We start from the raw sequence: 249,277 nt of genomic DNA, 5'->3' as shown, positions 1-249,277 counted from the left end.
TCAGGTTAAGAGTCCTTTTCCTTCCGTTGGAACTCTGGCTCTCCTGATCCATGGGTGTATGATTACTAGAACCAGGGTTCTCTAGGTTGTGCTGAAAAATCCAGGTGTCTGTTTCACTCCAAGGGCAGGCAAATGTTTGTACTGGGGACCTGGGAGAGCGGGAGAAGGGAAGGAGCCTTTTCCCAGCCAGCCAGAGATTGCAGACAGAACATCCACCATACATGTGCCCACCGCGCTGCTCTGCTCGCGCTGCGCCCTGGGAGGGACTTGGTATCCGCAGCCACAGAGCTCCCGTTCTCCCAGTGCTTCCCCGGGACTGGGTTCCCAGCCCCTTCTGTGTGAGCAGAAACATCCAGCTTCCAAGTTTCTTGGCACAAAAAGCGAAGTTCAGAGGCTTTGCCTCAAACTCTCTTTCTAGAGGTAGCACTAGGATCGAGTTGTCCCCTGTGCCCCCAAGGCAGGTGGGTTCTTGTCCAGATGCCACGCTTGTCAGGAACACCCCACAGTCCTGCTAAAACTAGGAATTCTGCGAAAAACGCCCTAGTTTTAAACCTCGAAGAGCTCTTTGCTTCCTAGCAAAGCTGGGAAACTCTTTCTTTGCTTTTCCTGAGGTTTAATTTGGGTTAAATTCTACCACTTTATCTAAATTACTCGTCTTAACAGGATCCAGGAGATTTCTGGACTGTTACAAAATTACCAGGTACCCCTGAGTTCATATGCAAGTGTGTGTATGACTTTTCTTTCTTCCCCTTCCCCTGTGTTCTCTAATTCTGGCAATATAGAAATACAGATTAGAAACTTTAAGAGAAATAACTGGGCTGGGAAGGTTAGACTGCAAAGGAAAAGAGGATTTTGCAGTGACCCCCCTCCCCACCATATATAATAAGATAGACAAGCCTATCTTACAAGTAAGCCTCTGGGATGCTTTGATGGGGAGTTAGCTTTAATTATGCACACTGTGATATCATTCTCCTTTCCAGCTTGGGAAAGAGTTAATTCTTTCCCAAAGACCATAGTTGCCCTTGTCTTCTCAACCTGATTCAGAGATGCAATAAAATATGAAGCAAATTTATGATCTGTTTCAAGCATTTTATTGCTGTATTTTTAAATTCATATATGCACATATAAGAACTATGATCTGTGAATAATTTGAAATGCTATAGTAGAATGATACATTTTAGATAAAACATAACCATATCTTTATATAATTGTCTCAGATTAAAATAAAAAAGAAAAATAGATTTCTAATGTGGACCAAACTGAAAAACTAATGACAGCCATAAACTGCTAACCAACCATAAATTAACATCTTCATCAAATGCTAAAATGGTATCAGTGGTTATATAAAGCAATTACTATTTCTCCTTATAAGTTTTAGAATAAAGTTCAGGGATATTTAAAGGATCCATTATTTACAAATGCTTCACAATCTTAAAGGTTTCACATTTTATTAGGAGGATGGTTGCAACTCAAATCTGCTGTGTTAATAGAGATGTTTAGAGATGAAAATTTAGATTTAAACATAAAAATGCTTCATGGCCTAAGCTCATTTTATGCATTTATTCTGCTCTGGCAATTACTGAAGAAGTTGGTAGAAGGATTTCTTTGTTAAATATCTTCATCTAGTCTTTGAAAAGAAAAGACAAATAATACCTTATTATAATGGGAGAGAACCAGGTTATGTACATAACTGGTTAAAACATTCAATCATGCCCTGTCTGTTCAAGTAAGTCCAACTACATTTGCCATGTACAGCTTCTCTGCCGAGCTATGGTCAGAATTCTAGCATCAGCCTGAGTCTGTGCCCTCTGTCTGAGATGTCCACAAAAAGAAACGATTTTTCAAACCAGGCCTCCACAGAAACATGAAGAGCCATGGAGGGGGAAAGGACGTCTATCTTTTGAATATCCCATATATCAGGAAGCAGGGGTCAGGGAGTAACTCACTTTAATTTTTTTTTTTTTTTGAGAAGCAGCAAGCATATCTATCTTTAAAGTATAGTTTTCTCAAGACAGTGAAATTAAGTAAAATCTGGAATTACTGAACAAAGTAAACTTTTTAAAATTTAGAAAAAAGAAATGTTTTCCAAAAATCATATTCACTTGGATTATAGAGGATCTGCGTGGCATACACAATCAAATTATCTTTGCCCCTCAATTGTTGTTGACACTAGGTTGCCCTACACGGTAGTTATTGTGGATGAACATCTCCAAAGTTCAAGGATTAACTAAGGTCTTCAACTGGCTAAGTCCTAGGACCACTCAGAGTTTAACTTTTTGCAAACATTGTTTAATCTGAGGACTTTCTTCTGTAGAAATGAATGCTATCTTACAGCTTTTGGGTAAATCTAAAATGAGTTCAAAAGACAAAGTTTAAAAAATGGATACTTAATTTAAAAACACATAGAAAATAGTTTATACTTTAAGATTCATTTAAAAAAATCCAAGTGATTCCAAATACTTAAAAAAATTCCATTTAAAGTATAAAACAAAGACATTTGTAAAACTTTAAACATATTCCATAGTTCTTAGAAGTTGTGAAGTAAAAGTATATTTCATTTAAACATTAAGCACAAAAGACAGAAGAATTTAATAAAAAATTTGGGTTATTTGTCAGGAATAATGACATATATTTTATGTTAACTATAATGGCTCGTTCTTAGAAACAAATGTTATTTGGAGTAATGTTCTCTTACGAACAAATAAAAATCTCAAACTAATACATGCTTTATGAGTGTTTAAATTTGACTCAATGGAGAATCATTAGATATTCATACCTTTACCTATTTTACACCTGTTCTTAGATTATAGTTACCTTTACCTCTAGTTTCCTCTATAGGCACAAAACATTGTAAGGAGAATAAAATGCTTCATGAGTCTATCTCTAAATATTTACTTTCTGTGTCTGCAATATATCATATCTCTCCTTATAAAAATGAATACATTTAGGAATTGAGAACATAAATTATACCTCAAATAATTAACAGTAAACTATATTAAACCCACTTAAATTATCCAGCATAATCCCTAAGTATTTTTTCTATCCAATTATATCTTGAATAGAAAATGCATATTATTACTCACATGATCGTGGCTAATTCTGGACAATTAAAAGTAAAAAATTTTTAAATTTACTCAATAAGTGCTTTTTTAGAGTAAAATCGAAAGCAGAGATAATAATTTCATAGATTGCCCATTTAGTGTCATGATTAATCCTAGTTGTTAATACTGAACTGACTAGTTGAAATACATGGGAACACCTTTAGAGTCTGAGACAAGTTCCTGTAAAATGTTAATGACTCACAGGAATGTTTCTTAGAGAAGCCAAGTGTCCAGTGGAATGCTATGTGTACAGTTACTGCAGAAGCCACATTTAATCCTCATCAACACCATTCTGTGGCGCTTGCTGTATTTACAGTTTGGATTTCAGCTTTATGAATAAATAGGATACTGCTCAAATATTATTCAGCTTCATTCATGATCTGTGGTAAGTGATCTGCAGAAGACAAAGACCACATCTAATGGGATCTCTCTTCCATTTTTTTGTATTTTTACATCTCTCCACAGATGACTGCAATTATGAAGAACTGTGGTCTAGCAAGGTCAGCCCAGTTAAAATAAATTATTAAAAAACGTATTAATCCCCAGTATTTCTTGGGTCTGTTCTTATAATTTCCCACATACACAGCTAAGTTAAAATATATTGAAAAATACTCTGACTGAAACAATGAATGTAATTTTAGGGAGGGTATCAGAAAATAAGAACGTGTGTGTTTGTGTGTGTGTGTGTGTGTGTGTGTGTGTGTGTGTGTTTGGGGCAGGGGGCGCGGGGGGGGGGGGGACAGGATATGAGGATAGTCAGATAGCAAAATTATCCTCCAAATAACCTGCTATTTGGAACCAAATCTCCTGCCACAAACATGCCTCCTAATAGCGAAATGAGGACACACAGTCATTCACCTGCACTTTAAAAGTTGATTTATTGAATTATTGTTGTAAATAAGATATAATTAAATAGATTTACAAAGCATTTGCATTTCTTACCTAATGTCTTTTTAAGATTTGCTTCCTCATAAATCCACATATATTCCATTTTAAAATCAAAAGGTAATATTAAACAAACAATTCAGAACAACAGCTTTTTATATTATATGGCACTCTTCTGGCTAAAAAATATTTTTAAACATAAGTATTGCCAAATTATCTCCTACTTAAAATTGTGCAAGAGTTTTTCACAAATTAAATTTATCTTACTCAAGGAAAGTATTATAAACAAGATAAAGATTTAAGATAAAAAGTCCAAACACATTGATCACTGATTTAGATCAACACTATAAAGACTAAGTAATAATTGCTTTAGAGAAATAGTAGAGAGTTTTATGTGATTGCTCATTATAATTTAAAATAATGCTACAGGGAATGTAATCTTGGCTTGCTAACTTTTTCTTAATTGAGTATGTGAATATGAATACCTAATAATGCAGTTCAAGTAAATAATAGTTTGTAACATTGTGAATTTAATAGGTTAAAAACAGTGCACGTTCTAAGGGTTTTTAATTCATCTTTTATAATTATTGATGTTATTTTATGCTAAGATCAATACCTAAATAATTTTTGTGCTTTGATCTTTGAAATTGGTTTTAAGATTCCACTGTTAAATTAGAAGACATTTACAGGAAATTTTACCCAAATTATTTTTTATGAGAAAATAAACAGAAGTCATCATGTAGATTTTGAGTTGTGACCCCTTTACCTTAGACTTGTGACCCCACACTTACTGATAAAATGAAGAAGATATAATTAAGTGTTCCAGGAAAACCAAAAGAAGGCAGATAAATGTTCCCATGTAGGTTGCTTAGCAGCATGCCTTATTTAGTGGTAAATTGCTTTTTTTTTTTTTTAATATGTTCAGAGCATTTAGTTTTTGCTACTGAATGCTTCATTACCATTGGTCATTGACATAAAACAACAGTATCATTCATTTCCTTTAACTTGAAACTTAGGGGAGGTTGTAAAAATGAAAAGATGGGTTTTTATGATATGTAAAATATAGTTTTTAAGACATTTTAGAGCCTCAATAAGGTTTGGTTTGGCTATTTTTGTCTCATAATCACAATACCCAATGTATATGTTTTATTGTGTGTAATTATGCACATAGTAATTTCTCATTACAGAACACTGCTTGGGAATGACTGATGGAAGTCTAGATCTAGTGGTAAATCAGAATTTTAAAACTGTTTTAAAGAGATGAATTTATTACTTACAGGGACACTTAAAATAGATTAGTTGTATATGTGTTGTTTTTCCTAATAAATTGTGTGTTTTTGAAGAAGGGTAATCCAGTGCATAGCAACATATCTAGAACAGAGGCAATGCTCAATAAATGTTTGATTGAATTAATGAACAATGAACTATGTAATGACTAAAAAATTATTCCCTTTAACAAATACATAGGAACAGATTTTAAAAGACACAACCTTGTTAAAGTATTTGTTACAACTTTATGTTTGTGTATTGCATTACACTCTTCAAAATAAATCCACATACCTTATTATGTTTAATCCTTATCATGAACCTTCATGTCAAAAAGGCCTTATTCTTTTTATTTGCAAATAAGGAACTGAAGCAATGAGAGGCAAAATGACTGGTCGATGACAAACTAGTCACACCATTGCTGGAATCCATGTCTTTTAACTTATTTCTCCATGACATATTTTTCTATTCACAGACACGCTTCAACGACTAGATGTATGCCTGTTATAAGACTCTCTTGTTTTGGTTCTACTGTCCATTCCTTTTATATAACAGTTTCTCACCCATTTTGTTTATTCTTACTTTCTATTCTAAATTCTTGTACACACTTCTAATTATAAGTGAAGCAGAAATTAGAATTGAATAATTTCCTGTGTTCTCTCTACTGTAACATTGCAAAAGTGTACTATTGAAACAAATGTAAGAACATGCAGGTTTCTACTTCAGGTCATATGGTGGACTAGATGTCCTTCTAGGATGCAAAGAATGGGCCATGCTTGGTGGCAGGCAGAAGAGAAAGCCTAGAGCCCAGATTGGGGATGTGTGTGTGTGTGTGAAATCCAAGACTGAGTCATAAAGCCCAGAACTCACAAAGGGAACATCCTTGTAGGTGAACTCGGAAGAAACCTTGCTCCACAGAGCAAAACTGAGAGTAGATCTGCCTCTCTACGTAATGCTGAAGGAAATAAAACAAAACAAAACAGAAAATCTCTCCTGTCTATTCCTAACCACAGGGCTGCTTTGTAGCTGATTTAAGGCTAAAACCCACATTACCTATGTATCTCCCACCCATCATCCCCTCTCAAGCTGCAAACTTAAAGTAATGTGCGTTTGATCATAACATCAGCAGTCTGATAAAAGAAACTCAACTTCTCCCTGAAGGAATGAGTTTTAAATTCAGGTCTTTAAAAATTTCCAGAGATAAAATTCCAAGGAATATGGGCTCAATAAACAATCAACACTGAGTAAGAGTTCAACAGACAAACTATAGAATCAGACACACAAAACACTAATGATTTAGAAATATCAGATACATAACATAAAATTAGTTTCCTAATATACTTGAAGAAATGGAAGAGGATATGGAGCATATGATGAAGGAAAAAGACACCAGGGCGCCTGGGTGGCTCAGTGGGTTAAAGCCTCTGCCTTCGGCTCAGGTCATGAACTCAGGGTCCTGGGATAGAACCCCGAACCAGGCTCTCTGCTCAGCAGGGAGGTTGCTCCCCACCCACCCCTGCCTCTCTGCTTACTTGTGATCTTTCTGTCAAATAAATAAATAAAATCTTTAAAAAAAAAAAAAAAAAAAAGACTTCAAAAATGACCAGGCAGGATGCCTGGGTGGCTCAGTCAGTTAAGCTGCTGTCTTTGGCTCAGGTCATGATCCCAGGGTCCTAGAATGGAGTCCCGCATGGGGCTCCTTGCTCAGCAGGAAGCCTGCTTCTCTCTCTGCCTCTGCCTGCCACTCTGCCTGCTTGTGTTCTCTCTGTCTCTGACAAAAAATATAAATGAATAAAGTCTTTTTAAAAAAATGACCAGGAAGTGGGCACACGGGTGGCTCAGTTGGTTAAGTGTCTGCCTTCGACTCAGGTCATGGTCCCAGGATCCTGGTGGCCAGCCCCATTTCAGGCTTTGGGCTTGGCTGGGAGCCTGTTTCTCTCTCTCCCCATTGCTTGTGCTCTCTCTTTCTCTCTTAATAAATAAAATCTGAAAAAAAAAAAAAAAAAAAAGACCAGATAGGAAGAACAAAAGAGCGTTCTCAAATTGAAAATGTAATCATTGAACTTAGCACATTCAGTGGGATCAGAAAAACTGAAAGCTGACAAGTTGGCAGCTGGCACCCTGGCTCAAAATCAACCCACAGAAGGAAGAGGGTCGTAAGGACCTGAGGAGAGAACATAACAAATCTAGAACATCTCAGAGAGAATGCAGGCAGTCACGGACTGTGTGTGTGTATGTGTGTGTGTGTGCATGCACGTGTGCACACGCACTACAGGGGTAGCAGTCCAGAGTAGAAGATTGTGGACACAGCTGTGGGAGGATTTTTTGTTCCTACTTTGGCCTCTACCCCCAATTAAGTATCTGATGGATACAGTTTCTATCACAGGATGAAGAGATTTAAAACATGGTGGGTACATGTTATGGCATAGCAGTTAGAAGCAACAGATTAAATATATATGTATATGTGTGTGTGTATACATATATATAAAGTAATACGAATATATCTTTAAAAACATAGAGTTTAATAAGAAAATTAAGAAGGATCTCTTATATAGAAAATTCATTTATGTAAATTAACATGCACACAGGTACTATATTCTATAAAAATATATACTTATGAAAAGACGAATATCAAACACATTGAATGCTTGCCTATGACAGGGAGGAGTATAGCAGTGAAGGTTAGGAATAAGATAGAATAAGTAGATAAAAGCAGAGGGGACAAATCATAACTGTGTACCATAAACTAATAAGTATAAGGAGCATGATTACTCAATGCTATGAAGTTAAATAAAAAGAAAGAAACAAACTCCATGGATGAGATAAAGAGCAGATTAGGTACACGGTGTAAAGACAAAACTGACAGTGAGATCTAAACAGATGACCTAGAATATAAAATAGAGGTAGAAAAAATGGGGAGGAAAGATCAAACAACATGGAGTGTAGAGAGAGAGGATCTAATAGAGTCTGGGAGAGGTATTACTCCAAGATTATGGCTAAGAATACTTCCTACCCAATGAAAGACACACATTCTCAGACTCAAGAGGCACTGTGACATGCAAGAGTGAGAAATTGAGACTAAGAACATCAAAGACAAAAAGAACACGTTAACCCTATCAGAGAGAAGAGGCAGACTGCCTTCTGAATAATTAAAGTAACGGCTAACCTCTTGACAGCAATGATGGAAGCCATAAGAACATGCAGTATCTTCAGAGGGCTGGGAGGAAATAGATTTGTGCACACAGCAAAATCAACTGTCAAGAACGAAGGCAAAAATAAAGACATCTCCAATCAACTAGAGCAGAGCTCAGCTAGCAGAGCCCCACTAAGAAATATTTAGAGCATGTACTTCAAGAAGGAGACTATAAATCCTAGAGCATCTATTGATTAGTAAGTATTGTAAGAATTTTATAATGTTACCTTAAAAATAAATCTCCTTTTAAAAAACAGTAGTGCAACACTGGAATAGTAGAAGTTCCAATCCACGTGATGCAAATTAACTGAATTTTATTACCTGCTTTTCCTGTTTAAGTACAGAGGCATCATTTAGGTCAGATGCCAAATAATCACCTGGTAAATTGAAATTAGAAAGCTCTGAGTTATGGACACAATGCTGCACTGTGGGATTTAAAATTATACTGCATTCTATAATGGTGTAACTCCAAAGAATACAGATCAACTCCAAGTCCGAAAGGTGATGTGTCAAGAACAAATACTGCGATCTGATTTCTCAGTTTATATAAATGGAAGCATTTAGGAAAGAGTTCACTGCAATACTGGCATAATCATCAGAGTTTACACTAAAACCAAGTGCTACCATCAATCCTGTCATGATTTTAACATTTGCTCTTACCAAACAAATACCAAAGTCTCAGGCAAATGTTGAATATGTAATAGGTTTTGTGTGTTCTTATACATTAAATCTTTTCAGTATCTAACTCAACATGAGTGGTCTTACATAACAAGAAATTTTGTTGCATTGAGCCTTAGTATACAAAATAATAAAGAACACTTATGGATGATTAAATATTGAAGTGAAGTTGGAGCATTTAATCTACTGCAAAACTCATTTAAGGGAAACGTACCCAGGTGGTATAGACATTATTGATATTACACTTGAAGGGAACATTTTCATCCAGTTTATCTCATGAAAATTTAATTTCCTTCTTCTCTGAGAATTTGGAATTTGTTAGACTGTGTCCATTTTCAGCACAAATTTCCACTAGTACATAAAGTGTGATTTTACGTATTAGAGAAGAATCTGAGTGACTTAAAAAAAAAATCCCACAGAGCCAAATTTATTGTGGTACATTTATCATGACAAGAAAACATCACAATATGTAGAAAAACATAAAAAAGCTATTTTATCATTATGCTGATTTTGATGTCTATTTTCATGTCAACATCCTGTTTTAGTTTATGATGGGTTTTGTGACCAGGTACGAACGGGACTGATCGCCGATCAAATATAAATTTGCACTTTTTAAAACAAACAAACAAACAAAGCAATTATATTTGCAGAAATTCAAAACAAATAGATGAGCCACGGACATTTAGATTAGTTTGGATACATTTCTCTTCTTTCTTTTTTTCCTTCTCTAAGATTTTACTTTGTACCTGAATAAAACATCAGAAGCCGGATGCTGAATGCCAAATAAAAGTCGACTGTAGTTTGCTTCCATAGGTTTATCATCAATTATTTCTAAATCAAAGTAAGTTAAAAGTATAACCAACAACTGCTTTACTTCAACAATTGCCAAAAATCGGCCTGGACACTTGCTGGCTCCAAATCCAAATGGCAGCAGGTAATACTTCAGCTTCTTCCCGTTTTTGAAAAAGGCAGTTTTCTTTTTACCGTCTTCTACAAAACGATCGAATCTAAACTCCTGCAGAGAAGAGACAAGGAGTGTTAAAGTGCAAAATTTACATGAAATAGTTGGAGGTCAGGTCCACAACGTGGCCCATTCTCTCTGCCCATCTAAAAAGGTTCTTTTAATTCTGCAAATGCCAGAGAGTAAAGCTTGACTAGGTGCAAATTATGGATGAACTTTCTTTTTTTTTTTTTTTTTAAGATTTTATTTATTTATTTGACAGAGAGAGATAGAGATCACAAGTAGGCAGAGAGGCAGGCAGAGAGAGAGGGGGAAGCAGGCTCCCTGCTGAGCAGAGAGCCCAATGCGGGGCTTGATCCCAGGAACCTGAGATCATGACCTGAGCAGAAGGCAGAGGCTTAACCCACTGAGCCATCCAGGCGCCCCTATGGATGAACTTTCAAAAAACCTCAAATGCTACTAGGAAATGACTTCTCCCTTATCATCGTGAAAAGCACATACCTATATGACTCTTCTTCCTAATTCGCACCTCTCTCTTACGCTGTTTCCTAATTGAAGAGGTAGTTTCTTTAGTTTTGTTCCCTAAGATGGTCCTTCTTGGTGGACAGACGTTGGGTAGAAGGTAAGGGCACGGCCACCATTGTTATGAATGTCTTTGGCCCCAGGAGCTGCCTAATATGCCTTTTCTACTCCTTCTCAGTCAGTTCCTGATGGCTGAGAACTTCAACCTAAGATTCAGTGCTTATGATTGGGTTAAACAGACATAAAATGAAATTTGAAATTCACATGAAGCCCTAGAGAGGAACTAAACCACAAAACCCATCTTGCTTGTTTTTTGATGTTGTACTGAATTTCTCCACAGTGCTATTACAATGGACTCCTTTTGGGTTAACTGTAGGGTGGCAGGTATTTCCGATATGTTTTCATAAATAAGTTACATTACTTGTTACAGAAAATTATGGGACTGGTTTATCCAGGGTGTTTAGCCTGGCATTAATTTACTCTCACTTGAGTTTCTGTGAAGAAGCTGAGTGACCTTATTTCAGCCCATGGTGAATTAAGCCATTGATTAAATTAATGCACGTGGCATGCATGAAAATGACCAAGTATTTCCTATACTTGGTGCTCATTAGCATTAGATCTGCTCAGCACACAAGTTTGGTATGAACTACATGAAGTCAGAGGCAAAGAAGCAGGTCAGACTGAAAGCATTTCATGTTATAGTGAAAACCTTACAATCGGCAGACAGGTTCCAAATCCGTCAAAGAAGACCTAATTTTCCCACTCAGTATGAATGACATTGAAATAATTTCCTTTAAAGGTACTGGTCTTGTCTTCTTTTACCTAGGCACCTATTTTGATAAATATTCATGCTTGGAAGGCACACTTTGGGTGGTTTCCATTCCCCTCCAACTTGCAAGTTGGTGCAATCATTAAGGCCAAATTAATCCACATTAGAACACAAGTAATTTTCCTCCCCACAGACAGTTCTGGGATGTATCTGAATAGGATCTAACTAGTGCTAAACTAAAAATATCCGTGCTTCCCGGTAGTGATGAACAAGGACACTCTGTTGACATGCACGTATTACTGGAGATAGAGTACAATATGGTACTCTCTTTTCATGACCTTTTCCATGACTGGGGCCCAAGCCTGCTTGCCTGAGTGTAGGACTGCTCCTTCCTCCTTCTCGCTGGCCAATGTGAGGAGAGAATACTCCACAGGAGGTCCACACATAGCCCAGTCAGTTCACGTTAACTAACTCATGAAATGATTTGTTGGGAAAAGATCTCACTATAGCCACACTCTTTAAGCCAGGAAGTACAAAATGAAAACTTGACTTGGGTTTGACTTCATAGTGTCCTGATTTCATAAATAAGCCAACAACTGCTTTGTTTCATGGCTGCCTTGTTCTTCTTTGTGAAAGTGAATGTGCTGCTCTCTGAGAGGTCAGTGGGATAAATGCATGACGCCCCCCTGCAACCCTGTGACCTCCAGGTAGTGTTCACAGTCAATTCCCTCAAATTTCTACTCATTCAGCAATGTCTCTCCTCTGGTTTTCCACCAGCTTTGATTCCATTTCCTTATAGTAAATGTCTTAGAAATTCCTACTTAGTTGTTTATATTAAGAAACAAGCAGAGGAAAGGCCAACTTCTTTTGCTCTGTTACTACATCAAGCTCAAAGGGCACATGGGCATAAATATATTTTTTGAGTCAAAATTTACTTTCAGTTTGTTTTCCATAGTCAGGGCATGCAGACCCAGAGCAGAAACCAATATTAGGACAGGCCTGTGGCAGAGCTAGGGAGATGGTTTGGTTTTTGCCAAAAAGATAAGGGGTATGGTAGTTTTACCTATAAGATTCTGGGGTCATAGTGACATAGAATAAAGTGGTAGGAGCTCACGATACACACATTCATTTGGAACAATTTAAATGCAGGACTTGTCATGTTGACATAAACTTTTTGCAGTCACCCTCACAGCTCAGCACTTCAAAACTAAAAACGGTCAATTAAATGCCATAATAGTAAGTGGATGAGAATAGAGAATTCATGAAAGAAAGGGCATGACACTGTAATTCCACATCACCCCTCTCATAATTCTTGTGGTTGACTTCTGAACATCTATCCTCTGCTGAGGTTTGTCTAGGCACCCACCACAGGAATCACGCTGCCCTGGCCTCTGACTGATTGAGGATAGGGTATGTGACCCAATCTCGTCACTGCTAGAGAGGAAACATCTGTGACGACATCTGATAGAAGTTCATTTCTTGTGAAGAAAGAAAAACAAACAAAAAAATGCTTAATCCCTTCTCCTCTGGACCTAGTTATTTGTGAGTCTGGTGCCTGCAACAGCAATGGCCTCTAGGTTGAAGAGGGAGCTAAACCCACAGGAGATGGCAGAGCCAAGAAATCCCAGGAGATTGGAGTTGTCACACTGTCTTATTTATCTCTGTATTTTCAAAGCACCCAACATAGTGCTATGTACATAGTAGAGGTTCCATATACATTTGTTGAATTAATGCATAAATACATGACAATAAAGTATATTTTAAAAGCAATCTTCAGGCTTCTGGAGAAAACACAGATATTGAATGAGTAAATAAACATGTAGAGAATGAAACATGGATGAATATTCAGCGTTCATAAGTAGAGAATGGTATAATATTTAGCATGAGAAATCAAGATTGGATACATGATACAATTTTCTGGATAGAAAAGAGTTTTGGTGCAAGTGACTGAGGAGGATTGAACACCCTAATTTGTGTGCTCCGAATATTGTCTTTAGATAAGTTTAAGAGATTTGTTTTGAGCACTTCCTATAGTATGACAAACATTGACGTTAAAAAGGCATTAAAACGTAGTCTTGCTGAGGTAGGTGACATACAGTTTAGTCAGGGTTTGGATTCACTCAATTATCATTTGGCGTGTAGGAATTCAGATTAGAGAATATACGGACTTCTTAAAATAAGAACTGTCAGTGTTTTGAGTGGACGACTAAGGGGCAGCGAGCGCTCTTGCCTTTGGGTACACAATCAGCCCTCCTGGGAGCACGATGACAGGGTTCCTTTCTATCTGCATGACTTAGGTTCTAATTCATTTGTACTAGCACCAGAGAGTGTGCCCATCTCCTCCAAACTCTACGTTTAGAGTTTTCACAGTAGTCACATGAAATCAGCCACGTGGGATATTTAAGCCACAAAAATTTGACAAAATCAGGGCTTCTCAGAGGGCCGTTTTACCAGCACACTGATGATTCCAACAAAATGAGTATGAAGGCCAATTTACCAGTGTGGCAGAAACCCTCTCAACAAAAAGCGCTTAGCTCTGAGAACACAGCCCTGTGATAAGACCAATTCCCTAAACTCTAAGCTCTTAAAGACAAGGGTCTTTTAAATTTCTGTGCCCTCCGCCCCCGCCATTATGCCCATCAAAATGCTTTCTGGATAACAGATGCTCAGTATATATTTGTTTCCTTGAAGAATACTGGTGGCATTATCTTTTCCAATTTGAGGTACAGACAAAAAATTAGAGTATTTCCTCATTTGTTATGATGAGCATATTTGTAGAGCAGTGACAATAATCAGAATAATATTGCTACAACAGTTTTTAATAGTGATTTAGAATTTATTCAAGGGCTTTCAAATTCATTTTATCATTTTAGAATCCCTACACGGCTGAGAAGTTAGATAGGGCAGACTTGCATGAGGTCAAATAAGGTCTTTCACTTTCAGAGCTTTTGGGAGCGCTCCGCTCCAATGGCTTTGTAATTACTTTCTTGTTTCCCTGTGTCCTTACTTTAGGAGGCTACTTGGCTGTGTTAAAGCGTTACCACCTTAAAAGTTTGCTGTTTCTTCCCTATGGCTCCATGGTGTTTCCAGGCTTCCCTTTGTACCTTAACATGTCTGGTCACAGAAAAACCAACCAACAGGTTTACTCCTCTCCATAACTCCAGGTCGAGATGCTGCATTTTGGCAGAAAGGAAATCATCACCATTTACTGATTATTTGAGCGCCAGATGCTTGAATTCTGGCTAATAATAGATGTAAATTTGAGGAAGGCTTCAGAAAAATTTCAAAAGCTATCTATTCCTAGTTAAATTATCTAGGCTTTTTTGAATAGCATTTAGACCAAAAAAAACACAAAAAACAAAAAACAAGAAACAAAACAAAACCCACACACACAAAAAAAACAGAAAAAGAGGGAAAGGAAAACTGAGAAGGGTGTTTCCTGCGCTCTCTCTCATTGTCTTCAATTTTAGCTGTCAATTTACTTCAGGTGTAGGCAAGAGCCACCTAAGTGGCTAATATCACAATAAACTAAGTACCCGATATTCAGAAAAAGAATAATTCTTTACACAGAAGTTACGTGTTGATAGCTTATAGACCCAGATAGGTCCCCAAACACTTTTTATTTAGCCCATTGTTGTGTTTTTAAACATTATTTTCCCAAACCTTTAAAAATTCTGGTTTACCCCAAAATCTGTTTTCTGAGGTTTTTTTTTGTTTGTTTGTTTTTTTAATGACTCAGCCATGCTAGGCCTACATGCTTTTAAGAGCTAAAGGCTAATTCATAAGTAACCAAATGGTCTTACTTATTAGCTCTGGGCTCTCCTTTCCCCGTAGTTTTTACCACTCCTGATAGTATTGCTACATTTATACGCAAGCCATTTCATCCATTTGTTCTAGTTAGGCCCAGTACATATTTGAATATGCAATATTGGTGGTAATTTAAAATTCTAATTAAAGTGTATTTTCACTTTCAGAGCATTCATCCATTCCAGCAACGCCTTATTTATTTGCCTTGTGGACAGCCTCCTGTGCTGGGCACTGAGAATGCAGAGAAGACAGTGAGTGATGTGGTCTTACCCCTTCTGGAGCTTTCAGCATATGGGAGCACAGACAAGCAAACAAGTAATTGGAAAGCAGCAGGTGCTTTGCAGTGTAACATAGGTCCAACAGGACACAGAGTTGGCAATGGCCAATTCTCTGAGGAACGAGGTGGAAATCAGGAACACTGCCAAAGAAGAGTGATGAAGGGTGATTCTTGTGGAGTAATCTGGAACCTCTTGAGTGGACAAGAAGGAAAATTCGAGGAATAGAGAGGTGTGTGAAGGAAGACCATGGACTCTTTTTGGAATGTGATATTCTAGAGTCTCTTGGGCTTGAACATCCTGAAATTTTCATGCATCATTGGGTTGGGAGAACCTATGTTCTGTGAAGGTTCTTCAGTCTCTGTGTCTTCAAAGAAGGCCTATACTTACATCTGGAGCTAGTCTTCCTCAAATTTCTGGACTCAGATCTACTGTCTGTTTTCTGTATCTAAGGCCTGGTCTTCCCATTCAAGATCTATAGGGCACAAAACATAGGCAGTGGGGAATATGAACCTCTGAAGAGCTTCTGGATCAATGCTCTCAGGGACAGATGGCCCAGGACAGAATTTCCCAGGATTTCCTTCTCTTTTTTACTGTCAAGGGATGGTGGTTTCAGATGGGCATCTATTCTGTGAGCATCTATGGCATCTACTTATTGTCATTCTATGTTGATAAAAATCACAGGAATAAAGCTATCTGCCTGATAGTGGTAGGTACTCAGTAAATGTTTATAGAAGGAATGATTATGTAAGTCCTTGCCAAATCATATAAAAATGGTTCTGAACCATGCCATATTTTTCTGTGCCGATAATTATCACCATTCTGCAACTAATTTCAAGAAGATAATGTTGGCAAAAAAATTACCTAGTTAATTTTGGGGACCAAAGAACAGTACCACAAAAATAGCGGTAATTTGGTAAACGTGTATCGTATTGATAACTGATAACATGTATTGCTGATAACTTTAATGTTGATTCTGCCATCATGATATGAATGGTAAACTTAATGAGTAATGGAGCAGTCACATAATGTAAATAATAAATAGAAGTTAAATTTAAAAAATTATAGATAAAAATGAAAGTTAAAATTTTAGATATTTTTCAAATATTAGTTATTATCTGCCCCATTTATTGAATATCTATGTGTGGAATTTTTTTCTAATATTTACAAATGTGGAGACAAAGCCAGTTGTCCACAGAATTTTCATGCACTCAAATCATTCTGATATGCTGTCACCTACATATAACGTCTCTTCTTCTGAAACACAGAGGAACCATAAGTATACTTTCCTTCTCACTTGAAAAAATTTGCCTTTGCTGGTGCAATAGATACAAGTTATCTCATTGCATTTGGAGTTTCTCCTCTTCTTATTAATTTCCAAAATTCAACACTATTTTAATCTAGCCTGGCTGCAAACCATCTGACTTAGAATGCTTTAAAAGTGATCCTGCTATGAACTGCTCAAAAAGAGCAATGGAGTTTACCTTTGAAAAATAGCGTTTTCTATACAAAAACCACTATAGCAACAGCACTACTTCATGAGACGCTCAGGCAGACTATGACTGCATTCAATTTGCATGCAGGTGGTGAACCTCTGAAGTGGTATTAAGGGATGAGCCAGGGTGGATTAATTTCCAGTCTTTGATATTCATTAACTCCAGCTTCAGAAAAAAATACAAGGGGATGACACAATTACCCTCAGAGCTTCACCCGGGAGCAGCAGCTTTACAATCTCGGGTTCATAATGCCATTCTGACTGATCAAAAAGGGGCATATACCTGAGGTAAGTGGTGAAAAAGTATATGGGCTTAAATACGGCAATGATGCCGTTTGATCTGGGGACAGTCAACCCCATTCTAGAAACACTTAGCAAAACAGTCATCCTTCTTTATTCTCTGAGCCACCCACCAAGAGCTAGCCCTCCATGGTTTTCAACAATTCTCTGCCAAGCACAACCTATTTTTGGCCTAAAGCTAATGATGGCCAAGGTACAATGCCTTTCATTTGAAGAAGTCAGCATCCAGTCTCATCATCCTATTTCTATTTATAGACCACAAAACCTTTGGAGAGAGATCCTTAGGAAACACTTCAGTAAGTTGGAAAAAGATCCCTAGGAAACACTTCAGTAAGTAGGAAAATTTTCCCACTGGAAGGCAAGACATAAGCCATCAATCTGTCTCAAATTCCTCCTGGAACAAGGTGGCAAAAGGAAGCTATGGAAAGTTAGTGTGAAGAAGAGGAATGTTCTCACAGTTATCTAAGAAAGAGCCACGACCGCTTGATGCTTGTTTACCTCTGGAGCCTCAAAGACCTCCGGGTCATAATGTATGGCTGGAGGAAAGATGGCTACCAAGTCCCCCTTCCGCAAACAGTAGTCCTGCGTCTCTGAATGTAGAGTCAAGTCCTCTTGAACAAAACGAATGATGCTTGAAAATGAGCATAGTCGTAAAACCTCGAGAACGGTGCTTTCTGAAGGACACAAGCAAGCAACAGCTTATTAAAATATGACTGCTCCTGAACGTTGCTCTCAGTTTGCCATTAAGCTCATTACCAATAGCTTTGATTGAAAAGGGAACCCTTTCTTAATCAGATCCATTGAACACCAAGGGGGAGTCATGGTGGTCTTGGATCATCATAGCAAGGAGGAGGTGGGGGAGACAGCTGGGACTTGGCCCATCACAGACAGAAGCCTGTGGTGCTGTACTTGGGCAGCAAGTCAGTAGCTAGGGTTTTTGTAGGAAGGAAAGGTTGGCAAGAAAGAAATGCTGTGTGATAGGTATATCCATTGGACATTAAAACCATCTCCCAGCCGAAGAACACTGCTGGTGGGTTTTTTCTCCACCCTTCAGAACAGTTACATCTTTAAAGCCAGGCTCAAGCATTTAATAATCACTTAGGCAGTTAATAGTAAAGTAATTGTAGTAGTGCTTTCTGCGATGGCTTAACACTTAATTTCTTTTTTGCTAGCTGTAAATAAAATGTGGGTCAGCATTTGTTGGAAAAATTTCAAAGAAAAAAGACTTGCATGGGATTCAGAAGAAAACCATCTTTTCCTCAGCATCCAGGGAAAATAACAGCCACCATCATAACCTGGAAGATTCCAGAAGCTGAATGTCCTTGCTTTCCCAGTGGCCTTCACCTTTTGCTCCTAGCACGACAGATTTTATGGCTAATTTCCGGCAATTTATCCTGGCAGTTTGAGGAGGAATTCCTTTGGGAATAATATGCATAATTTGCATAAATCATTCTGATAGCATGCATATCAGCATGTAGCTCCTGTCTAGGTCTGCATCTCTGCCTTCATAATCAAAACTGACTATGTTTTCACCAGCCTGAATGGGTCCTAGAATATAAAGCTTGATTCTTTCTAATCAGCAACGTGAAAAAGAGCTCCAAATTGAGAGCTTTCCCCCTTTCACATGGTAACAAATGGTTGTGTTTATGGCTTGCAATTTAGAATCTCTCTCTCTCTCTCTCTCACACACACACACACACACACACACACACCCCAATCTCTTAGTGTTCAGCAAAGCTCGGAAACATAGCATGCTCAGTTATTAGAGTAGAGCAGGGCACTGGTCAGTGAGGGCTTGCATCAACCAAAAAAGAAAAATAAATGCTATTCCACTAAAATGTAAATCTACGCCCAGCTTGCGCGAGTAGCTTTGGGTGCCTTCTCCCAGGACACTTCCCCCTCAGCATGCGTTTGTCTAAAGAAATGAGGCTGCGGTCCGCTCTGTGTGGCCGGTGTGGTGATTCAATGTGACGTACAGTGAGGCTGTGCATATTCTTTTGGACTGCCTTCGTTATTATAATCAGGCAGAGTCAAATCGGCTTGTTGGTGATGAGGCCAGAAAAGAACTTCGGTTTTGGAACGTGGACTCCACTGCAGATAGCCACAAGGCAACTGACACGACGGATCTCAGCTGGCAGGACACCGGTGACCAACATCTCTGTGGTGCAAAGCGAGGGTCGGTTTCCCACGTACGACTGCTGGCTCTGTTGGGTCAACAGCGGGACCGCAGCATTTTCGCTTGTGGTGTGAAACGGTAGCTGACATATGTAGCGATGCCGTTCCCCCAAGTCCAGTAGGGGTGTGGGAAGAAGAGAGACAAAAGCGAAATCACTGTGGGGTGGCTCTGCGACAGGGCAGGCATTTACCGGTCCGAACAACACAGTCCCATCCGATTGGCCGGCGGGGCTCGGGGGAAGCAGGGCAGCTTGCGCCCACTGCGGGATCGCAAATGACAATTGGGCAAGCATCTCTTATGCAGAAGTTAATCACAATAATGGAGCACAAAGTGGGGCTTAGCGGTCAGATCGTAAATGACAAATCTGTTTTACCTTCCAGTACCAGTTATGTGTGCAAGGCGAGGTTGGCTCTCGCTCTGAGCGATCACGCCGATGATCATTAGATGACAAAAGTAATGAGTTGCATTATTATCAACAATGGAGAGGGGAGCTTCCGTGGCTCTGCGTTACAACAGAACAGACACAAAAGCCAGCAGCTTTTCCACAAGCCCCAGTAAGAACGCGGGCAGAGCTCTATGCTGAGAAGAATGACAACTGCACAATAAAAAAAATTGCAGCCTCTACTTGTAGTTGTCATAGTTGAGCAGACACCAGCCAGTGCCACTGACAGACCAGCTGGGCCCTGGGAGGACTTCCATGCTGCACCAGGAGGTACAGTAAATTATCCTGCACGGTAGAGCAACATCTGTTTCTGTGCTAGTGCCGAACAAACAAGGCAATTTAAAACATACCAAGGGATAACCAAGCAACAAATGAACATGACCCTCATTTTTTCCCCCCTTCTCACACACGAGGTGTTAAACTTCATTGTGCAAGCACTCCACGAAAGAGAGGCCAGGTTGGTAGTTGATAAGGTGTTGTCAGAGAGATTTTACATATTTCCAAAATGGAAAGAAAAAGCTTATAGTATTGTTATTCTTAGAATCTTCCTTCCCCCTGCTATCTTCATTTCTTTTATACCAAAGCTAGCACTCAGTTCTCAATTCGCTCTAGAATTTAAAAAAAAAAAAAAAACTTTCCATATACTTATAAATATTCAGTCTTTAAACCTAATTTGCTATACTTAGTTCACATGCCTTCAAGCATTTGTCTTCCAATTTCCACTGAATAAATGCGTACTAATGAGAAGTAGAGCAAGCTGCTGAGGCAAAGCTGGGTGACTTGGGTCTGGCCTGCCACCAGCTTGTGATAGGCGGGCAAATTGAGTTAAAATGAAAAGTCTTGTCAGCTGAAATTCAACATGGTAGCCAAACAGCAAGCTGTCAATCATCCAGCCAAAACAAGGGACTGTAGGTAATAAAAGGTCATTGTGATCATTAGTGCACTTGGCTTTCATATGCAAGTTAATTTTAATTAAACATGATCTCTATCTGTAAATGTTTTATAAAACTTATTGTGCATAATGGATTGTTAATTTATACTAACATTTAGCAGGTAATAGGACCCTCTACTTATTAAAGCATTGTAGAGAAATGGCTATCGAGAATGCAAATATTTTGGGGATAATTTACACCAGGCACCACAAGGTGCCAGCAATTGTGATTGCGATTAAGATAAGGCTGCCTGTGTTTTATTAAGAGCTGAGCTTTACTAACTGGTATACAGTAGAAAACTGGATTATAGCATTCCCATGATGAACTTACAATTCAGGGCCTGAACTACCTCCTTCACCTGGCTAGGAGGGATCTAAAAATATTCTTATTAAGTATCCCTTCTAAGCAAAAAGCTGGGGAATGTGTTGAGCTAAGACATTTTACCACGTAACTGTGAAGGAAAATTGCAAACGAAAGGATATGCTGGTAGGAAAAGGCATGTACACTTTCTCTCTTGCCCTCAGATCTCCATTCTGGCTGTAATAATTGACAGATGATTCTCATTTGCAGATTTAAAGCGTTGAAGCAGCTCATGACAATCAATAATGCATGTAACAACGCAAACACAAATAAGCACATCCAAGTTTCTGCCTCACACTTAGGCCATGTCTGTGTATGTGGAATGAATGTACTGTGACATGGCCAGGCTGTTAATTTGGGTCATCTTAATGACTGGTGCAGACTGTCGTACCATCTGATTAGCCATGGTGATCAGTGGATAGCAGTGATGGCTGGAGTGAAATGGACAGCCAGGCCACGCTGTGGTCCACTGGGGCTGTACGCTTGGGCGGTCTTACAAAGGTGGATGAGGAGGGGGGAGAGGAGGATCTACGGGCAGCTGTCTAGAAGGTGTGAAGAAATGGAGTGAGGATCCAGGTGTGTGAGGGCATTTTTACACAGCTGCCTTTAAGACAGGTGAGAAGATCAGTTAGATATTATAATAATCACGGATGCTGGGAGGCTCAGTGGGTTGAGCACCTGACTCTTGGCTTTGGTTGGGTTCATGTCATGATCTCAGTGTGGTAGAACTGACCTCGTGCTCGGGGGGGGGTCCCCACTCAGTGGGGAATCTGTTTGAGATTTTCTCTCTGCCCCTTCCCCTGCATGTGCTCTCTCTCTCTCAAATAAATAAATAAATCTTTTAAAAAAATCAATTATAATAATCAGATAACTTAAAGCCAATAACTAGTTCTTAGCTCAACAACTGTGTTTTAAATAAAATTAAGAGTAAATCTGAACTGGTACAGAAGTCTACTTTCACTCTGCATTACAGACACAACATTTGGTTTCCTCTAGAAAAGTAAATTCAACATTCATATGTTTAATAAACATTTATTGGAGCGCCTGGGTGGCTCAGTCCTTAAGTGTTTGCCTTTGGCTCAGGTCATGGTTCCAGGGTCCTGAGATCAAGCCCCACATTGGGCTCCCCACTCAGTGGCAAGCTTGCTTTTCCCTCTCCCACTCCTCCTGCTTGAATTCCCTCTCTTGCTGTCTCTCTGTCAAATAAATAAAAAAATCTTTAAAAAAAATGTTTATTAAGACCCTACTCTGTTCAGGGCACTGGACCACTGCTACTGGTGAAAAAAAGAAAACACAGCAAATGGACTTAGCCTTCATGGACTCTGTAATCTGGGTAGTTCAGAGTTGGGAGGTGCATAAAGACAGGAATGAGCCACAAGATCCTAGAGAGGATTCTGCGCAATTTCTCACTAGATACCTCTCTAAAGATGGCATTCAGAATGTACATTTAGCAGAAAGTTATTTTTCATACTGAGCTGAAATTTCCTCCTTTTAATTTCTACTGTTTTGAAAAGAGGCAAAGGGAAAAAAAATTCTAATCCCTCTTCCACGTGACAGTCCTTTAAAAAAATTTAAAGACAACTGTCATGACATTTTTATTTTTAACATTTTTTAAAGATTTCATTTATTTTAGAAAGAGCGAAAACAATCACAGAGGGAGAGGGATCACAGAGGCAGAGGGAGAAGCAGACTCCACGCTGAGTGTGGAGCCTGATGTGGGTTCGATCCCAGGACCCTGTGATCATGACCTGATCCAAAGGCAGCCGCTTATCCACTGGGCCACCCAGGTATCCCTATCATGACATTCTAAAATTGTATGTCAGAGACAATGTGGCCTTCAGTCTTTTGACTTCCTGGGTGAATTCAATTAGCCAACTTGCCTCTTAAAAGGTGGCAGAAGTGGGTGTAGTATTTTAATTAGAAATGTAGAGAGGAACTACTTTCTTTACCCTGTATATCAGACTTCTTTTACTGTTTTGTTGGAAGCAGAGGGACAACAGATTTTTAAAATGATATCGCCACTGACTTAAGCTTTCTGATATTCCAGAGGTTATCAGCCCTGGCTGCCCATTAGAATCACCAGAAATGGTTTAAAAAAAAAAATGCTCCATTCCAGATCAAAGGAATCAGAACCACTGCATTAACTAAACCTTTAAATTAGTGGTTTTGAATCTTGGTTGCAAATTAGAATCACCTGGGGGAGCTTTTAAAGCCATCAGCCTGCACCCCAAACCAATGAAATCAGAACTTCTGAAGATGCGACCAGATATGACTAGTTTTTAAAGCTCCTGCGTTGATCCCAGGAAGTAATCAAGGATAAGAACCACTGTTTTTAAACCCTTCTCTGCTAAGCCACACATTTCCTCATCCTATTTATTCTTAGGCAATTGATGCTTGACCTAAGACCAATTCTTTGCCTTCTCATTGTTCCCCTCTCAAGTCCTGTTTCCAGTAATCATTGTGTCATCTAATCCTTTTAGCTCAGTGCTGAACTGAAAATCTGATACACGTCCAGCTGGTCTTTTTCACTTTTTGACTAATGCTTTCTTACCTAGAAAAATCTCACTGTCTGATCTCTGGTGTAACCCCTTTGTGAAATATACCTCTCCCTCCTTCTCCAGATAGAAGTTTCTAAACAAAGAATTTACACCTCCTGAATATACCCATTGGAAGAGAGGATTTCATTCAATTTATTGTCCAAATTATGCATGATTTTTCTTTCTTAAAAAATTAATTTATTCATTTGAAAGAGAGAGAGAGAGAGCAAGCACAGTTGCCAGCAGGAGCTGGGGCAGAGGGAAAGAATCTCAAATAGACTCCCCACTGAGTGTGGAGCCAGATGTGGGGCTTGATCTCGAGACTCTGAGATCATGACCTGAGCTGAAATCAAGAGTTGGATGCTTAACTGACTGAGCCATCCAGCCCCGTATGATTTTTCAAATATACAATTATTTTTAATATTGAATGAACTTTTTCAAAATAATGCCCACAATTGTGATGTTAATGATAAGGATAACTGTGTGTGTGTGTGTGTGTGTGTGTGTGTGTGTGTATGTGTGTGGAGGGGGGAGATAGGAACTCTATCATCATTATAATTTTTCTGTAAATCTAAACCTATTCTAAAATGAAAAATTTATTTTTATTTAAAAACACCGACAAGATAAATAAAATCTTTAAAAAAAAAAAGACTTGGAAAAAAGAAAAAAACTACCGACAAGATTCTGATGTGAACCTCGAGCCCCATCCTTACCCTCAAACTCAACTGTATCTGAGAATTAGTGATCCATATCCTTGTAAAATAGTGGTCAAGGTCTCTGGTGTAGTTCTCGAGCATTTGCTCCTTAACATGAGAGTATTTATGGGTTAGCTTTTGAGTTAGACTGGTCATCAATTTCCGGTTCTGCCACAATCTGGCTTCATGACTTGACTTGGTTAACTAATCTTTCTGAATCTTGTTACGTAATAATTAAGTGAAGATAATAATACTTGAGGGTTAAATAAGCTAATATATGTAAAGCAGGTAGCACAGTGCCTGCCACATAATGAAATAGTTGTTAATATTGTCATTCACACTGTGTCATCTGGAAATTAAAAATACAGTTAACTGTATGATCATCTTGTTCAAGTCATCTGATCTCATCCATGTGCATATCATGGCTGGCTTTGCTGAATCAGGATACAAAGAATCCCTACCCCCGTCTCAGCTCAGACAATGAAAAATGACTCTAAGGATTCTGCTCTCAGACATGTCCAAAAGAGAAGCGTGAGTGAGCAAGAAAACCCTTTACCCCCATGCAAGTTATTCAGCATTCTGATATTTTTCTCATCTCTAAAAATCATGCAAAATAATGGCTGCCCCAGCCCCCCAGGATTTTGGTGAAGATCACATGAAATAATGTTTGAGTCCATAAAATTGCCTTAAGATTTTGCCGTCATTAATATCTTTAATATTGATTACATCTAATACTCATCATTTGTTATTCAAGGATCTTTATCTTTCCCAACTAATCTTTTTTTTCCCTTTCTTTCTCCTCACTACTTACAAACAATGGGCTTAGCAATCTTTGATAGGATTTTGTTGGAGAATCACTGCAGGCTTATTATTCTAAGGCTAAATTTTATAATAGAGGATCTCCTTGCAAGAGAGTCGTGCAAATTCTGCTGAGTTTTGGTTTTATAGCACCTCCTTTTATTCCAATATCCGTCACGACCGCCATGTGTGTGACTTTTCTCATTTTGAGGATATGTAATTGAACAAAAATGAGGTGCCTGCAACTCGCCTGAGTTATTCAGTTCAGAAGTTACGATCTACTTCAACTTACATTCTTCTTACTTAAAGCAGGTTTGTTTTTTTCATGTGTGATGCACAGAAAGAGCACGCCTGTGTGGTGGCGTAGACTTGAATTTGCAACCAGCTTGGTTCACAAATAACTGAAAATGAAGAACACAGTGTACGTATTGCAGGGCACTGAGAGTCAGGATTGTTTTGGTGATAGCAAGAGATGACATTTATTGAACCCATACTTTTTTAGTTATGCATTATCTAGGTAAACGTGGAAGTCAGAAGTAGTATTCAGTGAGATTCTGTGCTAGCCATTTGTCAAAATTCCAATTTCGAGAGCTTCCTCTCCTTGCATTCTCTTTTATCTTACCTTCTCTCGGACTCGTCTTTTCTCCTTTTGCTTTTCCTGTCTTGGAAATCTATATTTCTAAATCCTACCTCCATTCCAGGTTTTTCTTTCTGGGAAAACAGAATAATTCTTACTTTTCTCTCAGGGTTTCTCAAACTTCGTTCAAACAACAAATTTCCCTACTGAGATTTTGGCCCCTACTGACATTTATCTGAGCCAACTGTAGTTAGTAACTTATTTTAAAAATTATATTTAAATTTTGTTGTAGAGACCTTTATTAAACATTGAGAGATATAAAATTGTAGTAAGGTCATGATAAGCATAGTCCTTATAATAAGGTACATAAATATACAAAAATAGGAAGTTGTGTTTTTCTTTATCTAAAAGAAAAGTTTGGAGTGGTTTTAAAGAAAGATTTTCAAGAGCCAAGGGGAAAAAGCATAAATCCCTCACAACCTCTTAAAACACATGATTGCTTTGAATTACTTAAACAGGCTTGGGACTTAAAAGCCCAATCTATGTTACATATTTTAACTTTTGCTGATATTAAGTGTATATTGATGTCAGAGGAAATTTGATACATGCAAGGCCTACAGGATGGAGGCACAAATGTCAATAATATATGCACAAGTACTCGCACCACGATAAACCTATGCCCCATTGGACTCTGTCTTCTATAATCACTCTAAAAAAGAGAAATCATTTCTGGTCAGGAATAAAGCACTCATTTCTATGGCATTCTAACTTCCCTTTCAACCTTACTTTATAATCAATGTAGGCTGACATGCAAAATCTTTGTTAAAAAAAAAATCTCTTCTTCTTCCTCGTTAAAAAACTTCTTACTAGTTAAAAAAAAAAGTGGCATTCATTTCATCCTTGTGATCTTTTTCCTTATAATACTAAAAATTCAAGATATCTTTAGAATAACTACATAGACCTCTGTCTTTAGGGACATGAAAAAAGGGAAACACATACACCCATAGCATGGGCGTACACTGTAAATTTTTAATCCTGTAAATCTTCCCTTTGTACAAAGAGTACATACTCTTCTGATGTAGAAGCCTATTCACAATTGAACTATGATGAGATGCAGAGGTCACCTGTTGTGTAATTGATTCATATAAAAATTCGTTTCAATCTGCATAAAACTGTATATCTCATATAAGGAAAAAATGCACATTATTTTCTAGAGGATTAAATTCTCGTAATGAACAACACTGGCCTCTGCTGGTAACCAAGGTCACAATGAACAGCGTCCACCTTTTCTAGATTGCTGAAGGTGCTGCCTTTATCCAGGTAGATCTACAATCTCTTGGGATCGTTACTCTTGCTTTGTTGATGATACAGGGGCCATAAATTTATGAGGGCTCCAAGCAGGAAAATCTCTAACTCTAGCTACGGACTTAAATGGACCCAAAGTGTAAGTCTGGAACTTGCCATTTCTTCTGATCAAATAAATTTAAACATTTCTGCTTCAATACCATCATTTTAAAATGATCTTTTCTTTCAACAAGATATTGAGAGTAAGAAGTTGGTGAATTTCAACTAAATTTTTAAAAGTAATAACTGAGTACAGAATACAAACACATACTCCTTTAAGTTTATTTGCTTTACTTCCCAGTATGCATTACCTGGTTCATAAAATACAACTGAAATAACGTGAATACATGGGAAAGCAACCTTGATTTTCATAGAACTCTGAATCTTCTACCCTGAAAATACTGTGTATCCATGTGAAGGTTACTGCCCAGAATTTTATGCAAATTTTTTGGATTTGTTCACCAATAATTCTGCAAAGAAAACCAAAATAATATTTGTATTTTAATAATGTTGGGATTATTTTCTTTCACTAAGCAAATATAAAATGTCTTTGCTAACTTATGCTAAAAAACAAACAAAAAACAAAACAAAAAAAACCCTAGAAGATGACACATGTATCCCAAACGATTAAGCAAGCTTAGCCACCTGTCTGGACAAGCTAAGCGTCCTGCTATTGCCTCTGATAAATCTTAGCCTGCACAATGGGAACATTCTCTAGAACACATGGGCTTTTCTTTTTAATGTCGCCAATAATCAACACTACTCAAGATCTGTAAGTCCTCTGCTCCCAGAAGTTCCCATCAAAGAACCTGGAACACACTTAAAAGATAAACGATTGAGACCAACATAGGCTAAAATACTTGTCTACGTTATCAGAGGAGTGAAGCAACAAAGATACATAAAGACTTACTCTTACATGCATCCAAAGGGTCTTGGATTATTGTATAGTAAAGGATACCACAGGAGGAAATGTCAATGCAGAAGGGACAGAAAATAACTCGTTAACATGGAATTTAAATTAGGGAGTTAAAGTTTGTTCACATAAGATACAAAGTGTCTCATCAAAACCATTAAAAGAGAATGCAATCCACTGTCATCAAAAGCTCACGTAGTGTTGCTGGTGTACAGGTATATGTAGAAGTAGAAAAATAACTGAGTCGCTCCTGACCTCAAATATATTTGAAATAGTGACCATGCATACTTCATGAGTTAGTGAATATTTTATAAAATATTGACATTTCACATGGAGTAATCAGTAGCTGCTGCTGCTTCTTTTCCTCCCTGTCTCCCTTTCTTTTCTACCTTCTTCCTTTTCTCCTCCCAAGTATATTCAAATCAAGAAGTTCCAGTGGAAATCACTTTTACTACATTTTTGAGAATCATACACTTCAAGCTGTATAAAACATCCTAACCTCTGCCTGAAAATGTAGACACCATCTTAGGTAAGAGTAAATGCATCTTGTACACAAGTAGTCGTTCTGAAATACTTCCTTTTTCAATCCCCAAATACCTTTCTTGTTAAGATAGTGTAGCAGTGTTTGGAAAGCGTTAGCACACCAACAGATGCTCAGAATCAAATGACTTAATAGGCATAAACTTTTTTTTTCCCAAATAATTGCAAAGCTTTGGGTTAGCCTTTTGCTTACCTTGCATAGTTAATTACCTAGGCCTTAATGTTTACATGTAATGAGAGTATCTACAGTTATAAACTACATAATTTATAATTGATGTAAATGGGTGTTATTATGTCAATTAGGCAGCTGTGTCCTCCACCTCTTGGTAAACAGCTTTGAGTGATAAACTGAGTTTGCAGAGAGGTACCTTCTTTTCTTCATAACAGATAAAAATAAATTACCTAGGTAGACCAGGCTGTCCAATTGTTCTCTGGTGAGGTGGATGGGAAATCCAGACCCTTTCTTTTGACCTGTTGACTGCAGCAAATGGTCAATTTCGTCACGCAGCACTGCCATAGCTTCTGGGTGCTGGAGAAGGTAATACATCGCCCAGAACATAGTTGGAATAGTGTTTGTCACAGAAGCCCAGAGAAAGCCTAAATGATGTGCTGGGAGAAAATAAGTGAAAAGGAAGATTAATAGCGTTTATTACACTGATTAGATTTGCAGTGTGCTAATTAAAAGATGTTAGGACACAGACCCAGCCAAGGATCAGTGCATGCTAATGAGGACCAATAGGCTTCTGAAGTCTAATTTTCTGCTTAATGAGAATAGTTTAAAATGTAATGTGCGTGTGGGGGGTGGGGAGGTGGGAGAGGAGATAAGAGGAGTAAATGCAGCTTAGTTATACTCTTTCTCATTATCCCCATTAAGTATCTTGTTTTACCACCTCAGCAAAAAAAAAAAAAAAAAAGAAAGAAAGAAAGAAAGAAATCAATTATCACAGAGGGTTGTTTCAGAGTAAAACATTTTATCATTAGCCAATTAGAAAGAGCATAAAAATTTTCAAGGTCACCATTTTGTCTTTTTATTTCAAAGGTCTATTGTAAATTGTTTTATTTTAGACAAGTAATCATTCAGAAGTTTCTTACCTCCTATTTCAAAGTCCTCAAGTGTATAGTATTTCTCCAGGATATCTTGCCTCATTTGAACAACTTCTGACCATCCTTGTGTCTTAGCTAAGTGTTCTGATGTCAAGAGTTTTATAAGTTTCTTTCTAATAGATTTGACATTTCCTAGAAGCTCTATCGGTATGTCTGATATTAAATATGGGAATTTGTCATCAAATTTTAAGAAATCATCTCTTAGCTCAGTAATAAATTTTCTCCTATTGCCAGCAAGAGATTGTCCATATATGGTTGTGAACGTGACCTCAAATATTACCGAGCTGCAGAATGTCAACAGGTATGCTGTGTTCCAAGTTGTGGTTTTTAATAGTTGGAGTTCAAAAACTTGTTTTAAATTCTGCATCATGTTTTCTGTGAGTATATCTAAAGCTGTCCCTCGTAAAAGATGATAGCAGCCATGAAGATCATCATTCATGTCATCATTGGTTGCCAACTTTTCGATGGAAAATGCTTTCTTTAATAGTTTATTAGTGAATACTCGAAAGCTTAATTTGTGACTTTTCATTACTAACTGGTACTGAAAAGGATCCAGGATAAATGTGATATACTTTCCTGAAAGAAATAAATGAGAATATGAGTTCGGTTGGGAGCAAAACAAACAAAATACCTTAACTTTGAAAATATTTTAATCAATATTATAAAGACCTTAATAACTAACATGTAGAGAGATGCAAAGTTTAATAAAAATCCGTTTTGTTCAGAGATCCCCCATATGTTTCTGTTAAAAATGGAAGATAAGTGGGAGAAACTCAAATATTCTTACGTTCTGAATGGCTTTTAAAAAGATACTGTGTTATTTTAACTAAATAACCAAATATTTAAACTACCCCCGAAATAACCTCAGAATCCCTTGACTTCAACATTTCTCATATTTTCCCTAAAAATACAAACAGAAAACAAACATCAAACAATAAAACATATCAAAGTTATTATTTACACTTTATAGAAAGCCATTTCATACTTGATATCATCTTAGCTTTGATTGGATATGATAATTTTAACTCAGACAAATGAAGATGTGGTATGAGGCAGATACTCACAAACTAATGTTTAGTGTGACACTAATACCAAATCACAAATGCCAGCATTTTCTTTTTTATAGATGAGAAACTAGTGGTTCATGGAGATTTAGTAACACATCCAAAGTGACCTACTGATTTGTGATTAAACAGGATTCCAAACAAGAACCTGTCCACTTATGCATTCATCCCTCCATTCAACATTTATTGAGATTCAGATACTTGTTTGGATCTCTTTCCTCTTAAGATAAAAAGATGTAAAGAAATAATTCTTGAAGAGGTGTGAACACAAGGTAAGGGAAACAGAAAGTGAAATCCACTTTGGTCTGCCCAGAGTTACCTATCAGCAAGTGTTCTTTGAGGTGATGACATTTGGTTTTTTCATAGATCAGTGTTGTCCAAACTTACCCAATTAAAAGACATAGAGTACTGGTTAAAAATACAGATTCCTGCCTGATTCTGATTCATGTGGTTGAGATGTGGGACCTATGAGTCTTTATTTTTGACAGGGGCCTGAAGGGATTTAAGGCAGCACAGTGAGGAACGTAGTCCTACTTTGGTAGGGCTCTCAAAATTCTCAGGACCTTGGAGAGTTCCAAGCTCTCACCGGCTCCCTCCAGAGCCTGCACAAGAAGTCACTCCCCATGCATGTTCTTTTCCTTACCCAGTGCTGATTTCTTACCATTAGAGAGCTGTTTTAAAACCCCTAATTAGAAGTATTCTGCACATAGTATTTAATAATGGCATTTAATAAATCTTTCTTTCCCAAGAACACACGTGAATTTAGATGATCCTACAAACTGCCATGCCTATTTATTGCCCTCTAGAAAACAATTAATAGACATGACAGTTTGTAGGACCATTCACACTTTCTTCTTCACTTTATTATTCCTCTCTGTGTGTATGCGTGTATATGAGTGTACTTTATCAGACCAGCAGCACCTCAATTGTTATTTATTGGTAACTCAAACAGCATCATAGAAATTAAATTGAACGTGGTACAAGATTTAGAATAAAGTTTTGAATAATTTTCAACCTAATTCTTGAAACGGTATGTGTTTTTGTTTTACAATTTTAAAACATAATTTAAGCTTTTAATATACATTCATGTACATGTGCTATATTTTTTCTAAAAATAAATCATATGTCTTGAATTTTATTCACCATATTTCTCCTTGATTTATTTAATAAGGTGGGCCAATCTAGGAATGAGGGTAAAGCTAGAAGTGGCTATTCATTTTGGTCAGACCCCAAAGCTGCAAGTATAAAGTAAACTGGATTTTTTCCCCTCAGGGAGAGCAAAAAGGACTCAACTGGATTGGAGCATATTTTATGACACCTGCTTTACCATAGCATCTTAATTAAATAAAATTGCCAGCATCTGCCTGACAAATAATTGAAAAAAAAAAAGAGTGAATTCTCTCATTTTGCAAAAGATATAATTTTAGGCAAAGCTATGTATTTTCACAGGTGGTGATTCATACTTTCCTCCTTTCACCAAATGAGAAGATTTTGCTAAATATCTTTAGGGTTATTTTAAATTAGCCACTAAAATTCAGGGAATGTATAAAAGGTTCAGTTTGTAAAACACAATTTTTAGGGAATATTTTGATTTTTTCCTACTAATTTTCTACATTCATTAAAATCTAAGCAGAAAGATAAAATTATATTCAGCCAAGACAGCATGAGCTACTGGCCATTGGCCTACTGAAGTAAAGGCTGTGTGCATGTGAGAGTTTTTGTCTACAGTTTGTTACAAATACACATACATTCCTTTCTCTCTCCCCCTCTGGGATAAGGATATGGGAAGAACTATGAGATTCATTTCAACTAAAAGAAACAAAAGCTAAATGTGGAAAAACTGGCTCCAGTTAGCAGCCAATTATTAATAGCTTTTTTAAAATGAGCAGTTATTGCATATAGGTTCTTTTCAAAAATCATTACTGATTAGTTAAAATCAATTTATTTGTAGATAAAATTCTCACTCTTCAAGGCTCTTTATGCTCCAGGATCTCGATTTTCTCTTTCTCATTTTTATTTTAATTTCTTCAACCGCAAGGCATTGTGTTTTATTAACTATCTTTCTAAGATGTGGATTGCTTTAAAAGTAGACGTTTTGATTTTCCGGATTTTACTTTTCAAGTGGGTTTGGAAGTACTAATAACCCTGGAGATGTTAGTTGGCTTTCCAACTTTTAATCTTCAGTATAAACAATTTAAGCTAAGTTTTCCAAAATTAATATTAATTTAAACCATCTGTCCACCATCTGCTAATGTGAGATGCAAAACCAGAGTTTCTTTGTAATCTTTAATCAGACAGTTAGGAAAACACATATACATTCATAAAATGAATTTAAATTTCTTAACAAAGGAAATCTGAAAAGTTATTCTGAAGGCCATGTATTCTTGGAGCGAAATTAACTTTTGCTCCAGTGTGATTTTATGTAAATGAATACCAAGTGTCGATAGGCAAGTTGCCTAGTTTACCAAGATCACAAGGTAGAAACAATATCCACTGCCATGTTTTCAAAAGAGAAAAGAATGCTGTCAGTAGTTGATATGAAATATTGATTTAAAGAATTTCAGAGTTTGCATTTGTCTAAAATAGAAATGTCAAAATGGGGCTCACTTCTGCAAAAAAATGTAAATATATATAATATGTAGTATTACATATAAAACACCTAACATACATAATCATCTTTTTGAGCAGTAAATTTGAAATGGGGTCAAAATTTTTTGTATCTTCTTTGCCAATGATTTTATCCTCTTACCTTTTCGGAGCTGACTGGGTCCTAAGATATTAATTCTAGCATTCCTATATAACCCGCATATGATCTTTTATTAACTCAGCAGGCTTTTTACTTCTTTCCAAATTACTTCTTTTAGGAAAGTGGAGATACATGATGCAAAGTCCATCAGTAAATGCAAAAAAAACCCTAAATCATTCATCCTGATGTCTTATATACAAAAGTTTGACATCTGGATCACTATAAATTGAATTTTGATGTTTTCATCTCAGATATTTGGTGCCATACAGAGGCAACATCCATGGGAATTCAGAACAACTATTTGAGTATTTAGATTTAGAAATGCCTTGTCAGCAAATACGAGATAAATTTGGATTTTTAAAGAGAATTTCCATAATTATAAGCTTTCACTTTCCATGCTTAGTTTGCTCTTGAATAGAATTTTTTAGAAGTAGAAGGTCAAGCCGAAAACATTCATTGGAAAGTGGAATGTGAACCAACTTTTTATTTTATGAGGATGACCACATTACATACTCCCCCTCTTATTAGGGAGATTTCACTAGTTGTTGACAATGATGTACAGTGGTGCTTCGCTGGCGTGACATCTAGGGAAAATGACTCTGCTGCACCACCACACAAAACCAATTAGAGAACTATTTTCTGCGACAGGTCAGGAATTTACGTGGTTTCTCATGAAAAGATGTATCTTTTAATTTCTTTATTAAGATGACATCCGTGTCCCTTGAGACTTTTGGGGATGACAATCATTTGCTCATCATGCAAGAACATACACTAACGGAAATCACATTACGGGACAAGGTTGGAAGACTCTGGTCCCTCATTTCACATTTTCCAAAGGTGCTATTTTGCAAACTGATCATTAGGAGCACATATATTAATAGATATCTTGACAGGAATCGATTCAAACTCTAGTAAGAAGCCAAAGGGAAGTGGTAGTACATATTCAACCTGTGCTGGTGTACTGTTGAATTAAAAAACATGGTCATGGTCAAATTATTTAGACATCAGAAATTCAACAAGCTTCTTAGTGTCTAAGGTTAAGAGATCAAGTATCAGCAGAAATTGATTATTTTTTGAGCAGTGAATAAAATTTTTCAACTCACCACAAGTTTCTGCTTAATCAGCTTAGATTATTTTTGTATAATGTATTAAAAGGCAAAACTGCAAAATTGGCTAATTTGTTCTATCTATTCATTAGAACATAAAGTTTAATTTTCTTAAGTAAGAGTGACTTACTCTTTTTTAAAGTGAAGAATAGAGTTTTGTTACTATGAAGCCAAAAACTCACTTTACAATAAAAGCCCCAGCTATGGCCTTTATTTGTATTATAGCAAGTATTTCATCAGTTCTAAGGTTTTGGGAATATCCTCATCAAATATTTATTGTGAAGCCATCAGTGCTGACCTCTGGTCCGAATATTGGCAATAGAGGAACTAAAGAATAATGAAGGGAAAGAGACATATGAATTAGCAATAAATTCACAATTTATTTAATGCCGTGATAGAGTGATACTGAGAGTAATGGGAGCTTGGAGAAGAGGAAACATAACTAGTCAAACATCACTAGGGTTCTAGAAGAGATGGTCAGTGAAGCTTTTGGGAGGACATGATATGTGACTACGGTCTTCAAAGATGAATCCATGTCAGTCCCTTTTTCAGGATGACTCCCAAAGAGAAGAACAGCACTCAGGCAGAAAAAAAAAAACAGCAAGAGGAAACACAGGTACAAAAGGACATGGTGTGTGAGGAGGAAATTTTCCAACAATTTGGTGCATTAATAGTGCACTGAGGCAGGCAGTAGCAAGAGATGAGGCTGGAGAGATAGGAGGAGCCCAGATCTTGGCGAGCCTTGTGAAGATTATACTATGATTGCTCTAGGATCTATGACTTTTTTTTCCATTTCAATTTTTCTGAAATCAGAGTGTTGGGAGAGACTTGCCAGGCAAAGGAGTAAGTCGTGAGGAAAGGGATACTGCCTGTTCATGAGAAAACTCAGCCGTGATGACAATGTTATCCAGTTGGACCACTGTTTTTTCTCTCCATTACATTAAAATGGCAGTGCTGAAATGAAGTTGCACTATATACTAAAGGTTGGTTCTGATACTCAACAAAGTAATTACAGTGAGAAGATATTCCCTAAACTCTTTAGGAGTAAAACATTAAATTCCAAGGCTAATTAGTTGAGTAAAGAAAGGGGCATAAGTAAAGATGACCTAGATAAGGAATTCTCAGAGTCCGTGAAAGACCCAGAAGGTGCAGCGTCAATAGAATGAAGGAATAGGGTGTTTTAAGGAGGAATAAGAGATCTGCATTGCCAAACCAAGTAGAGAGGTCTAGTCAGGTGAAGGTCCATTAATGGCCTCAGCAAGGCAGACAGCTGGTTCCAGGTAGGAGGTGTCTAGGACATAAGGAAGTATAGGCAGCAAATGTAGGAAACTCTCTTGAAAAATCAATATGCAAAAGCGAAAAAAAAAGAAATGAAAGGTAACTAGATGGAAAATATACGAAAAACGTGGTTTTAAGCTATGGGTAAGGACCAAGAGAAAGAAAAAAAGCAAAGACATATGTGTGGGAGGAATTAATAATGAACACCAGCCCAGTGGAGGCAGGAATTAAAGGTTATGTGGACAGGTAATAGGTTTTCTTAAATTTCAAAGAATTTGAAATTAGAGAAGAGGTAGTGAAGATAGTTGTGAGACACAGAGATATCCAGTAGATATGTGAGGGTCTGAGTGAGATCATACTGATGCCTTCATTTTTCTTGAGAAGGAAAGGAAGGAGAGTGAACTGTTTTGCCAAAGCCCAGTGAGAGACGGGGACCTGGAACACAACCTTTCCTGCCCTTGGACCCGCATGCTCAGCCAGAAGTCAGAAGGCATCGAAGTGCAGATAATGATGGTCACAGTAAATTCTTTGTATCTCTCCACATGGGCTCCTTTGCAATCAATGAGACTCTCCAACACTTCTCAGTAAGTGGCGGAGTGTATTTCCCTACCCTTGAGTTGGGGCAGGCCTGTGGTGGCTCTGACTAATAAAATGTGGTGTAAGAGAGGTTTTGTTAAGAGCTCAGCTTAGGCCTCAGGTGACTTCGCAACTTTTCTCTCACCCACCCAAGACACTAGCTGCCATGTAAGGACATCTTGAGAATGAAACATCATGTGTAAGTGACTCAGGCAAGACTGGGTGCTTTAAGGCATTAGGCTTGGGGAGGTGTGTTATGCAACAAGAGACAGCTGATACAGCTGAGCAACATGGGCTTTACAGTGAAGAACATTCCAGATTTTCCTTTCAGCCCTACGACGTTGGAAGGTTTAGTGATCTTGCTGCAGTTTTCTTTTTTCTTTTGTAAGCATCTTATTGAAGTTAGAAGCATAAGAAAGTTTTTAAAATTAAAAATACATTCTACAGCAGTGGTTGCTAGGGGTTCATGTTGGGGGGAAATGGCATGAATATGTGGAACACAGATGATTTTTAGGGCAGTTAAACTATTCTCTATGATAGTGAACAATATCTATCGCATGATGGATCCATGACACACATTTGTCAAAACTCAAAGAACTATACAACACGAAGAATGGACCCTAATGTAAATTGAGGACTTTTTTTTTTTTTTAAGATTTTATTTGTTTATTTGACAGAGAGAGAAAAAGAGACATCACAAGTAGGCAGAGAGGCAGCAGAGAGAGAGGGGGAAGCAGGCTCCCCACTGAGTAGAGAGCCCGATGACCCTGAGATCCCGGGACCCTGAGATCATGATCTGAGCTGAAGGCAGAGGCTTAACCCACTGAGGCACCTACACCCCCAAAGACTTTTAATAACATAGCAACACTGGCTCATCCACTGCAATAGCGTATGGGATATAATAAGGAAAATTCTGATCAAGGGAAACAAGATATATGAGAAATCTCAGATCTGATCAATTTTCTTTAAACCCAAAACTGCTCTACAAAATGAAGTCTGTTAATACGTTCTAGTTTTTTTTTTCTTTTAATCATTCTTAAAATCAGACCAAGTCAAACCAAACCAAAATCACAGGTGATGGCAGGAGAGTAGGGTTCCCTAGATACCCTCAAGATTTTATAATTCATCTTCTACTGTGAAAATCAGTATATTCAAAAACTACATACAAAACAATAACATAAATATTCCATATTTTGCGTACATAGAAATGTAAGAACTTGGGGTGCCTGGGTTGCTTAGTTGCTAAGCATCTGCCTTCAGCTCAGGTAATGATCCTGGAGTCCTGGGATTGAGTTCGGCATTGGGCTCCCTGCCCAGCGGGAAGCCTGCTTCTCCCTCTCCCACCCCCATGTTTGTATTTCCTCTCTTGCTGTCTCTCCCTCTGTCAAATCAATCAATCAACCAATCTTCAGGAAAGAAAAAAAGAAAGGATAAAAGAAAGAAAGAAATGTAACAACTTAAGGAACAATTGAGAACTTATGATTTACGGAAGGTACTTATAGAGGTGTTGTTTACCTCCAAGGAGAACAGTGAAAGTGTCACCATGTTGCTTTTGAAGAGTTTTCATGAAACCTAAAGGATCCTTTTGTAATTTCAGGGCCTCTCCAAGATAAGGAAGCCAGCCCTTTATTAGTGGAGGCTCACCAGGTCTCCTATAAGAAAAATAAATAAACAAGAAAAAATTAAATCCTTATTTTAACACATATGGGTTATTTTTCCAGCCTAGAAGTGAATGGATGAATTACACAACTTTTTCAATATTTTATTTAATGATTATTATATAATCATAGACATGAATTTATTGAGCCCCACCAGTATGTGTGACTATGGGGTAGACAATTCAATTCACAGCTTCTGGTGAAAAACATTTTTGAGAAATTTTGTCTTATAAGACCCAAATGGCTGGCTGAAATGACAGCTACACTCAGTAAACATTTTATGTATGAGAGCTCTTGCTGAGTGCTAGATGTCAGGTAGTTTACTTGCCAAAGTAAAGCTCCTTATTATCAGATGTCACTTTAGACTGGAATGATATAATTAGAAGAGGAGCAGTTAATGATTTTGAAAAATCTTTTCTTCTGTGGAGAACAATAAAAACCTGAACATTATTTCCATGAAGTACATCTTGTTGTATTATTGCATACAGTTTTTTATTCAACTACAAAGAATAAGAATATTTGTTAAACTTTACAAGACAACATATGAAACATGTTCAATGAAACATTGAAATACTGTGATTTTTTAAAAAGTTTTTTTTTTTTTTACTTATAATCTTAGCAAAATTGGACTTCAAAATTTCTTCTTCATTTATTTGGTGAGCTCAATCTGATTTAAAGAAAAAAAAATCCAAAGCCATTTTATCCTAGAAGGGATTAAACAAATATTCAAGAGAATTCTGATGATTCTCTATCCCATCTGTGAAGATGACTTACACTATAGGCGGTACAACCCATTTTGATTAATCACAAGATATTACTAGCTCAAGACCTAATCAAAGATCAAGATTATGGTCATACTCAACATGGACTTTTATATGGTTAGATTAACCCTATCAAAAGCTTTTATTTTCCCAAATACAACATGGTAGAATTAAACTTAAAAAAAATAAACAACAGATCTTTCAGGGGGAAAACACAAAATAAAACCAAGGTATGTTAGAGACAAAGGAAATAGGTATCAAAACTCTCCTTTCTGTTTTTAGAAGACTAATTTACAAAATTAGTATAATTTTGTAATTAAATAACAACACAAAATGTGTGTTGTTATTCAAATATATGTACTTAGAAATAGGGAGACAAGAAATATATAAAAATTTGTATCTTCTGCTTCTTCCCCTTCCCTATTATTTTCTTAAATGCCAGCTTTACCAAAGGAGACCTGCTTTTTTGAGAAAGATAAAAGCGTAGCAGAAAGTATAGTAACATTAATTCTATATCCAAAGATTAAACATAAGACAATATATATGATAATAGAGTAGGATCTCTAAGTCAGAAATTGCCATAGCATGCAGGCTCTCAATCAATGGCTTTCAAAATTTGCAAATGATCTTGGTTCACAAAATTTCCTTTCAAAATATTCTCTTCCTTGGGCTATTTTTACCCCATTTTGTCTAATGTTGCTTGGATGTTGCATTGTGGCAAAGAATTTGAAAGGCTTGTTGTCATATCATAATTTAATGCAACTAATTTTATTCTCTATGCTCTGTCATTTGGTCAAAAGCTGTATTCTTCATGGATTTCCATGGGGGGGAAAAGGATGGAACTTAGAAATCCAGGGGAATATTAAGCTAATGTTCAGAGTTAGGGAAACACATTAGGAAGCCGTTTTAAAACTACAAAGATGAGAAGATCATTATTTCTTACAGCTGTGTTCATTTTGGCAGCAAGGAGCTTAAAACTATGAAACACAATGTCGCAAGTGTGTATTTACAGGAAAAAAAAACCAAACATAGTGCTAGTTCAATTTATACAGGCCATAGAAATCTGTCTTCATCAGTATATTTGTAAAAACTATTTAGAGAGGAAAGACATCGCCATAATGATTCAGAAAGACCTCTTGGCACAATGCAAATACTGTTACTTGTCTCTCTCATGCTCTGTGACTTTTTGAAAATGAAATTTCTACTACCCACTACTGCGTGAGAGAATGGAATACCTAATGTTTATTGGGGATGATCAAGTCCCAGACTTAAAAAGAACAGGTTCTGGGTGCCTGGGTGGCTCAGTGGGTTAAGCCGCTGCCTTCGGCTCAGGTCATGATCTCAGGGTCCTGGGATCGAGTCCCATATCGGGCTCTCTGCTCAGCAGGGAGCCTGCTTCCCTTTCTCTCTCTCTGCCTCTCTGCCTACTTGTGATCTCTCTCTGTCAAATAAATAAATAAAATCTTTAAAAAAAAAGAAAAAAAGAACAGGTTCTGAAGCAATGGAGGGTAACTAAAAAACAAAGAAAAACAAAAACAAAACAAAAAAAACACCCCAGAAACAGAAAACAAAAATTGTGGCCTACATTCCTCTCAATGCCACTCTAATAGTACGCACTTTCTCAAATATCCTCTTTACTATTTAAGACGCTAGAAGGACACATCTTGTAAGTTATACAAATTAGAGCTTATGAAGTTTCTCAATGATTAAACCCAGTTCTATGCATAAACAACTATCACCACTTGTAATTTCTTCCATACAAATAGTTGGATACACCTTGACATTATGAAAAATGTCAAATATGGTCCAAATTTATCTGGAAGCAAATAATGAAGAAGAACTGAAATATACCAACTCTAGATCTCATTGGTGAATTTTATCAAACATTTAAGGAAGAAATATCACCAATTCATTCTAATCTCTTCCAGAAAATAGAATCAGCGAAAACATTTCCTAACTCATTCTATGAGGCCAGCATTAACCTAATACTAAAGTAGACAAAAAAGGAAAATTATAGATCAATAAATGTAGCACAGATGTGAAAACCCTCAAAGAAAAATAACAATAACTTGAACTCAACAGTGTATAGAAAGAATTATATATTAGAAGAAAGTGAAATTTATTCTTGGTATGTAAGTCTGCTTCAACATTCAAAAATCAATTAATGTAATTACTGCAATCCATTACCTCAAAGGCATAAAGAAGAAAAATCATCTTATCATATCAATAGAAACAGAAACATCATTTGACAAAATCTAACACCTATTTATGATAAAACTCTGAGCAAACTAGGATTGGAGGAAACTTCCTCAACTGGATAAAAAACATCTACAAAAAAATTTAATGCTAACATCATACTTGATTGTGAAAAACTACTTTCCTGCTAAGATCTGAAACAAGGCAAAGATGCCCCTCTCACCACTCCTATTCAACATTATACTGTAAGTCTTAGTTAATGCAATAAGACAAGAAAAGGAAATAAAATGTACAAGGATTGAGAAGAACTAAAACTGTTCTTGTTGCAGATGACATGATTGTCTATACAGGAAACTTCAAAGTTCAACAACAACAACAAAAAACCATTCTGCGACTCCAAAAGCAATTACAGCAAGGTAGCAAAATACAAGGCTAATACACAAAAATAAATTGCTTTCCTATTTTCCAGCAATGAGTAAGTGAAATTTGAAATTTAAAAAGACAAGACCACTTAGATTGGCACCCATAAAAATGAAATACTTTGGTATACAAAATATGTACAAAATCGGCTAAGAAAAATTATAAAGCTGTGATGAAAGAAATAAAATAAAATTTAAATTAATGAGAGATATCCCATGCATATGAATAGGGAGACTCAATATTGTCAGAATGTCAGTTCTTCTCAACTCATTTTTTAGATTTAATGCCATCCTGTTCAGAAGTCCAGAAAGTTATTCTGTGGACACTGACAAACTAATTCGAAAGCATATATGGGAAGGGAAAGGACCCAGAATAGCCAATATGATACTGAAGGAGAAGAATAAAGTGGGAAGACTGACAATACTCAATTTCAATACTTTATAGCAACAGTAAACAAGACAGTGTGGTACTGGGGAAGGAACAGACAAATAGGTCAGTGGAGCAGAAGAGAATTTCCAAAGTAGACCAAATACAGTCAAATGATCTTTGACAAAGGAGCAAAGTAATTCAATAGAGAAAGAATAGCCTTTTCAACAAATGGTGGTGGAACAACTGGGCATCCTCTTGCAAAAATACAAATATAGACACAATTCTTATACCTTTCACAATAATTAACTCAAAATAGATCAGAGACCTAATTGTAAAATGCCAAACTATAAAACTCCTAGAAAATAACATAAGAAAAATCTAGATGACCTTGGGGCTGGCAATGATACAATGAAATTTAGATACAATTTTAAAAGCACAACCCAAGAAAGAAAAAAATTAAAATTTAAAAATTATGTTCTGCAAAATACACTGTTAAGAGAATAATAATAATAATAATAATGCTTCAGACTGGGAGAGAAATCTTTGCAATACACACACCTGATAAAGGACTAATAACCAACATATAAAAAGAGCGCTTAAAACTCAACAATAAAAAAATAACAATTAAAAATGGGCAAAAGATCTGAACAGACACTTAACCATGGTATACATACAGATGGCAAATAAACATATGAAAAAAATACCCCACAACACATATTCTCAGAGAATCACAAATTAAAACAACAATGAGATACCACAACACACCTATGAGAATGGCCAAACTCAAAATATTGACTGCCCTAAATGCTGACAAAAATGTGGAACAACAGAAACTCTCATTGCTGGTGGGAATGCAAAATGGTACTGCTACTTTGGAAGACAGTTTGGCAGTTTCTTATAAAACTAAACATACTCTTACCATATGACCCAGCAACTGTGATCCTTGGTGTTTACCCAAATGAGTTGAAAACTTGTGTCCACACAAAAACCTGCACACAAATGTTTATAGTAACTTTATTCAGAATTGCCAAAACTTGGGAACAATCAAGATACCCTTCAATTGGCAAATGGATAAACAAACTGTGGTAAATCTGGTTGGTAGAATATTATTCAGTGATAAAAAGAAAGCACTATCATGCCACAAAAAGACATGGAAGAACCTTAACCACATATTGCAAAGTGAAAGAAGCCAATCTGAAAAGGCTACACACTGTATAATTACAACTATATGACATTCTGGAAAAGCCAAAACTATGGAAATTATTAAAAGATCAGTAGTTGCCAGGGGTTGGGTGTCCTAAAATGGGAATTTTAGGACAGTGAAACTATTTTGTATGTTACTATAATGATGAATCTATGTCACTATACATTTGTCAAAACCCACATAATGTACAACACAAAAATGATCTCTGATGTAAAAACCAAGACTTCAGTTAGTATTAATACATTAATGTTGGCTCAGCTGTAACAAATACACTATACTGATATTAATATTTATGCAAACTACAGGGGTAAGTGGATGGGGAGGGGATATATGGGAACTCTACAATTTTAATTTTCTGTAAACCTCAAACTGCCCTATAAAATAAGGCATACCTACACATATTATAATAAATTTTAAGCAGGAAACTGATATGAAGTTTCCATCTTTTAAAAATTAAGGACATTAAAAAAAAAAGATGGGAAATTCTAAGGTATCAGTATTGGGCAGTGTGTAAACTGATAGCAACAAAGTATTTTTTAAGAGTAAAGAGTTCCAAACTGATGGTTACCAGAGGGCAGGTTGGGGTGGGGGTGAAATAGGAGATGGGGATTAAAGAGTGCCCTTGTCTTGATGAGCATTGGGTGATACATGGAAGTGTCAAATCACTGTAGTGTACACCTGAAACTAATATTACACCATATGTTAACTAACTGTAATTTAAATAAAAATTTTAACAAAGGGTACAGAGTTCTGGAATCCAAAAAGTAAGAAAATTGCTGTGGATTATCTCCAGTCACAATAGGCTCATTGCTTCCTATGATCTCATAAGGAGCCATTGTTAACGAATCCCAAGCATCTATTTAAGACCTTGGCAGGGCTGAGGATTTTGTACCTTCTAGCTCAGGAGGCTGGTTTTCAATGACCTGGGATTTGACCAAAGTTCGTTTCTTCCATGGCAGTATAGGATTTTTAGTCTATTTTGTGTATTTTTTTTTCATTTTAAAGAAAAAGTGAAAAAATTTAATAATAAAAGAAACTGTTGTTAATATTTTTCTTTATTCTTTTTTTGTGCATTTAAAAAATTTAGTTTGCTAATGTTTTGTTTGCCTTTATTTTTGTATGGCACTATGTAAATTTCATCATAAAGATCTATTTTTCAAGTTGGCCTTCAAAGTGATTTTCTTTTGAAGGAAACTGGATCAAGTTTCTCTCCAGCTTTTCCCAGTTTCAAGCTGATGTTGGGACATACTGCCTCCTGAGTGAGTACAACAGGCTGCCAGGCCTCTTGGCCATCTCTGTAAAGGAAGAGACCCTATTGGCAACTACCATTGGCAAGGATATATTTGCCAAGGTGAGATTGGCCCAACACATCTTGATTGGGAAAGCGATGGTCATGACAACCATTAAGGAGTTCATACCATTAACTACCCTATAAAGTCCAAATAATGAAGGCCTTGGGTCACCCAAACAATTGTGAAGTTATTTGAAGTGATGGAGACAGGAAAAGTCTACCCTGTCATGGAGTATGTTAGTGGGGAAGAGCTAGTCAATTACCTAGAGGATCATCACAGCAGAAAAGAGAAAGAGGCACCAGGCAAATTCTGCCAGAGAGTGGCTGCTGCTCAGTATTACCACCAAAAGGGTATTTTCTATAGACCTAAACACAAAAAATTAACTATTGGAAATTGACATGAACATCAACATCAAGGTGGCAAACTTTGGCTATAGTAATGAGTTCCTCTCAGGCAATAAGTTGGATACCTTGTGTGGTTGTTTTCTTATCATGCCTTGAAACTCTTTTCAGGGACAGAAGTACAATTCACGGTAGGTGTATGGAGCCTAAGAGTCACTTATATACTCTGGTCAGCAGATCCCTCTCTTTTGATGGACAGCTTAAAGGATCAGGGAAAACAGTACTGAGCAAAATATACCATATTCACTTCTACTTGTCCATAGTGTGAAAACCTGCTCAAGATTTCTTACCCTCAATCTAACCAAAAGGTATGTTAGAGCAGATCATGAAAATTCCACGGATGAACGTGGTTCTTGAAGATGAGTAACTAAAACCTACATGGAGTCACTCCTTGACTAAAAAATCCCTGGTGGACTGAGTTAATGGTGCCCACTGGCTTCCCAATGTGAAGATGTTGGGTAGAAGCAATGACCTGATGTAAGGCTGTGAGGTTGTCTGTCTCGAGTCCTTTTCCACAGACAGAGACACCATAGGCCACCATATGGCACTCATAGTGTCGGTCAATACTTAGTTTTCACAGAGCTTTGTTCACAGTGTATCTTTAAGTGAATAAAGCAGTTAAGTAACCACAGGCACAATAGCATAATACTGTCTTCCTAAAAAAATATATGGGAGGTAATATAAACACAGAAAGAAATGTCTGGTATGCCTTAAGATGTCAATAGTCATTATTCTTGGTGGTAAGATTAAGGGGGCTTGGTAACTGGTATCTTCTAATTTGCACGGCACAAACACACTTCTTTTGAAGACTATTTGTCATTTATTTTGTAGAACGTCCCTCAGTTTTCTCATGATCAGATCAAGGTGGTAACAGTTTGGGGAAGAATCTCACAGAAGCAATGTGCCCTTCTCAGTATATTGTTTTTTAAATGAAAAAAAAAAAAAAAACCACTTTTTTTTCATTTAAAAAAGTTTCATAAAAAATGTTTTTTAAATGAAAAAAAATGCTATTTTTATGTTCAAATGAAAGCCCCATACAGAAGGTACTGTCTTCAAAAAAGTAGTTGATGGCAAAAAAGTACATCCACAAATGAATCAAAGACTGATTCTAAAAATGAGCTGTACATTCCTAATTGAGTGAGTAGAGAAACAGCCTGAGATCCACCATAAGGACAAGCAACACACTCCCTACCCACACTTCAAAATACAGAGCAGACAATGGGGTCAGACTCTGTAACTGCACAAAATATGGACACGCAGTGCCACCTGGGATACCCTGTTACTTGCACCAGGGGCCAGGTGACATACTAATGAGGCAGGCAGAGTTGATTCCTGTGACAGCCAGGAAAGGGAGGAGTTCTCTTTACAGATGGGGTTGCAACTAGTGGACTGTGACAACTGGGTTCCCTGATCATCTCTTCAAGCTTGCACTCAGACAAAGAAACTTTGCGGCCCAGAGCACACTGCCCCTATCTCCTCACAAAACCCCAGGGCATCTCATGTCTCCAGTTAGGGAGTAGGTTAATTTTTCCTCCTTGTATAGGATAAAGTGTATATTCTTTAGGACTCTTGATTCGCATGTCGAACATAAATGATCTGCTTAATATTTGTTTACTGCAAGAATCAGAACTACTGTCATCTCTTTCCAGGATGAACATTAATCCAACCCTGTCTAAAAAATTTTTCTCTAGAAAAATTATATAATTCATTACTGTAAGTAATCTCTATTGTATCCTGTGCTTAACCTTCACTTTCCCCCGGTTTTATAATCCTGTAAATCCACTGGTGCTGTGTGATTGGCATCTGGTGTTCATACAACCTCTGCCTCATAGAGAATAAATAAGAAATCCCTAGATAAAAATGCCACTTTTCAGTGATCCAACCCTCTGCTCTTTGGTAACTTTTGTACCACTCTAGAAAGTTCTGTTAACTTTGCAGTTCATAAATAAAGCCTTTACTCTTGAAATGTTTTTGGCTGTATCAGGATGGCAATTGACTTATAACTTGATTTAATTTCCTGGTAGCAAAGATATCACTGTTCAAGCACTTTTGATCAAAGCATTAAACGTAATGGCAATGTAAAAAGCAAGCAATGCTGAATGTACACAAATTTCTCCATTATTGACATGGAATCATAGCAAAACCAATATGAACATGGCTATATCTTCACACCCTGAGAGTAACTTTTCAAGCCATATTTCAGTTGAACCTTTAGCTGTCAGTTCATCTCTGTGATTGACCCATCCGAACAAAGCTTTGTCTGTGGAATGTGCTGTGTAAACTCAATTCCATTAGCAGATTTATACTAATGCCTTGATCAAGTGAGTGATTTGTAAGGGCTTCTTTGGATAAGAGGTCAAACCATATCCATGCAGGATTTCACTCAGAAAAGTCTATGATTGAGATTTATTTATTTTTTTAAATCTGGAAGGAATGCCCCAGTTGGCACCAGTGAAATAATGACAAGACATATTTAAAAACAACAACAACAACTATCACTTAAAACTTAACTGAGTCTCAAACACCCCACAATGACTGCACACTCGAAGATATTTCTTTTCTTTCTTTCTTTCTTTTTTTTTTTAAAGATTTTAATCCATTCACCTGACAGACAGAGATCACAAGCAGGCAGAGAGGCAGGCAGAGAGAGAGAGAGGAGAAAGCAGGCTCCCCTTGGAGCAGAGAGCCCAATGTGGGGCTCGATCCCAGGATCCTGAGATCATGACCAGAGCCAAAGGCAGAGGCTCAACCCACTGAGCCACCCAGGTGCCCCTCGAAGGTATTTCTTTATGAACCTGACCCTGGGTTTAGCAGGGCATAGTTCAAGCCCTCATCCATTCTCATGGGCACCACTACAATAGCTTCCTGACTGATCTTGCCACACTGCGTGGCTCAGGCTACTAGCTACCACCAGTTTGATGACTTTGGCCAATTTATTTAATCTATCTGTGCCTCTGTTTTCTCACCTGCAAAATGGATATACTGTTGTACTTTCTTCATGTAAAAATAAGTGGAAGCATGTAAAGAACTGAAGGCAATAACTTGTATGTAGGAAGCACTCAGAACCCTAATAACTGTTATTATTATATTATTATTAGCATTTTAAAAAAGATTCTATTTATTATTTATTTGACAGAGAGAGATCACAAATAGGCAGAGAGGCAGGCAGAGAGAGAGAGAGGGAAGCAGGCTCCCCGCTGATCAGAGAGCCTGATGTGGGACGCAATCACAGGACCCCGAGATCATGACCTGAGCCGAAGGCAGTGGCTTAACCCACTGAGCTACCCAGATGCCCTATTATTAGCATAATTCTTGATCTCCGCATCACTTCCTGAGATCACCTAAAATACAAATCTAATCATGGCTCTCTTCTAACTTCTCTTTCCTAAAACTTTTTGATTGAGGACCAACTTTTTAAGGTATTTTTCACTGGCTTGCGTACTTCCTTTATTTGCCTAATTTAGGTATTAGTTTAGGGCTGCAATATAATTTGCTGCTCAGGGGATGGGGTACCAGAACCATCTACCCTCCAAAGTAAATGTAACTTCTTAGGCTCTGTATTCTCTGGGCAAATGATCTTAAAAGATGAAAAGTGGCTCAGAAGAGGATTGTATTTTAGGAGAAAGCCAGTCAAGAATGTTTAAACAGCCTAGACAATTCTGAAAGAGGGAAATCGATTCATAATTGAAAGTTATTTCAACTCCTTAATTCAAATAGAAAACCGTGCAACTGAATTTGTAATTTCTGAGATGATCAGTTGCTAATTTATTTTCCAGATGGGATTTGATTGGACTTCATGGAAGAGATATCAATTCCATTAACTCATCATTTCTTACATTTGATTAAATTGTTTGATTTTGAAATGTTTAATCAAAAATTAGAAACCACAGTTTTGCGGAAACTGAATTATATGAGGGGGCTAAACCAGAAAGCTTTGGTAATGACAATACAGAGATCACTGCCCACATAAATGCACAGTCAAGTTATCAAGTGACATTTCAACAACCAAAGCCAATGAAGAAACAAAAGTTCCAAATTCCGAAGACCAACATTCAAATAACCAAGCATGCCTTATTAGGGCCATAGGAAAGGCAACGTATAGGTACTCCAGTTTGCTGAGGTGCGAAGCTAATAAAAAGCCTGAGGACCATATGCTACACCTGCTTCAGAATGCAAAAATGCATAACCATATTTTACGATGAGTCAGCTATTAGCATAGCAAAAGCTAACAGAATCTCTGTATTTGTAACACAGCACATGGCACAGAGAAGGGCAAGATTTTGATTTTGTCATGAATTAGAGGGCTTTCAAAAGGAAAAATACTACTCATTTCCAAAGACTAGTTCCTAACTTTGGCTTATGATTTTAGGTCACTGCACAAAAGGAGTGTATGACTATCTCAGGAAATCTGTCATCATTAATAATACAACATGGAACACAGAAGACGCAGCATCATATTTATACACAGAAATCACTAAGGTTTGCAAATTCTAGAATTAAAGATAACTTCTTGCTTATTTTAAATATAATGCTTGCAGCATCCATTGCTCATGCTACCCTCTCTTATGTGCACCTTCCCACTGTTTTGTGTAATCAATTCTCAGTATTTATATCAAGTCACTATTAAAGTAGTATTCAGTTGCTTTGTTTTTCTTTGCCTTGTTTTCTGTGTACCCATCACTAATTCGTATCAATCACTTTCAGTACGCTCTAAAATCTCTCTCAATATGGTCAGACATATGGTCCTTCAATTTTCATATAGCTCCTCTCCTATTTTCCATCAATTTTACTTTTGCTCCATTTAATGAAAGACTTTCTTGACTTAATCCCTTTCACAGATTATTTTATTTTTACTCTTAGATTTCTGATTTCCCAGAGTTCTTTTGTGCTTTCTGATTACACATTATACAAATTAAATTCCGTTCTTGTTTTATGAATACAATTTCTTCTGCTATCCCTCTAAGACTAATAAGTATAATTAGGAGGAATTTTTTTCTCTCCCCAAATTGTCTGTTTCCTCCAACTCTCTTTTTTTTCTGTTTGTTTTGTTGTTGTTGTTGTTATGCCTTCTCTCTTTTATGATGGAAGCTTTCCTCAGTGTCTCATGATCCTTAGCTTTCTTTCAGATCTCAGAGCAAGGTATGCCTATTGGTGCGGCTGATGGAGTTTACCATGTTGTGATTGGAAGGAGACCTTGTCATTTTAATGAGCTACCCATCCTTGCTAGTTAAATGGATGAGGCTGTAACTTTTCATGAATTTTAATTTTGCTTTGGGACTCTGGGGATAGAACATAATATATAACTATATGTAAATACATTTCCTGTGAAGAGTTAACATTAACCAATTTTGAATTTGTCTTAGTTACAGTTTTTTGGAGATTACTGCCAAAGTCACTTGCAGTCATGTTTGTAGATACAAACTTTAGAGGTCATTTCTATTTATAGTAGTGAGAAGAGTTGGAAGATATCACAATACGAAAGTCTGGAATTAGAGGTCAGAAAAGAGGGACAGATGATGGGTTCTACAGTTAGACAAGTTTGTCGGTTAAAATTGCAGAGTGGAGTAAGGAATTTTATTTATTTCACTGTTCCTAAAATTAATCCAACACTCTTGCAAGTGATATTATCTTGTTTTAGGGCGAGAGGGATTAAGGAGAACTGACAGAGGAAACTGAAGTACAGATATATTCTTTTTTCTCATGGGAGAAGTGAATGTGTGTGTGTGCATGCATGGTATATTTTGAATTGTGACTTAAATAAAGTGATGCCAATGTCAGTATAACATTAATTCGTTCCATAGACTACCCTTCATATGGCAGATGTCTTAATTCTCAGTAGAGTAAAAAACATTAAAAAAGCAAGGACTCATATCTCTCTCCTTCTAGTTCCTCAGATCCTCTTCATCCCTCCTAAGAAATATGTGAATTTTGACAAGATTCAGGCATCTAGAGGAGGTGTTTTTTTCTCTCCTCTATAAATAGGGTACAAACTAAAAAAGCATAAGACACCATTTGATTGGTAAATAACCATTCTACCATCTTGACAGCTTATAGGTAACTACTCAAAAGAGTCATTTAATAATTGTTAATGACCATTTAAAATTTACTCTGCTTCTTTCCTAGAATTAAAAATTCCATTCTGTTATTTCCAAAGGATTTCATGTAAGTATACAAGTATGTATATATACACATTATTTTATATAAGTACATAAATGCATACACACACACACACACTAATGGGTTCCTTAAAATTTAGGGACAAATAGGGGCGCCTGGGTGGCTCAGTGGGTTAAAGCCTCTGCCTTTGGCTCAGATCATGATCCCAGGGTCCTGGGATCGAGCCCCACATCGGGCTCTCTGCTCTGCAGGGAGCCTGCTTCCTCCTCTCTGTCTCTCTCTGCCTGCCTCTCTGCCTACTTGTGATCTCTGTCAAATAAATAAATAAAATCTTTAAAAAATGGTTAAAAAAATAAAAATAAAAAAAATTTAGGGACAAATAATAATATTAAGAAGTCTTATAATTTTTTTTAAATTTTATTTATTTGTTTGACACAGAGAGAGAGAGAGAGATCACAAGTAGGCAGAGCAACAGGCAGAGAGAGAGAGTGGGACGCAGGCTCCCTGCTAAGCAGAGAGCCCGATGTGGGGCTTGATCCCAGGACCCTGAGACCATGACCTGAGCTGAAGGCAGAGGCCTAACCCACTAAGCCACCCAGGTGCCCGGAAGTCTTATAATTCTTTAATGAGCAAACAATCCAATAAAAAATGAGTAATAAATATGAATAAAATTTTCACCAAAGAAGTTATACAAATGGCCAATAAGCACATGAAAAGATGCTTAACATCACTACTCTTTAGGGAAATGCAAATTTAAAACTAAAACGAGATACTACTACTCACTTGCTAAAATGGCAAAAATCAAAAAGAATGACAGTGTTGGCAAAGATGAGGAGAAATTGTAACTCTCAAACACTGTTGCTGGGGATGTGAAATAGTACAATCACTTTGGAAAAGAGGCAAGCAATTTCTTTTAAAGTTAAATGCACACTAACAGTACAACCCAGTGACTCCAATTCTAGGTATCTCTTTACCCAAAAGAAATAAAACCTATGTCCACACAGACTTGTATGTGAATGTTCACAGGTGCATTAATCATAATAGTCAAAAGTTAGAAACAATTCACATATCTATGAATTAGTGGGCAGATAAACAAAAGGTGGTATATCTATATAATTGAAATTGAATTGAATTGAATATTATTCAGCAATAAAAAAGAAACAGGCACTGATGTATGCAATAATATCGATAAACCTCCAAAGCATTATACTAAGAGAAAGAAGCCAGGCACATAATTTTAGTTATATGAAATTTCCAGAAAAGACAGAAATAGAGGCAGAAGGCAAATTAGTTCTCCCTTGGGATTGAGGGTAGGAGCAGAAATTAAATGTAAACAGCCATAAGGAAACTTTTTGGATGATGGAAGTATTCTAAACTGGATTTTATTGATTGTTGTACAACTGTATCAATTTAATAAACTCATCAAAGTGAATGAATTTCATGATATGTAAATATCTCAATGAGCCCGCTGGAAAAAAATGGGGTATTTTCTATGATTAATTAAATATTTCAATTATTGGGTTGCCTGGGTGGCTCAGTTGGTTAAGCATCTGTCTTCAGCTCAGGTTATGATCCCAGACTTCTGGGACTGAGTCTCAAGTCAAGCCCCACATCAGGCTCTCTGCTCAGCAGGGAGTCTGCTTCTCTATTTCCCTCTTACCCCCACCCTGACCCCTCACTCATGCTCGTTCTTTCTCTCAAATAAATAAATGAAATCTTTTAAAAAAATTTTTCAATTATCAGACAAGTCTGTAAATAAAATGTACCATGCCAAAATCTCCTTTAGTGATTTGATTGAGCCATTTATATGACTTCTACAAAATTCCCTAAGTAGAACAGGGTCTTGAAACTGGAAGAGTCTGGGGAGACGCATCAAGTGTTTTACAAATAAGAAAATAGAATCAGAGAAGTAAAGTAACTTTCCTGGTCACAAAGCAACAAACCAACAAAAAAAGATCAGAGTCCAGGTTTCCTGACTCCCAAAGCAATGATTTATTTTTCTCTTTACCACACTATCCAAAGAAGATAGGCACATGTCAGGGTTCAGGGAGTCCTGACTTTCTGAAATCAGGTTTTTCTCTTTTCTGATACGTTCTACACTTGTAATGAGCCCAGAGGTGATAATCCTATAAAGTAAATAAACGTAAGATGTTATCTCCCAAAGGGCAACTTCTGTTTGTGGCTAAATGAGCCAAGATGAAGAAACACTTCAAATAAAAGACTCAGCTGGAAAAACATAGCGAAGAGCTTGCTTAGCTTGAAAGGGAGTCTGGCACATAGCCACTATGATTCATAAACTATAATGTAATAAACTTGTATGAACAAAAATCTAATTTCCATATTCAATGCTGGTTACCTGAATGAGCCATATGAGAGCTAATTTTTGGAAACAACATTAATTCTCTGGAAACAAAATGAGCCACTTGGTACCAGTCAGAGTTTGGTAGCTAAAGGGTTTCAAATTCTATCATCTATCTGTACCTATTCTGCAGCTCCACATTCTGAGAGGTATCTCTAGAAACTTCTTAAATTGAATCTTAGTCTAGTTTAAAGCCTGCTTTTTCAAATCACCTCCAATTGATCCAAGCATAATACGAGGCCAAACATTAGGCATCTGAAGCATAAGAAAAGATGCAGACATGTGAGTCTCAGAAAGTTTTTGTCTTCAATACCATCAACTCAGAGGGCTCCACTGTTTGTAACAAAGTGACAGAGACTAAAGTTTTTAGTGATTAGAACCAGCAGGATTTACCCAAAAGGATTTAGGCAAATTAATTCGTACCAAAATCCCAGTTAACCCCAGCAAAAACCAAATAGGAGGACATGATATCCCTTCAACATAAATTTTTAAGGAAATTGCTTAAGGCCTATGATAAATTGCAGTAGTGTTCAAAATACCCAGTGTTCCTTCCTGTAGGAGCACTGTTCATTGATGCTTTATTGATGCCAGGCTTAGGCATGTGACTTTCCTTGGCCAGTGAAGACACATGCCACTTCCCAGTGAGAAGAGACACATGCCACTTCCCAGTGAGAAGCTTTATGAGCCATCATATGGTTCCACTATGTTCTCATTCTACTGACAGAGGATTAAAAATATCTCACACCAAGATTCTCCTTAGATTTGGAACATGGAATGAAGACCAAGACTCATGATGAACATAAAGATTGAACAAGAAATATCTTTCAGTTGTAAGCCATTAAGCTATTTGTCACTGTAGTGTAACCTAGCCAAATATGACTGAAACAACAGCTAAAAAAAAAAAAAAAAAAAGAATGTTCTTATTAATGGACTTCATGGTAGCTTGCAGCTCTCACGCTGCATCATAAAAAGTTGATTTATGCTCCCCTTATCTTAGACCAATGTTTTATAAAGACTTTTGAGCCAACATGTACACTATGATATGCATATACACATATACATATATGGATATGTAGATCTATAAAGTCAGAAAACAATACTTACTCTTATTATGTGTGATGTACTTTGTTATTTTCTCTTCTATTTATATCTTTAAATGTTTTCTGGAATCCACTAAATCCATTTCAAGTCCCACTATTGGGTCACAACCCATTATCCTACTTTCTACCCATTGTCTGCCTTATTGAATGATCCTTAAATGTGTCTTCCTATTATCTTTTTTTTCCCCCAAGTTTGAATCCAATAGTACTTGACTCTGGAGTCACCATTTTAAAATTAATTGCTGCAACATACATTTAATTATCAACTTTCATATAAATCATTTGGACATATATTTGTTTTATATTAATAGGGACACTTCTGTTCCTGAAACTCTGCCACCTTAATTTGACCTCCACCACAGGAGGTCCTGAAAATGTCTCTTATCTGATCATATGGCTCCTTTTAGATGCCAATAATTTCAAATAAATTTTGACTACTTGTACCAATCCCAATTAGTTGGGTCATCCATTAATCAATGGATCAATCAATGGGTTAATTCAAACAATTACCCTGTACTCAATTTGTGTGAGACACTACTCTGCACGACAAGAGCACAAAGAAGGATAAGAGACACAGGATCTTCCCTGCAAGAACTCAGTGTTGATGGAGGTAGGTTTTAGCTACATATAAAAGATAACTAAGAAACACTGTAATATTGTGATGACGGTGATGTCTGTAATGACTGTGATGACAGGGGTGACTACGGATTACAGATTCTATCTGTAGCTCACTTCTTAGTTTGATTTCAGATTTTCAGAAGCTTCCATAATTCATTGTTCTTCATCATTACTGTCTGTTGAATTTAACACCCTTGTTCATACATCTGGTTCTCTTTCCTGTATATCTGGTGTCCATATATCCTCACCAAAGGAATACTTACGCAGTAGAAATACAATGATATTTGCTGAGTGTACCTGCCCTGGTCATGTAAAATTATGCTCAAATCCCAAAATAAACATGCATCTCCCAGAACGTATTCACAATCTTGATGTACTCACATTTTTTCTCAACACATATCATTAACACATTATTTAACTTCTGTGCTTGCTAAGCGGTGTTTCGATGGCCCCTCTCTCATTCCTATCTCTGTATTTCTGTGAAGTAGGAACTTAGAATACTTAATAATTCATCCTATTTTGTTTTAGCCTTTGCTAGTCCCTGGCAATTCTGTAATAATTATTTTTCTTGTGATATAATAACAACCATATCACAAGAAGTTAATGTAAGAAGCAGTTGAGTGAGAGGTGTTACAATACTTCATCTATGCTTGATCTAGAAAATACTAGACAGCTTTTCTCAAAATTAACTCTCCAAAATGCAAATTGCAATTTCTGCTGAATGAGATATGGTAGAGTCCAAGTGATTGGTAGATTCCATGCTCCAAAGCCATCCACTGTCAGCCTTCCAATGTGTTCTGAGATTTAAAAATATGATATGAATGATACCTTGATGCCAATAAGCATTAGCAATAGCCTTCCACGCTTGCATGCTCTAAAATCTGTACATATATTTAAAATAAAATTACAGTGCATTTAATTTCAAAGTAAACCAGGAGAGAAGTCAACAGAAGCTTCTAATACTACCACTCCCAGAAGGAAGAAATATTTTGGCTATTCAATATAGGTAAGTTTTCTCAAACTGTGCAAATGGTGTATTTGTTCCTACTATAATGAAGCAAATAGGTATAACTAGATGTATTATTATAAATAAAATAGATTTACTACTTAGTAAATATATTACTATATTTACTATTCTGAAAATAACCAGAAACAAAGCTGTAGATCACTCATACAAAGAAATCCTTAATTCTTCATACCACAGGTAAAATCATTTTCTACCATAGCCTGGCAAAGATTTTTTCAACTTGCAATTATAACAGCTTTGAAGTTTATTTTTTAATTTGGATCTTCCGAGAAACTTATACTTCAAAATGTAAACTAAGAGCCACAGAAAATGTTCTGTTTGGCCTTCACTGGGCTTTTCATCCAAGTTCAAACAGAGCATTGGGTGCCTTGGTGGCTCAGTCTGTTAAACGTCTGCCTTCGGCTCAGGTTGTGATCCCAGGATCGTGGGACTGAGTCCCGTGTAGAGTCCCTGCTCTGCAAGAAGCCTGCTTTTCTGTCTCTGCTTCTTTCTCTCTGTGTGTCTCTCATGCCTCTCTGTCTCTTATGAATAAATAAATAAAATCTTTAAGAAAGAATAGAGGGGGAGTTTCCTCCATAGAGCACTATGGGGTTAGGCCCAGAGGAAGTCAAGGACCTGAGGAAGCTTTACAGTTTGCAACAGGGACGTACAATGTAATTGCAGATTCTGATTTCATAGATTATAAAATATATAAAGGTGGATTTGAGGTGGTGGAAGGTGGGGGAGATAAAGAAAAACACCCGAGACCATCCACAAGGTACTCTGTAAATACTACTTAAAAGGGTTTGCAATGGTTCTTTAATGTTCTGAAGCTACCCGGTTCTTCTGAAATGGTTTCTCTCCCCTCCCACGGGACTAGGAAGATGTGGCTCACATTTCCATTTAGCGCCACAGATTGAGAGATCTTTTTCTTCTAGGCTTCTCTGCTGCACTGCTTGACCCATAAGGCTCTGATTAAGGCTGGTGTTATTCCCATAAAATAAGATGATATGGGGTGCCTGGGTGGCTCAGTTGGTTGGGCAACTGCCTTCGGCTCAGGTCACGGTCCCGGAGTCCCGGGATCGAGTCCCGCATCAGGCTCCCAGCTCCATGGGGAGTCTGTTTCTCCCTCTGACCTTCTCGCCTCTCATGCTCTCTCTCACTGTCTCTCTCTCAAATAAATAAATAAAATCTTTAAAAAAAAAAAAGACGATATGGTTGAAAGATGATCTGGAGGAAGTGGATGAACATACGAGACTCTGGAATTCCAAGCAAATATTGCAATGCTTCCAGAGAACCTAGGTTGGTAATCTTGGTGGCTAAGAGCACAAGATCTGGAGCCTGTCTGGATTTGACTACTGGTTTCCACCCACTCAGTGGATACTCTTGAAGCAAAATCTCTCTGTAACTTGGCTCCATTATCTGCAAAATAGGGCTAAAAATACCTCCTCCCTCATTGGGTGGTTGTGAAGATTTAATGGAGTATGTACAATATTTAAGAAAACTCAAGTTCAAAAGAAAGGTTTTATCAGTGATAGCTATTATTGAATCACAAATAACTTGGCCTGAAAATTAACTGATGAGAATATTGAGATACAGATATGCTATGACTTGCAACCATCCTAAAATTACAAAGACCAAAAATTGGCCTCTTGATACCCAGTTTACAAATTTTCCAAATTACTGATATTCCAAATATTAGTTCTTCAAAAACTATTGGCAATTTTTTAGCCATATCCATGAAACACCTACTCATATTATTTGCTTCATATCTTTCTTTAAATGCACTCATTTCTTTTAGATAAATAAATGACCACCATAAGGAAAAACAGAACATTGCTATTAAGTTCTAGTTAGATAGTCCAGTCTGCTGAAAGCTCCAAGCTCAGAATCTATTCTTGGTCTAAAAGGAAGATTAGCCAGTGTTACAGGCAGAGGATACTTGGTTCTTAACTTCACAAGGTTTAAAGCAAACTACAAAGGGTTAACTTTTTCACACAAAGATTCAGTGTTGATGTCACACTCACAATTGCCTCCTGACCTTGGTAGGCTTACTGCACTTTGGGAATAGCCACCCCCCCCACCCCCAGAAATACAGCTAGGTCTCATGTGCCAGGACACCAGTGAGGCTTCTCATTCACCATCATGTCTCAATATATGAGGTAGGAAGAAGTGTCCTAAAGGAGGTCACAAAATAAAGGACAAAATCATTTTAACCAAGAAAAATTCATTGAAGATACCGGGGGGGGGGGGGGGAAGAAGAGCCCAATTACACAAGTTTTTCACATAGTACTCAGATTTTTTGTTTCTGAATTCCATTTATTGATGTTAGGAAGTATTCCTAACGTGTCAGTTTTATAATAAGGTGATCTCCCAACTGCACTGAGATGAAGGAGATCACTGAATTTTAAGCTACCATGAACACATTAAACTTTAATTTGAAAATTCCCAAAATTGAAGGCAAACACAAACAGCGATGCTGCATCATAGTGGTGTAGAGCATCTGTGATCGTCCCATCTCAGGGGCCTGAACAGACCAAATGGCTTCAGTGCTCCTTGCTATTCAAAGTTTTGATTACAAAGGTCTGGCTTTTATGAAAAGCAGCGTGTAGAGCAAAAACAAAACCAGATCAATATGAGATGCCTTTTGGTTGCGCTTCAATGACTGAAGGAAGCAGATAAAACAAGTATCTGAATAATTTTTGGCAGGAGATTCAGTGGACTTTTACCCTACATTGTTATTTTGCTTTTTTCACTTGTGAGTCCTATTAACTAAAAATGGGTTCTCTAGAAAGTGGGCTATGGGTTTTAGTAATGTCCAGTACAAAATGCTGTGGCCAATTAGCATCCATTTTTCCTTGGGAGTAAAACTTTAATGTTTGAGGGTTAAAAGCTTGAAGCCCTCTCCAGCTTCTGTAGGACTTCAGGGCTCTCTCTTTGGTGTTCAGACTATTTTTTGATGCCTCTATTATACTTGGTATGCACTGAAAATTCTGTGTGATGTGACAGACACCTGTGCTACTCCATCACCTTCTTTGGGGAAGGACCATGTCTTTTTCTTCTTTGTATGTCCAGCACCTGCCAAATTCCTTAATAAATAGGGGCTCAAAATGTATGTTAAAGGAGAGTTGCCTAAATAATTCCATTAGGTTTTAGAAATCTATACTCATTGTAGAGCCATTACAAAATGGAGGTAACTAGAAGTCACCTCTAATCCAACCATTCCAAAAACAATATCATTAGCATCTTAGTGTATATTTTAAGAACTTTCCTTTTTACTAATATATACATAGCTTGCTCTTCACAGTAGCCCAGGACCATAAAACTACATAAGATGAAACTGTGTAAAGTGATCTTCACTATAAAGGGATAATTAAGATCCTTACAAGTTTTTGTCAAAGCATTATAATCTCTCTTATTCTTGGCCACAAATGCATAGGAATATGAAAAAAACATGGTAAAAGCAATACTTATTTAGTGCACTGCAATAAGGAGGGCACACGATGTAATGAGCATTGGGTGTTATACACAACTAATAAATCACTGAACATGACACCAAAAATAATGTACTATACGTTGGCTAATTGAATTTAAATAAAATTTTAAAAAAGCATTAAGAACACTGAAAAGTAATTTCCTTTTAATGAAAGAGTCATTTGACCAGCAGTTGCTTTCTTCTTTTCATCGCATTCCTTGGATATGGTGTAAGCATCTTTTCTATGCCCTGGACGATTGTCACATTCCTTTCTCCCTCTGGCTCAGCTCTAACCATTAGATCCTCTGGACTTTCAGTCTTGGAATACCCCTAAGAGCTCCTTTCACGTGAAGTAGATTATTTGCAGTGGTTCCTTTGCCTGGGAGATCATCTGTTCATCACAACCCCTTTCCTCCTTTATGCTGGTAAGTCCCCTCCACAAGTCCCTCTGCTGCCACGTGGAGCCTCTGGATGGTGGTGATGTTGACATTCCCAGGGTCAGACGTTTCTTCTCCATGTCCATTCACATTATATTCATGTCACACTTGAAGCTTTATCACTTTTTGTCTCTTTGATGCACTTTCACTTTTCTTGGTCAATTCTCTTTCAAAAATCCAAGTTTTCCCTTTGTGGACAAGGTGACAACACAACTATTCACTTGTGTGAACTGAATAGCAGATGCGTAGTAACTGATCATGGGTGACTGTCACTGACCATGATCAAAGAACTAGAAATGAACTCTGTACTTTGTTCTTCACAGGAATATCCTATAGCAGGCAACGTTCAAACTGCACTGTTGGGGGATTGGCATTACTTCACTAGATGGTGGTAACTGAAAATTTATGCATATTGAAACTGTGAAAAGTGCCTATAATGGAAAGTTATTTATTATATATGTTCACATCTATGCATAGATGTGTGTTTTAAAATTGTGCTATTATATGTATCTTTCATAATTTTCCTTCCTCATTTTATAATATTTCATCTCTTTCTATTGGGGTAAATCTATACCTATAGCATCCTTTAAAATGGGCTGTGTGAATCCCACTGAATGAATATTAACAGGGTTGCTGTGATTTAATTGACGTGATATATATAATGTTCTTAGCACTGGGCTTACCACATAGCAAGGACTAAATAAATGTTAATTATTATTACTCATGAGCATAATTTAATTGATTTTCTATTGGTGGACACTTAGTCCCTAATTTTTAGCACATTTTGATGAATATCTCTGTACATTGAGTACCATGTGCTTGCAATAATTGTTTTAAAGGATTGTCACAATCTTGGCTATTTATTCTCGGAACAAGGGTCTTAGATCATGACTCCTCCCAAGTATAAAAATAGAGCAGCCACAGCTGGTATGAGGAAGGGAGGGAAAGTAGATGAAATTCTCAGCTGAAATACCTGTGAGTGGGACAGTTTGGTAGAATTACTCAACAGGAAATAAATGTACACCATGAGTTTGTAGGAGATGCAGAGGCTTGGTAGTCACAAGTACCTAAGTGGGAAGTAATGTCCTAGAATATAAGAGAACCACCCAGAGATAGGTCATGGGAAGATAAAGGACAGGGCCCTGAGCAAAAATTGGTATCTAAAAGTGATAATCATTAAATATAATAATAAACATAAAACAACATTCAATGAGTTCTTTCTATGAATCAGGTGCTCTGTCAAGCACTTCTGTACATTATCTCAACTAACGCCCAAATAACCATCCTTATGAACAAGGTGTTATTATTAGAATAGCCTTTCTATTGATCAGAAAACTGAGGCTTACAAAAATTAAATAACTACCCCACGGCTACTTGTTAATGCATGATGCAGGCAAGATTTTCATGCATATATTATGTTTCCAGAATCTAGAGTCTTAGCCTTTGAATTCATTTTGTAACATTTTGCCCCCAATGCCCTACATTGCTCTGTAACAAATTGCCCCCAAACTGAGAGGCTTAAAATAATAAACATTTATTATTTCACCATTTCTGTGAGTCTAGAATCAAGGCCAAGTTTATGGTTCCTCTGGCTCAAAGTCTCTGATGAAATTGTACTCAAGTGTTGGCTGGGGCTGTGGTCTCACTTGAAGGCTTCCTGGGACAGGGCCATTGCAGGCCTTTGTCCCTTGCTACGTGGGCCCCTTCTTAGGATGGTTTGTGTCACAAGCGCTGGCTTCCCCAGAAGGAGTGACCCAATAGAGCAAGAGTGAATGAGTGATTGCCTCAAGTGGAAGCTAATCTTTTTGTAGCCAAATGCTAGAAGTGGCATCCCCTTATTTCTACTACATTCTATTTATTAGAAGCAAGCCACTAAGTCCAGGCCACATTCAAGAGGAAGGGAACATATAAAGACATAACTCCCAGGAGTCAAGGATTACCAGAAGCCCGCCAGTTAAGAGGCTGTGAGTATCATACCAGGCTAATTAGAAGGACTCAGGAACCAAGGAGTGGACACTTACACTTAACAGAGCAATACTCCAGAATCTCGACTATCATTTTAGTTCTTTGAGCTGCTATGAGGGAGGAGTTTAATCTGGAAAATAAAATGAGAAAACTCACAAAGCTCATCTCTGAGAGGTTGAAAAAACACTTTAAAATTTTCAGAAAATGAAGGAGAAACTCTTTGGAATACTACGGATGTGAAAGAGGATTTATGATGATTTGCAGCTCTTCAACGTAAATAAGAATGAAACCTGGTGACCTCCACAGCAATATGCAAGACCTTATGTACGTTTGAAGGGCAAAGCCTTGATGGGAACTCCTACTGGCAAAAATAAAGAATGAAATTCACACGTATTCTTGTGAGTCTGAGTAGTACGAGGGTGGCCCTTCCTAAACATGAGGGATTCGATCAAATGTTGCAGGTTTCTTCTAGATTAAAGTTCTTCCAAGAATTAAAAGGGACTTTGTAAATGTTGAAAGACAACAGCCAAGTCTTCCATTGAGGCCATGCTGGTGTTCTTCATATAGAGTTTCTGCCCGCTCAAGAACTCTGATATGACTTATTGCCATTTGTTCAAAAGGAAGCCAGTTTTTACTTTGTGTCCTTTCTTTTTGAGAACTAGAGACGATTTAAATTATTTTTCTATTATAGTGGAGCCAGAGTAGTTGATCCTAGCTTTATCCAGATGGTTTCATTGCTTAGGCTGATTTCTGTTAAACTGTTCAATGTTGTTAATAATCCTTTTAATATATTTAAATTTGTGTGCAGGGTAAAGGGGGCAGATCTGGTACAGATTGGAAGTCACAGCTTCTGCTGGACTTCTGTTGATTTGTTAAATCCAACTGTGGTCTCCCGTACTTGTTCCAATTTTGCTGAACTCAAAGCAACCTCTTCCTTTAAGCTGCGACACTCAACTGCAGTGGTTCATTAGTAGGGACATTCAGGGAATGGGGACCTGACTGTTTGGGAAATGTATGCCTTTAATATGAAATGCATACTTTAGAAAAATAAATGTAATTTATAGAGGTTTTTATTCTTTAGAGAAAAAAGCATGTTGTGAGGGAAAGAATACCAACAGTGAGATTACCTTTCACATTCAACAAATTGTAGGCTTGTTGATTCTCATTCTTAAATTAACATCTGGCTCTGCAGCCCATCTCACAAGGCATGGTCCTATCCTGCTTTCCAACTAGACCCTAAGAGTCATTTCCCAGATGGCTGGTCTCTTTGCTTTCAATTCACCCCTATCAAGAGAGGAAGAACAACAACTAACACATACTGACAGATTATTGTTGGGTTAGGCTCAGTGCTAAATGATGTTTATGATCTTATTTAATCTTCACAATAAGGTGAAAAGGTACATTCAACTGCTGTCCATTCTACAGGTGCAAAAACTCAGAGGCTGAGCAACTTCTCAAAGTCAATTCTATTCTTCCTGTTCACCCAGAAAATGAATGCAAACAGTGCCGCTTCACCAACTGAAATCTTGGCTCTTCTGAACCAACAAATGAAGCGCAAATTCTTTAGTATGGGATTTAAACAAAAATGATCATAATCACATACTGAGTACTTTCTACCCGTCCCAATGGCTACAGATCCTTATCTCAACTTTGCAAGAGACTTGAGCTTTTCATTGTAGTAGATGAAGAAATGAAATCTTGGGGTGGTCTCCAAAGTCACAAAGCAATTATTAACTGACATAAATGAGATTTAAGGGTGCTCTGTAGTCTCCCTCTGCCACTATGCCTTTCTTAAGGTCTAACCTCTACCAACCTGATCACTCCATCTGCCCCTTTTCCTTCTTCTCCCTGCCACTCTACTCCTATACTCAAGCAATTTTGGAACACAGGCAATTTCTGAAACATTCTCTTTCCTATATCCAGAATTTCTTTATTTTTCTCATTCATCTGGCAAGCTTCTTAGATATCATTTAAGACTCAGCTTCTTCTGGGTCTTTTTCTTTTTTTAAAAATTTTCCCTCTCCTTGCTGGAAGATGATTATTTTAAATGATACTTTGTAAATAGTTGTGAGGAGGATGTGACCTTATTTTGTTGTGTTTATTTACAATAGACACTGACAGAGAATCATATATTGATTCATTTTGTGCAACTAATTATTCCTGAATGCCTACTGATGTGTCTGATATTTATCTTTGTTTTCCCAGCTTTTAGCACAGTGCTTGACACTTAAATAGTAAGAAAAAAAAATGGCTGTATGAATGAATGACTAAATAAACAGGGGCTTCACTCAGACACGTGCAGAAGCTAAATCAACAGCAGTCATTTCTGAGTCAGACTTCAAAGCTCCTGAAATATGGTTAGCCATGATTCACTTGCCTTCTCCTTTTGTGGAAAGGGCCTCCTTGATCTAAATAACCATGTTTTAAAAGATGCGTTAAAGGGGCACCTGGGTGGCTCAGTGGGTTAAAGCCTCTGCCTTCAGCTCGGGTCATGATCCCAGGGTCCTAGGATCGAGCCCCGCATCGGGCTCTCTGCTCAGCGGTGAGCCTGCTTCCTCCTCTCTCTCTGCTTGCCTCTCTGCCTACTTGTGATCTCTGTCAAATAAATAAAATCTTAAAAAAAAAAACAAAAAAAAAAAAACCGCTAAATAGCCAAGGAGCCCTCCTAACTCCTGAAAGTTCCAAATACAAAGGAAACTCTGTGTCAGGTCATTCCAAGAGCGACCCCTCTCATCCTGGGTTCTCCAGCTCTCCTAGCGGTCCGGCGTCAACTGGCATCTATGCTATGCACAACACCGAGGCGTGTCTCACAGACCGAAGGGGCAGGGACAATCCTGTTCTTCATCCTTTCTCTGCTAAGTTCTGTACGTTTCCTTTTCAGTGATTTTTTCACTACAAGACACCAAGTTGAGCTGAGCTTCATCCCTAGATCCCGAGGACCAAGAATTTTTGTCCACTCTGACTGGCAGCGCTATGCTTCCCTCCTGCCTTGCCTCCCGAAACCGAGGCTTTCCTCCTAAGGTGTCCGATGCTCCCTGGTTCCCAGCAACACTGTCCCTGCCACTGCTCTCCCTGGTCAGACACACTGACCGCTCCAGAAGGGCTAAAAATACAGACTGCAGTTGGGCAGTTCCAGGATCCATCCAGGTCAGGGAAGGGAAAAGGCTGCTTGCACTGTTTCTCATTCCTGGGTCTCAGATCACATACCCTGTCCCTGCCTAAGGTCAGCTGTGGAGTGTGAGTGTGCATGGAATTAAACTTTGTATATGGTGGAGGAGGGGGCGGGGCTAAAATCCGATTTATTTGCAATTTGAATAATCCAGCCAATAAGACTTTGCCTTTTTTTAGGTGCGTGTGCGCGCACAGGCGCATGCACACACACACACACACACTTACTGCTTCTCGCTCAATAGTAGTAACTATTTTGTAGAACCTGTTTATATCAGACACCATGCTAAATGCTTTGAACGGATTATCTAATTTAATCTTCACAATCACCCTCTGAAGCAGATTTTATCATTACTTTTTTTTTTTTTTTAACCAGAGAGAAACCAAGCCATGAAGAAATAAGGACTTTGTCCCATATTTCACAGCAGAGAAACTGGCATTTGAGAGGGGCTGGGCCAAAACACTCCTGGACTTGGGCTCTCAGCCTGCAGGCTGAATGCTACCTGAAAACCACACCCCAGAATTGTTACTCAATTAAGTTGATGCCTTTTCCTCCAAGTTTCATGGCCCTTCACTTGATGAGTGCAGACTTACGGGGTACATGTGCAAATGTTTGAGACTTTAATGAGGACAAGGCTGTGAGCTGAGCAGTAATCTCCATGAGGGAGTTACCTTGGTTGCACCTGTCCTTTATCTATAAATTCTTGTCTGTCTTAAAGGCACTGAAGCATGAGAAACACTGAGACAGAATATCGAGTTGAAATACCAACAGAACAATGGCATAATTAGTTTGTCCAAAGGAACACAAGCCAACTGCAATTTGGCTTGATTATGCATGGAATTAAACTTTGTCTCTGCCAATCACGTTGGCATCATCATAAAAAAAAGGAACCCGGATCACCACGGCTGGTCAGTGAATTGGACCCTTGTAACTTATATATTATTTTCTATGTGTCACATATGAAAATGATGCTAGTCCATTACTGTCAGTGGGACACATATTAATATTTATTAATTCAGCAGACATTTATGGAAGGCCTACTGTGTTATAGGTACTGTGGCAGGCTCTGTGTACAAGAGCTAGTTGAAAAGCTATGACTTTTGCCCTCCCCTAAGAGTTCATTGTTAAGAGAGGATAAAATAAGATGACTGTGGGGGAAATTAAACATGGAGTAACAAGTACTCTCAAGTTTTAGAGATCAGGGTCCTGTTCTTCCCTAGTGATCTAGAAAGTCTTCAAGAAGGAGGAGACACTTTACACCAAAAGGCAGAAATGCTGGAGGAAGACATACTAAGAAAAGAGAATGTCAACATTTAACAAGCTAAACTAGGCAAACCGAGTTTGGGCAAATGGTTTTAACTTACACGAACTGCTTCAACCTTCACAGAAACTTAAAAAATGAACACAATTTCTTCAATTTTTTAAATGACTGCCCAGTCCTAAAATATTGGCTTTCACTAACAAATAGAAGATACATTTTAAGTATTTGAAAATTCGAGGCATTCTTTCTTCAAATAAATGCTTTCTTTTACTTTGAAAGTGTACTGCTAATAGAAAAAAATATTTGATGAGATATCACCTCATACCTGTCAGAATGGCTGAAATCAACTACACAGGAAAAAACAGGTGTTGGCAAGGATGGGAAGACAGGGGAACACTTTTGCACTGCTGGTGGGAATGCAAACTGGCACAGCCACCCTGGAAAGCAGGATGAAGTGTTCTTGAAAACTTAAAAATGGAACTACCCTATGACCCAGCAACTGCAGTACTAGGTATGTACGAGAAGGGCACAAAAATATTGATTCGAAGGGGTACATGCACCCTGATGTATAAACATCAGCATTATCAACAATGGCCACACTATGGAAAGAGCCCAAATGTCCATCGACTGATGAGCTGACAAAGAAGATGTGGTAAATACAGATGCAGTGCATTATTTCTCAGCCATAAAAAAAGGAATGAAATTTTGCCATTTGTGATAACATGGATGGAGCTATTGTATATTATACTAAGCAAAATAAGTCTGTCAGAGAGAGACAAATACTATATGATTTTACTCACATGTAGACTTTAAGAAACAAAACGGATGAACATGGGGGGGAAGAGAGAGGCAAACTAGAAAACAGATTCTTAACTATAGAGAACAAACTGGGTTACTGGAAGGGGGGTGGGTGAGGGATGGGTTAAATGGGTGACGGGGATTAAGGAGAGCACTTGTTATGATGAGCACTGGGTGTTGTATTAAGTGATGAATCACTAAATTCTACAGCTAAAACTAATATTACACTGTATGTTAATTAACTGGAATTTAAGTTAACTTGAAAAGAAAAAGAAAAAAAAAGACTTGAAGGATATATACCACAATGTTAAATGAACTGATTATTTCTGGTTATTGGGACTATGATTAATTTTCATTTTCTTCTTTGTGCTTTTCTGAGTTTCCCAAATTTCCAATAATCAAGACATATTTGATCTGTAACCAGTTAAAGGCACAAAAGTTACTCTAAATGGTCCTAGTTAAAAAGTCAGAGCCGGTGAGTACATGGGTTGAACAAATATGTAAGTCCCACTCACATGACAGGCACTGTCCTTGTCATGGATGCAAAGGTGAGTCAAAGTCCCCTTACAGAGTTTGCAGTCTACTGAGGGAAAAGAAATTAAATGACTTAAATAAATTACAACTATATCATTATGACTTAGGGGAAAGAAAGGAACAGTATCCTGTGAAAGGGAGTCAGCAGAACAAACGATGTAACTGTGGCAGGGAGAGGGCAGGTGGCATCTGGGGCTAGAGGTGAAAATGAGTAGGGTGGGCTGGGGGCGAGTGTCCTGCTGGGGTGAGCAGGAAGTGAAACTCTGCCCTGGGGTGGAAAAAAGATGGGACTAGTGGCAGGACCAACGACATGGGGCTGGAGCACTGAGGGGGAGGATGGACCGGACAAGAGGAATTTGGGCGATGAGGAGGTCCAGCTCTCGTGGGAACTTGCAGGTTGTCTTCAGCCAGTAACTAAATCGGTCCTCGAGAGTCAGCAGTGGAAACTCAAGGCAATGAGAGACAGGGGCAAAGAACTCCAATGCTTGAGTCACCTGGCCCTGGCGTGAACCCCAGATTTCCCCTAGAGATGCTCCTACCTAGCTTCCTTAAACTCCACCTTAGTCATCTGTAAAAAGGAACTATACCCTTCACCCCCTCCAAGGGTAAGGTGGTTGTTAGGTTAAGTAAGAGATAATGAATTTGAAGAACGGCGCCTAGAACATAGGACTCAATTTAGAAAATAATTATGGTTATTACCAAGCAACACCTTGGGTATCAAAAGTCCTTTCCATTACTTCTCTTCAGAGGTAAAACCCAAAGTAACCTGTATTAGCTGTTGTTCTTTTTTTTTTTTTTATTCTTTTTATACTTGATATAACTATTCTTTCTATACCTCTATAATTAAAGAGACTGTTTTTAGGGTATCAGCTTTTAAGAAAAAGAAACAGGCTTGTATAATATAATCATACATATACCCAAACACACAGGTACATGCCTACTATTTTTTAAAACATTGTTTTGGGTTTGCATCATTAAATTTAACTGGGCTTGGAATAAGCAAATATACTCTACACTGCCAGGTGACCTTACATTTTCATGTTATCACAAATGCATTTTAAAGGATCTAATTCAAAAGAGGAAATGGAAAGAAAAAAATTTTAAATGACCACACAGGAGACTGTGTTTTGTGTTCTGCAGAATGGCTAGTTTTAAGGACACTAACTTACAGCTGTTGTGGTAAAAGAGAATGAGAAGATCTTACCAAAAGGGAAAAACTGAATCGAACTAATGAGAAAAATAGTCTAGTACCCAACTATTTGTTTGGATTTTCCCCCTTCCAACAGTGTTGATTATTCCTGTTAGTTAACATCATGATTAGTTTGTTAGACTAATTATCTGCCTTAAAAAAAGTGCACACACTACAAAGTAACAAACACTGTTGGCTATTTAAAAAAGTTGGGTTAAGCTGGTATTTTTTTTAAAAAATTTTATTTATTTGACACAGAGAGAGAGCACAAGTAGGCAGAGCAGCAGGTAGAGAAGAAAACTGGGTTCCCTGCTGAGCAAGAAGCAGGATGCAGGGCTCGATCCCAGGACCTTGGAACCATGACCTGAGCCGAGGGAAGATGCTTAACGGACTGTTTATCACCCAGGCACCTCTTAAGCTAGTATTATTACTTAACCTGGGATTTCAGGTGAAAACGTCTCTACCCTGAAATGTTCATCTGTTCTACTTCTAATGTGTTTACAATCCTATAAGGGGGTATTTCCACTCAACTGCCTTTATTGTCATCACTCAAACAACTTTGAAGTTACCAGGATATTACAGAAGCCAGGGTCCTCACGGGATCAGGGGCTATCCACCAAAGTAAAACTTATGGTAAATTTGGAAGATATTCTCTTTAATTAAATGTAGCTATTTATTCTCAACGTGGCTGCAGAAAGCTCTGAATGACTGGGGAAAATAGAAGGAGAAACCCCCCCACTGTAAAGAGGAACCCTATCACCATGTGTTAAGTTGGCTGGTGGAATTAAAGTCTTGAAACAAAAAACAAACAAAGAAACAACAAACAAACAAAGGCTTTTGAAGTGAGGGTCTCATAATAACTAAGTAATTTGAAACTGGGCAGAACTACACATTCCCTCAGGGGCCGCCATATTAACCTCCTTGTAACAGTAAAGTGTGTGGTTGGTCAAAGCATCCTGGCACAAGAGGGCCAGACCAAGAGCTGGAGAGATCACTTTTGGAACACCAACACAAAGCATCCTAAAAAGCCATCACTTTCCTGATGCTTCCAAGAAATACTGTTTGTGTTTCAGGACTTGGTGATTTAAAAATCCTGAGCTCTTGAAGCAGACATAGAAAATTATTATCTGATTCTTTTATACTAAAGCACACTGCAAAAATTCATTAGTCTACTCACCAAGTTACAAGAGATGAAACTCACGTCTAATTAGGTATCAGGTGGGGCCCTTGCCATTAGAGAATGAAGTTAGGTCAATATATTTTTTATCTATATTTGCAAAATATCTGTGATGGGCAAAATAATTGTCTTTTGGTTCCTTGGAGCAGAACGGGGGAAAACTGAAGGAAGTGTTTTATTTGGAATTTTATCAGCAGCTATAAATACTAGACAGAGCACCCAGTAGGTGTTTTTGACTGTTTTTGTAAACCCACTTAACTGTGCCAAATAAGAAAAGAATATGATGACATCATCTCCTGTTCAAATATTCCTATCGAATTCTCTGTACATCTCTGAACTCAAACTGCATAACCTCTCAATCTACCAAAGAATTCTCACAGTATAGGAACAGTTTCAGAGAGTAATTACTTTCTTTTTTCCTCCCAAGTGAGATCAGCCTTCCTGTCACCAGAGCATTTGAGATGTTTGAGGCTTTACCTTTGATGAATACATGACATGCCAAGTTCTATGGGTCTCCAGATTCATCACTCTCCAAATTTATAGGGATGTATGCAGTGTGATTTGATAAATTGTTTTGTTTTGCCTTTCATCAGTCACACGATATTGAAAGGACGCTCCCAGTATATCTTAGGCATCATCTATCAAAAATAAGGCTTCGGGGAGAACAAATAAAATGCAGTAAAAACTTGTTGAACTGATAACTATATAATATGAATGTGTCATCCCTGAATATGAAGGACCACTATAAGAGGCTCATATTTTATTTTTTTAAGCAAGTTTACATATCTGTTTCCCAGTGGTTTGAAGTACATTTTGGTTCAAATGTTTACAAAGCTTCCAAGTATCTTTGGGAGAGAGAGTCCTATAAATTAAAATGATTATTAATCTTACTAAATCTATTCTTATTTACTGGCACTTACTTAGGAGATCTGTGCCCCCTTATGATGGATTGGTTTGGAAACTACTTGATATACTAGTATATGAAATAAGAAGTTGGAGCTTGATACTTGATTTTGCCTTTAAAGGAGAAAAAAATATAGATTAAATCTCTATTTTAAAAATCTCTATTAAACTGATAAGTAAACTGAGCCAAAAAGAGAATACTGGGACTTTAAAATTGCTGGACCTAGCATTTTAAATCAAGGTGGGGATGGTAATTATTGCATTTATTAATTCAATTTAATTTCATCATGAGAACAATGAGTTTCTTCTAATTAATAGAATGTTCTCTATCCAAGGCCACTAATGACTCTGAGTCCATGAAAATATGTTTGAATCCCAGAAGAAAACTGCTTTACAGGTTGTAGGGCCTCAATTTCTTTTGAGAGACATAAAGCGTAACAGTCAAAATCTCTGTTAAACAGATTCCATGGTTAACATCTTTTTTTAGACCTTATGCACAACCTTCAACACCACAGATGTGGAAAACCTAATTTGCCAATATATAATGCTCAAATGAATGAGTAATCAGAGAAAATAAAACAATAGGAAGATTTCAAGCTTGCTCTTCTGATAGGAAATATTTAAAGGATTGATCATTTCCAGGGCTGTTGATAGCATGGGGTCACTGGGGACTCTCACACACAGGTTAGAAAGAATGAGGTATACATTACAGATACCGAACAACTTCTAAGACATGCTGTTGAGTGAAAGAGGTAAATTATAGAATAATAAGTCTAATACGAACCAACTTATGTAAATGCCTCCTTCCCTCATGTAGTAATAAAATAAATGCAAAAATAAAGATCTGGGAGGCTTCAAACCAAACTCCCAACAGGGCCTGGGGTGGGCAAGGCTGGAGGCAGGAAAGAGAAACCAAGTAAAGGGGCTTTTCACATGGTTACTCTAGATATTCCTGAATCAATTCAATATTGTGTGGCAAGATATGTCCTCCTATTTCTTACATAATTATAATTTTAAAAAACCTACATCTTTATAAAAACTTGTTTATGAATTATATCCACTTTTTTTTTTTCATAGAATTTCAAAGCAGGCAAAGACAACATTCCCTTTCATTGAATTTACGGCTTGCAAACTGTATTCTGAAGCGTTAGGGATTTTCTAGAGTCCCTTGGGGGACAGGGAATGAAGGTTGCAGCTGATGGGCTTCAATCACTAACACATACACACACACACACACACACACACACATACACCCAGTCACACACACACATACATATATATACAAACACACACATACACCCAGACACCTCCCTTCCAACTCTGACTTCCAGCATTGGCTTTCTCTGTTTCACAAATTAAAATTAAATTGTAAGATTTTGTGGGGTGCCTGGGTGGTACAGTCAGTTAAGCACCTGACTCTTGGTTTCGGCTCAGGTTTGTGAGATCAAGCCCCCGGCCAAGCCTGCTCCATGCTCAGTGTGGAGTCTGCTTGAGACACTGTCTCCCTCTTCCTCTGCCCCTCCCACTCATGCTATCTCTCTCTCTCCCTCTCTCAAATAAAATAAATCTTTAAAAAAAAATGCAAAGTTTTGTGTGAACAGTGTTTCAGGGCTTAAAAATGTTTCAAGACTATTACGCTTCCATTTTGAATTTGTCCCCACACTGACGATGTGATTTGCCAAAGGTCACACCCCAGTGCCAGAGCCCAGAGAACCTTGGGTCTCTTGCCCTGTACCACATGGCTTCTTTATAACCCCAGAGGTCCTCTCATCTTGTACACGCATCACATATCCCCTCACTTGGAAGTCAGAAGCAGCCAGCAATAGAGGCAAAGGGATGAACACACTTCACCTTATACCAGCTTCTCTATTCATTTCCACTTAAATGTTTAGATTTACCTTTTAATACCATACCTAAGTCGAATAACATGCAACCTTCTAGCTTTTTAAGAAGGATAACTTTTATAGAAGATGATCTGAATACATAAAATAGTTTCTGCTATTTTCCTCAAGTTAAAAAGATTCCCAAACTAATTAACAAAATGACATTTATTACAGTTAGTAAAGTATAACACTGAAGTCACTAAGTACAAAATAGCTTGAATGAGTCACCTCACCCACCCAATTAAGAGCTGACCCACAAGATCCAAGAGGATGATAGTTCAAAAGAGACAGAAGGGCCACTCATTCTACAGGAACCAAACCACAGAGGCACATCCCCTCAAGGAAACAGTTCATTGTCATTCTCACCTGCAGAGATGAATTGAAAACAGCTACAGACTCAGAGAGGGCAAAGAGAAAACCACCCCACTGGGTTGTTAGTTATTGTCACACAATGAAAAATGGTAATGAAATAACAACCTGACATGGACTACCAGACCCCCAAACAGTCCTTTTCACATTCCTCCTGCTAACAAGGATCTTCCCTTCTCTCAATGCTTAGTCTTTTTTTTTTTTTTTTTAATTGGTGTTAGTATCACTCATGTTAGCTCTGAATCACACACTGCCTGGTTCCAGTGGCTTAATTTCCTTGTGTGGGATGTATCTTCCCATTTAGATCATAAGTACAGGAGGGCAGGGCTGTATCTTAAAGGGTATCTTGTAAAGCGTATACAATGAATTAATTAGTAGGTAGTCAAAGGATATTATTGACTACCCACCGTGTGCCAGGCACTGTACTAAACTGTAGAGATACAGAGGTGTGATGCTTAGTCTTATGTGTCAACTTTTACCAAGTTACTGGATCAAACACTAATCTAGGTGTTGGTACGGACATATTTTGTAGATGTGGTGAATGTCTACAGTCAGTTGACTTTAAGTAAAGGAGATGACCACCAACAATGGGAGTCGGCCTTATCCAGTCAGTTGAAAGTTCTAAAAAGCAAAACTGAGTTTTCCCTGAGAAAGTACAAACTCTGCCTCAAGACTATGGTATCAGCTTCTGCCTGAAAGTGTCCAGCCCGCCATCTTGCCTTATTGATTTTAGACTTGACACATTCTGTAATCCTCTGAGCCCATTCCTTAAAATATAACATATATACACACCTATGTAAATATCATAAATACATTGCATCTATTTGTATCTATTGTCTACATATACATACACACACACATACATATACCCATACATATACCTATACATATATACCCTACTCGTTCTTTTTCTCTGGAGAAGATTAATACAAGAACTGAACAAAATTCAAGATTCTGTTATCATGGAACTTACATCCTTCTTGGGGAAAACTAATAACCACTTAAACACATCACTAATTGGAAGAAAAAGAGTGAGTGACAAAACTGCAGAAAAAATAAAGCAAGACAGGTATGATTACAAGTGGCTGAAATGCTGCATTTGGACCCCATAGCCTGGGAAAGCTTCTCTGAAGCAGTGACATTTAAACTGAAACAGGAGTTGATATTCTCATTACTTTTTTTGTTCCTTTCACAGAGCTTGTATAAAGTGATTTACATAGTATGCACTCAATAAATTATTTTGAATAATAATGAGAAGATTAATAATATGTACTTATGGAAGATTGGCCATTCTAATTTTAGGTAACTAAGGAACAAGCCAAGTTTAAGACCTTAATGAGAAGAAAGTCTTTCCTCCAAGCTGAAATTACATCAACGTGGAGCCAGAAGCTCTTGTTTCTGACTTGATTAATGAATGGAGGTGACTGATTAAGTCGTTCTGGGTATGCAGTGGCTTTTACCTGCACTAATTTGAAAACAATATAGATATAACACAGTTGGTAGACAAAGTACAAAGCAGAACCTCTTCTGTCTCTTCTTACCGCATTCTCCTCCTCCTCTCCTTCAAAGCATGCCAATACGCATTCACCCTAGACCCACAAGACTTGATGGGTTATTTATCAGGGAGAAAAGATCCCATATTCCATCCTTCTTGTTCATGATGCCTACTATCTAACACATCACATTTACTATCTTTTTTATTTTTACTATATGTTTATTGAATGGTGTATATGTGTGTGTGTGTGTATGTGTGTGCACGCGCGTGTGTGTGTATGTGTGTGTGCGCATAAGGGGAGAGGGGCAGACAGAGAGAAAGTTGAGATTCCTTCAAACCTAAATCCAAGAGATGTTTTTATCATCCCAGAGATGTACCTCATATTAATTAGAGGAGATGTGGACAGACAACCATTTCACAAGGGACAGCAAGACCCAAATCTGCTTCTCAAGGAATGCAGACTTGAAGATTATGTTCTTGGCACATAAGAATATGCTAAGTGGAGAAAAATATATATATATCTCAAGATAAGGTGCTGGCTTCTTTAAATGTTCAAAAAGTTTCTAGGGGAGAAACCATGTCTTAAGACAATGATTCCACCTACTAAGAGGGTTTAACTGAGTGAACTAGGACGGTGCTGTCTGTCCATTTGCAAGATGTCAGTAAGACTTCTCCCCTTCGTGTTTTGAGCTGTGATGTGAAATGCATGAGCAAAGCCTGATGCTCTGAGCAGAGAAGGTGTGTTGGAACATTTTCAAGCAGACTCTCAAAGGCAGTAGAGGTTGACCGGAACAGGGAGTGTGTGAAGAGATAAGAGGCGGTGCTGAAGACTTCATTAACACCTAAGCTCTGAAAAACAGACAGAATACTCTGCCCAACAGGCATGAACAGCATTTCCTCAGTAGCAGGCTATGTTTTTTTTTGGGGGGGGGGGGCGAGGTTCATAGGTGAGAGAGTCAGAGTTTTTTTCAGCAAAGAAGAGGGGAAAGAGAATGATAAGCAGAGATTAAAAAACACTCATAGAGCCAAGACTCAGATTTTTTTGGAATTAAAATGGACCACAGAAATAACTCTGTTTCTCATCTTCATTATTTAAATGATGAACCTGAAGCCCAAAGGGAAACACATTTCCCCTGAAGAAATCCCATCTTGCCTCACCAGAAATAGGTACTTCTCTTCTCTAGGTGGAAGCAACCCAAGTCAATCAGTACGTTTTTGACAGGAAACCATCTCTCCAGAGCTTGCTCTAGGCCTTAGTTTTCAATGATATTATAGCAAGAGACCACCTGTAAATGAAACTCTGTGTTTTTGCATTACATGCATGGGGCTGTCATGGTCACACCTATTCACACGGACTTGAGCTGGCTTCATAATAATGATGCCAGTAGTAGGGATTTATGGGCTGCTGCTCAAGGACAGATGTTCTGCTTTCCAGTGCGAACACAATACTTCTGAAGATGCACTATGTGCAGAACCTTCTATGCATCACTACACACCCCTTTTGACCTTTGACCCAAACACACACACACACACACACACACACACCCTGAAAGTTCAAGCTACCCACTTGTCCTCCCATTTGCTCTAGTCTTTTGGAGCTTACCCAACCTTTCCAGGCTCTCATGTCCCAGATAAATTTTATGGGCTCTGCCTTGCTCAGATTGTCCCTCATTTTTAGGTGAATATGGTTGGAGGATAATGTTTACTTTGTTTCTCAAATCTTCTCCTTAGATTAGATTTTCCATGGCCTTCAACTCTGTTCAGGAAGTAGAATGCCCTTGCCCTGTCCCTATCTAAATTTGGATGGCTTCCCACCTCCTCCACCCTCTCTGGGTTCCTTCTCACTAGTAACTTTCCACTGTGAATGAGATAATATATTCAGGCCTGCAGCTTGTGCTCCCTTGCTCTGGTCCTGGTCCCCCTTCAACCTGTGTGGTTGCTACCCTTGCATTTTAGCCATCACCTGGGAGTGAATGTTAACAGTATGTGTTTAAATTTCTGCAGTTCTTGCCATTGTAAGTTGGATATGGGAGCCAAAGCAGAAAGTAAAACTCAAACAAACCAGAATTTTGAACAGAAGTATGACTTGTACGTAATTCATGAGTTTATTAATTGTTTGTTTTTTTCCTGCTCTGGGTGAGATATTAGCTGCCATTGAGTCATTAACCATAATAAACGGACAGACAAGGTGACAGCAGAAACAGGTCCTTGATTAAAAATCTATGCCCTGCAAACCCGCAAATTAGATCAGAGTTGTTCTGGGTATGGGATGGGATAGAGTTTCTCAGCAAACATACAATTGCCATAGACCACTCAGAAAATAAACAGGCACAGGTCTAAAGAATTTCAGATAAGCGATGCTTGGAAAAGTACAAAAATATGCTTTTAAAATGATACTGGTATCAGATATCCATTTAAAGCCTTAAAAAAGCATCATGAAATATCTGGTCTTGAAGAATGCCAAATGGCTGGCTTCTGTGCTTTTTGCCCCTTCCCTCCTCTGCCCCTCCGGAACTGAGCAAGGTTTTAGCACCTTGTTGACAGAGCCAAGAAGTGAATGATCGACACTAATGGGATTTTTAATCTTCAACCTAATTAACTTTGTTAAAATTAAGGCTTACCAGGAAGAATCAGCACAAAGAAATTAATTAAAGCAATGGAATTTTTGCTGGATTTAACAGCTGAGTACTGACTATAGCTATAATGCACACAGAGACAGATATTTTAAATTCATTTCCATCTTTCTCTTGTGTGCTTTCGTGTTTCCATTTTCAAAAGAGCCTATTTTCCCCAAGCAGAGAGGGCCCCTCTTTGCCATAGGCACAGACCATGGCATCCTATGAGGAGACTTCCTTGTCCGTCAACACCATATACCCTAGACCTCGTTGGATCTGGCTTGTCTGGATCCTGGCAAGGTGTCTGACATATGGCAAGTGTTCGATACATGTTTGTTGAAATAATGACTGTGTGAATGAGTAAGTAATTATAACTTAAAAAAAATCAGTGGTAATAAGTGATGGCATTGATGTTCCAGCTTCTTTTCCTTACCTTGTGTTTATTATATGGAAAAAAAGAAAAGCAAAGATAAAGTGAACTGAGTGTTTCCTTCTTTGCAGGAACTAAGCAAGTCAATGTATGTACTGCTGTGTAGTAAATGGAAGAATCTTTCATAGTTGCTGAGCTCTAAGTAGACCCACTACGAATTGAAATCGACATATGCCTGAAATGCTATTGGTGAAAATAAAGCAGTACCTTTATTTTGGACCCTAGAGGAATGGAATATTTTTGATGAGTCAGCTTTGTATAGCTGTAACTATGAGAAAACGTTCAGGATAGCAGAACTTATAAATTTTACGATATCGATATCATTACACAATGATCATAATTTAAAGGTATTTTTTTTTCATGACTGGAGTTCTTAACCATGAACAGCAGCTATTAGATGCTATTCTGTATAACAGTGATAGTTTCAGTCCTCTGAGTTTCACAGGGCTGCTTGTTTGTATTCTTTTTGTTATAAAAGATTGTTTTTATTTATTTGAGGGGGGAGAGGGGGGAGAGAGAGAGAGCAAGCACAGGATCAGGGGGAGGGGGAGGGGGAGGGACAGAGGGAAAATCGGACTCTCCACTGAAGAGGGAACACGATGTGGGGCTTGATCCCAGGACCCTGGAATCATGGCCTGAGCTGAAGGCAGGTGCTTAACGACTGAGCCACCCAGGTGCCCCTTGTCTGTATTCTTTTTGATCCCTTTAAACTTGGCAGTTTGGACCACGTTATCTCCATCTTCACTCCAAACTCTAGGACAAACATAGCTCTAAACAAGTAAGTAAGAACAGTATTTCGCCAAATCACTATAGCATTTTTTTTTAATCACTTTCATTCTTTAACCATTTTTAAAAAATTAAGGCATCTACGTTATATGACCAACAATAGTGCCAGACACTGAACATATATACAATGAACAAAACACAGTCCCTCTCCTGGGACTCTGGATCTGAAGCCCAAAGAGGAAGCTTACAAAAAATCCAACGATGTAGTAATAGCTCTACAGAGGTGTCCACAGATGGGCCACAGGGCAGGGAGAAGACAGCAGGGGCCCGCGCAGGGTAGGAAGGGGGTAGAGGTGGAGTCACAGGGCACTGGTGCCTTGGAGGTTAAGCAAAAATTTTAGCAGATGGAGTAGGGAATGAGATGGAATCCACATAAACCAAGCATAGGGGCAGGAACTGGTTGGGAGTCGGTGGAAGGTGAAGTTTTGGGTAAACTCTGGTGTTTGGAAACCAGCTAGAAAGATCTGGATCAGACTGGAAAGGTAAAGTCATTAAAGGTTTTTCATCAGGGGTAGGATATTATTTTAAAAATCCTTGCAGTGCCACTGTGAAAAATATGCAAGAGTGATAAAAGACTTGAAAAACCAGGGAAACCCTGAACAACCTCTATTGGATCACTTTAGTGAAACAGTGAACACGGGCAGCAGGAGACAGCGGGCAGGCAGCTGCTTTCATTGTCCTTTGCCTCATTCAGTTGGCATTTGCCAATGCTCTCTTCTGGTCAGAGCAATACCGTGTCCCATCTTTACCTGCAGACCTGGAAGAAATCTATACAACCATACTCTGACTTTTCAATTTGCTATTCCTTAAGCGCTGACCACCAAAACCAAGGTAATAGGTTGTAAAGTGATGAAGTTGGACCAGCAAACAAGCCAGGGAGGCAGGTGTACCAGGGACAAAATGTGGACAAAGGCAAAGGGCAGAGGTGAACTGATTAGTAAAATAGGAGAAGAAGATGACTGTTGTTAAAGGCAAAGAGGGGCAGGTAAGAATAACAGGTCCAGGAAGACAAGTTTCCAAGTCTATAAGGCCAATTAGGTCAAGGAATTGTACCAGGGTAGAGTAACGACAGAGATTCATACTCAGGGATCAGTCAAGTGGTCCCACACAGATCAGGATCTAGACAGAAGCATGAGTGAGGGCCACCAAGTACTCCTAGGGTCTGCTTGAGGAGAACTCTAGGTTTAGGTTCAGGTAAACCTTGGTCCACAGGTGGAGGAGATAATCAATTACAATGGTAGACCAAGGGCAGAATGGTGGGAGCTGTCCACTCAGGGCATAGGAAATAAGGTGGTCATTCCATGGAGAAATGAAAAATAATGATGAAACTATTAAAAGTAGGTCTGCTTTTTATTACAACCATGTGCCAACACTTCTAAACAATATTAGTGATAAAGTACTCCTTTTATTGATCTAAGGTCTAAGCAATTGTTGGGCTTTACACGAACTAGCCGTTTTCTTACATCTCCTTTTATGAACACTAAGAAAATTAAACTAGAAGAAAATTAAACTAGATGAACTACCAGTTATACAGCTGTCTCTCCTGATACTCTCAGACTCAGCTACATGCATTTATTTCAAGAGTACAATTCTTGGGGTGCCCGAGTGGCTCAGTCGTTAAGTGTCTGCCTTCAGCTCAGTTTATGATCCCAGGGTCCTAGGATTGAGCTCCTCATTGGGCTCTCTGCTCAGCAGGAAGCCTGGTTCTCCCTCAGAGGCAGGCAGAGAGAGGGGGGAAGCAGGCTTTCTGCTGAGCAGAGAACCCGATGCGGGGCTCCATCCCAGGACCCTGGGATCATGACCTGAACTGAAGGCAGAGGCTTTAACCCACTGAGGCACCCAAGACGCCAATATACAATCTTAAAAAAAAGATTCAAGAGTACAGTTCTTAACTGCTGAAAGTATATAAACTCACTTTGACTATAATTCATTATTTACTAACCTTGGTTAGTAAATAACCACATAGTCCTTTATTTAAATAGTAGATTCTAAATAAATATAATAGTACAATGATTGTAATGATGAAGAAAGAGAACCAGTCATAATTCTGTCATGCTATGTAACCCTCTGGAATTTTTTAAAGGTTTTTATTTATTTATTTGAGAGAGAGAGAGAGAAAGCATGTGCACACACAGCAGCAGCTGGGTGGGGGTGGGGGGTGGACGTCCCAAGACACCATGATCATGACCTGAGCTAAGCCAAAGGCAGATGCTTAACTAGCTAAGCCTCCCAGCCATCCCACTCTCTGGAATTTTTATTTATGCTTAAAATCTTAAATAATAAAACAATACAAACTGCAAGATGAGTATTTTTGTTTGCAAAATGCAAATTTGAGTTCACACATGACGTATCTTACTGATTTTGAACAATACCTATTAAGTTAAATTTCTTTATTAATGTAAAAACTAAAATATTAAGAAAAGCCTAGTTCCTGATTCTTTATCCAGTAATCATATCCATGAAATGATACTGTCATATAGAGAAAGGAGTGTTAAAAATCCCTTCTGGGCGTTCAACACACTAGATACGACACTGGAACAAAGGTGGTTGAAATGCAGAGTGTGAGGCGAGAAGTGAGAACATGGCAGGCAGCTCCTGAGAGGACACATTTGAAATTTCTAGGCGTGGTCTGAGGGTCACCCACAATAGTATGTATGTAGGTCCTGACTAAGGGTGGATACATTTTTCCCACAGAAATTTACCAAGAAGTGGGATTTTTACACAGCTCCAAGGCCGACCCTTAGAGGTCTGTGAGATTTCGTATTCTACTTCATGGGTGATACGTCACAAGGAGGATCTCTAGTTTGATCAGAATCTCTCCAAAAGAAAGGCTCAACTGGGAGCTCCCGGAGGGCAGGGACTGTACGTTTCATTTCCAGCCCTCTGGGACAATCACAGAGATGGTGTTGGCAGAGGGAAAAAGCCCTGAATAGATATCAAACAAGATGAAGTGTTACAGCATAATTCACATTTTTCTTCAAATTGATCCAGTTAGTCTACTGCTTGCCTTCAGTTTTACATGGATTCTTTTCTCAATCATTTATTAGTAAATATATATTAATAAATAATAAATTATAAATATATTATAAAATTTAAATATATTAATAAACAATAAATATATTAATAAATATGTACTGTTGCCTACTCTTTGGAGGCACTATTTTAAGTACTGGGAATATAACAATTGAATAAGCACAGTGGTAAGTCTTGGGAGTAAAGTGCTTCTTCTTTTTTTTTTTTTTTTTTTTTAAAGATTTTATTTATTTATTTGACAGAGAGAGATCACAAGTAGGCAGAGAGGCAGGCAGAGAGAGAGGGGGGGGTAAGCAGGCTCCCTGTTAAGCAGAGAGCCTGATGCGGGGCTTGATCCCAGGACCCTGAGATCAGGACCTGAGCAGAAGGCAAATGCTTAACCCACTGAGCCACCCAGGCACTCCAGTAAAGTGCTTCTTGATCACCAAATGACATGATTTAACACATTGCTCAGGGCACACCCATATGCACCTGTCCCTACTTGCTAAAGCAACCTTGCCAACCTATTCGGGGGAAATAGGAACTAAATGGAATTCTCTTCTGAATCACACTGAGTGGCCTGGGTTTTACACAGTAGGAGACCATCAAATGCAAAAACTCCAAAGACCCTCTTCAGAGATTTATGGTTGAACTGAAATTTTGTCCTACTAATTACAAGGGACAGTCACATTGGGTTTGGACTCGGGGCTTGTACTCTCTCATTAAATTTACCACCTGGCATGTAGTAGACCCTCAATAAATATTTATTAAATGAATTAATCATACAATACCCATAATGGCTCATTTGTGATATATTAATAATATATAAAATTCTCAGTAATTTATTGTCTATTGCAACTTGATTTCCCTTACACTCTTCATTCAGTCTTAAATGGCCGTTCACTCCCGTTTTCTTTTACTACTTCACTGCATTAAAACACTGCTTTCTTCCCCCAGCTTGTGATTTAAATATGCTAGCAGAAATTCCTATTAATTCCATTCCAAGTATTTGCACAGAACTGATCCACCATAGCCGTCTGCTAATGATGCATCTGTCATTTTATTGACACCCCTAAACAGCTTTATTCTCTTTTCTAATTAAGAGACAAAACTGGTATTGTCAGCTGATGAACCGACATTTGGGGGCTTTTGTTCTAATGTAAAAGGCAGCACATTATGATGCTAAAACAAAAACTCAGGAATGTTAACAGAAAAGCCCACTAGACAAAATATATTTACATGTACGATTTGAATTAAGCTTGTTATAAGCCTAATGCACATACAATATTTTGAGTTACAGGAAAAAAAATATACACTCATGGCAAAATATATTCAAAACAAAAAGTGGCGCTTGCTACCCTAACTGGCCATTAAAATTTGGAAAAGCAGTCTCATGTGCTCTCTGGACAATCAAAAATCCTAAGCAAAAAAATAAATAAATAAATAAATAAATAAACCTTTTAAAGCTGACCAAAATGATATGCTGGAACGTAAGCTGTCAGAGAGTAATAATTATGTTTAAATAATACCTAACTAGGAACTAAAAGTTCTTACAGAAAAGCCATAGAAATGAGGTAAATAGCACATTTTTTAAAGGCTAAAAAAGCAATGATTTCCTGATGATTATATTAGCCAATTGCCAGAGAAATGACAATTACATACAAGTACGGGACTAACAGCTCACCAGAACGTTCTCAAGCAACTGAGGAGGACAAGCCGTAAAACCTCTATCACCATCACATTAAAAATCTAATCTAAAATCATTGCATGTCAGAAAATTAAGGATTCATCAAAATATTCCCAAAGGTTATGTGCTGAAAGGAATGCATAAGAAGGAACCACACTCTTTGATTTCTTTACACAGAAATGTATCGCAGGGTCTACATTTTCAAATAAACTAAATATAAAATCTGGTCTGCCAAATGAGATCATTGTTACAGAGCAGTTAGCATACATTTTGGCACGCAGAAAGTGTCTGATAATGTTAGCTGCTCTTATTATTGTTGTTATTATTGTGGTGTCAGAATTAGCTCATTGCTTTTCATGGTTCCTTCCCAAGGTTTAAAAGAACCCCGGAAGAATTTCTTGTAGCTAAGCCATAAAATAATTTCAGCTAATTCTGTTTCTATCCTTCTTTCTACCTATTTTTGCTCTGGTGTGGCACACTAGTTCCAAGTTCTTGTCGTTTATGTAATTTCACCCTCTTTGCTAAATGCTGAGGACTAAGACTCTGATCTGTATGTCTTGCTTTTAATGTCTTATCAGCCCAACCTTGCCTTTCGTATCATTCTTGGGACTACGAGCAGAACCTCCCTCACATGAAGCCCAGGGCTGACTTCTGCTTGCCGAGAAGCAGAGTTTGGATATGTTGCTTTTGAGCAGTTATCATTTCATGAAGCCTGTTACCTGCCTGCGCCAAGATTAGGAGTCTACCGGCTGCCTTGCCCTAAGCCCCTGAGAATCAGATCTTGGTCTTTCACCTGCAGGACCTTTAAAGGTTCCCATGGTCACTTGTCTAGCTAGATTTATGTAGAATTGATTCTTTAACCCTAGAAAAGTCATTGAAGGAAAGAAGGTACCTTATCCCGATCAAAAAAAAACCCTTCTGTGACAACAAAATCAATTTATAAGTTACAACCCAAATGTTGGCTCTGTGTAGCAGTGGATGCCCACAGATTCAGTAAGCTTCCCCCAACCCCCTTCACAAACTCATGGGAGCCACCATGTGCGAGATGACACAGTCCTGGTTTCGGCTGACTAGTCCAGGGTGGGCATCTCACCTATGCTGAGTCAAGACGAGCCCCTTTTTTGGGGGGAATATTTTGGACAAGCCAACAAGTGGGTATAAATTATTCAGAGCAGAGCAAAACAATGCATACAGTTAATATGTGGTTATACAACCAGTTAGTGATTATTTTGTCCACAGAGAAATTAGGAGGAAAATACTGCTCTGAGGCAGAGAATACAGAGTGATTACCCAGTGTGCAAAAAAAGCTGATGTTTCAGAAGGATCCTACCCATGTATGAGGAGGACTATATTAGCCCATCCTATCCCAAGAAATCAGAGCTCTTATAGAACTTGAGGAAACTGCTTTTGTTAAACAGTAATGCCATATATATGCAAGATCATTGTGTGTGTGTGTGTGTGTGTGTGTGTGTGTGTCTATATATATCTATCTCTCTATCATCTATCTACCATCAGGGAAAGAGAGAGAAGTAGAGATTGTGGAACTGGTTTCTGAAAAGAAAGACAGCATAATGGCAACGGGGCCAGAGGAGACTCCTAAGAATGTATTTGGTTGCTTAACTATGACAGTCCTTCTATGTTTTGAGTTTCTAGGGGACAGGAAAAGTACAGAGTTGATGATTCATAGACCTAGAAAATTTTCCTAATCTTTTTGTTGGAATTCCACTTCAATAAGATAGCCAAATGAGAATGCCTCTTTCTCCACAATCAGTCATTCAACCAGAAGAGAATGCCTCTTTCTTTGCATTCATTCAACAGTCAGCTTGGAAGACTAAGCAGTGGCCAAACCCAGCCTCCACTTTGACAGAGTTTAGGGACTTCTTGCAGAAGTCAACAGACAGGTGTTTGTGTCCTCACTACTCCACTGGCAGGGGACTAAGGCTGAGGAGCAGTGGACAGTGAGTGCGGAAGCCCTCTGTAAAATGAAGACCTAAATCCGTAAATACATGCTGAACCTGTTGGCTTTGGCTTTGGCTTTGATCGCCTCAGGCCTCTCTCTAAGCCCCACAAACTAAGCAAGAGCCTTTCCCCGAGATTTGTGTTCTTAGTAAGGAGATGAAAACAACCTTTAAAATATTCCCCTGCTTTTGAAGATATTTTTTTGCTATCAGTTAAATATGATTCATTAAAAAAAAAAAGACATTTTGGGCAAAAGGTTCAATGGGGTGAATGCCAGCAGAGATAGCTCAAATCCTTTTTAATAGAAATTGTCATGAGTTTTTCAACTTTCTTCTTGCTTTCTGATTTTTTAATTTTATTTTACAATTTTATTTTATTTTAAAGAGAAAAGAAAATCCCCCCTTGATTTATTCTTCCTTTCTTTTCCTTCCTTCCCTCCTTTCTTTCTTTCTGCCTCCTCATCTTCTTCTTTTTTTTTTTTTTTTTTTGAGGTATAGTAGATATTATCCTTTGTTAGGAAAACCAGCTCTTCATCCTTCCAGCCATTCTGTGACTTTTTTCTTTTAAGCTCTTTCTGGCATCACACCTTCATTTTTCTTTGCAATATTGTACACGCTACTCTGTTCTTTCTAATCAGTTCACCCTTCCTTTCAAATACACTCTTATTTTCCTGATATGTTCCTTATGGCTGTTCCCCACTGATAGGCTGAACTACTCTCCTTATCAGAGAGAAAAGTGACAGTTTCTGCCCTACTCAGGTCTGCAGCTGGAGGAGAAAAGCCCCAAAGTTTCTACTTTATTTAAATTACAAATGTGAAACTAAAATTTATGTGTCCTGCAGCCCTGAGGCACAGTTTCATTTCAAAAATAAAAATTGCTATGATTTATAAGAATTCATAATAATATTCATAGGACTGTGGAATTCACAGGACTTTAGAAAATTAGAAACAAAATAAAGAAAGGCGGTAATAGTTGTCAGGGACACAAATTTCCAAAATTTTAGCCATAAATACGTTTCCGATGAAGCTCAGTACAGGACAATAAAAAGATCCCGAGGATCCTGACCATTACATGCTTTCAGTTTTGCCTTGCTTTTAAAGTTGAAGTTAAAATTTGAAGCGACATTTAACAACACTATGTTATCTTTGTGATAAAGGAAGATTTTCTGAAGCATCTTTGTGATCGCATTTTGCATAAGGATCTCAGAACCCAATGTGCTTCTGTCACTTTAAGTTTTGTACTGCTGAAACCAGTGTCACCCAGATCCACTCTACCTGTAACTGGATCCATTCCAAAACTACCTCCCTTATTGACCCAGATGTCACCCAACATCCAACCCACCCAAGAAAAAAATTCCAATTTTTTTTTCCAGTGGAAATTAATTCCGCTGTTTAAGAGAAAAGCAAGGTGACTGGGTCACTCTGACCTTTAATGTGAGTTTTAGAATATTTGTAGACACAAATGAGTAGACAGTAGCAATGCAAACATTTCTAATAATACAGGAAAAGGAATGCTTACTCCTCCCTTTTGCCCATTATTTGTTAGTGGAAAATGCCATCATAATTTCAACACCACTGCACATTCCCTGGGTTTGTTTCCTCCTTTGGTCAGTTATTCATTCCACAAACATCCACTGAGTATGTGTCTTCTGTGTGCCATGTACCATAATTGGTGAGCTGGGGGAAGAAGCTAAGAAAAGGGGGGTGCTCCTTCTGTGGTAGACAGCCTCCAAGATGGCCCCCAGCGATCTCTACCTCCTGGTATTCACACCCTCCCACAGGACTGGATGGGTTCGTGTGACATTGTGATACTCAGCAGAAGTGAAATTATTTCACTTCCAAGATTAGGTTATAAAAGACTGTGATTTCTGTTCTGGGTTCTCTCTTTTTCAGACCACTTTTCTGGTTAACAAGTTGCTGTTTTGCAAAGGCCTGCATGCAAAGGCATTCAGCCCTAGTGAAATCCTGAGATGGCTACCGCTCCCATTGATATTGCGACTGCCACATCACAAGTGACTATGAGCCACAACTAGCTATGGAAGCTACTCACTTGTCCCCCAAATCTTGGAAACTATGAGATAATAAATGTTCGTTGCTTTAAGCTGCTAAAGTTGGGGTCACAGGGTAACTTATTACACAGCAATAGATTAACTAATATGCATTTGGAATAGAAAAACCATCCAGTATGTAACTGTGGGAGATGAGTTATAGCCAAAATAGAAGCATAGTCTAAGCAAATTATTAAAAAATTTTGACGGTTAATTTTATGTGCCAACTTGGCTGGGCAAAGGTACCCAGTTGCTTGATGTGAAGGTATTTGTGGATACGATTAACGTTTCATAAATTGACTTTAAGTAAAGCAGATTACCCTCTGTCGTGTGGGTGGGCCTCATCTAATCAGGTGAAGGAGTTGACTCTAAAAACAGGTTTCCTGAGGGACAAACAATTTTGCCTCAAGATTGACCACAGAACCCTATCTGCATTTCCTGCTTATTGGCCCATGTTATGGATTTTGGACTCAAAATTGCAACATTAACTCTTACAACCCTACAGATTTCAGACTTGCCAGTCCCTCAATTGCATGAGCCAATTCCTTAAAATCTCTCTCAGACACACATATATGTTGCATATATATATGGTTCTGTATCTCTGAAGAACCCTGAATAATACAGGTATTAAGAGGAAAGCCCAGGAAAGTCCTTCTTGGAGTACTCCACCAAACATACTACCTAAACTGTGCATTTAAGGATGGGTAAACTTCCATTAGGGAATAAAAGGGAAGAAATTATGGGCCAAGTAGAGGGGATGGCAGAAGTAGCTCAATGCTGCCAGATCAACAGAATAGAGTTGTCTGGGATTGGGGGTGGCAGATTGTGGAAGATGTAGCTAGAGCAAAGGTGGGATGAGCCAGGTTGTGAAGCATTTGTAATGCAATACAACGCAAACATTTTTTAAAGTAGGGAACTAACCAAAAGGCACCAAACATTTAAAGTAGGGAACTAACCAAAAGGCACCAACCATTTATAGTAGGGAACTAACCAAAAGGCACCAGCCATTTTTATTGGCAGCAACACTGATTAGTTGAGTTGCGCATTTCTATTTCAGCTCTTCCTCAGTGTTCCATAACTTGACAAATGGCAGGCCTCTGCACCGCAGTAGCTCAGATCAAGGAAATTTGGATTTAATCCTTGACTCTTTTTCTCATAATCCTCACATAACATCAGCAAATCATTTGGTCCTAACATCAAAATATTCTCTAAATTTATGTAGCGTTCCATCCTAGTGTAGACCAGCATCACCCCTTCCCTGGATGGTTGCAAAAAGCCTGTCCCTGCTCTAATGCTTGCCCGCACAACAGCCTATCCTCCAAGTATCAGTTCTAGAGATGACTTAAAAACACCTTCCTTTCTGTTCCTGGAGCTTGCCAATGAAGTTCTCATCTCAGGACCTCTACACTTCTAGTTTCTTCAGTCTGGAATGCTATTCCTCTTCTAGACATCTTTGTGGTTCACTTCATTCCCTTTGCTGTTGAAATGCCACTTACTCAGAAAAGCTTCCCCTGACCCTTTACCTAAGTACACCTCCTACCATCCCATCACTCTCTCTTCCCCTTACCTTGCGTTACTTAAAAAAAAAAACCAAACAAAAACCACCTCATAGGTCTTTCTGGTTATAGGATATGGTCTATCTTGTGGGCCGGAAGAGTCTCTCCTTAAGGACAGGAGCTCTGTTCAAATTCTTCCCTGGTGCTTCCCCAGTGCCTAAAATGTGGCTGGCAGAGGATAGGTATTCAACAAATATTTGTTAAGTAAATTCATGATTGGGCTATCTATTCCTCATCCCAAATACCACATGAGTGAGACCATGTAGCCTAAGAGGGACAGCAGAGTATAGCTCCAGAGCCACACTGCCTTACTAGCTGAGTAATGTTGAGCAAGTTACCTGATCTCTTTTTGCCTCAGCCTCTTCATCTGTAAAATGGGGATGATAGTAATATTGACTGTGGGTTGTAGTGAGGAGTGAATGAGTTGATATTTTTAACATGCTAACAACAATGTCTAATATAAACACTAATCACTGTATACAGACTTGTTAATAATTAAATAAATTAATAGATTTTCTAAGCAGCAGAAATAATGCAAAAATATAAATTATTATAGAAACCAGACATAATAAAGAGATTTGCTTTTAAAAATATGTAAACTTGGGGCACCTGGCTGGCTCAGTCAGAAGAGCGTGCAACTCTTAATCTTGCGGTCGTAAGCTCGAGCATCACAGTGGGTATAGAAATTACTTACAAATAAAATCTTAAAAAAATAAAAATAAAAATATGTGGTCTCACAATTAGCACTCAAAAATTTCTTCTGAGTTCAGAGATGATTTCACTCAAAAGTACATATGAACACCATCTTACCAGGCAATTGCCAGTAGGTACATAGAAGGTGATCAATAAATGTTCGATGATGAAGAGAATAAAAGTCTGGGGAACCTGGGTGGCTCAGTGGGTTAAGCCTCTGCCTTCGGCTCAGGTCATGATCCCAGCATCCTGGGATCGACTCACATCGGGCTCTCTGCTCAGCAGGGAGCCTGCTTCCCCCTCTCTCTCTACCTGCCTCTCTGCCTACTTGTGATCTCTGTCCGTCAGATAAATAAAATCTTAAAAAAAAAAGTCTTCCTTAATTTTTGTTTCCTGAGTCATTCAGAAATGCATAATAATACTAAACAAAATTACTCCTCTCCATTTTCTCATCTCTGAGGATACACAAACCACCAATCAGCACATAAAAAAATGCCTGATATCTCTGGCAACAGAGAAAAGTCAAAACCATGGTGAGATGCCTCTTCACATACACCTTGACAGTTGTGAAATGGTACAGCCACTGAGAGAAACAGTCCATGAAAAGTTAAACAAAGAACTATCATACGGACCGGCAATTCTACTCCTAGGTACACAAGAGAAAGGAAAATATACACCCATTCAAAAACCTGTACACAAATGTTCATATCAACATTATTCCTGATCACCAAAAAGTGGACAAAATCTAAATATCCATTCGCACAAACAAGTGTGGTACATGGCTATATGATGGACTATTATTCAGTCATAAAAAGGAATGAAGTTCAGGACACGCTACAACACGGATGGACCCTGAAAACATTCTGCTCAGTGAAAGAGTCCAGACACAAAAGGTCACATGTTGTATGATTCAACTGATATGAAATATCCAGAACAGGCAAGCCCATAGAGCTAGAAAATAGGTTACTGATTACCTAGGCATGAGGAGGGGGAGAAATGGGGAACGACTGCTAATGGGGTATTTTGGGGGGCTAATGAAAATGTTCCAGAATTAGATGGTGGTGATGGTTGTATAGCCTCATTGATATACTAAAAATGATTAATTGTACATTTTTATAAGGTGAATTTTACAGGGTCAATTATATCTCAATTCAGAAAATAAATAAATGCAAAAAATCCCACCTAAACTCAGTAACATCTGAAAGTATGTGGCATACAACAGATGCTCAAGAATATAAATTAAAAAAAAAATGTAAACCTCTTTCAAAAATTACTCCTTGGATAATTCAAAGTTTCTCTAAGCATTTTCCATGTATGTGTTACTTGGTATAGCTGGGAAAATAACTCCACCAGCTTCGAACATTGTGAAAGGAGTAATAAATAATAAAAGCCTCACTCATTCATTAGAGGTCTTTTCTCTAGATAAAATATTTCTCGCACTCCAGTGGATTTACCTCAGGTTATTTGGAAGACTCTCTTCAGTACGAGGCATTTGGCTTAACAATTGCTTCAGGTGCTGGGAAGGGAGACAGGACATGCTGTTCAAGGACCATAGGTAACACCGTGCCAGTCATGTTTCCCTCCCCAGCCATCTCCCGGGTGTGCAGAGTTCTCTCATCCCGTATCACAGTTCAGGCAAATACATTTAGTACCCAAGAGTAATACTCAACCACTGTTCCCTCTGCTGTCTGCCCCTGTCATCAGCATAAAACCTAGTTCCTGACTCTGTGAGAGCCATGGGCGATAAGACAGATGTCTGTACACGAAAACCCAAATTCAAGTTGGATCATGGTGCCTGTGACACTTCCGTGGCAGCCCCTCTGTCTCTGTCACCTCCCCCTAGCAAAGCTTTAGAAACTGGGGTGGGGGAGTGGGGGACTAGCTACAGAGAATAGGTAAAAGCCATTTAAAACACTTCCTGTGAAGCCTTCCCATTTCCCCAGCCCCTTCTTTCTTCTTTCTTTCCTCCCCCAACTTTTAAAAATTCACCTATCAATAGATAGGTAATACATACGGACTAGGGCTAGACATTGAAAATCGTAGAGGATACACTGAATGAGAAAAGGACACACTGAATGAAAGACAGACATACCTACGAGGAGCTTAAACTTCATTTTGAAAGGCACCTCTCGCAGGAAGCTTTCATGAGTTCAATTTTCACGGAAGTACAAGTTCCTGGGCTTCTGTGTTTCTAGACACTGGGACTTAAACACTTTTTGATATAAAAATAAAGTCTTAAGATGTTTTTCATTAAGTTTAGCAGTCTTCATTTCTTTCCTAGTGTTTAACTGGTTTTATAAACTAGCTGTCTACTCTTTTTAACCTTTAAAGATGTTCTTATTTACTTCAAAATATAATGCATACTTTTTGAGATAAATTCTCTAAGGTATATATGAACATCAAACTTTAAAACAGAATTTATATTTACAATATCCCACCAAAGCCTGATATTTAAATAATGAAGTAAAAACTTAATATAAATTCAAAATACTCATAACCAAATGGTAAATTCTTTTTTTTTTAAGTTTATTTTTATCTTTATTTATTTATTTATTTGACAGAGATTACAAGTAAGCAGAGAGGCAGACAGAGAGAGAGAGGAGGAAGCAGGCTCCCCGCCGAGCAGAGATCCCTATGCAGGGCTACATTCAAGGACCCTGGGATCATGACCTGAGCCAAGGGCAGACGCTTTAACCCAATGAGCCACCCGGGCGCCCCCCAATGGTAAATTCTATGTTACATCTAGGATTTCCTTAAAAAGGAGAAGGGGTATATTAACAATTGAATTTTCTCACAGTGCACCCACACACAGAGCCACTAATTTATTGGCAGAAACCGGGAGGACCTATCTTATATGCTGACATCTAAAGACACACATCTAGAGATATTATTATCCCCCAAATCATGAAAAGAATAATACATTTCCTCTTCTGCACTATTATTTATTAATCAAACTAATGAATGTTAAAATGCCCATTGTCTGTATTGATTATACACAACCCCTCACTGGCTAATAATCTAGCAAAAAGTTATTTGATTCTGAGTTTCAACTGGCATCTCCACTCTTAGAAAATGCCTCAAATAAATTGCAGCTGTGTACCTCCTACTATATTTCCCCTTATAAATAAGGAGAAATACATCTTGATATAATACTTTTTTTTTCTAATCTGAAAAGAATATCCCAACACTACACAATCTTTAAACTAAAACCAACTATTCACATTTCCATATTTATGATAAAACGTTCTATTTAAAAACTGATGAGCATGGGGCACCTGGGTGGCTCAGTGGTCATGATCTCTGCCTTCGGCTCGGGTCATGATCCCAGAGTCCTGGGATCAAGCCCTATACTGAGTCCCATATCAGGCTCTCTGCTCAGTAGGGAGTCTGCTTCCTCCTCTCTCTCTGCCTGCTTCTCTGCCTACCTGTGATCTCTGTCTGTCAAATAAATAAATAAAAATCTTTAAAAAAAAAACTGATGAGCAAACCCAGATGTTGTATATTTTCAGGCATAGAGAGCTACCCTTATTTGTAAGTCTATATTGAAGCAAGTAGCTCTATGATCCTTGAAACCTGCAATCCCCTTTTCTGCTTAGAAAATGCTGGTTAAACACACACACACAGACACAGAAAATTTATGTATTATTCATTCTCAAGTTTGAAGGGATAACATGCATTTTCAATAACATATATCTGTTGAGCTGTGGTTGAAGAAATATTTGAAACTTATTCTATTTGAAGGAGAATATGTAAAATAAATTTTGGAAATTGAAGAGATTTTTCAAGGCAGACTTATGCTTCTCCCTTCACTGGAACTACTTCTCCTGCTCACTCTGCTGTGGGATGTGGATACAAATATCCCCAGGCATTCATTTTCTGCCAGGACATTTTTCTGGTTTAAAAATGCACATAGCAATTAGTTTTATGCCTTCCAGTAAGAAATGGAACCGAATACTCATGGTATGAAGGGATTGCACGTGTGTCACAGTGCCCAGAATTCAGCACTCTATCCCCCCTGCTGGTTTTATAACAATTCAGTGCTTTGGGATACAGCAGCTCCTGGGGTAAATGCTGCTTAGGGCTGGGGGTGGGGGGCAGTTTAACAATGAAAGTGAGAGAAGTCATATAAATAGCTTAAGTATAATTTAAACATCCTACATCAATATTCACAGCTTCTAAACAGCTTCAAAATGCCTAAATTGACATAAACATTTATCAAAATTGTATTCTTTACCAAAAACTATAAATGTCCTCATTTATCAACACAAATTCAACCATTAAATAGGTAATCAAGTCTAGGGAAATTAAGTTGGCTTAGTGACCACAGCAGAAAATGGCTCATCAGCTCTCTCAAAAGCTCTGAAATAAAAGACAAGAGAAACCAAATGGATATCCAACTCTCCCCGTTTTAACCCCTGTCCACTGTCGAAGGATACAGACTGCCAGGAAAACAGGAATCCCACTGGCACGCGTATCCAACACATGTATAAGCAGGCACCAATACAAACATACGGTTGTGAGGGCAACAGGGATGGGGTGATCATGAGGGTTAGAGGTGGGACATGGATGGCCTCCAGAGTTATTGTCAAGTCTACATGCAAAAGTATTGTCTCTGTTCACCACTGACTCCCAAGTGCCTGAGACGTAGTAGGTGTAGGTGTCCATTCAACAAAATGGCAATGGCAGCCAAAGTACTTTCCACTTCACTGTAGCCTGAGGAGCTAACAAGCCTGTGTCTAGCACCAGCAGCCTGGGATCATTGGAACATTACAGGTCCCTACTGCTCACCCAGTCCAACCTCCCCCACCTGCTGAGGAGCTAAGCCACTCTAGCGCTAAGGGGAGGAGCCTGAGCAAGTCTCTTGCCTCATCCCTCATAGAGCACGGTGCCTTCTCCACTCAGGACTCTTAGTACTGACCAGGCTTGTCAAAGAGTTACTGGGAACACCCAAAGGGCTGTGCTTTTTAACATAACTTAAATGTGTTTATCCTGGAAAATACAGAGTACGGATTTCTAGATTCTAGATTCTCAAAGGATTGCAATCAGCCAGCATTAACCAAGTGTCCTCTGTAGGCAAAACATGATCAAAAAATGAATTTACAGATGAAGTAAAGAGAAAGAATTGCGGAAATGAATACACAACACACTGACAGGGGGTGCTTATCCCAAATAGCCCCAAGACTATCTGCCATTGTTTCTGATTCCATTTTCAGGAAGCAGCCTCTGGAAGACCAATGAGACCTTCAGTACCTGGATATCAGTAAGGAGTTGTCCTGATTATAATATACAAGCATTTGTGTCTCAGAAACAGTCCATCCCAATTGTAAATTAACAAACGGGCATTCTCATTTGCTCATGTCTCTTGTTACATGGTAAGTGTACATCAACCCACAAGAGGATGATTAATCCTTGATTACTGACAAAGTCAGGCCTTTGGACTGCAAAACAGAGAACCCCATCCTGGAGAGGGCCAGGACCTCATTCAGGCCTGTCAACTGCTTCCCTTGACATTGCTAGCTCAGCCTTATAAACAATAGAAATTGGGCAAAGACATTTTGCAGAATGTTTTAGTGGACTGAACAGAGAGAATAAAACTGGATCAGTGGCCCAAGCAAATCACAGCTGTAATTGTGTAAGGGTGAAAATAAACTCAAGCTGGTCTCTTGCAACTTTGTCTGACTTTAACACACTGCATACACCTTCAAAGCAGAAAAGGAAAACAAGTCTCCTTGTTTGCCATTGCCACATCTGATATTACAAAAATCTGTGTTTTTCCACGAGCAGGACCCAGATTATTTTTTCATTGCCTCTGTCTACCCGACACCAGACACTGCCCTGGTTCATGACAGGTGCTCAGCAGATATTTGAATAGACAGATGGATGAAGTTCCATATTCTTCCAATCTGTTCTTGGGTCATAAGTAACTGTTGTAGAGGCTAACGTAGACCCTTCCAGTTTACTAGCGTGAAAAAGTACTTTTCTATTTTCCATTTCCAGAACTTCATGTTTGTTTGTTTTATTGTTAAAGATTTTATTTATTTATTTGACAGAAAGTGACACAGTGAGAGAGGGAACAGAAGCAAGGGGAGTGAGAGAGGGAAAAGCAGGATTCTGGCTGTGCAGGAAGCCCAATGTGGGGCTTGGTCCCAGGACCCTAGCATTATGACCTGAGCTGAAGGCAGATGCTTAACGACTGAGCCACCCAGGTGCCCCAGAATTCATGTTCAGATTTAGATTGTTCAGACCTGTCTCTGCAGGGGTCAAAGAGGCTCGTTAGGACTAGGTTCCGCCAAGCATCACGGCCTTGAGACCACCTGCTTCTTTGCTCTCAGGGCAATGATCTTGTTTGTGTTCTCATTGGCAATCACTGTTCTCCCAAAGGAAGCCCCATTATGACCATTTGTGAAGCATAACAAGGGTGATAAAGTATAATCATGCGGAAATCCAAGGCCTGATCATGGCTGCCCAGAGAAAGCTGAGTGTCAAGGGCTTGGGGTTTTGTGCATGCGTGTGTGTGTGTGTGTGTGTGTGTGTGTGTGTGCGCACGCAAGACACCCTTTCATCCAGTCCAGGAAGCTCAGTACCACGGCAATGCTTAACATCACGGATCAAGTGAGGCTCTAATCTTGGAGATAATATTTACATGATTCTTTCCCTTATCTTTTATTTTTTTAACATTTTTTATATGTCTAATGAGAGTTTAAAGTATGATTTTTTTAAAGATTTTTATTTATTTATTTGATAGACAGAGAGAGATCACAAGTAGGCAGAGAGGCAGGCAGAGAGAAGGGGGAAGTAGGCTCCCTGCTGAGCAGAGAGCCTGATGCGGGACTCGATCCCAGAAGCCTGGGATCATGACCTGAGCTGAAGGCAGAGGCTTTAACCCACTGAGCCACCCAGGTGCCCCTTCCCTTCCCTTTTGAAACAAAAATTAAAAAAAAAGTTTACGCTTAAAGTCATGGGAAGACCTGGGTAGGATGAGAACGGACCATAAAATATACATGGAATGGGTTAAAAATAAACTTAGGCTATATACAAGAGTTTTCAAGAAAACAAATGATTAAGAAAAATGAAGAGTATTGTCACATGCATATACATACACGTATACATACACATATATGCACACATATAGGTGTGTATAACATGCCTGATGATCTCCAAAGCCCACTAACTAATTAGCCTGGTCTTCCTAGTAATCCTGTGCACAAGACAGCGAAGTAATAGTCTCCCCGTCTTAAGAAGAGAAAACTGAGGTCTAAAGTGATCTGGTGCAGGCCAGATGGCCAGTAAGTAGTGACAAGATGATAACTGGGTCTCTTGATTCCCAGACCAGTGTGTTTGTTTAGTTAATCTATCCTCAATATGCACTGAGGCTTGGGAGACAAAATTACCATCAGCTCCATTTCAAAAGGGCAACTAAAAAGAAAGAGAAAAATAAGGCAATGTGTTCAGTCTATTATTTTACTAAGCTGTCCAGATTCTTTACCTATTGAATATTTCATGACCATGAAGACCCCCTTTAATTGCTTCATTCCTGGCCCAAATTCATAAGACAAAAATAATTTAATTTTGAACCTTTTGTAGTGTGAGGTGATTAGAAAATATCATCTGCAACAAACTTTTAATTATATGCTCAGGGTCAAACATTTGAAACCTTATTTTCATTAAGTTGGCACTGCCATCAACCCTTCTTTTTAATTTTTCACCAGATTCCCTTTCTATTTACCCCCACCCTGCATTCGGCTGGCTGGGCTCAGAAGCAAGACCTTCCCGGCTCCTCCCTTGCCCCAGCGGAGGGGGGAAAAGAGAGTTCTGTTCCCGTTCTGCAGCAGTTGGAGAGGCAGTGCCTGATTCCTGAATGGATGGGCAGGCAGGTGTGGAGCTGCAGTGAGAAGTACGAAAACCACCGAGCCACCGTGAATCCCATGGAGCCCACCCGTGCCCACTGCCACCACATGCTGTCCACCATCAGACACAGAGGAGAGCAAGGGTTCAGAAACTCTTATAGCAATTTCACAGAGCAGTTTTATGTCTGTTGAATATAATCATAAAAAGAAGGTAGAATCTCAAATGCTTTTTATTTCACTTTTCTAGTCATTTATTTTTATTATATTTTCCAGAAGTATTGATCCACAACAAATTGGAAAAGGAATAAAAGAACTGGTCTATCACCATAGACCACACATAGACGCAGGGTGCTAGCCGACCCCACCAGGCCTCCTGAGTCAGGTTTCATGTGGGAGGAATATATGATTTCTTAGAGATAAAGGATACCTATATCTCACTCTGAGAACATAAGTTAACAGTCTATGTCTGTAATGACCGCCTACATTTTCGATTCTCCCTTATGGTGTGATCTTTGAATAACTTCTGTATACCAGGGTCATGGGAAACAAACAACCCAGAAAAGGATCAAATGACATGTCAGTCATGTATAAGGTATGATATTTGAGCATAAACCCAAAGGGCCCTGTTGGAAACCTGAACCTTTAAAATCTAGAACGCTTCCGTGATGTGCTGCTGACCAAAACTGGCCACGCTGGAAAAACAACGGCTGTCCCCACCCTCCCTCTCCTCTTAGGTAGCTGAGGTGAACCGAGCAGGTGGTTTTCGATCAGTTCCTCATTTATAAACTGGCTCCGAGAAAATACACACATGAAGCCACTTGTTTGGCGGTCTCAGAAGGGGGGCTAAAGACTGACCCGACATGAGACACAATTACCCTCTCACCCTAGAAGGAAGTCCCTGCAGGTTAGGGGTGATGTATATCAGCAGGTCAGGATGAAAAAAGCCAGCACAGCTGCTGCCTATGCTGTCCGGACCTGAGGGAGGAAGGGTAGATTTTCATTTCCGGATTACTTCTTTCCCCAGTACTCAAACTAATTTAAGAAAATGAGTGATCAGGTTACCATGAATATGTGCTTTTTAATCCTCATCTTTCAGATTAAATCTGTCATTTGGAAGAAGCATTTTAAATCACCACGTTTTGAAAGTTGTACCTTTTTAAAATAACGAAATAAAATATGATGGAAAATTCCTTTTTTGGGGGGAGGTTAGAAAATGGACCCAATAAAATTAAGTCGGACTGCTGTGATATTTTGTATGCATATAATTTTGTGGGCAGACAATGGATGTGTTATCAACACTCTAAAACAGCCGGGTTTCCTGTTAACCAGGTTTCTTGGGCTTCGTGACAATGCGGACTCCCTCTAGTGGCCAAAGTTTATATATATATATATATATATATATATATATATATAAATATATATATATATATTTTTATATATATATATATAAATTCACAGGTTTGTGAACAAAAAAGGGTTATCTTTTGTCATTTGGCTGTTTTCAAAAAGAAATAATTTTCTTTGAAGTACAATTTCTTTTTAGAGTACTTCACATGAGGTAATTATACATAAAGAAAGTGCAAAATGCAGATTTTATTCTTTTTTTTAAACGATATTCTTTTTTTTTTTTAAGATTTTATTTATTTATCAGAGAGAGGGGGGGCAGAGAGCGAGCACAGGCAGACAGAATGGCAGGCAGAGGCAGAGGGAGAAGCAGGCTCCCTGAGGAGCAAGGAGCCCGATGTGGGACTCGATCCCAGGATGCCGGGATCATGACCTGAGCCGAAGGCAGCTGCTCAACCAACTGAGCCACCCAGGCGTCCCTGCAGATTTTATTCTTAAATTAAGTGTATATAGTATATATTTAGTTACAATTCTTATAATTGATTAGACAGAAATTTATTTTCTCAATTTGTAATATTAAATGTTCAGAACAAAGAAGCCTCATTAAGTTTATTAATAGGACCATGATTATTCTTTACCAATACTAGTGCTTACCATTTAGGTGACTGTATTTCCACAGACAGATTATATCCACAGCAGGTATCAGGTCATTAAACAGAATCATTATAATCTGATGCCTGTGATGAGGCTTTATTTAACATAATAGACATGTATCCTTTAAGGTGAAATGACAGATTCTTTAAAATGTTACAACTACGAGTTCTGGATAAAGGAGACAACACATTTGGTAATTCTATAACCTGCAAAGTAAAAAAAAAAAAAAAAGGATATAAATCATTTTTTCCATCTAATCCTGAAACCTTGTTTTACAGATGAAAAACAAACCAAAAAACCAAAAAACCAAACAAGAGAACCAGAAAGTTCAAATCACTTGTGCTAGGTCCCTGACTTGGTTAGGAGAAGAGAAAGCAAGAATCTGACTCCCCTGACTCTCTCTCAGGCTCTTTTGGACTAAGATGACTGAGGAGAAATAGTCCCCAAGTTGCATTCTTCCCTTAAGCTTGCATCTTAGCACACACTTGTGACTATACTGTATTTAGAATGATCCTACATGAAGAAGACTCATACCTTTAGACATACTATGTATCTTTTTACATTGTATGGATTATTTGAGGACATTCAGAAGCATTTGTTGGCTGACAGAACAAACTCCTAGGGAATTCCTTTTATGCAATGGAAATGAGAAATTACTAATTAATAATAACAATAATACATGCAGATTCCTAGTTCCAATGCTTTCCTAGTTACCATGGACTTGAAACTTAACTATGAGTTTCTTATAAATTTCTGTGATTTTTGTGAAGAAAAAATGAGGCCAAATTAGTAAAAGTGCTTTGAAAATTGTGGTAAATTTTTTTTTTAAGATTTTATTTTATTTATTTGAGAGAGAGAGACAGTGAGAGAGAGCATGAGCGAGGAGAAGGTCAGAGGGAGAAGCAGACTCCCCATGGAGCTGGGAGCCCGATGTGGGACTCGATCCCGGGACTCCAGGATCACGCCCTGAGCCGGAGGCAGTCGTTTAACCAACTGCGCCACCCAGGCGTCCCGAAAATTGTGGTAAATGCTATAAAAACAAATTCTTGTTTTAGTTACCCAACATGACATCACACAGAACAAAAAGGGGGGGGGTTACTTATTGCTTTAGTTTCCTGAAAGAAACAGAAGGAAATCACCTATCTTTTGGAAGAATGAATGAAAATAGAAGAAAATCATCCATTATCCCCACAAATGCGTACTGAGTGGCAGATTCTCTGTTAGGAGCAGAAGAATGCATTATAACGCCTTCTGAAAGTTTTGGAGTTTGATCTGGATGAGAATTAAAGTCTTGTCATAGCCATAGCTGTGAACGCTCATAATTATATTGACCTAAAAATACAGTAATGCATTTTCAATCCTTGGGGAAGGCCAAAGACATTTTGAATCACTCAGATTATTCATGTCTTGAAAATGCTATGACCCCCTTATCAATTCAAACTGTGGACTATGAAAGAATAAGGAGTGTGTCTGTCTTGTCTGCTTCCTTGGGTCCAGCACCTAGGATAGCACCAGGTGCAGAGTAAACATTCATTACATATTTGCTGAACTTGAACTCCAGACGGGAGATCTGGAGATTTCCAGAAGAGCCCATCTAGAGGGTGAAGGGTTGAAGGACTGAAAGAGGAACTGAGCTAGAGGAGGACAGAGATGTTCTAGTGCCTTGCCCAGGAGATATGCGCCTCCGTAAACAGCATGCTACCTATCCTGGAGGACGACACTCAGTTGGGCTTCACTTTTCAGATGGGTGAATAGGGACCACATCTGCCAATGCTTATCCACAGATTACATAGAATTCCCCAAACTGTCCTTTACATCCCAAGATGGTGGATTTGAAAAATGTGTGAAATCTTCACCACTGATAGAAATGTCAGAAAAGCTGGCAAGAGATATCAACATTGATTCTTCAGACTTAATACAAAACAAATGCATACAAAAAAAACCAGCTTGCACGACTGACTTTTTACTCTTCAAAGGCTGACCAAGAGGGACAAAACAGGGCTCGTTTAGACTAGAAAACTAATATGTTTTCACATATTAGACTTGTTGACTGTGACAGCATTTTTGAAAACCAAGAGTAGAATCACCTCACTCCATGTGTCCGTGTCAAACAAAATGGCCAACTTAAAAAATAAAGACAGCTGAAAAACCGATAAAATCCCACCAGTTTTCCAATGTTCCATGCTTCTGAATTTTTTTTTCTTTTCTAAATCCTCACACATGATGGGTGATAGAAGCTTCTTTTTACTGTCAGAGAGATCAAAGAGAGGTTGAGAAAGAATCCATAAGCAGATGCTGCCCAGTGACAAACCTGAAAGCAGCAGACAGTGGGGCCAGATGTTGGGGTGACCTTCGGTCGGCAGAGCACATTGGCATGGTGTTGATTTAGATGGTTGTTGGCAGAAGCTTTAGATCCAGCAGCAGGGGGAAAAATACTAAACTGTGGAATCCTTTCTTACTCTTTTCCATCACTAGAAAACCTGAAACCACTGGTCAGTAGTGCTGATGGCTGTCAAAGAAGTTGAATTCACCACACAACCCTGCCAGTAGGTATCACATCAAAAAGGAGTTAGCTGCGTGAACAAGAACATCTTCAGGCTGTGCCATTTTGCATCCCACTCAACTTTCAACAGCTGTTTCTTGAGCGAATGCGGACACAAAATAATTATACGAAAAGAACAACATACTCGATATGTGGGACAATGTTTACATTTATTACATAGCCAATAATAGAGGATATAATGAAGAAAGATGCCGACATGTCTAAGAAGTCAATGCCCTGTCAATAGTTCTAATTAGTGCTCGATGAAAGTTCTCTTAAATTGAACTCTGAACTGTCAACTCGGGAGAAGGATGATAGAGTATTTTTTAATTGAGCAGAATTACTCAAATCAGTGCAGCAGCCACCAAATATATATATATATATATATATATATATATATATGTGTGTGTGTGTGTGTGTGTGTGTGTGTGTTACCGTTTTCCAGCTCCTTTCTCATTATATGATTATTCCCAACATTCACTCAAAGGGTATGTAAAGAATTTTTCTAGTGACTAAAGTGTTCTTACTACTGTAAACACTGGTGAGTAAGGTAAGGGATCTCTGATCCTAGGTTCCGACATAATTTTAAATCTTAGCCACTGTCCAGTGCTCAAACACTGAACATAAACAGAGGCTTACTTTACAATATTAGATATGATTGAAGACCACACAGTTCTTATGACGCTTTTAGACATTTTGTCACTTTACCTGGAGAAATATACACTGCTTATTCTGCATTGCTGCTGATGTCCAGCACTTGTCAAAACCTCTATCTGTCAAGGCCTTCACAAAGAGTTGGAAAATGACAGTTCAGGATGTCTGAGTTGATGGAGCCCCAGGAAAAATGGAACAGATAGAAAATTCATGACTCTAAACTATATCAAAGTGACTTCTGTCAACATCATGTCAGAAGAACTGTTCATTTTTAGAGGTTTTTTTTTTTAATTATATAAACACTTTTTTTGAGTATGAGCTAAGTGTAATGAAAAAAATTTCTTGGTGTACAGTATGATCATCCAAATGTTCCAAAAATATACTTTAGATCATCCAGGAATAAGGAAAATTCTAATAGTAGACACTGTCTGCCAGTTAAAACCAATGACATTCAAGAGAGATGTATGAAGATACTATCGGCTTAAAATAGGACAAACCATCTGGCTTATAAAGGAACAAAAGTATATTTTTTGCATATTTTTTGGACCCATCAAATTTCTACAACTGGATTAAATTTTATTCTTCTACAATCAGTTTTGATCCATTTTTTGCTTAGTGTGACAATTATAAAACACTAATTCAGTGTTATTTTCTTAAACAGGTTTCCTAAAATATCTGGTATTATTTTAATTTTTTAAAAATCACTGGAAAACCCTCATAATGCATAATTTCCTTAAATTATTGCTTTCAGGAAGAAGTAAAAAATAAATGGCTTATAATATGCGGTACTGCATACACAGAAACACTCCATAATCACATTCAAAGAGTCACTCACCGAATGAAATATGAGTCGCATCAATCTGGAAATGACCACTCTCTCGTTTTAATTCCCAGTACCTTTTAGGGAGGGTGGCTAGCACCTGATGTTAGAACCCAGGCAACTTGATTCCCACTGCTCATATGTCACTGAAACAAACGGGATAAGTGACCTTGTGCGGTAAAGACCATTGACTATGCAGTGTGTGTTCATACAGAGCAGACAGGAAGGGAAAATCCACCATACACACACACACACACACACGCACACGCACACGCACACACGCATGTGCACACGTGCAGGGATACACACATGCACACACATGCACACCCACGCTCACAGGCACGCACGTGCCTGAAAGAACCAAACGTGCAACTTCTACAACCACCGTAACTGTCCATGATACTGTCGTTCACTTACACTACTTCATCGAGCCAGGATTTAGCGGATTTTCACATCAGCCTTTCTTAATAGCTCCCTTTCAGAGATCATCTACAATCTCTCTGATAGTAGTCACTGACTCCGTGCACTTGTCCAATTGCCAAAAAATAAAAAAAAACCCAAAACCATTCTTGGTGACCAGGAAGGTTTGCTTACCTCCAGGATGACAAAAGATCTCAAAAAATAATGACCACTTCCAGTACTGAGAGAAGAAGCTTCCTTTGAAACGGTACCATTGCATTGTGTTCTAAATATGTATGGGAAATACCATCCATTAATACAAAAGTAGGACAAGATCGCCATTTCTTATTACGGGCAGGACTCAATATATCTTGTGTCCTACTTACGAAAAGATGTTTATTACCTGTAAGTGTACAGAGGTGTGGGCTTCACAGCAGCCATGATTGGTAATAAGCCTCTTTTTCTCATTTACATTGATAGCAAGCATTAGTGAAGATATATGCATTTCATTTCATGGTTCAGAAAGAACAAAGTATATGTATATGTGATAGCAGTGGGTGGTTAATGAAATGGTCTGACAAACATAAGCTAATACATAATCATACCAGAATGTGAACTGGAACACCTGTTCCTGCTTCACAGACTTGCAATTCTTAAGGAAAAGTTACCATTCTCAAGGATTGAAGCCACTAGTGTTTAGACATCAATATGCTCCAAGGAAAATTTAGTCACTTTTTTTGTTGTTGTTGCAATCACTAAAGGGTGGCTATTTTAATGCTATCAAATCTCTTTTGCTTGTGTCCTAAGAGTAATGAAAACTTCACACATGCATGAAGCTCCAGTAATTATTTTAAACTGCCTTCTGTTGTCCCCCTGAGGAACACGGTGGTATTTGTTTGATGCAGTTTAATTAGTGTCAGGGTAATTAATGCTATGCTATCTACATGAGATCAAAACCCTTTCTTTGTAACACTCTGGTAACTAAGAACTAAGAAAAGGAAGCGTTTTGAAAACGTCGAGGCATGGTGTTAACCTGGGTTCACGAGTGAACCGAATTGCTCATCTCTTCCTCCACGCCTCGCCCAAATGGCAATTTTTAGTCCCTCCCAGGACAGGATCAGAACCGTGATGCATTGGAACCACACTGCCAGGCGTACGACCCAGTGGCTGCTATGGAATTAAATTCTTTTTTTATGGCTATAATCAAATTAACTAAAACATTCACGGCACCAGGCACCTTTTGCCATAGTTTAATCCTTTAATAATGAAATAGTAAACTTTTACACTGACAGAGAACTAGAGTCCCTTGTAAACAGGGTGTGATATTACCATGCGCTGATATATTTTTTCAAATAAAAGAATCATTTAGTTTAATGAATGAATGTGATTCTGCTTAAATGCCTGAATAAAATTTGCATTTAATAGTAGGTATAGATATTCTCTATTTGACAATCATGTTAAGCGAGGAAAAACAGAGGTAAGGAAAGGAAAGAAGTTAAATACACAAAAATTCCAGACACACACATAATGTGCACTACCATAAATCCTTTTTAACTGTTTCTTTGGTAATAAGCAACGGCAGTATAAATCTCCCAACACACAAACTCAAGCTGATCACAGGCTTAAGGAAATAGCTCCAGTTATCTTGACTGGATAAATTATTATATCCTAGAGGTTATTCTAGTTTCTAATAAAGCACGGTGGCTAACAAACAAAAATAAAAAGATCAACCATTTTCCTTATTTTATAACAGATGAAATTACAGGCTGCATAGGATAAGACACAATGGCACTGAATTTATTTTTACTCACAAAAACGCACCATACAATGTTCATTTTGGAACAAGACCGGGGCTTTAACGCGATGATGATAACCAGCATTAGACTGATAACATTTTTTATGGGAAGGGGAGGCTTAATGGCACATATCTAAAAAATAAACACGACTGGTTTGAAGTCAAACCAAATGGATTTAGCCCATTCTATAAGTATACGGAACGTGACAACAACCTCTGCTCAGCCCAAAAAATGAGCAACAAAAAAATACTTCAAGAGGGTACAAATGTGAAGTGTGTAATAGTTATGAAATTGTGTCAGTACCCATCAGCGGCTGAAATTAAGGTTAACGTTATGAAATGAAATCTCACGAGCTCAAGATAACGCCGTATCACCACCTAAGAGGGTCTGTGCTGAGAGCATCTTCTCCAGAGCATTCATTACGGAATACCTAGCGGGATCAGCTGACTAGGAAAATATGCTCATCCACTTCTTCAGTTCTGCTTCCTGCAACTTAGTTGTTTATCAATTAAAGTGATAAATACAAGTGACTTTGATAACAATGAGAAACACATGATGCAATGAAGTAACCTCCAGGAACCCCGCAATAGGAACGGCGTGCAAAGTTCAACAACTGTGAAGGAACTATTAAAGAGGACACACAAACAAGTGACCTTGACTGACAAACGCACTTCATTCCAGCAATAAACAGCGGTGGTGCTGATAACTGTTCATTGGCGCAGAGAGTAATTACCTATCTGTCAGCGTTGCTGGTGTGTGCGAAATAGTATAAATGAAACATACATAATGTACGGCAATAATATCGGGCATGCAGAACCTAATGTATTATCATCATTCTCAGGACCCAGGTTTATGTGGCTGCCAGCACTGAGTAAATGCCTTCTAGCCATGATAATTTCATTCTAATCTCTGTTCCATATTATAATTTTCATAGCTAAAAGATACTGAGGAGCAATACGTTTCAATCAAGGGCTAAATAGAACACAACCTGTAACTGGGTATTTTATACACCTATATATTTTTTTTCTTTCAAAAAAATTAGTCAATTTATGAAGAGACGGGAATAAGCTGTAAATTTATGGGTGACAAACCCTGTCTGTACCAATGTCATCATGTTGGAGATGGGCTCAAAGGGGCTTAGTAAAAGGTTGGGGGCTTTGTCTCCCATTTCTTTTGACAGTACGGAATTCTGTCTTTTCACATGTTTCTATTCTGTTCCAACATGTAAGGTAAGAATCTATTTTGGAGCAAAATAAAAGACAGCCCCTATTCTAAAAGAGAAAAATATCTTCTAATTTCTAAGACAAATTATCTTGATTTGCATGAATTGCCCAAATCTGTAACAGAAGCACAGAATAATCTTCTGCACCGGGATACTGTACTATTCTTATAAAACTGTCCAACTCTTGCATGCTTGTTTGTTTTTTTTTTCCTTTAATGCAAATGCAATTTGATGACACCTCTAAATCATATTTAAGACCATACAAAGGAAACCAGGAAAATCTGAGTAGCCGCTAGGCCATCAGGACAAACCCCTTGTCTTAAGGACAAAGCATTAGAAAGCCACAGCTCTGTCATCCCGAAAGGGAAGAGAATACATGAATACTCGGAAAACATATTGGCATGCTTGATTGTTTTAATCTAGTCTTCTTATTTTTATAGCAAGAATGTGTATTTTGGAAACTCTGGGGTAGTTTGAACTGATAATTAACACAGTAGTCGGCCTTCTTAAAAGAAGTCATTTAAAGGAATTTTAATTGATTATCAACCAATGTCACATGTAAAATCACACAAGTGACTACAATTGTAGAAGAACCTCATCTTCATTCTTTAACTTTTTGCTTGCTGGTTTCTTAGTTTTCTAAAATTAATATTGTAGGTGATAAGTGAAATCCTGACAGGAGATTAAGCAAACCAGAGAAATAGCTCAGGCTTTTCTTCAATGTTATCCTTTTGTTCCCTGCATTTTTCCTTCTACATTCCTAGTCAATAACGAGAGCCATCAAACAAATTGACTCATACTAAGTTGTTAGGGAAATAACATGTTAATTCTCAGAGAAGCACTGCTATTTTAAAGAAGAGGCAAGGCAAGACACAGACAAAATTCTCAGGAAAAGGTATTGCCCTACTTCACTGGTAACAACACAGCACTTTTTTTTTTTTACATCTTACTTCTTTGAAATAGCTTCTTACAGTCTTTGTCAGCCAGGTGGCAGCTGTTGACACCTTGAAAAAGATCAAGAGTACTCTAGCATCAAAGCACCTTCGACTTGACTTTTGACTCTTGTATTGAAATACAGTAATGAAATCTAGTATTTCATGCTATTCTGGCTTTGAAGAGCATCTATTACATGTTTATCATAAAATGACTCTGATTACGATTACGATCACACCTTAACAAAATATCCAACCAAATAATGTATTTATTTTATGTTGATTATGTGTGTGGGACCCAAGAATATCTGGTCAAGTTAATGGATTAAAATCAACAAATAGTCGGGACGCCTGGGTGGCTCAGTTGGTTAAGCAGCTGCCTTCGGCTCAGGTCATGATCCCAGTGTCCTGGGATCGAGTCCCACATCGGGCTCCTTGCTCGGCGGGGAGCCTGCTTCTCCCTCTGCCTCTGCCTCTGCCTGCCACTCTGTCTGCCTGTGCTCGCTCTCTCCCTCTCTCTCTCTGATAAATAAATAAAATCTTAAAAAAAAATCAACAAATAGTTGACTTTCATGGGAAAAATATCACTAAACTTACCTATTTCTACTGTCAGCATTAAGACCATAAGGACTTTGCATTGGATCTATTGGGGCATTTATCTCTGTGGCCTGCTCAATAACTTTTAAAATGATTCTATTTATTTATTTGAGAAAGAAGACAGCGAGAGAGAGAGAGAGAGACCGAGCACCTGAGCAAGAGCAGGGCAGGGGTGGCAGGTGGGGCAGAGGGAAAGAGTGAGGTCAAAAGGGGTAAAACGGGAGGGAGGGGAATAAGCAGACTCCCTGCTGACCGCAGTTCGGAGGATGAAGGATGTGGGGTTCCACTTGGGGCTCCATCTCACAATCCTGAGACCATAACTTGAGCTAACCAAGAGTCCGATGCTTAACTGACTGGGCCCCCAGGAACCCCTGGCCTGCTCAATAATTAAGAATGCTCACACCTAGATGCAACATGGGGGCTTAAGTGGTTAGGAGAAGAATCCATGAAACAAGATGGGATAGGGAGGGAGACAAACCATAAGTGACTCTTAATCTCACGAAACAAACTGTGGGTTGCTGGGGGGAGGGGGTTGGGAGAAGGGGGGTAGGGTTATGGACATTGGGCAGGGTATGTGCTTTTGGGTAAATTGGAAGGGGAGATGAACCATGAGAGACTATGGACTCTGAAAAACAATCTGAGGGGTTTGAAGTGGCGGGGGGGGGGGGGTGGGAGGTTGGGGTACCAGGTGATGGGTATTACAGAGGGCACAGCTTGCATGGAGCACTGGGTGTGGTGAAAAAATAATGAATACTGTTTTTCTGAAAATAAATAAATTGAAGAAAAAAAAAAAAAAAAAAAAAGAATGCTCACACCTAGCAGTGATTCTCAAACTAGGAATGGGGCAGACAGCCAAGGGACTCTTTCACTTATCTCCAGCTCTAGCAAAAACACAAGTGACTTCCTCCCTTTAGCTATGAAGCACTGACCTAGGCGCTGTGTGTGTCTGGGGCGGGGAATGGCTTGTCACCCTGGTGTATTACGGTGGTAAAAGCATTGAGAACCAGTGAAGAGTATAATCTTCATAATTCAAAAAACAAGTTGGGGGGAAGACTACCTTTCCATAATTTTCTCAAATAGCCCCAAGGATATTTATCTACAAATGTGATTAAAATTCAAGTTGTTTATTTTCTCCTCATATACCAGGAAATTACTATTGCATTTCATGGTCATTATTCTCAATGCCCGAAACCTCACTTTCTCTAATGAATATGTGTTGAAGAAATGAATGAATGAATGAATGAATGAATGGTATTCTTCAAATCAAGTTAGTTATTTTATAAAAATGTATATCCTAATTTGATGTTGCAAAACTCACACCAAAAAGAAATCTCAGAACGATAAGCATAAACTACTCTGTGTCTCATGTTCTTTGGTGTTATAATTTTTTTTTTTTTGGTAATGGAATTATTTAGGATTGATGGTTCTGCAGTTAAAGTACACTTTTAAATCAGAAATTAACTTTTAATATATGGCTTGGTGATGATAATACTGAGGTATGTAAAGTGTAGTTGCCTTCTTATAGGCAATATACTTGATTAATTTTGAACAATTTAACAGTGAAAGATTAATTAAGAATTTCATCCAGTACAGGCCATCTTTCTTTTCCAATTACATTCCTTTAGAGTCACTATAACTGTTTTAATAATTATACTGAAAATGCTAGAAAGTATCAAGATAATACAGTGATTCAGCAAGAACAATAAAATTCAGAAACATGGCAATTTGGTATTTGGAGCATTTAACATTGTGTTGTACATTTAAGACTTCTGCATTCCAGGGGCACCCAGGTGGCTCAGTTGGTTAAGTGTCTGCCTTTGGCTCAGGTCATGATCCCAGGGTCCTGGAATCGAGCCCCATGTCAGACTCCCTGCTCAGAAGGGGGTTCTAGTTCGTCCTCTTCCCTTCCGTAGCATCCTGCTCCCCTCCTCCAATAAATAAGATATTTAAAAAAAAAAAAAAAAAAGACTTCTGAACTCCAACAGGTTATGTTAACACTGGAGGCCTAAAATCAACCTTAAATTTTTATTTACATAAGACCTGCTTTTTCTTAAATATCTATTAGAAAATACTTTGCTAAGAAAAAGACAACAGTATTAAGAAATTCTCTAATTACATCCTTGTAGACTTCAAGCTTATGTTGACAATTCTCTGAAAATATATTCAGTAGAATTATCTTTGAAACAAATGAACACCCTATTTATCTATAAATGGGACCCTAACTCAAGGAAATTTTAGAATGCAAAAGTGAAGCTGAAGTTTAGAGTTCCTGGTAAAATTGACTGAGACTCAAGTAAAATGGGCTAATAACAAGTATGTAGAAAGGAAAAACATTTGATTTAGGTGACCCTTTATGTGCTTAAGCTAATTCTTAAAACAATTACTCTTCCCATTTACTAATTGAGAAATTGTTAGCATTTAAGTACAAACTTCTCATATTTCTAACTTTGGTATTCAGGATCCCAATTTTAATGGAAAAGAAATAGTTGTCAAAAGTTTATCAAACATGAAAGTTTCCTTCACTTACTTGGTTTCTGATAAGCAAGTTACAACGAGAAAATTTTTAGGTTGCTTCAGGATAATGGAAACAAGTTTTTGCCCTAAAATAACAGCTCTATCTTTTTTTTCAGTGTCCCAAGATTCATTGTTTATGCACCACACCCAGTGCTCCATGGAAAAAAAAAAAATTAATTAAAAAAAATAGCTCCGGAGGCCCCTGGGTAGCTCAGATGGTTAAGCCTCTGCCTTTGGCTCAGGTCATGATCTCCAGGGTCCTGGGATCGAGCCCCACATTAGGCTCTCTGCTCCATGGGGAGCCTGCTTCCTCCCCTCTCTCTCTGGCTCTGCCTCTCCATCTGCTTGTGCTCTCTCTATCTCTCTCCCAAATAAATAAATAAAATCTTAAAAAAAAAGAGCTCCAGTAGTCTTAATCAATTGGATTTAATTAGGTCCATTTCACTCCCTATTAAAAATATTAAAATAACCCCGATAAACAATGATACTGCTTGAAAGAGAGGCTGTCCAGCATCACTGCCAAAAATAGGCTTTCAAAGAAGACCTGGGTGGCACCTGTCTCAGCTATTCACACGATACACGCGTCCTACGCTTTGCATCTCTAAAGTAGATGCAAAGTTGAATTGCATCTCTAAAGTAGTCAGTGACAGTAATGCCTCATTGGCACATGGCAAGCCCTCTAGAAATGAGAACAAAGATTGTTATCTGAGAAATGTTTTCTTAAAGAAGGTATTTAAATTGCCATCAAAAATGGAATTGAGCAATTCATCTACTTAATGCCATCCAGCAGCCCACAGAATCAGAATTTGTATTAGGAACCCTGAATGATTCAGCTTTAAACAATAACAAATTAGTATGCATTTAGAATCTACACCTGAATAACTCAAAATGCATATGCTCTGCCACATATGTGTGTACCAAACAAGCCTGCAAGAGAGAAAATGAAAGTCTGAGAGTTCTACGAAGATAATACTTTCATCTTTAATGGAGTTCATTTTCATTTAGTTTGGAGGGTCCCTAGAGGCCAACAAAATGAATATCTAAGCCAACATTATTTCCCAAATTCCAGAGTCTATTATCTATTCTGATTCAAGGCCACATTCCCCTGGTAACTAACTAGTCAATCAGCTTTCCAGTGTCATCTCCAGGTAAAAGTTCTTTTCTAGGCAAAAGTATAAACCAAGCAGGTTTATTTGGTACCAAAGAGTAACCTCTCTCTCTCTTTTGAGTGAACAGAGACCCCGCAAGCCCAGACTACAGCTATTTAAAAACTCAATAGATTCAGTTGCGGACATGACTGGCAATCAAAAGCTAATCACTGGGAATGGAACACACTGCCATTTGAAATGAAGAGTCACTAAGTTGGCAGGGCTCTACTGGATAGAGTCAGTTATCCCCAAGCTATACTAGTAAACCATTTCACCAGAATATTAACACTGTATTAATTTTTTTCCATTTTCTTGGACTCTAACCTGTCTTTTCCCAAAAATTCCAAATCAAATGTAAAATTTTCCCTATTCTGACCAATCATAAAACTCTGGACTTCTGAAGCAGATTTTATTGGTAAATACATATAGGAAATGAAGTCATTTTTCATAATTCATTCCCAAAGTATATCTGGAAATGATATACACTGTCATAGAATGGGCAAGGAGGTGGCGAGGGGACAGAGATGGGAACTATGGTGGGGTCAGATGGGCCAATTATATAATTCAAATCCCCTCAGGTTCACTGCTATTTCTTTTGAAATATCTAAGTATATACCATGACCTCTGGGAGCACCGGTTATGGGCAGAAAGAGGCAAAGGAATTGTTCCTTCTCTGAGGGTACATTAGTCTGTCTCAACACCAAGTCATCTGGATTAAGTAGCAGATGTTGGACAACAGAATATAAATCTTATCTACACTCGGTATTGATTCTTAAGTGTTAATTTTATCTAATCTATATATTTCACATGGGATTGTAAAAGATTTGAATGAAATCTTAGCTTTACTCTCTTAAATTTACTGGGTTTGGTGGCACAACGATACCATTTTCTCTCTACTTTGCCCCCATTGTGGCTACCAGTTCACCCTACTCAACAAGATATCCTTCCTCCACTTACAACAGCCAGCATCCCACTATGATTTGCATTTTATAAAACCTATTTTTAAAAGATTTATTTATTCATTGTTTTAGAGAGGGGGCAGAGCAGAGGGAGAGGAAGAGAGAGGCTCCCCTCTGAACACAGAGCCCCATGTGGGGCTCCATCTTAGGACCTTGAGATCGTGACCTGAGCAGAAATTAATGTCAGAAAATAATGCTGAAACCGACTGAGCCACCCAGGTACTCCTGTATTTTGTAAAACTTATTTATCACTACTTTGTTGGATATGAAATCCTTAAGCAGCAAAGTCTCCCGTGAAAAACCACAAAGGTATGAATAAAATATTTTTTAAAGTTTAATGCCAATATCAGGACTACTACGCAGTCCAGACATTTTGCTTTTTTGCTTTATCCACTGTGTGCGATCTCCTTCTATTTAAACATTTGATTCTGACTAATGAAGAGGTTCTAGAAGGTGACGGGAGAGAAGCCATATAATAAATTAAAAAATGAAGAGCTTCCAGGAAAGGTAATGAAAGAAGAAGTAAAAACCAAGATGTGTAAGTAAAGCTTAGGACAGTTAAAGTATTTTGTGATTATTGATGATCATAAGCTAAACTAGGATTTCTAAAATAATACCATAATTTCCATATTTAATATTTTAATGACTTGAAATTTAACTTGTTACTTTCCTGAATTAATGCTTTATTAAAAATCCAATGTTTTAAAAAATATGACCTAAATGTATTTTTCATTCTTGGATGTATATAAGTATATAATAATATATGCATTCTGATCTATTAAATATTCAACACTAAAACTGTTAGTTATTAAAATCACAGCACACAGAGTAAATCCTAGTCAAAAATATTTCCAAAAACTTTTCTTCCAAATAAAGCCTGAAGAGTTTCGTGAATGTGTGTATATGTGTGTGTATATTAGACAGCAATGTCCCTTCCACTAATTTTGTGTAGCTAGGGGGAGGAATTTCCCCTACTTAACTCAACTGCTCTCTTGACTATCCTGTGGTCACCTCCTCCTTTGCCAAAGGAGGAGTGCTAACTTGTTTAATTGTGGGTGACAATGATCTGACAGGTACTGGTCCATGTTACTTCAATGGGTGGAGCTAATCTTGGAAAAGTAGAAGCAGTGGGGGATTCTTTTCTTCTTCCCTATAAGCTCCAGACCAAGGAGGACAGTGATCCTCCTGGTAAAAGTGTGTGTGTGCTCTGAAGACACAATGATTTCCTTAGGTGGGCCATCACACGGGTTGGGAAGAAGAGTCAAAACAGAGAAAGTTAAGCAAATCCTTGTAGCTACACACGTCAAGCCTCATTTTTCCAACCAGCTTGAAGAAGAATAAATTCGATATTTCTATTTCTAACTCTCTGTCTTCTGTCTTACTTGTCAGTTGTTTCTGAGTAAATGGGATAGAGGGCAAAGAAAGAGGTGTTGTGCATTCACTTGTGACTATTCTCTATCAAACTAATGGTATGAGTGTGTGTGTGTCCTCAAGTTAATACCTTTATTACTACGACTCAGAACATGTGTAAATATATTTCTATAATCGTAAAAATTATTAAGGAATTAGAATTCTGGAACTTAAAATGTCAGTCATAAAAAACTGGACTAGTTAATATGTTAATAATTTTGTGTATTTTTTCAAAGAATGAAGTCATTCTTAAGGATATTAAAATGCTTATGGCTGTTCTGCATGGAATCATAATTTATGTTATAAGCACAAGAAAAGGATAAATGGTATAAACAATGTGTAGCCTTTTCAAAGAAGAAAGAAAATTTCAGTTTACAAAATACCGCCCTCAGGAACGCTTAACACTGTTAAAAAGTAAGCACAATAGATAGCAAAGGATTTGATTTCTGAGCTAGTTTCACTGTGCTGGTTTTTATTTTTCATGAGCTATTTCACCTCATATTTCACCATTTGGGACCAGTGTATTTTAAGTCAGATTTCATGACTGATTGTGCCAGGCCACAGCATTTGCTTGACATTTTTCTGTGGGCCTTATCAAACACAGTGCTATCAGATAACAACAATGGGGCTCAGTTCATTCTGAGGGTGTTGTTCAAGCAGCAGACAATCACAGCAGATTCCATCTCACTGACCGCGTTAGTCTCAGACCCAGCTAATTGCTCAGAATCCAGTGATTCTCGAATCTCTCCATCCCTCCTGGGCAAACAGTGTCTCCAGCCAAGTCTTTTTAAGGATCTGCCAGGTCACCACTTCTTTCTGCAACTTTTAAATGTTTCCCACAGTACAGATAAAAGCCAGAGTCTTTGAACTGGTATCTGAGGCTCTAACCGACTTTTAAAATATATCACTCATTCCTAAAGTCCAGTTAGACCACATTGATTACCATTCCCTAAACTTGCCTTGAATTTTCTCTTTCTTTGCTCACATGATTGCCTTTGCCCTGGAATTGTTTCAAGTTCAGCTGACTCATTTTGCAAGGTCAAATGCCACTTTTCTCTCATTTGTTCATTCATCATTCATTCGTCGAGCAAATTCTGTGTACGCTGTTCCTATATGCCAGGCACTGTGTTAGGCACTGTCTCTTTTAAACTAATCTTACATTACCAGTTCCCCTAATCTCACTTGGAAGCCATCTTGGATTTTTGATTCTGTACTTTGTACCTCAGGAAACTTTCCATATTAAGGTTCAGAAAATTGTTTCCTGTATCACTGTAGGTCCACAGTACCTGGCGCATAATAGGAATGCAATGAATTTCATGCATGGGTTATCACTGGTTGAGTTACAGATGGATATGTAAATACAGAGCAACTTGTAAAATATAGGTAATATGTTTTTATTTTATATTTATTTACATATTTATATAAATAAACTATAGAAGCATAAAGCACCTTATAAAAACATAAAATTACTTTCAAGTTAAGCTTAATATTTAAAATTATATAAAATATTCAAGCAACCTAATTTTGAAAGGAAATAACTTCTTTGTTGTAGTCTAAAACAGGAAAACTTTAGCAAGATCTTAAAGAATAAGTCACATGACTTCTCAGCTTCAAAATACCTTCTCTCCCATCATAACAAACTGCACATATAGCAATAAATACACTGAAGACTGCCCGTTTCCATTCCATAATTTCAGAAGAGGGAGAGGGGATGTAGGTCTGGGTGGAGGGGGTAGAGTAAACAACTCATTTTCAAATCTTTTCGAGTTTAATTCCCCAGAAAAAGACACTGCTAGAGGTACTAGGAAACTTTAGATCAAATAATATTGGTAATATTTTGTCATCTCAGCACAGATATGTAAAGAGATCGGCTACAACATCTCCTATTCAGAGAATCACTGCAGACCAGCTCTCTAGTTTTATACACATCACTGCTGAGTAGAAATAAATGATTTCACATATGCCAAGGACACCCAGTGGTGTCTCTCCAGATCAGCAACCCTACCACTCTGGGTCCAGTTACTGCAGAGCAACCCACCATCTGCACTCCCTAAGAAGGGACAAATGGGGGTGCTTGCTACCAGAGGGTGTGTTATCAAGGGAAGATCATCTGCCTGGTGTTGATCTTGTCCTCTGTCACTCTCTGGAAGAAGCTTCTGCCTTAGAGAGGGAAGTCGAGGTCTGCAGAAAACAATCTCTGTTTGCATCTCCATTGACCATTCTAATCTTGTCGCTCCCCAACTTTTAGTTACTTCTTCAGAAACCTAGCTAAGTGGGACATTTGCCATTTCTAAGGCAGAGATACTTAACAGGGACTCCTGTGAAGGCTATTTTAAATCCCAAATATTCTTATAATATGCTTTCCTACTGGAAAATAATGTAGAATTTGATCTGAATCTTCCAAAGAACACTTCCTCAGAAAGCCATCTACTCAGTCATCAAATCAATAATGCTAATTGAAATTTTCAATATGCAATGTAGCATGTTCTCAAAGTCTTATTATGGTACTTTCAATAATGCAGATTTAAAGTGGCTTCTGTCTTTATGACTGTTAAATAAAGGAAAGCTCATTTAAAGGGGCACCTGAGTGGCTCAGTGGGTTAAAGCTTCTATCTTCGGCTCAGGTCATGATCTCAGGGTCCTGGGATCAACCCCGCATCAGGCTCTCTGCTCAGCGGGGAGCCTGCTTCCCTTCCTCTCTCTCTCTCTGTCTGCCTCTCTGCCTACTTGTGATCTCTGTCTGTCAAATAAATAAATAAAATCTTTTTAAAAAAAAATAAAAGTGGAGTCGGGACACCCTGAAGGGGGAGCTCTCACACATAACCACTCTGCTGCTTGCATAACCAGCAGAAAGAAGGAAGATAAGAATTATCTTGACAAGAGAGGACATTTTTCACCCAGGAATTTCATCTGCTTTTAAGAAAAAGAAGATCCCTCCCTGCCCCAGAAACAACACACTAACCACCGCCTGCTGCCAATGGGAAATGTCACAACCTCGAACTCTTGTTCTTCTCCAATGAACTATTTGAAACAATCCTCCCCAATTTCTTCCTAAAACCTATTAACAGCTGCTCTTCCCTTTGTCTTTTCAGACCTGCATATGGTTTGCCATTGCTTGCATGTTCTGAATTGCAATTCCTCTGCTATTCCCAGAAAACTCATTTTGCTCATAAAATAACTGGGTATTTTATTTTTAAGGTGGACAGTGACTATGTCTCATTTTCATAAATGCTTTAAAAAATGATTCTATGGCCACCCTCATTTTTTTTTCTTCTGTACTGTGAATATCCTACATCTCATAGGATTCTTTTGAGGATGAAAGAGATTAAGTGAAGAAATCACAGTGCACTGGCAGATGTTGACAATTCTGCAAATGATAGTGAGCAGCAGCAGTAGCAATAACAGTAGTAGTAACATTTGTAGTAGTAGCTCCTAGCCTGGCTTTCCTTTTGCAATTAAGAATCTTCTTGAAATTCATACCCTAAAACGCTAAAAAAAGGAATCCAATTTGTATCCACAAAAATAGCACTCCCACAGACAAAAGTATAGATACATCAGCAATCCTTTTTTAAAACACTTCTTTGGAACTAGCCATTTTCAGCAGCATTTATAATCTGGAGCTCAGAACAGGGAACAAGCTGGCCTGCCCAAGGGCAATTTTTCTACTATTAACTCAATGCTAGAATCATCATGTCACTTTCAAAGCAGTAAGATAAATACAGAGCCATAATTTCATAATATGGTATATATTATCACTACTTGATTTGTGTACTTTGAATTTGCATTTTGAGAGGACTTTGTTTTGTTCATGATTGTCACTCCAGCTGTGAACTGGCACATTATAGCTAATCATGATATATTTGTTGAATAAATGTTTGAATTTTTATAAAAGGAGATATGTTTTTTTCTCCATATATATACACACAGTTTTATAATACTGAAATTTTCTTAAACATTGTGAGGCCAAGATAGAATAACCAAGGAGAAAAGAAAATTCAGTATAAGAGAGTGCACTTTGGTTGAACATCATATATACACGTAGGAAAAGTAAGATACCAGCAGATTCAATAGCACTTTGCATATAATTCTATTAGGCATATCAATGATCTTCTCTCCTAAACTGTAAGTTCCTTGAGGATTCCTTATTCATCTTTACCATATCAGAGAAATTCAATAAAACATTAGTTGGATGAATGGACAGATGCTGATTAATAAGTTAATATGTGGCACCATCAAACAAAAATTGACAATGTATCATATGAGACCTGTCAAATGATCTGCTTCAGGATCCAACCTTACCAAGTTTAAAAGCTAGCTTTGAATTAATTATACAGATACAAAGAAGCTTACATGCACGCCAGAACAAAGCCTGATCCTATTTAAAAAAATACAACCAAATTCAGCACCCCAAAGTAAAATCCTCAACGTTCAGTATGCAATAAAAGCTATCACATATTCAAAGAAGCAGGAAAATACAAAAAAAAAAAAAAATCAATCAATAAAAGCTGTCCAAAATTAAAGACAGGGGAAAGGGGATAAAATTAGCAGACAGTACACAAAAATGGTAAATATAAACATATTCCATTTCTTCAAGAACAAAGAAGAAAACAGGAACTTGAATAAAGAGAAAAGAGAGCTCCAAAAAAGGGAATTTTAGAAATGAAAAATAAAATGACACTAGATGAGATAAAAAACAAATCACATTAGATACTGTAGAAGAAAAGATCAGTCAACCTGAAAATATGGCAATAGAAACTATCCAAAAAAAAGAAAAAAACAGAGAAAAGACAAAAGAAATAAAAATTATAATCACCTATGGGACAATATAGAGAAGTCTCAGCAGTAGGAGTGATTAGAATTCTGCAAGGAGAGAATAGAGAAGGAGAGACAAGAACACGTTCAAAGAATAATGGCTCAAATTTTTGCAAATTTGATCAAAATTATATACTCATGGAGCCTCCCTTTTTACATGATTCTATCTGATAGGAATTGTATACTGGATATGTAAAAGCTCAGCAACATAATTTAATAATTGCAAACACTTACATGGCACCTACTATATACCAGAACCTGTTTCAAAAACTTCCAAGGTAGGAGCTCATCATCTCCATTTTACACATAAAGAAAACTGACTCCCACAGATATCATGTGGTATGCTCAACATAAGTGGATTAAGGTCTCAAATTCATGAAGTCTGGCTTAGACATCCAAGCTCTTATCCACTATGCTATATAGCCTCTGTTCCATCTGTGCAGGGGATAGACATCGACACTTTAAGACTCATACTTGATTGAGAAGTGTCCATTTTTATGCAAAACATGACTCTAAAACAGCTTGATTCCATTGTGGTCTTTATAAATAATATTAATTTACCCCTTATCACCCAGGACACAAAATTAAGTCAGTAAATGTATGCAAATTTATAAACAAACTGGCAAAAAGACCAAGAACATGATAGCATCCAAATCAATGTGGCCATTTGGCCATAGACTAAATCAGCAGGAAGAATGGGCACTTGTGATTTTCTGAAGCCATATTTAAAAAGAAAACCAAGAGCATCCAAATACCAGAATTGTTAGCAACTTGACTCCTATTCAGAATTGCAGGGTTCCTGCTGACACATGTAGCCTCTGCTTGTCCTTTGTCACATATGTGCTTCCCCTGCAAACTGTCAGTGACTTGTCAGAACTGATCAGGAAGTCTAAGGTCATTTCCCAGTGATGGACAGATCTGGACATGACAGCATCCCCTTCCTGGTTCCCTGTCACATACCATATGAAAACTGATGTCCCCATCACTCTACTCTCAGAATAAATAGCTATATACAATGATGAAGATATTTTTAAAGGTTAAAAAAATCAACAGCATAAACTCAACATTTAATCATATTTTTAAACAAATATTTAATCTAATGATGCAGAGAAGGGATGTCTTAGAGAAAGATGAAGACTCCTTTCTCCCTATGTATGAATAAAGGTGCCCATGCTCCCTGTTTGAGAATCCAAGGCACTAAACAACCAAATAAAGGAGTTGGGGTCTTTGGTAAAAGAACTGAGACCGTGAAGCCTTCCAAGGCCTCTAACCAGTGAATTATAGGCTATAATTCTGGAAGCATCTTTGTTGCTTTCTAAGATGTCTACCTGGAAAATTGATAGAAATTAAGATCTTTGTTACTTTTATAAAAACAGTGGGCATTTTAATACTCTTTTTGGGAAGAGAAAAATGCTAGAAAATTTTGAGGATACATAAAAAAAAGTCTGATACCATTGAAATATGTTAAAGGTCTGTAAAATTGTGATATTATTGAGAGAGTGGGTATTCACTAACTGTGAACATGGCTATAAACTACATGCTGTATTCTTTAAAGGGGAAAGTGGATGGAAAAGGACACTCACTGGATAATTTATATACATAAGCAAACAACACTGCCACTGCCCTCTCCTCAGCCACCTTCTTTCTTTTCTTCATGGGTGCTGACATCTCTCATTGTTATCCTTGCCAGTCACTTTATTTACTCTTATACTTTACTATAAAATATAGAGAAGAAAGTATCCCATTCTGCGGCAATCCCAGGATTCTGCCTCTATTTTTCCATAATGCAGTCATGTTCACCTCTAAGTGTGGGGTTAGTCAGGGGCAATTGTTTGGGGTGGGTCCAGTTTGATGGTGCTTTCTCTGAGCAGAGTGGTCCACTCTAGGTACACAAGGTTCCTTGTAGAATGACAGATGCAGACGTGGGCAAAGGACTGCCATTGGCATCTCTGCCTCGAAAATATCAGACCTGGATTTTCCACAGGATAATGGGAAAGGTGAATGTGAGAGAGATGTCCTCAAGGGCCTGACATTCCAATTGCAAGGTAATGATGGGTGAGCTTACGCCTTCAATGTCTTCTAGGTTCCATCGGTTGAGCTACAATAATCATGATTTAAGCAGTCATGGGATAGAGTGCTTCTTAAGTGTTAAGTCAGTATTGTATAGTTTCAAGGTCTTAAGGAAAATGTTTAAGGAACTTCAACTCATGGCAAATGGTTTGGGTTGGTTTTAGGACAGTTACGGGCACACAACTGACATATCCACTGGCCAAAAAAATTATCATTAAAGGGTATTTAGAAGGATAAGAACTAAGAGCATATGACTGTCGTTTGGATGAGCAACTCATATATGAGACACTTGAGATGGTTCCGTGACTGACACTGTTTGTAAAATATCCTCCTCCCCCCAACACTCAAATATCAACCACTTAAAATATACTAAATTGTTCATTCAAAAACTTACATTATTAAGACCCCATGGAGCAAAGCACACACTACCACCCCTTTAAACCACTTTTGTGATAAATCAATAGTGCAGCAGATTCGCATACTGTTAAGTTCATTGTCTGTCAAGATATTAACAGTGCTGATTTCTAACAAGAAGTCTAGAATTTTTAAAATCCAAACTGAGTTGATCAGCTTGGACAGATTGCTGCTCCTCTAAGTGACTTAGTTTGTGCTACAGAGCTACAAGCTGCCTTTGGGTTCACAAGTCCTTCAAAACCAAAGATCCATGCTAATGAAAACCTTTTCAGCATAAAGTACCCAACAATCAGAGTTAAAGTTTTATTTATTGGCTTTGACCATCTACTTCTGTTATCAACCATAAGGGCCCATACACTTCATCAACCCCTAACAATAGCCGCAAGCTAGGACAATCTGTCTTGCATCTTCATTGGGGAAGACTTCAATGGAATAGCCTGGATTAAAGAACAGCCCACGCATAAAATGGAAACTCATTAAAATAAACTTTCTCAAAGGGGGAAACTTTGGTTCCAATTGAACTGGACTGTTTTTATTTCAAAGATGAAAGGACCATTACGCAGTCATATATTCATGTGCTCTTGGCCTAAGTGCTTTCTATTTGATGACTTTAACTTTGGGTCCCTTCCCATGTTTTTTTTTTTTTTTTTGGAGGCTTTAGAAACATAATAGGAATTCAGCCCTTATTGAGCCTGATTGGAACATAGTATCTGTGAACCTTAATAATACTTCAGACTTTTATGGTTTAATTTGCAGTGGTGTCCCTTTTGTCTGCCTTGCTGGCCTTTAATCCAAGGTGCAATACACCCATTTTACATTTATTTGCAGAAAAGCATTGAACACCTACAGATTTTTTAATATGTTCATTAGAAATTAGTGATTTTTAAAAACATACAGGTATGGTCATTTACATAACAGAATTCAAAGCTGAATGAATGAATAAAAGGATGGTGTCAAAGATGACTGTTGCCAATTGTTTACATGAAAACTGACTTTCAGCTTTGAACCTGAAAACTTCACCTTGAACTTATTACGAATGTATTTCAGTGAAAGGAACAACACAATAAAATAAAAGAAGTCAAGGGACTGAGAAAATCTGTTATGTGAAAATACCAGCCATCCTATAAAAGAGTAATATAACTGGTATTACCTGAAGCAAATAATAATATTCTCAAAGCTTTAATTTTATATGAATGACCATTAAGTGAAATGAACCACAATCATGGTTACTTAGATACACAGACTATTCAGAGAAAATGCTAATGCTCAAAGCAATGCAAAAACATCCATACAATGGTTGTACACACATGCCATCAAAAGGAAATTAAGCACCTTAAGACTGGTTGTATGTCACTCTATAATTTTAATTCATGCATCTTTGTCTGAGGCCAAAACATATGGCATATGCATATTGTAAAAGACATATTAGTCAAACAAAGATAAATCTCTTATGATGAAAATATTCCTTTAAATTATATCATTACAAAACTATATGTAGATGTATTTTAAATTTCATCATAATTAATAGCTAGCATAATGGTCTCTGTATAATAGAAGTGATACATAATTTTTCAGCAAAATTTTTCAACGGAGTTTGCTAAAAGCCTCTTAATTATGTTTTGAATTCAGTCTATTTGTAAATTACTTCCAAATAGGTTGTCTTTATCAAAATTAAGTATATAAAAAAGCATTTTTTCTTTAAACAAAAATCATTAAAAGGAAAACAGAAGATTAAAGTCTAAAATATTACAAAGTCACTCACAATCACAAATGACAGATTATAGAAAGACATTTGACCCTTACTTTGTTCTTTGCCTAAAAAGTCAATCTCAACTTTCTGGCCAATTTTTGTTCTGTGGTTGTTTTTATTTATAATAGAAGATGGATTAAAGCTTCAGCATTAATTTTAACTAACAAACAATGAAACAAAATTTATCTTCATTGAAATTACCAACAACTCTGTTAGTCACCAAGTTACACAACTAGCCGAAGTTTAAGATAAACATCTGTCCTGCCAGGAAGCTCTAAGTGCATTCTGTGACTCTGCTCAGCCAGAATCACACAGATACAGTGTTTCTCCACCCTTTTTGTTTGTATATTTTACTTTATGTTGTTTTTGTTCTTACCACATTTATCCTATTATCAGCATGAAATAAATTAAAATAAGCAACAAGTTCTCAGGGAAAACTAAAATAGGTCTATCTCACTTTAAGCAAAACCAGGATATAAATGTAGGTGAAGGATGATTAAAAGATTCATATTCATAATACAAGGCATTAGCCACAGGAATTCTTTAGCAGTGAGCTCTCCTAACAAAATCTGCAGTTTTAAAAAAATACGTATTACTTATAATTGTCCCTGAGTGTATCTAATACACAAAATAATACTTCATGTTTATATTATATTATCTGTTGCAAATGTTTTTGTTTATTATATTATTCAAATAAGTCCTCAAAATCTGGATTACTCTGCCAAGAATGTTAGTTCATAAAAATGATTATTGTTAATTAGAAGCTGTTCTTAAAAAAAAAAAGCTGTTCTTACCTAAAAAGTTAACTTATGAAACTCATGTTAAATATAAACCATGCATAATTTAAAAATGAAATAAAATATAATGCTTTCTTATCAGAAGGTTAAATCATGGAATTTTAGAAACTATGATTAATTTCTTGTTTTATGCAGTTGGCCACGACTGTCATAAAGTTTCTCACAGTTTTAAGGCCACTCTATAAGTTCTGCTTTCTGAATGTGAGGTTCCTTTTTCATCTTAAAAAAGCATAGCTAGTGTATAAATACAATGGAAAACTGCACATTGGAAGCTATGGCCTCTCCAGGCCACCTTTGCAAATTAAAAACAAGATTAGCCCAAACCTGGCCAGTACGTGTTTGTCAGACCTGAGAGGGCCCACCAGAAATTCCCCCAAAACATACCCAGTGTTGAAAATATGGGTATAAATATTCTCCACAAAAATCATTTTTAATTCGAACAGATTTTATTTTCATTTAGATAAATCCTATAAATGTAGACTAGTTTTTAACCAAGTATTAGATGGTAAATAGCTTTTTAAAATGTGGACATAGGACATTATCAACTAAAGAAAATCTAACATAACTAAAATGTTTTTACTTTTGCATTGAAATTGTAGTGTCTCAAAATGAGATGGGACAGTGGCTTTCGCCTTACATCTATCCATGCTAAATTGTCTGGAATGTTGGCGATTTTCATTTTTATGGTATCTTCTGATGCTCTCCTAGGAAAACTGGAATACTGTAGTAGCAATTACAAGAATAGCAAACAGATGATTTAAAGGAAGTATAGTGTTTTCTGGGGAGGGGGAGAGGGAGGGCTTTAAAAAAAATTTTTTTGCTTTCTTTTTCTTTTTGCCTTAATCCTCTCATTTGGTTTAGAAACATAAGGCCCTGTTCACTTCATTTAAGCCTCACAATGACTGGGAGCCTGATCAATCTGTCTTGTGTCTTCTTAGGGTGAAGCTGCAATTGAGCGGAAGCAACAGATGAACAAAGCCCACATTCAAATCTGTAGCTCATTAAAATAACGTTAAAATAGAGTAAAATCTCAATTGTAAGTGAATTGGAGCTGGCTTTTTTTCCTGCTAAATACATTTGATTAATAAACTATACAATCATTAGCCCTGAATCAGTGGTCTTTAAAGTAAATTTAAATAAATGTCTCATTCTTTTTAAAAACTTGAACATTTTGAAAAACATTTTGGAAATAGGCTTTCAACAAAGCGCTTAGTTAGATAACATTGTAGCATGCTCCAAAGGCCCATCCCATCAAGATGTGAGTCCCAGAGATTCTCTACAGTATATGGGGGAACTATCAATGTAACAACAGTTCTAGCCCTAAATTCCTACGATCCTATAGTCCTATAATGATGCCTCACAGAGGGAGTTTCCATAAATAAATGCCCAAATTGATTTGCTAACCAAACGCCCAGGAAGTAAAATCTGTAGAACTTTTGTGAGTTCTAGGGCGTAACCAAGTAAACATACTAACTGTGGCACTTTTTTTTTTTTTTTTCCCAACTTGATCCAGTGGATTCCAGTCTGTACCTAATCCCCAGCTGAAAAACTTTATAACATATTTGACAAGGGACAGTCAGAGTTTGTGAAAGTCAAATACTTGGGAACACAAGTATCCATTCTTATGTATGTCTTATGGAATTTTGATAAAAGGCAAGCCACATGTCCCAGGAACTGTTTGAGCAATCTGGAGACAACTATTAAAATAAAAAATGCCTATACTCTTCAATCCCAAAACTTCACCTCTTGGAAATCTATCCCATAGAAATAAGAGCATCAGTATGAAGTCATATGTAATCAAAATAGAATTGTTTCTTAGGGCAGGATAAAAGGAAAAAGAAAACCAAACAAAACCCAAAAACAAAACAAAACCCTGAAACCGAAGTAGAAAAATTATGAGTTGTCCATACTGTGGAATATTACATACCTTTAAAAGAATGCTCTAGAGCTATACCAATTGACCAAAAATTTTTTCCATGATGTATTCTTGAGAAAAAGTAAGATGCAGAGAACCCTCCTCCATTTCCCACATCTGTGTAAAGGGGATAATAATAAAGTGGGCATTCAACGAAATCATGTACTCGAAACACCCGAGAAGAGGGGATGACCACAGTAGGCCCTCAATACCCAGTGATTCTGAAATCCCTCACTACACTGTTGCCCCAGGGATTGGGAAGGAGGGAGGATTCCTTGCTGACAGCAGGATCTGTCAGAGAGGAAAGCAATGAGAAAGGGAAAGAAGTAGAATAGGGGTGGGAAAGTGGTTACCTTCTTCTGTATCTTCCTGGTGAAGAGAAAAAAGAACATATGCTATGAATCTCTTAGTTTGGTGCAGTGCTAGACAAGTGTCTAAATGTCTGAAATCTGGGTCCCAGTGAGCTATGTGGTATCCCTTCTTTATAGTGTCCGGACCCGGCTCACTGACCCAACTGAAGGCCTGCTCTGCCTTCGGCAGCAAATTCACGCACTCTGCCCACCGCGGGGTCAGAGTTTCTGGGTAATCACAAAGGGAGCAGACGGTGTGTTTCATGGGTATCTGGTCCCCTTATGAGGATCTAACTGACATTTTTTAATTAAACTGGCCCACTGGATTTAATTAAGGTGTTGTCTTCTTGAGAAGAAACTAAAGGAAAAATATATCCCTCTTATGGAACACGTTGTAGCATAAAAACACCTCCTTCTTTCAGTCCTCTGATCTTTAAAGAAAAAAAAATCATTGTTTCCCTTATTTGCTAAGCTTTTCATCTTTAAATGAGCAAAATTGTTTCAGAAGTGATTTAAAATCAACCATAGGCCATCCCCATAAAGCCACATGTATCTAAGAAACTATAGAGACTTTGGGAGGCATCAGAAAGTCCTTCGTTTCAGTGCAGCTTCATAGAAACCAGTTTAGAAAATATGTATTGACTCATGATCTTGTAATGATGCAAGTTTTGCAAAATACTTTGAATCCCACGGGGAAACTCACAACATTAAAAAAAAAAAAAAAAGTAGATAATCAAAACAACTTCCTATTTTGGAAAGAGCACTGGACTCAGTGTCGGGAGAGCTGGCTTTGACGTTAGCCCTTCTGTTTTCTGGCTCTGTGACCTTCAGTAAGTTACCTATTCTCTCTGAACATCAGCTGCCGGACTTGGGAGGAGGGTGCTCTCCCCCCTGGTAGAAGGAAGACTGAATGGGATAATGAATGAAAGGCTGTGTGAACCGTGTGATGCTCTACAATCCCAGGGGCTTATTATTATTTGGGAAATTGAGATTAAAAGTATTTAAAAATGGTTTTCTTCTGCAAAGGCAGTATACAGGAACAGATTACACCTGGGACTTTAGAATCAGACAGACATACACTTGTGTCTTGAATGAACCACTTACATACTAGCTATACTTTAATGAGATAAATGGAATAAAAATATATAACCAGGCTGTATTTGATTCAATATGGCCTATTCATTCATTTGCTCATTCAACAATCATTTCTGGCATACCACAGTATCTGGCAGAGTCCCTGCCCTCCCCAAATAAGGGAAGTAACACTCATACTCACTGCTCTGAGGATCAAAGAGTTACTGGGCTTCCAGGGCCTGGTACAGTTCCTGACCTACAGTAGATGCTCAGTAAATAGGAGGGTTTGTTTCTCATATGATTAAGAACAAAGCAACAAACAAGGATTCTTAATAAGCTTATCTGATGATTTTTCTCTAATCTGAGAGACTATATGGATTTGAATTATCCTCATTGAATTTTTATACATTTTTTTTTCATAGTACTCTTATATAACTTAGGATCATTTGTTTAGCAGACAATGTTGAGCCTCCTCCCTTTCCTTTTCGCCATTTCTGCATGCACCCCAACCCCCTGAATTGGTAATCCAGTGCTTACGATGGCCGGGCCTGCAACTCTTCAGAAGACAGCACCCATGCTGCTGAGGCTCCTTTGCTGCAAGTGCAGAGCAAAGAGGGCTTGAGGGTCTATGACCTTCCCACATACCCTATGACTACGTGGCGAGGGAATATGAGCCTCAGTACATATAAATATAATTCATATTACCAAGTTCTTCCGCAGGATTAGGCTGAAGCCCAACATCTGGGAGATTCTGCCTGAGAATCCCTCTTCCCTTCCTTGGCTTCCTCCCTTTCCTGTCTTGCTTTCCCTTTTCCCTTAAGGTTTCCCCTGGGGGCTCCTTCTCCTAAGCTCTGCTTCTAAAAACCTCAATCTAATAAAATAGGTTATTACAAAGTTTCTTGTAATTTATTTGACTTAATTTGGGAGCTTATATTTTCATGCCATTTATTTCTTTTGAAGAATACGTGTAATAATTCATCGTTTTTCTTTGATGACTACATTTCATAATGACATAATTGTGAGCATTCATTGCTTTCCCTAAATTATTTTTTTTCACAAATTATTTTATGTTCCCTTGAGATCTTTTAATGTATATATCATCAACGAACCAATTTTCGAGATCATTTTCATGCCTTAGGTCTTCACACAATATATATGTTGAACATAGTAGTAAATGAGACAAAGAACCTGAATTCTTGAAAAGAATAGTTATCCTGAAGATTCTAACATCAAAGTGACTGCATCTGTCCCACTACTTCACTCTTCTAAACTGAAAAGGACTCTATGGAACAACTGACCAAGTAGAAATCTTTAAGCAAAGACTATGCTAATATACTTGCCAACTGAATCAGGGAAGGTTGGTCTAGAACGACCAACAGGAACAATCTTTTTAAACCACAAGATTTAAAACCAATGCTAAAGGTTCACAGCCAGGGGCAAAGTGCTTTGGCAGTTTTAAGACAGAATTCCAAACGTATCTTCCATTTCAAAACATAGGAAGTTCACAGCCAGAGGCAAAGTGCTTTGGCAGTTTTAAGACAGAATTCCAAACGTATCTTCCATTTCAAAACATAGGAAATTAAGCAAAAGAGTAATGTTTTAATCACACTTGGATTCCAACCTTTGAAGAAGCATGGGTAATTAGAAATGTATCTGAATATTCAACCAAAGTAAAGAGCAAGAACATTTAAATTACCTTCTTTCATTATTATCATTATCTCTTCATCCTCTCATTCACCACCACAATGGAGAAGTTATGCTTGCCACTCATGTGGACAATAGGGTCATAAGTCTTGGGTTTAGCATGCAATACCTGCTGTGGTACATATTCTTCTGTTAATGAGCATGCATAACTCTTCATCCCCAAGGAACTGTCTCTGCACATAAAGGGATACATAATTTTTATAATGCCAGAAAGAAGTAAATACAGCTCATTGAGTTTTCTATGGGAGGTTTTGGAGAGGATAATTATCATGCATTGCCAGTATCTCCAGGCAGGAGGCTGGTTCCTTTTCTTAACTAGGGCCGTGTGTAAGTTTTCATATCATACAACCAAGTTACCAAGTATGTTGTAACGAAATGCAACATAAAATCAAATTTTAAATCTCCTTATTGCTTTCAGTAACCAGAATCTGCGTCCATTCTCCCAATGGCAAGTCTCCGGTCATTAGAGCCAGGTGGTCCTGCAGTGAACCCAAAGTGCCTGGGTCTTAAAAAGATCTTCTGCACACTCTGTCGGCTCCCTGCCTCAGCTGGGACAAAGTCCTAGATATAATTTACATCAATATTGATGTGTAAAAGATTTTTTTCTTCTGAATATATTAAAATTTCAAGTTGTTATATCTGTTGGGTAGGAGAAAAGCATCATATTCTCTCATAATACATATGAAGTTCTTTGCAAAGAGGCTGACACAGACTGAATGCTCAGTGTTAGATACTATTACTATAATTATTACTGTCATTAAGAAAAACTGCAGGGAAAAACAAAACAGGGAATTATCATGTGCTTCTAAAAAATCAGGAAAACAACTGAAATTCAGTTTCAAGATGTTTAGGGCATTTCTGCTATTTTCTCAGTTCTTCATAATGCAATTACAGAAAAGGTCTGTTAAGAAAGAAAATTTCACGGAAGGAATTCTACTCAATAACAATCTGAGACTGAGGAAAGAAAGCTCCACAACCAAATCAAAGAGAAACTAAAAGATAACAGCTTATTTAAAGATACATATTCAGATGGTTTTATGTGATCTGCTCTATCAAAGCAAAGTGAAAACCTTAACCCAGGATTTCTTACACTAAGTACTTCATTACTTGACTAGAATACATACACATACACATACGCACACAGGCAGTCCTCACTTTGCACGGTGCAGAACCAAAAAAATAACTATATAAGTGGAAACTGAGCAAAATGATCTTTATTATCAATGAGGAGGAAAAAAAAAACAGTCTGAACAGACAAGGCAAGCACCAGAACCAGATTCTAATATAACACAAATTGTGGTTTTATAAGATAGGGAATTTAAAATAACTGTGATGGACATATTAATGGTTCTAAAGGAAAAAGTACATAACACGAAAGAACAGATGTATAATATAGACAGAGAGATAAAAACTCTAAGAAAGAATCAAAAGGAAATACTAGAAATCAAAATACAGCATAACAGAGATACAGAGTGCTCTCGATGGGCTCATCTATAAACTGGACACAGCCAAAGAATCAGTAAGCTAAAGGTAGTTCTGTGGAACTTACCAAACTGAAATGGAAAAGAATCCATCAGAATCCTAGAGGAGAACATAGGGAGTAATCTCTTCGATATCAGCCACAGCAACTTCTTTCAAGATATGTCTCCAAAGGCAAAGGAAACAAAAGCGAAAATAAACTTTTGGGACTTCATCAAAATCAAAACCTTCTGCACAGCAAAGGAAACAGTCAAAAAAACAAAGAGGCAACCCACGGAATGGGAGAAGATATTTGCAAATGACAGTACAGACAAAAGGTTGATATCCAGGATCTATAATGAACTCCTCAAACTCAACACACACGAAATAAGCAAACATATCAAAAAATGGGAAGAAGATATGAACAGACACTTCTCCCATCAAGACATACAAATGGCTATCAGACACATGAAAAAATGTTCATCATCATTAGCCCTCAGGGAGATTCAAATTAAAACCACATTGAGATATCACCTGACACCAGTTAGAATGGCCAAAATTAACAAAACAGGAAACAACATGTGTTGGAGAGGATGTGGACAAAAGAGAACCCTCTTACACTGTTGGTGGGAATGCAAGTTGGTGCAGCCTCTTTGGAGAACAGTGTGGAGATTCCTCAAGAAATTAAAAATAGAACTTCCCTATGACCCTGCCATTGCACTCCTGGGTATTTACCCCAAAGATACAGATGTCGTGAAAAGAAGGGTCATCTGTACCCCAATGTTTATAGCAGCAATAGCCACGGTCGCCAAACTATGGAAAGAACCAAGATGCCCTTCAACGGACGAATGGATAAGGAAGATGTGGTCGATATACACTATGGAGTATTATGCCTCCATCAGAAATGATGAATACCCAACTTTTGTAGCAACATGGACGGGACTGGAAGAGATTATGCTGAGTGAAATAAGTCAAGCAGAGAGAGCCAATTATCATATGGTTTCACTTATTTGTGGAGCATAACAAATATCATGGAGGACAAGTGGTGTTAGAGAGGAGAAGGGAGTTGGGGTAAAATGGAAGGGGAGGTGAATCATGAGAGACTATGGACTCTGAAAAACAATCTGAGGGGTTTGAAGTGGTGGGGGTGTGGGAGGTTGGGGTACCGGGTGGTGGGTATTATAGAGGGCATGGATTACATGGAGCACTGGGTGTGGTGAAAAAATAATGAATACTGTTTTTCTGAAAATAAATAAACTGAAAAATTTTTTTAAAAAGCCATACATATAATAGAGTATCTACAAACTATGGTCAACTTCAAAATATGCAACATATACATAACTGAAATACCAGGGCGAAAAAGAGAACAAAACAGAAAAATATTTGATGTAATGATGACTAAGAATTTTCAAAATTAATGAAAGACACCAAACCACATATGCAGGAAACTCATAATATCAAGCAGTTATCCTGACAATCCGTATCTAGGCATATCATATTCAAACTACAGAAAACCAAAGACAAAGTCTTGAAGGAAATCAGAAGGGAGGAAAAAAAGAAAAAAACAAAACCTCTTACTCTCAAAGAGGAACAAGGGTAAGAATTACAGCAGACTTCTCTTTGCTCAAGCAGGAAGAAAGTGAATTGAACTATTTAGTGTTAAATTTAAAAAAAAAAAAATTAGAATTCCAAAGAAGCACCTGGTTATCTCAGTCATTAGATCATGATCTCTTGATCTCAGACTTATAAGTTGAGGTTACTTAAAAATAAAATCTTAAAAAGAAAGAAGTTAAAATTCCATATGCACCAAAATTATCCTTCAATGGTAAAAAAAAGATACAAAGATTTTCTCAGAGAAACAAAAACTGGGGGAAAATTCATCATCAGCCAACCTGCCCTGCAAGAAATGTTACAAGAATTTCTTGAGGAAGAAAGAAAATGATCTAGGACAAAAGCCTGGCCCTACATAAAGAGAAAAAGAGCACTGGAGAAAGAACAGGAACAAAATAAGCATTCTTCTCAAGCTTACACAGAATATTTGCCAAGACAGATCTCCTCAGGGCCAGGAAATACACCTTAACAAAAAATTAAGAAACATATAAATTGTGCTGTCAGACCACAGGGGAATTAAACTAGAAATGAAGTAACAGAAAAGTAGCTGGAAAGTCCCCACATTTGGGAATTAAATACATTTCTGTACTATATGGGTCATACATAATATATATGGATCAAAGAAGTCCTGAGATAAAGTACAAATATCTTGAACTAAGTAAAAATGAATATACAATTAATGAAAACTTGTGGGATGCAGCAAAAGTCATGCTTAGAGAGAAATTTAGAGCATTTAATGTACATGTCATGAAAGTGGAAAGATCAATAATCTAACATTCTATCTTAAGAAGTCAAAGAAAGAGCAGAAATTTAAGCATAAAGCAAGCATTAAAAAATAATACAGAAATGAATTAAATTAAAAATAGGAAAGGAAAAAAGAAAAAAATCAACTAAACCAAAGTCTGATACATTGAAAAGATCCATAAAATTGATAAGCCTCTATCCATACTAACAAAAAAAAAAAAGAGAGAGAGAGAGAGAGAGAAAGAAGACATAATTTACCAAAATCAGAAATGAAAGAGGGGTCACTAGAGATCCCGTGGATAGTAAAAGGATAATATAGGAATGTTATGAACAGCTCTGTGCCCACAGATTTGATAACTTAGATGAAATGGACCAATGCCTTGAAAGATAGAAACTATCAAAACTCATACATGGAGAAATAGATGATTTGAATAGGCTTGTATCTATTAATGAAATCCAATCAATAATTAATAACCATTTTTTTTAAACCAAAAATCATGGCCCAGATGATTTCATTGATGAAGTCTTCCAAACATTTGAAGAAATGATACTGATTCTTTATAAACCTTTCAGAACACTTCCTAACTCATCCTAGGCCAGTCTCACTCCAACACTAAAAGCAGATAAATACATTATGAGACTATATATCTATATACCAATATGTCTTATGAACATACATGCAAAAATCCTCAGAAGAAATCTTAGCAAATCAAATTTAACAATGTGTAAATAGAATTATACACCATAATCAAACAGGATTTATTTCAGTTTTGCATGTCTACTTCAACATTGGGAAATCAGTTAATGTAATCTACTACAACAACAGGCTAAAAAAGAAAGTCGTAATACTAACTGATTAGTTGATAATATCAAATGATGAAGAAAAGTATTTGACAAAATCCAAAAACCATCATGATAAAAGCTCTCAGGAAACTAGGGATAAAAGGGATCTTCTTTAACATGATAAAGAACATACAAAAACCATAATGCTTAATGGTGAAGGATTGGATTAGGATTCCCCTAAGATAGAGAACAAGGAAAGGATGTCCCCTCTTACCACTCTATATAACATGATAATGGAAATCTTAGCTAGCATAAGAAGATCATAAAAGAAAATAAGAAGTATACATATTGGAAGATCCAGAGAAAAAGGAAGAAATAAAACTCTTTATTTGTAGAAGACATGATTTTTTATATCCAAATCCCAGAGAATCAAACAAATAAATGAAAATCCTTGCACTAATAATTATAGCAAGTTTACATGATACAAAATTAATATGCAAAAGAAAATTGTTTTTGATATATCAGCAATGAAAGCTGGAGTTGAAAATGAAAAACACAAGTCCATTTACATTAGCAGAAATAGCAAAAATAAAATATTTAGGTATAAATCTAACAAAATATGTCCCAAGATCTATACATACACAACAATAAAATTCTGATAAAAAAATTAAAAGATTTTAATAAGTGGAGAGATATTCTATGTTCATGGATTGGAAGACTCAATATTAAGATCTTAATTCTTTCCAACTGGATCTATTGATTCAACACAATCCCATTTAAAATTCCAGCAAACTCTTTTGTAGATATCAATGAAGACAAATTGATATAAATTCCCCAAACTTCTAATACTGATTGACTTAGCAGATAGGTTATCATTATTCCCATATAAGATCTATGATGATAAAAACTAGAAAATTATGTGTTCAACTAAACTGAATTGTAATTCTGGTAAATATTTTATAACAACAAAAATTATACCCTGTACTGTGACATTTGAAATCTAATTTCCAAAATCTTTAATTCACGTTAAGACTACGGACAAATATTACTTTGAGTTAATAAAAAAAACTTCAAATACTTGAATATTTCTAAGTACAATAAAATACTGAACTATTAGTTTTATTTTGTCTTAAAGATTTTATTTTTTTGAGAGAGAGAGAACAAGAACATAAGTAGAAGTGGCAGCAGGAGAAGGAGAAGCAGGCTCCTGATGAGCTGGGAGCCTGATGCGGAGCTGGATCCCAGGACCCTGGGATCATGACCTGAGCCAAAGGCAGACACTTAACTGAGTGACCCAGATGCCCTGAACCATAACTTTTTATAGTTTTAGTTATATATTTTTGCTTCCTACTTTTATATTTGTGAAGTGGTTTTACCTCTGGGTTATAGTAAAGATTTCTATTTATTTATTTTAGCGAGAGAGCCGGGGGAGGAGCAAAAAGGAAGGCAGAGGGACAAGCAGACTCCATGTTTAGTGCAGAGCCCTATGCAGGGCTCTGTCTCAGGATGTTGAGATCATGACCTGAGCCTAAACCAAGAGCTGAATGCTTAACCAACTGAGCCACCCAGGTGCCCACCTCTGGGTTATATATATATTTTAAGATTTTTATTTATTCATCCGACAGACAGAGATCACAAGCAGGCAGAGAGAGGAAGGGAAGCAGGCTCACCGCTGAGCAGAGAGCCCGACGCAGGGATGGATCCCAGGACCCTGGGATCATGACCCGAGCGGAAGGCAGAGGCTTTAACCCACTGAGCCACCCAGGTGCCCCACCTCTGGGTTATATTAATGAATGTACTGATATTTACCAATGTAAGAAGGCGTAAAATGAATATTTATGGCTCAGGGGGTCAGATTGTGTATGCTCATGAACTTTGCTGGTCTGTTAAAGTGTGTGCATGAGACAGATCTTTCTTGATTATCTACCTCTTAGCTCGTTCTGGAAAAGCAGAAGTTACCTTAGATAAAAGTTATAATTAATATAGCTAACACAGTTATATTGATTATAGGTTAGAATCAATACAGCTAATATATTAATATATAAGTTATAATTAATATAATTAACATAATATATTAGAAGTGGTGTAGCAGAGATATAGGTCGCCTATGCAAGGTAATGAGATACGTTTTGTTTATCAAAGGAAAAAGAGTAGTTTTGCCCTGAAGTAAAGTTTCTGGCTTTTCCAGAGTACAAAAGAAGATAGTGAATAAATAATTTGAATGCATATAGAAAGCTGCAGGAATTTTGTAAAAGTCATTTGGTCTTGGTTTATAATTACTGCAAATAATAAGACTGAAAAACACTGCAATACATTAAAATTTTGGCAAAACTTCCTCAGTTTTGATGGGTTTATTCGTGAGAAAAAAGAACTCACTAATAATTTAGTGGAAAAATAAAATACAAGAACTTTGTTCTCTGTTAAAATGTCAGGTTGGTCTTGGAGAAGTCAGTATACTTTATCAAAGGGTTCTTTTTCTTTGCATCCTTCTAATGTCATCAGAATAACTGTCTATGCTTTTTGCTTACTTTATAGTATCTTTGATTAGTAAAAGTGTTTCTCACTTCTAAGAATGCTAGGGCTCATTATACTTCTTTATCCTTCTTCTATGTTTATGTAAAAATATTTTGTTGCCACTTTGATTATTAAGTAGCCAAGGCATATATGGCCCTCTCTTAAGCAACTTTTCCACTAACAGATCTTGATTTTTGCCTTCCTAAGATTAGACCCTACATTAACAACAACAAAACAAAACAAAACAAACAAACAAACAAACAAACAAAAAAACTTTTTTGAAGTTATTTTTTATACCTAAACTATCTCTCAAGTTTCTCAGACAGTTTCTGGGAAATCACAAAGATGTGTTTATTCACTTTATTAAAAAAAAAAAGAGAGAGAGAGAGAGATACTAGAAAGAATAGATTTGTTTAGTCATCTCTGTATTTTTTATTTGGTTCAACACTAATCAGTGTAAGGGCTGCAGGAAAGAGCAGACAAATCAAAGGACAAACACATTTCCCTAAGTTAATTTTATATGGCAACATGTTCTTAATATAAATACATCTCAGGGATATATGTGTCAGTGTCATTACTCCTGTTCTTTTCCCTAGGAAAAACATAATCAAGTACTACTGTAAAACAGGTACATTTCATACTTCAATAAAAAATTTTACTCTCCTACCTGCTAACGTTGTATTGGTTATGGTAATCATTAATACAGCCATTTGATATTGTCAGTAGCAAGTGGTTTCCACTTTCTTCTCATGTGTGTCTGAAGGCTCTGCTATAAACTCCAGACTAGAAATTGTGTCTTCAACAGAGGCCGACTCTGAACCGTGACGGAAAGTATGAGATACTCTTAACTATCGACATATCAATTATTAGGATATAGGTTCTAGCTTCCAAGTTCAAATAGCCTAGACAATAGGCATAATATACTACAGAGTATTGGGTTGGATTTCTGGAACTTCTTTTAGTCCAGAAAACAGACTATTTTGGAAAAGCCAACCACCGACCCATGATCAAGGAGATAAGAATTCCATGGGAACAGAAAAGGAAATCTAATTTTGGATATCTGTTTTGGAAACTTGTCAGTATTGGTGTGCCTGGGTGGCTCAGTCAGTCCAACTCTTCATTTCAGCTCAGGTCATGACCTCAGGGTCATTAGTCAGGCTGTGGGCTGAACATGGAACCTACTCAAGATTCTCTCTCTCCCTCTCCTGCTGCCCCTCCCCACCCACCATGGACATGGGATCTCTCTTTCTCTCTTCCAAAAAAAAAAAAAAGTTGTCTCTATTATATCTAATGTTCTATTTGTAGATGAGTGCATGAAATAGCCTTTCTTATTTCTTGATCCATCTCAAACCTTTAATTTAATAGATTACATTTGGACAACTTTAAAGTAAGCATGCTTTACATGGTTAAAGAATAAAAAGCAAGTCTATCTTAATGTTTTTTTTTCTTGACAAGTATTTAAGATATCAGGGAATGACAGGACAGAAGACAAAAAGAAAATGTATCATTATGTCCATAGCTTTTTTGATAAAATGTAGCCCTCTCTAATCTTAGCCCCAGGATATGAGCAAATATCAAGTATCTTATTTTATTGTTTCCTTGGCTTCAACTTCTAACCATTCCCTGAATCATACAGTTCAGCCAAATTAAAAAATAAATAAATAAATGGAGTAAATGACATGAGCTTCACATACTAACACACTCTTCATTTTATTAGCTTGGAGTAGTAAATTGTTTCATTCCATATAAAGAAGTTGAACTTCCCTAAGAACACATTTAGTACATTTAAGAAAAAAACAACTATTACTAATTTCCTAAATTACTTATTTTACAACATTCTATCTCAAACACATTTTTCTTATAAACTTTTTTTTAAAAAGATTTTATTTATTTGTCAGAGAGAAAGAGAGAGAGCACAAAAAAGATTTTATTTATTTGTCAGAGAGAAAGAGAGAGAGCACAAGCAGGGGGAGTAGCAGGCAGAGGAAGAAGCAGTCTCCCCATTGAGCAGGAAGCCTGATGTGGGACCCGATCCCAGGACCCCAGGATCATGACCTGAGCTGAACCCTTTCTGTTAGCACCTTCTGGAGGAATTTGTCTTGTCTTGTTAAGATTACATACTACAGAATCAATACAAATTGAGTTTTTTTTTTTCCCAATGAATTCACTAACAAATAGAGTTACCAAAGGTGAAATATTTAATGTGTAATATTGATCTGTATTAACAAAAATCTTGGTAATGTAAATACAACCATTCTTGTTAACTAGCTGCTTTATTAATAAGGGTTAAAAATAGAGAAACGCTTATAGTTCCACATGTAGTGCTGAAATTCTTTCTCAATGGCATTGATACATTTCTTCACTGTCTTGAGACAGAGGGCAGTGGTTAAGAGAAAGGCTTTGGTGGGGCGCCTGGGTGGCTCAGCGGATTAAGCCGCTGCCTTCAGCTCAGGTCATGATCTCAGTGTCCTGGGATCCAGTGCATCGGGCCCTCTGCTCAGCAGGGAGGCTGCTTCCCCCTCTGTCTCTGCCTGCCTCTCTGCCTACTTGTGATCTCTCTCTCGGTCAAATAAAATAAATAAAATCTTTAAAAAAAAAAAAAAAAGAGAAAGGCTTTGGAGACACAAAAACATGGGTTCAAAATGAAGTTTCCCAGTTATTCCCTGTAGAACCCTTGGCCAACATGAACTTCCTTAGCCTCTGCTTCCTTATCTAGACTAAAAACAAAAACCTACCTTTAAAGGTGTTGGCAGGTTTGGTTTCTTCTGAGGCCTCTCTCCTTGGCTTGCAGACGGTTGTCACCCCCCTATGCCTTTAGTTGGTTTTCATTCTGCACATACACATCCCTTTGGTGTCTCTTTGTGTGTCCAAATTCCTTTTCTTATGAGGACATCACTCAGATCAAATTTAGGGCCCACTCACATGATCTCTTCTAACCTTAATTACCTCTTGAAAGGTTGTATTTTCAAATACCACACTCTGATGTACTTGGTGTTAGGGCTTCAAGATATGAATGTGGGGAGAGAGTACAATTCAGCCCATAACATATACTGACATATTTTCCATCTTATCAGTTTAGAGTAGTACATAGTTTCTTTCCATATAAATAAAGAAACTGAATTTTCTCATGGCTAGATAGTAAAATCCAATAATAAGTAACTATTGTTAAAGACAGTATCATGAACATTATCTAATCATTCTTTGGTGGCCAGCATGTCATTATGGCACCTCGGGTCATCATTCAAAATATCACTTACCACAGCTATAGTTATTTCTACACATAGCCATGGGAAATTTGGCCAAATATTTACTCATACTAGGAATGTAACCTGGGAATTGGTTTTTGGGATAAATCTTTTTTTTTTTTTAAAGATTTTATTTATTCATTTGACAGATCACAAGTAAGCAGAGAGGCAGGCAGAGAGAGAGGAAGGGAAGCAGGCTCCCTGTTGAGCAGAGAGCCCGATGCGGGACTCGATCCCAGGACCCTAAGATCACGACCTGAGCCGAAGGCAGCGGCTTAACCCACTGAGCCACCCAGGCGCCCCTGGGATAAAACTTTTGTATTGACTTAAAAATTTGTAATTGGTCTCATTGTCCCAAAAGCAGAGGGAAAACATAATCAACTGAGTGATAGAATATTGAAATACCATGTCTATAGGCTGTATACATAAAACACTTGAGAAGTCTGAACCAAGGGATCAGATCACAGCCACTCCATCCACACATTTAAGTCAATTCAAGTAAAAATCTGATATTCAATGAAAAATGTCTTTTAGTATTTTTCTTTCACATTACATAGGACTACCAACCTAATGATGGATTGAATTTACCATTAAAGAATGTCCCATAGCGTCTACCCCATGCCATACTCACAGTGACACCAAGACAACTGAATATATTCAGGAAGAAGCAGGGTAGGCTCCTAATTAAAGTACTGCTCAGAGGTGATTTTATTTAAGCAATGAAAATTATGTATAATTCAAATAAGATAGTTTCTTTTATTTTCTTAAGAAAGACTCAAATTAAAGTCTTATCATGGCCTCTATATTTGACAGTAAAGATTGGTTGGTGCATATGATATTGAAACCTCCTTTAAACATATTCCACAAATCTCCAAATTATCTTAACTTTACTCTGTTATTTCTGGTTTTCACTGAAATATAAAGCAAAAATTCATGCACAGCCGAATAGTTCTGCTTGGAGGAACTGCCTTTGCTCTATTTTGAACCACAGAGGAGTTTCAAAAGTCAATAAACTGTAAATGTGTATCTTCTTTAGGAAATAACCAGCGTTGACCACATTTTTAAGCAGGACTCTATAGTATAATGGCAATAAGTTAAGGTGTAGCAATACATATCATGACTAAAATGAAATGTATGCATGTGTTATAACTGGCTGATCATACAAATAATTATTAAATATAAACACATATGCTTTTGTAGATTTGTTGGAGAGATTCGTTAATTGCTTAATGAAAGATGTCTTTGAGATACTAATTCCTTCATTTAGTTCAACAGATTAAATTTTATATGAGAAGATATTAGCATGCATGCAATGAAGTGACAAGGACAACCAAAAAGCTTAAATGTTAATGGATAAAAGATAGCGTTCAGGTTATTTAAAAAAAAAAAAATGAAACAGTATAATTTTCATTTCGTGTGCTTCCATTTGCTCTCTGCAGACAAAAATGTCCTTTTTAACATTCATGCAAATATTGCAATATCAAGATTGTTTCTACATTTTTCTGAGGTATAAATAAATTATAAAACTTTAAACAGTGTATGAATAATTCCAGACAGGGCAAGATTGTGCATTTTCTAATTTGCAGAGCTAGTCCGGACTTGACCTTTGCAACCAAAGCAAATCACTTCTTGTGCTATAGTTTTAAGTCATTATCTAATTTTATGGAGATTCTAGATTTCTAGTTTGCAGAAAGCTTTAATATAAAAATTGCTTCACCAACATAGAGTTAATGTTGACAATTTTTTTGTGTGTGAGAGAAAATTACCACTAATACCAACAGACCTGTGTCTTCATTCCCCTCAGTCCCCTTAAACTGCAGTTCAATCTGGTATAATCTTTTTTCCTCCCCCAGTAGGGTGCAGAGAGCCCTCTAGCTTCCAAGCCTGTTTCCTACTGAGGTACATATTGGCCAGCATACAGCTGCTCAGAACAACTATTTGCATCTACAATGGGGTCATCCCACCACGTTCTTTTCAGATCAATATGATTGGTACAAACAATAGTTTGATTTTGATTGCTCTATAGTACGCTTGGGTAGAGCCTCTGAATGCAAGTGAATTGCTTAGAAACAATGAGCTGGTTCATCATCCAAAGCGTCCCTTTTCAAACAGCTGCCTCTGCCACACTCACCCTGACAACGTCCAGAAAAACAGATGGTTTCAGCATTCATGGCCAGTTTAGTGAAAGCCCCTGAGTCAACCATTCAACGCATGTTTTTTAATCTATTTCATATTAAAGAGTATTTGTCTCCATGAAAATTTTCAAATATATTTAAATTCTCTTGCTAAATTGAAGTTGAATTAAAAAAGAAGTAGGTATGTAAGAGGTGAGAATAAAATCCTTTTCTTAAGTCAGTACGTCCAGATCTTTTGTGAAAACTGCCGTGTAGACCCTCATGTATGTTATGTGCAGTAATTCTGCAACACAAAAAGGTAGATTAATAATGCAGCTAAGGATCTCCCAGCGTTGATCTCCTAGCTGCTGTTGTCTATTTAAAGGCAGGTCTTTAAAATTACTTTAAAAGCAATGCATTCCCCCCCACACCGGTTTTATTTTACCACATACACACAAAATAGTTCTGAGAACTGCAGAGAGAATAGAAAACCTGTCATTCTTCTGTGTTACTATCATTCATTTATAAAATATATTAAAATATATTTTGCATTCAGTTTGTTGCAATGCCTGTGAAGACTCAAGGATTGATCCTAAGTTCATTCAATTTTTGGTGCTTTAAAAGAAACAATATCTATGTTTTATATGTGAGTTATCATCCCAATACTACTTTATAGTAATCAATTTTTTCCCATTGGCCAGAAGAAATATTTTAATTTCAAAAATAAATTACTAGAAACAGGATATTAAACAATTTAAAATCAAGTTTTTTCATTACCTAAGATATAAAATTTTGGAAAAGATACCTATCTATCCTTATGCTATATATTTTTTCCTAAATCCTGTTTGTTTATGTCATAACTCTCTAAGGACACAAAAGAGATTAAAAGGACATTCTGACATACTCTTGTCACCAATAGCCTTCTGTGGATCATATTTAGCCTCAATCTGCATTTACAAATCTGTAACACTGTATATACTCTCACTTTATGAAAGATTTTATTCCTAAACTTTGAGTACAAAATACAGCTCTATAAATAATTCTGTTTTGTCATTGACTTTTACAAATTCTTAGAAAATACCCAATTACTCAACTAATTTTCCTTATCTGTAAAATGGGGATAATAATTTTATCGTTATCATTGAGTTATGAGGTGGATTAAATTAGATAGATCTTATAAAAGCACTTGACAGTACCTGGCTTATGATTACTATCATTATCACCACCATGATCATTGTCATTACTAGAGAAATATGAAGGAAATACACAGCGGAAGGAAGTATCAAGTTACCCAATGGGCAAAGCTGAGCACTTGAAACGGAAAAATTAAGGTCTTGGCCTGGTCTGTGACCCTCTGTGCTTTGGTCTGGAAGAAGCAGCACCCTCACAACTTTGGGATCTGTGTTTATCCCTTTGCATCAAAACTCCTCTTCTGGGGACTATGAGATGTTTCTCGGACCTCCCAAGCACAGCCACTGCTAAGGCAGTCCCCACTTCAACCTCTCTCCCTCGTTGTGTGCATATATCATCACAGATGTCCCACCTTTCAACACAAACAAACAGAAATTCCCCGTTCCTCTAGACTCACGTTTCTGTGATTGCACAGGGTGCTTCCCTACATTTCCTTCAAAGCATGATCTAGACTCTTCAGCTTTTCTTCCTGGTGTCCAGTCCCTCTCCGGACCTCTGCATCAAATGTTCCCCTGAAGCTGTAATTATCCATGTGATTACCAAAGATCCTTAACTGACAAATCCAATGAACACCTCTCAGAGGCTGTGCTATTCAGCTCTGCTGCAGAATCGGAATCTGAGACCACCATTCATTCCACTCATTCATTTACCTGCCCCTGTGCTGGGCTTGGAGATACAAAGAAGCATCTACTGCTTCTTTGCAGTAGAAGATTCTCTGCTTCTCGGTACCCCTCCTCCATTCTCTCCTTGCTTTCCCCCTGTCTTTTGAGTCACTCTCACAGATTTACCTTCCTCCACCACCCAGTAAAATGCGTTGCTCTTCAGGGTTCTACTGCCTATGTTCTTAGTTTACCAATCTTCATTATTTATCTATTATCCTTCAGCAAAACCCTAACTGAGTTCTTCCTATATCCAGATTTTATTTATCCCCATGACTTGAAACTAAATATGACATCCAAACTGACATCCTACATTCATCTCACAAATGCTGTTAAGCACTAACTCTGCACCAGAGACATAGTACTAGGATTATTCATTTCCTGATAAATAAACTAGTCTCCATCTTTAGAGAGCTTTCTGTAGTAGTCTAGGAGAAAGATGGCTATATAGCAATACTAAATGATGCACAGAGATAAATGCAAAGAGAACCTTAACTTGCACTAAGGCTTTAGACTTTAAGCCTCTAGTGGCAGGAGAGAGACATCAAATTTGTGCTTTAGAAAAATCACTCTGGCTGTAAGATGGAAAACAGATTTGAACAGGGCAGGGAGATGACACAGGAGATGCTAATCTAGGTAAATGATGATGGAAAACTGGAGACAGAAAGAAATAGATGGACTTCAGAGCAATACTTGTTAATTGAGCCCTGAATCTGGCTACGTAAGAAACTTTCGAAAGTGGGGCAGAAAACATGGCGTCAGGCATGTTCATGTGGCTGTTTCCATGACCAAAGAGCATTACCCTGGTACAGACTATATGATGTCTCCTGCACCAAGTCAGTGGTTTTCCATATTTTTCTACCTCCATACTATCCATATATTCAGTCAACTTTCATCATAATATCTCCTACTAAAAGCAAAGTGGGTAAAAGTGGGAGGAGAAGAGGGAGAAAGTTCAAAATCTCTAGGGGAACAGACAGTAGGAGAACTGAAAATCCTCCACTGCATAGAAAGTTTCTTGACAGCAGGAGAACTATCTATCCTCTTCAATTTTGTTTATCTAAGACCAAACACAACATCTGGGACAAGACCGGGTGCTGTTTCTTGAATGAATGAGTGGGTGAATAAATGAATGCTAAAATGCTCCTAGGTGTTTAGCTCTGCAGTTCGTCTTTAAGGACATTCCTGGAAAAAAAGAAAAGAGCCAGCTCTCCGTTCAGTCTGACTTTCTGTGATTGATTGTCCCTTTTGTGGCTCTTCTATTTGGAGTTGGGGTGGGTAGATATGACAAAAGATATGGATATGAAAGTGAGAGCAGAGAGTCCTGCTCTTCAGGTCCAGAGAGTCCTGGAGTTTCAGGGCTGAAAGGATCCTCCACCTTTATCTCACTTTATCTCATTCTGCAGATGATGGAACTGAGATCGAAAAACTCGAAGTGACTTTCTCAGTCAGGCATGGCAGCACAGAAGGATCTAGATCTATTGACCCGATTCTAATAATCTCTTTATCTCCGGAAGTTTATAACTGAAATCTTTCCCAAGGTTTAAAACATGTAGATGTTGCAAATGATCCCAATCTAAGGGCATGTCTGAAGTCAAAGGAATGAATTTAATCACCTTTGCTTCCCAGGGAAAAATTAAGTGGGGGGAAAAAAAGATATTGGCTCCATCTGTTGGTTTAGTTTTATCTGTATGTTTCCCAACTCATTCCAAGTACATTAATAGCCTTGAGCCACCTTTAGTACACTAGATATTATGCTTCATTTCTCTGCAGACAAATGATTCTCTAAATACTCAGTGTGAGTGCAAGAGAGGGAACAAAGTTCTTCTGGAGCATTACCAAGGGGAAATGAAAGGAGTCCTGGGACAGTTGTTCAGTAGCTAATACTGAGTTGGGCTTGCTTCTCGCTCTATCTTGGCTTTTACATCCACTTCCCAGAGCCAACTTTTGCTCTCCCTGTGGTCTCCCAATTTCTCTAGAATAAAACTGGGGCTGGGATTCGTATCCTAGGGCTACTCTCCAAGGGCCATGGCTGCCATTTACACATCTCTGATGCTAACTGTGCATCCCCTAGAGGTACCCTGCCTTGCCCTTGATGTTAAGATACCATCCTTATGCCAACACTGAATTTTTCTGCTGTTGAACATCAACTTCCCATTAACTTCTCGCTGCAGGGGTTCATCCACCGCCCCTGCCCTGATTCTGCCCTTGTGGAGTTTCTCCGTTTCTAGATCTCGTGGTTGATTCCTGTGACCATATTCTTATTTCTTTTCTTAAAATTTTAAAAGTGATGTGTTCTCACTGTAGAAAATTTATAAAATAAAGATAAGGAAAGGATGAAAACAAACATGTTCTGTCATCTTATCTTCCAGAGATAACAGAGAAAACCACTGTTGGCATTTGGGTATATCACCTACAAACCCACACAACTCTTATGTACATATATGGAGTTTTACTTGAAAAATGGCATCATACAACATCATAGTTTTTCTGCTTAATGACATGGAATAAACATTTTTTTCTTGTCCCTAAATATTCCTATACAACATATTTTTCACAAATGAATACCATTCCTTTTAGGGATATACTATAATCTATGTTGATATCCCTTTGTTATTAGTTATTATTTAGATCACTTATCTTTCACTATTACAGTAAATGCTATAATATATGGTATGCATACACATAGATGCAATAATCATATATATTAATAAATATTTAAGCACTTGTATGATTACTTCCTGGGGATAAATTATTGGATTAAGAACTGTTTAGTCAAATGTGCATGTTTTTAAGGCTTTCAATGCATATGGAAAAGTTGGCCTTCAGAAAAACTGAAGCAGGGGTGCCTGGGTGGCTCAGTGGGTTAAGCCTCTGCCTTCAGCTCAGGTCATGATCTCAGGGTCCTGGGATCGAGCCCCGAGTCCAGCTCTCTGCTCAGCGGGAGCCTGCTTCCCCACTCTCTCTTCTTTCCTACTTGTGATCTCTCTCTGTCCAATAAATAAATACAATCTTAAAACAAACAAACAAACAAACAAAAAACTGAAGCAATATACACTACAAATGATGCTATGTGATGGTGTTCATGGCTACCCATATCCGGGTCTGAACAGCCTTTCCTTTCTTGCCTCAGAAACTAGGACATCCTAACTATTGACCACAGCACGTGTCTTCCCTAGCCCACGAACCTGGGAGTGTTTCTTAACCTTTCTGATCTTTTACCTCTGCTAGCAAGGGAAGGAAGACACCATCACATAGACACACAGTAAATTCACAATAAAAGTTCATTTCCTTCCTTCCACATGTCACATACCAGTCAAAATGTAAATGATCATCACCACTCTGTTTTGTTATTTATCTTTTTATGTATATGTTGGTTCTTAAAAAACAACACTATGATCTGCTTTCCAGGGATGTACTGTGATGAAAAGCCAGGCCACCTATAGAATTAGAAAGCAATATCATTCATTGCCAGCAGATGCCACTACCTGATCCTTGATGTATACCAGAAAAAAATCTATAGTGTGAGGTTCCAGGTCCTGTAAGCAAATCAGAGTTCTAGCTAGATCATGATTGGTACATAGCTGAGATTATGTAAAAATTATGTAAAGGAAGTTTACTTACAGGCAGGACTACATACTTTGAAATACATTTTCATAACGAAACGTCATGTACAACTTTCTGCTAAAATAGTGTGTTGGGTGTGTTTTTGTGTGTGTGTGTGTGTGTATGCATATGTATATGTACATGTATATACCAAGATAAATTCTAAAGTTCCCTCAAGAGGTTTATATTAATTATGAACTGTTCTCCAATGTATCTCTGCCACCCACAGAGTTCTAATGACTTTAAAATATGCTAGTAATGAGGAAAGACATATGGGATATTATGTAGAGCTGAGGTAGGTGGTAAGGGATACAGAATGGGACTCAGGATAGAATATTTTTTTTCCAGTATTCTCTGTGTGAAATTATACACTACAGTATTTGAAGTAAAACTGCAAAACCTTATGTCTTTTTCTATATATGTAAGCCTATATATATATTTTCACATTATATATCTGAAACTTTGACCCTATATACAAACATTATATATATTATATTTATATATATTATTATAACATATGGTATATATAATAAAGTAATATATATATTATTTATATATTACATATAAACATTATATATATATTTTGTTACCATTTCTCTTGCAATGTATGATGAAAGTAAAATCTGAGAAGCTCCTATACTTTAATGGTACCTATTAATATCTTCTTGTTGAATATCTTCATTTAGGTTTTCTAGTCAGGGATTATGAGAGCTTTGGTAAATTCACTATGCATATACTACTCCTATTATATGTTAAAAGGGTGAGAAATTTGAGAGAACCCCTCCTTCCCATATATACACAGGATTAACAATCTGGAAAAGTTAACAGAGTGTACAGAAAGTAAAGGTCAAATATGAACCTCTAAGATCATCCAGTGTTTGAAATATTATTTTCCACTGAAGATTTAAAGAAAAGACTTTTTCTTAGAAGTATCAGAATTCAGTGGTTCTTCTTTAAATGGCTAACGCTTTTGTAAAAATGAAGATGATGGACCCAGATTTGGAAAGACTGACGGGAATTTCTCATGAAAATTTTATAACAATTTTTCAAAACAAAAAAAATGCCAAAACTATCTTCAGCTGTTCTTGATTTTAATTTACTGATAAGCTACAAAATATTTTTTTGCTTTGTTAAAATATGAAGCATCATATAAACATTTAGCATTGCATCAGCTCCCATTGCTTTGCAAACATACCTGGTTCCTTTCCATATATCTGCCAAGCATACACAGAATTTCTTGGAAACCAGAACATGTAACCCTGTCACACCAAAGATTAACATTCACTTTGAGGAAAAGTAACCCTTTCCCTACAGAGAACAAATCAAGACCTTTCCTTTAAAAAAACAAAAAACAAACAAACAAAAAAAACTATTATTTATTTGACAGAGATAGAGAGTACAAGCAGAGGGAGGGGCAGAGGGAGAGGGAGAGAACCCTGAAGCAGACTCCCTACTGAGCGGGAATCTTGATGCAGGGTTCAATCCCATGACCCTAAAATCATGATCTGAGCCCAAATCAAGAGTTTGACGCTTAACCGACTGAGCCACCCAGGCGCCCCTGAATCAGATCCTTCAGACTGACTTTTGCTCATTTATCTTAAAGGAATGAGTATATACCAGGACAACAGAGGGGCCTTGTCATGGCAAAAGAGACAAGAGTCCTCCTCTCACAACGCTTACATTCTGTATGTTGCAAATAGATAAGATTAGGTCTACAAACACCTGAGCCAGAAAGTTGGAGGTTGTGATAAGTTTATAAAGACAATGAAATGGATTCATATGACAAAATGAGAGGATAGCTTTTAGAGAGGGTGGTTAAGAAAAAGCCTTCCTGGGGAGATGACATTTGAGCTGTGTTTTGAATGACAGTTTCAAACCCATCATGGGAACGTGGGGGCACAGCTGTAGTCAAAGGAGCAGGAGTGCAAAGGGGAAACAGCCTGACACATCAAGGAACAAGGAGGCCAGTGTGGCTGGCGCCCAGTGCAAGGCAGGGAAGGGTAGGGCAGGAGGCGGGAGGAGCTTCTGCCAGCCCTGCCCTGCCACCGGGCCAGAAAGTACACTACCTTCCGACAGGAGCAGGAGACCGCCGATGGTCTGAGGCGGAGGGGTAGAATACAAGATCTGATTGGGTTTTTAAAAGCCTGTCCAAAAAGTGCAGGATCTCTTTTGTAGTATTGGAATTTTTATGCATACTTGATGGTTTATGTTGATCGACCTGATTTTTGAGATATGCAAAGTCTCTGTATCTGAGTACATCTTAGTCCGGGAGTTGGGGTTGCCCTAACAGTAACTGGAAGGGCTCAAAAAGACAACCTGATACATTGAATTTAAAATGATATTTAAATGCTCAACATAACATCCCTTACAGGCAAGGGTTGAGGCAGACACGGGACCTGACGGCTAGAAGTTGGTCTAGCACAAGCGAGAGACGAAAGCAGGCTGAGGATCTGGGTGGATAAAGACATGAGCCTTGGGATTACAAGGCCATTTAGAAAGGCTTAAGTGTGGTAGGAAGAAGGCCTGGCAAGAGCATGCCTCTGTTAGGGTTCGTGGGGATGGAGGTGCAGATGCAAACGCCTCCTTTACCACAGACAGCTGTCTAACCCTTCCTATGAAAAAGGAGTGACGTGTGCTCGCATGCCTCTGTTAGGGTTCGTGGGGATGGAGGTGCAGATGCAAACGCCTCCTTTACCACAGACAGCTGTCTAACCCTTCCTATGAAAAAGGAGTGACGTAATCACATTACAGAAGGCCCCGCGAGCTCTCTGAGGAAAAGCGCGGGGAAAGGAGGGTAGGGCTCTGAGGACAAGTCTGGGCCAAGCAGAGAACAAGAGTAAAGGATTATGAGAGAAGCCTCAGAGATGAGATTTTAAAGAGATTGGGAAGTAAGAAAACCCACTGGCATTGATGATCGCAAGATCTGCCGGCAACTTTAGGGAACTGTGGTGAGGCCAAAGGGGAAATATCTCCCCCAAATCCCATGATGAGTTCACCACAGAGCTAAGATTTCAGCTTAGGGTCACTTTTCCCTCATAGCAGGCCAGCTGCAAGTGTGTGTATGGATGTTTTCACAGAAAAGGTAATTTTTCGCTGGGGTCGGGAGAAGACAACCAGCCAGTCCCTCAAGATTCTATGTAAGTGCTTCACACGAGTAGAGAAAGAACATTCCACTTCCTCCATTTTATTCATAACATCATTTCATCTGCCTCTGTTCCCTGTAACTCGCCCATCACCTTTTTCTCCTACTGCTTGGTTTCTTTTCCTCTGGACAGGTGGCTGGCACACTTTTTTTCTGTAAAGAGCTGGATAATGAGTATTTCAAGCATTTGTGGCTCAAGAGTCAAAATCAATTATATAGGTACTTACATAACAAGAGGGAGTCAGAATTTCCTCATATTTCTCATTGATGAAATTTAAAACAGAATAATAATAACTGAGTACAGCTTTTAATACTATAGGCCTATTAATAAAAAGAATGAATTCTTTTTTATTAATTTTTTAATTTTTTATTAACATATAATGTATTATTAGCCCCAGGGGTACAGGTCTGTGAATCGCCAGGTTTACACACATTCACAACACTTACCATAGCATAACCCCTCCCCCAAAGAAATAGAATTCTTTTGAGGGGGTTAACTTTTCACTTACTACAAGCTCAAAGTGAGTGTTCTCAATCATCACATCAGTTGCAAATATTCACCTGTAAAAACCATTCCTAGCTCACACCCTATACAAAAGGAGGCACAGGGGTTGGGCTGGATTTGGACCACAGTTTGCTGGCCTCTGCTTTGAGTCACGCCATTGCCCTACCTTGTATGCTTTATACCTGGTGGGTTTGCAGCAGACAACCAGGAAAGGAGACTCTGTTTTCTATATGGTAGCAGTGGTCATTTCATGTAGCACTCCTCAGTCCTTTTCCTCATCATCCCCCACTCTAGATCCTTAGTCTTTCCAAGTCTGTGATGGGAGTCAAGCGGGCAATTTGAGTTTTATGTCCAATGACTTTAGAGCCTCAGAAAAGCCCTGTCCTTCAAAAAAAAAAAAAAAATTAAATTGGCTGATGTGTGAATTTTTTTTAATGGGGGGGAGCATCTTTTAATTTCACAATTAGATACAAATCTCAATATGCAAATACACCCGAGGAAGAGAATACAGATTTGAGATCCTTCACACTAAGTTTCAACCATTTTTTTTTTAGCACAGGGTTTGTGTTGGAAGAATCTGTAGATGCAAGGATAGGATGAAGAACTATCAAGAAATGGAGAAAACGAAGGCAGAAAAGGGAACACTCCGTTTTGCACTCCACTGTGTCTGGCAAACTGAGGTTAAGAATCTGTTCTGTGCTGAATACCAAGGGAAGAGAAATGTAGCAGCCCCGCTCCTTGGAATCTGGTTCAGTATAGCTTTAGCCTCATAAAGTTTAGCTTGGACGGAACCTTAGGGATCATGCAATCCATACCTTTACTTCATAAATGAGAAAACTCAGATATAGAGAGGTTGACACTCATTTTCTTTGTAACTTCTGATGTGCTGTTTCATTGTTATGTTTCTTGGTTCTAGAGAAAATGTGGCCTTACAGAACTTCTGGGGAAAAAAGGTGCAGTTTCTAGGAACTTTCAACTTCATCTTGTGCTTACCCAGGCGGTTGAAAGATTCACGGGCTAAGGAAACCTATCTCTGAGTCAGAGATGTGGTGGGGATTTCCAGCACTTATCATGGAGGCAGGCCAGGTCTCCAATTGACTCATTTGCAAAATGCTGACAAGCCTGAGTCTCCGAAATGAGTTCATTTTGTAGAGTCCCACAGTGACTGCTCAAGCACTGGCCAAACAAAAGCCAAGGCCTTCTCCACCAGAACACCTAGAGAGTGAAATAAATGTTGGCATAGGAATCAGTCGGAGGCCTGTCTGAATTTCAGCCCGGGTTCCAGTGGGGGTGGCCTTGCGCAATTCAGCCAGGCTCCTCTACTGTTTCCTCTGAGCCAGGCAGGGCAAGAATCCCTGCTTCACAACAGTGTGGTTAGGATGAGTGAGACTGTGGGCTTACAGAGTCTAGCGCAGAGACTGGCACATAATAGATACAAAAATAAGATAGGATTACTCAATGCACCATGTCCTTACTCTTTTCTAACAGACTGATATTCATGAGCTCAACTTTCTATTAGTTGGAATAGGATGGAGAGAGGGAAAGTTTGCGAAGTACTTAAGACTAAATGTCAGCACTCTCTTAGCATAAACATAGCTCTTCAGAGGTCATGGATTTGCAGGGCCCTGACCTGCAATGCCCATTGCTTGCTTTCTACCCCTGGGTCCACTGATACTACAGGCACAGGCCACACCAAAACCTTCCCAAACACTCACATGTGTGCCACCCAGCAGTATAGAGGGGTTAACACTCGTTGAACAGCCCTAGTGCAATAGGGCGTAGCAGTATATGCACATATATCTCTTGCCCCTATGATCCTCCCATACAGATCGCTCTCCAATACATTTCATGCAGCTTCTCAGGAGGTCAGACTAGATGGAGCACAAGTGGTGGTCTCCTCCATGACACAACACCCCCTGGGTCACATTCTCAATGAAACTATGTGCACATGAGCCTCTCTGTCTCATGCTCTGCTCTCAGGGAAATGCAGACTAAGACACTACCTACTCTGAGAGTTAACCTAGAATAATAGGTCTGTGGCATGGAAGGGACAGTAAAGAGAATCTACTTCAAGGATGAGAAATAGATGTCTGGGTGCTGCCTCTCTCCCCTGGCTCCTATGACAAAGGTCACTAACTAATGGTGACATTCTTTTCCAGTCAGCCTAGACAGAGCCCCAGAATCCTTTCCTATGCTGCTTCAGACAACACTGAACTAACTGAAGTTGATGCTTGAATTGAGATTTGCTGCTACCTTGGGTCCAAGAGACCCCGCTGGTTCAAATCGCAGTTCTGCTACTTATTAGGTATGTAATCTCTAGAACAACTTTCCTAACTTTTATGAACCTCATTTTTCTCATCTATGCAACAGGCATAATAGTTTCTGTTCCACATTGTTATGAAACATATTTAATATTATTTAAATCTTTTAAAATTATTTAATAGTTAATAATATAATATGCTAAAGCACATAAAAAGATATTTGACACATAGGAGATAGTTAATAATATAATTCTGTTCTCCTTTTTCTTAAAAGACTTTATTTATTTATATGCGAGAAAGAGAGCGAGAACACAAGCGGGGGGGGGGCAGAGGAAGAGGGAGATGGACAGACTCCCCACTAAGTGAAGGGCTCCACAAAGGGACTCCACTTAGGGGCTGGGGGAGGGGGCTGGATGTGGGAGGGAGGCAGGGGTTTCATGGGGTGGGGGGAGAGGGCTCCGGGGGGCTTCTCATGGACGGGTTGTCAGAGGAACTCCATCCCAGGACCCCAAGATCATGACCTGAGCTGAAGTCAGAGGCTTAACCAACTGAGCCACCCCCGAGCCCTTCCCCTTTCTTTCATTTGTAAATGCAATCAACAGGTGAAGAGCAGACACAATTATTTATTGGGTAAAACTGGCCAGTAAACTCCTACCATTATATTTTACATCTAATTAAAGGACATAGTTCATACCTCATTCCTCATTGTGGTGAGGGGCAAATGAGATAATGAATGGCCCTTAATAGTTTTCAGTCATAGTATCAAGATTATTACTAATGTCAAGTTAGTAATAACACAATTACCTATATTATTTCAAGTGAAAAATTCTAAGGTTTTTAAGTATATTAAGCATAACTCTTTATTCCATATTTTGATACTTCGACATACTGGGGCCTTTCAGATACTTAAGGGACTGTTCCTTCCATGGCTAGCCAATTCTTAATGATAATAAATCACTTACCTGCTAGCATACCTTTCATATGCAAATCAACAGATCCAGAGCCTATAGCCCCCACCATCTCCCTGCCCTTGGGCTCTCACAATCTAGGTGACAACACCCCTGCCCTAATCATCCCAGGGCCAGGTACCAGAAAACTAGGGATAGCTCCTTTGCCTCATTGCCTACTCAAATCATTCAAACTAGCCAATCCTAAAACCTGCTTATCCTGCCTCCCCTGTTTCTTCCCAAGTTTATCTCTCGCTTTCTCTGCCACTTGACCAACCCTGGTACTTCCCCGTTCCCTGCAACCTGCCCCAGAGCTGTGGGGCTCTGCAGATTCACTATATCTGAGTAATAATAAAACCTACCTTTTAAAGTGGTGGGTCAAATCACCTACCTAATTAAAAGGAAAGCCCTCAGTCCCTTCTCCTTCTATCACACTATGCTGCCTCCCATCTGGGGCATCAGACAATCCCAACTACCATCTATAGGACAACAAGCCCAAGGCAGAGTCTGTTAAAAACAAAGGCTGTCGGAGGAAATCACCAAGCATCCTGGGGTTCTGTTGTACTGCAGGAAGGTGGAGAAGAAAGAAGTTAAATAATTCTTAGGGTAGCTTTCTCCGCCTGTCAGCTCTGAACCCAGTGACGGAGGGAGGAGCTGGAGCCCTGGATACAGAAACTGGAACAGCTGTAGCTCACCAGAACCAAAGATTTATTCATAATTGTCACCAACCAGTGATTACATCAGAGTAGAAACATCAGGGCTGAGAACACAGCTAACAGGGGGTAGACCTATTGAACTGTGAAAGGTCATCAGTCTGAGTTCATAGATCCATCCTCTAAACCAGAATCAAGTCCTTTAATAATTCTGCCAGCACTTTCCTCAATTTTTAATGGATGGGCTTAATTTGTTGGTAATCACTTACAACTCTAAATATCTATACTTATTTCACAACAATAAATTCTAATGGGTCCCCCTCTATTAACAGCACAAGAAATATACCAAGATCAAAAGGACAGCCAGCAACAAAGAATATAGCCATATGTGTAATTATGAGAACCAGCAAACAGAGAATCTGACAGGTAAATAATTTATAAGAAAAAATATGAAAACGATCACACTATGATTTTGGAAAGTTAGACTTCTATGAAAATGGAAATCCAGACCTGGAATGGGTCTTAGATCATGAATTTTTTTTTTTTAATTTTATGAACAAGGACACTGAAGTTCACAGTAGTTAAATCATTTGGATTAAGATAAAGCAGCTAATTAGTGAGAAAGATATCAATGCTTCAACGTCTAGCAATTTGAAACCACTTTATCATAACTGCGTATCACAGGTAACATTTGGAGAAAAAAAATAAAAACTCTAATAGGAATCTTCAATTTTATTTTCAGTTGTTTAAGCCCAAGAGAAAATCAATATTTCAGATAATATTTTATATGATAATTTAAAAACTGAAATGTAGAAATAAGATTTTCAAAGTCATAATTCATAATCAAAATTGTCTTAAAATGAACACTCATTTCCTCATAGGGATTGACAATATTAAAAAATCTGTATGTAAAGTATAGATTTGTCAGTAGGGTAGAGAAGACTTGAAATTATCAAACTAGAAAAGAATATAATCAGTTTCTGGACTGGTGTATAGATTCCTTAGGTAAAAAGTATGCCTGCCCTCTACTGACCCCCTAAAACCCTACTTAGTGACATGTGGTTTATACCAGAATGCACATAAACCAGAATATATTTAGGAGTTGGTCTATTTCTAGTCACACAAGTTTTGTTTCCTAAATAAGACTTCAGATTACCATTTTGGTTTGTTCCCAAAAATTTCAGCACTCCATATGGTTGAAGATGCAGTCCCATCTTCTTAACAAGACCTTGTGTGAACTGTGTACAGTACTGTCTTCAAACCATTCCCTCCTATGCATATTCCGTGGCGAAGAGAAATGCAGGGATTATGAGGGAGGCAGGAAATGAGAAAGACAGGCATGTTCCAAAGTTGAGATTCTGAAACTGCTTTCCAAATTTTCAAATGTGAAAATTTCTTTAGTTTGCAAAAACTGTTATAAATGATAGCACAGAACATACACATTCAGCTTATGGAGAGTCACACAGTATGGTAGTTATCCTAATTACAGCTCAAAAACCTACTATGGTAGATTTTTTTTAGTGCTTCAATAAGAATATTATAGTTGCAATTTTATCTTATCTAGGAGAATTATTTGTAAAGCTACATATATAAGTAAAGCTACATATATAAGCTTTACATAAGTCCTGAAAAGGGTCACAGGGGATGTATTAAAATTACTTTGATATGTGAGAATAAACCTACCTGTTCATGAGTGATCGTACTGAATTTCCTTTTTGACTCTTCTTCACTTACAAGTTTAATGATCAATTTTACTTCTATTAACCAAACAGCTAGCAATTATCAACACTTGGGTGGAATTAGTTTCAGAGGATAATACAAATAGGTAAGAAAATAGGCTATTTCACTAAGCTTTCATAATTCACTTGAAACCCTGGTTTAAAGACTCAATGATCAGGGCTACCAACAGCTTGCTATAGCACTAGTCTGCACAGTATTAAAGGGATACATTTTAATAGTTCATATCCGTTTTGAGAAAAAACCATTTTGGGTGGCCATTATTCACTTAAGAGTTCAAATACCTCTAATCAGCTTGTAGATAAGTGCTGTATGCATTAACCTTATAAACCAAAATTAACTAAAAGACTCTGTAGTATTCTTCCCTCCAAAACATTTTCCCTCCCTATTTTATTATTCATGGTTATAAACTACTGGGGAATAACAAGTGTTTTTCAGATGTTTCTTACATTAATAAATAGGTAGGTAGGTAGATAGACAGACATGAATAATCTACAAAAATCTAAAAGAGAAGGTGAACTAAGAGGTATTATTTATATATCAAGGATCAATTCTTTTGTTATCTGCTCATTTTGATGTCTTTCCAATATTCATTTAAAAAAAAACTAATTCACTCAACTTCTTTTATGATAATTTTTCAAGTGAGGTTACTTTTTTTTTTTAATTTATTTATTTATTTGGGGAGGGGCACAGGGAGAGGGAGAGAGAATCTGAAGCAGATTCCACACACCCATGAAGTTCTTTTTTAAAGCTGTATTTAACTTACTGATTGATCTACAATCAACTTGAGGTTTTTTTTTTTTTAATTTATAATGAGAATGAGAGGAACAGAGGGACCATTGGCAGAGAGCTTTCCGTGTACCTGAGCCCTTCACATCTATACCTCATTTACTCTTCAAATCAAAGCTATGAGATATGTCTTACATTGCCAATTTACTTAGGAGAAAACTGAGGTGCAGAGAAGTTAAGCAGTTTATCTAAGATTATATAGTTGATAGCTGGCTCTATTTGAATTCAAAGGTTTGTCTGATTTTAGGCATAACTACATGCCTCACTTGGCCATTTGAAAAAACAAATCAAAAGCTCCCTTTCAGCAGTTCCAATTCCTGATAAGATTTTCCAGAACAGACTACAAACTATATAAGATCAGTTGCACAGGATTATTTGCTATACACCAGCTTCTTTTTTTTTTAAGATGACCCCATTATACATCTCTGCAAAAAAATTATGTATTAAAAATTAAAATATTGTTTTTAATGCTCATGGGCATCATACTCTGTTAAAAATGTTCTCCTGGGTTAAATTATCATTACAGTATTTCAATCATTAGCAGCACACAATTGAACAAAACAAATTAAATGCATTACACATCTTGACACATTCTTATTCAACCTAAAAAACAAAATTTATTGGAATCTAATCCTTTAATGAAATGCATGGGAAGGATGGAGCAGCGCCCTAATTAAAGGAGTCTTGACAAACACAAACATTTTGAATCTCCACTTTTTTCCCCCACCCATGGGATTTTTATACCTTGAAAAAACAGTCAGATTCAGTAAAAGCTGGAAGATCTTTTTTTTTTTTTTTTAAGATTTTATTTATTTGACACAGAGAGAGAGATCACAAGTAGGCAGAGAGGGAGGGGGAAGCAGGCTCCTCGCTGAGCAAAGAGCTGGACATGGGGCTCCATCCCAGGACCCTGAGATCATGACCTGAGCCAAAGGCAGAGGCTTAACCCACTGAGTCACCCAGGCGCCCCTCCAGCTGGAAGATCTTAAAAGAGGAAGTAAGAGAGTCTCTTTGGCATCCAAGCATGTTCTTCGGCACATCAATGGTAGATTAAAAGTTTAGAAAGTATATGAAAGTTGAGAGCCCAAAACTACCTTAACACTATTCCTCTGTGTGTCGTCCCAGGATGTACAAGACTCGTTTTGTATTCCTCTTTTCCAAGGACTTTTTACCCCTTTCTAAGTCCCCATTCCCTACTTTAATTGTTCAATCTTCAATAAAAAGATTAAATATTAATACTTGAATGTGCTCTATCTGTTCCATTTCATAGCAATGCCAACTCCTGGTATTCAGCTCAACATCTACCTTTCTAACGCAAGTCGTTTCTTCTGCTTCTCCAAAGGAAACTGATTGCTCCCTCCATCTTCCAAACAGAACCTTAGCTTCCCCCCAGCTCCCTCTCCATCCTTGGCCCATGCCTCCACCCTCATTCCATTATCCCAGCCAAGCAAACAGGAGACAGTCCTTTTCTTCCAGAAAACTGCCAATGCTCTTTGCTGAAGTCCTTCCAGAACAACATGGGAACAGCTCTCTCTCCTTTCTTTCTGATGCCCAGTGAGAACCACTGTTCCTACCATTCCTCTTTACCTCATCTCTATTGCTTAGTATTCTCCACTACGCAATTGTTTTGTAAACAGACCTCCTCATCTTTCACCACAATGCATCCCTAAAAGCCATACTGGAAAGTAGACTTTGATTCATGTTTTCCATAGGCACCATGCATTATTCCAATAATAAGCAATGATGCATCGACCAGATGTGAGACTAACAGGGTGTCATAAAACCAAAAAAATACATTTTATCTTAGAAGTGTCCTTAAAATAATTTGGGGGAAAAAAAAACCTATAGCTTAAGTCATAATGTTTTATGGCTGAAATGGATGTAGGATCTCCAGTGCAAGCCCTTCATTTTACAGATGGGGATCCTAAGGCACAAAGAAGGGAAGAAATTTGCCCTGAATTTCAGAGCTGAGATGGGGTAGGAATGCAACTCAAGCACAGCTTGAGTCTGGACACACAGACCAAAGCCCTTTCTAGGATACTGTACTGCCCAGCTATAAATGCCTATTATAAGGGGCATGCGTACTTTACACACTCATTATTTAAGGAGACTTAATTTGCAATAAAGTGTTCATCTACCATAAAGAATAAAACTACTGAACCATAAATCTAAAACCAATATACTCCCCATAATAAACATTAAATAAACAATAACACAAATAAAACCCCCCAGTGAGCTCCTGGAGATCACAGCCATGCCTCTGTTCCCAGGCTGCCTGGCACAGCAGGGTCACACGTGTGCTATGGAGGAACCCACAGTCCATCGCTGGCCTCCTTAGGCTTCACATGTGGCTGGTCACTAGAGCTATAAAAACTATCCAGGGGAAATCTGAACACCTTTTCCTTCCCCCATAAATCTCCCAGTAGCAAGCAGAGATAATCCAAAAATTAACTGATCATTTAATTCAAAGATTAATTTGCAGCATCTAAATAATTTGAAGTTGTCACTAAAGACCTTAGTTGAGAGGATTCAGAACTATCACTCTGAACCCAGGGTGAATACTGGTTTATGTGGGGAGTTTTGAAAACAATTTCCTCAGCATCAGAATCTCAGGAGTGAGATCTGAGCATCATTTATTTTATTATTAATTTTTTTTTTAGTCAATGCACTTTAACTCTGATACACTGTGAGAGCTAAGAACCACATGCTCAGAGATAGAAGTTTTGTCAGGTAGGTCCTTCCCCACCCCCCCTTTTTTTTTTCTTATTTTTTTTACCCAGCCTAGCAGATTTTTTTCGGTTTCAAGTGACAAAAACCCAATTTACTTAGGCTCAAAAGAATATCTGCTCACATAACTGAAGTCAGGAGTAAAACTGGCCCCAAAACTGAGAGGCACTAGGCACTTGATGACCTCAGAATATCCGCCTTTTGAGTTCCTCTCCCATTTGATGCCCTCCTGGACCTGTTTTCTAGTTTAAATTCTGTGGTCAGTCATCTCAATCACTCCCTGGCCTACTCCTTTAACTACTGCATTTCTCACAGGACAGGCAACTCATAGGCAAGGCCAGAACTCCACGAGTTTGAAGCTCTGCTTCTCACCTAGCCTGTGCAGTGAATATGGCCAAGAAAAACATAACCCTTCTATCAGGTCTCACCTTAAATCGGTGACCCCAAATCTCAAATGGCTCTGAATTCGGTCTAGCAGTCATGTCACATTCTCTACTCCATTTACTCTCCCATGTTGCTGGTCAACTAAATCATACTTTCCCTTTCCTTTGTTACTCAAATTTCCAACACCTTGTCCCTCATTTTACTCTCATCCAATGACCTTGCTTCCTACTTTACATGAGAACTGAAGCAATCTGAAGACAACTTTTGCAGGCTCTCAGCACTATATCCACCCACCAACCAGCACTGCATACCCATGCTCTGCCTTCCTATCTCGTTCATGAAGGAACAATCCAGGCCCCTATCTAATCCAACCCTCCTCTTGCACAGAGATCCTGCCTGAGATGGTTAAATTGATGTCAACCTGATTGGGCCTTGGTGCCCAGATATGTGGCCAAACATTATTCTGGCTATTTCTGTGAGGGTGTTTTTGGATCAGATTAACATTTAAACCGATAGACTCTCAATAAATCAGATTGCTCTTCATAATGTTGGTCAGCCTTACTGAATCACTTAGAGGCCTGAATAGAACAAAGAGGCTGACTTCCTCCAAGCAAAAAGGGATTCCATAGCACATGACCTCTGGACTTTGAACTGCAACATTGGCTCTCTGCTGGCTCTTCAGCCTGATGGCCCACACTGTTAATTTTGGACTTGCCAACTGCCATAATCACGTCAGCCAATTCTCTATAATATACATATATATTACACACACACACACACACACACACATCCCTTATCTGTCTGATTCTCAGGAGAACCCTGACTAGTCTACAATGCCTTTCATTAATGCAAGAAATTCTGTTTGGAAATTCTTACCTCTCTGGTGTATATCACCATTTTTTCTTTCTACAGGATCCTTCCCATTTGCAGGCAAACATGCTGTCATTTCTCTTATATATATTTAATCTAAAAATAAAACCTTTTCTTAATTAAATGTCCCCAACCAGCTATTGCCCCCATTTCTCTGATTCCCTCTGCAACAAAACTTTTTAAACAAATCTTTGTTGATTTATCTGTAGTCACTGCCTTCCATTTCACTCCTGCCTTTTTCCATCAAGCCTCCCCCAAACAGATTTTCAGCTCTGCCACTCCACAGAAGCTTATCTTGTTGAGATCAACAATGGTCTCTATCTTGCTAAATTTAAGAGTCATTTCTTGGTCCTCATCTCACTTGACTTGTCAGCAACACTGAGTACAGATCATCAGTCTCTCTTCCCTGACATGATTTCTTCACTTGGGCACCACATTCTCAGGGTTTTCTTCTACCTCACTCATTACACCTTGCCAGTCCTCTTTTGCCTAAATTCTGAATGTGGGAGTAGCCAAGGCTCAGCCCTTGGTCCTTCTGATCTTTCACACCCACACTTTACTCTCAGATACTCTTATTGTCTTACTTCTCTATCTATATTCCAATGACCCACAAATTTATATCTCTAGCCCAGACTTCTCTCCTGACTTTGACACTCAAATATCCAACTGCCCACAGGGCACATTCGTTTAACTGTCCAAAGCTGAGCCATTGATCTTCCCTCCCAAATGTACCCAATCTGCAATTCTCTACATGAACTCATGGCAATTCCTTCCTTCAGTTGTCAACAAATCTCTCTTCCAGGAAATACTGACAACTCTACCTTCAAAATATAATCAGCTTCTGACTATCTTCACCACTTCCACTGCCAAAACCCTGTCAGACCCATGTCACGATCATTTCTTAACCTCCCGTTGGTATCTGGCTTCCACCGGGCTCTCTTTGATGCAGGCAGAGTGATCATTTTAAATCATGAATCAGACTACCTGATGCCACTCTTACCAATACTCCAATGGCTCCTCATTTCCCTAGGAAATAAAGCCAAAGCCTTACAATGGTCTTGAAAGCCCTTCACAATCTGACTACTTGGTACTCCTGTGACCTGATTTTCAACAACATTATGCATTGTTACTTATTTCCCACAATGCTGACCAGCTCACCACACCCCAGAGACACCAGGCACCCCTCACCTTTCCATTCTTACACTGGAATACTCTTTCCACTGACATTCAGTCTCCTCCTCCTTGATTCTTTCAATTCTTTGCTCAAATATTACCTCCTCAATGATGGCTAAATTTATGACCCTATTATAGCCAGTCCCACTTCCAGATCCCTCTTATTCTGCTCTACTTTTTCTATAGCACTTATTCACATGGTATATAATTTACTTATTTATTGTGTTTGTATTTAGTGTCTGTCTCTGGGTTCCACAAGTGCAGTTTGCATGTGTGTGTGTGTGTGTGTTTCTGTTTTGTTCACTGGTGTTTCTAAAATAATGCCTGGCACATATATGACACTCAAGAAATATTTGTTGAATGAATGAAGAAGTATGATGGTCAGATATCCTCTCTGATGTTTTTGTTGTTGTTTATTAGGTAAATTTTCTTGTCCCAAGATAGGACAAATGGTTGCTTCCTTGTCCCAAGATAGGACAAATGGCTGCTAGCCATTTCCAGGCTCACATCCTTATAACTCTAGAACCAGGGATGAATGGGATCTTTCCTGTCAATTGCAGTTTGAAAAATTCAAGTGGAAGACTCGGTTATATGACTGTCCTTAAACCAATTACTTTGGCCCAGAAGACATAACTTGTGAAAGGATGGCAGATAACATTTATATATAACATAAGAAGTTGGTGAAAATGTGACATCTGTGAGAATTGTCCTGAGTTGGCAGTTACCTCAATTTATTTCTAGTAACCTACCCATCACTCTTGCCTTTTCCAAATAAAAACCATGAAGGTAGAATTGAAGGAAAAATAATGTCTATGCATACAATTGTGAAGATAATTTTAAAAGATAATACTACGGCAGGGCATCCCACAGACACTGCATATTCAATACATCCAAAAAGTGGACTCATCTTCTTAGCCCCAAACCTAATCCTCCTAAACAGTCTCTGTCTTATCGAATGACCCAGTTCCAGTCACTTAGACCAGAAGCCAAAGAGTCATCCTTGCACCTTTCCTTTCCCCTTCCTTCCAACCATATGTACTCCAACACCAAGTCTTAGTAGTTCCTACTGCTAAGAATTTCTTTAATTTAACCCCCCATCAACACTTATTTTTCTGTGCTTTATCTCCATCCTAATTATCTATTATACTGCACGATGGAATTGCTTGATTATTAATGTATCTCTATAGATTTTGGGTTCCTGGAGGACAGAAACTGACTTTTATCTCTATGCATAACCAATAAATATTTGTTTTTGGTCCTCATCTCACCTGACTTGTCAGCAACATTCAGTACAGATCATCAGTCTCTTTTCCTTGACTTGATTTCTGCACTTGGACACCCCACTCTCAGGGTTTTCCTCTACCTCATTGAAAAGAACATACAAAGAACATACAAAAGGGAAAACTAATGGATTTAAGAGGTAGAGATTGAGGTGGAAAATCCATTTCTTTTGCTTTTATGATTGTTGGGAAATTCGTATCAGTAGTAGCAGTTGACACCAGTAGCCTCAACTTCTCCTCCCAGTGCAAGTCACAGCCTTCCAGAATCATGTGAAAGAAACCAAGTAGGTAAACATGGACCAATACAGATGTTAAGCAATAATAGAGGGGGGGAATGTGAACACTGAAGATTGGCATTGGGACCTATTTGTACATATCTTCCTGATTTAGTTACAAACTCCTTGGAACCAGAAATGGTATTTTATTCTGCTTTCTACTCACCTCAGTGTCTTCCATATTGTAGGAGTTCAATAATTATTCACTGCATAGTGCATACCGCCTTTCCTTCAAGGGTCTGAGAAAGGAAACCTTTTCACATTCATCCATCTGCCTCCAAAACTATTTCTAACCCTCAACTAACTTGTGGAAAGTCTCACCTCAAATCAATAGCAGAGCCAGCATTCAAACTCCTCATCTCTCTGGTCGTAAACCTCTTACTCGTAAACAGTACTGCTATATTGCCACCTGAAATATTCTGAATAAACATGGGTGATCGAATACCTCACCCTCTTCTATTTCACTTTTGTACCAAGAATTTCATCTGATTTGTTTTTTGAAATGGCCTTCTTGTCTCTGATCTGAGTTCTCAGGACATGCTTAGATTTCCAAATGGCCTCACCCAATCCCATTCGAACAACACTTTTCTCTAATTCTCAAAAAGAGTGTTACTCTCAGTCTTCAGGAATGAGATGTTTCTCATGGCCCTGAACTCACTACAGGATTCAGGGTCTTATAATCATTAAATTTCTCTTGTAGTTTATGAGTCATTCCCAATAACTGGCTTAGCTCTAACTCACATGGAACTATGAGTCATATTCTGTGTAGTCCAACTGTGGATGTCAGGTTTCACAGCATTTTTTGCCTAAAAAGAAAATTGCCCACAGGCTTTATTGTCCATATGATGATGAGCATTCGTTCTATTTAAAGACATTTCTTTTTAAATTATTAATGTATTACTTATTGACTGCCTACAATACGCCAGGCATTTATTTCTAAGTACTAAGGACATAGAGATGAATAAAAAGCAGGCTCTGATTCTCATCCTAGGTGCTGACACTCTACCAGGGAGCAATGCATATTGACTAATAATTACAATACATCGTGATGTGAATTCTGAGGTGTGAGGTGGGAGGAGGAGATGGTAAACTTTGCCTGGGAAAGAGCTAGAAAAACTTCAGAAAGGTGCAGCTTTTATGTTGGGTCTAAAAGGGCAGAAAAAAGGGTATTGCCATAAAGTTAGAAGAAAACATACTGTACTTGAAGACACGTACCTTCTGTATAGCTGAAATGTGTGTAGTTTGAGGGGTTAATTTGAGAATGGCAATGTCCCTATTCCCTACAGAAGCAAATTATTTCCAAAGTGATTAGGTAGTCTGACTTCCTTATTTACATGAGAAAACTGAGGCTCAGAGAGAGTGAGAAATATTATCATGCCATTTCCTCTCCTGTGGGAATTTCATTTTTTCTGATTTCACAAATATCATGGTCTTAGTTGTTCTCTTCTAGTAAAAATGAATTTTCAAAGTTATTTTCTGAATCTGTTTGTAATTGCAGCATTTCAGTGACAGCCTGGAGAAACTACTGAAGAAGAAAAGCCCTTACTACTGTGGATTCTTCTTTACTTGATCTTACCAAGGCTTCAGAGACTTGTGAAAAGTAAACTCTAGAGGTACCTGAAATTCTAGTCATTTTTCTAAAGTCAACCTGTGACAGACAGAAACAATGTCCCTGTATATCTCTTCCCTGTTTTTCCTTCTATTGATAACAAATCATAAATAAGGAGGGGGATTTGAAAATAAATCTGTATATATCATAATTATGTTAATAAAACTGTCATTGTTCAAAGCAGTTGACAAATAATGATCAATTTTAAATGATTAACTTATCATTATTCTAAATTTGCTACACAGATCATGAAACGTCCTACAAATCTGAGTTATCCTAAAATACCTAAAGGCCCTCTTACCCTATCATATAAATAGTGCTTGAGAATCTTTGGTTATGTGTTCCTTTTTCTAAGACATGAACAATTTTTAAAGTCCAAAAATAGACACTATTTCAGTTTTTGGTTCTATTTGGCCAGCATTTCTTCTCAAACATGACTGTTTTAAAAGAGTACAAATACAGAGTTTCAAAGAGGGACTGAGTTATCTTAGTCCCACTAAAGCAGATTGAGGAAACTGACATGAATCAGTCACTTTAGCTCCTAAAAAAGGAAAGACTAGCCCTTTAAAAATATTACAGTTGCTTATAAAGTGGAGCACAATTTGCATATATCTTCCAATGTAATGTAATTAAGAACATTTTAACCTACCTCCGCGACTTCATTAACTTATATTTGGAACTAAAGAAAATTTCTATAGTAGATGCCCAGCGAACAAAGGGAAAAGTACAAGAACAAAGTGGTAAAGCAGCCACTGCCTAAGAAGTATATCGCAATATAGCTGGGTTCAAACATAAATCATAAAATGAGAAGGAACCTTGCTAAGATGACTTCTAACAAGACTATTCTTGTCAGTTCCATCCCATAAAATCCAAGCCCTCCATGTAGGGCCATTTTGTAAAAAAAAGAAAAAGAAAAAGAAAAAAAGACGATTAGGGAAGGTGAATAAATACAAAAGAAGAAGAATCAATTAGTGAAGAGATGAAAAGTTAGGACTGGATCTTTGTCAAAGAACGTAAGTACTATTTACAGAACTGTTACCCACAAATGTCATGGCAATGGCACTTCCTCTTTTTTACATAATACTGTACCTCTCTGGTTAAAAAAAAAAAAAATACACTCAATCCTTAGCTAGGAAATAAACTACTGAACTGTTTTTCCCTCGTTTTTATCAGTTGAGCAGTTGAAAACAATATTCAATGTGGTACAAAGAAATCTAGGTCTACTTGAGACCTAAAATGAGTAAATCTGAGTAGCACAGTATCGCATATTATAGCCCAGATTGCTTATGCTTATTGCTTATTGTTGGAGAGTAAATAGCTCTGAAATCACATTGTTATTATGGCTTTACTCCATGGGCCCTAAGAATGCTATGGGATTTGATTTCCTGTACCTTTCTTTTTTTGGTTAAAACATCCTGTCTATGGAATAAGTTAGAAAAACTGCATAGTGGCCATGTTATCCACAGCCAGAAGACTCAATCCACCTGCAGTGGGTGGGTTCCATCTCCAAGGCCTCTCTGTATGGTAACTCTAGAGATTAAAATAAGAGGGGGAAAGTTCTATAAATAAATATGGAGAATTTCAGTTTAGAAAGAAAACACTGATTTGAATCAATTCCTTTAGAAAAATAAAATTTTCAAAGCCTTTGCCTTTGGATTCCTTCCCTTAAAAAGTAAGTGCCATTTTAACTTCAAAATATGTCCTGTTTTTAGAATTGGGGTATGAAGCTACGTACTATTGCCCACAAATGCATCAGAGTCACAAATGCTGTGGTCAAAAGTCTTTACCCTTCTTCAGTTGACTGGTGATTTCATATGTTCTAGAAATATTTTTATCTTTTGGCATGATGCTCGATACCATATGGCACAACACACTGACAAGCAAAAAGGGTAGAACTAGTTTGAAATATATACACATATATACACACATATATTTATACATTTATATATTCACACACACACACACACTGAATGTATAGTGAAAGAATTTGCATGTATGCCTGCAAAGAAATATAAGGGCAAAGTTACACATTTTACATATAGTACTGAGATTCTTTGTCCAGGAGAAAATGGCCGTTCAAAATCCAAAGCAAGATTGAACATTCACGATAGGCCCGAAAGCATTCAAGAGACATATCAAGAACCACTACACTTTGCAACATCGAGTAATATTTGAACTGTCTGTAACACTTCCTCACACAATATTTAATGCTGCTTCTATAAGTGCAATAATAACTGCAGCAATGACACGTTCAACAGCTTGGGGAACCCACTTCTGAGGAGGGTTAAAATGGGAAACAGACCCAACTGTCTTCAGTTGACTCCCGGAGGGTGAAATAGCCTTCCCCTTTGATTCCAGGTTGCTTCAACACTGTGTTCCCTTTGAAAACAGTGATCCGGAATCAGATTTACACGTTTTCAGAAAGATTAAGGGTTGACTCTCAACCTGCTTACTATTCTTTGTGGTCAAGAGGCACGCTCTTCTAGAAAACAAAGGAAAAGTTTCTTGACCATGATTTCTTGGACATGACACCCAAAGCACAGGAAACAAAAGCAACAATAAACAAGTGGAACTACACCTAACTAAAAAGCTTCTGCACAGCAAACGAAACAATCAATAAGATGAAAAAGCAACCTACAGAATGGGAGAAAATATTTACAAACCATATATCTGATGAAGCATTCATCTCCAAATCCTATAGGGAACGCCTATAACTCAAATGCAAAACAAACAGATTAAAAATGGACAAAGAAACTAAACACTTTTTTCTAAAGAAGACATACCTGGCCAACAGGTATATGAAAATATGTTCAACAACACTAATCATCATGGAAATGCAAATCAAAACCACAATGATAGCTCGCCAGGATGGCTATTATCAAAGAACCAAGGGGCACCTGGCTGGTACAGTTGATTAAGCATTTGACTCTTAATTTAGGCTCAGGTCATGATCTCAGGGCCATGGGATCGAGCCCTGCACTGGGCTCTGTACTCAGCAGAGCGTCTGCTTGAGATTTCCTCTCTCCTCTTCCCTTTGTTCCTCCCGCCAACTTGTGTATAATACCCTCTTTGTCTATCTCTCTCTCTCTCTCTCAAATAAGTAAATAAATCTTTAAAAAATAAAAGGATAACAAGAGTTGGCAAATACGGGATAAAATAGAACCCTTGTACACCATTGTTAGGCGTGCTGGTGCAGCTATTCTGGAAAGCAGTATGGAATTTCTTCAAAATTAAAAATGGAACTACTGAATAATTCAGTAATCACACTTCTGGGTATATATTAAAAAAGAATTAAAATCAGGATCCTGTGATCTGCACTCCCATTTTTCATTAAAGCATTATTTACTATAGCCAAGATATGGGAGCAATCTAGGTATCCATCTACAGATAAATGGATAAAGAAAATGTGGTCTATACATACAATGAAATATTATTAACCCTTAAAAAGGTAGGAAATCCCACCATTCGTGATAAGTTGGATGAACCTGAAAGGCATTATGCTAAGTAAAATAAGCCAGATGTAGGACAAATACTACATGATATCACTTACATAAGGAATCTAAAATAGTCTAACTCATAGAAGAAGAGAGTTGAATGAATGAACATTAACAGGGGCCAGTGGAGAGGAGGAAACAGAATTATTAGTCAATGGGCATGAAGTTTTAGTTATACAGGATAAATAAGTCCTAGAGATCTGTATATCATAGAGTCTATAGTTAATAATACTATATCGTATACTTAAAATTTGCTAAGACGATAGATATTTTGTCAAGTGCTCTTATCATCATCATCATCATATATAAACATGGGAGGAAACTTGCATGTGATGGATATGTTTATGACAGTTTCATGGACGTATATTTATCTACAAACTCATCAAATTATATACATTTAGTATGTGCAGATTTGTATATGTCCAGAGGAAGAAAAAAAGGGCAGGGTCCTATGTCATTTGTCCTATTCTCCGTTGTATCTTAACATAGACTTGCAGTGAATCTCAAATCCTCTCCTGAGTTATTAAATGAAAGGGTGCAAAAGCCAGTATATAAGATAAGGAAAAAGATATATTTTCTCATATTGTCCATCAAATGTAACTTTCACACAATCCAGGGCAAGAGAGATACAACAGACTATTATTATCTGCTTTTCTTAGATTTTTAACACATTCTTATTTTAAAGTCCTAACATATATATTCCTGTCTTAATTAAATTTCTACTAGTAATGTTTAGAAGTTGTATCACATTGTAATATTTTAGTTTTCAGTAAAGGGTAAATGTATATGTCAGATTATTATTGCAAAGATTTAAAAAGAATAAGAGAAAAAGATAAATTTAAAGTGTTAAATTTTTGGACTTGGAAGTCAAACACAGTGGGTCTGAATCTGAGTACACCCGCACTTCATTCTGGTTATATGACTTTGGGAACATTATTTAAATGAGACTTACTTCTTCCCTCTATAAAATGAGAAAAGTTATTGTGAGGGAAGAGTCAATAAATGAAACATAATAATGAGTATAAAATACTTGTCTCTATGTCCAGTAGGCACATAGGAAGTACTCAAAAGTGTTGGCTGTTATTATAACAAGCCAGAAATAATTTTCTAGTATTATAATACTCAATACACAAAAATATGCAAGAATCAACAATACTGGAGTAGCTACCCATAAAGTGGTTAATTGTCCATCACCCAAAGACATTAATCCCCTCACATCCTGCCCCAAAAAGACACCACCGCCAAAATACAGTATCATGACACTAAATCCCCACTAGACGTGACTGAGCAGGAAGCCACTTGTCTTCCCGAGATAAAGTGATTTGGATGTTCATAGTTCCAAAGTATATAGCTAATACAAAGCAATGTTTTCACCAGCACGATTTTGATTTTCAAGCAGAAAACATGGTGTCTCTAATAGTTTCTGAGTAATCATCCTACCATTATTTAAGTGTATTGAAAACCAAAATGTGTGTGATTTTTATGTGATTGACCAAACCAGGCTCAGCCCTTTCTCAAAGAAGCACTCATCTATTAAATAAAATACATTGCCCATCTATGCCAGGGAAGGGAATCATAAGCACAGTTACAAAACCCAGTACCTAAAATGGAAAGTTAACAGTATCTGTTTAAACTCTGAATTTGAAAAAGCAGGAATCTTAGGAATTGAGTGCACTCCAATCGCTATGTTTTCAGTTAGGTTTACACTAAAGAATAACATTGCACTGATAAGATCTCCATTTATAAATATTCCTGATAGGTAAGCACTTGATTATGACACCTTCACTTTCTTTTTTTTTTTTTTTTTTTTTATTTATTTGAGAGAGAGAGACAGTGAGAGAGAGCACGAGCGAGGAGAAGGTCAGAGAGCGAAGCAGACTCCGCATGGAGCTGGGAGCCTGATGTGGGACTCGATCCCGGGACTCCAGGATCACGCCCTGAGCTGAAGGCAGTCGTCCAACCAACTGCGCCACCCAGGCGTCCCGACACCTTCACTTTCTAATTAAGCTGCAGAAAACATGTTATGTATGACATTTGATGTATCATTTTTGTACGCAGCTTGTATACCTTGATATCAATATCTACAACTCTAAAATATCCATATTAGAAGTAGAGAATTACCACACCGAACTGTCCATTCATGCATTCATCCTTCATTTCTTATGACAAATGTTCACTAAGAAACTAGTCAGTAAAATAAGGCATCTGAAGTTTCTTCTTCATTATCATAAACTCTTTAGGATAAAGTTATGAGGAGAGATGACAAAGGATTTAAATCCTGTTATGGTTGCACTTTTATTAAAATTTCTATTAATTTCTGCATTAAGCAATTATAGACTTAATTAATCCTTTCCACTTTCCTAGAGAGGAAAAAAAAATCCCATCCCAAATACTTCTGTGTTGAAAAAAATGCCAAAGCCATAAAAATGAGCACTCTGGCTATAAAAACGCACGATATAATAGATGTCACCTTCTCTTATTCAGCAAAGTAGCTTTCTATAATTTTGTCCTTTGCCTTTCACAGAAGAGTAACCTGAAGTAGTTTCAGTGGGATTTTACTCTGGATAAAATACAAAAATATTCTCCTACAAGAGGCTGTTAATCTTTCCTCTACAGCGGATGGTTCTCTCTGCTCTACTCCTTTTGGGAAGTCAGTGAAGTGCAACATCTCGTCCCTTCTAGGTCTCCTCAAATCTTCAGGGTCCTCTTCTGTTTTATCCTCCAGGCTGTGGGCAGCAGGATATAGGGATGCACCAAGTCTGGGAAATAAGAAATCTGGGGGCGCCTGGGTGACTCAGTGGGTTAAAGGCCTCTGCCTTCGGCTCAGGTCATGATCTCAGGGTCCTGGGATCGAGCCCTGCATCAGGCTCTATGCTCTGCTGGGAGCCTGCTTCTTCCTCTCTCTGCCTACCTCTCTGTCTACTTGTGATCTCTGTCTGCCAAATAAATAAATAAAATTAAAAAAAAGAAAGAAATTGAACCAATTCAAATCTAGATCTCAATTCCAACAATCTATGACTTATTTTCAAAATGATTTTAAATATTCAGAGATGCATGATACATAAAAAGCTTTCAAAACTTATTTGTATATTGATGGATAAGGAACAGAGACTAATGATTCATTAGTCCATGATGATCTGTGAAGTTTAGGACTCCAGATTCTCAAATTATTACGCATTAGTATAGTGATCAAGGCACTGAGTGTTTAGAAATGCTTATTTTCTGTCCTACTCCTCAGAGGCAACCAGCAGTTACCCAAGGTCCAGTCTCTCCTACTCTTTCAACTTTCTTACAAAAGGCAATGTAATTGGGGCGCCTGGGTGGCTCAGTCGTTAAGCGTCTGCCTTCGGCTCGGGTCATGATCCCAGAGTCCTGGGATGGAACCATGCATGCATCGAGCTCTGGCCCCACATCGAGCCCCGCATTGAGCCCTGTATGGAGCCCCTCATCAGGCTCCCTGCGACAGGAAACCTGCTTCTCCCTCCCCGACTGCCCCTGCTTGCATTTTCTCTTTCTCTCTCTCTCTCTCCTCTCTCTCTTTCTCTCTTTATCTCTCTCTTACTGTGTCTCTCTCTGTCAAATAAAATAAAATCTTAAAAAAAAAAAAGGCAATGTAGTTTAAGGCCAAAGCCATGGCATGGCTTGGTTACTGCCTTAGTTTTCTGTGGCTACTGTAACAAATTACCACGAAATTGTGGCTTACACAATATAAATGTATTATCTTATGCTCTGTAGCCCAGAAGTCTAAAGTGGGTCTCAGACTAAATCAAGATGTTAGTAGGGCTAGGTTCTTTCTTGGAGGTTCTAGAGAGGAAACCTTGTCTTTCCAGCTTCAAGAGGCTGCCTGCACATTCTTTGTCTCTTAGACTCCTTAATCCATCTCCAAAGCCACCCATGGTTGGGAGACTTCTTCTCCTACCTTCTTCTTCCAGTGTTAATTTGTGATTACACTGGGCCCACTCAAGTATTCGGGATAGTCCCACCTTTTAAGGTTAGCTGATTTATAACCTTCATTTCATCTGCAACCTTAATCTTCCCTTTGCCAAGTAACCTAACATATTCAAAGGTTCTAGGAATGAAGGGGAGAACAACTTTGAGCTGAGGGGGCTTTATTCTGTCTATCATAGCTATAAGGGAACTGGAATCAAAAATCCAGCTCTACTTCTGGGGAAATCTGCAACCATAGCAAAGAGCTAATCTCTTACTGTGCTCGTCTCTTCTGAAAAATAGTTTAGTAACAATTATCTCATGAACCACAGTCTAGATTAAATGAGATAACATATGCAAAACATCTCAGCACAAAGCATGGCATAAAGTAGGGCCTCCACATTGTTCTTTTCTGTCTTCCTTTACCTTCCTCTCAAAAATCAGCATGATAGTGTTGGATAGAGCTGGATGTTGGGTCCAGGTCCATTTGACTTCATAGTCATGTTCTTTGCCTTACACTACACTGCCCTCTACAAGACGGTCCCCTCATTAGGGAACACTAAGTCATGGATGACTTTAGATACATAACTAGTATCTAAGGCATTTCTAAGGCAAGCACTCCAAGATTTTATTCTTACAGAGGTATTTGATTTACGTCCATCTACTATAACTTCAGAATTGATTTCTCTTATATAAACACATAATATCTCCTAAAGGATAGCTGGGATTTATCAGCAAATATGATTACAGCATTTAGCAATCCTTAATGTTGACCTAATCAACAATGTATTAAATGGTCACTTTGAAGGTACACAAATAAACAGTGAAAGGTTTTCAGAGCTCACACATTCCTATAATTATACAATAGGAAGATTCTCTACCCTCAGGACCTTTTCTTTTCTTTTTTTTTTTTTAAGTTACAAAATAAAACTGCAAAGCACACCTGAAATTGAAATTGGTCTCAAATGGTAACAAGACCAATCCAAACACTGCAGTTTAATAAGGGAAAGTGTAGCACCATGCATAAGTGATTACTTGTTGCCACAAATGTGCCTGGAGCTCTCTCTAGCACCTCCTATGTAAAAACATAAAAATCCACCTGTGAAATTCAGCACAATCTTGAGCAGAAAATTACTTGCTTTCAGCTGCCCACATCCTTTTCCTATATTTTGTCATGAGCAAAGAGGAAGAAAGAAAAAATCCACTAATGATTGTAACCTAGCTCTTCTCATTGTCTAGGCAATGGTAATAGTGTGAGGGATCTAGTGCACCATATGTCTAGTTTGGGAGTAACTAATCAATTAGAAAGAGGAAATAATTGACTTATGTGATACAGTCATGTCAACAAATCAACATTTCAAAATAACTCATTATCTACATAACCTTGACATCTTACAGCTTGAAAAAAAAATCACTGAATTTTTACTTTGACTCATCTTAACAGCATTTAAATCGTATTTCTTAGCAATTACAGCCTTTTGGGGGCTTGGGGATATGTGTGTTGGGGGAGAGGAAGGAGAGAAGGAAGGAAAATTGCCCCATTTTTTTCTCCTAAACAGCAACTAGGAAAAAAGGGTTTCTGGGAAGTGACAAAGAAACATAATGGTACAGACAATTGTCTTTGAAGTGATAGCATACTTTACAAAATGCGTTCACATGTCTCGGGCACTTCGTTTCTCACATCTACCTAGTGTGACAGCTGTTGTTTCCATTTTCAAGTTAAGGAAAATGACTCAGACAAGTTAGGCATGGCCAGGGGTCACAGAATTCATGGACCCTTGAATCTACTGCTGAGGAAGGGGATTCTCTCTGAGGTAGTCTGGAAAATGTCTTTTGGTGAGGCAACCTCTTCTGGGCTCAATCTTTGAGGTGTTTCTCAAGTTGAAGACTTACACAGTGCAAGTTCATTTGTTCTCAGAACCTACTATTCTCCACCAGCACCTTCGGAAGGGTCTCAGCTCAGCCAAAACTTTAATCTTAGTCCAGGAAGACTCTGACCTCCAGAACTGTAAGAGAATAGGTCCATGTTGCTTAACATCACTGAATTTGGGAAAATTTGGTATAGCAGCAATAGGAAACTAGTGTGATTTTTGTACCTGGAAGTGGCACACTGCTGTGACAAATAGCTAAAAATGTAGACATGAATTTGATTGGGCAATGGGCAGAGGCTGGAAGAATTTTGAGGAAGACGATAGAAAAAGAATCCAGATTTGCCTTGAATAGATGAGGAGTAGAAATACAGATGTTAACAGCTCCCTGATGAGGACCCAGAAGAAAGTGAGGATCGTGGGGGATACACACACACACACACACACATATATATCATTTTAAAGAATATTTACAGCATCCTAAATAGTCCATAAATAAAAATATTAACATCAAAGGCACTGTTGGTGAGGGCTCAGATGAAAGGAGGAATATGCCATTGTAAACTGGACAAAAGGGATTCTTAGAGTTGCAGAAAGCTCAGCTACATTGTGTCCTGCAGTCACATGGAACGCAGAATTTGTACAGGATGAACTTGGATATTTAGTTGAAGAGATTTTGAAGCAATGTGCTGAAAGGGTAGCCTTGTTTGTCCTGTTGCTTACAGTAAAATGTGAGAGGGAAGATGTAGAAGAAGGGAAGAATTCCTGGCACAGAAGGACCAGGAACTGATGCTTTGGGAAATTCTCAGCCTATCCAGACTGCAAACTGGGACACTATCAAGGAGGAGCGCTCTGGAGAGAAAGCCAAGGATGTGGCTGGACACATTTTGCTAGTGCCTGGGAAAAATCAAAAGGTTGGCGTATTCAGTTAAAATCAAAGCTAGATAGAGACGAGTCTTGAAGCGTCCCTCGGCAGACAGAACCAGTTTAGTTACTCAGGCAAAGCTTAATTTAGCTTATTTTGTGAGAATAACTTGATCTGGATTATTTCTTGCCTGTGCCTCTAGAAATGATAAGCAAAACTTAAACTGTTTCCCAAGGTTTATATGAGGTAACCACTGAAAACTGTAATACTAAAACCCATTGCTGTGAAAAATAAAGTCACTACTCTCTCATTATACAAGTTGCTTTATAAAAATATACCCCTGAGTCTCATTTCATGTTCCAGTTTGAGCACTTCCAGTTTGCAAACTTTTTGGTGTGTGCACAGTAATTTCTACATAATTCCTACTTCAGTGATTCATTGGTTTCACATTGGCTATTTTGAACTCTTGACAATTTAATCATACACACTCATTCACATGTAGAGTACTGGTCAATCATGGAAAAGATGAGGCATGTGACTGTTTCCCCTCAGCGATATCAAAAGAAGCCAGGAATATAAATGGAATGATCCAAGAAAAATCTGTGGAGAAGCCTCTTACTGATGGAGTCAATCCCTGTCACGTACATGAAGGACCCACGATGTTCTTTGGGGAATTTTTGTCCCCAAATGGATCATATCGAGATCCCCACACTAATCTACATGATTTAAATGGTGAGATTTGGGACTTGGGAGCTGAATGAGATTTATATGAGATCTTGGACCTCGTGCAGATATTGTGATAGGCTGAGGTTTTTGTGACTGTTGGGATGGGGTGGTATATTTTGCATTTAAGATGAACATAAATCTTTGGAGGTTAGAGGGAGCACTGTGGTAGGAAGAATGATGTTTCCCAACCATGTCCATGTCTTAATCCCTCAAACCTATGACTATGTTACCCTACATTACAAAAAGGGCTTTGCAGATGTGACTAAATTAAGGGCCTGGAGATGGGAAGATTATCCTAGATTATCTGGGTGCGTTCAACATAATCACAAGGGTTCTTATAAGTCAGAGGCAGGAGCATTAGAGTATGAAAAAAGAATTGAATTCCAGTGGTCTTTAGAAACCAGAAGAAATAAGAAAATGGATTCTCCCCTAGTTCCACTCTGTATTTCATTTATTTAGACATTTTATATTTATTTTATATTATTCTGGGACTAACTTCTGTCATTTTTGCAGGGAATGGGAGGTAGGGAAAGAATAATAAGAGACTTGTTTGTTTTCAAGTTGGCCTTACTAACCAGACTGTTTTTACATGTTGTCTTTATAACAATTTAGAAAGTATCTATATTTAAGTCAATTATTAGGAAAAAAAAGGTCATTTTTAAAAATATATGTATATGATTAATGACTTGCTGGAAAGGAAATGAGTTTCCTAGCACCACTCAAATTTTATCTTGAATTTATTGGTTTTATTTTAAAAGTGGCATTGGCTGAGGATATACACTGTGGAAGATGGAACCTACATAGAATAGAGTAACACTGGAATTAGAGTGTCCTAAATTCCCACATTGGGCTCTAAGCAAGAGCACAGCCATGGGAAAAGGCAACCCGAGGGAGGGCATTGCACATACCAGTAAAATCACTGAATGCATGAAGAAAAAGAGCAATACTCCCTTCTAGAGTAATAATCCATGAACATTATGGAAACGTCCCCAAATATTTGAATGTAGCAAAATGGTGCCATTTTCCCCAAACCTTTGAGAAACAACCTGTGTCATACACACATATACATATAAACATATCTTTGTGTATGTATACCTAAACAAACAGATCTAATCTCAAACAGAAAATACAGTGACTTCGAGTCACTTCGTTTTTACTTCCACATTTCCAAATCAGATAAAGAAATGACATACTTCTTGCATTGTGTTGTTATTGGTTTTGTCCTAATAAAAAATAATACAGTAAATGCACAAAATACACACTATAAATTCATTTAGTAGTCACCAAATGCCCAGAAGGTATTATTATCGCATTTTTCCACATGAGGTACAGTGAAGTAAACTGAGGCACAGAGAAGCACCCAGAGTTATTGTTCATACCGTACACTGCCATTCTCCTGAAACATTTCACTTTTATCTGAAGGAAATGTAAGAAAATTCCCCCCTCGAAATGCCCTACAAATTCTAGGCCATAAAGCACCAACTCACTGTTAACTCGGCCCCAAAATGTGTCTGTTTGGAAGCCGTGAGAGATGCATAATGAATAATGCAAACCTGCGGCTTATTACATACAACCTATACTGGAGCAGCAAATCGAATGCGGTCCCAACGCTTTAATATGTATGCGTACGTATGGGGAAGACGCAGAAGCAGCCTTTGTGATTACACACAGTCCCCCGAGACGCCGCTGCCCCGCAGCAAGTTCTGACTATCCGCACTCGAAATCACAAGGAGTGAGGAGAGGGGGTACTCCCTCCGCCGTCCCGGTCGCGCGCGGTCCGCGGGGCCCAGGGCGCATGCGTGGCCCGGGCCGCGGAGCTGCGCGGTGAGGCCGCAGGGGCGCTTACCTGGTGCGCAGGGAGCGCAAGCACAGGACCGCGAGCAGCAGGGCCGCGGCGAGGGCCAGGCCCGGGAAGCTGAGTGGCTGCGGCAGCAACAGCTCCTGCAAGAAGAGGGCCATGCCCGCGGACACGTCTTCCGCCGTCTGTTTCCCGCGCGGCCGCAGCGGACTGCCAGGGGGTCTCTCTCGGGGCGGCGACACTACGGCTTCCCGCGGCGTCTCTCGGCGGCTCTTTCCCGGTCCGGGCGCCAGAGGCGGGCCTGTTCGCGGCGCCTCCAGGAATGTCACCGCGGGCCCCCGAGTCTGACTCTCAAAGTTCTTGCACTCCCCTCCCCCGGCCCAGCCCCCACCCACGCGCACCGCCCCGCTCGGCGACTGCCTCCGGCCAGGAGGCCTCTGGAAAACGGCGCCCGGATTCCCAGGGGCCGGAAGGAGGGCCAGAGGAGAGGGGGAAGGGGTTAGGATTTCCTGACGACGAACCTCTGGAGGCCGGGAGGAGGGAGATTTCTGTTCGCTTTTGGAAGTGAGTCGCTTGGATTCCTCATCCCCTAGCCCGCGCCCCTCAGGAGGAGGGACCCCCCCGCTCCTTGAAGAGCCTCGGGACTGTGCCCGCTGCTCAGTGGCACCCTGATCTCTTAGGCGCGACCCAGAGAACCCGGCGAGCGGCAGATAACCGGGGCTGTGCGCTGCTTCCAGCCTGGTCCGGGCCGCCTCTTTTGGCCCTGCCCATCCCGTTTGCTCACACGCTTTTTCTGAGAGCCTACTGTGTGCGAAGGCTTGCCCGAGAGAGGCCAGGAGTGGAGACCAGGGCGGTGAGGCACACAGCCCAGGAAGAGAGAAGAAAGACCCGTCTATTGCACAACAACTCTAAGGGCCGAAATAGAAGTCGTACAAGCCCCACAGGTTGTTCTTAGAAAGGATAAGGGAGAAACTTTTGAAGATATTTTTGCTGGAGTAAGGCCCATTCACCGGGGACTTCACATATGTTTATTTACTTTCCACAGCAAACTTGTGATGTAATTTGGAGCAATATTTTAGAGAACATATAATGATACTCTGATTAAGTAATTTACCCTCGTTGCTTGTTGATAAGTAATAACCATTCTTGCCAGACTAGTCTGAGACTATTGTGTTTTCTACTTTATATGAGTTTTCATTTCCACGGTTCTCTGTACTATCACAGCAGCCTGTGGACTGATCTCAGGTCTTTGACCTTTCCGGCCCATCCTCCCCATTGCACATCCCTACAATACAGACTTACTCTGTTTTTACTCTTAATGCCTCTGTGACAAACTCATAAATCTTCGATCTGCAATGAGAAGCCCTCTGCAGTTTGTCTCCGCTGTGTAACTCCCACAGCTGGTGTAGTACATATACGCTAATTCTTGAGCCATGGTGTCCCTCACAGTCTGCCCTTTCACACCTGTGCTTATGATATTCACTCTGCCTGAAAAGTTTTCCTCTCTCCCCTAAATCTCCCCTAAAATTCCACCTACCTCTCAAGGTCCAACTCAAATCTCACTTCCTTCTAGAAATTACCCCAACTGTTCTTTTGTAATTAAGCTCTTCATCCTCCATACTTTAACACTCTCAACTTTTCACCCCATCACATTTTTCTGCCATATCTGAGTTATTTCTAACTAAGTCTGTCTTTCTGGCTGTAGAAGGTGAGAACGATCTTTCAGACAGCCTTGTCTGCACCCACTCTCTAACCCACTTCCCCTAAATCCCCACTCTGGAGTTGAGATAACATAAATCTAAGTACTTTGCATGTGCCTGGCTCTTAATGCTCCATTTAATAAATTACTACTGCATTGCTGTCCTTGGCCCTAAAGCTATAAATGGCTGGGCTAGCCATAATACCAATGTTTATGTGTAGTATCTTCATCTTTGACTTTTATTCTAGGGTCTTTCTATTGCCTCTCCTTCCTCCTGTCCTAAATTCAAATTTCCAGGAAATCCAAAAGAATACAGTGAAACAACAGTTACTAGGTCTCCTCCAAGGGAAAACAAATTGGTTTCTGTCACTGCCTGGCCAGCAGAGCCAGCTTACAGGATGATATCCATGCTGAACATTTCTATAACCTCTGCAGAAAGCCCCTCTCACTACTTTTCACAGCATCCTCAAAATTTTATTTTTCCATTTGATTTCCTGGGTGACCCTTCTGTTTGGAAATACAGGTAAAAATATTAAACATTAATCAATCTATTGAACATTTACTACGTACCAGGTACCATGCTAAACATTTTATTTCCTAACAATAATAGCAAGCACCTGCAGTTAATCACACTGTCTTAGGAAAGTGAAAGTAGGATGGCCACACTGTCATCTACTAGATTTGGTTAGCCTCTGTGTCATACTCCTATAATATCTGTATAGTATTTTACTTTGAACATTTTACGGTGTTCATTTAACAAGTTTTGAATGTATGTTTCTCTTATATTTTCCATTTATTTTAAAAGGGAGCTCCATTCTGTAGACTGACCTGGTTGCAATAAAATTGAAAGACTTTATTATTTTGCTTTCATAACCCAGCATCAGCATCATCATACACAATCTAGTTCAGTTTATTTTACCTCTGAAACATACCTTTATTCCCATCACTTTTCTGACAGAGATGACTAGTTGGTCTATATCTACTTTGCCCTTGCTTCTCAGTAATAGTCTTTGATTTTTAACTGAGCATGTGACTGTCCACTGCAAAGACTTCTTTCTCAGTAGTTAGATGTGACCATGTGACCAAAGCCTCACCAGTAAGCTAAGTTTAAGGTATTTGTTCGGAAAAGTGCCCTTAACAGGAAGGAACAGTTTTCTCTCCCTCCCTCTATGTGTGAAGCCCAAGAAGCCATTTTAGCAAATTTAAGTATATCCTAAATACTACATTTAGTATTTGTTGTTTATAGGATATTCAAATTAATTTATGTTTTATAAATTTATATTTATATTTATATTACTAAATCTGGCAATTCCAACTTACTTCCAACACAGGCATTCATAAGGTATACAGGAGAGCAAGTGTAAAATTCTGACTGCTCAGCAGTCTCCTTCAGAAATGAGTCACAAACTGTTCCTTCAACATTGATTACCAATGTTAGTGTCTTGTGTACCTTGGCCGTACTAATTAGACCAGGGTTAACAGATCTAAAAGAGTCATGGGGTGGCCCTTAAACTTTGAGGTGTGCAGATGTGGAAGTATGTTCAATACAGATAATATCTGGCCTAGTCATCTTTTTCCAGAAAATATTGATCGTGAAACACACAGAGAGAGAATTACAAGCAAAAACAGAAGTGAAATCAGAGAGAGTAAAGGGAGAGGGTGATAACAGTTGTTTCTCTAATGTAAAAGCCATGAAAATTCAGATGATGCGTGATCCTCCAAAGTTTCCCCTACCTGCTCCATTACCCTCATCTGCCAGTTGGTCAGAGCTGCCATCCTCTTTCTCTGTTCTCTTTCTAATCTAATCTCAAATTCTGGTCCAATTTCCTTTGTGTCTTTTCATTTTAAAGAGCCTCTTTAGAAGTCTCCAGAACTTGAATTCCCATATAGCCCTCTGCATTTTAACACGTATGTCCCAATTCTCCCACTCTGACTTTGATAATACTACTACATTGGATTGAGACCTCCAACAACATTAGTTGTTCCACCTACTTAGTCAACAACATTTTGTTAAGTGCAAATGTTATCCATGGCACTGTAGTTGGCCTGCTGGAGCTATAAAAATGAATTAGATGACCCTTCCTTCAAAGAGCTGGGACTAAGAGAATAAAAAGGATTGCCATCAGAAAGGAGAACAAAAAGAAGCCACATGAAATTGTGGAGTGACAATGGAGAGATTACAAACATGTGCACTCATATGGCTTTAATTTTGTGAATTCCTAGGAGGCAAATAAGTGCTAGAGAAAGAGTAGATTACATTCTGGCTTCAGCTGTTGGGAAATATTTGAAAGTACCCCTGTGAAAATGTCAAAGTGGACTCCACATATTTTTCCCCCAATATCAAGGAGTTCCATATTTTTTCCCCAATATCAGGAAGTTCCTAAAATCAGATTTAATTACTTAAACCTGAAAGGTCCTATCAACTTTTGACATAAAATATAGGTTGGGTTTTAAGTTATATCCGTAATTAAATAATGACCGTGGTTTTCTTTTCCCCCTTCCTTGTGAGCTCTGTCTTGACTTTGATTTCTTATCCCCTTCTGTAGAATTAAGACCACCTCTGGGCACAGCTGTGAAGCAGAGGAAGGAAAGATAAGGAAAGAAGAAAGAAAAGAGATTGAGAGGACTTGCCAGGTGCCAGGTACTGCTTCATGTCTTAACATACATTGTTTTACCTAATCTTCAAAGCCAATGTCGGATCTAGGTGTTACTTCCTATTCCATAACAGGAAGACAAGAGGCAAAGAGTTTCAGAGCACCCCTGATTAGTCTGCTTCTTGATTACACTGAGAAGTTGCCCCTCTTGTTGCTGTATCATCTTGCCTTCTTTTAAAGCCTTCTTTCACTAACCCTTTACCACTTCTGTTCAGTCATTCTTACCTATCTTATTCTTACCATTCTTACCTATTCTTATCCATTTTTATGGATCCTGTTTTTACCTTGAATTGCACATAACCAAGATACCCCCTGGCACCAAATGGGCCTCTGCTTTGTACCTTGGTCTGCTGCAGCCCTTGTCTAATTTGGAAGCTATTCTCAGTTTTCCCATTTGTAAAATGATATAGGACTACCTTCCCTATAAGGTTATGAAGATTAAGTTGTGAGGAGTAAATATGAAAATAGAAATGCCTGGAGTTTCTCCTTTTTCACATTGGAGCACCTCTGCTCCACTGACATAGAGTTTAAGTAGAAATGAGTTAACCAGAAAAATTCCGCCCAGTTGAGGGGTTAGATGGTCGATATGCTACTTTTGCCTAATTAAAATATAAAATGTGCCACTTTCTTGTTTCATTAAGGTGACTATCCCTATTGTAGCTGAGATGGCAGTCATGGTATACACTGAGACCTGAGAGTGCTGTAAGCCTGAAGGTTATTGTTCAGTTGTCACATTGTAAATAGTGAGGCATCTTAGATACCAGCCCTGAACCTGACTACAAATATCTTAAGTTACTACTGTTTCCTCTTATTCTGCCTTTCTTTACAATTTAAACAATGGTACTTTCCCGTTAGTTTTCCCTTCTCCCAAAAAGCCAGTTTATAGTATTAACCTAGCACTCAGTTTACACATAGGGACATGGCAGGCAAAGATGCTTATTAAATAAAATGCTGTTGAGTGAAGAGACTGACCCAACGATAGAGAGTATTGTTACATTTAAATCTCTTTTTTATAAAGTACAATTTTAGGTAAGACAGGAATGTAATTATTTTGAAGCAGCTTTAAAAATGGTGGAACAGATGGCTCTGATTATCTCCAAGAGGCAAGGAATAGATTAAATAGTTTCGTCATTTCTTGTTTAATAGTCTTGGCATTACTTATACACACTTGAGTTTTGAATACTCTGGCTTACAAATTCACAGTCCCATGTTAAACCTTAGTTCATTCTCACGATCTGACCCTACTTTTATGCCAGTATTTGAGATTTATTCTCTCTGTCTCTGACTCACTTACTGGCTTTTCCAACATTTCATTTCCCGTGTAGGCCTTGAAACCAGATTTCTGAGGACAGAAATTACAAGGATCTCTCTGAGCATTCCTTTGTATAAGAACCTTTCCCCCTGCCCTCACTCCCCAGCTACAGCAGAGCTCTGTTCACTAAAGGAAAGTTTTATAGAGTCAAAACCTTTTTTTTTTTTTGATCAAGTTAGGGTGGGTCTTGGAGAAGCAATAAAGTGTCTTGGTCCGAAATAAAATCTACCCACCCCACCTCTCTCCTACCAGGTTCTACTGTTTCTGCCTCTTACAAGAGCGGTCCTGGGAAACAGACTCAGAGAGACCAGTGCAGGAATTTATTATTAGGGCAGACTCTCAGAATCAGCACCAGGGGTGGGAGAGGGAAGCAAACACATAGACAGAGGGAGAGTTGGGGCTGGGATGCAGTTTCAACAAGACTCAGCACCTAAGGGTATCTAGAATTCAGATGGCGCTTCAGAATTTGTCCCAAGGTGAAGATTTAGATCTTTAGAGCACAATAGCAATGAGCCATTGCTATGGACTGCCCTCAGGATGGTGAGGAGGGCCACCTTAGGGAAAGGAATTCTCCTTAGCCGAAGACAGTTTCTATAGCCGAAGACAGTTTCTGAAAGCAGCTGGTAAACCTCGGAAGCTGGGAACACAGGTCCTCCCATTCTGACAAAGACTCTGAGCAACACAACACAGTGCCTACTAAACACAGTGTCTACTGGGATGCCACAGAAATTTTTCAGGGGCAGGAGCACCTGACTGGCTTAGTTGGTGGAGCTTGCTACTCTTGATCTTGGGGTTGTGCGTTTGAGCCCCATATTGGGTAAAGAGATTACTTAAAAATAAAATCTTAAAAAAAAAAAAAGAAAGAAAGAAATACTTCAGGAGCAGATAGCACAACAATGGTGATGACTCTTGGATTCATTCATTTTGGAGTTGTTTTCTTTTTTGATGAGCTGAACTAGAATAACACTAGCCTCCCAGCTTCTGGAATGATACAGCAATCGTGTTTATTAAATGATTCTCATTGTAAAGAAAAACTGCACACTATTTATGAATCAAAGTTTTAGTATAATTTTGCAAGAAGGAAAGCCTCTAGGAGGTCCGTTCTACCATTTACTCTGATTAGGAACATTATGGAAAGAGAATGTTAGCTAATCATCGTTAGATTAGCTATAAAAGGAAAAGAACAGTTTAAAATGACTCCGCTCTTGGCTTATGGGTGACAGTCAACAAGGGTGAGTTTCCCCAAGTCCAAATCCCATGAAATTTTATCAAAAAACCACTAAAGCATTTTTTAGGAATACTAAGTTCTTCCTTTTCATTGGGCAAAAAGTTTCTGCTTCAAATAAGACTCAGACAATTTTTCTTTCACATTAACAAGTTATATTTCATTTACTCACTCTATCACAGTGACCCTTCCTTCACAGAGTCCCATCCCTCTTATCAGGCTGCTTGCAACTTGGACTCATAATTGGTCCTTGCATACCCACCCCATTCTTTAAAACCTAGGGAAAAAAATACATTCATATTTTATCCCCCATTCCTCTCTGATTCCTCATTGTTTGAACTCTGTTTCTAGATTTCTTCCCACTTTTCTCTTAATTGTTCAAGGCTCAACTGAAAAATGGTCAAATTCATTCCTGCAAGGTGTTCTGAGACTTCTTTTCTTAATTTCTCGTGCAGTTTTCTGATCATGAACATTTTTGTGGTTGATCCATTCCTTTTTCCCTTTTCTCTGAAGTCTTATATTTTTTCCACCAATATTGCCTAATTTTTGTATTTATAAAAGCAATTAATAATTGTAACCATATATACACTGGAAGTTTTAAATATTCTGATTTATGAGCAAACCTTGCACTACTACAAGAAGAAATTAATTGATTTGTAATAATTCTGAAAAGCAGTCTAATTGTTTGCTTACCAGGGTTGAAATACAACTAAAACAAGTAGACACATACATAACCCAGCATCAGCCAAGAGCTTCCTATGGCTGCATGTGTGGGATGTGTTTTGACCCTACAGCAACTAGCAACCAGAAGGCAGAGCTCTGTAATTTCACTTGTTTCTACGAGAAACCAAACCCAGCAGACAATAAAGTCTTTGCTGCAAATTTGTAAGAAATCACATCGTACAACAATGCGAAATTACACACTCACACAAATCCTCGATATTTTATGTCCCCGACCCTCTCAGACCACATTGCAATAGGAAACATCTTTCTCTTCTCCCGGAAAAAGTTCACACTTTCTGGTTCTACTTTCACTCCAGAATTTTCCTCTTCAAATCAAATATGACCTGCCTCTATAATGTAAAGCAATTCAACTCATGTCTTTTATTTGAGGAAGCTACTGGAGTCTCCCATGTCTAGAAGCTATCAAAAAAATTTCTTCTGAACAATGAGCATATAATATTTCAAAATTATTAAAGTATATAATATATAATATAATAATATAAATTTATTAAAATTATTAAAAATTATTTAATTATTAAAGCCATCATCTTCAACAACAGCAATTTTTAAAAATTAAGTGAAATTAATCATTTTCTCTTTTGGAAATGTAAGTAAATGTTAGGGAAATTAGAGAAGAATGATATCCTTTCTCTCCCATTCTTAAAGACACTCTGAAAGAACCTAGATGTCCATCAACAGATGAATGGATAAAGAAGATGTGGTATATATACACAATGGAATACTATGCAGCCATCAAAAGAAATGAAATCTTGCCATTTGCGACAACGTGGGTGGAACTGGAGCGTATCATGCTTAGCAAAATAAGTCAAGCAGAGAAAGTCAACTATCATATGATCTCCCTGATGAGGAAGTGGTGATGCAACATGGGGGCTTAAGTGGGTAGGAGAAGAATAAATGAAACAAGATGGGATTGGGAGGGAGACAAACCATAAGTGACTCTTAATCTCACAAAACAAACTGAGGGTTGGAAGAAGGGGGGTGGGGTTATGGACATTGGTGAGGGTATGTGCTATGGTGAGTGCTGTGAAGTGTGTAAACCTGGCGATTCACAGACCTGTACCCCTGGGGATAAAAATACATTATATGTTTATAAAAAATTTAAAATTAAAAAAAAAAAGACACTCTAATGACAGTGATAGGCCAATCAGGGTGTATGTGGACTGACAAATATCAACATGCATACTTTCTGCATTTATAAATGCCTCAGAGAATCCAACTTATAGTCATACCGTGTCTTTTTCTCCACTTGTCTCTCAGGCTAGATTCTTGGTCTAGAAAAGTGCAAGGACTAATTCAGGCTTTTCAGAATTTCCTCCTACCACCTGTGGGTGTTCTAGGACCCCCAAATTCTTTCTCTTTCCCCATGTCTATTTGTCTTTGCTTCTACTTTATGTCAGAAATCTAAAAATCTATTCCTCATCTAGATTTTCACTGACAGTCTCAGCAAAAACACTTAGCCCTCTGGCATTTATACAGCCCTCATGCCAAACAAACATAGTGTAATGTTTTAAGGAACTTTCTTATGCTCACACAAAAGTTGAGATATATATTAGAATTCTACCTTCTGATTTTTCTCTATATTTCTGTATCAGGAATCAAAACACAGTTATTTTGTAAATGAGAAGTATGAAAATGAACCAGCATAGGTCTTTTGAAAATGAACCAGCGTAGGTCTTTGAGTCAATAAGGCATTTTCAATTATTATCTCATGTGACCTCCTGATCTTCTAGTGAGCTGAATAGTGTCTTCACTTTACACACATACCTGGTAACTTCCCTGACAATAAGCACTGTCTCTGTCTGTATTTCATCGATGTACACATAATGCTTGGCAGAGTATGTGTCACTTTGTAGATTCCAGAAATATTTGTTAAATGAATGAAAATTAGAAAACTAATGTTAAGAAATAAAATGAAACAAATATTTTTGAGTACCCACTATGTGCTGATCACCAAGTATATAACTTCATATACATTTTATCTATGCAATATTCCTATAAGCTTGACCAAGTTCAAGAGCCAGATTGTGGAAGCAGATGAATACTCAATTGTTAATCTGAATATCAGTAGTACTTTTTCTGCTATGTAGGTTTGCCTCACTATATAGAATGCATTTCTAGATCTCTTCTGTATCAGCCTGCCTTGCAATTTAGTTCTTCTAAAAAATATTTCTAAATCTTGGGTCAATATTTACACAACATTGAAGCTTTAATTTGAGGAAAACACCATGAATACAGATCTAAGTGAGAGATCAAGGGGTAGGCTTAATTAGTTACTTCTGAGAAATAAAAAGAACAGTTCAGGTCATAGGGATAGACACTGGGACTGATCTTACTGAATTTTGTTTTGTTTTTCTAAAAAAAAAAACAATGTGCAGTAGATTTTCAGACATTGCAAGAGTCACATGCCAAGATAACAAATAAGTTGTCTCTCTGAAGGCTCAATAAGATATCTCTTTTGGAAAGAAAACATCACAGTTGTGATCTAGCAGGGTCCTCATTTTGACAGCTTCATTGTGTTTAGTACAAGGATTTTTCAGTGTTGAGGACAAAAGAAAAAGAAAAAAAAGGAGTGGTCCCGCCACCAGTCCACTTGGAAGAGATTTTGGACCACATGAAATACACAAACTTGTTCAGAGGTAGAGTCTATAGGAGAGAGAAGGGATAATTTGGGGATTAGTAGTCATTCCTTTTTCCTGTGTCTTTACCTCTCTCTCCCCCTCACTTCCTTTGGAACTTGAGACAGAGCCTTAGAAAATGAAGGCTTTTAAAGGGGTAGGGGGAGAACAATTTTGCTGAATTTCTGCAAGATTGCAAGATACTAGCAGCACAGTAACACAAAGTAGTATCATTTTGTCACCCACATATCACATGTAATGACATGTAATGTAAAAGGAAGCAAGGGTATTTTTCCTAATTCATGAAGCAGCAGCCTAGGAGCCCTAGACCCAGGTGACCAAAATCTGAAGGATAGAATTCTTCAGAGATAGGATTCTGATATAGAATTCTGACATATAACTCTAATATAAAATATGATCTCTAATATATGAAATATAGCTCCAGTAACTCAAATATGACTTCCAATAACCCAATTCCTTGGTGCTGGATTTACTGTTCATTTTTTTAGTCATCATCTTACTTGCCTTCTCAGCAGTTCCTTCAGTCTCATGAAATACTTTCTTCTCTGCACCTGTAGGACAATACACTCCTGAAAGTCCTCTTACCTTTGGCTGTCTCTTAGCCTCCTTCATGAGCTATTCCTTTGCTTGAGCTCCATGTCAAAGGGCTTGATCTCAAATGCTACTCTGTCCTGCTACAAACTCTAAACAGAGAGAAAGGAATCTAAGCATACTGCTAAAGAAAGTCAGGAAACCACAAAGGAGAAGTTCAAGAGAAGAAGAAAGGAATAAAACACCTAGAAAACAGTGAACAAAATAGCAATATGTAGACCCCTATCAATAACTGCTTTAAATCTAAATGAACCAAATTCTCCAACTGAAAGTCGTAGAGTGACTGAATGGATAAAAGAAAAATAATCCATCTATATGTTGCCTACCAAAGAATCACTTCAGATGTAAGGACACACAGAGATTGAAAGTGAAGAGGTGGAAAGGTATTCCTTGCAAATGGAAACCAATAGAAAGCTGGGCTAGCTATTCTTATATCACACAAAATTGATTTTAAAACAAAGACTGTACTAAGTGTCCAAGAAGGACATTACATAATGATAAAGCCATCAGTCCAACAAGAGGATATAACATTTCTAAATATTTAGCCACCCAAAAAGGGACACTTAAATATATAAAGCAAATATTAACAGACCTAAAGGAATAAATAGCAATGTAATAATAGTAAGGGACTTTAATTACAATTAAATCCAATTACATCGATGGCAAGACATAGATCATCCAAACTGAAAATCAATAAAGAAATATTAGCCCGAATTGGCACATTAGACCAGATGGACTTAACAAATAAATACAGAATATTTCATCCAAAAGGAACAGAATACACATTCTTCTCTAGTACACATGAAATATTCTCCAGGATATACCATATATTAGGCCACAAAACAAATCTTAATAAATTTAGGAAGAAGATGGAAATCATACCAAGTATATTTTACAACAGTATAAAACTAGAAATCAACTACAAGAAGAAAAGTAGAAAATTTACAAATTTACAGAGGTTAAACAACATCTCACTAAATAATCAGTGGGTGAAAGAGAAAAAAAAATACCTTGAGACAAATGCAAATGGAAATACAATATACCAAAACTTATGGGACACAACAATGGCAATTTTAAGAGGAAGTTCATAGTGATAATGCCTACATAAAGAAACAAGAAAAATCTCAAATATTAACAATCTAACTTTATACCTCAAGGAACAAGAAAAGAACAAATGAAGCCCAAACTTAGTAGAATAAAGGAAATAACAAAAAAACAGACAGAAATAAATGAAATAGAGACTAAAAGACAATAGAAAAGATCAATGAAACTAAAAGCTGGTTCTTTGAAAAGATAAGTAAGATTGACAAAACTTCAGGTAGACTTACAAAGAAATGAAAGAGGAGACATTACAACTTATACCACAGAAATGCAGAGGATCATATGAGATTACTGTGAACAGTTATATACCAACAAGTTTGACAATCTAGAAGAAATGGATAAATTCCAAGAAATATACACCTACCAAGACTGAATCAGGAAGACATAGAATATCTGAACAGAGATATTGTCAGTAAGGTGATTGAATCAGTAATCAAAATTCTCTCAACAAATGGAAGTCTAAAATCAGATGGCTTCCCTGGTAAATTCTACCAAACATTAAAGGAAGAATTAATACCAATTCTTCTCAAATTATTGTAAAAATACAAGAGGAAGGAACACTTTCAAATTAATTTTATGAGGCCAGCATTACCCTGATACTAAAACCAGACAAGGATGTCACAAGAAAAGGAAATGACAGGCCACTATCATGATTAACATTTGTTAATCAACAAAACATTAGCACACTGAATCCATCAATACATCAAAAGGACCATATGCAATAATCAAGTCAAAATTTATTTCAGGGATGCAAAGATGACAACATCTGCAAGTTTATGTGATAAACCACGCTTACAGAATGAAGGATACAAAATTATAGTTATGTTAATAAATGCATTTGACAAAATTCTACATTAATTTGTGATAAAAAGTCTAAAAAAGTGGGTATAGTGCCTCAAAGTAATAAAGGCTATATATGACAAACCTACAGGTAACATCAGACTCAGTGATGAAAAGTTGAAAGTTTTTCCTCTAAGATTAGGAATAAAGCAAGTATAGAATATACTACTCAGTGTGGTACTGGAAATCCTAACCAGAGCAATTAGGCAAGAAAAAGAAATGAAAAAGAAATAAAGAAAAAATAAAGAAATAAAAGTCATCCAATTTGTATATGAAGAAGCAAAAATATGTGCTGATGACATGATACTGTACATAGATAACCCAAAAGACTATACCAAAAAAAACTGTTAGAACAAGTGAATTCAGTGAAGTTGCAGGATGAAAAATCAATGTACAAAAATCTGTTGCATTTCTACACACTAATAATAAACTATCAGGAAAAGAAATTAAGAAATACAATCCTATTCAAATTGCATCAGAAACAATCAGATACCTAGGAATAAATTTAACTAAAGGTGTAAAAGGCCAGTACACTGAAAATTATAAGACATTAATGAAAGAAATATAGGAAGACACAAATAAATGAGAAATATGTTCCATGCTTATGGATTGGAAGAGTTAATATTGATAAAATATCCATAGAGCCCAAACAAATTTACAGATTCAATGCAACCTCTATCAAAATTTCAGTGGCATTTTTCACAGAAATAGAACAAACAACCTTAAAATTTGTATGGAAACACAAAAGATCACACACAGCCAAAGCAAACACTTTGCTTACATAGCTCCATAAGAGCTTTATTATGAGATATAATTGGTATGCAATATCAATTATATACTTACATAATGTACAATGTAATGATTTGATATTTGTAAAAATTTTTAAGTTGAGGATTAATATTTTGTATTAGAAACTTAAGTAGTTACAAAAAGTTAATTGTAGGTATATGTTATAAATATATAACTTTATTAATGAAACTGTTCTATCACTTTAAAATGTATTCAGTAGAATCTAAATACCACAGTAATTTGACACCCCACCATCCATTTTTTAAAAAGATTTTATAAGTAAAAAATTTTACAGCTTTTAAAAAAGCAGTATGGTATTGGCATAAAAACAGGTGCATAGATTAGTAGAACAGAATAAAGCTCAGAAATGAACCCACACATATATGGCCAATCAATTTATGATAAAGGAACCAAGAATATAGAATGGGGAAGAGATAGTTTCTTTAATAAATTTTGGGAAAACTAGATAGCCATATGTAAAAGAATGAAATTGTACCATTATCTTATACGATACACAAAAATTAACCCAAAATGGATTAAGACTTGAATGTAATACATGAAACCATAAAACTTCTAGAAGAAAACATAAGTGGTAAACCCTTTGACATCAGTTTTGGTAAAGATTCCTTGAATTTGACACCAAAAGCAAAGTAAAAATAAATAAGTGGGGCTACATCAATTAAAAAGATTCTGCACAGCAAAGGAAACCATCAACAAAATGAAAAGGCAACTACTAACTGAATGGGGAAAATGTTTGCAAATCTGATAAGGAGTTAATTTCAGAATATATAAATAACTCATAAAATTCAGTAGCAGAACAAACAATCCAATTTAAAAATGGGCAAAAGATCTGAATAAACACTTTTTCAAAGAAGAAGTACAGATGGCCAACAGGTACATGAAGAGATATCTAACATCACTAAACATCAGGGATATGTAAATCAAAACCACAAGGAGGTAGTAGCTCACACCTGTTAGAATGACTGCTATCACACAGACAAGTATTTGCAAGGAATTGGAGAAAAGGGAATCCCTCTGTGTATTGTTCATGGGAATATAAACTGGTGTAGCCACTGCGGAAAACAGTATAGAGGTTCCTCAAAAATAAATAAATAAATGAAACTTCCATATGATTCAGCAATTCCACTTCTGAGCATTTATTTGAAGAAAATGAAACACTAATTTGAAAAGACATATGTACTTCCATGTTCATTGCAGTCTTATTTACAATAGCTAAGATATAAAAACAACTTAGGTGTCCATCAGTGGATGAATGGATAAAGAAGTGTATTACATATATGTGTGTATGTGTAGATCTGGAATTTAGTGATATATATATTTATATATATTTAGTGATATATATCCTGAGCTGAAACCAAGAGTCCAATGCTAAACCAACTGAGTCACCCAGGCACCCCAACCATATGATTTTTTTTAAGAGGAAAATCCAGTCATGTCACTTTAATATTTTAAGTTGCTACAATGTCACAACCTTTTTTTTTTTTTTTTGGATAAAATTCAAAATCCTTAACCTTCATGGTGCTCAACAATTAAACCCTAGGTTTATCTTCCCTTACTAGCTCCTACAGCACTCTAATGCTGACTCACATTTGGTTCCTTTAATGATCCTGGTTCTCTTGAAGGCTTTATCATAATCTTTCTCCTCATTGCAATCTGACATCTACCCTTTCATAGACTGGTTAAATTCTGATTCTGCTTCTGAATTGAAAGTAAGCAGTATTTACTTAGGGAAAACTATTCTTGATTCCTTAAACTAGCTCAGTCCAATCTGTTGTTTGACTACTTAGACTATCAGACTTCATTTTTTCAAAGATTTATTTATTTATTTGAGAGAGAGAGAGAGAGAGAGCATGTGGTAGGAGGAAGCGGTAGAGAGAGAGGGAGTCTCAAGCAGACTCTGCATTCAGTGCAGAGCCTGACTCAGAGCTTGATCTCATGATCCCAAGATCACTACCTGAACCGAAACCAAGAGTTGAATGCTTAACGAACTGCACTATGAGCTTTTGCCCACCTGGAGGATTTCCCTTCACAACTATTTTTTTAGGGCCACTCCTGAATGGGGCTGTAGTATTACAGCTGTTTACTTTTGGGTAGTGCCACTGTATTATGCAGCAGTCTCTGTAAAGCAGGCTGAGATTTTTCTTTTTTTTTTTTTTTTTAAGATTTTCTTTATTTATTTGACAGACAGAGATCACAAGTAGGCAGAGAGGCAGGCAGAAAGAGAGAGGGGGAAGCAGGCTCCCTGCTGAGCAGAGAGCCTGATATGGGGCTCGATCCCAGGACCCCCTGACATCATGACCTGAGCCGAAGGCAGAGGCTTAACCCACTGAGCCACCCAGGCGCCCCTCTTTTTTTTCTTCTGAAGTCATCAGATCATAGAAAATATTTGTGGGTTGAGATAGGAGGTAATGTAGCAGCAATATGAGACTTGGAAGTCTGAGATACTTACTTACAGAATTAACTTGTGCTTCTAAGATTTTCTTAGCCTGATAATGAACAGTTCTACCCGGTGATGGAGACCCGATGTATACATCCAACTTTATGGTTTGGTGAGTCAGATCTTGTTCAATTTGGGAAGCTCAATTTTCACAGTAATTTGGTTACCTCCATAAAGTGTTTTTCTTTCCATGAGAACCCTGAGGCTAGCCAAAGGTTGTTTCTCAATAGAATAGTTATATGCAGAGAATGGTGGCTTTGTTTTGAAATCTTCAAGGTTTGTTCTGTGATTCACCATTAGAGACCTTCCATTAGCTTCATACAACATATCCGTCTTCCATAGACACTTCTGACACCATCAGATCAGCTAGGTCAAATGAGCAAAGAGAGCCACTTGCATTACAGCCTGAACCTGTTCATAACTGTGTTTTGCTTTTGACTTTAGTCAATCCTGGAAGTCTTCTGGGTTACTCAGTAAAAAGATTGTAGTATCAGACCCAAGTGAATATATGCTTCCTCAAAAATCTAAAAAGGCATAAAATGTAGGATAAGTCAGTTACAGCAACTTATCCTTCTTGACCCCTAAATATTCCAGCCGGGGAGTATACAAATGTCTAGACCCCTAAAAATTGCAGCCAGTGGGTACACATATGTGTACCCCTAAAAATTGCAGCCAGTGGGTACACATATGTGTACCCCTAAAAATTCCAGTCAGGGGGTATACATATGTCTAATGATGTCTAGAAAGGTTTAATTTCCTCTTCACAAGGTCCACTAAGCATGATAACATCAATGTAGTGGACCAAGGTGTTACCTTGTGAATGAAGAGACAATACAGGTCTCTTTGACTGGATTATGATTATGACAAGGGATGGAGATTTGATATAGGTAAGACAATTAGCATTTATTGCTGGCCCTTCTGGCTGAGGCAAACTACTTTTGCCAGATAAATAGCTACCACACCAGGGGATGTGTTATTGTGCTATGATGATTAAACCACATCTAGAAAAGCAGCTGCAATTTAAATCATCACCTAATTAAACTTGTACTATGCTCTTGTTGTTCTTTAAGATTAATATGTCCTCTGCACTGTCCACATAGGAAAATTAAAAGGTATTAATATCTGCTAATATCCCTCTATAAATGTGGCATTTCTTTTGGTTTTCTCTGTTGTTAGCTAGAGGTAGTCCTAGAGATTTTCATTAACTTTTCCTACCATAATTACCTTCTGTCTCCAGGTCAAGGGACAATGTGGGGATTCAGCCAATTTCTGAGTATATTTAAATATATTTATTCCCTTTTAAAAAAAAAAGATTTTATCTATTTGTCAGAGAGTGAGAGAGATTACAAGCAAAAGGAGAAGCAGGCAGAGGGAGAAGCAGGCTCCCTGCCAAGCAAGGAGCCCTGTGCAGGACTCGCTCTAGGACCCTGAGATCATGACCTGAGCTGAAGGCAGGCATGTAACTAACTGAGCCATGAAGGCATCCTGAGTATATTTATTCTAATGATGCATTCTGTAAGTGAGGAAACAATCATTCAGTACATTCATTTAGGGAGCCCCCCTATAAGATGGATATAAGCCAAACCCCATTAATCTTTTTATTTCATAATTGTCTAGTAATTTATTGTTCACCAAGCACAATGGCTATATGTCCCTTTGAAAACAGCCTAGGAAGAAGATTTACAATAAAACTTTTTTTTTTTAAAGATTTTATTTATTTATTTGTCAGAGACAGAGGGAGAGAGAGCGAGCGAGCACAGGCAGACAGAGAGGCAGGCAGAGGCAGAGGGAGAAGCAGGCTCCCTGCTGAGCAAGGAGCCCGATGTGGGACTCGATCCCAGGACTCTGGGATCATGACCTGAGCCGAAGGCAGCTGCTTAACCAACTGAGCCACCCAGGCGTCCCTACAATAAAAGTTTTGGCAGTGTAGCAGGGCCTTTGCTTCAGGGGAGTGGACCTATTCATCATTAAATGGGTTTGAATCTGCAAACTGGTTCAAATAAAAGAATTCATTGGAGAACTGTAATTTGTGATAAATCAAGTGAAACTTTTAGATTTAGAGCTTTTCTGCTTATAAAAATCAACTAAGACTTTAGTAGGTTACCTATCTTTTCTAGGAATACCATAATTACTTACCGGATACCAAAGATCTCTGTGCATTAAAATGTACTGGTTTTAAAATTGTGGTAATTCTGATTCATAGAATGAATTATAAAGTGTTCCCTCTGCTTCTGTATTTGAAAGGGATTGTAGAAAATTGGCACAATTTTTTCCTTAACTGTTTGGCAATCTTCACCAGTAAACCCTTTAGGACAGGGTCCTATCTGTTTTGGAAGATTATTAATTACTGATTCAAATTCTCTAATAAATACAGGCATATCAGATTATCTGTTTCTTTTGTTTGAGTTTTGATAGATTGTGCCCTGCAAAGAATTGGTACTTTCCATTAAGGTTATCAAATTTGTGCACATAGAATTTTATAAATTCTTTATTTCTTGATTATCCTTTTAATGTTCATGAAATCTGTATTAATGCCCCTCTTTCATTTTTGATATTAGTAATTTGCATCATTTTTCTTTTTTATTTAATTAACCTGCTGGAGGCTTATCAATTTTATTGATTTCTTCAAAGCACTAGCTTTTGAAGCACAGCTTTTGAAGATTTTATTTATTTATTTGACAGAGATCACAAGTAGGCAGAGAGGCAGGCAGAGAGAGGGGGAAGCAGGGTCTCCACTGAGCAGAGAGCCCAATGTGGGGCTCAATCCCAGGACCCTGGGGTCATGACCTGAGCCAAACGCAGAGTCTTTAACCTACTGAACCACCCAGGTGCCCCTAAGTACATTACTTTTAATTTATGTCTGTCTTTATATTTAAAGTGAGCTTGTCATAAACAATACATAGTTGAGTCTCTGATCCACCCTGATAATATCTGTCTTTCAATTGGTGCATTTAGGTCATTATTATAATGGTCTAAAGTGATAATTGATATAGGTGGGTCAATTTCTACTATACTTGTTACTGTTACTGTTTTCTATTTGTTGCCTTTGTTCTGTTGCTATTTTGTTCTCTGTGCTCTTTCTGCCTTTTGAAGTTTTTTTTTTTTTTTGTAAAGATTTTATTTATTTATTTCAGAGAGAGAGAGAGAGAGAGCACACAAGACAAGGGTGAGCAGAGGGAGTGGGAGAAGGAGGTTTCCCACTGAGCAGGGAGCCCAATGTGGGACTCAATCCCAGGACCCCAGGATCATACTTGAGCCAAAGGCTGATGCTTAGCTGACTGAGCCATCCAGGTGCCCACCACTTTTTGAAGTTTAATTGAGCATTTTATATGATCTCATTTTCTCTGCTCTCTTAGCATATCAAATATACCTCTTTTATTTCTTTATTCAGCTGTTACCCTAGAATTTGCAACTAATTCAAGCCCACTTTCAAATAACATTATTCCACCTCTCAAGTAGCGTAAGCATCTTATAATAAAATAATCTTAATTCTCCCTCCCATCCCTTGATGTGTATGGTTCATCCTTATGGGTTGGGCTTTGTAGCTGGACCCTTAGAGCCATCTGGGATGTGAATCTGTTTATAGAGCTAGAAGCAGTGAGAGGTGATGGGAGTTGATGCTGAGGAGGATGTGCAGTACTGAGTAAGAGATCTTTTATAATTACTTCAGACAAGAGGAGGTTGATCTCAGAAACTTGTAGAAATACTGATTTAAATGTCAAAGGGAACTGCTGAATTTGGGTATTCAAAATTCTCAGCTTTATTAGAATTTGCCTGTATGCTCAAATGTTGCTCTCAAATGCTCTCAAATTTGGGGTTTCATTCTTTTCCATTTAATTCCCTAAGAGACCCTGAGACGTTATGAATTAAATTTGCATTGTTATACAGACTTCCTCTGGATTAAGTTTTGATTTGGTTTTTAGAATTTCAATTCTGTGACTATAGAGGATAAAGTTCAGGGCAGTTATAGAAGCTTTTTGGTTCCTTAGCAAGACTTCCAGTTGGAATTTTAAAGCCTTAATCTCATTTTATCCTTCTCCACGTTCTCCAGCACATTTAGAACCAAATATGAGTAAATTTACTCATATGAGTAAATTTATTTCCACTAAATCTTTCTGCACCAGCAACCACTTGGACATGCAAGGTCTTTCCAAGTGACTACAGATGACACTTTAGGTAGTGTTTTCACTGCATGCCATGGACTATCACTGCCCCATTTGTCACTGGCAACAGGATCCCAATTATCTTTAAATCTAGCCAGATCAGAGAACCAATTCCATATTCCTAATACTCAGATTCTATTACTCAGGAATTATTTTAGGTAAAAATAATTGTGTCAGTGAAGAAGCAGAGTCATCATGCATATTTTTTTCAAAAATTTTTATTTATTTATTTGACAGAGATCACAAGTAGGCAGAGAGGCAAGCAGAGAGAGAAAGGGGGAAGCAGGCTCTCTGCTGAGCAGAGAGCCACTTCGGGGCTCAATCCCAGGACCCTGAGATCATGACCTGAGCTGAAGACAGAGGCTTAACCTACTGAGCCACCCAGGTGCCCCCATCATGCATATTATAAGAATAAGAGATTTATGGGCACCTGGGTGGCTCAGTGGGTTAAGCCACTGCCTTCGGCTCAGGTCATGATCTCAGGGTCCTGGGATCGAGTCCCACATCAGGCTCTCTGCTCTGCAGGGAGCCTGCTTCCTCCTCTCCCTCTCTCTGCCTGCCTGTCTGCCTGCTTATGATTTCTGTCTGTCAAATAAATAAATAAAAAATCTTTAAAAAAAAAAAGAAAGAATAAGAGATTTATTATAAGACTTAAACTTTACATAATTGTGGGAGGAGCTAGGGAAATGAAAGTACAGAAGGGAAATTTGGAGGACCAGAGAAGGAAGCACTAACCAGCCTCTTGAAGCACTGTGTCAGGTGGACATGTTGGCGCTTATAGAAAATTCCTGAAGCCAAACACCCCTGCCAAAGTGGACTGAGAAGGGGGAGCTCATGCAGAAGTTTATGGGAAGGTATAGTGTCTCTACGTGATTGCTTTTGTGAGTCTGCAGCCAAGCACTTGTGGTGGTCTTGTGGCCCCTGCAGGTCAGTTCCACAGGGTCAGTGAGCTGAACAGGAAGTGAAGCGGAGTGAGGGAAATCTGGGAAAGTGAAGGTGCAGTGAGAAATTTAGAGGATCAGAGTCAAACAGACATTCCTGGTTTCATCACATACTATTGTGGACTTGGAAACATTAATTTTTGTGAATTTCTATATTTCTAGTTATAAACACATATGAAATATTTACCTTTAGGGGTTGTTTGCATGTCCCTAACATTTTTTGGGAACTATTTTTACTTTTATGTCCATTTTTAAATTGACAGTGAGGGGTGCCTGGGTGGCTCAGTGGGTTGGGCCTCTGCCTTTGCTCAGGTCATGGTTTTGGGGTCCTGGGATCAAGCCCCACATTGGGCTCTCTTCTTGGTGTGGAGCCTGCTTCCCCCTTCCCCCACCTGCCTCTCTGCCTACTTGAAATCTCTCTCTCTCTCTGTCAGATAAATAAATATAATCTTTGAAAAAAAATTGACAATGAATTTTTTTATTATCAATTAATTTCACAAAAGATACGATTTTTGCCATACCTTAATTATTGACACTTGGTATAAGAGTTGTAACATTCCTTTCAACAAAGATATTCATATAATTTGAATACTATAGTGACATAATATATCTATTTGATATAATTTAAATACTATACTTTATGCCCACCATCATCAGTTTTTAAAAATCCATGAATAAGTTCTTCTTTAACAACCAGAAATTTTACATTGTTCCATTTTCTCCTTGAACTCATATTTCCATTCCATTTCTCCCACAGAATTTTATCCTAATATAATACATTTTTATGCTTGGAGGCCTTTTATTGATAACAATTTGTATCTTTCTATAAAAAAAGTATATAAATTGAAATTAATTTTTTTATATTCTCAGTGACCAGAGGACCTAAATGTTATTTTCCCTTCATCTGGATTAAGTTATCATTACAGTTATTATTGGCACATTATTAATCAAAGAAACAAATATATTACAGAAATTGATAGATAAATCTAAAAAGTAAATTTAATTAGAAATGCATATTTTAGGAGCTCCTGGGTGGCTCAGCTTCAGTAAAGTGTCTGCCTTCAGCTTGGGTCATGATCCTGGAGTCTTGGGATCAAGCCCCACATCAGGCTCCCTGATCAGCAGGAAGCCGGCTACTCCCTTTCCCTCTCTCTTTAATAAATAAATAAAATCTTAAAAGAAATGCACATTTTAATATGTGTAATACATATGAATATATATGCTTATATAACTCTTCTCTGACAATAAGAAATTTGGATCCCATCAATGTATTTACTCATTTGATCAGTCCCACCTGTATGCAAACAACCTCCTGTTACCAACAACCAACATCCCCCACTCCCACAACCTTCTCACATACCTCTTAGCTCTGACAACACACATATGGGCAGTGTGCAGATGCCTCCTTCACCTTGCTTAAAAACTCAGTGCTGGGCTTGTACTCCCTTCCCTAGCTGTGTTATTTTGCTCTGTCATACCTACTGGTTTTGTTTTGTTTTGTTTTAAAGATTTTTAAAAAATTTATTTGACAGAGAGAGATCACAAGTAGACAGGTGGGGGGAGGGGAGAGCGGGCTCCCTGCTGAGCAGAGAGCCTGATGAGGGGCTCAGTTCCAGGACCCTGAGATCATGACCTGAGCCAAAGGCAGAAGCTTAACCCACTGAGCCACCCAGGCAACCATACCTACTGGTTTTTGAACGAAGTCATTCTGAAAGGAAAGATAGGGTGGGGAAAGAGAACATGCATTTTTATAAATCTTAACTCTTTATATTCTGAGATAGATAATAGATAGACAGACAGACAGGACAGAGTTTATCTATGCGTTTTCACCTAAATGAAATAACCTACAATGCCCTTCAGTATTTACTGGCACAATTTTATTGCTTTTTTTCCTCAGGATTTTCCTCAGCATCAACAATTTCTTTGGCAAGAATTGGGCAGATAGAAGATAGATCTTTAGAAGAAAATGGTCTCTACTCCTTTAACCCAACTCTATAAATATATCTGATTTTAGAGAATTCTAACACAGGCAAAATACCACATTTCTAATGCCCCACTGTCTAGAACAGTAAAGTGTATGAGAAAGAAAAGACAAAAGCTTTATCAGACACTTTTTGGTAAGAGTTCGGAGGGTTAAAACAACTGTTTCTACTGTAATATGGGGGAAGCTTGGTTGTGAGAAGGGAAGACAGAAAATATAAACCAAATTGATGCTTTGACCACAAACCTATTCTCAGACAGATCAATTTTGGCAAAAAGTAGACATGAGAATATGAAAATGGATTTTCTTAAGTCTTTCACTGCCTACAAAGTTCTCAGAAAACCTTCATGGATCCTCAGAGGGACATGTACCAAATTTGGTAATTTTTGGCCAATGTACTTAACTTTAGTTTGGGTTGCTTTAACAAAGTACAGCAGACTGGGTAGCTTATAAACAACAGAAATTTATTTCTCACAGTTCTGGAGACTGAAAATCCAAGATTGGGGTGCCAGCATTGTTGGATTCTGATGTTGAACTGTCAAATTTTTGCTGTATTCTCACATAGTGTAAAAGTGGTTTTCTGGCCTCTTCTTATAGGGGCACTGGTCCCATATCCTCATAACCGAATTATCTCCCAAATGCCCCATCTCCAAATACTATCATATTGGGGATTCGATTTCCGCACACGAATTTTGGGGGAGAAACAAACATTTAGTTCATAACAGCACTCAAGATATTAAAAGTAGCAATTAATTTTAGTGAACTGATGGTTTGAGAAAACAAAATAATTCATGCAAATAATCTGTACACAGGTAAGAATGAAAAGTGTGTTAAAATGGTATTCATCTATGTGAATAAGTACAAACTACTTACAAATTATACTTTTATAAAATAGAACATGTAATGGAAACTGCAAAAGCCTTTTTTTAAAAATTCTATTTTTTTTTTTTTGCTTTTTAAAATCCAACTTTTTATAACAATACTCAGCTCATCTCTGCTATATTATTTGGGATGTTTAATGAAAATTAGCTCAACTATTTAGATTTAAAATGTAAATTACTCTTTAAATCTTAAAAGCAGGAAGTATTATCAGGGGTTGGGGTATACCTATTCATGCATGTTGTTTCATCATTTGACAAATAGTTAAATGCCTCCAAGAGCTCAATGCAGAGACAACACAGGAGATGTAATAGTGAGTGAAATTAGAAATGGTCCCTGAATCCACAGAGATAGAGCCTAGAACCCTTTGCCTAAAGCAAAAGGAACCATAACTTAAGCAAGAAAATGAGATCTGTCTGCAGAATACACATTAGCTTGACAAAATAGAAGACAGAAGCTAAAGTTTCTCTGTGGTTTTCAGCTTTAGGAAACAAAGCATTCTTTGTGAGATGACATCATAAGATCAACCAGCCACAAACATCTCCATGTATAGGTCTTTGCTCTAATTTAAATCCCTCAGGGGGCACCTGGGTGGCTCAGATGGTTGAGCATCTGATTCTTGGTTTCAACTCAGGTCATGATCTCAGGGTCATGAGATCAAGCCCTGTGTCTGGCTCTGGCTCAGCCAGGAGTTTGCTTGAGATTCTCTCTCTCCCTCTCCCTCTGCCCCTCCCCCATTCATGCAGTTTCTTTCTCTAAAATAAATTTAAAGAATCTTTAAATTCCTCAGAGGTGAGTATGGTTGATGTAACTTGTAGTTCTTACCTTTAGGGATAGTTGTATAACTGTAATTGTTAGGTGTACCATAATCACAGAGAATGAAGTTCCTTAAAAAGTGGGGGGAGGGGAGAGGTGAGGTTTGGAGGTCTACTGGAAGAAAGAAAGAAAGTATACTGAGGGTAGGAATGTCCACTCCAGTTTTCTACCATGAACCAAATCTGTATCTAGTTCATCTTCCTATATAAAAGTTACTTTGCTAGTTTATATTAGTTTAAAATTTTAAACTCTGATTCAGTACCTACAGTGTTGTTGTTCTTCCCTCCTGTCCTTGTTCCTGTTCTTTTCTTCTCCTATCCTCTCCTATTTCTTTTTCTGGCTCTCTTTCTTTCTTTTTTTTTTAAGATTTATTTATCTATCTTAGAGGGAGAGAAAGAGAGAGAGCACACACGAGTGGGGAGAGGGGCAGTGGGAGAGGGAAAGAAGCAGACTCCCTGCTGAGCACAGAGTCCATGGTGGGGCTCTATCCAGCAATCCCAAGATCTTGACTGGAGCTGAAGCCAGGAGCTAGATGCTCAACTGACGAGCCACCCAGGCATCACTCTTTTTTTTATTTATATAGCTGTATTGAGCAGCTTTCCTTAGAGTACCCTTCATCATCTTTATATAAAATTCACTTAAAAGTCAGTATTGTAATATTTTTCTACAATTGTAATAATTACAAAAGAGCTGTAATAATTTACAGATTTGTAAAAAGATATATGTAATTATGCACATGCATATATATATACATACATTTGCCATACAATGCACATATGATTGCGATTTTCATAGTGAAACACATTACATAGAGAAGCAGCTCAATTACCAACCAGTGCCTATACTTTGTAACATCTACACTTGTGGCCTATTAATGTCTAGAGTGAAAGAAATGCTTCATGGGAACTATAGGGGTTTAAAAAAGTGAGGATGGTCCAAGGAAAGCAGTGGGGTTCTGTGTATAAAACACTAGTTTCCTTTTACTGCAGCCTGTGGCCATACAATGGTTTTTTACCTTGATGTCATCCAAAAAAAAAAAAAAAATTGTGCCGTTTTTATTTTGCTCTATTGATAACCATTCTAGTAGTTCTGGAGGCTAATTAATTAACCTCAACTTGGAACCTTTGCACTGTCTTTTACTTTTACTATTTATCCGTTAACAACAGATTTCAGACATTGAATTGATATTACATTCCTTGGTTTGAGGCTCATATTTAAAACCATTGTTTGTTTTCTCTGTCCATGGGATCTTAATATGCATGGCATGTTTCTCCTGAGTGGCAGCCAAATTTCCCTCAGGCTGGACTTTTAACTATCAGTGGCAAGCCTGTCCGGATTTGCAGTCACATGGGCATCTGGTCATGCCTCAGTTTCAGCTGTTCTAGAATAGATGCCTCTTAGTTGGTTGTCAGCCATTCCTCACATCGCATTTCAGTCTCAGGTGTCCTCGACAGAACATGCCTCTTCTGGGTGCTCTCAAGAGATTAGCCTTTACAGACAACCTTTGGACTCACTTAAAATTCTCATTTTTGTTTCCAGGCTTTTGATGATGTGAAATTTGAAGATTTGCTCATTTTTGAGGTTGCTTTTTGTCTAGTATAATTTCTCATGGCTTTGGCCAAAGGAATATTTACATTAATCATTAATTTTTAAGTTCCTAATTTTTAAGTTCACAATCTTTAAGTTCCTAATAAAGAACATTTGGAGCCCTCTCCATTTAAAATGTAAAGCATTTTCCCCCAAAATATATACTATGTAACTAATAGAAATCTTTAAAATTATGCTCTCTTACCGCCCTTACATAAGTAACATGATTGTGCATAGTATATGGTCTATATTTTAAATCAAGCCATTTAAAACATACTCTCAAAGTCTGGTGAAAAATTCCATTTGTTTTCATAGGATATGACTTAAAAAGAGTAAAACAGCACCTTTATTTATAGAAATTAATACCTCACAGATGACACAATACAAAGCCTGTTTCTTGCTGAAATCCATATTGAGTTCTCTGTGCACTGGAACTGATACTGTGTTGCTGGATATTTCCCTGGTAAAGCTGGTCTCTCTCCCCAGCTCTATTACCCAGCATTCCCAGTGGAGCCCAGGGTAGCTACAGGTTTAGAGCCTAACTGCTAATATGGTTACAGTCACAAAGGAGTACTTGAAAGTTATTCTGCTTTTAGAGCAGAGCACAATGGAGGGAATGCTTGATTACTGTGGAAAGGAGTGTGAAAAGTGAGATGTGCCAAGGGAATGGCTTGACTTTTCTGGATTTAGTGCCAACTTTTCTTGTTAAGACTTTGTAAAAACAGTCGTTCTAAAGGATGTTTTGCTTTGTTCCCCCTGGTTTTGTGAAATTCAGCATTTCTGTCCATTAAAAAATAAATAAATGAAAAGTGAACATGACATGTAACTGTTGTCTCCAGATCACTGATTCTCACAGTGTCATATTCATATACTCTAATTGATTTAAGAGATGCTATTTTAAAGTACTACTGATAGGATGTCAATGTCTGTGCAACTTGCAAGAGAAATTAACAAAGTCATATTCAACGTGACTATGGCTTTCTGGTTGTTGGGAAGCTATTTCATTTGTCTTCTATATGCCTTCATCGTGTCTCTTTACTCTCTTGTGTGAGCCTTTGAGAAAATTTACCAAAATTCTGTTAAGAGAAAAGTAACTTACCAACACCTTTGGTTAGTGGAGGGACCCATGTCACGTATGATCTAGGAGAGGCTGACAAGACAGTCAGTCTAGCGAGAACATTAGCTTTAGTAATTTCCGCTCTTTTAGGCAACAGTGTGATGACTAGACACTTTTCCTTGCTAAATTTATTTAAATTTTGAAAGCCAGTAGTTATTACTTGAGAGTAGAATTACAAGTGACTATTATTTTCTTCTTTATAAATTTTTGCATTTTGTAAATGTCCTCAATGAGTTTGAATTTCTTTTAAAAATTCTAAGAAAGTAATTTTAAAATTAAGGTAGCTATTTCTAAGGTAAGTAGTTTACATTTACATCACGGTCAATAGCTTAATTTAGCTCATATGAGTTAAAGAGGAGAAAATGCTTTAGAAATTGACATATTCAGTGTAAGAAGATTAGAAAAAATATATACCCAAATATGAACAGTGGCTAGTGGGGTTTAAAGTAGTTAAAATATTTTTAAACTTGTCTGTATTCTCCAAAATTTCTCTTGTTAGCGTCTAATACTTTTATAATTAGAGAAAGGTCCTTAAAGGCATTACTGAGGACTGTCTGCATTCTGTAGGTCTTCAGTTCTGCTTTTATCAACCCTATGGTTCCTTTCTGTTTGCACCACAGAAATAAATAAAAAGCTTGGAACTCTCACTATGCCATGTTGCTATACTAGAGCAAAATGCAGAAAAATTTTAGCTTTACAGATGGTACTTAAGAATGTAGAAAAACCACTTGTGTCAAGTCACTCATGCCTGGAAAGATCTGCCAACCTGCCTATTCATGCCTCCTTTACTGGAAATAAAATTCTGCCCTTAAAGCCTACAATTTCACATTTAAAACTCTTATTTTAAAAATACAACTAGCTGTCATTTCTTTATTTGAATGTGGCTAATCATCATTGCTTTACTCCTAACACTCAAATTATTTCAGTTCACAGAAGTACTGGTGACATGGGTATGGGGTGGGGATGGTGTATGATCATTTTTGGAACATGGAATATTCAAACAAAGAAAGGTGAATCTGAAAGGTTCCTGCTGGGTGGCTGGAGATTTGTGAGTGTGCACTGGGTACCTAGAAGTAAAGAGGAAAGCCTGAAAAAGTATAAGAGATTTATGAAATGAAGAAGACACATAGAAGCAAACTTCACTGATTTTAGAGTTAATTTGCCCGGCGATACAGTCTTGGGGGCACAATACATAATATTGTGTGGATCTACAGGGTCTTATTTCAGAAATCCCCAAAGTCCAGATAAACAAACACCTGCTCTCCAAAGTCCTTTTGGGTCTATTGTCTGGTAATTGAGTTGACTTTAATACTTAACCAAAGTAGAATACCTTCAGCAGAAGTAATGTTTTAAAGACAAAAACAAGGAATGGGGAGTGACTGCTAATGGGTATGAGGTTTCTTTTTGGGGTGATACAAATTCAACATTGTGAGTTACTAAAAACCTGAAATTGAAAAAACTGAATTGTAAGCGTGAAATCTTGACATATGAATTATACCTCAATGAAACTGTTATTAAAAATGCCCTTCTTGGGACGCCTGGGTGGCTCAGTGGGTTAAGCTGCTGCGTTAGGCTGGGGTCATGATCCCATCATCCTGGGATCAAGTCCCGCACCAGGCTCCTTGTCCAGCAGGGAGGGAGCCTGCTTCTCTTCTCTGCCTCTGCCTGCCACTCTGCCTGCTTGTGCTCTCTCTATGACAAATAAATAAATAAAATCTTTAAAAAAGAAAACTTTAATAAAAAATTCCCTTCCCTTCTCCCTCTAAAATAATGCAAACTATTTTAAGTTTTAATGAAGAATAAATAAATTAATAGCACAGTTCAGGAAAGAAAGCAATCTCAGCATCCGATTGGAAGACAGAGAGGCAACTCCTCAAGGTGCAAAGTTGAAACTAACTAGAAAGCAGTGATGACTGACACTTGGCTTCCACCCACAATGGCAAAGCTGGGAAAGAATTGGTGGTTGCCATATGTGGCAATAGAACACTGTTAACTGGACCTGGGATAGATAACTCCGGTGTCTAGTGGTCCCCAGTAGGCAATGTAAATGCATGGAGTAGTTCTCTGGTAAACTGAGGTATGTTCCCTGTAAATGGGGGCAGCACAACTGAGCTGTAAATTATTATCATCAAGCGAAAGTGCAGGATCATTTTTCAAGAAAAAAAATGGCCATCTAGAGTTTTATATCATATCTTACTTTTTTTTTTTTAAGATTTTATTTATTTATTTGACAGACAGAGATCACAAGTAGGCAGAGAGGCAGACAGAGAGAGAGAGGAGGAAGCAGGCTCCTCGCTGAGCAGAGAGCCCGATGTGGGACTCGATCCCAGGACCCTGAGATCATGACCTGAGCCGAAGGCAGCGGCTTAACCCACTGAGCCACCCAGGTGCCCCCATATCTTACTTTTGAATGTTGGCAAACAATTAGGAAACGGAACAAATTAAAAGACCACAAGTGAAAAACAACTTGGTTGAGAATACTTGAAGGGTCACACAGATGTCCCCAACCCCGGGGTTAAGCACCTGGACTGGTTGAGGAATTGAAAGGATGATTTGAAGAGCAGAGCAACATTTCCAGAAGTCCCACCTGAATATCCAGTTGTCCCAGCACCATTTATTGGCTCAACCTTTCTTCCTCCCTTATTGGCTATGTGAGTCCGCCACATATGAGAGTTGCATATATGCAAAGGTCCTTTCCTGGGCATTTATTTCTATTTCATTGGTTAATTCATCTATCCCTGAGCTACTATCAAGTGTACTAACTCCTATTGCTGTGTAATATGTCCTGCTACCTAGCAGGTGAGTATACTCTTTTCTAAGTGTTCTGGCAGTCTTAATACTTTATTTCCTGATGTTTGTGTGTGTATGTGTATATGTACATGTAAGTGTATCCATATGTGTATACATTTTTATATATAGTATTTTAAAACCAGTCTCAAATTTATAGAAAATTTCAAGCACACTACAAAAAACATGCCTTGTTCCTGAATAATTTGAGAAAAACTTAAAAACTTTATGGTTCATTGCACCCAGACATTCGACTATATTTCCTATGATGACATTTCCCCAATGTAACCTCAATACAACTATTGAAATTAGGAAATTAACATTGATACATTACTGACATCTAATCCATATACCTCTTTAAAGTTTGCCAGTTGTCCTAGTAACATGCTGTATAGTGAAAAGATTAATCTCAGAATCATGTTGCATTTTGTTTTCATGTCTTTATTTAGACTCCTTCAGTCTGGCATAGTTCTTCAGTGCTTCCTTAATTTTATGACTTTTAACACGTGGAAAGATTATAGGCCAGTATATTTTAGAATATCCCTCAAATTTGGTCTGTCTTGTGATTATATTCAGGTTATTCTTTGACAAGAATATTGCAGAAATGATGCTGCACTATTCTTATTGCTTCCTATCAGGAGGTACATGATTTTTATTATTTTTTAGATGTTGTTTTATAGCTAATGTTCATGTCACTCTACAAATGATGTTTACATTGATCAGTTGATGAATGTAGTGTATGCAGGCTTCTTCCTGTGAAGTAATCCTTTTCCTTTTGTAATTAAGTAGTATATCATTGAGAGGAACTTGGAAACTATGTAAATATCACATTTTTCATCAAAGTTTTAATTTATTCATTTGTTTATTTACATCAGTGTAGACTCATGATTTCCATTTTAATGGAAAATATATATTCTATTACCATCATCTTTGTTTTGATGCTCAAATTATCCAGTATTAGGCCAGTGGAAACTAATTCTTGATGGGTCCCTTATTCTTTTGATACCTCCTTTTCATTTTTTGAGCATTTCTTTGCTTTCTAGCACATAAGATTTTCCAGACCTAGCTTGTATATTCTCTGGCTCATCTCTCCAAGAAGCTATGGTTCCTTTTGAGGGAGGATAGTATTTGGTAGTCATATTGTGATCGCTAAGTGCCCAATATTGTTGGGAAGTTGCTGCTCTCAGATCATCTTAGTGGACCATACTATGTATGTATATTGAACACCATGATGAGTTCACACCAATACCTCCCATCCCAATCCAGAATTCCTTTTAGCTTTCTGCTTTTCATTTTGCAACTCTGAAAAATATAGTTCTCATCATCCTTAATATACTTATTTGATCAATTTTCCTATCTGCAATCAATTTCTCATTGCTGCTGCTATTTCATCCTTCCCATAGGTTTCTTCTTTGCCACCACCTGAGGTCCCTGGGTCAAGCTTCTATATTACCCTCAGGACAACACCTTTCTCCCTTTCTCCATGCTCTAGATGCCATCTGCAGGACTTTATTGTAGAGTAGAAGCCCTTCTGGTTCCAATACCTCATTTTGGTTGCATACTTCATTTCACCAGGGCTTTTGACATTCTGTGTCCAAGCTGTCCCCCTGAGGAACATTTAGCTTACATCTTCCCCTTATGTCTTATATAATATTGTTAGTACTCTTGTTGAATATTTTGTTTTTGTTTAATCCCATACAATAGACATTATTGTTTTTTTTTTAATTTTATTTATTTATTTGACAGAGAGAGATCACAAGTAGGCCGAGAGGAAGGCAGAGAGAGAGAGAGGCTCCCTGCCGAGCAGAAAGCCCCATGCGGGGCTCAATCCCAGGACCCCAGGATCATGATCCAAGCCGAAGGCAGAAGCTTAACCCACTGAGCCACCCAGGCGCCCCACATTATTGTTTTATACTAGAAATGTTTATCATTCTGTTTTCACCATCGCTTCCTATGTTTGAGACAATCCTTCTAGCATGATTCTTCTTTTTTTTTTTTTAAAGATTTTATTTATTTATTTGACAGACAGAGATCACAAGTAGGCAGAGAGGCAGGCAGAGAGCAAGGGGGAAGCAGGCTCCCTGCTGAGCAGAGAGCCTGATGCGGGGCTCGATCCTAGGACCCTGGGATCATGACCTGAGCTAAAGACTGAGGCTTAACACACTGAGCCACCCAGGTGCCCTAGCATGATTATTCTTCTTAAAGTAGATTCTTTCACAGTTTGCCTAAAGCAGATTTCTAGGTGCCAAATGCTTCAATTTTGTGCCTACCTAATTTCTTAAAAATTTTGCCCTTATGACTATTATCTTATTTTTGAACAAAAATTTTCCTAGGTACACAATAGGTTGACAATACTTTTCCTTCAACAGCTTATAGGTACACTTTACTATCTTCTGGTTTCCATTACTGTTAAATAGTTTTAGGTGATTGGGGGTACCTGGGTGACTCAGTTGGTTAAGCATCCAGCTTTTGATTTAAGCTCAGGTGGTGATCGCAGGTTTGTGGTGAGATGGATCCTCACATTGGTTTCCATACTGAGTGTGGGGCCTGCCTGAGTTTCTGACTCTCCCTCTGTGCCTCACCTCCTTCTCTTTCTCTCTCTCTCTCTCAAAAAAAAAAGGAAAAGTTTGAGGTGATTTAACTATTGTAGTCTTTTATAATCTGTCTTTGCTTTCAGGCTACTTAAAAGATCTTCTTTTGGTCTTTGATATTCTAGGATTTCAGTGGCATTGATAGAGGTGTTAGTTTCTCTTTACTTAATCTGTTGTTATCTGTGGAATCATGTTTATCCATTATGGAAATTTTTATTTAAATGTATGCTCATCTCTGATCTCCAGTTTGTTTTTTTTTTCCCTCTGAGACTTTGAAGAGGTATGTACAGTTTTTTCATTCTAATATATGTCTTACTGTCATTTTATATTTTCCATCTCCTTCATTACTTTACTTACACTCTGGGTAAGTTTTTCAGGTATATTTTCCAGGTCATTACTTTTTTTTGTTCAATTAAGTTTCATCTGCTGTTTAACCAAGCATTGAGTTTTTTCTTTCGATGATTATTTTTCATTTCCAGATATTCCATTTTTTAAAATATCTGTTTACCTTTTCAGGATTTTCCCTGAGGTATACTCATCTTTGTAATTTTATCATGTCTTCCTTTTAGCATTTTTTGTTATTTCTGCCCTTAAATTGCTACCTTATTTTAAATCACATTTTTGCTGAATACACAATTCTAGATTGATAGTTGTCCTCTCTCAACACATCGTAGATATTATTCTATTGTCTTTGATTTATTATATGGTTTTAATTAAGTGTTACATATGACAACTTCCACATCTATTGTCCTTGTGACTGAAATTTTTATTTCATTTATTTCTTGACTGTCACTCATAACTTGCCTGCTCATGTGTTCGGCATCCTTTGTTTATGAGGACATACTTGGCTTTAATTTGCAGCAGTCCGACAGTCCCAGTGTGGGGAAGCTTTTCTTCAAAGGCAGAATGGAGCAGCTCCCATCCTAGAAATACTTCAGTTTTCTCAGAAAAGTGTTTCTGACTATTGCTATTTCAAAAATCCTGTGTTGCCAATACTGTGACGTCAGGTCAACATCCCTTCTGCTACCTGCTGGTTAGAATCATTTCTCTATCACTCTGACTCCCTACTGTTTTGACTTCTGGTTTCCCTGGCCTGGCTCTTCGCCTCTATGATTTTGCTCCTCACCTCTTTGGGACTGCTTAGAGTAGTCACAGTTTCCCTCTAGTGTTCTAGTGCGACCCTTTTATTTCTCTTGGCTCTGGGAAGTAGAAACATAGGATCTCTGCACCAGATGCTGCCCTCTTTCTGCTTGACTCCATTCCCATTTTTTTTTTCCTGTTTGCTTGTTTGCTGGACACAGGGGGTCCACAGATGCAATTCATCCAAGAGTCCCTTATATCTGTTGCCTAATTGATTGATCAGTTGTTGATTGGGAAAGTTATTCATGATTGGAAAAGGACTCCAGATAACTTTCACCTTACAGTTTTTTAAAACTAATTGATAGCTTTTGTTGTTGTTGTTGTTGTTTTTACTTCCTAATGACTTAATTTATCTGTGCTTACTGATGTAGTGGTATATATATCTATATATATATATATATATATATATATATATAAAAATATAGCCATATATATACATATGAATGGGTGTATATGTACATATATGTATGTACATGTTCATATCCCTTTAAAACTAAGATAGAATGGAAAACTGCTGTTTAAATTATTAAAATTTCAAATACAGTTATTTTTCACAAGCCCTTTAGTCTTACTTTTATAAATTATGTATAAAAAGAGCCAGTTGGATCCAGATGGTATATGGTAAATGGTGATGATTTTTCCTATTATATTAAGGTTACACGTTCTTTTTTATTGAACTTAGAGGTTTCAAAGATGTATTTTTTATTCCTATTGTCCCACTTATAACTTTTATTAGAATAGAATATGCCTTTATTTGTTGGTGTCTCTCCTCCAGGTGTCAGCTGCCCCTTGGTCCATCATTGTCCTCCATTTCTATATACTTCAATTTCTTGTTCTCCACCCGCCCTCAAAAATCCGTAGCACTTGGTTTCACTAAAAATGTTCTCAACCCTTTTGCTGTATAGCATTAATTAAATTTTTAGCAATCTATTTTCTTCTTCTTTTTTGTTACTATTTTAGTTTTTTTGATACTATTTTAGTTTTGAATGGAGATATGTTGATACTTAATTCTTATTCTTTTTCTCTCTCTTTTTAAAAAAGATTTTATTTATTTATTTGACAGAAATCACAAGTAGGCAGAGAGGCAGGCAGAGAGAGAGAGAGCAGGAAGCAGGCTCCCCGCTGAGCGGAGAGCCTGATGCGGGGCTCGATCCCAGAACTCTGGGATCATGACCTGAGCCGAAGGCAGAGGCTTTAACCCGCTGAGCCACCCAGGGGCCCCGATACTTAATTCTTTACGGTTTTTTTGCATCAGTATACTCTTTTATCATCTCATATTTGATTTCTTCATAGAATTATTGTTCTCTTTGGGAGGTATTAATTGTAGGAATTTTCCTCTTTTTTCTGAATTTATGTATTACTTCTGAGTGAATGACTAATATATAATTTTTGCTGATTTTTTTCTCTAATTTTTTTGTTGTAAGAATTTTACTCATTGCCATGCTGGTTTTTTGTCACACATATTTCACAAGAACAATTCACTGTATCTTTCCCCAAGACTTAATTGTTTAAATTTTAAAAAGGGGGGTTTTTAAAAAAAAAAAAGGGGGGGGTTTAACCCTACTACTTATAAAAAAAATTAAAATGTTTTTATGTTAACATGCTCATGTTCTATAAAATTGACATCTCAAATTTGAAATAAGTGGAGTGTATATTTTCAGTGATTTTAGCACTCATTTTTCTCCATCTTCATTCATCTTCCTGGGTCTTTTGCACGAAATTCCTTACCAGTATTGTACCTAATGGCCCTGAGCAGTCAGTCATGCCTTAGAATCCTATCATGCCAACTATACTATCTGGCAATTAGTGTGGCAGCTAAAAGGCTGGGCATGCTAATGCTATTTGTGATGACTTTTTAGTCTCCTTAGTAAGCTAAAGTCTTACAATTCAAGTGTTTTCAAGGTCACTGACTGTGTCCTCAGCTTTTGAAACATCAACACAAACATATTATTTGAAAATTTTAAAAATATCTAATTTAATTACATATTAACACTAGTGTATTTGAGGAAGTAAGAGATTATTATTAAAGACAATTATATATACATTTTAAGTGAACATAAGTATTAACTAAAAGGTTTTTTTTTGTGAGTGTGTGCAAAAATATATAAGCTACAAGCAAGAGCTCTGATTTTGCTTAAGATAATGCTTGGCACATAGTTGGTATAAGTATTTATTAAATGATCATTCATTCACTGTGGGCAGCAGTGGAAAAGAAGCTATTTTGAGGCTCTGAAATATGTGTTTCAAATATGAACAATTAAATAAATTCAAAGGTTTTCAAAACTTAATCTTTTGATTTTGTGATAATTATCAGTTCACATGGAGTTATATGAAATACTATAAAGAGATCTGTACCCTTTACCTGGTTTCTCTCAATGGTAACATATTGCAAACTATAGTACAATATTATATCCAAGGCATTGACATTGATATAGTCAACATATAGAACAATTCCATTGCCATAAGGATCTCTGTTACCCTTTTATAGCCTCACCCACTTCTCTACCACCCACAACACTTTTAAACGCTGAACACCATTAAACTGAAAACCAAGAAAATCTAGCTCTCTCATGGCTAATCTCGTGAGAGAGGGTTCCAACTTCATATCTTGTTCTAATCGTAATTACCTCCCAAAGGCCCCACCTCCTAACACATTGGGAGGGTGAGTAGGGTTTCAGTATATGAATTTTGGGGAGGACAGAAACATTCAGTCCATAATAAGACATGAAGAGACATTTTACTGAAATAGACATGTAGATAGCAAATAAGCACATGAAAAGATGTCCAGCTTCATTAGCTCTCAGTGAAACATACATTAAAACCACGACAAGATATCATCGCACATTTATCCAAATGGCTAAAATAAAAAGTAAGGACAAAGCCAAATGCTAACAAGGATATGGAATAAATGGGACACTCAGATATTTCTTGTGGGAATGTAAGTGGTACAGCCAACCTAGAAAACAGTTTGGCACGTTCTTAAAAAAACAAAACAAAACAAAAACCTAAAATTGTAACTACCTTATGACTCAGCAATTGCACTGCTGAGCATTCTTCACAGAGAAATTAAAATGTAAGTCCACTGAAAAGCTGAACAGACCCCCAAACTGGAAGCAATTCAGATGCCTTTCATTGGCTGGATGCATAAGGAAATTGGTGTATCCATACCATGAAAAACTATTCAACAATAAAAATGAATGAACTCTTGATACACACAATCTGATTGAACCTCTGAAGAGTTAGACTGAGTATAAAAAGCCAATTCCAAAAGGTTGCATACTCTGTGATTCTATTTAACCTTCTTAATCTTCTTCTATGGATATGGCTGTTTCACATTTCTTGTGTCCCCTTGGGAGGGAATGTTAAGATAGTATGGCTTCTCTTGATCCTGCAAAGCCAGGACAGGTGCTGACTGCCTCCCATTTGCTTCCTCTAGGATAGTGCTGAATGCTCAAGTTCGTGTGCTTTTTCCCAATCTGCAGAGACAGACCAGGTTTCCGCATGAGCTCACTAATCATCAGCAAGTGCTCATCATGCTGGGTGCCCTCAAGGGCACACACAAGGAGACAGCAATGGTGTATGTTGGGGTGAGTGGGGGGTGAGTGGCTAAGACACATAGACTGCTGTGATGCCTATGGACTAGTTGTGGTGATCTGCAGGCAAGGGACCCCCATTGGCTGTGACTGTGCTTCCCGCTGGCATCTGTGAAGTCATTAGTAGAATCCACATCCATTTGATGCTCTCCCAGGGCCCAGGCAGCATTCTCCCAGCCCCTCCTGACCCCTTCATCATGTAGCACCATTCAGTATTCTGGATGGGGTGAGAAAGAAATGGGTCTCTTTGGTAGCATCCTGCATAGTTGGGACAGCTGGGCACTCACCCACACACACTGACAAGTCCCCTGTGGAAGAAATCAGGGGCTAAGACTGTCTCCCTTGGCCCTGAGTTTTGCTGCCCTGGAGGAGGCAGGTGGTAAATAAAACTCTTCCTCTCATCTTCTTCAGTGCATCTGCTCTCAGATATTGTTGCTTCAATGTGCTGGCATTTCTCTGCTGGACTCCTAGGTGTCTACAAAATCACTTTTGTCTGTGGATGATTGCTGATATCAGTGTTCTTTGGACAGAAGATACCAAGAAAACTCTTGCTATCATGCCAACTCTAAAACTTCTTTCCTTTTAACATTTGAAAAATGTTTGCCACCCATATTTTCTAATGAGAAACCTGCTATCAGTCAAATTGTTTTCCCATAGAAGTGTCATTTTTCTCTTGCTACTCTTAGGATTTTTTAGATTTGTTTTTTTGATTTTCCAGGCATATCACAATGATGTGATATTTTCCTGGTGTGAATTTCTTTAGGTTCACTCTGAGTGTCATTCTGCTTCTTGAATCTACAGGTTTATGTCTCTTGTCAAATTTGGGAAGTTTTCAGGCATTATTTCTTCAAGTACTTTCTTGGTTCTACACTCTCTCCTCTCTCCTTCTGGGACTTCGGTGACATTAATGTTAGATCTTTTGTTAGAGGTTCACAGATCTAGTCAGCTCTATTTTTCCTTGATCTTTTCCCCCTTCTGTTGCTCAGATTGGATAAATTCTATTATTTTAGCTTCTAGTTCTCTAGATTTCTCCTCTTTTCCCTCTAATTTGCTGTTGAACCCCTCTACTGTATTTGTTAAATTTTGCCATTGTGTTTTTCATTTCTAAAACCTTCATTTGTTTCTTCTTTATATCTTTGATTTCTTTGCTGAGATTCTGTTTTTTCATTTACTTCAAGTGCGTTTTTAAGTGCTCATTCATATTTTTTCATGGTGGCTGGTAATTATAACATCTCTGTCATCTTGATGTTAGCATTTATTGATAATTTTTTATTTAGTTTGAGATTATCTTGGATCTTGTTACGACGATGTATTTCCAGTTGATACTTGGTCATGTGGGGTATAATGTTGTGAGACTCTGGATCTCATTTAAACTTTCTGTTATAGCTTGTTTCCTTTCTCACTGCTCTAGTAGAGAAAGAAGGAGGTGCTGTTTTATTATTGCCACTTGAGAGTAGAAGTTCACACCTGGCCTCCTTTGACACTTGAGGTGTAATGTCTTCTAGTACTATTTGTCTGGGAGTCTGGGGTGGAAGTTCTGGTTCTTGTACTAAAACCTTCCCAACTAGAAGGAGTAAGAGTGTTTTGTTACTGCTTCCCTCAAGATTTCTACTGACACTATCCTAATGGGGACAGGAAACAGAATTCTAGGATACTCATTGGTATCTCTTGATTCTCCATTCCCTAAGGAGGGGAAAATTCTAGCTACTTACTAAACTTTTTCCAACACTACCCTGGTAACAACACTGAAACACGTCACTGGAGCCTAGCAAGGGTATAAATCTTGGCTTTTAGCTCAGCCTTTGATGACATTGTGGGGCAGAGCCATCATTTTTTCTCTGTTAATTGCCTGTAATAGAATAGTTATTGTGTTAAATTTTTCTGTCTTGTTAGGCTGCCCCTTTCTTGGTTCTTTGGCAAGAAAGAGCGGATTTTGGGGGTGCTTTTTTGGTCAGTGCCTGTTGACAATTCTACGTTGCTGTCAAAAAGAAAACTAAGGAAATTCACCATTATGTCATTCTTTGAGTCCCTAACCAGTTCTACTTTCTGTTACCCTCCTTGTACATAGCAGTAAGAAGAGGAAAAGTTATGTCTACTCCACCTTTGTGCAAGTGAAAATCTCTCCATACATTGTCTATGGTATTTTTGTTGTTTGTATTTTTTGTTTTTTACTATTTAAAGCACATTTACTTTCTCTCATATTTTTCTTGTTAAAAATAAGTCCTTGGGGCACCTGGGTGGGTTAAAGCCTCTGCCTTCAGCTCGGGTCACGATCCCAGGGTTCTGGGATTGAGCCCCACATTGGGCTCTCTGCTCAGCAGGAGCCTGCTTCCTCCTCTCTCTCTCTCTGCCTGCTTCTCTGCCTACTTGTGATCTTTGTCAAATAAATAAACAAATAAAATCTTTTTTTAAAAGTCCTTAAAAACGTACCAACTCAATAGACTTCTTAAAAATAACAATACATCAAATTTGCTTCAACACATATATAATGATAGTGCAAGTGTTCTTTAATAAATAAAACACACATGTACAATTCTGTAGGATAACAATGAAAATAAAATGTTTCTTTCCTAATAGATTCCAGCATTTCACAGGAATGTGTATTCTGCCTTAGCAGCTTTGTTACAGTAATACTACATAAAAACTCCACCCCAAAATCCAGTGACTTAAAACTTATTCTCATGTTAATAGATCTTCAGGTTGGCTGTAAGTTGGCTGTGCTGGGCCGGACTCCAGATTTCAGATCCCAGGCTGCTCTTTGGATTCCTGTCAGAGGCATGTGTCTCTCATCCTCCTTGAACCAGCAGCTCCTAGGGCATGAGAACCGCTCATGTTTCTCATTCTCAATTTCAGGCTGAGATGGCAGAAACTATCTTAGGCACATTCTTTTCATGGAGGATCACTGGGTTACCAAATTCTACAAGGCATTCAGGATCTCCGCCTGTATCTCATTTACATTCCATTTGCCAAGCTCAGTAATAATGACACAGGGACGTGTACCCCCCACACAATGGGAAGTGAGAGGAATCATTATTTGTTGAATGTTTATACAAACTATCACAGTCTTCCTTAATAATCTTATACCAATGATGAACGGGAGGGAAAGTTAACTCATATGCCAACTGTCACTTTATAAATGGACCAGAATCTTTCCCCTCTTTAGCCAGTTATTTGGAATGATGCTGCCAACGTCCTCATGTTACCTCCTAAGTTAACCATTTACTATCTATTCCCTAACCTTTCTTCTCATGTATGATATCAAAAGGACATCTCCAAGCATGGCCTTCTCCAGTTTCTGTAGTTCTTTTAGAGATAAAGTTCCTTTCTCTAACTTTCTTATCATCAAAATACAGGCAATAGAATTGACATCCTGTTACTCCTTAATTTGTATAAATGTATGTGGGGGGTATGCATTTTTAAGTATTCTCTATGACAATGCCTTTTCTCCTAACCTTCCCTTTCTGTTTTAACTACTATGGAAATAAAGTGATTAGGATTTTGTAACTGTTCTATGAAAAACTTTGCATAGTCACATCAAATTAAGTATGTATAAATCTTTCTTAATATTCTATGTTATATCACATCTACATATTTGAACTAAAAGGTTTGGAACATGAAGAAATACACATTGTTTTTAGTGTGTTTGTATGTGTTTTGTTGGGATTTTTGTATAGTGAAAAAAGAGTTCCTCTACCCCATTACCCACAAATTTATTTATTTTTTTCTTGCCTTGTGCACATTTCCATATACTTTAATTCTAAATCTCTGAAAGTGTTTCCCTAATTTGAAATGCTGTAAAAAATTATAGGGTCGACTACTTGTGGGAAAGCAGGAAAAAAACTTATTTAATTATTTAAAACCTCTGATACCTCCCAGATGTTTCATCTTGGGCTAGTCAGGGGCCTTACAGAGACTATTTTCCCACATGCACAGTGGAACTAATGATATTTATCTTACTGGATTATTGTGAGGTTGCATGAGATGGTACATTCTAAATTCCTCTATGAACATCTGTTCAATGATAGATTATTTAAAATATAAATTAAGTTGAAGGGGAACCACTCCTGTATTTGCAGACTAACTTCCAACTCCCTGTATATGGTAGATGGAAAAATGGCTCCCCAAAGATGTCCACATCCTAATCCCTGCAACCCGTGAATACTTCCCTTACATAGTAAAAGGGATGTAATTAAATTAAGAATCTTGAGAATGGGAGGTTATCCTGGATTCTTCAGATAGGCCCAATATAACCACAAAGGTTCTTATAAGGGAAAGAGGGACACAGGAGAGTCAGAGAAGAGATACAACAACAGACGCAAGGCTTGTATCATTTAATCACTCTGTAGCTTTTCCTCTTTTCTCTTGATCACAGGTTCTGTTTACCTTAGATTCAGATTCGTCAGACCCAGATTCCTTGGTGAATGCTTCCCACACTGCCCTATGGCATCCTCCATGTTATGCACAAATTCCTTTTCCTCTTCTCTCTTCTACATATTGTCTGTCCTTATCTTCCCCCGACATGGGCTTTATAACCCTTCCCACCAAAGCACCTTTATCTAACAGAGATGAAAGTTTACTATGCATGTGGTCTGCTGCTGTCCCTGAACCTCCACTGAAATAATGATAGCTCTTTTCATGCTTTATCTTCAAAATTAAGAAAAATTTTAATACTTTATATGGAAACAATATTTTAAATGTCTTAGCTCATATGATTGTCTGCCCCCACCTGCCCCAATGAGTAGAACTGATGCTCTGTGAAAGTGTGTCTTGTTCACCTTGGGCCTTCTTTTCCTCCTGACACAATACCTGAATTTCTTTAGCGAGAATCATACTTGAAGAGCCAGACCTTAACCACAACCCGGATTTCCTCTGGGGCAATACATTTGTTAATCGGGATAACTGCATTTTAGTCTCCATTCTGTCATTGCATCCAAGCACGAACCTGGGCAGTTACCGAAATGGCCACCAGGTTCAGGCTGGATAGGAAGACATTTGAGCCAGAAGAAAACATGCTGGGAGATTACAACCCTTGTGAACAAGAACAAGCACAAAAGCAATGAGGGTTTGGAAGGTTGTGGACAAAGAAAGAATAAACAGAGAGGACATTTTAAAAATTTGAGCTCTCAGAACTTAAGCAGTCTGAGTAATGTTCAGGTCGCAGGTGTGGCCAATGGGGAGGAAAGTTGTGTGGAAGGGCAATGAAGTTTAACAAAGTTCTGATGTTTGAGGCTGCTGGGAGGCAGAATCCATAGGCAACGGTTAGTCCATACATTGAAGAACAATTAAACTTGATTTTAGCCTACTTGTGATGGCCACTTTCTCATACTTCTTAGTTGCGTGAAATCATTTTAATGATCCAGTGCCTATGATATATGGTAATTTTGTCCCAAAGTATTTTTTTTCTTCTCATTTCTCACCATTGACTATCTTCATATAATAAGGAGGTTATAAGAATAAGACAGGGTATCCAACCCTTTGAAAGTAGATGAGTCTAAAGAAAACTCTCCATCTGGCATGCAAACACCTGTAATAACCATCTGAAAGCAAATACACCAGCTTATTGAAGAGTGGCAACTCAATGAGGTGCAAACAGTAAATGGTTTCTTTTTTCTCCAATCACTGCTTTCAGCAATGCTGTTGTGAAACTATTTCAGGTCTTTTAATGACATCTGACACAAACTTTGTAGTTTGACACACAAACTACAAAGTTTGTATGTCATTTTAAGGCATAAAATTTCCTAACCAGTTTAATCCAATTTAAACCTTAGGTCTTACATTCAATTTTATGCTCTCCTCCTTCCTTCTCCCCAGGGCCCACCAGGCTTCCACTGAGGGAGATCAATGGGGACAGGCAACGCATGCTCCTAAGATACCTCTTTTCTCCTTCCTCTCCTCACAAGTTCCTTACTTCTCCCTGGTATTGAGGCAGGGAGAGGACCAGTGGAAAGCACACATGTATGATAAGACTCTGGTACTGCACTCTTAAATTCAATCAGACATGGCATAGGGAGCCATCAGTACCCTTTGTAAGGAAAATGTCTAAATGCTGATCATTCTGTGGGGCTCGTGTGTGTGTGGGGGTGGTTGGGAGGGTGTGGCTCATGCATGTGTGTGTTTTCTGGGGAGACAGACAAGGTCTCCCTTCTGCCCAGCTCCTAGGACAGGAGATATATTCTGAGAAGACCTCTGCTCTCTCTGCCCCCCTTTTCTGGTAGTCTACCTCACAGATTTTGTTCATGTGGGTCTTTCTCCAGGGGACTGCTCCTCCTAAATGGAACGGGGGAACTCATAAGATTATCTAAGCATGACAACTAAGCTGTGTCCATTTGACTAACAAGAAACTCATACACCCTTGCCACACCAAGAAGCGTTAGTACAGGTTATTTTGTTTTGCCCAATTTCCATTTCTCTCTTCCTATGTCCTTGTCCTGTTAAAAAAGCATAATGGCAGATCAGTTGGGGAATGAACGTGAGGTTTTTTTGTTTTTTGTTTTTTTGTCAGATATCACATATTTCCATGATTGCTTTTTTTGGTGCCCTGTCCTAAGGTAGGGCTCACACTCCCCACCATTGTCCCATAATACTGGGGATGGAAACAGAGCAGCAGTCCTGCCAAATGCTTCCTCCCTGTCTCTTTGGTGAGTAGAGAGTGGGTCCTGAGGTGATGGCTAGGTATAACAAGGCCACTTTAGCCTCCTCAAGCAAGACTGGGAAGAGGACAGCCTAGGATCCCAGTTCTTTGATACTAGATTATTGTTATCTTTATCTTCGGATTTTGTTCCCAGTCTTCAACTTCAGGGTCACAGGACAGGTTCCTTTAATGTTCTGTTACAAAGACAGAAGAGCTAAAATTACTGTTACAGGTTAAGCTCTCTAGAAGCAAATGCTAAGATACAGTTGGGGTGTAAAATATTTATTGGAGATCAACATTTATGGAATAAAGTGGAGGGGAACAGATTTGGGCAGAAGTCCAATGGCAGTGTAAGACCAAGAGAGACTTGATCATTACAGGGAATTCTGGATTACAGATCAACCATCAGAATGTCCCTTGTTGGGGTAAATCATCCAGGTCATTATATCCCTACTTCACATAGTCACTAAGTGTGAACAACTTCAGATGTGTGTGCTCGCAGATGAGGCCCTCTCTGAAGCTGAGATATACCTTAAAAAGGAGCTGAGACCTGGAGCCTGTCACAGACAACACTCTACACGACTGGGCACCAGGTGCTCCTTAAAGGGAGTCTCTAGGCGTAAAAAAAATCCTCCTGCTCTGCCCCAAGTTTTGCTGGGATGTATATGAAGGACCAAAATGCAAGAATATTTACTAAGAACAATTATTAGGATAACTCTGGTGCCTGCTCTTCTTACTTGCTATTTGTGGAGAAGTCAATTTATAAGTTAAGTATGGTAAGAAGTAAGAAGCAAGGAGCATGGTCAATGTGATGGGGGAGAAGGTTTACCCCAAATCTAAAATGGTAAAGTAAAATCATCACAATAAATTCTCTGGAAGATAGACAGTTACCTGAATTTAAATAAACATCACAGTGCACATCTGTTATGAATTCTGGAAACAATCATTATTTCAGTCTTCTAGAGCATGACAAGCAATCATGAAAGTGATGAATGTCATCTTCACACATTCTTCAGTGGTGGTCATTGGGGGAATAAAATAAGCAAATTGTTCAGAAGGCTGACTGATCTTCAGTTAGTATGTAAATCCCAGCCAACTAAGGTTTAGGAGAGGAAGATATTAAGACTATTTCTTATATCATGTTGTTGATAATCATACAAGGAATTTATGTGATTTATGCAAGAACCATTGATTTTCATGTATTTCTTCCTTGAGTTTTTTCAGATTTCCACAAAATACTAGTTGATCAGTAAAGGAAGACGTTGTTGAACAAAGAAATTTAAGTCCTTTCCAACATGACTTTTTGAATTACAGTCATTCTATGTAAATTTGACCAAATGTGCTGTTTTTATATGCCTTTATATACTGTATATTTGAACTGCTCATCAAATCACTTGCTGTTTATACACACTTTGTACATTTATAGATAAAATGAAATACAATGAGATCTCTCTAAGGATTCTTATTTTTATACTTGTCTTCTGAGCATCATCAAGTAATTTTTTCATCCAATAACTGAAGTGTTTAGTTTTTATAAGCAATGGTTACTTTGAAGGAATGAAAAGGGGCGAGGTGGTAAATGATGCTGTGTATTTATACATGTCACATGCCTCAAGGCATGAATGATGCATTAGGTTTTTGACAGATTAAGGTAAATAAATGAATGAAAATAGGAAAGGATAAGAAAAATGGTCAGTTTACTGAGCTCATAAGAGAAGTAATGCCACACAGCAAAACCAGCAAACAGAAATGTAGCAACATTCTGAAGCCTCATTAAAAAATGAGTTGCATCTGACAGATGTGTAGTTGTATTCATTTTGAATCTCAGCCATATGGAGGCAGAAATCCTACTAAAACAGTTCTGTTTCAAGCAGTTTTATCTATGGAAATGCATCAGAAATAATGAGTCTCATTCAAAATTGAGAGGTAAAATGGGCAACTGGAGTGTTCCTGTAAGTTTAAGTAAGATGTCCAACAAAGAATTGGCAGTAGGGGATAACTGTGTAGCTCTTCAGTGTATCAGTAGGATTTCTTATACTTTTCTACTTTGTTTTAATGAAAGTTGTGTCACTGCACATTGACACTGTAGTAACTTACTAAAACTTTTATTTTTTTAAAAGAAAGACATAACTCCAAATAGTATTATGAATAATGATTTTTTTTCTGATTGGATATTATGTCAAGGGAAACTCTCTATCTCTCACTAACCTAATATCAGAGCATATTGACCAGGCGAAGAATTCTAAGAGCTTCCAAATATCAGGCAGATCAGCTTTTCAGATCTTATCTTAACACTTACGACTTATAAAAGCATTGATAGCACTAATTCCAAATGATTTTATATTTTTACTACTAATAAGTAACTAGTTTAATCAGATGTTCTGCTAAATTGAACTTCTATAAATGGCTGTTTTTTCTTCTCAAATTAGCAGAATATAAATCATTAAATCAGGCAGGCTAACCTTCCCAAGACCATAGGTTACAACCTCTGATGCAGGGATAATAGAATTTATTTTTCTTTCAATTTTTTTTTGTAAACAACATCAAATAAAGGTGAATTTCTAATTAGCTAAATTTAATTTGAGGTTTTTAGAGACTCCTTTTAAGTTTTTAAAGTATATTATGATTATAGGTATGTACGTGTATATAAAAATATATAAATAATATTGTTACATTTAATACATATGTAAAATAGAAATCACACTAAATGTTGACATTAGCACTGTAGACATAAACAGATTTGTAGTTAATTTTTATTTTCTTAAGTTACATAAAATTTTCAAAGAAGAAAAAAATATAAAGTGAGGTAGTCTGTGGAGAAATAATTAAAGAAATATGGCCATTTAGTATCTACCACTAGCCAAGTAGCTTATAACAAGTTCTTCAGCTTTGCTGTAGCTTTTCTTATCTGCAAAAGATTGAAAATAATAGAACTCATGCATTTGTGAGATAATGCATATGAAGTATTTAACAAAATGCCTAGCATGTAGTAAGAACTCAGTGAATGTAAATTTTTAATAAATCAAATCCTATTTCCAGATCTGTGGAACAAGAGACAAAATGACTACATCTTATATTGAATAGACAACTGAGAGTAGTAGAATTTTTTGTGGTTTAAATGGACAATTTTCCATAGAATTGTCCTCTGCTTTATAAGAAAAATGATACTTAATGTTGAATCTTCAAGAACCTTAGGTTGAGGTAAGATAAATACGACACAGATGATTAGTTGGTTCCTGATACCACACCTGACAAGGTGATAGTTTGTTAGTGAGTTCAGGGGATTCTGGTTTTGTGAGTGGAGAAATTTTATTTTATATGGGTCAGAACAGATCAGATTTTCTGGAATTTGATTCACATTGAATAAAGTGACAAGGGATGGCTCAAAATGCCAATGTGTTAATTTTCCTTCTCAAGCAAGAAATATTTTAACTCTTTATTGAGGGTATCAGTAGTGAGTCAGATGTGCAATTTGGCAAGGGAAGAAGAAAAAACATTAGGAAATGGATGTTTTAAGAAGTAATATCCCTTAGACTGGAAAAAAAAATCTCATGAATGTTTCCTATGACAAAGTAAGTCCAACTTTCTAATTAGTGGGTCACTTTTTCCTACTAAAATCAGGGTCTGTTTCCTTACTCAGGCTATGTAAAGATTGCTAAATTTGTATTTCTTAATCTCATAGTTTATTCTTCTTTGAATATCATTGGGCAGACTGCATTTTTCAAAGATAGCTTCAACAATCTCTCCATTTCTCTTGCTATTATCCATGAAAAGGTAGGAGTCTAAGTCACTCAGTCACTCTGGGTGAGTCCTGTGGCTGCTCTAGACAAGAGGCTGTAGTAGAATTGATGCTGAGTTAGTTCTGTGGGTAGCCCTTCATAGGCTTGGCAGTTTCTTCTTCCTGAGTCTTGGAATACTTCTTTCAGAACCCAGGAACCTTGGATAGGTGCTCTAGTTGCATTCTCACCTGAACTTCCAGCCAAGAGCCAGCACCAACTGCCAGTTCTATGAGTGAACCACTTTAAATATTCAGCCCATGTAAGAAAATTAGCCCTGTGTTCCATCTGACCACAAGCACATGAGAGACCCCAGTCAAGAGCTGTCCAGCTAACCACAGAACTGTGAGAAACAATAATAAATTGTTGTTTTAAGCCAATAAGTTTTGGAATATCTTATGCAACATTAAATTCTAGAAAGAATCATCTACTATCCTTTGGTCCATCTTTTCCTTCAATAGGTTAGGGTATTGAATATACTTTCTATTCTTTTGTTATTTTGTTATTCATTGATTACTTTCTCAAGCCCTCTTCATTCATTCATACAGCATATATGTCGTGCTACTATGTATCAGTTACTGTGAGTTTCTAAATATTGAAAATATAGAAGTGAAATATTCCCTCCCTTCACAGATCTTATATCTTACCTGAGTGAGGGAGGCTGAAAATAAATAAAATAAATGAGTAATAAGTGCTAAGAAGTAAAAAATAAAACAAGGAAAGAAAATGTGAAATGCTGAGAGACAGCAGACAGATAGGGACAGCAGTAGATTTGTGGAAGTTTTATGTAGGATGGGAAGGGAAAACTTTCCTGAGAAAATGAGTAAATACCTACAGGAAGTGAGGGAGCTAACCTAGTGAACAACTGAGGGACAGTGGAGTATGCCTGGTGGAAAGAGGATAGTTAAGATAGAACACAGATGAAAATAATAAGAGATGAAGTCAAGAGAGCTAACATTGAGTCTTTTGGCTCACAGAAAGACTTTGACTTTCATTCTGAGTAAGATAAGAATCTACTGAAGAGTTTTACATGGAGGAATTAATAGCTAGACTTATGTTTAACAGAATTATTCTCAATATTGTGTTGAGAACAGACAGCAAAGGAGACCAGTGGGGAAACTATTGCAATCATCCAGGTAAGAAATAATGGTATCTTGGGTTATTTGATGAATGTCAGGGGTCTGGGAAGTGATTTTACCCTACTTATATAGTAATTTTTAAGCTGCAACTGTTTCATAGATTCTGGCAGAAGACATGAGACTCTTGGGTCAGAGACAAAGGACTTTATTACTCATGGCATAACAAGCAGCATGAGCTTCATGTTTGTGTTGGTTTGCCTTGTCCTGCCAAGTCCCTTGGAGGCATTATGGATGGGCCCAGATGAATGCTATATAATTGGTGGGCATGTGTTGCAGCTGAGGAACACTGAACTAAGGAAATCCATCTCTTTTATAGTAGTAGGCAATAAGTAAACCTGCTCTTTGTCCTGGAGGGTGACTTTGCCCCATCCCTTCAGGTTGCTCACTGCAATTATAACCCTAGAACATGTCTCAAGTGAGGAGTGGTCAGGGCTTTGCATTCTTGGCAGACTAGGTAAGAATATACAAAGGCTCTCAGGTGGTTGCCTGGGAGGCTGAAGTAAGAAGTGGTCAAATTCTGGATACATGTTAAAGATAGAGTTAGTAAGATTTTCTAGGGGCTTTGATTCGGGAGGTATTTTTCTAAGTAATCAAACTTTCATTAGTTTATCTTATTTGAGAACTTTATCCATTAAGTATTGAGAGTACATTATATTCATTTCCAATATATCAGAATACACCACACCCTATACAACTCTGCACTTGAAAGTAATATAGCAGGTCACAACATGATTGAAGATCCTCAGATGAAAAAATGGATTAAATATCTGAATAATCTACCTTCTCTCAAAGTTGCCAACTAATAATAGAATGCACTAGATAATAAAGTTTATAAAAAGTGGAGAAATTATAATTTAATTTTTTTCTAACTGAAGTAAACTTTCTCTGAAGAAACCTTAAGAAAACATGTGCAAATTCTATGACATACCATCAGCTTCTAGAAGATACTCACTTTCAAACTGTTTTTATTTGCGAAAATTTCCAATTATACTCTTCTTTAGCTTTACCAGAGACTTAAATATCTAAATTTATAAGATAACAGTAGTATTATCAGGAAAAATTTTTACTTTATCAAAGAACCAAATGCATAAATTTTTGTTATATAGTGCACCTTCCCTTCTTTTTCATGACATTTGTTTGCAAGGATTTTCCTACTCCTAAAAGAAATTATAATGACAGTTGTAAGAATATAAACTACATAAAAAAATTTGAACAAGAATTATTATCACATTATAAATACCAAACAATTATTTTCTTTAAAATATCTTTCTAAGATATTCTTTCCTGCTTTGTCGAAGATTAGTTGACCATAGAGTTGAGGGTCTATTTCTGGGCTCTCTATGGCTAAAATCAACAAGTCAGGAAATGACAGATGCTGGCGAGGATGCGGAGAAAGGGGAACCCTCCTACACTGTTGGTGGGAATGCAAGCTGGTGCAACCACTCTGGAAAACAGCATGGAGGTTCCTCAAAATGTTGAAAATAGAACTGCCCTATGACCCAGCAATTGCACTACTGGGAATTTACCCTAAAGATACAAACGTAGTGATCCAAAGGGGCACGTGCACCCGAATGTTTATAGCAGCAATGTCCACAATAGCCAAACTATGGAAAGAACCTAGATGTCCATCAACAGATGAATGGATCAAGAAGATGTGGTATATATACACAATGGAATACTATGCAGCCATCAAAAGAAACGAAATCTTGCCATTTGCGACAACATGGATGGAACTAGAGCGTATCATGCTTAGCGAAATAAGTCAAGCGGAGAAAGACAAATATCATATGATCTCCCTGATATGAGGAAGTGGTGATGCAACATGGGGGCTTAAGTGGGTAGGAGAAGAATCCATGAAACAAGATGGGATAGGGAGGGAGACAAACCATAAGTGACTCTTAATCTCACGAAACAAACTGTGGGTTGCTGGGGGGAAGGGGGTTGGGAGAAGGGGGGTAGGGTTATGGACATTGGGGAGGGTATGTGCTTTTGGGTAAATTGGAAGGGGAGGTGAACCATGAGAGACTATGGACTCTGAAAAACAATCTGAGAGGTTTGAAGTGGCAGGGGGGTGGGAGGTTGGGGTACCAAGGTGGTGGGTATTATAGAGGGCACAGCTTGCATGGAGCACTGGGTGTGGTGAAAAAATAATGAATACTGTTTTTCTGAAAATAAATAAATTGGAAAAAAACCAGAAAAATTAAAAAAAAATCTTTCTAAGATAATATCTTCTATATCTAAAATTATCTTTCAGAAATTAAAACTAGAACAGTAAGTAGCAAAAGAAACCCCATGGAATTTGACTGTCTTCTATATAAATAATCTAGAATTCTTTGGAATTTTGTGTTTTGTTTTGTTTTTTAATCTCAAGGTAAACAAATGCTGATATAACCACTGTTGCCATTTGTGTAGGACTAACTGCTATGATCTGGCATTAGTAAAAGACATCTATGGTCTCAACATTTTTCTGTTTCCATTATTGCTTAGGTATTTGATGACTGTGTAGGCCTCTAGCTTATGAATGATGATAGAATTGAGTGGTCTGGTAAATAAGAGATCCTGTTTTACTAGAAAGAGGCCACTTATCCAAAAAGCATAAACCATTGCTAAGGAATTAGAGCATACAAAGATGTATGCCTGTGATAATAGTTTCCCCCCTCCATGTTCTATTAGCAAGAAGATAGAAGCTTTCTACTTCTCCCCATCAGCTAGAGTCTTGACTTTGTGTTCTAAACAGTGTTAGGCTGGAGGTAAGAGAAAGAGGAAGAATGAGGGTTTTGGGGATAGTGATAGTATTAATGTATATTTAAGACTGTGGCTTCAAAAAGCAGATCCCCTGGCTTCAAGTCTCAGTTCTGCCACTTACTCTCTGTGTGATATTGGGCAAATTGCTTAACCTATTTATATCTATTCTTAATCTTTAAAATGAAGACAATGATAGCTCCTACCTCACAGGGTTATTATGAAGATTAAGTTAATATATGTAGTACACTTAGCATATAAAAGCGAAATAACATATGTAGTATACTTAGCATACTTTATATCATTATTTAAATCTTATTATCAAGAAATTTCACAAACCAGGGCTGGTACCAACTGAAATTTCCATTTATGTGGGTAGAGTCTGATACATCACATCCTGTCATCTCTGCAACTAATAATACCAATTAACAAAAGTGACACATTTTATTATCGAAGAAATGAAATGCAATCCAGTTTGTCATAGAAAATTCCCTTTTACCCAGACTTTCTATGGGGGATTCACCTACTTCAAATGAGAGTAAATCTTGAAGAAGACATCTGTTTTGTCTTTTATGTTATGTGTGTCTTTATATTCACAGTGATAGCATGTACTTTTAGTGTTTTCTAACCACACATACAGCAGAGAATGTTACAGTCACATTTTACTCTGTATTAAACATCTGGTATCAACAGAAGAAACAAGAAAATATCATGATTGTACTCTCAGAGTCAATTCAGGAATATTAATCTGCTTTTATAATCATGTACGCTATATCATGTCTAATTGGCCTTTGTGAATTTTTCTCCCTTGTGCCACCAAGTGAATTTAATAACTAGCATTTTAAAAAATGTAGTCATGTACATGGTTCTCATTCATCTCTGATGCTGCTTTATAGGAACTGGTTTTGAGTACTTAAGAAAAAAAGCTGATCTACACCCTCCCTGAACGGGTGTTAAACATCAGCTTCATGGCAAATGACCAATGGCCCCAAAACAGTGCCCTCTCAGGTGAGAAAATTCCAATGACGTTGGGATATGAGCTGTTAGAAGGGATACACAGCAGTTTCAGCATTTGAGGGAAGGTGTATTATTATGTCCCTGTTTAAATGGCCTTTGTCAAAGAGTAACTATGATAGGAGAACGGCTAATCCCTAACCAGCTGTTGTGGTGGAAGGCAACCTCTATCCATACACCACTTCACACAGAAATAAGGTACAATAATGTTTGAAGTTTAATACATTTCAGACTTACAGCCACCCTTTTGTTTAAAACGAATTCTAACTTTCAGTTTCTGCCTGCTTCATTTCATGTTCCACACAGTAATTTTCTTTATTTTGCAGAACAGCCTTAACTTCTATTACCCTGTCACATTTTACTATGCATTAAGCATCTGGTATCAATAGACTAAACAACATAGAAAGTAGGATTATGCTGTCAGACTTAATAATTCAGAAATATTAACTAGCTCTCATAATTATCGGTGGTTCTTCATATGTAATTGGCCCTCAACGTACATTCCGTACTCCTGTGTAACTCTCTGCATACCAGTATAAGATAATAGTGCCTAATCTTTCATGTAACTAACAGAGTTAATTTGATTAAATGAAATCAACTCATCAGCAATAGCAGTTTCTTGCCATAAAAAGATTAGTTAGCCGCACACACAAAGATACATGTACGTGCCCTACCAAACAGCTATTTAAAAGAACACAACGCACTTGTTCCATACAGCAACAGATAAGGAAAGTTATTTAGCCTCAAGCAGACTTGAGAAAGGAAGAAAATAAGCCATGTTCAAGAAGACCTTGCCTGTGAAGTTAATGTCTAGGACTAGGTTTGCTGCAAGCTTCAGTCTTGAGACCATTTGCTTCCTTTAATTAAAACATATTTGTTATCTGCTGCAACTCCTTACCTGTAATATTATAGTACTGTTTTAAGATTTGCTTTATACTTTGTCTTAAACAGCTTTATTGCAATTTCAATATGTCATTACCAGTGGAGGAACACTTTACAGAATCCTGACCTGAAGCCATAAGTACTGATCCGAAGTTCTTGTTCTCATAAAATCCTTATTTGAACATTTTGACTTGAAAGATAACCTTTTTTTAAAAAAATTCTTTTATTGGAACTAGAGCGTATCATGCTTAGCGAAATAAGTCAAGCGGAGAAAGACAAATATCATATGATCTCCCTGATATGAGGAAGTGGTGATGCAACATGGGGGCTTAAGTGGGTAGGAGAAGAATCCATGAAACAAGATAGGATAGGGAGGGAGACAAACCATAAGTGACTCTTAATCTCACGAAACAAACTGTGGGTTGCTGGGAGGAGGGGGGTTGGGAGAAGGGGGGTAGGGTTATGGACATTGGGGAGGGTATGTGCTTTTGGGTAAATTGGAAGGGGAGATGAACCATGAGAGACTATGGACTCTGAAAAACAATCTGAGGGGTTTGAAGTGGCGGGGGGGGTGGGAGGTTGGGGTACCAGGTGGTGGGTATTATAGAGGGCACAGCTTGCATGGAGCACTGGGTGTGGTGAAAAAAATAATGAATACTGTTTTTCTGAAAATAAATAAATTGGAAAAAAAATTAAAAAAAAAATTAAAAAAAATTCTTTTATTTACATTCAATTAATTAACATACAGTGTATTATTAGTTTCAGAGGTAGAGTTCAGTGATTCATCAGTTGCATATAACACCCAGTGCTCATTACATCCACGTGCCTTCCTTAATGCCCATCTCCCAGTTACCCCATCTCCGCACCAACCTCCCCTCCAGCAACCGTCAGTTTGTTTGCTATAGTTAAGAGTCTCTTATGGTTTGTCTCTTTTATATTTCCCTCCCTTCTCCTATAATCCTCTGTTTTGTTTCTTAAATTCCACATATGAGTGAAATCATATGATAATTGTCTTTCTCTGACTTATTTTGCTTAGCATAATTCCTGCTAGTTCCATCCACTTTGTTGAAAATGGTAAGATTTCGGTTTTTGATGACTGAGTAGTATTCCATTGTATAATTATACCACATCTTCTTTATCCATTCATCTGTCGATGGACATCTGGGCTTTTTTCATAGTTTGGCTATTGTGGACATTGCTGCTATAAACATTGGGGTACATGTGCTCCTTTGGATCACTATGCTTATATCCTTTGGATAAATACCTACTAGTGCAATTACTAGGGTTATAGGGTAGCTCTATTTTTAATTTTTTGAGGAAACTCCGTATGGGTTTCCAGAGTGGCTGTACCAATCTGCATTGCCACCAGTAGTGTAGAGGGTTCATTTCCCCTTCAACTTGAAAGATAACCTAATAGGTTGATATTAGACATACTTTAAATGGTTTGCTAATTGATATTGGCATTTTACATGCTTCTGCAGTTTCCTCATATCTTCCCTTGCCCTCAACTGCCATTTCTTGTGATTGTCAGTATATCTGAGAGGAGTGGCCTCTTTTCTCTCTGGTTATCTTCTGCTATTTATGTGAAATGAACTTTAAAACAACACAAATAAACTTGCCAAAAGCAAGTGCTACATAGGAGTAAATGTTCTGTGAGTAAGGAAAGGAGATTTATGGAGTAAATGTTTTGTGAGTAAGGAAAGGAGGTTTACAGATCAGCAAGGTGAATGAACTCCAGCGCACTGTCTTCTGTTTAATATGAACTCTAAATATGTTCAATTGCTTTCTGTGTCTTAACTATGTTTCAGATGGATAAATCTTGTGGATATTTGAGTTCTGTATGGGACATATGGAATATTTATAGTGAAGAAAGACTTCATGTGTTGAAGGAAGGATCCACTGAGTGCATTATTCAAGTGATCAGTGACTGCTCCTCAGAGTCTAAAATCATCATGGATCTGCCTTTCACAAGGGCATACTTACAGGAAACTAGTATAACAAATGTTATTTCCTACCGGATTTCTCAATATTTGGCTGCATAAACTAGACTTTTCATCTCTATAATAAAGTTTCTAATGAAAAGAAAAAGAGGGAAATTCTTACAATGCAGAAGGTAAGACCTCAGAGAAGTAGAAGGTATTTATGAAGAAGCTCAATTATTTTGGCAAATCTAACTTCTAAAAAGAAGCAGAATTATTTAACCTCTTTGAGACTCAATTTCCTCATTTGTAAAATTAGAATAATGGCACTCAACTAATAGAGGCTTTCTGAGGATTAAATTTGTTATGTAAAGCAGTAAGCATGATACATAATAAATGTTTAATAAATGTTCAGTATATGGACTCCTACTTTCCTAGAATCCATTAAACATTTGTGCCCAAATTAGGTGTAACTCTTTTTAACATGCTGTGACTAAGTTAAATGATTAAATATCACTATTTAATATGAATTATTATGAATATTAAATTAAAAAGATTAATTCTCCTTTTAAAAATGTCTTTAAAAAGTTTTGTTTTATGAAAAGCAATTTGATTGCAACTTATCCACATTTATAATATTTCCCCAAAGAATTTAATCAATAGGGGAACATTTTAAGACATGATTTAGAGGGAGAAACATCAGGAGTATGTGTTGTAAAACAATACAATCTGAAGACTTCAGATATGATTCCTGGTCCATGAATGAGATGTGAATCCTGGTGCATAAATGGCAACAGAACTCTTAAAAAAGAAACAATAAATTTGAATAACTTTATTAAAAAATATCATTGTTTTTATTTCTTGCTTTAGTTTAAAAGAAACTCTTATGAGCACTCTCTGTATACCAAGCACCATGCTAGGGACATAGAATACAAATACAAAATAAAGCACAGCCACTGACCTCATCTTCATAGACATTATAGCCCCTGCTTATAAAAACAATCTAAATGCAGTAATAGAAATAGGCACAAGTCTTTCTGGACCACAGATAAAGTTAACCTGACTTAACCAGTGCAGGAGAGGACAAGACGATGGGAGAGGCTTCTTGACCAGGAGGTAGCACCTCTGTTGAATCTGATGGGGGAAGGAGGCGAAGATGGCAAAGGCATTCTGCACGTGTCCTATGAATGTGTGCCGGGAACTGCAGTACAGATGTGAGTCAGAGCACGTACAGGTGGAAGAGAGCTAGAGCTAGATATGGGATCAGACCATTAGAGCCTTGTATGCCAACTCAGGAGCTTAAGTTAACCCAACAGATAGATGAGTATTTAAGGGTTTCATCAGCGTATTCAATCAGTTGAGTTTGTATTTCAGATAAAACAGTCTAACTTTTGTGTGCAGACCACATTTAACAAGGATTTTGGGGATAAGATAGTGGTCTGTATTGATTCTGACCTCATGTGATTATAAATAAAGACAAAGACCTGGATTAGGACAGGGATAAGTTAATATCCTGCCAATATACTCTCATACACATGTTGCCCACATGAAAACACAGACGTACACTTTTAGCTCTTGCAGTGCTATTTGTAAGACTAGAAACAACTCTGGTGTTTTTGTTTATATTTAATGCCCAAATTCAAATATGTATGTGCTTGGTAATTGCAATGAGAATATCTGGGAGTATATGAAGGAATCAGCAAGTTTGATTTCTCCAGTTTTTTCCCAGTCATGTCATACTGAGTTCCCTCTTGCTTATCAAAAGTCATGTAGCTTTGTAAAGCAAATTCAATTAGATGTAGTCCGAGGAAAACGACAATACCCCTTGACAGATTAGCCCCACATCATTATCTTTGTCTGTTGTCCTCTGCTGTAGATAATCATTAGAGTCATTTGATATAAATTAAGAGTAAGGCAAATATATGACTATCAACACTATTGGTAAATTTTTCTCCAGAAATTCTATCCAATATAATAAGGCAAGAAAAAATGTATAATGCATATAGATACTGGAAATTAGCTGACAAGTATCTTTGTTATTTTTCTTTTGGTTAAACAGAATGGAATCAACTATAAAAACTGTTAGAACTAATATGGATGTTGTATAATAAGGCATATTATGAAGTAATAAAAAATTTTGAAGTTACTATATATTAATAATCACCTAAAAATAATGGGTAACAGTTTGATTCTTAGTAAGAATCAAAATGTAAAATATTTAGGAATAAGTTAACATAAGTGTGTAGGAATTATGTAAGGAAAACTGAAATCTATTACTGTAGATGGTAAACACAGAGTTAAATAAATTGAGTGAAATACAAAGTTTCTGAATTAGAGGATTTACTGTTTTCAGTTTGCAAATTTTATCTCCAATTAATCATACATTCATGTGAACATAATGAGGATACTACTGGGGAAGATTTTAGAATGTAATACAATTATTCTCATATTTTTGGGAAGTAAAACCATGCTTGAAATTGCCAAAGCAATTTTGAAAATAAGGTGAGAATTAGAGGTCCTTGCCCTAAAACAGTAGCATTTACTATGAAGCAATGATAATTCCATTTATTTTTTTCTTGTTGTTATTGCAGTTCTGAGACAAATCAACAGAAAGACTAGAGCAATATCTGTAGGTGTGCCTCAAGAACTCCAGGCCTGTAAGCTGCATAAAGGTCTTAAGCAGGATGTTCACCATGTTTAATTTACTGATATACATTTTGAGTTTCTAAGAAGTTATTATACACAATCATTTTCAGGCTTATTTGATCTCAGCAATCTTTTGAAAATGCATCTTGCAAGATAAATTTTCTCATAAATTTGAGGCAAGTTAAAAGAAAAACAGATACATATTTGTACAGTCGAGTCTTGAACAGTGTGGGAGTTAGGGGTGCTAATCCCCATGCTGTGGAAAATCCATGTATAGCTTTGACTTCTCCAAAACTTAACTACTAAGAGCCTAGTATTGACCAGAAACCTTACTGATAATGTAAAGTCAACTAACACATATTTTGCATGTTATATGTATTACATACTGTAGTCTTACAATGAAGTAATCTAGGCAAGAGAAAATATTATTAAGAAAATCCTAAGGAGTCATGGATCTTAATGAAAGCTGGGATTGGGACTTCTTGGGGACATGAAAGAAATAGGTCTAAATGGGAAAATTGGTGAACACTGTTATTACTGATGATATTATTAAAAGTTTTACTCTGGAAAAAGAAATGGAGTGTAAAGCTTCCAAAGAGGCATCTTGTGTCCATACTTCTAGGATGAGAAAATGCTCCTAGTTGATGGTAGCTGAAGAGTATACAGAAAATACTTCAGTGAGGTTGCTACTCCCCATCCTGGACAGCTGGGAGTGTATCCAGTGGGTAATGCAGCAAGGAGACTGTTGGATGACTGCACTCTGTACTTCCACAAGGGAGCAGGAAGGTACAACAACTATAGCAAGATTACCACACTGAATGGACAGTATTTCTCACATCACTTGGATAAACAGTTAAAAAAAAAAACCAACAACAAACACAACGCTTGCATTTGTCAGAAGTTCGAAGAAAGTGGCAAAGAGAGGAAAAGCAATAATCTTGGCCTCACCAAGTGTAAACACCCCAGGTATCACAGCTGGCTATTCTGTGGGGAGCCACGGAGGTGACACAGGCAAATTCTGTTGCACCACAGTGGACCGCTGTGGTGGGCGGCCCACATCTCCCACCTTGGGGACCAGCATATGCAGAGAGGCTGCTGGCTGGATGCCTCAACCGAGCCCCTCTCCAAAAATTCTCCTCGGATGAGGAGAACAGCCCAGTCCAAACTCACCACCCCGCCCCCCGCTCAGGCACTTCTGCAGTAAACCTGAGTCTGATGACCTGTCCGAGGGGAAAATAGAAAGATTTGACTCCTCACCTCATTTTGAGGCTACCCTGAAGGGCCACTGCAATCTCAGAGTTCCCAGTGGGATCATCTGAGAACTTTGTCAGAATTCATGGCAGTCGATTACTCCTGCCTGTCCTGATTCCTTCACCTTCCATGGTGGTTGATCACAAGGGCCCTTCCTGATAAACTTGATCAGAGGTGCTTCCTGGGGAAGCCACACACAATATGCACACAGTAGGATAATTTGGGGCAAATGTAACAGGACCTTGTAAAGATCGTTGTTTTAGAACTGCATGGAACAAATTAATTGATAATTCATAGAAGAACATTTTGTGTCCTTATATCACAAGAAGGTTGGAGGGAAAGCGAAGGAAATACGGGTGGATAAAAAGCTTTTTGTTGAAATGGTGCCCAGTGATCTACTGGAAGTAGAATGTGAATAAGCTGTGTGATCTGATTGCACCAGGGCCTTTTACATTGGAAAGTCTCTATTTCTGTATTTTTTTCTACACATACCCACCTGCCGTTTACTGGAACTGACAGGTGGACCATGTCATGGGAAGGGCTCTATATTAGAGACTGGCCGCTCACCTTTTAACTCTGTGCTCTGATGAGCCCATTGCGTCCCCTTCCAACGAGAAGGAAAACATTTGATGTATCAAATTTAGTATCAACATGCACTTAAATCTTACAGAAAGAGGGAAAAATACAGAACCTTTTTTCTATTTCAATTTATATTTCTAATGGGGGGAAAAGCAATTTAGCAAAGGCCTTTCAGCTCTTTCCAGAAAAGCAGGTTTCCATTTTATGTAAATCACATATATATACTGGGATTTGTTCTCCAAATTCTTGCAAATTTGCTGAAAAAAAAAAAATCCTAAGGAGGAGAAAATACATTTACAGTAGTGTAATTTATTGAAAAAAAAAATCCATGTATAAATGGACTCTCACAGTTTAAACCCATGTTGTTCCAGGGTCAACTGTATGATACTTTAAAGTTCCACAAGGGAATACCTCAATTCATTTTGGAAAGTTTAGAATAAAAAATGGAACTTGGGGTGCCTGGTTGGCTCAGTGGGTTAAAGCCTCTGCCTTTGGCTCAGGTCATGATCCCAGGGTCCTGGGATCGAGCCCTGCATTGGGCTCTCTGCTCATTGGGGAGCCTGCTTCCCCCTCTCTCTCTGCCTGCCTCTCTGCCTACTTGTGATCTCTGTCTATCAAATAAATAAATAAAATTTTTAAAAAAAATGGAACTTAAATGGGTAAAATTTGGAAATAAGTTTCAGACATATTAATATTCAAATTTAAAAACTAAAACCATAAAAGTAGTGGAACACATTAAAATGAATGCATATTGCCCATAAACATCTGAATAAAGGTTCTGCCTCATTATCATCCTCAATTATCAAAGAGATTAAATCGATGAATAATTTTTAATTTATGAGATTGGCCAAGATTAAAAACATATATTTGTGTTATATACTCACAAAAACTAATCACAAACTGAGGTCGCATTTCCTGTTTTATACTCAATGTGTCTCTCTAAGTGGAAAAACTGTGTGAAGATGGCTGCCACCATCTTGCTTAACTACAGGAAATCCAGTTTTTCACCAGGATTATCACCCCCTGTGCCATGATTCCCTGGAATCTCCAGGGAATGTATAAATGTTCCAAAGGTGGGTTCTGAAGATCACCTGCCGCCCAGCCAGTAGTCACTCTGGGCCACTGCTCCATATCATTGCTGGCGTTCTTCTGTTCTCCTTCACCACTTTATCCTAAGTGAGGCAATGGATTACAGTTAATTCATCTCAGACTAGACGAGAACCAACCATACTACTTCACTAGATATACAAGTGGATATTACAATGCAGAAAACATGCAAGCATTACTTAGTAGATGTGACTTTCAGAATTCAGAAGCCCGGGCTCTCTACCAGGGGTAGCCTGCTGGCAACTTTTCTCTTTAATTCTAGATGTCACCATGTCTCTGAGCTCCGGGGGTCACTACTAATAGGAATACTTTTGAGCGTAACTCTGCTATCCAAGGCCCATTCTCTAAAGACAGGAGAACAGAGTTTTTCTTGCTTTGCATAATCAAAAGGCCAATTAATTTTTTTTCTTAGAACAAAAGAACATTCTGCTCTCAAAGGTATTTTGTGCCATGCTTTAATTAACTTGTCTATGTTCATGTCTATATTATTTATGGAAGAAAGTGTAGTATAGTGGCTGAGAGTGTGGGTTTAAATCTTGGCTTTGCGTCTTCTTACCTAAGGTGACAGAATTCTTACTAGGTGACAGAATTTCTCTGAGTTTTCATTTTCTATAACAGAATTAATAACATCTACCTTTTGGTTGTTGTAAAGATTAAATTAAATAATGTACACAGAGAGAATGTCATGGTGATGGTTCAAGAAATGACAAGTAAAATAACAATGTTCTTTAAATGAGCATATACTTAAGCATCACATTTGAGTTTGAACATGAATCATGTTTGAATATGAACTCTGATTCTAGAGGTAAAAAAGGGTATTTCAATAATTTATTAGTTTTTTCAACAAATTTGCACCTTGTTTTGTACTTTTCCTCTAAACATTAAATACATGCTAAATAGAGAAAAATTAGAAAACTCTCAAGACAAAAACAGAAACAGAGGCCACTTTACAAATACCACCTATATTTTTGCTCCACCAAAATAACCACAGAGAACATTTTGGTTACCCCTTTTCCCTTTTTCTCTGTCTTTATGCCTCTCTCTGTTGCTTTGTTGAGCTAGCAATCAGCCAGGCTGTCAGCAGAACACAGACAGCGAACCCACATTGGGACAATCTGAGGAAAGTTTCATATAGAGATATTTACAAAGATATGGGTTGGATGTAGGGAAAACAGAAATGACAGTACAGAGAGCAGGAACCTGTTAGTACCTAGAAGCCTAAGGTGGTAATGGGAGCAAGAGGTTCCTGGGACCTGGAAGTGGAGAAACTGTGTGAAGATGGCCGCCTGGTCTTTTGGTGGACAGATACAACAGATTCAGAATGGCTTTGCAGGGATGAACCTTGGGGAATAAACTCTTGCACCTCTTGGGGCTCCCACTACTGTCAACCAGCTACCAGTGCTCCTGCTGGACCAACCTGGCTAGAAGCCAGGCTATCACTGTCCATAAGGCAGGGCCTCCTGGATGGAAGCAGAGATAAAGGGTGACTTTAAAATTTATTGAGAAAATAAGAACACTTCTGAAAGTGAGAAAGAATGAATTACTCATAGTCCCAAATCCCAGGACAATAAGCATTACCTGTGAAGTAAGGTAAAAAAATAAATCTGGAGGAGAAATGGAAGATACGATGTGTTTTCTCTCTCTCTCTCTCGACCCCCCCCACTTCTCACAGATGTACACACTCTTTGTAATTTTATCCTAGTACACACATTTTATATCCTCTTAAATTTAGGTGTTCATTATGAATCACTTTCTGTGTATGATTTTCTAAAATATAATTTTAATCATATAATACTCTGTTTCATGATTATACCAAAACTGACCTCATCTTTGGATGCTTAAGCAATTTCTTATTTTTCCATTATAATGCTGTGATGAACATCACTGAACATAAATGATTGTATATCTCTAATTGCTTAATAAATATTACTTGAGCAACTAGTACTATGGGCTACCCACTAAACATGTAAAGATGAGTACAACATAGATTCTGTAGGTTATAGTCTAGTGGTGGAGACAACTTCCAACAGTAAGCCTCACCAGAGAAAATACAGGACTTCATACACTAAGCAAAGCTGCATCCCATGTGTGGTGGAAAGGAAGAAAAGCATCATGATGCCAGGCCACAGCCTTGGCCTTTGCCTCTACTAGCATTTGTCTTTCCTAGGCTCCTGTGGCTCTGGATTCTATTCTATGGGCATCATTCTTTCTGTCCAAAGTCCTTCATTCCATCCAGCAGTCACCATGCTACAGTGGGAAGTGGAGGTATCTTCCTTTTTTTCCAGTTCCCTTCACTCAGCAGGAAGCTGAGTGGACAGGCTTGGCTACCCTGGTCCCTTTTGGCTATGCTGGTCCCCTCTGGCTCTGTGCTAAGGAAAGAGGTGTTTCTTTTAAGCAGGTAGTGTTTGAAATCAGAAACCCAGGACAAAAGAGTGCCTTAGAAAACCCTGTTGCTTGAAGCTAGCTGTGCCAAAGAGTCTGGGAGTGAATTACAGATTAGGGGCTGGAGGGGTAAGCTGGACAATTGAGGAAGAGCATGTAGAAAAGGGGGAATAACCATTGCCTTAACAAATTTGAGAGACACTGGGTTGGACTTATAGTCAGGATGTCTGTGTATGTGTGGGCTGAATTCAAATTGCAGAGCTCTAGATGGAGGCCTGGTGCCCAACTCTATACATCCAAGTGAGCTACCTATCAATAACATCTTTATTAGCCTGAGGAGGAGATTTGCTTTCATTTCTTGCCTCTCCCCCGATCTCATTGCATTATTTCTTGCCTTTGCACACTCATTTCCCTCTGATTTTCCTCTAACTTGCTGCCCACTCCAACTTCCCAATCTGGTTATCTGGTTACCTGCTCTGTGTTTTGCCTAGAGTGCTCTTCCTCCAGATCTTTGCACAGCTGGATCCTTACCTTGTAGGTCCAGCTCAAATCCTATTTCTTAGAGTGGTCTTTCCCTATTTCTCAATTCAGTTTAGCCTCCCCTAGACACTCTATCCTAGTACCTTGTGCTATTTTCCAAGTAGAACTTTCACCTACTAAAATTGCCTTGCTTATCTGATGACGTGTTTATCAAGCATCTTCCCTAATGTGTATCTCAGCCCCACAGGGGCTCACCTGTTTGCTGTTGCTCTATCTCTCATGCATGGAAGGGCTCCTGGTGCATACATCATGTTCAGTGTTCACCTCTGGATGGAAGAATATGTGGTGAGTTTTGTTTCCACTCTTAGAAATATATAGGTTTTCTAGGGAAGGATTTCTTTAATTAGGTAAGCATTTCTTTTAATGATACAAATATAACACAAATTTCCTTTATATGGTTCAGTTCATTCCCACGGGAAGAAAACGGTCCTATTTTTTTCTTAAGATTTTTATTTATTTATTTGACAGACAGAGACAACAAGTAGGCAGAGAGGCAGGCAGAGATAGGAAGGAAAGCAGGCTCCCTGCCAAGCAGAGAGTCCAATGTGGGGCTCGATCCCACAACCCTGGGATCATGACCTGAGCAGAAGGCAGAGGCTTTAAACTGCTTAGCCACTCTGGTGCCCCCAGTCCCACTTTTTTAAAAGGATATTGATTAATTATCTTTCTGTAGGTAAAACAGTGACACTAACTCAGAAATCAGGATGACTTCTCCCAGACACATTATTTGCCTTGGAATTGTATCTTGGGTTAATTCAGTATGAATATAATTTCAAATACCAGTTTTCTAATTTATAAGGAATTTTTAAATTTTAAATATTTAGGCATCTTCCTCCTCCCACACACTCCCGTTTATCCTATTTCATAGCAAGTGGATCAAGACAAGTGAAAGATGATTAAAAAACTTTCTTAGTTGATGGTTGCCTGGGTGGTTCAGTCAGTGGAGTGGCAGACTCTTGATTTCCACTCAGGTCATGATCTCAGGTTCTTGAGATCAAGACCTGTGTCAGACTACATGGTCAGAGAGGAGGCAGCTTAAGATTCTCTCTATCCCTCTCTGTCTGCCCCTCCCCCTGCTGGCACTTGCACTCTCTTTCTCAAATAAATATATACATTTTTAAATCCTGAGTTGAGGATTACATGGTTAATTTTTCTTAGTCCAAAAATAATGTGAAATGTTATTCTGTAAGCAGAAGTCACTCAGAGATCATTTATTTAACAATTCTATACAGATGTTTATACTATAGATTGGTAAGTATTGAACAGCATTTATCTAATTGGCAAATATAAAAATTAGAGAATTCGAATAAAAATATAACTCTTAGAGCAATTTTTACAACATGAAATGAAATGGACTTTTCTCCCTTGCCCCCTTGTCTTATTTCAGGTAGAATTTGTTTATTTAGAGAACAATGAGTCCTCTCCTTAACTTAACTAATTGAATCCCAGAAAACCATAAAACAACATTATAAATATGGGATGAATACTTTTAGCCTGGAACAATTATATGTAAGGGTATCTTGAGTTTTGGAAGGACAGGTGCTTTTGATGGTTTTATAAAAAGAGTTGGGATGTTCTGCTCTAAGTGCACTCATAATCGATCTCACCATGGGTCTTTGTATCATTCTCTAATGCCACTGCACATCTGGACCATGGTGATGAAAACTGGTGACATATCTTGGACCATTTCCTATCTTTCCCCTTTATATACCTTTTTCATTTTTTTAAGAACCACGCAGATGTACCTCTAAAATCTTTACTGTAACGATAGAGTCGAGAGCTTGGGAGAACCCACCTGGAAAATCCTCTTATTTTTAATATCTTTCCTACCCTCTTTATAGAAAGCTTATAGGTTAGGGAGAACTTAAGTGAAAGTAATAGGGAACTGTAAAAATAGAGAAAGTAGGGCAGCAACAAATCATAATAAAAATACCAAGTGGGAAGAAAGAAGGAGTCAAAAATGTCCATTCAGAAGAATCAGTGGTCTATCTTTAAAAAGAACTTCATGGTGAGATTTATTTATCTTAGGGGTTTGGAGTTTTTGCCTTGGTAATCACAGGACAGACTTTTTGTTTTTAAAAGCAGGGTCACAAGAAAAAACCTATAGGGAAGTTACTGGTGTTCATCATCTATAGAATAAGATAAGCTGAGATTTCATGGCATTCTTCCTTCTTTTTTCTCCTTAGTTGTAGAAAAGCACAAGTTGTTTTCTTATGAATCTGAACTATAGAAAATTTGAAATATCTCCTAGCTAAGTTTAGGTAAGTACTTAAGAAGAACCTAAGGAAAGATAGAACTTAAACCTTGGTCTTCTGGAAAGGGTTTTGATCCATTCATTCATTTCTTCCTTAATATAGTTAAGAACACCAGCGTTGGCATCAGAATGTCTGGGGGTGAATTTTTATCACTTCTGAGCTTATGCCAAGAAGTTAGCCAGTCTCTCTGACCTGTTTCCTTATTTGTAAAAGGGAGATCATAAAATCCTCCTCAAAGATTGATGTGAAGATTCAAATAACTACACTTTGCTTTTTGAAATTAGAAAACATTTAATAAATGCTAGATGATAAATGTCAGGTGATATGATAGTATATTTTTTATTTAGTTAATATTTATATTTAATATTATTTATTTTTTAAAATCAGAGCTAATTATTATCATTACTTTCTCCTATTTGTTGAATTTTCTTTTTTGGTCAGACTCTCTGACAGAAGATGGGAATAAAAGATGCATATGAGAGGATTTCCAGTTTCATCAGATTATCATGGGGACAGTGATCTCAAACAAAGGAAGGGCCATTGGTCTGTAAAAATGATTTCATGACAGATTAGAGGGGCCTAAGAACCTTCTCCCTGACCAAGACAGAGGCAGCAGCTGATGGGCCTCAGGACATCATGGAAAATTAGGGACCCTTTAGAGTTCAAGTAATATTTTATCACAATATTCTTTCATTTCTTGACTTTCTTCAGAAAACCCCTAACATATTTTTTTTTACCAGGAATGCATGCACACACATACCCCTATCTATAGCAATGAAACAGGAATTGAGACTAAAAAAATTGACAGAAGTATTTTCAAGTTCATAAGGAAGGGTTTTTTCTGAATCTTCTACAGAACATCATCTAACACCTTTCCTAGCCTGTACATGATCTCATGGCATGTTGTTGTAATTCCCCTACCAGGTTGTGATTTCCCTAAAGGCAAGAAAGGAGCAGTAATATCTTTCAAACACTGGCATCTAGCACAGGGTCCCCCACTCAGTGAATGGTTAATAAAAATTTTGGTTTTCAATTGTACCCTAACAGAACTGTATACTAAAATATATAGGCAGATCCATACATGCATTTCTGGTGAAAGAAGCAGGGTTAAATTTAGGAACTATTTTGCCTTCTATGTTGCCAGACCAAAACCAAACCCAAAAGACCCTTTGGTAACTAATGATTTTAACATTTTTTTTTTAAATTCTCCAGCTGCCATTTGACTATATGCAATGAGAAGAACAGACTGAAGTCAGGACTGGGCCAGTATGTGAAAGAAAAAGGAAGGGTCTCAATGCCATGTGAGAAAAAATAAAAGGAAGAGGAAGGGAGTAAGAGAGAAGGAGCTATCATGTAAGGAGCTGTGTCTCTGTCACCAGTTGTCTGTCACTGAGAGAAGAGTTTGCAATGCACAGGATTTCTATAGTTTCAGTCTGTGTGTGACACTGGCCTTCTAGGGAAGTATTAATTCCTGGAACTGATTAATGTTACATTTTATATATTTACCTCTATATATACTACAGTTGTAATCATAGAATATGTCCTGAATAACTTCACGGTGGTCTTACCTGCCCTTGAGCTTCAACCTTTCAAGGGATTTTTAGATATCCCAGGACAATACTTTTGTTTTAAACAAAATTTAATTTTTTTTCAAAATGCAATACAAAAGATAGAGATATAAAATAAACAACTGAAACCTTTTCACAACCCCAAACAGGGGATGAAGGATGATGGAAGGCCCTCAGTGGGGTACTTAAGTCTGGAGGAAGAGAACCAGCTTCTTCTCAACTGTATGTGAGTTTTAGATATCATCTGTCAATGCTATGGGCTTCAACACACTTGCCAATGCAGCCAGAACCAACCACATTAGATCTAATAGGCAGAAATACCTGGTTAAAAATATCTAGACATTGGGAACCAGTGTTCTCTTTGATCCTGCCTAATATGAAGACTACAATGTGGTGTTTGGAAGTTCCCTCAAATCTAATGGTCTAATATCTTCATTCTCACTTCCTTAATTCAGGTCACTGCTATTTCTTGCCTCCTTCAGGACTGGAATTCCAAATTAGTCTCCTCCTTGAGCACTAGATGATTTGCTATCCTTTTATATTCTGCCCCAGCAAATATGCCACAGCCACACCAAAACTCCTTTTAGTTCCCTTGATCTCTCCCAGGGACTGTGTGCTTGCTCTCCTCTCTGCCTGAAAACTTCTTCACCCATCTTTTCCTTCTCCATGTTACACACATCATCACTGTAGACCTCCCTTCACTTTAATATGAAATCATCAAGTTCTTGTTTCTCCTGGAAGCTGACACCAAACACTCTCTCAGTCTATGTCTGGACTTGGTGCTCTTCCTAGGTATTTCCATGGCACCATGAACCATCTTTAACCTTATATCCGCATTTCCTGTCTGCTCACCAGATAATAAATTCACAAGGCAGTGAAGTGTGGGTCTTACTAACTAATACATCCCAAGTCCAGTAAGTTATCAGTAATTATCCCATGATTGAATAAATAAATGGGGGAACAGGTGACTGTGTCAAGGTTCAAGAATGTATTTTGTTATAATTATCTTTTGCAGCTTTTATGTTCATGGATAAAAATGCACATAGCTGCTAATGACATTTCTCTTTATATATAATTTTCAAATGGGGACTAAGAAGAAAAAGTCTTATATGAAAGTGTTGCCAAAGGAGTTTATAAATCATTTTCTACAGTTATAAGTGAAAGATGAATTCAAAATATTCTGTAAATAGGATAATACTGTATTCTATTCATATCAGTTGCCCTAGAACACTTCTTACCAACACCCTCTCTTATTTTTGAAAAGTTTCCTGAGTTTTACAATAAATTATATGGTCATTCTATTTCTGAATACTTTGGGAACAAAGAGGAGAGGAAGAAGAATTACACACACAAACACAAAGAACTTTTGGAGCCTTTTCTGTATTTTTAAAATTAGAACATGCAAAGAAAGTCAATGATGCACCCCAATCCTAGTTTGTCAGTGACAAAATATAAATTTGCTCAGAGCTTTGCACAATCATGACTGATAATAAAAGGGAAAGAAGTGATTTTATTAGCACTTCTGAAGAAGTTACCCTTAGTTTTTATCAGTTATTCAATGATAAACATTTATGAGTTCTTTTTACTAGGGGAAGTAAGATTATTTTTAATTGACAGTAGAGAGTAATGTTTCCCAGAGTTCTTTTCAAGCGCCTCAAAAAGTGAGTCTTGTTATCTTAGATTGTGCTTTGTTTCTCATCTTTTCTTTTGATTACAGCTGATTGTTAATTAGAAAAAATAAATTCATACAACACATGAATGTATAATAAATAACTAAGTGGCTTTTGGGGAATGTCCTTGATGGTATACATATTAAATACTGAGAATACCACATACCCTCAACAAAATTGTTTGAATTCAGTCAATTGCAGAAATGCAGGAGGCTTAATTAATTAATTAATTAATTTTTAAAGATTTTACTTATTTATTTGACAGACAGAGAACACAAATAGGCAGAGAGGCAGGCAGAGAGGGAGGAGAGGAAGCAGGCTCCCCGCTGAGCAGAGAGCCTGATGCAGGGCTCGATCCCAGGACCCTAGGATCATGACCTGAGCCGAAGGCGGAGGCTTTAACCCACTGAGCCACCCAGGTGCCCCAGGAGGATTAATTTAAATCAAGAACTAAAATAATGACTTGGAAACATGAAAGGTTTTGTTTCTATAAGGTCTATTAACCCTTTCCAATGTGTTTATTTCTTGTATCTTCAATGAAAATTTATTTCATTTGAAGAGGGTGTCTGTCTTTATAACATGGCTAAAAAGTGCTGTGAAATAGAGGCTTTTTCATAGGGGAAGTCAATTATATGATGCGTTGTTCAAGTTGAGTAAGATTACCCCACAGGGAAGTAAGGACTATGTTTTATATATGTTAACCATGAAATTGCCATCCAGATCTTGATATATAAGGCTATGAATGCCACATGACCCTCTTTTCCTAAGACCAGCAGTGTGGCCCTCCCATTACTCCCTCTTACACTGCCACACTATAAACCACAGTATAAACCATCTTCTCCACAAGCTGTCAGTTGCTTTCTCTGCTAGCATGGCTTGTGTTCTACTGTCCTCCATATTGCCCTAAATTTGAAGAGGAACACATGTCACTATGATTTTATGCATTAACTTCTCTGAATTGTGATCTACATGCATTAGCTACCGCCTTCCTCAGATTTTCATGGTTTTGTAAGTAGAACCTATTTCACCCAACTCTTGATCAGGTCAGAATCAGTGCCGATGGTATATTACTATCAGGCTATTATTCCTCTGTAAGCCTGGTACTTGTCAAGCTGGGGTGAATCTCAGTTGCCCGTGAATTCACCTGCTTTGATCATCCCCAAATCTCATGGTATTTGTCCAGACTTGGACTCTTCCTATGTTTTCTGGTTAGCATTCTATTTCCTTGACTGGGATTTGAACTCAAACAATAGTTTGCCAGGCCAAAGCTCTGATATTCTGTATAATTCATGCCACTTTCTCCCCAGAGCCCATTAAAATCCTGATCCTTCATTGGCATCCTGCCCTATATAACAAGCATCAGTCACCATGATATGATATTGAGCAGTGCCCCCCGCCACTTTGGAACTTCTGTTCCCCTACTCCACTCACAGTTGCTAATCTTTTGACTAATACGTTTGGTTGATCTCAAT

At 37.8% G+C, this 249,277-nt stretch overlaps 1 protein-coding gene across 1 annotated transcript; it reads right to left on the bottom strand.

The window, feature by feature from the left end:
- Window positions 1-7,205: 7,205 nt before the first annotated feature.
- LOC122904560 (cytochrome P450 7B1) lies at window positions 7,206-178,225 on the bottom strand. Its single transcript, XM_044245531.1, has 6 exons — window positions 178,109-178,225; window positions 37,956-38,092; window positions 29,659-30,246; window positions 28,969-29,175; window positions 17,751-17,926; window positions 7,206-10,138 (listed from the first exon to the last, which is right to left on the bottom strand). The coding sequence occupies exons 1-6, from the start codon at window positions 178,219-178,221 to the stop codon at window positions 9,851-9,853; spliced, it is 1,509 nt and encodes a 502-aa protein (XP_044101466.1). The 5' UTR covers window positions 178,222-178,225; the 3' UTR covers window positions 7,206-9,850.
- Window positions 178,226-249,277: the final 71,052 nt, after the last annotated feature.

This window comes from Neovison vison, chromosome 4, assembly GCF_020171115.1.
Source record: "Neovison vison isolate M4711 chromosome 4, ASM_NN_V1, whole genome shotgun sequence".
In the NCBI taxonomy this organism is placed as follows: Eukaryota; Metazoa; Chordata; class Mammalia; order Carnivora; family Mustelidae; genus Neogale; species Neogale vison.
Note: the sequence above shows the minus strand (reverse complement) of the source record. Positions and strands in the feature narration are given on the sequence as shown.

What these genes read in the sequence shown, in the direction of transcription:
- LOC122904560 (XM_044245531.1), bottom strand. Translation starts at nt 178,221, where the DNA reads ATGGCCCTCTTCTTGCAGGAGCTGTTGCTGCCGCAGCCACTCAGCTTC. An exon ending in TGAGGACTTTGAAATAGGAG is followed by an intron (nt 29,176 to 29,658) that starts GTAAGAAACTTC and finishes ATTTTCTCCCAG; the next exon opens with CACATCATTTAGGCTTTCTC. An exon ending in AGGTCTTTGAGGCTCCAGAG is followed by an intron (nt 10,139 to 17,750) that starts GTAAACAAGCAT and finishes TCTTCTCTGCAG; the next exon opens with GAGTTTAGATTCGATCGTTT.